Genomic DNA, 288,358 nt, shown 5'->3' on the forward strand with positions numbered 1-288,358 from the left:
AGAACTGAAATACCAAGGCTGGGGCCTAGGAGAGCAGGAACAATTAAGTTGCAGGCGTAGCAAAAAGTAAAGTTGTATTCCCTGGTTGATTTTGCTCTTCCTCTTTCTCCTTCTCGTTCTGCTTCCAAATTTTGCTCTACTGCAGGGTTGATCGTCTGAAGAAGACCAGAAAAGAAAGAAAATCTTGCCAGCATATACGATGGTGAACAAGGCAGCCTTTTAGCATTCGAGTTAAGTAATCCATGTCATATCGTTTTTATGAAAGAGAAGAGATTGTCTTTGGCAGAAGTTCTTCTTTTCATTAAACTAGACATGCCCAGTTCCTGCATCCGTTCTAGCCTCCAGTCCCCTAAACATCTTTGTTGCTCCATGATTAGTTTCCATCCACTATTCCTTGTCTGGTCTTCAGGTGCTTAGGAGAATAAGGTGACTCCTTCCTCTGTGTGGCAGTCCCTCAAATATTGAAATACTGCTATCATGTCACTCCTGGTCCTTTTCTTCACTAGAGTCTAAGTTCTATTTCTAGTTGTGTAATGAAACATCTGCAAGGAAACAGCCTAACTTTGAGAGCATCAAAGAGCCCAAAGTTCAACCCTGAGCTACAGATATGCTCTTCTATTACTTATACAAGCCACACAGTCAAACTAGCACTGATGATGTTACCTAGTTGGGTAATGAAACATCTGCAAGAAAACATCCATGCTCAGAGAGCACCAGGGACCTCACACTTGAACCCTGAGCTACAAATATTCTCTTCTATTAGTTACACAAGAGGTAACTGAAAGAAGTTCCTCCTGAACACAGACTCTGCTGTCAAAGATTTAAAGAAAACTCTGGGTGAGTATCTTGCAGATGTGTTTTATCTCTGGTTTTGCTCAGCTCGGTTCCTTGATCTCGCCTGACAAGCTGTGTCAGAAGCGTTGCTAGCTTTTGCTTCTAGAGAATGATTAAAGGAACAAAAGAAGGGGAAAAAAGGAAAAAGAACAAATCATGCTTGAGAGAAAAGCCATTTCTGACCATCCAAGCAATAAAATGTAAAAGAGGGTTGAAAAGGACCTGTGGCATATGCAAACAGCTTCTCCATTGATGTCGCCAATAATGGGCCTGCCACTTAATTTACTGCAGGACTGCACATTGCTAGAGGATATATGATCATCTATTTTCACGTTCTCTGCTGTGTATTAGAGGAGTGCAATTGTTGCTCTTGGGTTAAGCAAAGGCATGTATTACAGAGCTCTTTGCCAAAGAGGAAAACAGTTTCCTGCCTGAGGTGTAAACATCAGCACTACGGCCAGCTCCGTGAATCGTTGGGCTAATGCAATATTAAAGGAAGAACAATCTGTGCTGTTAAAAAAAACCCGTCTAGTTTGCTGCACTTGCATTCGTTGGAGAGAGCCATGAATTCCTCCTCCTTTTTTTTAAAAAAAAAATGCAGAGTCAGGAGGAAGATTAAGCAAATCAGGAAAGGATCTTGCTAGAACTGTGTTCATTTTTGAGTCACAACTGGGCTAGGCAACGTTTTTTCCCCTACGTGCCATTGTTGCTAAAGGTACAGTCCTGCTTGCCATGTTTAAAACATGATTTAGTGCCATTCCCCAATTTCTAATGATGAAGAAAGGAGATGGAATTAGGAGAATCTCGGGTGTTTTATCATTATTATTTGTAATATGATACACAGCCCATATATATAGTAGCAGGGCATTTGCAGTAGCACACTATTTGCGGTGTCTGAATTGAAGTATTTAAGCTGCTCAGTGCAGAAAACTATGTTGCCTTGAGCAAGCAGTTGAAGCCATGCCAACCTCATTATATTAAGCTTAGTACCAGCATCCTGAGTCCATTACAGCCTAATGGTTTATCAGTTCAAATAAATTCCGTTCTTCAACATAGGGAATAAATTAGTAGACCAGCGAAATACTGTGGACATAATATACTTAGACTTCAGCAAGGCATTCAACAAAGTAGACCACAGCCCACTTCTCGGTAAGCTAGAAAAAAGTGGGATAGATAGCATCACCACCAGATGGATTTGCAAGTGGCTGAAAAACCATATTCAATGAGTAGTCTTTAATGGTAGTACATCTACATGGAGGGAAGTAAGCAGTGGGATACCACAAGGTTCCATCTTACATTGCCCAGTACTCTTCAATATCTTTATTAATGACATAGATGAGGAAATAGAAGGGGAACTTACCCAATTTCCAGATGATACTAAGCTGGCAGGAATAACCAACACCCTAAATGATAGGCTCAAGATCCAGATGGATCTTGACAGACTTGAACACTGGGCCCTATCTAACAAAATGAAATTCAGTGTAGAGAAAAGTAAAGTCTTACACTTAGGCAAGAACAAACAAAAGTACACCTACAGACTGGTTGAAACTAGGCTCAATAGCAGTAACTGTGAGAGGGATCTTGGAGTCTTAGTGGACAACCAGCTAAATATGAGTTAACAGTGTGTGGTGGCAGCCAAAAAAGCCAATGCAATTCTAAGTAGCATTAACAGAGGGATACAATCGAGAACCAGTGAGGTACTAATACCACTTTACAAAGCCTTAGTAAGACCACACCTAGAATATTGCACCCAGTTTTGGTCACACACTATAAAAAATATGTGGAGACTCCAGAAAATGTGCAGAGAAGAGCAACCAGGATGATGAGGGGACTGGAGGCTAAAACATACAGTGAACGGTTGCAGGAACTGGGCCTGGCTAGCCATTGAAGAGAAGGATCAAGGGAGACATAATAGCAGTCTTCCAATATTTGAGGGGCTGCCACAGAGAGGAAGGGGTCAAGCTATTTTCCAAAACTATTTGCCTTAAGAGGGAGTTTCAAATGATGCTTGCCACAGTTAGAGGAATCTTTGGTCTAGAAACAGAGCAAATAAGCAAACACACAAAGCTCTTCCAACTTCTGCAACACTGAGGCAGATGAAGCAAAGCCATGTGGCTCTCAAATCTGGGAGTAATGTTGCTTAGCAAAACACCTTCAATTTGATGCATCTTCTTGAGCATGAATCAAAAAGAAACACATCTCAAAAGTCTTCCCAGCCTTCATTTAGATGCAGTCTCTACCTTCCATTTTCCTTCTCAACTGTTTGGCTTCCTGCCTAAATTTATACCATTATCACCTGCAGGAAAAGAATAGGCTCTTATTCTATGGAGAATCTCAGTCATCCAGGTCGGGGTTGTCCCAAAGGTGCTTTTGTAAAAGAGGCAACGGGACTTTCTGGTTTTCTTTTGAAGGCATTTCACTTCTCATCCAAGAAGCTTCTTCAGCTCCAACTGGATGGAGAATGGAAGGATTTATACTCCTTTCAGACAGTTGGTCATTTGTATTCTTTTTAGAGAGTCATTAAGCTCACCTGGAGATTTATCTGTGTCATCAGGGTCACCTGAGTGGTGCAAATGGGTATGGAGCATTCTTGGAACTGTTGAAAGGATTGGGTTGTATATCGGCTCTTATAAATAGGAAACTGGGTATAAACAGTCTTCCTTGTTGCTGGTGATTGATTGAACAGGCCTAAAAGTTTATAGAGATTCTCAGTCATCCAGGTCATGGTCGTCCCAAAGAGGCTTCTTCAGGAGTAACTGGACTTTCTTGGTGAATAATAGAATAGGAGGATGGGGAACATCTTCAAAAACAAACAAACAAGAAAATCCAGTTGCCTTCTGAAAAAGCACCTTTGAGACATGGATGAATGAGAATCTCTATAGACTTGTAGTTATACAATTTGGGATGAACGCCCTTCGAATGATGTGGGAGTATGAACAGAAAATTTGCAGACTACATGAAACATTAGCACTACTTGGTTGATCCTGGGGACACAGATAAACCTACAAGTGGCCTCAACGACCCTCTAAAAGGAGGCAAATGACCAGCTGTCTGCAAGGAGTATAAATCCTTCCATTCCCCACTATCTGGTCAGAGCTGAAGAAGCTTCTTGGATGAGAAGTGAAACATCTTCAAAGAAAAACCAGAAAGTCCAGTTGCCTCTTGATAAAGCACCCTTGGGACAACCATGACCTGGATGACTGAAACTCTCTACAGACTTTTAGCTATACAATTTGAGATTAACGCCCTTGGAATGGTGTGGGAGTAGGAATGGATTTCCAGAGAGAAAAATTGCAGACTACAGGAATCAGGAGCACTACTCAAGTGACCCTGAGGACACAGATAAACCTCCAAGTGGCCTCAACAACCCTCTAAAAGGATGCAAATGACCAGCTGTCTGCAAAGAATATAAATCCTTCCATTCCCCACTACCCAATCAGAGCTGAAGAAGCTTCTTGGATGAAAAGCAGTGGTGTATTAACCATTAAGCAGACTAAGCACATACTTAGGGCACCACAAGGTTAAGAATATGCCTTCATTTGTACAGTATGTACAAAGGAGGGGGACAGCAAGATTTGTCAGTGTTTAGGGCACCACTGAGCCTTAATCCACCACTGATGAGATGCAAATGTCTTCAAAGAAAAAACAAGAAAGTCCAGTTGCCTCTTGAAAAAGCACCTTTGGGACAACCCTAACCTGGATGATTGAGAATCTCTATAGACTTTTAGCTATACAATTTGGGATGAGCACCCTTGGAATGGTGTGGGTGTAGGAATGGATTTCTAGAGAGAAAAATTGCAGACTACAGGAATCAGGAGCACTACTCAAGCGACCCTGAGGACACAGATAAACCTCCAAGTGGCCTCAATGACCCTCTAAAAGGATGCAAATGACCAGCTGTCTGCAAAGAATATAAATCCTTCCATTCTTCTTCACCATCCTGTCAGAGATGAAGAAGCTTCTTGGATGAGAAGCGAAACATCTTCAGAGAAAAAACAAGAAAGTCCAGTTGCCTCCTGGAAAAAAAAAGCACCTTTGGGACATTGAACAGGCCTGTGGTCTCATTCTCTTACTTGACTGCCCTGGACTGTCTGCCTAGGTTGCTAACTTTCTGCAGACTCCCTGGAATCAGTTATTCTGGAAGCTTCATTCAAGTGGGCAGATGAAAAACTGGCTCCTGGTTGGAGTCTGTTTTGATGCATCAGTAGAAAAGATGCAATAAACAGTCATCATCACTTTTTTATGAGACGCTTGTCATGAGAATGATGGCATTGGAGAATGACTAGTGCCGCTAAATTGCATACTGTCTACATCTCCTCAGCACATTTCTCTACAACAAGACAACAGTTGGCTCAGCTTTTGCCATTTCTGTAGGCTTTCCTGGCTGGGAAGGGAGCCAGGTGCTTAGAGATGATGAACTGGCATTTGCTACAGAAAACCCATTGAATCTGGAAAACACCTACCAGCAACAGGACTCCTGTCCACTGTTGCTAACTAATCTGAGCAGTGTCATTTTAATAGACTTTCATTTGTTCTTTTTATTGTGTGACTCAATAAAGGTAGGCAAAGTCCCAGGTTTTAATTCCTCCATCAAAGCTCCTTGGAAAAGAGGAAACAAAATGCATCAGAGTCAGGAACCAAATTTGCTTGGAGGTTGGGTCATTGCCAGGCTGGAAACAATCAGACATCTTTCAGTCTGTCCAAAAGTCTTGCTTGTTTCAACGTGATAGTTTCAGGGACTCTGGTCATGGACTATCCTACTAGAAAGGCCACAGACTATCCCACATAGACATAAATAGCATGTGTCATGCCCCAGCTATAACTTTTATACACTGTTGTTGCTCTCTAACCCCATCTAGCAGCAGGAGGGACAAATATGCCCCAACCTACAATCTTTATATACTGTTGTTGCTCTCTACCCCCATCTAGTGGCCAGAAAGACAAATACCATGTATATTGCTTGAAGCTGACCCCACCCATCAGCCTGCACTCTCAAAACAAGTGCACACTAGGAAGCCAGACTCCATTTCCATCAGCATTTGGAGAAGGCAGAAGCACAAAGAAGAATCCATCTTAATCTGTGGCACATGATCATCCAAGGACAAACCCACATCCCATACACAGAGCATCACTGGTGAGATTTAGATTAATTGTATTTATTAATTATTATGTTCAGCAGTAACTTAAATAGTTGTATTTAGTTGTATCTATCTTGTATTTGGTTCTCATTGTATGTATTCCTATTTTCCCCAGTTTCACCATATCCTGTTCTTTCAATAAAGCATTCATATCTATATACACTGTTTTATTGGAAGATAGGTGGGTTTAGCTGCATGTTGAGCTGCACACAGACTAACATGTAGTGAGGACAGAACATCATGTATATACCATGCCAAAGAGACAATTAACAAGCCAACAAGACCCAGATATGTCTCCATTCGCAATCATCACCCAGATGAGCAGAGATTAATTCCAAGTTTAACATCAGACCAACAATCAAGAAGTGAACAATATCTCAATCAAGGAACTGCCAAATAAGCCAACAGTAAACAGGCTGAACAAACAAACTCTAAGACCACCCTCACCAACACTGAGAGGACAAGCCACTAGAATATAAATTGAGAGCATACCTCACTCCTTACTAGCAATTATGATGCTATCTAGTTTGGATAATGAAACTTCTTCAAGAAAACAACCAAGTTCAGAGAACATCAAGGATAATGAGCACTAGATGATGATGATGATGATGATGATGATGATGATGATGATGATCAACACCACCACCACCATAATCATAAAAATGGTCTCCAGGATTTCATAAACAAGTCAACTTTCAATACTATCTTGCTATGATTTCCTGGTTGATCCTTCAACAATCCTCTTCCAATCATGATGATGATGATGATAATGATCACCATGATCATGAAGATTGGAAGCAAATTGTTGAAGGATCAACAAGGAAGTCATGGCAAGGTAGTAGTGGAAGTTGATTTGTCTATGAAGTCCTAGAGACCATTTTTTAAAAAGCCAGAAATTTGGGAGAAGGTGAAGAGACTGAGACAGCCATTGTGTCTCCTAGAAACTTAGGTTGAAGCCTATATACAATTAAGACCTTCATTCTGGTTAGATATAATGATGGTCACCCATACAGAAAATTTAAAAGCAAGAATGGACAAGGGTATGCCTGGGTCTCAATCTTGATGCTTATGTGTCAGTTCTAACATCCTCCTTCCTAAGTTACATATTTGAAATATGATCAGAAGAGAGTATTAAAAAAAAAGATTGCATTTCCATATCTCGGTAGCCATTGGCCCAATCCAGCCTCTGGATTCCCCACATGTCCTTATTGTCCCAAGTACCTCTAGACAAATAGTGGCTTGTATAAACCAAGAAAATTGTTTATTGAAGTTTTCTTGAAACTTATTAAGACCAAAACTTCCAAATCTAGTATTTCTGGTTCAATATTTGGTGGGACATAGAGGGAAGAATTTATTATTGAAAGGCATACAACACAGAATTATAGGCTCAAAAGCAGGAGACTTTATACCATCTCAGTCAAAAGGTTGTCCAGTCTATTTTTGAAAGCTATTCTGTCAATTAATCATTCTTATCATCAGAAAAACTCTCCTTATTTCTAGGTTGGGTCTCTTTAATAAGCTTCCACCCAGTAACTATTAATCTCTCCACAGGGGTAGCTTCTTGTCCAGGCTCAGAAGCTAAGCAGGGTTGAGCCTATTTAATACTAAGATGAGATACCTCCAGGGAACATAAAGTTTATAAGCTACAGAAGGCAGAAAATATCCTGTTGTAGATTAAAAAAAAATGTTCCATTGATTAATTATTCTGTCAGGAAATTTCTCCTTAGTTCTAAATTGCTTCTCTCCTTGATGAGTTTCCACCCATTGCTTCTTATCCTGCCCTCAGATGCTTTGGAGAATAGCTTGACTCCCTCTTCTTTGTGGCAGCCCCTGAGATATCGGAACACTGCTATCATGTCTCCCCTAGTCCTTCTTTTCATCAGACTAGACATACCCAGTTCCAGCAACCGTTCTTTATATGTTTTAGCCTCCAGTCGCTTTTTAAAAAATTAAAAATAAACTTTATTAAGATTAAAAAGAAAAATATGTACAATATATAGAATACAACCTTTCGTTACAAACAAAATCAACATACAATTACATAACAAATAAACATAAAAATAAGACATATACATTTCTAATCAACTAAGATGATGTGATCTTTTATTGAAAACAATTTTACTAATATTCAGTTCGTGTTTTTGGTAAATGCTCTTAATCTAACCACTTCATTTTTCAAATTCTTATCTTTTAATTCCCTAGTTTTTTTTATCTTTAATCCACTTATACCATTTTTCCCAAGCTGTACTATGTCTTGAGTCTTCCTTATCCCAAGTTTATGTGTAAGTACGTCCATTTCAGTGCAGACAAGAACTTTCTGAATAATCAAATTATTTGTCGGCATTTGGTCACCTTTCCAGCATTGTACTAACACAATTCTTGCTGCCAAAATTATATGGAGAATTAAATATTTCATTTCTTTTGCGTAATCCCCTTTTAACATTCCCAACAAAAATATTTCGGCTTTAAGTTCTAATTGGATATTTGTAATTTCTTTTATCCAAATTCTAATTTTTTCCAGTATTTTTTACTTTTTGGGCAAAGCCACCAAGTATGGAAGAAGGTACCTCTTGTTTGCTTACATTTCCAGCAAGTCAGACTTAAGTTTGGGTACATATTCACTAATCTTGAGGGTGCCAGGTACTACCAGTAGCCCCCAGTCTCTTAATCATCTTTGTTGCTCTTCTCTGCACTCTTTCTAGAGTCTCAACATCTTTTTTACATCATGCCAAACAAAACTGGATGCAGTATTCCAAAAGTATTCCAAATGTTTTGTTCCACACATTGATCAATCCATTAAGTTGAAGTCTACATATCTTAAAGTAATGATATCCGTTCTATAGCCCACTGTGTTATTGATTTGGGCTAGCCAAATAATCAGAATAAAATTTCTTATTCTGTAAAAATCATTTTGAAATGACGAGGCCAGATTTTTAAAAAGAACACCAGAGGATCAATTTGAAGCCATTACTATTCTGATTCAATTTCTTTTGAAATTGCTGCATTTAAATTTTTTTAGTCACACGATCCTGATTTATGAAGGAATATTTTTTGCAGCAATAATGACACATATATAATGTCTCTTTTTCTAAATATCTATATTTTCAAAAGATTGCCAAAGATTTGATTGATCTTAATGCTTTCTTTAAAAAGATAAAAGAAATATTACTATATATGCCAAATGGCCACTTTAAAAAAAAATCCATTAGTACTTTGCTAGTATAAATTCCACGTTCCACATACTTTGTTTATTTCTTGTCAAAGCTGAACTCATTCTTCGCACTACAAATATATTTGCATGGCAAATAGATTATGTTTCTGGAAAAAAACAATAACTGGCAGGACATTGCATTAAAATGCATAAGCATGAACAAATCGTGCAGTTCCTTGTACTTTATATTCTTCAGTCAACGCACGCCTGAAAACTGGCCACCTTTGAAATACATCAATGCAGCCTCACCAAACTGATAAGCTGATACGACTTCCAATGGGATAAAGATCAGAAGAAAGCCACAAAGCTAAAGGAACTAGAGCAGGGGTCGGCAACCCACAACTCTGGAGCTGCATGTGACTCTTTCATCCCTCTGCTGTGGCTCCCTGTTGCTGGTCAGCTCACAATTTTCAAAGGAGCTTCTGGTTAGTTGGGGGGAAGCATAGCACACCAGAAGGAGACTCTATGGCAAGGGGTGGGTTTTCCGGTTGGCTCCACAATTGATAGAGCTTTCGGTTAGGACAGGTAGAGGAAAAAGGATGCCACGCTAAGAGGAGACTCTATGGTGGGGGAACTGGACTTCCTGTCAGCAGAGAAAAAAGGATACCATGCTAGGAGGAGACTCTATGGTGGGGGAAGCGGACTTACAGTCAGCTCTAGAATTGAACAGGGGGCTTCTGGTTAGGACCTTTGTGACTCTTTTAAGGTTGCCAACCCCTAAACTAGAGAAATGTCTAGAATGAGAAATTCGGGGATGGGAATGGGAGAAATGGGGGAAAAAATCAGATGGCAGTTGCAAGCAAGGGATCAAAGCCCCGCCCCCTTGTAGGTGTGTCATGGTGCATGCACAAAGGGGCGGGGCTTTGATGACACATTCATGGCTGCCATTTTCCTTTTTTTCATTGCCCCCTGGGGATAGCAAGGGATCTTTCAAAATTCAACTTATGAGAATTCTGCAGACAGCTAATTGCTCCAGTCCGTATGGGTCCCCAGCCCCTGGGCTATGGCCCACAATTGGGCCGTGAGCCATTCAGAACTGGGTTGCAGAAGTGATACCACCACCCCATTCACACGAGCAACAGGTGAGCGCATACATGCGTGCTCCATTTGTGCAAACATCAGGTGCATGTGCCTGTCATTTGCACAATGGAGCTGCGCGTGCATTTGTCGGCCACTCACGCGGAACAATCCCCTCTCCCCTGCACTTTCCCTCCCCAGTCCACAAAGCCAGAAAAATTGGGGAACTCTGCTAGAGAGAATCTGTACAGCAAGTTCAGGTGGAAACGATATGACAAAACACATCGTGGCAAACAGTTCATTAGCAGGAACCATACAATAACCTGGTGGCCAGGTGTGGTACAGGCACATTTGCTTGGATGATCTGATTAACCACCGTAACTATTTTTGTGAACATCTGTTGGATTTTATTGTAGGCGTTTATTTCATTTGCAAGCATGCTGGGAAAGCTTTAATACAATGTAAGCTGCTACAACATACCTGTCTATTTTTTCTCATATAAATGGTGTTGATTTTGTTGCTTGCTTGCTTGCTTATTTTGGAAGCACTACCTTTTACATACATTTGACAATTTCACAGGCTATGTCAGGAGGACACCTAGGTAGTCCTCGACTTGCAACCGTTTTATTAATGACTATTCAAATTTACAAAAAAGTGGCTTACAACCGGTTCTTGTGGTTATGACTGTCACAGAATCCTCATGATTATGAGACTAACTGGCAGGCATTTTCCATAGTTGTAGCATCCCGGGGTAATGTGATTGTTATTTGTTACCTTCCCAGTCAGCTTCTGATAAACAAACGCAATGGGAGAAATCAGATGCATTGAATAACTGCAGTGATTCACTTAACAACCATGGCAAAAAAAAAAAGGAGTTTGTTCAGCTTCCCAAACATGACAAACCCTCTGTATTTAAATCAATGATTCCTTTATTAGGAGCGCTAGCAGCCCCAGCAAAAAGTTTCTCTCTCCATGCAGGCTAACATGTCCATCCAGCAGGGAGATGAATAGTTGTCTGCCACATCTATTCATCTCCGCCCCATGCCTTTTATCCCCAGAGCTAGGGTGGGCCGTCACTAACAGCAGTGGTTCTTCCATCCCAAGGACCAGCCCATAGATTTCCACTGCTCTCCTCTCCTCTGCCTTCTGCACATCCGTGCTTCAGGCACCGGACCCAGCTGTTCCTCCTCTTTCTCATCAGCCACCTCCAGACCTGGGGGCTGTTGACTCTCCATTTGAGGGCTGATGGATGGTCCAGGCTCCGTCTCCATCTCTCTCTCGCTGCCAGTTCCATTCCTTCTTCCCCCTTGGAGCTTTCAGGTTGCCTTGACGCTGACGCTGATTCCCATGCCACCACCTCCTCCTCTGATTTAGCTGCTAGAGGGACTGGTGGCTGACAGGACACAATGGAGTTGGAAAATTAGGTGCAATTCACTTCACGTAACAACTGCATTCTTTAGCAACAGTAATTCTGGTCCTAATTCTGGTCATAAATCAAGGACTACCTGTACTAGAACAAAATATGGCTCTGGCTTCACACACAGATAGACCTTAGTCTTTCAATTTCAGTGTTTTTTCAAACTGGACAAATTTAAGATGTATGGAATTCAATCCCCAGAATTCTCTAGCCAGCATGGTCTACTTCATATCTCCACCATCAAGACTAGTTACTCTGAGATTATCTGTTCTGAAATGAATCTATACATCAAGGAAGAATTAACAGAAAAACAGAATTGCAAAGATCTTGGAGGATTTCTAGTTCAACTTCCTTGTCATGCCCCTGTTGGAATCTGATTCCAAGGGGGAGGCTGAGCAGCTGAAAGGGAGTGGGAGTGTGGCTCCAGTGGCTGGGGAAGAAACTGGGGAAGGGCACAGTCTGGCTGGGCCTTCAGAGGAAGACTCAGAGCCACCTCCTCTTCATCCTAGGGCATGCAGGGAGGAATGGATAAGGGAGCAATGTGGGTTACGGGGGAGAAAAGGGCCCTGATTCCCTTCATTAGCTGCAGCTGGGAAAACAGGATTTTAAAAGGGCATTTGCACACAGCACCTTTCTGGAAGCAATGTGTGAATTATTTTGGTTTGTCAAGTCTTATCTGGGTTCTGGCATCCTCCCAACTGTGTGTGTTTCATTATCTTTTGAAGTCTGCAATTCCTTATCCCGCCCTGTCTCGTTAATTGTTGCAGTGTGGTTTCTGTTGGTTTTTATTTATAATTTATATGTATTTTGGGTTCGGACTGAATTTCTTCCCTTTAAAAACTGTTCTTGGGGGATTTTTTTTTTTTCTCCAACCGGTGATAACTGGACACTGGGGGACAAGTTGGAGGAATTAAAGGGACTTTACCTACTTTTGTGACTTTGTTGCTGTTGTGCTACGCCCCGGGTCATCACACTCCTGCTCAGGCAGGAGACCCTATATCATTCTGGGAAAATGGCTGTCCAATCTCTTCTTGGAAACATCCAGTGATGCAGTACCTACAACTTCTGAAGACAAGCAGTTCCACTGTTTTGTTGTTCTTCCTGTTGGGAAAGTCCTCCTTAGTTCTAAATTGGTTCTCTCCTTCATTAGCTTCCATCCATTACTTCATGTCCTCCATTCAGGTGCTTTGGAGAATATCTTGACTCCCTCTTCTTTGTGGCTGTTCCTCAAATATTGGAATATTGCTATCCTGCCACCCTAGTTGAGACAGAGGCTCTGCTGAAAGTTTATACCTACAGGAAATCCGCAGTGGGGCCTTCTCAATGGAGAAACCTGTCTTATGTATAGAACACTTTGACCTTGCTAATACAAACTAGGATCTTCCTAATGAGTTTCCATAAAGTAAAAATAGGGCTCTGGGAGGGAGTATTTGCAAGGGGTTTTAGGGATAGTATCTACCCATGTAGTTCAAAGCCATTATAATGCATTGAGTATGGTTGAGTTTGTTTTAATCCTCTGGGGATTTTTTTCTCTATGTGTCACACTGAGCGTTTTGGAATAGAATAGCATTAAAAAATATAGTACACAAAATAAAGTTTACATATCAGGGAAATATGTATAGCATTGTGAGCCTACAGAGTTTCTACCCAACCAATCATTATACTAACTGGAATTTTAGGCAACCAGTAAACCCTGTGAGAAATGAACCAAGTATAATGTGTGACAGGTTTCTGCATCCAAAAATAAATAAATAAAATAAAGGAACTTTACTGGTTGAATGTCTGCCTAGAGGCATCCTGCCCCCAGCCCAAATTTGATCTGAAAAAATGAAGTGACTTTGAGCCAGTCACTCTCTCTCAACTCAGCCTACCTCACAGAGTGGTTGCGTGAGGAAAATAGGAGTATTAGATATGTTCACCATCTTGAGTTTCTTATAATGCAATAAAGGCCAGATGAAAGTAATCTAATAAATACTAAATAAACCGAGTGCATGGACATTATGGTGCAAACAAAGTCTTCACACCTTCTGTGGTGAGAATTGTAAAACACATCTTTTACATTCTTAGTTTCTGGAGGGTTTAAATATTTCTTGCATCCTGGAAAGCTAACTGATTAGATTTTAGGCTGAGGTTGAAAAATGAAGTAATTTAGAGTAATAGATAACAGATAATCAGAGTTGGGAGGGACCTTGTAGGTCATCTAGTCCAATGGTCACCAACTAGTGGGCCAGGGACCACTGGTAGTCCATGAGAAAATTTTGATAGCCCGCAGAGAAATGTCACCCCCCCACAAAGCAATTAATCCAGGCTGCATGGGAACACAAGACTGCGCCGCCCACATGGCCCATGGGAACACAAGGCTTGCATTGCGAACAACACAAGGTAGGGAGGGGAGGGGGGAAAGGGCGGAGGGGAGGGACTTGTCCCATTCACCCCACATGCCTCTCCTGGCCACCGGGTTCCTTCTTTCCGCTTCTTTCTTCTGCATTTGGCTGCATGCAAGAAAAGCAGCAAAAGTCTTTCTTTCTCTCCCCCCCGACTCTGCCAGAAATGAGTCTTTGGGACCCTGCAAGGCCTCCTGCTCCAAGAGACTGTGCTGGCTAAGACTCAGGTCTGCTGCTGCTGAAGGTTTCTGCTGCTTCTGCTGCTTTCCTTGCATGAAACCAAAAGTCAGTCTCTCTCTCTCTCTCTCTCCCCCTCCCTCCCTCCCTCCCTCCCTCCCTCCTCTCTCTCTCTCTCTCTCTCTCTCTCTCTCTCTCCCCCCTGAGAACTGGAGCTGGAGATGGTATCCTGTGATCCCAAATAAAGATCAATCGGTAGGAAAATGGGGTGGGAGATTTTCCTGCAGACTTTTGGGGGGATTTTCCCAGGGTCTCTGGTCCGCGGGATTTAAAACGATGAGTTTGGTAGTCCCTGAGGTCCAAAAGAAGGACCTACACCATTTCTGACAGATGGGAGTCCAATCTCTTCTTGAAAGTCTCAAGTGATGGCGCTCCCATAACTTTTGACGGAAAGCTGTTCCGTTGGTTGATTGATCTCACTGTCAGAAAGTTTCTCCTTATTTCCAGGTTGAATCTCTCCATCCATTATTCCTTGTCTGGCCTTCAGGTGCTTTGGAAAATAGATTGACTTCTTCCTCTCTGTAGCAGCCCCTCAAATATTGGAAGACTGCTATCGTGTCTCCCCTAGTCCTTCTCTTCACTAGAATAGCCATGCCCAGTTCCTGTAACCGTTCTTCATATGTTTTAGTCTTCAGTCCCCTAATCATCCTGGTTGCTCTTCTCTGTATTTTTTCTAGAGTATCAACATATTTTTTATAGTATGATGACCAAAACTGGATGCAGTACTGTAGGTGTGGTCTTACTAAGGCTTTATAGAGTAGTATTAGTACCTCACTTGATCTTGATTGTATCCCTCTGTTAATGCAACTTAGGATTGCATTAGCTTTTTTGGCGGTGGCAGCTGCACACTGCTGGCTCATATTTAGCTAGTTGTCCACTTAGACACCAAGATCCCTCTCACAATTACTGCTATTATGCCTGGTTTCAACCAGTCTATATGTGTACTTTTGGTTTTTCTTGCCTAAATGTAGGACTTTACTTTTCTCTACACTAAATTTCATTTTGTTAGATAGGGCCTTGTATTTAATACTGCATTTTGATTTTTTTTAATGCTTTTAACTGTACCCTGTCCAGAGTCCAGTGTTCTAATCTTCTTGGGTGTTAGCTATTCCTGCCAGCTTAGTATCATCTGCAAATTTGGTAAGTCCCCCTTCTGTTCCCTCAACTATGTCATTAATGAAGATATTGAAGAGTACTGGGCCTAAGATGGAACCTTGTGGCACCCCACTGCTTACCTCCCTCCATGTAATCTTAGACCCATTAAGGACTACTCATTGAGTATGGTTTGTCAGCCTGTTGTGAATCCATCTAATGGTGGTGCTATCTATCCCACTTTTTTCCAGCTTACCATAAAGTAGATTTTGGTCTACTTTGTCCAATGTCTTGCTGAAATCTAAGTATCTTATATCCACAGTATTTTGCTACTCTACTAATTTAGCCACCATGTTGAAGAATGTATGTAGTATGAGTAGTGTGAAATATTTTCAAAAAAATACAATTATTGAATCTGTTAGTAACATACAAACATATCAATATTTGACAACACAATAGCAGAAGGCAGCCTTCCTTAAATTTATGGGCTGTAATGTTTTTAGCAATCTCAGACCATTTTCTACTTTGGTGAAAAGTAGAATTTTTCATGAGGGGAACTTTTAGAAGGACACTCTTTTGACACGAGTCCTTCCTCATTCCATCCTACATCAAAGTAAATATTCTCCATTGTTTTCATCCATTTCAGTTCATAGTGCAGTAAATAAACCTCTACATAGAAGTTCAAAATAACAAGGGAGAAAAAACCCTCTTAGGATTATAGTTTAAGAAATTGGCTTTTACTGCTTTGGCTGAAAAGTATAGTTCCATCTGTTCATTTTAAAAACCAAGGCTTACTTTGGATCGAAAATCCTCTCTCCCTGGAACTACGCCAGAAATTCTTTTACCGCTCACAAAAAATGTTTTGTATCTTATTGAAAGCAGCATCATACTGTTAATATCAAAGGCTCACAAAATTATATGAAGTTGGTGGTTGAAGTAAATGGATTTCTTCATGTGTTAGCAATGGCCAGAGTCACTCTTTCTGAGATCATCTCCCGTCATCAGCCACTTCTGAGCAGATAGGGTGGACTATGCGGCAAACAGGCTAATATTCTTGTTCCAAAGGTGTTTTTTTTTCAAAAGGGAACTGGTCTTTGTTTTTCCTTGAAAACATTTTACTTCTGGTCCAAGAAGTTTCTTTAGTACTGACCGAATGGTGGACGACGGAAGGATTTATGTTCCTTGCAGTCGTTTGGTTGTTTGGACTCTTTCTGACAGTCGCACTTGAAGGTTTACCTGTATCCTCAGGGTCACCTGAATATGGGTGGAGAACCTTCTTGGAACTTCTGAAAGGACTGTGTTGTAAACAGAAGATAGAATGTGTCTCTCCCTCTGTAATGACCAGGTGACTGCAAGAAATATAGAGATGGTGAGACTCTAGAAAGAGTGCAGAGAAGAGCCACAAAAATGATGAGGGAACTGGAGGCTTAAACATCTGAAGAATGGTTGCTGGAATTGGGTATATCTAGTTTAATGAAAAGAAGGACTTGGGGTAACATGATAGCAGTCTTCTAATATCTAAGGAACTGCCACAAAGAAGGTGGAGTCAAGCTATTCTCCAAAGCACCTGAAGGCCAGACAAGGAATAATGGATGGAAACTAATCAAGGAGAGAAGCCATTTAGAACTAAGAAGAAATTTCCTGACAGTTAGAGCAATTAATCAGTGGAACAACTTGCCTCCAGAAGTTGTGAATTCTTCATCACTGGAGGTTTTTAAGAAGAGATTGGACAACCATTTGTCTGAAATGGTATAGGGCGGTGATGGCGAACCTTTCATTGTGTGCCAAAAGTGTGTTTGCACCCACCCACCTCTGCCCCCTGCGCATGTGCGTGCGACCCCCCCATGCGTGCCTTGCTCCCTACACATGGGCGTGCATCTTCTGCACATGCACACACATCTCCCACATGCACGTCTGCCCCTGTGCATGCACAGCAGATACCCAACAATCAGCTGGCTGGCACGGAGGCGTGCATGCGCAGTGGATCTATTCCACTGGGTGATGGCTCGTATGCTGGCAGAAATGGCAGAAACATGCCATAGATTCGCCATCATGGGTATAGGGTTTCCTGCTTGAGCAGGGAGTTGGACTTGAAGTCCTCCAAGGTCCCTTCTCCTCTCCTCTCCTCTCCTCTCCTCTCCTCTCCTCTCCTTTCCTTTCCTCTCCTCTCCTCTCCTCTCCTCTCCTCTCCTCTCCTCTCCTCTCCTTTCCTCTCCTCTCCTCTCCTCTCCTATTCTATTCTACACTATCTTATCCTATCCTATCCTATCCTATCCTATTCTATTCTATTCTATTCCATTCTACCCTATTGTATCCTATCCTCCACCGTTCAATCGGGGCTGAAGCTTCTTGGATGAGGAGTGAAATGTCTTTAAGGAAAAATAAAATCCAGTTGCCTTTTCAAAAAGCACCTTTGAGACAACCATGACCTGGATTGAGCATCTCCATAGATATTTAGCCTAATATGCTATTGATTGACTGGTTATATGCCATCAAGTCATTGTCAATCCTTAGTGGTCATGTATGTCCCCAGCCTAAACTGTCCAGTCTTCAGACTGCCCACCCATTGCCACTGTAAATCTATCACTTTTGATGCTGGTCATATGCTTCTTCTCTTTCCGCCCATGACTGTCTGGAGAATCCTGGGAGTTGAAGTCCACTCTTAAAGTTGCTAAGACTGAGAACAAAGAATAATAGAATTGGAAGGGACCTCTAAAGTCTTCCAGTCCAATCCCCTGTCCAAGCAGAAGATCCAATATCGTTTCAGACAAATGATTGTCCAGTCTCTTTTTGAAAGCCTTCAGTGATGGAACACCCACAACCTCTGGGGGGAAGTCATTCAAAATTCAAAATTTCTGCTACCAGTTCTCCAGAACTGGTCAGAACCTGCTGAATACCACCTCTACATTGATGCTATATTGGTACACTATTTGCCTTGTTATTGTGTTAGCTATACTGTGGTTCTGATGTCCTCTAACTCCGTGACTAATATCTGAAGATTCAATGCTGGCATTGTCTTTTCAACATAATCAGATGCTTTGTAGGGCAGCTAAGCCAAATTTAGAAACCTGGCACTTCATTCCACTGACAGCTCACAAGGACTCCTTTGGGCACATTTTTCCATTCATTCTAGCTGTGTCTCCAGTAATGATTTGATTGTCCACCCATGGTGCCATTTTTGGAGATCATCTTGAAGAAGATGCAATTTTCTTCTCTAATCATTTATGCTTAGAGGGTGCTGATAGCACTGATAGAAGAGAAACAACCTCCATGCATACCCTGATGCAATTCAGAGATGAAAACTTCCTAAAGATTTGCAAATATGGAACATGGTTGTCTTAAAATAAATAAGGGACTGTTTTGGTCTTGTGGCTGAGGGGAGTCACCTCCCTTCCTAGAAGAATGAAATATTTGGGGGAATATTTTTTTAAAGGGCAGAATGTTATATTTCCAAAAGAGAGAAATGGAGAAACATATATTTTAGAGGCAGAAAGCAATCCCACTTTCCTTAATAACCCACAGCAGATGTCAACACTTAAGAGATAAAGAATTTATTGAGAGCTATATAGTTCTATTCATAAGCAAATAACCTCACCCAAGAACCAAAACAGGATGAAAGCCATTAAGTCACAATACAAATTACCCAATACCTTTTCAGAGCAGTCCAAACTTCAACCAAACTTAGCTCAGACAAACACCTAGGATTTGTATTTCCTCTTTGCCTATAGAGCCAGCTATGACCCCTACATAACCCTACATGATCCCATGGGAATCTGGCAACAGGCAATAGAATACACATTCTTGCACAGAAACAGGAAGCTCAAGTTCAAAGCCCAAGAGAAGATATAAATAGCCTGCACTCAAGGGGTCAGATGCACCAGAATCATGTGCTTGGTGGTTCTGTTCATCGTTAAACCTTCTTTCCAATCAGCCTCCATGTTTCCAGTGTCTTGCTGCCAGCTTGGAACTGAACCAGATGGATATTTCTTCCAATGTGGCAGTTAGGATGAATATCATTCAATCTCTTCTTTCATGCCAAATTTTTAGGTTGAAATTAAAGGTTCAAAGGCAGGTTCAAGTTTGGCTAACTTAAAGTTTAGATGGGCAGCGACAAAGGAGTAATTATGCTACCAGAGAAGTAATATTTTAGCCTTTCAATGATGAGATCAATGTATGACGTTAAATACAAATGGTTAATATACAGGTAATCCTCAACTTACAACTATTTATTTAGTGACTGTTCAAAGCTACAAAGGCACTGTGTAAAAATAGTTCAAATCAATGCTGGAATGGTTTACAAGAACAGTCATTTTACCATGCTTGGTGAACCTCCCAAAAAAAATCTAGAAGATTTGAGGTTCAAATGCCTGCACTGATTCAGAGGATTTTAAAAATTAATATACAAGCAAAATCAATTTTTTCCCTCTTGAGACTGGTGGATGAACAGTTGGAAAACAATCATGGAGTTCTCCTTGGCCAAGTGTGATTGGACACACAAGGAATTTGTCTCTGATGCATAAGCTCTCTGTCAATTTATAAAACATATTGTATACGTGTTTTATAGTTGTCAGCAGAAAGGAGGGGGGAGTTTCAAAGAGCAGGCAGCAGTGTGGAATTGAAAGTACATTCCATTCATATTTTCTTCAGAGACTGATTAGATGACTGAAGCTTCTGCCACGCAAAAAATCTAATTGGAGAGCATGATTGATGACTCTTGGCTGTGGACGTGTTTCATTGGATGATACACCCAGAGGGATTGGCGGGGAAGCAAAATCAAGGGTGACAGTGAATTACGTATCTCAGAGTTGGCTACGCCCAGGCAAATGCCAGCATGTTAACTTCTAATAAATCCAAAGAAGTTTTGGGAGTGTGGCTTGAGGCTCATGATTTAATTGGAGTAACTGCCGGGATCCTGACACTCTCAATGTACATACCAACAACAAAGTGATAAGACACAGATCATAAATCGTAAGGTACAATCATAAATCGTAAGATACAAACAGCAAGTGATAAATCATAAGATACCAATAGGAGAAGGTAGTTGGAAAGATTAAAGGTGAGAAAAGATGAGAAGGACAATAGCAACACAGCCCTACTAAAAATAGCTTTAGGCACAAGACAGTGCTGAGGGAATTATGTGTTTAGTAGAGCGATAGCATGTGGGGAGGGGGGACTATCTTTGTGTCTAGTTGTTTTGTCATGCAATGCCCTGCAGTGCACAGCTTCAGTGAGATTATTTTATGCACAAAAATAAAAAGATCTGGCATTATCCATAATGGAAGAATGGTTGGTGAAGAAGGTAGAACTTGCAGAGATGGATGGTTTGACTTCTTTGATTAAAGAAATGACAGTATCTATGTTTATTGCTCATTTGAAAGCCCTTATGGATCTTTTCTTTTAATGAGCCCGTAATCCCTTACATCAGGGTGGAGTCAGGGCAACTGAATGGAAGTGAGTGTTTACTGGCCGGATGCCCTTCCTGTTGCCAGTGCAGAGTTCACAGCAGATAATTACTCATTGTGCTCAGAGAGAGAAATATCTGCAGCAACCTAGGATCGAACTCACAGCCTCCTGATCATGAGGTGAGAGCTCCACCTCTAGGCCACTGCACTACACAAAAAGCCCTTACGGACATTTTCAATAAAGCAGAAAAAAATTATTTTGTTTAATCTATGGGTTTTGAAGATTATTTAAATTATAGAAAGAAGAAAGAGATGATACAACTTTAAAGAAAGGGGTATACAGTGGTGCCTTGGTACTCAAGTGCTTTGAAACTCATCAAATAGGGTACTCAACACATTTTGTGGCATGAAAATTTTGTCCCAATACTCATCCTTTGTTGGTATTCAATGCATAAGCTAGAATGTGATGACCCAGAGTGTAACACAAATGTAACAAAATCCAAAACATAAATAAATGTCCTTAAATGCCTCCAACTTGGCCTCACTGTTCAGTAATTCTCAGTTGGAGATAAAACTTATTCAAAAATAGTCTTCAAAAGAAAGCAATACAGTCCAAACTTAATGAGCAGATAGAGGTAAAATAAAAAACTAAAACAAACTACAGTGAAGGAATTTCCACAATGGACCAGGATAAGTAATTTCCAACTTCAAGGAGATAACAAGGCACAGTCTGTTGGAAGGACGCCAACCAAGATGACTTCAGCCCAAAATAACACACGCTTTGCTTCTGGCAACACTGTGTTTTAACCGTCTCTCTTATATACTAGTCTCCCCAGCTGCAACCAATGAGGGGGATCATGGCCACTTCCTCTCTCATAAGCCAGGTGGTTGCCTTCTCCATTCCTCCCTGCATGTCCTAGGATGAAGAGGGGATGGGCCTGGTTCTTCCTCTGACTGCCCAGCTGGCCTCTGCCCTTCTCCACGAGGTTGTTTTCTCCACAACCTCTGGAGCCACACCTCTACTCCCTGTCGGCTGTACCTCCTCTCCCTCAAAGTCCGACTCTAACAAGGGCATGACATAGAACTGGTCAATGTCAGCTGCCTTATGACTCACTACATTATTCCTTATGGGAAAAATTGGCTTGTTACTCATCACTTTTGATACTAGGCTAGCTTGGTCGCTCAACAGTGAGACATGGCGAAGCAGGCACAGATGGGCCTGCATTTTCTGGGTTGTGTGAGAAAAGTTCATCTTCCTTCCCCTGTCCTTGCCACTTTCCATATAGGGACCATCAAGAGTAGTGGCGGTATTCAGCTGGTTCTGCCCGGTTCTGGAGAGCCGGTAGGGGCGATGAGCAGCAGAGACAGAACCGGTTCTCTCTGCTGATCTAATGGCTCTGCTGTTGGCCCTGCCAGCCTGCCCAGGCTGCCATGCTCACCTTTATCTGCTGAATTTAAAGCGCAGCTGCTTTGTGCGGCACAGAATAGTGCCGAGCGGCAGATGCTGAAGCGATCGGGAGATCGTGCAGGCTTGCAGGAGGTGAGGTAGAATGCCTCTGCACCTGCTCAAACGCCTCTGCGCCTGTGCAAAGCGCACATTTGGCATGCGTGTGCAAGTTATGTGTGTGCACGCGGGCAAAGCGTGTCCACCAAACCAGGCCCACCAAAATGGTGGCAACGATATTTGAATCCCACCACTGATCGAGAGCACCCTGTCATCCTATATTACTATTGTTCTGACCCAGCCTTAGCAGAAGCGGGAAACAGACTCCTTGTCACGGAGAAGCCCTTCTTGTGAATTAATGGCATTCAACCACCGAAAAGTCCCAGCAATAGTCCTTCAAAGAGTTAAAGGCAGCAACAGACCTTATCTTATTGCCTTGCGATAATTGCAAGGCCGTGAGCTCCCAGCTGAAATTAAGGCTGCAAATTAAGTTCTGGCAAGCAGCCTCTGTGGCACAAAACACAATGAGAAAAACCTTCAGAAAGGCAAACTGTTGTCTCCTATGACAACCACTCCCCTTTCCTTCTATTTATTCCCCAGCCAGAGAGGGGCCATTCAGCATCCATGTGTGCTTTGCTTCCCGAGTCGACTCCTTGTCTTCCGTTGTTCCCCTCTCCTAACAGCTCTGGGCATACGTGCATTTGGAATAGGCCCCAGCTGTTCCTCCTCCTCACTCATATCAACATCCAAAGGCAGCTGCCTCTCTGGTGGTTGGGAAATGTCAGACGGCCCTGGTTCTATCTCTGTGTCCAAAACAGAGCATCCATCAGAGGCTTCCTCAGACTCCAGAAGTTCCCAACCGGCTCAAGTTCCTCCCCAAATTCCTCATTGTCCGATTTTGCCAGCTGGTGGATGGCGGGCCACAACGACTGTCTGGTTTGGAAGCATGACTGCTTTGGACAGGAAGGCATTGCAGAAGGTGGTGAGGGCAGCAGAAAATATTATTGGTAGTTCACTCACTTCTACCAGGATATGACATATAAGCGATGCTTGAGTAGGGTCTGCAGGATTGTCTGAGACACTACACATCCTCTTCACGGCCTGTTTCCCTTGCTATCTTCTAGGAGGAGGCTTCGTGGTATCTGAAGCAGAACATCCAGATTCAGCTTTGTTCCATGTAGCATCAACTTTGTGAACTCTCAACTTTCCTCTTTCCGCTATGTATTCAAGATGGACAATGATTTGTGTGTGTGTTTGTGTGTGTGTCCGTGCGTGCATATATTTGTATGGTGCAGGTATATATAATGTGTATATGTGTGTTATTTATGTGTATGGGTAGATATATGCTTTCTTTTGAAAGCAGGCAGCGGGATTTAATTTTTAATATGGGCCAGTGTGCTCACAGTAGAAAATGACAATAAAGGTTAGCTTAGCTTAGTTTCGCTTAGCTTAATTTATCACTTTATCTTATATTTCACCTCACCTAAACCCACTCCACCTTATCTTATCTCTTATCTCTTATCTCCTATCTCCTATCTTATCTTGTATCCTATCTTATCATCTCATCTTATCTTAGCAATAGCACTTAGACTGATATACTACTTTATAGTGTTTTACAGCCCTCTCTAAGCAGTTTATAGAGTCAGCCTATTGCCCCCAACAATCTGGGTCCCCATCTTATATCTTATATCTTATATCTTATCTCACCTCACCTCATCCCATCTTATCTTATCATCTTATATCATCATCGTGCCTCCCCAAACCAATTAACAATGAGTACCTACAACTGTGCTTATAACTGCTACAAGGAAGATTAGAAGTCGCTTTTCAAAATATTTTTTCATTCTTTTGTATCTTGCCTCTACCTATTTTCAGTTTGGCTTCTTCTTTTATTTCTTCCTTTTTCTTTTTTTCCTCCTTCCTTTATTTTGGCTGGTATTAATATTTACTCTTGTTTTAAAGACTTTCAGTTAAAAAGAAACAGTATCTAAAAAAGGACTGTACAGCAAAAACGACGTCAAGGTTTTCTAATTCAATAATTCAATTTATTTTCTGGGTTAAATAACTCTGATTATAAACCCAAACACATTGGCTCTTCAGCAATTTCGTGCTCTTATTCACGGAGCTACAACATATATTTATCTGTGACTGCCTTGCAAGATTGGGCCAGTTTATGATTTCAGCCAATTGGAATTATAATAGCAATTCTGACAGTTCCTGTAAAATATATGGTATCACTGTACGCAAGATACAAATAACAACCTTCATATTGATGAATTCTCAGTTTTCCTACCACCCTAGTGCATTACTTATCTCTTTCATTTATTGACTTTTATTCTTCTATTTATACATAATAATAGTAGGTCATGATCCTGGCCTAGATTTGTAGTTAATGAATCTGAAACTGTCAGATACAGCTTTGCTATCCAAACCTCTGTTCATAGTTAAAGTTTCCTTTCCCTCTGACAGAGCCTAAATCCTGAATAGGATTCACACCTCACAGGGCGTCTGCCAGGACTCTCTGTATAAATACAGAGACATGGTAGCTGAATAGTCAAGACCTTGTTGATGATCCAAACTCTGTAAAGGACCTTGAAGTACTCATCTCTAATGATCTAAGTGCTAGAGCCCACTGTAACTACATAGCCAAAAAGGCATTAAGAGTTGTTAACCTAATCTTACGTAGCTTTTTCTCTGGTAATATCACACTACTAACAAGAGCATACAAAACATTTGCTAGACCAATACTTCAATACATCTCATCAGCCTGGAACCTACATTATGTATCTGATATTAATACAGTTGAGAAAGTCCAGAAATATTTCACAAGAAGAGTTCTCCACTCCTTGTTGTAGAATACCTTATGCCACCAGACTTGAAATTCTAGACCTAGAAAGCCTAGAATACGCCACCTTTGGTGCGATCTAAGTATAGTACATAAAATTATACATTGCAATGTCCTACCTGTCAATGAATACTTCAGCCATAACAATACAAGAGCGCACAATAGATACAAACTCAAGGTAAACCGCACCAAACTTGATTGCAGGAAATACAACTTCAGCAAACAGAGTGGTCAATGTCTAGAATACTCTATCTGACTCTGTGGTTTCTTCCCCAAACCCCAAAAACTTTAACCTTAGACTGTCTACTATGGACCTCATCCCTTTCCTAAGAGTTCTGTAGGGGGCGTGCATAAGCGCACCAATGTGCCTACTGTCCCTGTCCTATTGTTTCTTTTTATTTTTCTTATAACTATCCATTTCATGTATTCATAACTATGTTTATACTTATACCTGTTATCTTATAATTGTTTGACTAGATAGATAGGTAGATAGATAGATAGATAGATAGATAGATAGATAGATAGATAGATAGATAGATAGATAGACAGACAGACAGACAGACAGATAAATAAAATAAAATAAAATAAAATAAAATAAAATAAAATAAAATAAAATAAAATAAAATAAAATAAAATAAAATAAAATAAAATAATAAAATAAAATAAAATAAAATAAAATAAATGGTGTCAAATTCAGATGAAGTGTTAGTGTTAGTACTGCTTTATAAAACCTTTGTAAGGCCACAATACTGTATCCAGTTTTGGTCACCACATTACAAAAAAGATGTTGAGACTTTGGAAAAAGTGCAAAGATGAGCAATTAAGATGATTAAAGGCCTGCAGACTAACACATATGAAAAACATTTGCAGGAATTAGGCTTGGCTAGTCTAGAGAAACGAAGGACTTGGGGTGACATGATAGCAGTATTCCAGTATTTGAGTTGTTGCCACAAAGGTGTGGGTGGGGGAAGTCAACTTATTTTCCATAGCACCAAAGGGCAGGACAAGAAACAATGGATGGAATTCTAAGCAACTTAGAAGAAAAAACTTCCTAACGCTGAAAATAATTAACCAGTGGAAAAGGTTGCCTTCAGAAATTGTGTGATGACCCATGGTGGGATACAAAAGCAACACAGGCACAAAAACAGGTGAAGTCCCTTTAATACCTTCAACATGGCTTCAAAGGTCCAAATATCACTGACTGGAGATAAGAAACTCCCCCACAAACAGTGGCTAAAAGAAGGAAATGGCGCTCAAACTAAAAATAACTATAAATTATAAATAGAAAAAACAAAACAAACCCCACTGAAGCAATTAAGGAAACCAGGCAAGATAAGAGTTTGAAGACGTCCACAGATACTGGAATACACACTGGGAAGGACGCCAAACTCAGATAAACACGGACAGACTAGAGATATTTTCACACTTTGTTTCCAGCACTGGCCCATGCACAGTTTGTCCTTTTAAACAGTCCTCACAGCTGCAGCCCATGAAGAGGATCAAGGCCCTTTCCTCCCCCATAGACCATGCTATTTACGTTTCTCCATTATTCTCTTCTCCCTGCGTGCCCTAGGATGGAGAGGGGATGGGCCTGGGTCTTCCTCTGACTGCCCAGCTGGCCTGTGCCCTTCTCCAGCTTCCTCCACAACCTCCAGAGCCACACTTCCACTCCCTGTCAGCTGTTCCTCCCCTCCCTCGGAGTCAGTCTCCAACAGGGGCATGACAGTTGTGGGTGCTTCATCAATGGAGACCTTTAAAAAAAGCCTGGACAGCCACTTGCCTGAAATGGTACAGGGACTCCAGCTTGAGCAGGAGATTGGATGAGAAGATCTACAAGGTGCCTTCCAACTCTTATTCCGTTATTTTTTTTAGTTAGCATTTTTTGCTGCCACCGCTGCACACCGCTGGCTCATATTTAAGTGATCATCCACTAGGACTCCAAGTTCCCTCTCACAGTTGCTGTTTTTGAGCCAGGTTTCACCTAATCTGTATTTGTACCTTTGGGTTTTTTTTTTCCTGCCCAGGTGTAAAACCGTGCATCAGCCAAACCATTCTTACTGGGAGGAGGGGGGTTCAGGAAGACAACCTTCTCTGTTGCTGGGAACACTCTTCCCCCAGGACCCAGGCAAGTCCTCCTGGCCTACCATGTAGGTGTAAAGACATGATTGTGCAGTCTTGTTCAGGCAACGCAGAGAAGCACACAAAAACTGCTCACATGACCCCAGGACATTGCAACTGTCATAAACAGGAGCCAGTTGCCCAACCTCTGAATTTTGATCATGTGAGGTTTGGAAATACTGCAATGAAGAACGAAGCATTTCCCTTATTCATAAAGTGTGAATAACGGTCGTAAGTCGGGATTTGTTTTCCAGTTGTAACTTTGAACGGTCACTAAATGAACTGTTGTAAGCCGAGGACTGCCTGTAGTGGTTATTACTGTATCTTGTGAATTCAGTGGGCTCCAAAGCAGCGGCGGTCTGAGAAAGGAGAAAAGGCAATGCTCCCTTGCAACTGCTCAGACAATCTGATTTGTGCAGATGGTCTTTAGATGCCAGTGCTATTTTTAAAGCCTTTAAGAATTACTCATCTATGTTTAACTCTGAGAAAGGAGTGGGGGGGCGGGGGGGCTTTTTTCCAATATGTCTCAGATGTTCATGTCAGCCAGGCAGCCTAGAGGCTGGAAAATGAAAAAAAAAAAAAGGCTGTTTGTGAAGACTCAGCCAGCTCGCCCATCCATTCATCCCGGCATCAAGTGAGGGGAACCATCATTGGCAGTAAAGCTCATGACTGCTGGGACAACTGTGATCTTGGTTGGTTAGGTCCGAAGACACAAGGGGACATTTTAAACAGACAACTGTGGTGGTGGGCGGTGGATTTCTAGCCCAGGAATTCTAACAGCTGAAAATGTTATAAATAAGGAGCAATGCCCAAGTGTAAACACACACAAACACACACACACACACACACACACACACAGAGAGAGAGAGAGAGAGAGAAAGAGAAATGCAACAATATTCCAAAGAGTCCCTCTTTGACTTGGAGTCCTGTCCTCATTGTCATACTAGCACTGATGATGTTGCCTTATTTGGGTAATGAAACATCTGCAAGAAAACAACCAGAGAGCACTAGGGACTCCACAGTCCTCCTCCTCCTCCTCCTCCTCCTCCTCCTCCTCCTCCTCCTCCTCCTCCTCCTCCTCCTCCTCCTCCGCAAACCCCACTCCTTCCTTGCCCTGATGAAGTTTCCTAGTTGAGTTATGAAACATCTGCAAGAAAACATCCAAGCTCAGAGAGCACCAAGGACAAAGCTATTTGGCCTTTTCTAAATAGACTTTCCCCCCACTTGTTATGTTACCCTCAAAACAGACAATGTGGAGGACACATCAGAGATATAAGGACATAAGGATATAAGCATGGGTGGATAGGATACCTGCCCCTTGTAATCCAGCAGTGTGTTCTTACAATGGCAAATCAACTGCACCAGGAAGTTTTCTAGTCTATTAGTCAGCTGTATTGGAGGTATGGCAATCAGAACAGTGCACAACAGGGTACAATGTCTGTGGTGATTCTCCATTAACCATGTCCTGGTTGTCCCAAAGGTGCTTTTTTTCAAGAGGCAACTGGACTTTCTGGTTTTTCTTTGAAGACGTTTCACTTCTCATCCAAGAAGCTTCTTCAATGTCTTCAAAGAAAAACAAGAAAGTCTAATTTCCACTTGCAAAAAGCACCTCTGGGACGATAGAGCATTGTATTTGATATTCCAGTATCAATGTGCACATATGATGTACAGATCAAGTATATACTGATACCGGAATGTCAAATATTATTTGATAGTTTAATTAAATACTGTTTGATATTTTAATATTTGAGGATATCTTCAAATATTTTTTAAATATTTATTTTGTAAATATAAATATAATAACGTTCTAGGACCCATACTCTTTATACGCTATATAAATGACCTTTGCAATCATCTTATAAGCAACTGAATCCTCTTCGCAGATGACGTAAAACTATCCAATACCACTGACAATGCAACTGTCCTTCAAAGCGACCTTGATTATGTGTCTGAATGGTCAAACAATTGGCAACTCCAAATCTCGACCAACAAATTCTCTATTCTACACATTGATAAAAAAAAAATCAGTACGCCAAATAGAAGCTAGACAGATATCACCTCGTTGACGACCATCAGTCTGTCAAGGACCTTGGAGTGCTCATATCAAATGACCTAAGCCCCAGAGTTCACTGTAACAGCATTGCCAAAAAGACATTAAGAGTTGTAAATCTTATCTTACGAAGCTTCTCCTCCGGTAATATTGAATTGCTAACTAGAGCATATAAAACCTTTGCTAGACCAATACTCAAATAATACAGCTCATCTGTCTGGAATCCGCACTGTATATTGGACATTAATACAACTGAGCAAGTCCAGAAGTATTTCACGAGAAGACTACTACACTCCTCTGCTTGCAACAGAATACCTTATATCACCAGGCTTTAAATTTTGGGCTTGGACAACCTTGAACTACGCTGCCTATGCTTATGGACTTAAGCATAGAACACAAAATTATCTGCTACAATGTCCTACCAGTCAATGACTACTTCAGCTTCAACCGCAACAGTACAAGAACACACAACAGATACAAACTCAATGTAAACTGCTCCAAACTTGATTGCAGAAAGTACGACTTCAGCAACAGAGTGGTCAATGCCTGGAATGCACTACCTGACTCTGTTGTTCCATCCTCAAACCCCCACTCCTTTAACCTTAAACTGTAAGTGATGTGCATAAGTGCACAATCGTGCCTACCATCCCTGCCCTATGGTCCCCATTTATTCATACCTATTTCCTGTATTCTTACTCATGTTTATACTTATACCTATTATCTTGTAAGCCACTGACAAATCAAATCAATAAATAAAATAAATAAAAATAAATAAAGATTTTGTTGTGATATTCCAGATATGATTGCACCATTGAATTAGCGCATTGTAACATAACATTGGCATCTCCCTCTTGGTGTAAGCATGGGCGACATATATAAAATAGCCTTCTCTGTTCCCTCTTCGGAAACGCCTCTCAGCTATTGTAATATAAAACTTCAGGAACCAGTGATGCAGTGTTTGTTATCCAAGTTGGCTCTTGTTTTATAGAATCCAAAGGATTAGGAACAGTTAAGTCGTTGTACCTTGCTTTGAGTAAGTGTAGCTTTCAAATCAGATTACAACTAGGAAAGGTACATTGTGTTTCAGGCATAGCCTTGTCAGCCAGAAAGTGGAGAGTGGGCTGAAAAGGGGGGTTTCTGATGAATTCTTAGAAGAAGGTTTCCACCCTTCTTAGAAAATTCAGGGAGAGGCAGAGGAGGAGGTAGAAATTCATTGGTCCCCTTTCAAAGACAGACAGGATACAAACAAAAAAGATTTATCATAGGGAAAAAAAGGTTAATGGAACAAACCTCTTTTTCCCCATTGATTTGAGCTGCCTCTGTGTCACTGTCAGAGTCTGAGTTGTGGGGAGGGAATCCTTCTCTGAGTTGCGTAAAAGATCACTTCACCTTATTTGTCTTAATTTATACTATTGTCACTCATTGGAGAAGGAAGAGAGGGAGAAGGAGGGGAGGGGAGCAGATTGGGAAGAGGAAGAGGTGGAGGAGGAGGAGGAGCAGGGGTAAGGGGAAGAGGAAGGGTAGGGAGAGGAGGAAGAGGAAGAGGGAAGGGCAGGAGAAACAGAAGGAGCAGAGGGAGGGGCAAGGGAGGGGAGATAGGAGGAGGAGGAAAGGAAGGAAGGAAGGAAGGAAGGAAGGAGGGAGGGAGGGAGGGAGGGAAGGAAGGAAGGAAGGAAGGAAGGAAGGAAGGAAGGAAGGAAGGAAGGAAGGAAGGAAGGAAGGAAGAAGAGTTGGTGGAGGAGTAGGAGGTAAAGAAAGGAGGAAGAGTTGGTGGAGGAGGGGGAAAAGAGGGGGAAAGGAGGAGGAAAGGAGGAAAGGAAGGAAGAAGAGTTGGTGGAGGAGGAGGAAGAGGAGGAGGCAAGGAGGAGGAAAGGAGGAAAAGAGAAGGAGGAAGTAGTGGTGGAGGAGGTGGCATGGAAGGAGAAAGTAAGACTGGTAGTAGCAGAATATGAAAACGGGTGAAAGGACATCTTTTTAATATATAAGAATAAATATCTGAAGACAGTTATGTCCCTGCTGATTGCAGTCTGCCATTTCAAAGCAATAAAAGACAGTTACATTTTACAGTTTTTGGACAACAGTTATAAAAGAAAAAATATCAATAACTGGCGCTGTGCTCATGACACTCCTCCGATTGCTGAAAACACGTGACCTCCCAGCTCTAATAACGAAAGTCAAGGAGCACAATGGGGGCGAATAAAAACATAGGACTATGATGAAAGATAAAGAAAGCCAACCTGATGACAACAGGCACAACAACCAGCCTTAGAAACGACAAGGAGGAGATTGTGAAAGTAAATGACTTCTGCCTTATAAGACCAGCCATTAACAGTAAAAAAACAAGAAGAAATATATCACACGCTAGCACTTGGCGTAGCAGCCATGAAGACCTTGGATAAAGTATTGAGATGCCAGGGTGTGTCTGTGCTTATAAAGATCCAAATTGTGCAGACAATTGTTTTCTCCATGGAACCGAAAATTGGACTTTGAAGTAGCAGGACATCGAAAGGATTGATGCTTTTGAACACTGGTGTTGGAAAAGAGTACTTTTGAGCATACTGTGGACAGGCAAGAAAACAAGCAAATGAAACACCGAATGAATCACTCCGACGTTTTCCCTCAAGGCACACATGATCAGACACAGACCAAAGAGGGCTTTGAAAGAGGCCATCTACATTTTAAGATTGAAGAGACAATGGAGGGGGGAGGATAAGACACCACCTATCTCCTGTTACAGATTAACAGAGTTGGAAGGGACCTTGTAGGTCATTTAGTCCAACCCCACCCAAGCAGGAGACCCTACACCATTTCTGACAGATGGCAGTTCAGTCTCTTCTTGAAAGCTTCCATTGATGAAGCTCCCACAACTTCTGAAGGCAACTTCTGTTCCATTGGCTGGTTGTTCGCACTGTCAGAAAGTTTCTCCTCATTTCTAGGTTAAAACTCTCATTGATTAGTTTCCATCCATTATTTTTTGTCTGGCCTTCAGGGGCCTTGGAAAATAGCTTGACCCCTTCCTCTGTTTGGCAGCCACTCAAATGTTCATGTCTCCCCTGGTCCTTCTCTTCACTAGAATAGCCATGCACAGTTCCTGTAATTGTTCTTCATATGTTTTAGTCTCCAGTCCCCTAATCATCCTGGTTGCTCTTCTCTATACTTTTTCTGGAGTCTCAACATCTTTTTTATAGTGTGATGACCAAAACTGGATTCAGTACTGTAGGTGTGGTCTTACTAAGGCTTTATAGAGTGGTACTAATACCTCACTTGATCTGGATTGTAGCCCTCTGTTAATGCAACTTAGAATTATATTGGCTTTTTTTTGGCTGCCGCTGCACACTGCTGACTCAGGTTTAAGTGGTTGTCCACTAAGACTCCAAGATCCCTCTTTACAACACAGTCCTTTCAGCACTTCCAAGAAGGTTCCACATACCCATTTGCACTATTCAGGTGATCCTGAGATAAACCTCCAAGTGGCCTCAACAATTCTCAGAGATAGTATTAACAACCAGATGACTGCAATGAATATAAATCCTTCCATCGCCCACCATTCAGTCAGATCTGAAGTAGCTTCTTGGATGAGAAGCAAAATGTCTTCAAGAAAAAACGAAGTCCAGTTGCTTTTTGGAAAAAACACCTTTGCAACTAGGAAGCCAACTTAAAAAAAAAAAAATAGATGGCTTAACAAGATTGTTTAAGGGGCGTTGGTATGCTCTCTCAAGTGATAGGGCCAATTCCATTCACTTTCCTCAATCCTCAAAGACCACTGATGGCTACAGTAGCCCAGAGACAGCAACATCTTTTCCTTTCAAGGCAAGAAAGTCAAAAATGGAGCATACCCACTAAAAACAGATGTTATATTTGAAAACTGAATTAAAATTATGAGATTCCTCAAATCCAGGAAAAAAAGCTATTGTAAAATGACATTCCCCTACCTTTGCATCCTTATTGTTACACTTTGTGGGCCGTTCTCTTTTCCAAAATGTTATGTGTGGCCTTCGACCACTGAAAGATTGTCATCTTCATGCTGTAAGGAAAATAAGGATAGAAAATGCATCAGTAAATAAGATTCTCCGTGGAAGAATTCTTAACCCCAGGGTGCTAAGTTTTTCATGGCCTTTAACCTTCCTGCAGCAGAAATGTTTTGATAATAGCAATAATGCATCTCTTCAGGTCCCCAGTTCCCAATCTCCATTAATGGAGATAGTAACCCTTCCCAGTAGGTTGTGAAGATAGATTAGCTAATCGTTGCACAAGGGCACAGTATTATTAAGCCAGGTCGCTGCTAAAGAAAACTACAAGACATTTTCCCTGCCTCAGATATTCTCATTGCCTTCCACACAGATTTGGAATGTACTGTAGAATCTGAGAAAAAGGAAGAAGGAATTCACAAACTGAATTAACAGAAACTAAAATGTTTGGTTTGGAAGTCCAATATCGATTCTAGCCAACTTATGGATCTAGTCAACTTATGATTAGCTCTATTTTGGTGCTACATAAAGGTTAACAGAAGTGAAAATGGGTTGGCTTTAATATGTTTGTGAGTATGTACTGGTTCTAGGCTGATTCCTCTTTTGACTCCACCTGTTGTGTCCTGTCGGCCACCGACCCCTCCAGCAGCTGAATTAGAGGAGGAGGAGGCATGGAGTCAGTGTCAGCATCAAGGCAACCTGAAAGCTCTGAGGGGGGAGAGGGAATGGAGCTGTCAGAGAGAGAGAGACAGAGGCGGAGCCTGGGCTGTCCATGAGCCCTCAGGTGGAGAGTCAACAGCCCCCAGGTCTGGAGGTGGCTGATGAGGAAGAGGAGGAACAGCTGGATCCAGTGCCTGACACATGGCTGTGCAGAAGGCAGAGGAGAGGAGAACAGTGGAAATCCATGGGCTGATCCTTGGGAAGGAAGAGCCACTGCTGTTAGCAAAGCTCCACCCTAACTCTGGGAGTAAAAGGCAGGGGATAGAGATGAATAGATGTGGCAGACAACTGCAGGACAGACTTGATAGCCTGCGGTGAGAGAAAAACGTTTTTTCTGTGGCTTCTGGCTTTCCTAATAAAGGAATATTTGATTAACTTCAGAGGGCTTGTTGTGTGTGGGGAGCTGGGGTCAGAATCAGAGTGGTATTCATCAGGTTCTGACCAGTTCTGGAGAACCAATAGCAAAAACTTTGAGTAGTTCAGAGAACTGGCAAATACCACCTCTGATTGGAGATTTTACAGTATCCTTCCCCTGCCATGCCCACCAAGCCATGCCCACAGAACCAGTAGTAAAAAAATTTGAATCCCACCACTGGGTCAGAACACCAACCTTGGGTCTGCCACTCTTCCTACAATTAATAATGTACCACCAAGTCAATGTTGACTGTTAACCAAGATAATGTTGACCACCACCTCTTATAATACTAGACAACACAATATCAACAGTAGAGACCTTCAAATTTCTAGGTTCTACTATATCACATGGACACCTAACATCAAAAACATCATCAAAAAAGCACAACAAAGAATGTTCTTCCTGCGCCAACTCAGAAAGCTCAAACTGCCCAAGGAGCTGCTGACCCAGTTCTACAGAGGAATTATTGAGTCTATCATCTGTACCTCTATAACTGTCTGGCTTGGTTCTGCAACCCAACAGGAAAGACACAGACTTCAGAGGATTGTTAGGACCACAGAAAAAAAAACAATTACTACCCACCTGTCTTCAATCGAGGACCTGTATACTGCACGAGTCAAAAAGAGGGCTGTAAAAATATTTACAGACCCCTCACATCCCGGACATAAACTGTTTCAACTCCTTCCCTCAGAACGATGCTATAGAGCACTGCACACCAGAACAACTAGACACAAGAACAGTTTTTTTCCCGAAAGCCATCACTCTGCTAAACAAATAATTCCCTCAACACTGTTCAACTATTTACAAAGTGTACACTACTATTACTGTTAATCTTCTCATCACTCCTTATCACCCATCCCCTCCCACTTGTGATTGTAGGATTGTAACTTTGTTGCTTGTATCCTTACAATTTATATTGACTGTTTCCTAGTATGATTTGATTGTTGATTGTACCTATGACTATCATTACGTGTTGTACGTTATGATTCTTGATTCTTAGTGAATGTACCTTTTCTTTATGTATACTCAGAGTATTTACACCAAAACAAATTCCTTGGATATCCAGTCACACTTGGCCAATAAAGTATTCTATTCTATTCTATTCTATTCTATTCTATTCACATTCACATTCACATTCACATTCACATTCACATTGATGGACTTTTTCAGAAAGATCTGACTCCATCCCGGTCCTTCAGGTCTTCCAGCCATGCACCTAACATCATTGTATCTAAGTCCATCCTCCTTGCTGCTAATCATCCTCTTCTCTTCTTTCCTTCCAACTTTTCCAGCATTACAAGTAACCCTCAATTTTGCTTCACTTACTTTCTATCCATTGCTTCTTGCTCTGCCCTCCAGGGCGTGACTCGATTTTCTTGGTGGCAGCCCCTGAGATATTGGAACACTGCTATCATGTCACCCCTAGTCCTTCTTTTTCGTTAAAGTCCTTCTCTTCATTAAATTAAATTAAGGACAAAGTTTCCATTGAGTCAAACTTTACTTCTGAAGTCTTTAGGGACACATCCCTTTAGGTTACTTGGCGGATGCTAGGGAAGTGACTTGGCACTTGTTTTCTTCCATGTTTCTCTGTTGTCTCCCATCCAAGTATTAATTATCCCACCCCTGCTTAGCTGCTTAATTCAAGTAAGGACAGCCAGGTGCTTCAACTTCCTTAAAAGATTTATTTTGGGTAGCTTTTCAAGCACTTGATTAGGGATAGAAAACTAACTGTACATAATGCATTTTCCTTTGGCATGCATTCACCCTTATGTCAGTTTTGCATAGCGTTTGGAGTTTTTTTAAAAAAAAAAATATTAATTGGGATGTACCTTCAAAAATGCATCTTTAAAAAGTTTATTGAAACCTCCCTTGAGTAAAGAGCTGTATCAATGCATTGGGGAAGCACAACTGATAACTCAACTGATAACTCAATTCCAACTGACATATCAACCTGAAAGCTACAAAACTGATAATCTGACACTGGAATTTATCAAAGGCCAAATGCCTCAAAGAACTCAACTTGGATAGTTCATATCTACATAATTACTAAGCCATTGGATCACCAGTCCTCAAGCTAACATCAATAATTTGAGAAACAATACCGCAACTATCAGTGGTTTCCAAAATTTTTCCTACTGGTTCTATGCACGCACACACGCATGCATGGAGGGCTCAAAAACTGATCTCTGTCAATGCTAATGACCTGCCTGAGTTGTTTTTTTAGCTCAGTTGAGGCATAGCAACCTGTTCTGCCAGCTGAGCTAAAAAAAAACAAGGGAATATAGGAGAGGTAACAGTGGGGGTGGATGGGCGGGGGCCAGTTAGAGGTGATATCTGCCGGTTCTCCAAACTAGTCAAAATTTTTGCTACCAGTATGCCAGAACCAGTCCGAACCGGCTGAATACCACCTCTGATAATAGTGTTTACTGATTCTCATGTGGGATAGATATGTTAGTGATCGTGTTTAATATGCTTGAGTGTGTCAAACAAACTGACTATCCCAACAGCTACTTTCATAACATTTTATTATTTTATTATATTATTACAAGTTTATGTGACTGCTCAGCTCATATATGGGTGGTGCTGGGTGGCTTATATAATTTCATTATATCATGACAGCACTGTTTCAATATCTAAGGAGTTGGTCACAAAGAAGAGGGAATCAACATCATGTGAAGTGTTAATGCCACTTTATAATGCCTTGGTAAGGCCACACTTGGAATACTGCATCCAGTTTTGGTCACCACAATGTAAAAAAGATGTTGAGACTCTAGAAAGAGTGCAGAGAAGAGCAATGAAGAGGATTAGAGGACTGAATGCTAAAACATATGAAGAACAGTTGCTGGAACTGGGTATGTCTAGTTTGATGAGAAGAAGGACTAGGGGTGACATTTTGTATTTTGTATTTATATTTATTTGATTTGTCAATCACAAGATTATTTATAAGAATAAACATAGTTTTGAATACATGGGATAGATACTTATAAGAAAAGTAAAAAAGAAACAATAGGACTGGGACGGTAGGCACAATTGATGCACTTATGCACGTTCCCTACAGGCCTCTTAGGAAGGGGTGAGGTCAACAGTAGACAGTGTAAGGTTAAAGTTTTTGGGGTTTGGGGAAGAAACCAGAGTCAGGTAGAGTGTTCCAGACATTGACCACTCTGTTTGCTGAAGTCATATTTCCTGCAATCAAGTTTGGTGCGGTTTACCTTGAGTTTGTATCTATTGTGTGCTCTTGTATTGTTATGGTTGAAGCTGAAGTATTCATTGATAGGTAGGACATTGCAATGTATGATTTTATATACTATACTTAGATTGGACCGAAGGCGGCGTAGTTCTAGATTTTCTAGGTCTAGAATTTCAAGTCTGGTGGCATAAGGTATTCTGCAATGAGTAGAGGAGCGGAGAACTCTTCTTGTGAAATATTTCTGGACTTTTTCAATTGTGTTAATATCAGATACATTGAAAAAGTCCAGAAATATTTCACAAGAAGAGTGACATGACAGCAGGGGCTGCCAGAGGGAGTCAAGCTATTCTCCAAAGCACCTAAAGGCAGAACAAGAAGCAATGGGTGGAAACTAATCAAGGAGAAAAGCAACTTAGAACTAAGGAGAAACTTCCTGACAATTAGAACAAGTAATCAATGGAACAACTTGCCTCCAGAAGTCGTAAAAAAAAAAAATCTCTTCTCCAAAGCACCTGAAGGCAGGACAAGTAGCAATGAATGGAAACTCTGGCTTAGTTCTAGGCCAGGGGTATCAAACTCAAGGCCTGCGGGCCGGATCCATCTGGATCTGGACTGGCCCGTGATGGCTCTGCAAGTGAAAAGGGAGTTTGGGAAGGCCGCAAGCAGCCCTCCCGAGCTGGCTTTGCACTGCCAGAGGGCTGCAGGAAGCCATTGTGGCCAAACACAGAGCCCGGGTGAGCTGCACAGTGTCCCTAAGCTCCCTTTTCGCTGACAAAGGGATGCAGGAGGCTGTTACAGCCAAAAATGGAGCCTGGGAGGGCCATCGTGGCCAAAAAAGGAGCACATGAGGGCTGACATGGCTGAAAATAGAGCCTCAATGATTGACATTGAGCTGGCCATTCCCACCCTGGCCATGACACCCTCTCCCCCCCTCCGCCCCCGAGGTCAAACACAACTCTGATATGGCACTGAGGTTTGCTAAATAAGGAACTTAAGAGTCATCAAGTAATTAACTTTGTCTAGATGTTGAATAATGCACTATATTCAGGGCAGAAGAGATATTGGACAGATGTATATGAACAATATTGACTATTTGAATTCGTCTGGAGGAATATAGTATTGGGTCTGCCTGGGGGTTAAGAGAGGCCAGCAACTAGACAGCAAGGGGAACCCTAATAAATCTTCTGGTCCTTGTTTTAACAAAAATGCATCTCTGTTTGGTTTGGTGGCAGCAGTACCTCAGATAGAAAGTCCATACAGAGAGTGGTGGGGACAATGGAGAAGATTATAGGAAGCTGCTTCTTGTTATTCAGGATGTGGCTTATAAGCGCTATGTGCTTAGTGCTCGAAGAATTTATAGAGACCCCACACATCCACTTTACGGTCTGTTTCTGTTGCTTCCCTCTGGGAGAAGGTTTTGAAGTATCTATAGCAGGACTGCTAGACTCTGTAACAAGTTTGTTCCCTAAGCCATACATTTGGTAAACTCGCAAGATTCATTTTTCTCACATGTACATGTATACATCCCAACTAGACTGTGCTGTTTCTCTGTGTCATATAATATATGTGGGTATATGCATAATTTCATATATATTTATTTATTTTGTTATGTTTATGTAGTGTATATTGGATGAGGTGACCCTTTGAGAGTTGTATGAAAATTTCATTTTAATGTATGCCCATTAGTGTACATTCAAAGTAACAACATTTTTTATTCTATTCTATTCTGTTCTATTCTACTCTACTCTACTCTACTCTATTCTACTCTACTCTACTCTACTCCACTCCATTCCACATTCTATTTTATTCTACTCCACTCCACATTCTATTCTATTCTATTCTATTCTATTCTATTCTATTCCACTCCACTCCACTCCACTCCACTCTACTCCACATTCTCTTCTACTCTACTGTACTCTACTCCACTCCACATTCTACTCTACTTTACTCCATTCCACTCCATATTCTATTCTACTCTACTCTACTCTACTCTACTCTACTCCATTCCATATTCTATTCTATTCTATTCTATTCTATTCTATTCTACTCTACTCTACTCTACTCTACTCTACTCCACTCCACATTCTATTCTATCTCTATTCTGTTCTGTTCTGTTCTGTTCTGTTCTGTTCTGTTCTGCTCTGCTCTGTTCTGCTCTGCTCTGCTCTGCTCTGCTCTACTCTACTCCACTCCACTCCATTCCACTCCACATTCTATTCTATTCTACTCTAGTCTATTGTCTAAGTAGCTTTTAATATCATTAACCATGGTTGATGTGTAGACTCTGGTAGGACTGACTCTCAAGGCCAGCATTTTGATGTTGTTTGTTTCAATCAGTTTTCAATTTCAATCCATTTTCAAGCTCTTTTGATTAGCTTCCATGTGACATAATGCTATGAGTACTGGGTTCCTAAAAGGTTAAGAGGGATAAAAGATAAAATAACTTTCCTCCACTCCAGACTGGAGTTCTTGAGCATTACAATCCCTTTTTTCCCCTTTGCTTTTCTTTTTATCTCTGTAGTTTTCTCCGCTCCCTTCTTGCCACAAAGAATGGACTGATTGTGAGGCTTACGAAGAGCCTGCCTTCTATTTTATTGCTGCTTTTTTTCCCCCAGAATGATTCATTCAGCCTAGCTTTTATCTCATTAGACTTACTCTGTCAACTGAGGTTAATTCTTGCAGGGACTTGGATAAAGTGTTGGCATTTTTTTGCTCCTCGTCAGGAGATAAAAAATGCTCCCTCTTTTAGTCCAAAAAAAAGCCAAGGCATTTCGAAGCACCTGACTATCTCTCCTTTTCGTGGGAAAGAAGATAGAATAAGCTAGTTCACGATACAATCCAATCTTGCAAATGATGGAATGATGTCCAGGTGTATGTCAGTAATGTTGAAAGCTGTGACACCCTCTGAGTCACTATGATGTTGTTTATTTTTGTCAGAAGTACCACATTTAAAATAAGGCCTCCTCCTCCTCCTTCTTCTCCTTCTCCTCCTTCTCCTTCTCCATCTCCTCCTTCTCCTTCTCCTCTATCTCTTTCTCCTCCTCCTCCTTCTTTTCCTTCCCCGCAGGTGCAGGGTCCACTTTTCGGATCATTGAATGCCATTTTGTATAATCAGCTGCGTCTTGAGGGCGCAGGCCCACAGCTTGCATGTCTTTGTTGATGGTGTCTTCCTAGCTCTGTTTTGGGAGTCCGCGAGGTCAAAGGCCATTGACTTTTAGTTAGTAGGCAGTCTTGGCCACAGGGGCTGCTCTCTGGACATGTCCATACAGTGGAGTCGGCCTTCTCTCATCTTCTCTATAATTGGTGCCATGCCAAAATGTTGTTAAACGGTGTAATTTGTGATATGGTCAAGAAGGGAGATGCCTGACAATGGACATTTGCATTTCCATGGCATGGAGATTGGATTTTGGTCCCTGTTTATTTAAAATAAGCTACACTTTACGATGTAAAATTTAAAATATAAAACACAGGTAGTCCTCTTACGACAGTTCATTTAGTGACCATTCAAAGTTACAGTGGCACTGAAACATGTGACTTACGACCATTTTTCAAAACCATGACCTAGAATCCCCCTAGTCATGTGATCAAAATTCAGAGGCTTGGCCACTGGTTCATATTTATGAGCACTGCTGTGTCTCAAGGTCATGGGATCACTTTTTGTGACCTTCTTTTTGTGGCAAGAAAGTTTGTAAAATGGGGAGAAAATCGCTTAACAAATGTCTCACTTAACATTTAAAATTTGAGGCTCATTTATGGTTGCAAGTTGAGAACTACCAGTATACCATGTCACAGTGCTTTCCTGCCTTGTCTAAGCAGTTTATAGAGTCAGCCTCTTGCCCTGAACAATCTGGATCCTCGTTTTACCGATCTCAGAAAGATGGAAGGCTGAGTCAACCTTGAGCAGGTCAAAATCGAACTACCAAACTGCTGGCAGCTGGCAATCAGCAGAAGTAGCCTGCAGTACTGCATTCTAACCACTGCACCACTGTGGCTCACAATATTCAAGAACTTTTCAAGATGGCTTCTATTAAATTGAGTTTGGGCTCAATTGTGGTCATAAGTCGAGGATAACCTGTAAAAAGTTTAAAATATTTGCAACTTCAACAGATCTTGTCTAGAACACAGTTATCATCTGCACCTCTATAACTGTCTGGTTTGGTTCTGCAACCTAACAAGACAGACACAGACTCCAGGGAGTAATTAGGACTGCAGAAAAAACAATTACTACCAACCTGCCTTCAATCGAGGACCTGTATACTGCATGAGTCAAAAAGAGGGCTGTGAAAATATTTACAGACTCCTCACATCCTGGACATAAACTGTTTCAACTCCTAACCTCAAAACGATGTGATAGAGCACTGCACATCAGAACAACTAGACACAAGAGCAGTTTTTCCCAAACGCCATCACTCTGCTAAACAAATGATTCCCTCAACACTGTTCAACCATTTACAAAGTCTGCACTACTATTACTATTAATCTTCTCATCATTCCTTATCACCCATCCCCTCCCATTTGTGACTGTATGACTGTAACATTGTTGCTTGTATCCTAACGATTTATATTGATTGTTTCCTAGTATGATTTGATTGCTTATTGTATCCTATGACTATTATTAAGTGCTGTACCTGACGAATGTATCTTTTCTTTTATGAACACTGAAAGCATTTGCACCAAGACAAATTCCTTGTGTGTCCAATCACACTTGGCCAATAAAGAATTCTATTCTATTCTAGAAACTGGCATTAACTGTATTCTGTCACATTGCCATGAAGTCCTCAAGTGTACATTGACCAGGGCACAAAAGGCAAGTATACATATGTCTTGTTGTCTGCGTGTCACCACAATCACAAAGAGCAGAAGCAACCAGGTAGCCCCATTTGTTCACAGTGTCTCTGGATATTCTGATATCCCTGTGTGGTCTATTCAATGATTTCCATACCTTCCAGCTTTGTTTTATGGTACAACCAGCTCAGACAATATGTTAACTTCGTGACAAAAAAACCTTTTAGAATACTGTATGAGAACATAAGCTTCTGTAAGAAAGAAAAAGCTGTCAATTTCATTTGGACAATGTACTTCGATGGCCACACCACACTGAGAGCTTTGTCGGACATGATATGAGAAAATAGAGGAATTAAGTCAGAGGGATAATCCGGTATTAAAGAATTACAGGTAGAGAAGATAAAACACTGGGTGGGTGGGAGACTTCTTGTAAGACATTGGAATTTGAAGAAGCCTCCCACAATGGAAGGTGAGGAGAAGACAGGATGGAAACTGATGGAGAAGATGTTGGACAAAGGAACAAGAAGATCTAAAATCAGAAAGTTGAGGGGGAAAGAATAGTGGATGGTGGAAACAGAGCTGATGGGAAGAAAAGACCAGTTCAATGGGTACAAAACCTCCTACGAAGTCTAGGCACAAGGCAGTGCCTACAGAAAGGAAACGAGAGGTCCTTGATGCTCTCTGGACTTGGTTGTTCTCTTGCAGATGTTTCGTTACCAAACTAGGTAACATCATCAGGGAGCATTGATGATGTTACCTAGTTTGGGTAATGGAACACCTGCAAGAAAACAACCAAGTTGGGGGGGGGGGCTGCTACCAGTTTGCCCTGGTTCAGGTGAACCGGTAGCTAATTTTATCATTTTTAATTACCCGTTTGGTGAACTGGTAAATCCCTCCCTTGGCTGGCCCCACTCTCCCCTCCCAGGAATCCCCACATGGCCCATTTTGGATGCTAGGTAAGTACAGAGCCTGCAAGGAGGCTCAGGGAGGGTGAAAAATGAGCCTCCTGGAGGCTCCAGAAGGCCGAAAACAGGCCTTTCTATTCTGTTATTAAAGAGAACATTCCAGCTGCCATTGCAACTCTCATGAATGAATTGAATAGACATCTGGAGGGCCTCCGGAGCCTGGGGAGGCCCTTTTCGCCCTCCCAGAGGCTCGAAGAGGCTCAAAAAAAGCCTCCGGAGCCAGGGAAGGTGAAAAACAGGCCGCCTGGAAGTTCAGAGGGCCTCCTGAGCCCAGGGAGGGCAAAAACAATGGGCTTCCCAGAGGCACTGGGAGGCTGTTATTAAAGAGAACACTCTAGTTCCCAGTGCAACTCTCATGAATAAATTGAATAGATATCTGGAGGGCCTTCAGAGCTTGGGGGAGGCCGTTTTTGTCCTCCCAGAGGCTCAGGGAAAGCCTCCGGAGTGCAGGGAGGGTGAAAAACAGGCCTCCTGGAAGTTCTGGAAGAGCTTCTGGCCTTTAGAGCCTGAGGGAGGCCATTTTCACCCTCCCAGAGGCTCGAGGAAAGCCTCTGGAGCCTGGAGAGGGTGAAACCCACACCCCCGCTGTGGTGCAGGAGGCCGACTAGTTAGAAATAAAAAAAACCCAACACAAACGACACTGAAGTAATTAACACGACAGGCCAGAATGATAAATTGCAGACTTCCAAAAGATAACGCAGCACCCACAGTTGGGAGGATGCCAAAACCCAGATAAGCCTCAACAAATAATGCACACTTTGCTTCCAGCAACTTTGCCACGCGCAGTTTGCCCTTTTAAACAGTCTTCCCAGCTGAAGCCCATGAAGGGCATCAGGGCCCTTTCCTCTCCCGTAAGCCACGTTGCTCCCTTCTCCATTCCTCCCTGCGTGCCCTAGGATGAAGAGGGGGTGGCCCTGGGTCTTCCTCTGAATCCCCAGTCAGAATGTGCCCTTCCCCCATTTCTTCCACAGCCACAGGATCCACACTACCACTCCGTGTCAGCTGCTCAATCTCCCCCTCAGAATCGGACTCCAACAAGGGCATGACAGTAGTCCTTGACTTACAACAGTTCATTCATTCAAAGTCACAACATCACTGGCTTACGATCGCCTTTCAAAATTATGCAGCATCCCCACAGACACAGGATCAAACCTCAGATGCTTGGCAACTGCCTCGTATTTGTGATGGTCGCAGTGTCCCGGGCCACGAGGTCCCCTTTTGTGACCTTCTGACAAGATCAGAAGTCAAGGGGGAATCCAGATTCACTCAGCAACCATGTTACTAAATTTAACAACTGCAGTGATTCATTTAAGAACAAGAAAATTTGTAAAATGGGGCAAAGCTGACTTAACACATGTTCCACTTAGCAGCAGAAATTTGGGGCTTCACTGTGGTCATAAGTTGAGGACTACCTGTATCTAATTAGGGGCAGCTTCATACATTTGAAGCAACAAAGCTCCCGATATTTGGTTATGAAAACAATAGTAGGGGTGTCTTTAAAAATGCAATAACGCCTTGTCTCCTCGGTCTTACTATGAATCATTCACGGTGAGTCGCTGGAAGAGACTATGATTTTCCGCACCCTGTACCCCTCAGCTTGTCATGTAGATCCCATCGTAACATTTTCATTACTCCAAAGAAAATAGTTCATATTTCTTTTCCCAGCATCTATTCTTGGTACCACACTGGGACATTGCCATGGTAACGGTATAATCTGGAATTAAAGGCACGCTTGATGTTTCTTATTCTGGATGTTCATAGAAGTATCAGCACTGAAGATTATTTTTGTTCTCTCTTCTTAGCTGTAGGCAAAATTCCACCATACAATTTCAGGTCAAACTCAATGAGATGTGAACTATACACACACTTGCCATAAAGCAGACAATATCCAGTCTAAAATAGTCAGAATAAAATAACAGAGTTGGAAGGGACCTTGGAGGTCTTCTAGTCCAACCACCGGCTCAGACAGGAAACCCTATACCATTTCAGACAAGCGGCTGTCCAATCTCTTCTTGAAAACCTCCAGTGTTGGAGCATTCATAACCTCTGGAGGCAAGTTGTTCCACTGGTTAATTGTTCTAACTGTCAGGAAATTTCTCCTTAATTCTAAGTTGCTTCTCTCTTGAGTAGTTTCATCTGTTGCTTCTTGTCCTGCCCTCAGGTGTTTTGGAGAATAGCTTGACTCCCCCTTCTTTGTGGCAGCCCCTGAGATATTGAAACGTTGCTATCCTGTCTCCCCTGGTCCTCCTCTTCCCTAGATTAGCCATGTCCAGTTCCTGTAATCGTTCTTTATATGTTTTAGCCTCCAGTCCCCTAATCCTCTTGGTTGCTCTTCTCTGCACTCTTTCTAGAGTCTCAACATCTTTTTTATATTGTAGCGACCAAAGCTGGATACAGTATTCCAAGTGTAGTCTGATTTCTGATCCGAGGAAATCAGAATTCTACTGAGGAAACCACACAGATTATACCAATTCCATATGAACCTGGTCCATCTACGCATTTCATTCCACACCCCATATTTGAATTTACAAAATTGGGCTTTTAACCTATTTTAGAGAACTCTGCAAGGCTGGAGAAACAATGAGATCATCACAGCAGGTCAGTAATTTTAGCAGCCCTTTCATTTTTCTTGGTTTCCTTCAAGAAAACAATAATAGGGGTGTCTTTATTTGAGTTATTGGAAAGCTGATGGAAACTACATTAACTTGGCTGTACACTTCGTTATCATGTCAGATTCTTCTTCATTATTCACTTCTGATATAATCGAATAAGACTACATGAGCTGAGCTCCATAGTCAAAGAAAAAGTTGCAATAACAGATAACAGATAATTAGAGTGGGAAGGGACCTTATAGGTCATCTAGTCCAACCTCCCCACCCAAGCGGGAGACCCTACAGCATTTTTGACAAATGGCAGTCCAATCTCTTCTTGAAGGTCTCAAGTGATGGTGCTCCCACAACTTCTGAGGGCAAGCTGTTCCATTGGTTGATTGTTCTCACTGTCAGAAAGTTTCTCCTTATTTCCAGGTTAAATCTCTTCTTGTTCAGTTTCCATCCATTATTCCTTGTCTGGCCTACAGGCACTTTAGAAAATAGCTTGACTCCTTCCTCCCTGTGGCAGACCCTATAATATTGGAAGACTGCTATCATGTCTCCCCTGGTCCTTCCCTTTACTAGACTAGCCAAGCCCAGTTCCTGCAACCGTTCTTCATATGTTTTAGCCTCCAGTCCCCTCGTCATCCTGGTTGCTCTTCTCTTCACTTTTTCTAGAGTCTCAACATCTTTTTTATAATGTGATGAACGAATCTGGATGCAGTACTCTAGGTGCGGTCTTACTAAGGCTTCATAGAGTGGTACTAATACCTCACTTGATCTTGATTGTATCCCTCTGTTAATGCAACTTAGGAATGAAATGAAGCAATTATTAATAAAAGCAATTATTAATAAAAAAAACTTCAGCAACAGAGTGGTCAATGTCTGGAATACCTGACTCTGTGGTTTCTTTCCCTCAACCCAAAAACTGTAACCTTAGACTTTCTACTATTGACCTCCACCCTTTTCCTAAGAGGCCTGTAGGGGAAGTGCATAAGCGCACCAACTTGTCTACCGTCCCTGTCCTATTGTTTCTTTTTTTTTTCTTATATGTATCCGTGTATTCATAACTATGTTTTTACTTATACCTATTATCTTGTAAGCAATTGACAAACCAAATAAAATAAATAAAAAATCAAATCAAATCAAATAATTAACATTCTTTCTATTCCCAAAAAGTCTCCAAAAATCAAAGTCTATCACTTTAGGGTTTGCGGGATGTTGCATGTGGCCCAGGAAGAATGCCAGTTTGGTGCGTTGATTAAGGTATCAGGCTTTAAACCAGGAGACTGTGAGTTCTAGTCCTACTTTAGGAACAAAGGTAGGCAGGGGACCTTGGGCCAGTCACTCTCTCAGCTCTAAGTAGAAGGCAATGGCAAACCATTTCTGAAAAACCTTGCCATGAAAGCTGTGGGGGCTTATCTGGATGGTCTCCAAGAATCGGATATAGAATAACCGAGTTAGAAGGGACCTTGGAGGACTTCTAGTCCAACCCCCTGCTCGAGCAGGAGACCCTATACCATTTCAGACGAAGAGTTGTCCGGACTCTTTTTGAAAACCTTCCATGATGAAGCACCCACAAGTTCTGAAGGCAAGCTGTTCCATTCGTTGATTGCTTCACCATTAGGAAATTGCTCTTTAGTTCTAGGGTGCTTCTCTGCTTGGTTAGTTTCCATCCATTGTTTCTCATCTTGCCTTTTGGAGCTTTGGCAAGTAGGTTGACCCCTCTTCTTTTTGGCAGCTCCTCAAATACTGGAAGACTGCTATCATGTCACCCCTAGTCCTTCTTTTCATTAGACTAGACATACCCACTTCCTGCAACCGCTCTTCATATGTTTTACCCTCCAGCTCCAAAGATGGTCTTCAGCAGGTTCTGACCAGTTCTGGAGAACTGGTAGAGGAAATTTTGAGTTGTTCAGAGAAGCGGCAAAATCCCACCTCTGATTGGCCCCTCCCCCATCTATGCTCTGCCTCCTATTGAGTCCCAGCTGATTGGCTGGGTCTTCTTTTGTTGCCCTGCACAGCAGAACAGAGCTGGAAAGCAGGTTAGTGGGGTGAGGAGGGAATGGAGATTTTGCAGTATATCCTTCCCCTGCCATGCCCACCAAGCCACACCACACTGACCAAGCCACGCCCACAGAACTGGTAGTAAAATATTTGAATCCCACCAATGTCCAGCCCCCTGATCATTAAAAGGGGGGGGGGGACATGATCTAGGAAATTCCCAAGCGTCTCTAACAGTTGCAACAAAATTAAATGTATATAAACTTTTTTTTTTAATCCAGAGTTCCCCAATATCTTTCTCCCTTCCTAGATGCATTTTGCATACAGGTAGATTTACAACAATTAATTTAATGACTGTTCCAAGGTTACAATGTCACTGAAAAATGTGATTTATGACATTTTTTCCACAGTTATGACTTTTACAGCATCCCCATGATCATGCAGTCAAAATTCAGATTCATATTTATGACCTTTGCTGTGTCCCAAGGTCACATGATCCCCTTTTGCGACCTTCTGAAAAGCAAAGTCCATGGAGAAGCCAGATTCACTTAACAACTGGGGTTACTAACTTATCAACTGCAGTGATTCCCTTCACAACCGAGGCAAGAAAGGTCGTAAAATGGGACAAAACTCACTTAACAGATGGCTCACTTCACCACAGAAACTGGGGACTCATTTGTGGTCGTAAGTCGAGGAGTACCTGGACTAACCTCTGACACTATTTCCCGAAATACGTTAGCTGTGTTTTTCTTAAATTGTGGATTACTACATACTTCCTGTACAGACTTAAAACCCTTTCTGGTTAAGGAATAGATTTTATCATTGATGAAACAAGGAGAGAACTGAGGAGACATTTCCTGACAGGGAGAACGATTAACCAGCGGAGCGACTTGCCTCCAGAAGTTGTGAATTCTCCAACACTGGAAGTTTTTAAGAAGAGATTGGACAACCATTTGTCTGAAATGGTATAGGGTTTCCTGCCTGCTCAGGGGGTTGGACTAGAAGACCTCCAAGGTCCCTTCCAACACTGTTATTCTATTCTATTCTATTCTATTCTATTCTATTCTATTCTATTCTATTCTATTGAATGGCATGGCTGGGACCAAACTGAAAAAAAAAGGCAAGGTCAGGTCAGTGGAAGAGGACAAGGCGAATTCACTCTCATTCTTAACAAATTTAAATTCAATCAGTGAAAGTGAGATCACAGGTTTGCTTCCTATGTGATTAAAAATTATCTCTCCTTGTATCTTTTTTTTTTTTTGGAATAAAGATTACAGTTATTACATTTGGAAGATCTCTGAAGGACCAGCCTGGGTTGCAGGATGCTGACCTCTTTTACAGATTCTTTAATCAACTAGACCTCCAAACCGTCTCTATCCAAGCTGTTCCATCATTGACTCATGAACCTGCTCTGTCTTAGCCCTCAAGATTTCAACTCATTCTGTTCCCTCCAAAGAAAGAACCACTCTCCAGATTGGCTGTTGTATCTTTTGCTTCTGAGGATCTCTGGCTATCACTGCACCGTGACTGAGCTTTCAGCTATTCTTTCTCTTCTAACTGTGTAATCAGATACTGACACTAATATTCAACCTGTCCGGTTCCTGCAAGGACAAAATCCCCCCCACAAAAGACTTCTGTACTTCCTGTCATTGGTCACTGAAGTCTGGAATGATTCATACTAGTCCAACTTTTTTTTCCCCTATGAATAAAATGTAAAACTATCTGAGGGAGGATTTTCTGTGGCAAAGAAAAAGGGCCTATCCTGGTGCCATAAATGCACAATGTGGCTGAGCCTAAAACAGTATGGTACGGGGGCCGGGGGGGAGAGAAGAAGGGTATGTCAGAGTATTGTTGGAAGAATTATCCTTCTGGGTTCAGTTCCAAGTGTGGGGAAAAAACACTGGAAACATGGAGGCTGTTTGGAAGGTTTAATGGTGGACAGGACCACGTGGCCTGGAGCTCCAGAGTGAAAAGGAAGGATGATCACATGCTTCAGGGTGAAGGAAGAGATCAAGAAAAAGGGCTGAGGTGCTGAGAGTGCCTGGGTTTTATAACCTTTGTTGGGATTTGAATTGGAGTTTGTATTCTGATTGGTTGTCAGACTCCCATGAGGCCATGCAGGGGCAACTCTGTAGGCTGTCCTGAGTTCCAGGCTTGGTTGAGCCTTGCTGGATGATGATGCACTGAAAGGGCTTTTGAGAAATTGCTATAGCTTTACCTGGAGATCTTTGTTATGTAAAGTATTCTGGCCCAGGCCTTAATGGCCCACCCATTAACAAAGGTGGGGATGAGCTTCTGCTTCTGAGGGAAGTTTCTGCTTCTGAGTTTCTACTCCTATTTAGAGGAAATATTCTGCCTTTTTAATATTTCCCAGGATATTTCATTTTTCTAGGAGAGGGGTGGGTGCTAACTTCCTACAGTATATTCACGAACTGGAATAGAGCATGGTAATAAGACCAGCCAATGAATAGGCATAGCAACTAAGTCAGCCAATGAGAACTGTTTGGAAACCAAAACTAGAAGTAGCTTAGGAAACTGAGACTAAAAGTAGCCTGTCTATTGAAAATCAAACTGCTTCTCTCCTCTGCTTGCCTGCTGAACTAAAGTAAAAGAGAAATTAACTTGCTTGCTGAAGACTGGAGCTCTGCTCTGAACTTGCAACATGTTTCTGTCTGAGTTTGCTCTGTGTTGGAGAAGTCTACAACTGGTTTGTAAAATCTACTTATTGTTTTTATAAAGATGTTAAAAGAAGCATCAGCCATCTGTGTTTATTTTTCTGGTGCTGAATTCACACCGCAAAACTCTGAATAGGGTATAACTTGGATAGACTTGAGAGACCACGACTTTCCCTGAGGTCTAAGTGCTATTGCAATTGTTATTGGTAGGGGATGACTGGGCTAATGGCTTCAGTTTTTGGAGCTATTATATTGAGGCATCCTTAACTATCTAGGGGTGCAGATAACTAACTGAACTGGTCTCTCCACACATCATCCTTAGTGAAGCGTGCAAACCAGCATCTGCGTTTCCTGTGTCGGATGAGGAGAGCACATCTTTCTCCTTCTATCCTCACCAGTTTTTATAAGGGCACGATTGAGAGTGTTTTAACTGCACCACCGTGTCGTTTGGTAGCTGCAGTCCCTCAGATAGAAAGTCCATACAGAGAGTGGTGAGGACAGCGGAGAAGATTATAGGAAGCTCACTTCCCGTTGTTCAGGATACTGCTTATAAGCGCTATGTGGTTAGAGCTCAAAGCCTCATTAGAGACTCCATACATCCACTTCGTGGTCTGTTTCTGTTGCTCCCCTCTGGGATGAGGCTTTGAAGTATTTCTAGCAGGGCTACCAGATTCTGGAACAGCTTTGTTCCCTAGGCCATCCATCTGGTAAACTCTCACTATCTATATGTATACATCCAAACTGCGCCACTGGTTGATTGTCCTCACTGTTCGGAAGTTTCTCCTTAATTCCAGGTTGCTTCTCTCCTTGATTAGTTTCCACCTATTGTTTCTTCTCCTGCCCTCTGGTGCTTTGGAAAATAAGTTGACACTCTCTTCTTCGGGGCAGCCCCTCAAATACTGGGATATTGATACCATGTCCCTTAGTCCTTCTTTTCTCTAGACTAGCCAAACCCAAAACCTGCAACCGTTCTTCCTATGTTTTAGTCTCCAAGCCTTTAATCATCTTAGTTGCTCTTCTTGATTCTACCCCTCTCTTAATGTAATCTAGAACTGTGTTAGCTTTTTTCAGGGCTGCAGCACCCTGCTGGCTCATGTTTAAGTGATTGTCCACTAGAACTTCAAGATCCCCCTTGCGGTTGTCTCCATCTCTTCCCCCGTCCCCCAGCCTTCCTTCTGCCTCTCCAGGACATCATTCTTCTGAGAAGTCTATCTGGATTACTTGCAGCAGCTGAGGATGAGGTGAAATAAGGCCTTCTGGCTTTAGGTTGTTGACATCTGCTTTAAATAATGTGTTGTCAGACAGAGAAAGGTGTAATATAATTCTGGATAAGGTACCTTTTTAAGCACTGTAGTGGATTACAGTGTAGAATGTTAGCACCCACCCCTCTCCTAGAAGAATGAAATATTAAAAAGGCAGAATATTATATTTCCCCTAGAAGAGAAATAACAATCTTAAGGGAGACAGAAACCCAGAGCCCCAGTTCCCTGCCCCCAGTAGATATTTTGTGCCCATTAAGAAAGACTAGGCCTCCCTATCTACAAGGCAAAAGACCTCCAGCTCCAGGATGATGGGATTAAGACATGATCCTTCAGGACACAATAGGATTAAATTAACCCATCTAGCAGCAGAGCTCACCACATGGCACAATCTCCTAAGGACATTGCATCAGCCAAGCTTCAACAAAACCTGGGAGCTTAGGCAGCCTCAGCTATGATTCCTGCATAGCCCCACGGGAGTCTGAGAGCAGCCAATAGAATGCATGTTCTTGCACAGGAATGGGAAGCTCAGGTTCAAAGCCAAAGAGAAGATATAAAAAACCCTCACTCTCAATTCCATGTGGTCAGAATTCATGTGGTTCTGTTTCATTAAACCATCTTTCCAATCAGCCTCCATTGTTTTCAGTGTTTTGCTCCTGGCTTGGAACTGAACCAGATGGATATTTCTTCCAACGACACTTTGCATGAACAGGGAAGAGTAACTTATAAGCATTTTTGCAGTAGATTCCATGAAACATTCCCCAAGTGACCTCTATTTTATTTCAAAATAAATATGATTGAAACAGGCAGGGTCAAAATGTGTATCATCCTATGTGGAAATGTGTCCCAATGCACTAAAAACAAAAAATTGAATAGGTAAGGCTTAATTTTAATTCAGTTTCTGCAGATCTCTTGCATCAGAAAGTATATTGCCAAAAGCAATGTTAATTTGCATGAGAAAATGTGTCCTAAATTAGAGGTTGCTTTGGCTTTCAGCTCCCCTAAGGTATCCTATTCATATTAGGATCCCTGGCTGAGTTGGAAACAGTGCCAGTTTTGTTTCAACATCTCTGTTGACACATGAAAAATAAGGAAGATTATTTCAAATGCCATGACGTGAATGTCAAAAGGCTTTCAGGGGACATTGATATACATGTGATAGATGACAGCAAATCAATTAAAATGATGGTTCAGGCAGATGAACTGACAGTTGTCTTTTTTTAAGCTGAAGTGCAACTTTCTCTGCACTATGCCATTCCACTTGGCCAGTCAGTCCATCAATCTTGCTAAGAGCAAAATTTCTGGTTTTATGAACAAGGTACCACATCAGAAAAGTTGGTGGAATCATTCGAATTCTACAAGAGGTGTCGATAGGATGTGGCCAAAAACAAAACAAAAGTGTGGGATGATGACAGCCAAAAGTCTACTGAGATGCACTTGAACATAGGCCAAACTTCAATTATATACACACTGACCTTTCCAGCATCAACCTTGTAGACACACCTGAGCGAAGAGGTGCTGAACCATTGGCTATCAATGTCTGTATTTCCCAGGTCAATATTTGTCAAAGAGTTGGAATGGCAGATGTTCATCCTTACAATCAAGATTAGAAGTGCACTTTTTTTCAGAAGACTTCCGGTGGTAAGGCAAGGACGAACAGAGGTGCAGAAGCCCATCCGTGGTTTCAGTTAATCTCTTTTTTGTGGTTGGTACAATCCTTTGAGGGTGCATGAGTCCTGGAGAGATTCATGCCAGTGTGGGGGAGCCTCGGGTTGCAGTGTGAGGAAGGCAAACCCCCTGCAGAGAAGAGGAGCCTTCCAGAGCCCAACAAGCAAGAAACAGCTGCCTATCAATGGCGGCTCCGAAGTCCAGACTGCCACCAATGTAAAGAAGCGAGTGAGTGACAGTTTGTGGGATCATTGGTGAAGAGTGTGGCAGAGAAAATTAGCAGCGGAGAGGATGATTGGAATACTATAGACTTTTATAAGGCTGTTACAAGTGTCTGTCCGGAGCCCTAAAAGGAAGCAGCCAAAAAGTGGATGCGAGGCAAGTGAAAGTGAAGGGATTTGACAGACAGAAGAAAGATAGAGAACAATAATGAGTAAAAAGGGAAGTTTATGAGGTCAGGAGATATACCACAAATATATACCACAGATATATAAGGAAAATAGTAAGAACATTAAATATTATTTAATTAATAACTATAGGATTTTATATATTAATATTATAATTCATTGTGCGATCACAATTAATCCAGTTCGGGATGAATGTAATACTGTTAAGAATATTTAAAATAAGGTTAGATAATACATATATTTATTTATTTATATTTATTTATAATATTTAAATATAGTTGGATTTGGATTTTATATATATATATATATATATTATGTGAAGTTATGTATAGAGGCTGAGCATTGAGACCTTACAAAATTATATATGTGATTTGAAATTTGGATTTAAAATAATACAGTGATAATATTTTTATCTATAAGAACTTATACTCCAGTAACCAGCTAAGAGCACAGCTATCCAGCAGATAGATAGATTAAGTAATCAGATACCGGTCAATCCTAATATAGAGATTCTATTACTGAATGTTAATTTGGGATAATATAATTAACATATTACAACAACAGAAACAAATCTTAAAAGAAATGATTTCCACAACAACTACAGCTCTGAAAACTGAAAGAAAGGTCACCCCGACGTTAACAACTAAATTGGCAACAGCTTCATCCATGGCACAAAAAACCATTGAAGAAACATTACCAGTGGAGAAACAAGCTAACATCTTGAATGCCAACATCCAATCAATTTTGCTGACTTTACAGGAATCAATGATGAAGCTGCAAGAAACAATGGTGAAAAACCATAATGAGATGAGAGCAGATATCAATGAACTAAAAGAGGAGATGGGGAAATTAAAAGTAGAAATGAAAGCAGATATCTCCAAAGTAGAGGACTAAGTTGGATTATTACAGCAGGCCTTGGAGAAAAATGAAGCAACAATAAAAGAGGTAGAGAAAAGGACTGAGCAAACTGAAAGGAAATTAGAAAGGGTAGATGAAGAATTAAAGAATGTGAGTAAAGAAATGGAGGACTCACTGGTCTACCTAGAGATGGATAGGGCTGCCACATACTTGAGATTCCAAAATGTAGTGGAATCCAAAGAAGAAGACCTGGAACAACTAATGGCAGGAATATTGGCTGGACTATTGGAAAAGGATAAAGATGACATCTTGAGGGAGTTTGATGAAGTTTACAGGGTTAGCACTAATTATGCAAAACGCCGCAAATGCCCAAGAAAAGTCCATATATGTTAAATGAACATATACATGAAGACCAAAATGGATTTCTCCCAACCAGACAAATCAGGAATAACTTAAGAATAGTATTAGATGTTTTAGAATTTTATGAAGCCCACCCCAAAAAACAAATTGCACTTAAGTTTTTAGACACAGAGAAGGCCTTTGATAATTTAAATTGGCAATTTTTAATCCAAAAAATTTATAATATGAATTTAGGCACCAAATTTGAAAATATTATAACAACTATTTATGATACACAACAGGCTAATATTATAATAAACAGGGAATATATCCGCCCAATAAAAATAGAAAAAGGAGTCAGATAGGGCTGCCCATTCTCACCCCTGCTCTTCATATTATCACTAGAAGCATTATTAATGGGAATTAGACAGAAACCAGACATAAAAGGATTAAAGGTAAAGAAAGAAGAATATAAGTTGCAAGCGTTTGCAGATGATATGATTTTTTTCATTGAAGAACCATAAAAAGAGGACAAAATTGATGAATGGATTAGAACAATTTGGAGCAGTAGCAGGACTAAAAATTAATAGGAAGAAAATAAAATTAATGACCAAAAATTTAACAGAAAAACAGAAATTAGAACTAGAAGAAGTTATGGGAATACAGTGATAAAGAAAGTTAAATATTTAGGAATATGGTTGACAGCACATTGTAAGACACTTAAGGAAAATAATTATGATAAATTGATGCAACAGGTAAAGAAGGATTTAGAAACATGGGGCAAGCTGCAACTTTCATTATTAGGCAGGATCGCTGCTATTAAAATGAATATTCTTCCAAAATTCCTCTCTATATTTCAGACGATCCCAATCAAAGTACCCAAATTTTTTTTTGAAGAACTTAATAAAGTAACTGTAAAATTCATCTGGGAAGGAAAAAAAACCTTGAATAAACCTAAAGGCAATGCAGCATATGAAGAGCAGGGGGTGGGCTGGCACTTCCAAATTGGGAGTTGTATTATAGTGCAGCCTCTTTAGTATGGTTGAAGGAATGGGTGAATTTAACCAATAAGAGAATATTATTCTTAGAAGGCCATGACTTGCAGAGCGGGTGGCATGCTTTTTTATGGGATGTTGGGAAAACTAGCCAGAAATATTTTCACAGACACCGAATCAGAGATTCATTATTGACTAATTGGAAGAAAATACGGAAAAAACAGTATTTAAAAATACTAATTTGGATCTCAACAATGGAAGCGATGATTCACCCAAATAATCTGGATATTACTAAAATGATTAAATATAAGGACCTATTGGATACGCAAGGAAATCTGAAATCATGGCAAGAACTTCAAGATTGGGGATTAAAAATTTATCAGTGGGCATATCTTCAAGTTCAAAGTAGATATAAACAGGACAAGAAAGAATTTGGAATTAACAATAAACTACAGCAATTAGATTAAATTTTATTAGGATCAGGCAAAAAAACAACAACAAAATTTTATAATTATTTATTAGAAGTAGAATTAGAAGAAGAAATTGTAAAAGGGAACATGATAGCCTGGAGTAGGAATATAGGATGTAGTATCACCATAACAGAATGGGAAAAGGTCTGGGGTAGAAATAATAAAATTATAAAATCGGTAGCATACAAAGAAAATGCCTATAAAAAGTTTTATAGATGGCACCTTCCTCCTTTGAGATTAGCAAAGATGCACCCCAATATGATTCCAAATTGCTGGAAATGCAAAAAAAGAGGGAACTTTCTTCTATATGTGGTGGTCCTGTACAGAAGCTCAAAAATATTGGCAGAAAATTAGAAATTGGCTGGAGGAAATGACAAGAGAACAGATCGAATTCAAACCAGAGTCCTTTCTATTAGGGATCTTTGATAAACAAATACCAAAAAAAGTGAAATATATAATAATACATATTTTGACAGCAGCCAGATTGGCTTTTGCACAATGTTGGAAACAGCCTCATGTACCATCAGAGGAGATGATTATTCAAAAAATTTCAAGTTGTACAGAAATGGATAAATTAACCTTGGCATTAAAAAATAAAGACATGTCAATATACTACAACAGCTGGAACTGCTGGTACAAATGGATAGACCAAAGATAGATTTCACACTGAAAGGCAAAAGAGGATAGGATAGAACCGTAGTAGTGATATACAGATATATGTAAGGATTAAGTGTGTATATGGCATAAAATAAGGATAAAGAGGAGGTCTCAGAAACAGTTGAAGATGAAAATGTTTTTAATTGTTTTCTATCTTTTTTTCTATTTTCTTCTTCCTTCCTTTTCTTTTTTTCTCTTACATTTATGTATGTGTTGTTGGTCTGTTTTAATTGTAATATCAATAAAATTTATTTAAAAAAAAAAGATTAGAAGTGCGCTTTTTGCTGTCGCAACCATTATCGCTTCTTGGCTTGCCAACGAAGGGAGATGAAATGTAGGCTCCAGACCTCAAGAAGACAAGTGTGGGAGCCAAGGACACTTCAGCAGGTGTTTGCCAAAGCCAAAGACTTTTTCTCATAACAATACAATGAGACTCAATTGGACAATCTGTCCTGCACTAACAGGGGGCGGGAGAATCCTATACTTCAATTACGTGGATTTGCACAGGAATTAGCTAGATCTGGTTTTACCCCCATCAGTGCCAAAATGATGTACTCCATAAAGTTTGGCATTCAGACATTGGATTGTCTCGACTGTGCTTGCTTTGATTGGGTTCATCCATTGGAACATCGACACTTACCTTCACTCCACACTCCATCACTCTTCTGGGGGCTCCAACCTTGTCAACTTTACAACTTGCGAACTTCAACTCTACAATTCAATTCCATGCTGGCAAAGGAATTCTGGGAGTTGAAGTCCCCAAGTTGTCAATTTGCCTAGGCTGCAGACCCTTGCCATATTTAACATAGAAAAGACATTCCATTAAGGCTCAGTTTAATTAAACCCAGACTTCTGCAAATTGTTTTCTGAGCCTTGCAGCTGAGGACATAGAACAATGCAAAAATATTTTAATAATGTTTAGTATTCTTGCTGAACTTGTTTTTCTTTTCTTTCATTTTAACTTAGCAGGGATGAATATGTTCCTCCAAGCTGTTGTCAACATTTGGTCAATCTTCAATTTTGACTGGAAAGCTAGTTTCCCACTGTAATGCATGGGAGAGGTGCTTCTTTCCTCATGCATTGCTTGGGTTCATGGAATTAATGAGGACTTTTGATCATAATTTATTACAAGTTTCACTGGGTGTTTTATGAGTAGAGGGTGACTGTGCTGTATCGATAATGAAGGGAATAGCTGGAGAAATCCAGCACACTGAGACTCCATATTTGATTCCTAAGTGGAAAATCACTTGCCTATGTTACCCAAAAGTGCTTTTTTCAAGAGGCAACTGGACCTTCTTGTTTTTCTTTGAAGAAGTTTCGCTTCTTCAGCTCCGACTGGATGGTGAAGAATGGAAGGATCCTTTGGGACAACCATGACCTGGGTGACTGAGAATTTCCATAGACATTTTCCACGTTAAGGTAATAAATAGATCAGTGATGGACAGACTGATGGGGGGGGGGCGGGGAGGAGACAATTTTTAAGATATCCATCCATCCGTCAATCAATCCTAAAGAAAATCAACCCTGGCTGTTCTTTGAAGAGAGAGATACTGAAGCTGAAGCTCAAATACTTTGATCACCGAATGAGAAGGGAGAGCTGCTTGGAAAAGACCCTGCTGTTGGGAAAGACTGAAGGCAAAAGGAGAAAAGGACGGCAGAGGATGAGATGGTTAGATAGCGTCATTGAAGCAATGTACATCTTTCTCTCTATCCATCCATCTATACACCCACCCACCCATCATATCTATCTATCTATCTATCTATCTATCTATCTATCTATCTATCTATCTACCCACCTACCTACCTACCTACCTACCTATCTCTACCTATTTACATCTATGATCTATCTATCCTATATCTATGATCTATCCATTTATCATCTATCTATCTATCTATCTATCTATCTATCTATCTATCTATCATCTCTATCTATCTGTCTATTTATGTTCTTTATACCTATCATGTCTGTCTATCTATGTCCTCTAGGCTATCCGTCTGTCTGTGTATCTGTCTGTCTATCTATCTATCATCTACCTATATCTACCTTCTATCTATATGATCCATCCTATCTATCTATCTATCTATCTATCTATCTATCTATCTATCTATCTATCATCTCTATCTATCTGTCTATTTATGTTCTTTATACCTATCATGTCTGTCTATCTATGTCCTCTAGGCTATCCGTCTGTCTGTGTGTCTGTCTGTCTGTCTGTCTATCTATCTATCATCTACCTATATCTACCTTCTATCTATATGATCCATCCTATCTATCTATCTATCTATCTATCTATCTATCTATCATCTCTATCTATCTGTCTATTTATGTTCTTTATACCTATCATGTCTGTCTATCTATGTCCTCTAGGCTATCCATCTGTCTGTCTGTCTGTCTATCTATCTATCTATCATCTACCTATATCTACCTTCTATCTATATGATCCATCCTATCTATCTATCTATCTATCTATCTATCTATCTATCTATCTATCTATCTACCTATCTATCTATCATCTACCTATATCTACCTTCTATCTATATGATCTATCCATCTATCTATCATCTACCTATATCTACCTTCTATCTATATGATCTATCCATCTATCTATCATCTATCTATCTATTTTTATTCATTCATTTATTATGGTCATCATACATAACCTTAAGGATGACTAAAACTATTCCCCTGTGGGTGTGAGTCTGTTCACAGAAGCAGAATATTCACTCTGGTTTCTACCAGATCCTATGAAGACACAATCTATGATTTTCAGCAGGAAGCAGAGCTAAGAAGGTGACGTTCATTTCTCTTTTTGAGGAATGCTATAATAAAAATAAGGCAAAGGGTCTATGTGCTGAGCCAAGCTGAGCTAGGGAAAACTAACATTTTTCAGCTCATATTGTTTCTGGTATAACAATATACAATAATTTTATACAAATGAAATTGTAAAAACGAGTCCTCTGAGCTTGGAGAAACTGACATATCTCCTTTTGAGGAGACAGAGTGAAGAAAAAGTTTGGGACACAACTGAGAAAAAATGTTATAGGTCAACTTCACAAAAACTTATTAGCAGGAGACTTGCTTTCAATAGAAGCCAACATCGGGGGATGCCTCGGGCATTATTTTTTACACTTAGAAATAGAGAACACATAACCATACATTATAACAATAATATTGTGAGCCTGTTGTGTCCGAGGTTATGTCCAGATTAGATAGAATCTGTCATGCCCCCCCTTGGAATCTGAATCCAAGGAGCAAGATGAACAGCTGACAGGGAGCGGGAGAGAGGCACCGTTGGCTGTGGAGGAAACTGAGGAGGGCAGTCAGGCTGGGTAGAGCAGGAAAGAGGTAGAACAAGGGAGAGAGGGTTCAGAGGAAGACCAAGGCTCAACTCCTCTTCATCCTAGGGCACACAGAGAAGAATGGAGAAGAGAGCAATGTGGGTTGCGTGGCTTACGGGGGAGTAGAGGGCCCTGATTCCCTTCATAAGGCACATCTGGGAAGGGAATTTAAAGGAGACAGTTTGGGGTCAGAAACAAATGTTGAGTTTATCTCATGTCGGCTGCTGTTATGTGAGTTCCTGGCATCCTCCCAACTGGTTTGATTTACTGCCTTGCTACTTCATTTCTGGAACTCTGTATACTTGCTCTGCCTGGTTTATTACCTTATCTTCTCTTGCTGAATTCATAGTTTAAAGTTTTCTGTTTATAATGTTTTGGACTGGAATATTTGTAGTCAAAGGCTGTTGCAGGTTTCTGGGAGAGTTTTTCTCCAGACCGGAAGGTAACTGGAACATTGGGGGAAAAGTTGAAGCTAATAAACAGAACCCTACTTATTATTCTGGCTGTTAGTGTGTACAGGTATTGAGGCACAAGTGTCTATGGAGGTTTTCAGTCGTCCAAGTCATGGTTTTCCCAAAGGTGTTTTTTTTTTCAAGAGCCAGCTGGACTTTCTTGGGTTTTTCTTAATGTTTCATTTCTCATCCAAGAAGCTTCAGCTCTGAAGAAGCAAAGAACTGAAGTTTCTTGGATAAGAAGCAAAACATCTTCAAAGAAAACCAGAAAGTCAAGTTGCCTCTTGAAAAAGCACCTTTGGGACAATCATGGCACAAGCACCACAGTTCAAAAAGAGAAACACATTTGTGTGTGTGTGTGTGTGTGTGTGTGTATAGACAAAACGTGTCTGCATCATTTTCTCTCAACAGAAGAGTGTATTTTTAAAGCAGTTCTCCTTGAGCTGCACACTTCCTCTTTCGTATCCCTGTTTATAAAATAAGCCCATATGCGTTTGAAAACGTGCCATAAGATTTTAATGAAAAAATTAGAAAAAGTGCATTTATTTTACAACACTACAGTAAGTGATTCTCTCTCTGCATTATTTTTTTTCTCTTATTTTGTAAAGACATTGTAAAATATATACAGGGTTGCTTAGTGCATTCGTTACAAGAGAAAAGAAAGGAAAAGGAGAAAAGAAAAGAAAATATCCAATCCCTTGCATAAATTACAGATATTTTACAGGGGTTTACTATCGACTCGGACTTTGTAAACATTGGTCTGGTACAGTTTCCGTTCTTTAAATAAGCTGCAATACATTGTTGTCTGCTCATCTGCCTAGGAAGTCATTCTGCTGAATCAAGTATGGCATTTGAAGGCCATGTGTTAAGTCTAGATCTCCCGACGTGGAGATGACCAAGAAAAGAAATGAAACTGAGACACAGGAATCATTTTGTTGGGATCACACAATTCAACTGGTTGCAACGTGACACTTTTCAGCCAACTCTTAGTTCATTGACAGCAGATTTAGTCAGTCAAATCATTTTATCCATGTAGATCAGTGTTTGTTAACCTCACCAACTTTAAGACAGATGAATTTCAAGTCCCAGAATTCTGGGAGCTGATGTCCACCCTTCTTAAATTTGGTGAGGTTGACAAACACTGATATAGATCATTCAAAATAAAACCAACCCAGAATGTTATGGCATCTCAAAGACTCATAATTTAATTGGGTTCTGGCACACCATGGCCTAGGGATTATACACAGAACTCCTTCGACATTTTTGAAGTTTCATTGAAATTTCTCTTCCTTTTCTGTGGATATCCAACTTCGATCAGGAACTTTCTTCTTTTTTAAAAAAAAAGAAAAAATCTTCATTTATTTTTTAGATTGACATTCAACCTGTCTTTTAGAAATTCAAAACAGCACAATTAGCGCATTTTGGTCTAATTTTTCCCAAAAGATGAGAACGCTAGCGAGTGGATTTTTATCAAATCAGTGCTTTGAAAGCAGACAATGTTTCCTACAGCAGTCCAATTTTGCAAAATTGTTATTCCCATTAAGAGGCTAATAATTCAGATTTTTTTTTTAAAAAAAATGTTTTTACATCAGTATTTCTCAAACTTGGCAACTTTAAGACCTGCTGACTGGGGAATTCTAGGCATTGAAGGCCACACGTCTTAAAATTGTTTAGTTTAAGAAACAATGATTGAAATGCTTATTTTCCTCATGCCATGAATAGGAGTAGTTAATACCTACTTTCTTTCTTTTCCGTGTTTTATTTTGTCTTTGTTCTATTGCATGTTATTTTTTGTTTTCCTTTTTTTCCTCTCTCTCTGCTGGGTTTTATTTCAGTTAGCTTCTATGGCTCAAGGTGGATTTCCTAGCTCTGTTTCATCACTACAACACACAATTCCTCTGAACCAACAGTTTGCATGGAGTTCAGGAGCATGCTGTGACTACCACGCTTCAACTGTAGTAAGTTCTTGATTTAATAAACCCTGATTTAGTGGACTTTGAATTGACAAAATTTACCTATACAGCATATGCTTTTGAACATACAAAAGAAATATCCTTCCAGTTTGCCAGACATAAAATACACACATAAAACTCCAGAATCATTTTATGCATATGTGAAATGTGTTGTCATCATCTTCATTTAATGACCCCATAATCCCTTGCAGGATGGAGTCTAGGCAATTGAATGGAGCGAGTGTTTACTGGCCAGATGCCCTACCTGTCACCAATGCGGAGGTATATTCAGAAGATATATTCCCATTGTGCCCAGAGAGAGAAATACTGCCTCTACTTAGGACCGAACTCACAGACTCCTGATTGTGAGGCAAGAGCTCCATCTCTAGGCCACCGCACCACCATGTGTGAAATGTGTAAAATGTATAAAATACACCTGTTTTAAAGTCAATTCGGATATCAAAGGTATTCTCTTTTAACAGATACCTTTCCACACCATTCTTTACTAAATCAAGAGTTTTCGGCAAATACTTTCTGATACTTTTTGAATTGACATCAAGCAAACTTGTATTTTCACACTCCTGGCTTTAGTACCCAATTATTCGTGTTATGTAGATTTGGAAGTCTTTTAGATGCCACAGGATTACACCCTGTATTTGCTGTGCAAGTTGCAAAAGTAGGGTTGCATTTGATATGGGAAAACCGTTGTAAATAACTCTCCAAAACATAGTAGTCTCTAGATGTTACAGGTGCAGAATTCTGTTCATTTCTATTTTCTCTCCACTGACGCTCTCTTTCTTCTTCCTTTTTTCCTAAACTCATTTCCACCAGATTTCTGCATCTATTTTAAGGCGATTTTGAAAAACCCATAGGAAGCTTTGTACTCATTTTCAAAGTCATTTCACCACATATAGGCATGTTCATTGATTCTTTTTCCTGATACAAGGTTTTTCCCTAGTAAATAAAATTTGGTACAACTTTAAAAAAAAAAATCTGGAGAACAACATGGCAAAATTTAGAAAAATTTAGTATAACTCTATTGATTTCTGTATTGATTCCCATCAATACAGAAATAACAATTTAATATGTTTGCATTGACATATGAAATAGTTCACCTGAATTTAGCCAAAAAGTCAAGAAGCAATTAAATTCCATTTCTAGCTGAGCTAAGTCCATCGCCTTCTGATATGTGTTATTTTTTCTCTCTGCATAATTGGCTCATATGATAAGAGTTCCAGGCTATCCTTCACCAACCTGGTACCCTTCCAGATGTATAAGAGCAACAAGCTCTAGAAGACTTAGCCAACATGCATGGAAGCTTGCAGAATACAGAGGTTTCATGAAAATGTTGAAACATGCATTATGACATCTGAACACATCTGGAAGATACCCATTTAGGGGAAGGTTGTTTTAACCCATAAATTTACCTGCATTGTGTTGCAGGCAGGAAAGTTCATATCAGCATTTCCTGTGGCAACCTACTTAAGCTCTTCACACACTCAAAGTTCCAACAGAAGCAGCATCCTCATATACACAAGTACACACACTCATGGACGCACACCCACATGAACTCGTGTGGATGGTGTCTACAAGCTCCGGAATGGAGGTTACACCTTTCATTCAGGAATGAGGCCCTTTCTGCATTCGTTTCAAACTCAAGCTAGCCACAAACTTCGACATCTTTCATTGGGTCAATGTTGGAAGATCATTTTATCCCTGCTTTTTCTGGATAGAACAGCTGAGGCAAGAGGATCGTAAAGAGATAATGGCAAACCAGTATTTAGGGGCCCGCTGAATAATTTTAATCCAGTCAATAAATTTCAGTAGATTTACTGGGTTCATCTGTTGGGTCAGAAGCAACAGGAAGTCATGTAGTGTCTTAAAACTTTAAATTGCTGCTAATGAGAGACAAATGACATGGGTTTTGTTATTTGTTAACTAGTATAGTTAGTTGTATTTTAATCGGATTTATATTCTTTCATTTAAAGCAGGGGTGTCAAACTCAAGGCCCGGGGGATGGATCCGGTCCATGGGGTGATTAGATCTGGCCCAAAGGGAAGCCCTGGAAACAGTGAAGGATGAAGGACTGGCCCGTGGTGCCTCTGCCAGTGAAAATGGAGCTCGGGAAAGTCGCTGACAGAGGATTGCAGGAGGCCGTCACAACCGAAAATGGAGCTCGCGAACCCATTTTTGTTGGCAGAGCTTGGGCCGCCACAGGCACCCCTGACACAAGTGATGTTGAGCTGGCCACGCCTACGCTGACCACACCCACCCCGGGCCTAGGTTGTTTCTCTCCTTGATTAGTTTCCATCCGTTGCTTCTTGTCCTGCCTTCAGGTGCTTTGGAGAATAGATTGACTCCCTCTTCTTTGTGGCGACCCCTCAGATACTGGAAATTTGGCCTCCCCGCAGCTGGAACACTGTGATCTTGATAGACGTACTCCAACCGCCTCTTCTGCAGCCACATTTATCCGCAGCTCCAGATGAGAAGGAACAGAGGTGCAGGAAAGAGAGGGGGGGAAATACATCCCAGCGTTTATTTTTAGTTACCGGAACCATTCAATCCAGTCAGAAAAAAGCAGCAGTGCTAAATCCCATCTGACTCCTTGGATGAATTCTGCTTCCTCAAACAGAGCCGAGACAGGAGAGGGATTGCAATGCTGAATATTAATTACCGAGGGGACTGCACCATTCATCTTTGTTTGGATTCTCTTTTCTAATTTTTTTTTTTTTAAACCCACAGTGTGTAGGTGTTGGCATATAGGTTTGGGCCTCTCACCATGAACAACCAAGGTAGGAAAAGGTTGACAAGGCAATTAAGTAAAAACAGAATGCCCTGGGATTAGATCTTGTTAATCAGAATATCCATTTATTACCAGCCAAAGAGGAGGAGAGAGGGGTTGTGGTGAAACCCTGAATGAGAGATGAATTGAAAACGAAATTCCATGAGTATTTTTGCAAAAACCACTGAATGCTAGCATGGAATAGATGGGGGCCAGATTTGAACCTCCAGCATTCCATACAATTTGTCAATTGGACAAGTTAATCTGCTCAAATCCAAGTAATTACATCTTGGCTGAATGGGGTGGCCAAATTCACACTGTATGTAACCATCTCACCCCATTGGGACTCTCCTGAGGAGGCAATGGGACTCGACCCATTGGGACTAGCAGAGAAGACATGGTGTGGACCTTGTCAGTCAAGGAATTATCCTGGGGTCCAGGAAAATGGCCTTTTCTGCTGTGGCCCCTGCCCGTTGGGAACATCTGTCTGTCTATCTGTCTGCCTCTGCGTCTCATCTATCTCATCTATGTCTATTTCATCTATCTATCTCATCTATCTATCTATCTCTAGCTATCTAGCTATCAATAGCAATAGCATTTAGACTAATATATTGCTTCACAATGCTTTACAGACATCTCTAAGTGGTTTTCAGAGTCAGCGTATTGCCCCCAATATAAGGATAAAAGGCTGAGTCAACCTTGAGCCTGGTGAGATTCAAACTGTCAAATTGCAGGCAGCCGGCAGGCAGCAAAAGTAGCCTGCAGTATTGCATTCTAACCACTACTCACTCACTCTCTTTCTCTCTCTCTCTATCTATCTATCTATCACATATCACCTATCTATCTATCATCTCTCGGAGGGGTCCTTGTTGGTCTCTGAACTTGTTTGTTTTCTTGCAGATGTTTCATTACCCTAACTAGGTAACAATATCAATGCTAGTAAAGAGTGCTGTTTGCTGACAATTTATATTCTACCTGCCTGCCTGCCTGCCTGCCTATCTATCTATCATCTATCTATCTATCTATCTATCTATCTATCTATCTATCTATCTATCTATCTATCTCTTTAAAAAAAAAACTATTTTCAGGGTCACATCCTTGACTTACAACCACCACTGAGTCCAAAATTCCCATTGCTAAACAAGACAATTGTCCCTTGTTACAACTTTAACCTTGTCAGTTAGAATTGTCACAGCTGTTAAGTTAGGAACCCAGTTGTTAAATGAATCTGGCTGCCCCATTGACTTTGCTTGTCAGAAGGTCACAAAAGGGGATCACATGACCCCAGGACACCGTGACCATCATAAATATGAGCTGGTTGACAAGCATCTGAATTTTGATCATGTGACCATGGCTGCTGCTACAAGGGTTGGAAGTGTGAAAAATGGTCCTATGTCCCCCTATTTTTTTTACCAGCCTTGTAAATTTCCAAAAATACCGGAAGTGATGAAACGGGGCTAGAAGAAGCCTTTGGGAGGCCGAAAAAGGCCTCAAACCAGTCAAAAATCAGCTGTGAGGCGTAGTGCAGGTAAGGGGGCAGCGGCAGGGGATTATTACATGCACATTTGTAGGGGGGTGCATTGCCTTCTGGGTGTTGGCACATGAGTCCAACCATGTGCACAGTTTTGGGCACAGGAGCCCAAAAAGGTTAGCCACCACTGAATTAGGGCATCGGTCGGAACCCTGACAGCGAGCCAACTCTGATCTCAGGGTCTCCTGCTTGGGCGGCGGGATTGGACTAGACGACCTACAACAGGGGTGTCAAACTTGTGTCATCACAGCAGCATCACAGGATGTGTTGAAACTTTTTTCCCCTTCACTAAACTGGGTGTGGGCAGCACGTGACACATCTGGCCCGCAGCCCATGAGTTTAACATCCCTGACCTAGAAAGTCCCTTCCAAACTCTGTTAATCTGTATCTGTACCTATCTGCAATCATTCAACAGATTAATAATCATGGTTTAATTCTTCATTGCCGAAGAATCATAGAGGCCTTGTTTGTTATAATCAAAGTTTCCTTTTCCAGTATTCCGATGTTTGCATCGTTCCTTCGGATGTGCCGCAAATCATTTTCTCTGATTACTATAAATCAGCTCTTTGGAGACCAAGTCTTGACTTGTTGTCTAAAGCAATATTTCTAATCAAATTTGAGGCATCGGCTTCAATAATCAATTTAGCATATCTGCTACCATCCTCCACTTTATTGTATGTTTTAATTGCACTTTAATTATTTGCAAATCCCACTCAGAGGAATTGGAAGATTTTTTTTAAATTTTTAATTTACTGAACAAATCATAAAAGTGAAGAACAAAAGAAATCTCACAGCCCACTCAATCATTAATTAATTTTATGTATCTCTCAAAATCTCATGAAGTTTTAGCTCCTCTAATTTTCAAGGTTGTGGGTATTTATTTATTTTTTAGAAAAAATAATGATGCTGCCAAAAAAAGTGATTTCTGTTCTTCATCATCCTAAAAGGAAGCTGCATTTCACATTGCTGAAATCAGCAACATGTTGATTGATTTTTCCACAGTGCTTTAGACATCATATACATTTTAAAATCCATAATATTACTGGACTTGAATGTAATTGTTGTGGTTAGCCGGCAGCACGTGGGGACGGTGGAGGAGAGCGAGGACTCGGATGAGGGGCCAGGACCGTCGGGGATTGAACTGCTACCTTCAGGGATCATGGGGGCTGGCAGCAGTGATGATGAGGTTCCTGAGGAGCCTGAGCTAAGTCCCCGTGAGCACAGGATGATTCATAGAAGAGAACAACTGCAGAAGCACAGGCAACTTGGGAGTAAGGATGCAACATAATGGCCCCTCCCTCCAGGGAATATAAACCTGGTTTCAAAAGGGTTTTGCTTTTGCAGAAAGCAAAAATGTTTGAAGAACTAAGCATTGTGTAGAGACTCTGGCTTATCTGAAGAATTCTGTCAAGGCTTTTCTGGTTGGACTAATTGGCTGCAAGACATCTTTTCTCTACAAAGAAGTTTACTGTAGATTAAAGCTGTGAAGGTTTGAGTTGCTACGTTTGTTTGAGATTTTCTTGCTGGTATCAGGGTTGGGTCAGAACAGTATTCCAGCATCTCCAGAAGTTGTGAATGCTCCAACACTGGAAGTTTTTAAGAAGAGATTGGACTACTATTTGTCTGAAATAGTATAGGATTTCCTGCCTGAGCAGGGGGTTGGACTAGAAGACCTTCAAGATCCCTTTCAACTGTATTATTCTGTATTCTGCTATCTCTTTCTAAATGGCTTGCCACTGTAGACATTTTTAATGTCTTCATTCGATCCCAGATCTTAATAGGAACACTCTAAAAGAAAGATGTGCTGTAAATCTCAAGATTTCTACTATAACTTTTATCCTTCTTCTATGAGCCTCTTTTTTCGTACTACAGATAGTCCTCGACTTACAACAGTTCATTTAGTGACCATTCAAAGTTACAACAGCACTAAAAAAAGGGACGTGATTGTTTTTCACACTTATAACTATAGCAACATCCCCTCAGTCATGTGATCAAAACTCGGACCCTTGGCAACTGGCAACTCATATTTATGACAGTTGTAATGTTCCAGGATCAGTGGCGGTATTCTACCGGTTCGGCCTAGTTCTGGCAAGCCTGTAGCAGCGATGAGCGGTGGAGACTGAACCAATTCTCTCCACCTCTCTGCTGTTGGAGCTCACCCGCCCGCCCAGGCTCCCATACTCATGTTTATCCACTGAATTTGAAGTGCAGCTGCTTTGTGTGGCACAGTAGGGTGCCACGCGGCAGCTGCTGAAGCAACTGGGATTGTGCAGGCTTGCAGGAGGTGAGTTAGAATGCCTCTGCACCTGCGCAAAGTGCACATTCGGTGCACACATGCATGCAAAGTGTGTGCACGTGAGCAAAGCCATGCCCACTGGACCCGTGGCATAAATTTTGGACTCAGTATCTCATCGTAAGTTGAGGACGTACCTGTAGCAGAACGTGCTGCCATTATTTTCAATAATCTCTTATTTAATCTTATAAACTGTATGCTTGCTCTCACCACCACCATCTCGCCTCCAAAATAAGTGGATAATGAAAACTACGGGGTTAGATTCTTGAAAAAGCAACCTTCAATTTAGGATAGAGAACAGTACAACAGCAGAAGCAGGGAAGCATAATCTGGAAACAAAATAAAATAAAAAGCACAGAGTAATTGAATGGCAAAATAGATGTTTTGCACACTCAAAGTCCAGGAACAGCAATGCTAGAACTTCTCCAGACTAAGAAAGATCTTCAGAAGGAAGCACATTTTAAATGAAATTCGGGAAACTTTTTGGGGGGCTGAAAGATCCCCCTCTCCTTTAAAAACCTAATCTCTGTAGGGAAATGTTGTTTGCAGAGATTTTTCCAATTTCTTGCTGGTACATAAGAAGTAAGGGAAAACTTAGCTAGTAATATCCTCAGAACATGTGCTGCTCTTTGGGTAGTCAGGGAACAAGGCGACTGTGTGAACAGAGAACCTGAGGTTCACAAGGTAGTCTAATGTGAACAAGAACGTATTTTCCAGATATCTACAAGCAAGACCTAGTCCAGATGTCTCCAAACTCGGCAACTTTAAGACTTGTGGACTTCAACTCCCAGAATTCCTCAGCCAGCCATCTATCTATCACGCATCTCTTAAATTTCTACCCCAGGAGTGATCAAACTCAATTTCATTGAGGGCCACATCAGGGTTGTGTTTGACCTCGGAGGGGGTGGTGTGGCCAGGGTGGGCACGGCCAGCTCAACATCACTTGTGTCAGGGGTGTCTGTGGTGGTGCGAGCACTCTACTAGCAAAAACAGACAATTGAGTTCCATTTTTGGCTGTGACCGCCTCTTGCAACCCTCTGCCAGAGAAAACGGATCTCAGGAGAGCCGCCATGGGCCAGAGCTAAACACCCCATGGGTCAGATCTGGGTCCCAGTCCTTGAGTTTGACATCCCTGTTCTACACCATTCAATTTTATGGATGCATTTATTCTGGTGAGCATAACTGGCCATCGCCCTGATTCATAAGTGTTTAGGTGATCAGGCCTCAGGGAGGCTAATTAGCACTTAGTGCACCCAAACCTATGGTTATGAGGAGCTAACCATAGAGAAATCCCTCTTAAACTAGTTTATGGCTGCACTGGTTGAGTGATCCTGTTATATCCGGTCCAGACAATTGAATTACCCATTTAAAGTTGGACAGACTTTAAACAAGAATAGGAATTCCTGCAGAGACACAGCGAGGAAGTCTTGTCTTGTGGGAGGTGTTTTTAAGACTCACTTATGTTTCTCCTTTCTACGTTCATCTGTTTCTCACTACACCCTGTTTAATCCTCTAGGTTTGAGGAATCTCAGGATCATGACAAAGTCTCCTCAGAGATATATTTTTGTGAAGGAAATTCCAAGGAGAGTCTGGTGTTAGGAACATCTAGTTAAAGCAACTCCATTTAAAATCAATTGTTAGAAGAAGAATAGTTTTGGCAATTGCCTATATTAACTGTATCAGGGAAGGGAGGGAAGGAGGAAAAGAAGGAAGGAAGATAGACAGGAGGAGAGAGGAAGGGAAGGGAGGGAGGAAGAAATATGAATAGGAGGAGGGAGGGGGGAGGGAATATCCCCTCTCCTAGAAGAATGAAATATTTTGAGAAATATTAAAATGGCAGAATATTATATTTCCCTGGATGCGAAATGGAGAAGCATGCTCCTGGAGACAGAAAGAGACAGCCCTCACCTTCCTTAATAGCCCACAGCAGATGTCAGCACTTAAGAGATAGAAGACAGAGCTAGCTCTATTGAGAAGCAAATTCCCTGCAGCAAGGTCTGAACAAAGATAGAGTTAGCCCTCAGCCACAATAGGAATTGCCCAACGAGCCTCTTCATTGCATCAGCCAAACTTCAACCAAGCTTGGCTCAGACAACCTACAGAGCCAGCTAGGACCCCTACAAGAGCCAATAGAATACATGTTCTTGCACAGGAACAGGAAGCTCAAGTTCAAAACCCAAGGTAAGGTATAAATACCCCTCACTCTCAACTCCATGTGGTCAGCTGCCCAGAGCCATGTGCTTGGAGGTTCTGCTTCACCATTAAACTCTCTTTCCAATCAGCCTCCAGCCTCCATTTTGTCTCCAGTGCCTTTCTCCCAGCTTCGAACTGAACCAGATAGATATTTCTTCCAACAGGAAGAAGGAAGGAAGAAAGGAAGGAAGGAAGGAAGGAAGGAAGGAAGGAAGGAAGGAAGGAAGGAAGGAAGGAAGGAAGGAAGGAAGGAAGGAAGGAAGGAAGCTTGGTCTACAAGCATATCCTCAGCAAGTCAAAGGACAAAGCATTGGGGAATCCTTCCTGAGAGCAACCAGCATTTTTCTCCCTACTAGTATTAGTATTAATATCTGTTTCTATTTTTATTAAACCAAGGGATACCCTGTCTTCTTTTGTGAGGAAATAAAAATATATTCATCCACCTCTGTGCACCATTCTTGTTCAAGCATTCCCAGATAAAATTCCTGTGCACGCAGGTACAACCGTACACCGACAAACACGCAAACATCCTGCCAGGCACACACGGAACACTCACGCCAAGGAAAGTCAACACTGAACCCGATGGTTTTTTTAAAAAACACAAAAGTGAAATAAATAAGACCCTTTAAATAGATAAATAAATAAATAAATACCCATTCATTCTGACCGTTCCTTAAATCACACCCACGTACACACCGAGAGCTTGACAAGCCTGGTGGATATTTGACACATACCAACAAAAAGTTTAAAAGAAAAATCATTTTAAAATCCATCCTTTCCTCCCGAGCAATGGTTCCACCATTGTTTTCCTCGTGTATGTTCATAATGCATATCCGTTTTTACAAAATGCATGCTTGTTTTTTTTTTTTTCAAATATATATATATATGTATATATTTATATATTTTCCATAAGGATTTGACCTGGCAAGCAAAAGTAACCTTCCTTTCCTGCCTTGTTCTTAAAAGACAAATAAAAAACCAAAAGTCAATACGATCTAAGAAATTTCTAGCCATTTCAAAACAGAAAGAGAGAACGTACGTACAATGGTTCGCTCGGTATATGGACCATTTATGGTGCATGCTTGACTCAGCAAAAAAGAAAACAAATTGAAAAAAACCTGCAGCTCTTTCCTACTTCCATTTTTCTTCCTTTTCTTTTGTTTCTCGCCCCCCCACTCTTTGGGATCAAAAAAAAAAAATGCAGGCCAGAAAAAAACATTTATCCAGAGGAAGAATAGATAGGAAATCAAATCGATATACCTGATGCTTCGATAGATACTTTTGTTAGTCGCATGGCACTAGTAGTGGAATTGTGCGTGTGCACCCGTACCGACACACTCAACACTCACATACACACCCCCAGTTCACACATATCATGACCTGCTTTGTGAAGGAGAAGAAAGAGGTTTTCGTTTTGGTTTTTTGTTTTTTGTTTTGTTTTTGTTTTTTAGGTCAAGCGTGCCAAAGGGCACGAGAAAGCTGACAGGTGCGTAACTTTGGAATTGAAATACCCACTTCCCATCACCTCAAAAATCTCGGATCGTGGAGGGAAGGTTAATTGTAAGGCATTATTTTTGCTGGAAAATAAGTCTGTCCATGCTTCGTGCGCCAGAGCTGAGTTTCAGGGGAGTAGTGTCCTTCCCTTGAATGTGTATTTTTTTTTCTTTTTTTCTCTCCTGGATTTATGTTAGCCTCACTCTGGTTCACTCGAGAAATTGTTTTCATTTTAAAAATTAATAATCTTGGGAAACAAACGTGCCCACCCCCATAAACCCTGCAAAGAAAACGCCTTCAGATAGATTTGCGTCGTCTCATCAACCTGTGATGGTCTGTAAAGCTGTGCAATCCAGCGGAGATCGAACTGATGGGGGAGGGGAACAGGCTGTTTTTTAATGTGCTTGGTGAGATCTCCTCAATCTTGTAGGAGATGGAGTGAAAGTATTGGAGGTTCAGCTTGGAGCTGAAGGAATTTTGGTGGGAAACCACCCGGCTGGTGTATTCGTGGGACCTGTAACACATGCAGGAACAATCGGACTGAAGATCCGTCACCTCGGCCTTGTACCGCGGGCGGCCATGTTGAGAGTCTTCTTGAATGTGGACCACCATGCTGCTCCGGTTTCCCGCCAGGGAGGCCCTCTCCTCAGCCTCTCGCCTCTCTTCCTCAATGTTCATGAACAACCTGAGAACAACCAGATTGAGAAAAGCTCCAATGACAGTTAATCCCACTAGGATGTACATAAAGCTAAAGGCCACGTAGAGCGGCTTTTTCTGAAGGGCTCCTTTCGTCTGAAGGGCCACATAGTCTCCAAACCCGATTGTAGTCAATGTGATGAAACAGTAATAGAAGGCCTGGAAGAAGGTCCACTCCTCACAATGAGAGAAGGCAGCTGCTCCAATGCAGAGGGTACCGATGCAGGAGAAGAAGCCGACGGCCACCATGTTCTCCATGGAGACCTCGGTTCTTCTCATCCGGCAACACTTTTTCATCCGTTGCAAGAGGTACTTGACAAAGGTGTTCATGCGTTCACCAAGGCTCTGGAACATGACAAGGGTGAGTGGGATGCCCAGGGCAGCGTAGCACATGCAGAAGGCCTTCCCTGCATTCGTCCCGGGGGCAGCGTGGCCGTAACCTGGAGAAGCAAAAAACAACAACATGGATAAGTGATGGAAGAGAAGGACAGGGATGATTGCAACCAAGGGATGGTGAGAAGGATAGGATAGGACCAGACAGGACAGGACAGAACAGGACAGAACAGAACAGAATAAAATAGAATAGAATTCTTTATTGGACAAATGTGATTGGACACGCAAGGAATTTGTCTTGGTGCAAATGCTCTCAGTATACATAAAGATAAGATAAAATACATTCATCAAGAATCATAAGATACAACACTTAATAATAGTCAAAGGGTACAGTAAGCAATCAAAGGATGTGATAACTACAGCCCTTGAGATATGAGGAATGTTTGGGACTCTTTGTGGGGTGGAAAAGAAAGGCACAGCCTGGAGGGCAGTGGGGGGAAAGGAGGGAGATGGTTTATTCTCTTGTTCCAAACATTTTTTTCCAAAAGGCAACTGGACTTTCTTGGTTGTTTTCCCTTTGAAAGTGTTTTGCTTCACACCCAAGCAGCTTCTTCAGGTCTAAAGTCAAATCATCCAGATCATGGTGGTCCCAAGTGCTTTTTTTCAAAGGGCAACTTGGACTTTCTTGGTATTTTCTTTAAAACTGTTTCGCTTCTCATCCAAGAAGAACTGAAGAAGCTTCTGGGATGAGAAGCAAAATGCTTTCAAAGAAAAACCCAAGAAGGTCCAATTGTCTTTTGGAAAAAGCACCTTTGGGCCAATGAAACTCAGAAAACACCAAGGATCTCTTACCTCTTGCATACCCTCAATTTATGATCGCATCACTAAGAGATGAAAATTCTGGTTGCATTGTTAAGTTGAGGTCTACCTGTATAGGTGATGTCATTTTGGCTACTACCAGATACCTTATGTGTACTGTAGTCCACAGAACTGGGGGCGGGGGGGTGGGAACACTCCAAAATAAAGCTGCCATCATGGCCACAGGAAGTTGTCCAGCCTTGAATTGATTGTTAGGGCCACTCCTTCTAAGTGACACTTTTCTCAAAGAAGCAAGATTCCTTATTACCTGAAATGAACCTTTTACAACTCATCAGTTACTCCATGCACAGTTTCCCAGGGTTGGCTTCAACCACATCAAATCCTCCCCGATTAATTTCCTATACAAAGCATTTTTAGATAGAATGTTTGTCACTCATCTGCTACCTGAAAAGATTCTGCATCAGAAAAAATGCTTAATATTGTTTTTCATCCTGCAATCCAGAATTAGACCATTTAGAATACATAATGGAAAAAAAAGAGTCTTGAGAGTTAACAAGGTTGATATTATTACAGGACCTAGTTGTTCTACTTCAGATACCATGAAGCCTCCTCCCATATATATTCTTTGGAGAACGGGCATCAGAATTTCATTTTTTAATGTGAGCCAGGAAAAAGTGACAATAAAGGTTATCTTATCTTCTTAAGTGTCTCCCATTGTCTCCTGCTGCATTTAGCTGTCCTAACTTTAGATGGTGATCTGATCATCTGTTACAGCTAATAGAGAGGTTTTCGTTGTCTCTGTTGTGGAAGCTGCACTGGCTGCCAATCTGATTCCAGATACCATTCAAGATGCTGATTACCACCTTTAAATCCCTACATGGCTTGGGGCCAGGCTATTTGAAAGGCCATCTCATCCCCATCTATCTGGCCTACCTGGACTGGAAGGCATGGTATGTTATAGGTCCCATTGATTAGGGATGTACCTGTGATGATCTGGGGCGTGGCACAAAGGCAACACAGTCAGATAGTCAGTAGGAGTCCCTTTATTAGCTCCAACTTTGCTCCCAATGTCCTGGTTACCTTCTGGGCTAAAGAAAAACTCTTCCAAGAACAGCCATTGGCTGCAGAGAATCAAGTCAACAAAAACTGAAACTATAAGTCCAATCAAGGCAAGATGAGGTAATTAGTCTGGCAGGGCAAGAGAAGGAATTCCAGATGTGAAGGAACAGCAATAATTCAACATGGTTGGATGGAACCAAAGTCAACACAAGATAAACTCAAGTTTGTTCCCAGCAGATGCCACACTCAGCATGCATTTTTTAAAAATTCTCTTCTCAAGTGTAGCTAACGAAGGGAATCCGGCCCCTTTCCTCCCCTATAAGCCACACAACCCACGTTGCTCTCTTTTCCGTTCCTCCCTGCATGCCCTAGGATGAAGTGGGGGTGGGCCTGGGTCTTTCTCTGAACTCCCTCTCCCTTGTTCTACCTCTTCCCTGCTCTGCCCAACTGAACTTTGCCTTCCCCAGTTTCCTCCACAGCCAACAGAGGCACATTCCCACTCCCTGTCAGCTGTTCATCTTCCTTCTCGGATTCAGACTCCAACAAGGGCATGACAGTATCTCTTGTGTGATCATAAACAAGGGACTTCTCAGTGGCAGCCCCCCTTCTCTATGCAACATCATTCTGCCCCAAGTGTTCTGACCCAGCCCTCACACAAGCAAGAAACAGATTCCCTGAAAAGAAAAAGCCCCTTTATTTACACATTGGGAATTAGCTGCATTCACCAAAAGAAAGTCCAGGCAAGAGTCCTGCAAGAAGTTAACCAAAACAATAGTCCTTATCAGCTTGTTATGATAAATGCAAGGCCGTGATCTCCCAGCTGGGAGGCTGCAAATTAAGTCAGTTCAAATAGAGAAAAAGACAGACCTCAGTTCTGGCAAGACAGTCTTTCTCGCATGAAACACACAAGGAGCAAACTTTCCAGAAATGTGAATGGTTGTCTACGACAACTAAACCACACCCTATTTATTCCTAAGCCAGGGAGGGGCCATTCAGCATCCCCAGCCAGGACTTCTGGTTTGAAGGGCTTTGGCGACAGACAGAAATCCGCAATCGTGCACGGTTTCTGTCTGAGCTTGCCACTGGAGCACCCTGAGCCAGCTGGTTTCGGGGCTAAGCCACCCCGTAGAGGTGGTGAAGAGGGGGGAGACTACCAGCAGGGTTGAGGAGAGTCGCATCTCTTCTCCTTAGCTGGCCATTGCTCCCTTTCCCGAAGGCAGTTGCAGCGGTGGTCAGAAATGGCCACCACAAAGGAGAACTCAACTGGAAAAGAATGTGCAGGAGGAAGATAAGAAGTGAACGTTTTGGCTGACCGGGTTAAATTGTAAAAGCAACAACTAAGGTACCCTGGAATTTAAACTTACAAAAAATAACATCGCTCCCAAAGAAGAGTCGGAAGCAGAAAAGGAAAGGGAAAAGGGAAAGGTTTGGCTTTTGTATTCTTCTCTCTCCTTCCCTATACTGACAACTAAGAGATTTAAATAAGAAATTGGAAAAATCCACTTTGACATCAATAGGCAATTAAACTGAAAATATAACTAAATGCCAAAGGGATAATAAAGATTTCTGGACATTAAAATTTTTCTTTTTCATAAGCAGGAAGGGAGAGAAAAAGAATAAGGGCAGAATCTGGAAGAGGGAGGAGACTGCCGGGAATTAAAAAGAATTTACAGTAAAACTTCAACAAGACTTCTAAAAGATACATTTTAACTGAAACTTTGCAACTAAATAGTAACCCCAGGAAGAGAAAGTGAAAAAAAAGAGTAAAAAAAGAAACAGCTTGCGTGTATTTGGATTATATGGTGATCTTTGGATTATTGATTATTATATTTGAATGACTAAAATCAATCGGGTGGTTGTTTAAAAATTTATACAATGGCACCACTTCTGGATGAATTGAAAATGGAACTTTAAAAGTACAAAGAAGATGCACAAGAAGGGAAGGGTTCTTTTGGCTTTGTTTTTCAATTCTTAGAAAAGGAGATTTGGAACTATGAGAAACAACAAGAAAAGACTGCAAAACAAGAAGACTGGGACAAAGAAGAAGCCACCTTTATGAACAAGTAATTTTATGTGGGGAAGAAAAAGGAAAGGGGGGAAAGAGAAGGGAGAATTTAAGGCTGAAAAAAACAACCAAAGAAAAGAAAAATAATTTGAAAAATAAGTATAATACTGGAAAGCAACAGAAAAGGGGAATACAGAAGAGAGAAATAGAGGTAAAGAGACAAGGGGGTAAAAGGGGGAGAGAGAAGAAGAGAGGGAAGAAGGAAAGGAAAAGAAGTTACAAAGGACCGGGGCAAGATATAGAGAAACAGGACCTATTTAGAGATAATGGGTGAAAATCTAACTGAAAAAGGGATTCTGTAAAGGTACATAAGATTGTATTGTTATGTTAGTAATAGAAATAACTTTAGAAAATTGGAAACAACATATGATTAAAATGAGGGATAAAATAGTTAGTGTAATTTAATGAAATGTTTGTGAATAAAATAAGTGAAATAAAATAAATGAGAAAAATGAATTAGGAAGGAAAGGGAACATTTTAATTAGTTAATGTTTTATAAAATATAAGTGAAGGGGGGGGGAATTAACTATGGAAAGCTTATAATTGTTCCCATAGAAGTATGATATTTAATTGAAAAGTAATGTTAAAGATGTTAAGACTTTAATGAATATTAATATTAATGATAGAATTGAATTGGAATGGAATGTTGTTTTAATTATATTATACATTTATAATTTTTTCTTTTTTTAAGAATACAGTGTGTATTTTAAGAATGTACCAAGCAGAATCCGAATGGAGGTTTTGTATTATATTGAATGTTACAACTTTAGGGAAAAGATATAAAGGCGTCATACTCCAATCAGTAACTACAGCAGAAATTTTGTTTAATGAGAAAAGATAATAGATAATTGAAACAGGACAGACAAAAAATATAAATACAATGATCTGAATTGAGATGAGATAATTAAAATAAAATTGAGAAAATTAAAAGACGGGAGAAGCTATGCAGAAAATGTAAAATAGTAATAAGAAATGGAATAGAATATAAAAATGAGCATGAACCTGAATTTGTGTCTGTTCGAAGAAATGTAACCCGGGATTACGCTACTTTCAAAAAAGATGTTTTATTTGTATTTTTTTTCTCCTTGTGAAAACTCAAATAAAATTTACAAAAAAAAAAAAAAAGCATCCCCAGCCAGCTCATTGTCCAGTCATTGTTCACCTCTTCTATCTGCTCTGTGCATATGTGCATCTGGAACAGGCCCCAGCTGTTCCTCCTCCTCACTCAACTCTGACTCCACAGGCAGCTGCCTCTCTGGCTAGGAAATGCTAGATGGCCCTGGCTCTATCTCTGTGTCTGATGCTGAGCATCCATCAGAGCCTTCCCCAAGCTCCAGAACATGCCCACGTTCTTCCCCAACCTCCTCATCATCTGAGTCTGCAGCCAGCTCTGCTGGCAGTTGGGGGGGGCCACAACACCAAGGTAGAGTTGGCACATAACATAGTGCTTGTAGATGTTGTAAACTTTAACTCTGGTACTTTCCAGACAGTCTGGCTGTGCTGCCAGAAACTATTGATATGTAGTCGAACATCAGCCAGCTATCCTCAAAATACACAATGGAGACTTCTGAACCCAAAATCTGCCACATTGACTTTCTCAACAACAACTAAATGAAGTTGGGAAGCTTATGTTCATGAGGTATTGTACTCCTGAATTCTGAATTCTCTTGCATGTCTGGAAAATGAGTCTTCATCCAGATCAGAATAGCAGTAGCACTTAGACTTATATACCACTTCACAGTGCTGTACAGCCCTCTCTAAGCGGTTTACAGAGTCAGCCTCTTGCCCCCAACAATCTGGGTCCTCATTTTACCAACCTCTGGAGGATGGAAGGCTGAGTCAACCTTGAGCCTGGTGAGACTCGAACTGCCAAATCTCAGGCAGCCAGCAGTCAGCAGAAGTAGTCTGACATACCGCATTCTAACCACTGCACCACTATGGCTCTTACAGGATAATAGAATTGGAAGGAACCTTGGAGGTCTTGGAGGTCAACTCCCTGGACAGGAAACCCTATACCACGAGCCCCCAACTTCCAGTCCACAGACTGGTGCTGGGCCACTGCCCATTTGGAACAGGGTTGCACAAGCAGCAAGTGAGTCCAGGAGCATGTGAAGCTGCATTTCTGCAAGCAGCATGTGTGTGTGTGTGTGTGTGCAAAATCATCCCCATTGCCACTGTTGCCACCACTGCCAGTCTGCAGAGCTGGAAAAATTAGAGACCGCTGCCCTATATGATTCTGTACAAATGGCTATCCAATCTCTTCTAAAGAAAACTTCCAGCAATGGAGCACCATAGATTCTGGAAGTAAGCCATTCCATTGATTAATTGTTTTCTCTTTCAGGAAATTTCTCCCTTAATTCTGGATTGATTCTCTCCTTGAATAAGTTTCCATCTGCTACTTCTTTTCCTGCCCTTTGATGCCTTGGAGAATAGGTGGAGCCCCATCTGAGACAATCTCTCAAATATTGTAAGATTGTTATCATATTGCCCCAATCCTTCTCTTCATTAGACTAGATACACAGTTCCTAAAACCGTTCATTGTATATTTTAACCTCCAGCCCCCTTTGTTACGCTTCTCTGATAATCAGGTAGCTGTTCTGATCTCTGTACATGTGCAGGCTGGGAATCGGCTCCAGCTACGCCCCTGCCTCACTGCTGTCTGACTCCAAAGGCAGCTGATAACTGCCAGCCTGTCCTGGCACAATCTCTGCCTCTGACGCAGAGTCCACGTCCAAGTCTTCCTCAGCCTCCAGGACTGGCCCAGGTTCCTTCCCAACCTCCTCACTGTCCTACTCTACTAGCCACCGCTGAGCCAACACAGTAGCTGTTTCCACATGCCAGTGGAGGCTTAGTTATGGTATTTCAAGTTTATTTATTTATGAAATTTATTTGCTGCTCATCTGTGTCCAATGACTCTGGGAAGCTTACAACATATTTTCCCCCAAGAAATTATAACCAAATATGATTTGTCTATGGAGATTCTCAGCCATCCAGGTCATGTTTGTCCCAAAGATGTTTTTTGAAGAGGCAACTGGATTTTCTGGTTTTTCTTTGAAGACATGTCGCTTCTCATCCAGTAAGCTCTGAAGAAGCATCTCGGATGAGAAGTGAAATGTCCTCAAAATAAAAACAGAAAGTCCAGTTGCCTCTTGAAAAAAAACACCATTGGGAAAGCTAAAGGGAAGCTCTCCAAAACTTGGAATGAAAATTGCAATCCAGAGAATCAAGGATTCGTCAGGATCATCTGGCTTGAGAAGGAAGTTTGTGGGATCTCTTCTTCTCAGAGGCAAATTCAGAGTTGTGTTCCAGGATTTGTGTTCAAATACCTTTGGGACAAGTATGATTTGCTTTGGTCAATGCAATACAGAAAGTGCCCTAGAAGGGAGGCCACAGCTGTGATATAAGGATATCTGCAAGAGGGATCTAAAGGCCTTGGGAATGGACATCAACAGCTGGTGGAAATGTGGACCTCTGGTTTTTCAGCTTGGAGGCAAAAGATGCATCGTGGCCTTCTCCAATTCGAAGAAGAGACAGTCGTTCATCAGGCTGAGGCAAAGAGGCAGTCCAGAAAAATCTGAGGACTGGACAGGGGACAGACTGCATCTGTCCTCAGTGTGGAAAGGATTGGCACTCTCGAATTGGTCTTTTTTTTTGTTTTTTTGGTCTTTTTAACCACACTAGATACTGTTTTAAGACCTCTTTTCAGAGCATATACCATAGTCTCTTGAGACTGAAGGATGCCAATTCAATTCACAAAAATATTTTTGACTCAAATCAAAGAACTTCCTTCAAAAAGTTCTCCAAAAAGCAGTTTCTGGTAACCACATGAAGTTTGACTGTCCCAACCTCCAGATTTTCTCTTTCTATCCTGTAGCTGAGCTGATTTCCACCAAATCTTGTCTAAAAGTGAATTTCAGGACAAAGGAAATGCAGTTTGGAATATATATTTCATTTGTAAAACTCCCTATTATTTTCTTTTATTGATTATGTGCTATCACATTATTGTCAACTCTTAGTGACCATAGAGATACATTTTCTCCAACATTATTTACAAGCTGCTTTTCTGCCAGGGTATGCTTGAAGCAGTGGACAATTGACAGCAAATAAATCAAACGTTGTTTTCATTCTTCACTGAATGGCAAGAGAGATTGGATGATCACCAAGTTCCAATTTTTCGCACTGTATGACTCTGAAATAAAAATTAATTGTGAAACTTACTACCGGAGAGGAGACTGTAGAAGATGCCAACAGCTGGCTGACTTTCTCCATGCTGAGAAGCTAAGTAAGATCAGATGTGTTTAGTAGTTTGGAAATATTAGGACTGCACTTTACAGTGAGCAGGGACAAAATCTCCCCAGAAGAGAATAACAAATAATTTCTTTATTGCCACCAAGAAAACTGTGCAGTTGTCTTCAGGCACTCATTAAGGATCAAAGTGAACTTGAAAACATTTTTAACTTCAGGACGATAAGGCACCACCAGTTACAAACTCCAAATCTCCCTTTAAAGAAACCTATAAATAGCTTGCTTAAAAATCCCTGAGGTAGGAACGCTTGTTATTCTTGGGAAGACTACAAAGTGCCTGATATGAGCAAAACGCAAGTATGTTTTGCACACTGTAAACTAAAATTGAACTAATTAAAATTATAAAAGCAGCCAACCTTCCCTTGATGCTAGGCAGTGAACTGTACCGACAGATGAGGATAAAGACACTGAACTTCAGTTGAACCTCCTTCATCATCCTGGGGGCTGGACTAAAACACCTCCAGGGTCCCTTCTAATTCTGTCATTCTGCTCATCTGAAATAAACAACAGAATCCTGTGCTGAAGAGCTGAAGAAGCTTCTTGGATGAGAAGCGAAACACCTTCAAAGAAAAAACAGAAAGTCGAGATGCCCCTTGAAAAAGCAACTTTGGGATAGCCATGACCTGGATGACTGAGAGTCTCCATAGACCTCAGAATCCTCTGGCTTTTCTTTCATAAAGTCAATATCTTTGGGCTGTCTCTTTATTCGGAAGAATAGAAGGTTGCTCTAAGACCAGCCTTCCTCTGAAGAAGCATGGCTGCTGCATGATGAAGAGTTATTCTCACCGCACCTCGCCACAAAGAGGATATATGTAAATCTCATTGACTTAATTCAATGCTCATCAGAAAAACAGACAGATGACAGCAAAGAGACAAGGTTGAAAAGGGTCACTCAAAGAGAAAGAGACAATGGCCACAACAGACACACTTACATTCAGAGTCAGTCAACATTTGGAGCAACAAACAAGCCTAAAATGAATCGACTGATCAATCAGCCAATTCAGCCTAAACAACCATCAAAAAGGGTGCTGGAGTTTTAGCAGTAGGAGAAAATATTTCTAGCTCAGAGCTGAACTATGGAGGCCTTGGTGCTCTCTCAGCTGGGTTATTTCATTATTCAACTAGATAAAGATGCGCTGATGATATTGTCTAGTTAAGTAATGGAATGTCTACAAGAAAACAATCAAGTTCAGAGAGTATCAAGAACTCCATAGTTTTTAGCAGTGGAATACAGAAGAAAACAGTTGGAAGGGACTTTGGAGGTCTTCCTGCTCTAGCAGGAGACCCCAAAGCATTTCAGACAAATGGTGGTCTAATTTCTTCTTTAAAGCCTCCGGGGTTGAATTAGCTACAACTTCTGAAGGCAAGCTGTTCCACTGATTAATTGTTCTCACTGTTAGGAAGTTTCTCTTTAGCTCGAGGTTGATTCTCTCTTTGATAAGTTTCCATCCATTGCTTCTTGTCTTGCCTTCAGGTGCTCTGGAAAATAGATTGACCCCCTCTTCTTTGTGGGAATGCCTTAAATACTGGAACACTTGCCAGGGGTGGGATCCAACCGGTGTATCACCAGTTCGGTGATTTTACATTTTGCGCAGGCGTGTATATCGTCACCATCTAGCTGCCTGGACAGCTGAGCAGCGCTGTGCGTGGTGCGCAGCAGTTGAAAAAAACACTTTTTTCCTGCTTTTTCAACCGCAGCTGTGTCGCGCAAAGCAGCTGCGGTTGAAAACGCAGGAAATGAAGGTCAGGTAAGAGCCCGGGGGGGCGTGTGGGCCAAAACAGCAACAGATATAGAACCGATTCTATGTATGCTCTCTGTTTGCTGCTTTTGAGAGCGACCGGTTCTACAGAAGTGGATGGAACTGGTAGAATCCCACCCCTGAACACTGCTATTTTGTGTCCCCCGGCCCCCGACCTTCTTTTCTCTCGGCTAGTCATACCCAATTCCTGCAACTGATCTTCATATCTTTTAGTTTCCAGGCCCTTAATCATTTTAGTTGCTCTTCTCTGCACTCTTTCCAAAGTCTCGACATCTTTTTCATAATATGGTGATCAAAACTGGATGCTACAGCTGTGTAGCTATACTACTACAGTATATTATAATGCTGGATACTGTAGTTACAACTTACAGCTGGTTCATCCTTTTCATTGCTTGTTGCTTCGGGTTTTATTTTCTTCCACTTTTAAATAATGTTTTGCCGTTGGATCAATTTGAGATATAAACAAAATAAAATCATTTTTTTAAAAAAAAAAACAAGCCATCCATGCATTTTGGGTCCATGGAGAGGAATTGACAATGCTTCCTCTTGGGAATTCATGGAATTCCATTTGCAGAACAAGAAAATTTGAAATGTATGAGGTAGGTCATCTGGTTTGACATCAATATGCATATTTGTCTATCGAACGCCTCCATCTACATGTTGGCATGTGTGGTCAAGCCAACTCTGAGAAAGACATAAGTAAAACTGATGTGATTAAGAACATCAAGAATACACTTCAAGGCACATTTCCACAAGGGGCAAATTGGACCAAGCACTGGGTGCCTTTTTTCCAAATACATATGGGAAGAGTTGGATGACAGCAGAAGCTAATGAGGTCAAGATTATATATTCAGTATCTTGTGTCTTGTCTCATCTCATCTAAGTCTTCCCTGATACAACTCAGCAACTATGAAAGGAATTCACATGAGTCTGAAAATCAGGAAGGAATGGGATGCTGGATTCACATCACAGGGCAGGCAAGATCTGATCAGAGCTGACAGGTTAGTGGGAACAACATCTAACCAAGGATGGTGATTTTGAAAAAAAAAAGCAAATACTCAGGCTTTGTTATACTTGAACAACAGGCTACTGGGAAATCTCTGAGTGGTAGGCCCGATTATGAAGTCAACATCTCAAAAAAAGAAGATGAGAAGTAATGAGACTTCCATGTTATGGCCAAGAAAACTACATAGACCTAGTAATGGAGTTTTGGAGTCAGCTGGAGTTGAGCTGAGCTCAACAGCATTTATCGTTGTGGTCTAGCATATAGATGCTCTTGACTTATGACCAGTCACTTAGCAACCATTCAAAGCTACAATAGACCTCCCCGAGTGGCCCAGTTGTCAAGACTCTGACTAATGAACCCAAGCAGATCAGAACTCTGAGACTACAATCCTTCTCAAAGGTCTTCTTTATTGAGTACACTATATCAGCACAGCTTCAAAGGAAAACCAACTCTAAATCTTTCCTGTGGTTATGGTATAATTAAACTAGGAAATAAGCCCATCCATTTGGGGTCCCCAGCCCCACTGACAAGACTGTGTTTTTAAAGGCTTTTTGAAAAAGCAGCAAAGTGAAGGCCAACCGCACCTCAGAGGGAATGATGTTCCATAAAGAAGAGGCCACCGCCGACGAGATCCTTATTTGTGGTCCCATTGGTGGCATTCCCCAATTGGACCCTTCTCTTCCTCATGTTTCTACTTTCTTTGTAGCTTGACTCCTTTCCTGGCTCACTCATTCCATCAACTTTCTTTCTGTTAAAATAAACCTTCCAAGGAAGGACAGGATGGAGCTGTTTTTGGCCAAGTAGGTAGCACCAAAAGTTTGGATCTCAGGAGTGGGAGAAATGCTTACTCGCTCTGAGGTGGTGAATTCACTCGAATGAATGAACAAATGAACAAACGAATGAATGAATGAATGAATGAATGAATGAATGAATGAATGAATGAATGAATTCTTTATTGGCCAAGTGTGATTAGACACACAAGGAATTTGTCTTGGTGCAAATGCTCTTAGTGTATGTAAAAAGAAAAAATACATTCGTCAAGAGTCAAGAATCATAAGGTACAACACTTAATAATAGTCATAGGATTCAATAAGCAAACAAATCTTACTAAGAAACAGTCAATGTAAATCGTAAGGATACAAGCGACAAAGTTACAGCCCTACAGTCACAAGTGGGAGGGGATAGGTGATAAGGAGTGATGAGAAGATTAATAGTGATAGTAATGCAGACTTTGTAAATAGTTGGACAGTGTTGAGGGAATTATTTATTTAGCAGAGGGATAGCTTTCAGGAAAAAACTGTCCTTGTGTCTAGTTGTTCTGGTGTGCAGTGCTCTATAGCGTCATTTTGAGAGAAGGTGTTGAAACAGTTTATGTCCAGGATGTGAAGGGTCTTTAAATATACTTAAATTAAATACTTAATTAAATAAATTACTAACTTAAATTTAAACACATCTAAATACATAATTTACATACTTAAATTAAATGTTCACTCCTCCATAAATACCCACACACATCCCAAACTAATATTCTAGAAATGCTGTAAACTGTTCTAAACCTTCCACATCTGTCTGGTCTCTGCTCAGGTGGCTGGACAGGTGCCTACAGAGTTCACCTCATGCCTGACCTGATGGCTCATACTAACACATTTTAACAGCACTTCTCTCTCCTTTTTCGCCCGTCTGTCAAACCTTCTAAACATTACATCCAAAGACAAGTCATTTCACGAACACGATTCAGGCTGAAATGGCAGACGGACAGACAGATACAAATGAAAAAAGAGATCTTTAGGTTAATCTGAAAACCTTTGATCCATATATCAGTGGTTCCAAAGCATCCAAGCTGCAGAATATCTTATTTTTAATGTCAGGTAATGCACTAAGGATATCACAATACAAATACAGGTCCGTGGAGTCCTTGGTGCTCTCTGAACTTGGTTGCTGGCTTGATGATGTTCCGTAACCAAACTAGGTAACATCATCAGTTTTCCAAGTTGATTGGGAGTTCATTTCATTTAATTACAGAGCCACTAAGGCTATTATTTCCATCCTTTTCAGGTATGCAGTTTAAAGCATCCTTGACAGATTACTGCATAATCTCTGCTTCTAAGTTAATGTTTCCCAGACATGGCAACTTCTAGTTACAGAAATTTGAACTCTCGGACTTCTCATCAATGCCACACCAGCTGAGGAATTCTGGGATTTGAAGTCTTAGAAATGACCATGGTTGAAAAACACAATTCTAAGTAATCTGAAATATAATGTGGATACATGCTGCTAATCTCTTGGTATCTTGATATCTCCAACAACATAAACATATAAGGAAGACCCAAAGGTGCTTTTTTCAAGAGGAAACTGTTTTTTCTGGTTTTTCTTTGAAGACATTTTACTTCTTATCCAAGAAGCTTCTTCAGCTCTGAACAGCTGAAGAAGCTTCTTGGATGAGAAGCTTCTTGGTCTTCAAAGAAAAACCAAGATGGTCCAGCAAGTTGCAGGAACTGGGCTTGGCTAGTATGGTGAAGAGAAAGACCAGGGGAGGCAGGATAGCAGTCTTCCAATATCTTAGGGGCTGCCATAGAGAGGAGGGGGTCAAGATATTTTCTAAAGCAGCGGTCGCCAACCGGTGGGCCGCGGCCCACTGGTGGGCCACAGACAAATCTCACCCCCAGAACACCCCTGACAAAGCAATTAATCCAGGCTGTGCAGAAACACAAGGCTGCCCCACACACATGGCCCGTGGGAACCCTTCCCGCCCACTCACTCCTTACCCGGTAAACTTGCCTGCTAACTTGCTTGCTATTTATCCTTTTTCCGACCATCATCTGTTCTGCTGTGCCGGGAGATTTAGATTAGCTAGGAAGCAAGAAATGGATGGATTTCTTGCTTTCTAGCTAGTTTTTAGATCCTTGGCTCAGCACAGCCAAACCTCCCTTAGGACTGAAGATTTGCTTCCAAGCAAATTCAGTCCAGACTCATGGCAAGCAAATTTGAGAGACTGAGCTAGCCGATAGCAGATAGATAGATCACTGAATCTATCTGTGAGCAACTCAATCTGCCTGTCTGCTTTGCCTGATTTTGGGTAAAAGTTGCTCTTTTTTAAAATAAAAAATTCAATATTTTCATGCATGGTGCGCTGTGAGTTAATTTTGTGAGTTTGCTTGCTAGCCAATTTTATGAGTTTGCTTGCAAGCAAATTTTATGTGACAGACTGAGCTAGCCAATGGCAGATAGATAGATCTCTGAATGAATCTGTGATTCTGTGAGCAACTCAATCTGCCTGCTTTGCCTGATTTTGGGTAAAAGTTGCTCTTTTTTATAAAAAATTCAGTATTTATATAAATATTTATAATATTTACATACAAGCCATGCCCAGCCAGTCTCATGACCACCAAGCCACACCCACAAATTAAGCCACACCCACAGAACCAGTTGGTGGTATCTGGGATCTAAAATTATGAGTTCAGTGGTTCCCCAAGGTCCAAAAGGTTGGCGACCCCTGTTCTAAAGCACCCAAAGGCCAGACAAGGAATAATGGATGGAAACTGAACAAGAAGAGATTTAACCTGGAAACAAGGAGAAACTTTCTGACAATGAGAACAACCAACCAATGGAACAGCTTGCCCTCAGAAGTTGTGGGAGCGCCATCACTTGAGACCTTCAAGAAGAGATTGGACTGCCATTTGTCAGAAATGGTGTAGGGTTTCCTGCTTGTGCGGGGGAGTGGACTAGATGACCTATAAGGTCCCTTCCAACTCTGATTATCTATTATCTGTTATCAGTTGACTCTTGAAAAAACACTTTTGGGATAACATCACCTGGATGACTGAGAATCTCCATAGACATGTAAGGAAGGCATTATTGTGGACCAGGAAATAGCTTCAAATATAGCTCTGTAGAAGTCAGCCAGAGGAGCAGCGCACAGGAGTGTATGATGGGAAGGGTCTCCACCCTTCTGGCTGCACCTATTCCCATCTCCCACTCCCTGGCTGCATGATACACCTTCTGACTATGGGCTATGTAGTATTTTTGCCACCAACCATATTCCTAGAGGAAGGGAGTATCATGAGCAGGTTCTTCCTCCAAGATAGATGGCATTTTCACAGCATGTAACCTGTAACCTGAGCTTAATAATGGTGAGGAACATAATAGCGGCGGTTATCATAGCAATGATAATGATAAAAAGAAAACAAAACAAACCCACAAGCTGTGGCCAGAGAACAGCAGCCTCTCCTTCCTTTTAAGGAGATTAAAAGAAAAGCATCAATCATATGATTTAATAATCAATTTCATTAAAAAAAACAAGGGAAAGGATAACAACCATCTTGTAGCTTGCATTGCCAAATACCCCATTACAATAGGATGGAATAAGGCATTTAGCATTGTCAAATATCCAAACAGCATCTCCAATATTAGGTTCTCATAGAATTCTTATGGGAGGAGGGGAAGGCTGGGACACAGATCTGGTAGGTGGGATCTGGGCTCTAATAGCTTGAGATGGCACAAAACAAAAATGTACAAGACTCCATTTAGCTCTGAAATGATCAATTTTGAGTACATAAGTCAGAAGCAAATTCCCTGAGATAATTAGGAGACACTTCCCCAATAGAAACTCATAAAGGAATTGGAATTCGTGAAAACAAAGGTATTTGAACACAAATCTTGGAACACATCTCTGAGGCAGAAGAAGAGAAGTCCCACAAGGTTCCTTCTGAGAAGAAGAGAAGTCCCACAAGGCTCCTTCTGAAGCCAGATGAACCTGACCAGTCACATGACCACCCAAGCCACACCCACAAATTAGGCCATGCCCACAGAATCGGTTAGTGGTCCCTGGGATCTAAAATTATGAGTTTGGTGGTCCCTGAGGTCCAAAAGGTTGGCGACCCCTGCTCCAAAGCACCAAGGGGCAGGACAAGAAGTAATGGGTGGAAGCTTGTCGAAGAGAGGTCCAACCTTGAAATAAGGAGAAATGTTCTGACAGTGCGAATCCATGGAATAGTTTGCCTCCCTTAGTTGTGAGTGCTCCATCAGTGGATGTTTCCAAAAATAGACCATTTGACTGGGATGATATAAGATCTTCTTCCATGAGCAGGGAATTGGACAAGAAGACCTCCATGATCCATTATGTATCTTTTATGTATACTGAGAGTATTTACACCAAGACAAATTCCTTGTGTGTCCAATCACACTTGGCCAATAAAGTATTCTATTCTATTCTATTCTGTTCTATTCTATTCTATTCTATTCCAGCCTCATGACTGTATGTACATAGCTTTGTACTCCATGTACATTCAGGTATCACACTGTCCATTCAAATTTCTGTTCCCTGAAAGCCCTCTTCTTCTCTTGCGCTCACAAAAGTGTTTGGCTTCACTCCTAACATTGTTCCTCTTGACCAAAACGTGCTGGTTTTTCCACGCACACCAAGGTTGATGGCATGCACACGGGATGCTAAAGAAATCATTTAAGGAAAAATAATTGTATTCTTCCCAAGAAATGGAATGTTTTTCCACACTTTGCCTTATGTTTCAATACATCAAAAAAAAAAACAAATGAAACATTCGTCTCTTTAAAAGAAAAAGATATCTGAAAACGTCATGCAAAGGCATGAAATATTTTAGCCCCTTTCGTCTCATCAAGAGTGGAACTGCTTTTCAAAGTCATTTCTCTGTCTCCGTTTTGCTTCTTTTGACCTTGTGCTGATCTTCAGTCCTGTGGTGAGACATCTGTTTTGGTATACAATCTTGCCATGACATCACCCCTACCAGATTTAGCACTGTCTCATCATCAGCAAAACTGTGTGAATTACCAGATCCAGCAGGACTCCGTGGAAGTGTGAGCGAATGAGGACAAGATTTTCAAGGGTGAGAAAAGCAAAATGGTCCAAGGTGAAGACAACCAAAGAGAAGACATTTCATCTCAGGTTTGTTTTTGTTTTTACTTCAACCCTGGCGTAAACATTCTCTTTTTAATGTCTCAAGCAACAACCTCATCTGCACGGCCAACGATCAAAGATTGTGGCAGCTTCGGTCTATAACATTTGAAAGGATCCACAATTGGAAACTTTAGCCTAGTTTTGCACTGAAATGTCTTAATTCTGCAGGAGCCTACCCATCAATGACTACTTCAGCTTCAACCTCAACAATACACAAGCACACAATCGATACAAACTCAGGGTTAACTGCACAAAACCTGATTGCAGGAAATACAACTTCAGCAACAGAACGGTCAATGCCTGGAACTCACTACCCGACTCTGTGGTTTCTTCCACTAACCCCAAAAACTTTAACCTCAGACTGTCTACTGTTGACCTCACCCCATTCCTAAGAGGTCTGTAAGGGGCGTGCAGAAGCGCACCAACGTGCCTACCATCCCCGTCTTAACGTTCCCTTTTATTCGTATCCATTTCATGTACTATTTCATGTGCCGAGGAGCTGGTCTTCCGGTTTCCGGTGCTCCCCCATGCACATGCATGCACTCCCATTTTGGCACTTGGTGCCAAAAAGGTTCACCAACACTGCTATAGGATCTCCTGCTTGAGTAGGGGCTTGGAGTAGAAGACTTCCAAGGTCCCTACTAACTCTGTTATTCTGTATTCCTAAGGAATACCTGCTTCTCCTCATAAGAACTAAGAGTTCTACCATATTCAATGCTATAAGACCTCACCTTGAATTCTTTAAGTTCTGAACATATAAGAAAAGTTTGGGCAACCTTGAACAGGTGGAAAATGCAACGAAGATCAGGGGGTTATATATATGGCCTTATAAAGAAAAAGGGATTAACTATCCTTCTTTAAATAATGCAAGATTTGTTTCCTATCACTCTAGGTAGAAGTGATGGAAGAACAGCATTAACTCATACGGAGGCAGTTCCCGGCTGACCATTGAGAAAAAAACATCTGAAAAGCAGTTCAAGAGTAACAGAGTAGAGGATTACAAGAATGGCGGGGTCCTTGGTGTTCTCTGAATTTGGGGACTTTCCTGCAATTAGAGTGATAGGAAACAGGTCTTGAATTGTTTAAGGAAGGATATCTCATCCTCTTCTCAAGACTGAACATTCAAAGACTTCCAGAGCTGGTTTGGACTTGGATGGTTCCTAAATTTCATAAATAAATAAACAAGCTGTCCAAGACTGATAAGGTTTTCTCCATTTGAGAGTTTTGGATTCCAAGCTTGATGAAGAACGTCAAGATTGAGATAGGATAGGAAGGAGACCTGCCATCCCATCACCAGTCCCTAGTCTTTCATTGCATGATAGGTCTGTTTTACCTTGAGTGATTGTTATGACCTTCATGTATTTTATTCTGAGATTATGGTGTCCATAATTTTATTTTGTTCTGTGCTGCTCTTACCTAAACCACCTTTTAACTTTTGCAGAAAAGGAGGTTGTAGGTTTTGAATAGCAGTGCTAATTTGTTGCCTCATTTTCCATTGATTTTATTGTTGCATGAAACATCTGCTCAGTGCATTTGCTTGCTCCTTCCTCTTCTTTTTGTGGCAAAGCAGAAGACATTTTTAAGGAATGAATAAATATTTAACCTGGTGCTAGAAGAAGGAATCTGGGTCAAGGTATCTTTAAGGGAAGGCAAGGAAGCAGTCAAGGAACTCAGATGACCAGTGTTCATCTCTTATGTGTGCACACTTCCACAAGAAAGAGGCTGTGTTCACGCAGCTTGCCTAAACAGGTCCATTAAAGCATCACAGATTTATTTTATTTATTTATAAGACCAGTTTGTTTGTCAAGCATGTGTGAGAAAACAAGTATAATTATGAACATAATATATAAACATATAAGTATGAACAGGTGTAAGTATATACATTGTCAGACTATATTCATGAACTGGAATAGAGCTTTGTAACAAGGTCAGCCAATGAGGGCTGAATTGAGGGCTGAAACTTAAAGAGAGAAACTGAGCATGGTTTATCTCTATTCTGTGCTCAGCTCTAAAGTGGAAGAGAAACTAACTTGCTTGCTTGTCTGCTGAAGTTGAGTTGCTGTTCTGCTCTGAACCTGTAACATGTCTGCTTCTGTTTGAGTTTGCTCCGTGTTGGAGAAATCTACAACTGGTATTGTAACATTTACTTTGTGTTTATAAGGAAGTTAAATGAAGCGTCAGTCATCTGTGTTTACTTTTTCTGTCACTGAATTTACACTGCAATACTCTGAACATACATAATAAATGAGTATAAATAAATGGGGACAGTAGGACAGGGGCGGTAGGCGTGCTAATGTGCTTATGCATGCCCCTTGCAGACCTCTTAGGAATGGAGTGAGGTCCACAGTAGACAGTTTAAAGTTTTGGGGGTTTTAAGATGTAACAACAGAATCAGGTAGTGAGTTCAAGGTATTGACCACTCTGTTAAAGTCGTATTTCTTGCAATTGAGTTTGGGGGTGATTTACTTTGAGTTTGTATCTATTGTTTGCCCATGTGTTATTGCGGTTGAAGCTGAAGTGGTCATTGACAGGTAGGATGTGGTAGCAGACAATTTTGTGTACTAAGCTTAGATCAGACAGTTGATGGCATAGTTCTAAGTTGTCAGGTCCAAAATTTCAACCTGATAGCATAAGGCAATCAATTGAGAGCTAAGGAGTGGAGTACTCTTCTCATGAAATACCTCTGGACTTGCTCAATCATATTAATGTCCATTATACAGTGTGGATTCTAGGCAGATGAGCTATATTCAAGAATTGGTCTGGTGGTGGTTTTGTATGCCCTGGTTTGCAGTTCAATGTTACCAGAGAAGAAGCTTCGCAAAATTAGGTTAACAACTCTTAATGCCCTTTTGGCAATGCTGTTACATGTATTGTAACATATACATGTTAAGATGTATTGACATAACTTGGATTTGTTTGTTTAGGTTTAGGAGGTTGGCAGGTTTATGATTCATGCCAACCTTCACTGAAGGCTTTTAAGGAGAGACTGGATAATCACTTGTCTGGAATGATATAGGGTGTCCTGCACAGTGGGTTGGACTAGAAGTCCTCCAAGGTCCCTTCCAATTATGTTATTCGCTATGTTGTATGAGTGGAGAAAATTCACTGGATAAACCTCCATTTTGAATTCTTGAATTCAAAAGGGCTACTGAAGCTTTGAAGGCCAATCCCTGCTCCATAGCTTTAGTGGCCTTTTGAATTCAAGGATTCTAGGTGTATATTCATGCAGGAGTCCAAATAAAATTACCCTGGAAAGCCTTTCCTTGAATTAATCCAACAAAGAGAAGCCTTCCTGCAGATGTTTCATTACCAAACTAGGTAACCTAGCTACCTAATCATCAGGGCACTTAATTTGATAATGAAACATCTGCTAGAAAACCACCAAGCTCAGAGAGCACTAAGGACTCCTCATTTCAACCCCGAACTGCAAATATTCTCTTCTATTAAGACTAGAATTATCCATCTCCAAAACATTTCTGGAAGTCTCACAATATAACAAGCAGGATAAAAGAACAGATGGCAAATCTGGCGAACAACGCAACACATATACAAACAAACCAGCAAGAGTTTCCAGGCACTTTGGCTTAAAGCTTGGAAGATTAACCAGGCCCTTGAAGACTCTCTGAAATGCCACCAGGATGGAAGGTTTCATACTAGAGCTACTTTCATAGTCAGACTGATATAGGATAAATCACAACTAAATTAGGGTCATACTCTGGGGTATCCAATCTAGACGTTTTTCAGGGTTTGGGAGTGTTAAACATGTTGAAAAAGTGTGACTAAGATTAAATGCAAAGACCAAACTCATGGCAAGATAATAGAATAATGGAATAACAGAGTTGGAAGGGACCTTTTAGGTCTTCTGGTCCAACTCAGGCAGGAAATCCTATTGTCAATCCTGAAGCTACCTAGATGGTGGCCATCTTACTATTCTACTGGTTTTTTTACTTTATTCAGAACTTCAGTGCTGACACAGACTGGAGATGAGGGATAGGAAGGTGGGGTGTAGAGATAGCTGGGGTGTTATAACCAAAACAACATTCTTTCCCCTGGGAACCAAGGTCATGTGTGCAGATGGTTGGGAGGTGGAGACTAAGGTCATCCCACATCTGGACTGTGTGCTGATTGGACCGTGTGACTGAGGCCTCTGGGGAAGTGAAAAACTTTTACTTTTAATTAAGGGGAAAACCAGTGGGAACCTTTAGATTAGGTTTTCACCAGAATCGTGCCAATATGGCATGCTCTAATAAAATGTTCTTTGAGGACACCTTTTGTTTGTGGGAGTGTTAGTTGGAACCCTGACACCTATATCATTTCAGACAAATGTACGTCCAATCTCTACTTAAAAATCTTCTGTGATGGAGCACTCACAACTTCTTGTGGCAAGTCATTCCATTGGTTAATTGTCCTCACTGTCAGGAAATTTCTCCTTAGTTCCAGGTTGCTTGTCTCCTTGATTAGTTTCCATCTGTTGCTTCTTGTCCTGCCTTCAGGTGTTCTCACCCAGGCTTCATAAATTGTAATTAATCACAAACTTGTTTTAAAAGCAAAACCTATTTTATTGCAACACTAGGAATTGTTTTCATTCCCAGCCAGAACTAATTATAAACAGTTCCCCAAGATAAGCACACACCTTTCAGTTCTATGGAATGTTGCCAAAAACAGAAGTATCCAATTAACTATAAAAGAAACCAACCGAAGTACAAGAAAAAAAAAAACAAAGTACACAGAGCTTAAGGATGACTCGGAACCGATCAAACTACTTTGCTTCCTGCAACGGTTTTGTCACTGATGTCTGACTTTTATCCCTTATGGAAGGGGCAATCATTTCCCAGCCTTACTCCCAAGTCGACCCTTTTGTTTCAGCTGCTCTCGCCTTCTAGCAGCTCTGCGCACACACACACTGGGAACAGGCTCCCCTGCGTCCTCTGCTTCGCTGCTGCCAGACTCCGAAGGCTCCAATGGCAGCACCCCACTCCCAGATGGTCCTGACCCCATCCCTGCATCGGATGCAGGACCCTCATCCGAGTCCTCTCCAAATTCCCTGACTGGTCCCCTTTCTTCCCCACTTTCTGATTCTGCTGCCATCTGCACCGGCTACTGGCAAACCACAACATCAAGTGCTTTGGAGAATAGCTTGACTCTTTTTTCATTGGGGCAACCCCTGAGATATTGGATCACTGCTTTCATGTCACCCCTAGTCCTTCTTTTCACATATAGCAACCAATCTTAGAATGACAATAGAGATGTTGAGGTGGTCGGCACATTTAGTGATTATGAACAATAAATGAACCTTTAGTTCAGAAACACCCTGCAGATCAGCACTTGGCAGGATAGCAATGAAGTTTTTGGAAAAAAATTTCAGATGCCAGGATGTGTCTACGCTTAAAAAGATCAAAATCATGAAGGCAGTGGCTTTCTCAGTGACATTCTATAAAGTGGAAGTTGGACTTTGAAGAAGTAGGATACAAAAGAATATTGATGTTTTTGAACTTTGCTGTTAGATAAAGCTCCTGAGAATACCATGCACAGCCATTAAAACACACAAGCAGATAACAGAATGAATCAATCCAGAGACACTTCAGGCTCAAATGAGCAGGCTCCAATTATCATATTTTGGACATGTTATGCAAAAACCCAGCTCCCTAGAGAAGTCCATTGTGCTGGAAGGAAAGGAAAAGACAACTGGCAGCAAAATGAGTGGGCTAGATTACAGAAGTGATGAGTACATCACTTCTGGTACAATATTTGGAAGACCTAAAGAGCAAGGTTGGACAGAGGTTGTCCCAAAGAAGATCTATTTTTGTCAGAGGCGTCAAACTCGATTTCATTGAGGGCCCCATCAGGATTGTGCTTAACCTCAGGGGAGGGGTGGGCCTGGCCAGGGTGGGTGTGGTCAGCATGATGTCACTTGTGTCGGGTGGGACACTTGTAGAGGCCCAAGCACTCTGCTAGAGAAAATGGGCCTCCGAGCTTTCAAAATCATAATAAACAATCCACCTCACAGTGTAGTTATTAACGTATCAGTTACGATGGAAATTGGCCTCTTCAATAGTTGATATGGAAACACTCAGGTCAAATACTTCAAAAAGTATTTCCACCACAACGCAAGGTCTCAGAGACCCAGTGAGAAATTTCCTCATACACGTTAGATGTCAGTGTTCCAACTAACCAACTCCAAACCAATAAACTCCAAGACAAGAATTTCCTCAAAGTTCCGTTTTATTAGAGGTGTCATATTGGCACATCTGGGAAAACCCAAATCTGAGAGTTCTGGATTTTCTCTCCCCAAAAGAGAATTTAAAGATCCATCCTTTTCACCCATCAATCCATCTCATGGCCCAATCAAATCTTCATCCCAAATGGAGACTTCCCCTCAGTCATTCCCCTCCAGGTGTAGGGCATCATGTCCTTGACTCTCTGAGAAAAGAATGTTGTTGTGTCCAATCTTCTACCCCACTATGAAATCCCCCCTCCCAAATTCTCAGGCACTGAATGTGGCAGCCTTGAAGCTTCCAAGTAAAAAATGGCTTCCAAGGCTGCCATTAGATCAGGTCTGACAAACTCCCAGCCCATGGGCTGGATGTGTCACACATTGGCCATGCCTACGCCCAGTTTAGCGAAGGGGAAAAAAGTCCTGATATGTCAAGTGACGCCACTGTGACAATGTGAGTTTGACACCCCTGTGTTAGATGATGTTATTCATGTTTCATTCTTAGCGATTCTATGAGCCAGGCTACTCCACATCTTCCAGTTTTGCACTGCTCCTTTGAGTTGATCGATGCTCTGGCTGGTGTCTATTATTTAAGCAATTATAGTCATGACCTATGTCTTTTCTGGAATGATAATGGCCACCTTAGAGTACTGCATTCATTCACTATTAGTCCCAAACTATTCTTAGCTGCTAGCTCAGCTATGAGTCTGCTAATAATACTTCAGCACCTGCTATGAGACAAACTTTTACTGAATTCAGAGGCTTGGCCAGAAGGAAATCCCTCCAATATCAAAGAGATTCAATGCATTAGGAAAGGATAATCTTGGCTCAGAAGGTCCCATTTGTCTTCCTGATGACATCAGAAAAACATAGACTGCACTTAACAAGCAAGAAAGGAAAACTTCTGCCCAACGTGACTAGAAGCTTTCAATTGTTCTTGCCCTGGAAGCAGTCATACTTTTCATTTTCATTTGAATCTTCTCTCTGATAATCACCATGCTTTAAAACAAAAACATGAAAACACTCCAAATTTATATCAAGAATGGAACTACTGTTGAAATCCATCTCTGCCATATCTCCCAGGGTTCATGGGAGCTTTGGCCAAACATCATCCAATCTTGTTCCTTTGGCAGAATGTTGTACCATATGCCAAAAGATGCAGGTAGATGGGTCAAAACAGGAAGCTCCTTCAAAATAAAACCTTCATTTCCATTTACCCTATCTAGTTTTCTTTCTAATTTGATTCTTCCACATTCACATCTTCCATTTTTTGACATCAGAAGGACACAGTGTAGTATGGTAGTGAAGCTTTTGGACAAAGATGGGAAAGACTTGGGTTCAAGACCACTCTTTGCCATGATTGCTCAGCTAAGCACTTTCTTTCGGCTCAACTCATGGGGTTGTTGAAGTGTGTATGGAGGAGGAGGAGGAGGAGGAGGAGGAGGAGGAGGAGGAGGAGGAGGAGGACAACCGTGGAGCCCTTGCTGCTCTCTGACTTGGTTATTTACTTGGAGACTTTTTATTAACCAACTAGGTAACATCATCAGTGCACGTGATGATCAATGATGACTAGCACTCATGAAGTTACCTGGTCATGATGAAACATCTAAAAGTAAACAACCAAGTGTGTAAAGGAGGAGGATGACGACTAACCAACTAGGTAACATCATCAGTGCTAGAAAGGGAGGGGGTTTGTGGAGGGGCGGAGGACGAGGACAATGACACTACAATGACTAAAGGTTTGATTTCTAAATTTCAGAATTTAAAATGGAAACATCTGTTAACCTTGGTGTTTGACTGGTAATGGTTCCCCCAGCACTACATTGCAGATGTTGTCAGGCACAAGCAAACAAGATCCACTTGTGAGAGGTCCAAGCCAACAACTTTATTGTGTTCTACCTACATTACAAGAGTGGTCCCAAGGTCTTAGCATTCCCTTGGGAATAACCAGATCAGGTTCCATGAGTTTTAAGGAGGTTCAGGCAGCTTTACAAGGATTCAAGGCTAATTCCCTGCTTGACCCTACCTCTCTGCCTGATTGGAGGTTTTTCAGCAGGTTTTCAAGTATTTATCAGGGAAAGGAAAGGAAATAGTGATACTATGTTGTCAATAAATGATTAAAATGGACCACATAGTGGTTTGAGTTCAGCTCATAATGGACTTGGGACATTCTAATCTGAGAAAGTTTGGTTCTGGAGGCAAGATATCGCTCCCAGTATGGATTATGGGGAATTCTGGGTCAGCTTCATTTGCAGATCTTCACCCCAAATGACCAGTTGAGGAACCAAACAAATTTGTTTGTGACATCAGCTCCCAAAGGGTCTTTAACTCTGATCAAAACAACACTGATATATTTTGTGCAAGAGTCACTTGCTTTTAGTGTCTTAAAATAGGAAGGCACCTCTTGTGGGATATAGATGTGCTAGACAAATAAGAAATAATAATTATCCCCAAAGCCCATTTATACGAGGAAGAAGAAAAAAGCCAAATCCGAGCCAACATTTCTCAAAAGATCTTTTTTTGCTAAGCAAAATTTAGCATTTTCTCCCTTCTCAATTCGACACCCACTACTTAGAGACAGAAAACACTGCAGAGAATTTCCTGGGCCTTTATGGGAAGAATCGGTGACCGTTTTAAAGATAATTGACTGTTCTGTGCATTTTTTCCTCCAATGCCGGAGGTCCTTGGCATTTTATGACAGCATATTGATTTGCAAATGTAGAGGAAGCTATGCTTCTGCATTTCTTATCGTTAAGTTATGACTTACAGTCAAGGCAACCAGCAAACCCTCCCAAAAACTCCAAGTTTTTTTGCCTGCGAGGATGTTGACAAGCTCCAGTTCACATTCTGGGGAACACAAAATCCATAAATATGGAATGTCCTTTCCAGATCTTGCCCTTCGTTCAGTGTAGTTAGGAGGGATCAACCACAGTAACTCCCTATGCATTTTGTTACTTTCCTCCCCATCCACCGGAATCCGTTTTATAATTTTGTTTTATCATTTTATGGTAACCCACCAGGAGATCTATGCACAGGACATGGTCATGTACCACAGTGGTAGGATTAAAAAAAAATTACTACTGGTTCTGTGGGTGTGGCTTGGTGAGCGTGGCATGGGTTGGTGCGCATGTCAGGGGAAGGATTCTGCAAAATCTCCATTCCCACCCCACTCCTGCGGGAAGGTTATTGCAAAATCCCATTCCTTCCCCACCCCACTAACCTGCTTTACCGCTCCTTTCTCCTGTGCAGGGCAACCAAAGAAGACCCAGCTGATCACCTGGGACTCAAGAGGCAGAGAATAGATGGGGACATGACCAGTCAGAGGTGGTATTTGCCGGTTCTCCAAACTACTCAAAATTTCCACTACTGGTTCTCCAGAACTAGTCAGAACCTGCTGAATACCACCTCTGATGTACCACATTTAAAAAAGATTAGAACTCTGATTGCCTATTGCAGCCGGCATCTTGACTTTGTTGACTCTTCCCAGTGAACATCCTTGTTATCAATATGAAGAGTTCAGAAATATCTTCAGAAACAAAAAATGTGAACAAAGTAAGGGGAGCCTTTGGATCTGGAAGGTTCCAACACTCAAAATCCATTACCAAGAAAACACTCCTATGTGGCTTTTGACAAATCTCTAGGTTCAGCGGTGAGAAAAGTAAGGTCCTGCACCTAAGCAGGAAAAAAAACTAAATGCATAGGGACAGAATAGGTGCAACCTGGCTCAACAGTAGTAACTGTGAGAGGGATCTAGGGGTTCTAGTGGAATTGGGTATATCTAGCTTAATAGAAATAAGGACTAGGGGTGACATGATAGCAGTATTCCAATATCTCAGGGGCTGCCACAAAGAAGAGGGAGTCAAGCTATTCTCCAAAGCACTTGAGGGCAAGAAAAGAAGCAATGGGTGGAAACTAATCAAGAAGAGAAGCAACTTAGAACTAAGGAGAAATTTCTTGACAGTGAGAACAATTAATCAGTGGAACAACTTGCCTCCAGAAGTTATGAATGCTCCAACACTGAAAGTTTCTAAGAAGAGATTGGATAACCATTCATATGAAATTGTCATAGGGTTTCCTGACTAAGCAGGGGGTTGAATGTGACTTCATGACTGGACAATCACAACAACAACAACCAAGAATGCAATTCAAGCCAGGAAGAGAGAAGACCAACAGACCCTGTCTAAATCAAGGATGGAGGGAACAGCACAGATAAATCATATTTGGAATAGTCTATATGTACTTTTTGTCAAGCCATGGCCATTTTGTCTTTTGGGAATGAACTCAAATTATCCACCTAAAAGCACCCTAACAATAACACTACTGTTCTAGAAAGGAATTGTGTTCCAGGGTCAGTAACTGGTAAGCTCCTGTCCAGCGGTGGTATTCAAATTTTTTTACTACCAGACCTGTGGGTGTGGTTTGGTGGATGTGGTTTGGATTGATGGGTGTGGCTTGGTGGACGTGGCTTGGTGGGCATGGTAGGAGAAGGATATTGTAAAATCCCCATTCCCTCCCCACTCCTGGGGGAAAGATACTGTAAAATCCCCATTCTCTTCCCACCTCACTTTCTTGGGAAAGGGGGAAAATGTTTACTTTTAATTAGGTGAAAATCGCGGGAATATTCAGAGTCTGTTTTCACCAGCCGGTGCCAATAGGATATACCAAATAAAACTGTTCTTTGAGGAATCATCGTGCCTTGGAGTGCTATGGGTGTATTACTTGGAACCCTGACACACTTTTTCCAAAGTTTCAATCAGTGGTGATATTCAAATTTTTTTACTACCGGTTCTGTGGGCATGGCTTGGTGGGTGTGGCAGGGGAAGGATACTGTAAAATCCCCATTCCCTCCCCATCTCACTAACCTGCTTTCCAGCTCCGTTCTCCTGTGCAGGGCAACCAAAGAAGACCCAGCCGATCAGCTGGGACTCAGGAGGCAGAAAATAGATGGGGGCAGGGCCAGTCAGAGGTGGTATTTGCCAGTCCTCCGAACTACTCAAAATTTCCACTACCGGTTCTCCAGAACCAGTCAGAACCTGCTGAATACCACCTCTGCTCCTGTCCCTTTTTCTCACCCTCTGAAACTGTGACAAAAACCTTTATTGCTTCTTGGTTTTTTCCCCAAAGAAAAGAAACAAGGAGCTTTCGATTAATAAAAGTTCACCGGCTTTAGTTTTTCCAACAGAATAGATTCTTATTAGTCTGGGTGTTCTCTCTCTGCCACTTCCCCTCAGGGCTCGGAGCTTAAAAAACTGTTTTGGGACTCCTGTTTCTGTGGGTCAAGAAGGGGTCTGAGAAGGCTTCCCAGATGGGGTTGATTCAAACTCTCCGGAGCTTTGCATTTCCCTCTTCTCTGCGTGATCTATTCTTGCCTCGGAGGGGAAAACATTTAGTTTGATAAAAGTTTAAGTGGTGAGATGGAGTCATTCCCTGACAGTTCAAATTTCTATTTTCTGTTCAGCACATCCACAATTGAAGAGAGTGGAAATTTAAACCAAATGCATCCCATTATCCACGCGGCTAAACAAAGTTTGGATAGCCTCCATGGTTCACAGACATAGGACTCTGCTCAAACTGTGTGCACATTTGGTGCTCTTAAGTTATCATTTCTTTTCGCAGAGAATCAGCATTAAACTTATAAAGTCTCCTTTGACTTGAGCAGAACTCTTGGTGAAGATCTCCATGTAGTTTTCTTGGCTGCAATACAAACTTTCTTGGGTCTCTCTTTCTCTGTGTGTCCCCCTCTCCCTCTCTCCTCCTTTCTGTCTTTCCCTCTCTCCCTTTCCCTCTGCCTTTCCCTGTTTCCTTCTCCCTCTCCCTCTCTCCCTCTCCTCCCCGCTCTCCCTTTCCCTCTCTCCCCCTCTCCTTCTCCCTGTTTCCCTTTCTCCCTTTCTCTCTCTCCCCTTGTCAGCCATTCTAATATATACCATATATCCTGAGACTTCCTCTTCAAATTCTAGCCAGATCTGCCCCATTTAGCTTTTCAGCTTGATCATGAAGAGGTAAGTGCCAATAATCTTCCTATTATTGAGAGCTGGGTCTGGGATCTGTAGATGTTGCCCTGCAAATAATAGGGATCAACACAAGGGTAGACACTCCACCCAATGATCTTCCATCTCATCACTGGCCATTATAAATCCAAACTTAATATGCAACAAAGTGGATTCCAGGCCCTAGAGTGTTTCAAACTACCTGGAGGGCTACCCATTGAAGATGATTTAGTGGATTTCTACCCTGAAGGTTGAAGAACAGACATAAATGAAGAATGGTGGCTTAAATGCTGGCTGATGCTATGTATTAGAACAAATTACCAGATTTGGTGGAAACACTTCAAGAAATCTTGAGGGTTCACTACCAATCAGAATAGACACTTTGTTAGATTTTGCAGCAGAAATTCAAATCCAGAAAGCACACACAGATGACTGATTGCTTCAGCAGGATTCATTCACTTCTTGATATACATAATAATATATAAGTAAATGTACAATACTAAAGTAGGTTCTTCCAATGTGGTAGAGAGTTACAATCAAAACACAAGCAGAAAACAAGCAGCAGCTTCGGAGCTCAGAAGAGTAAACTAGAGCCACACCCAGGCTACTTCCAGTTTCACTTTCCAATTCAGCTCCCATTGGCTGGTCTGATGCCATGCCTAGTCATTGGCTGACTTTGTTACTAAGCTCTATTCCAGTTCATGAATACATTCTGACACTCTTGGTTTACAACATGGCACCTTATGCATGGCATTGGGGCATCCCAATCTGCCAGTCTTTTTCCCCTGTTTCATTAAGATGTTCTTTTTGTTTAAAACAAAACAGAAGCAAAGACACTTGCTTCAAATACAGCAGGTGAGTGATTTTAGTACACTGTTGATTTGTGGCAGCTTTGCCCTCAAAATTCTGCGGCATGGTTGAAGAGAACTCAGAGGGCCTGCAACTGAGGGGCTTCAGCTTGGCCTTCTCTGATCTAGTAAAGCATCAACAAGGAAGAGCTTCTCTGCTCCAAGTCCTTCTGTCTCATGGTTGCTTTTGGGGATGGCATCTATTTTGGTCGGCTCCAAATATCCTAATGAAACATGACAAATTAAGTCCTGAAGGACTTTTGTCCAGTTCTGGATCCTGCAGATTAAAAGAGAAGCATGTTCAGAGTGGAGCTACCAGAAAAACAAGTCTGTTGGAGTTTGTTGCAGAAATCCAGATCCAGAAAGCACACACAGATGACTAATTCAGCAGGATTCATTAACTTCTTGATATACATAATAACACATAAGTAAATGTACAATACCAATGTAGGTTTTTCCAACGTGGTATAGGCAAAAACACAAGCAGATAGAGAGAACAGCAAAAAACAGTTTCAGTTTTGATTCAGAGTTGCAGACTAGAATGCAGCTTCAGAACTCAGAGCTTAATGTAGAGCCATGCCTAGGGTCCTTCCAGTTTCACTTTCTAAACAGTCCTCATTGGCTGACTTAGTTGCTATGCCTATTCATTGGCTGACCTTGTTACCATGCCTCTGTCAATTCCTGAATATTCTGACAAAGTCTATAAACTGTGGACAAGTCTATATAAAAGAAAACTATAAAGTCAGACCCATTAAAAATGTCAAAAACAACCAAAACTTGGTGCCAAGTCCACCTTCTAATGGGCAGTTATCCAATCTTATCCCAGTGCTTGGGGGGGAAGCCAGGTCTTCAAAACTTTATGGAAGGCTAGGCAGGTAGACACCTGCCAAACTTCTGGAGCAGGGGTGTCAAACTTGGATCATCATGCCGGTGTTACATGACATATCACAACTTTTTCCCCCTTCGTTAAACCGGGTGTGGGCATGACCAGTGCGTGATGCATCCAGCCCAAAGGCCGTGAGTTTGACACCCCCTGTTTTAGAGGGTAAATGATTTGGTCAATTCCCATATATTGGCTGCCTGTTGTGAGTCATATATCATCATCATCATCATTGTCTAACCACTGCAGGATGGAGGCGTCTTCTGCATGTTTCCAAATAATACAGTCTTGAACTTTCTTTCTCCAGTTGGGCCTGCCATACGTGCTGATGTCATTGCACCATCTTGTTTTAGCTCTCTTTCATGGATGTTTTTATCAAGTGGGATCCATTCTGTGACTGCCTTGGTCCACCTGCCATCCATTCTTCTTGATATAACCTTGGTGGCGCAGTGGTTAGAGTGCAGCATTGAAAGCTACTTCTGCTGCAGCCAGCTGCCTGCAATTTGGCAGATCAAATCTCACCAGGCTCAAGGTTGACTCAGCCTTCCATCCTTCCAAGGTGGGTAAAATGAGGACCCAAATTGTTGGGGACAAGAGGCTGACTCTGCAAATCGCTTAGAGAAGGATGTAAAACACTATAAAGCAGTATATAAGTCTAAGTGCTATTGCTATATGTGACCAGCCCATTTCCATTTCAATTCTTTTATTCTTTTGATGATATCGTAAATTTTTGTTTGTTCCCTAATCCATTTGCAGGTTTTTCTATCTTGTCTTGTGATGCCGAGCATGTTTCTTTCCATACCTCTTTTGCTTTTAGCATTCCAATGAAACTCCCCATTTCACTCAGCACTCAGAAGCAAAGTTCATCCAAGTAAGAATTTATTGAAGAAGCCATATTGGCACATCTGGGAAACCAAATCTGAGAGTTCCGGGTTTTCCCTTCCCAAAAGAAAAATCAAAGATGCATCCCCTGCACCCACCAGTCCATCACATGGTCCAATTAACCATCATCCCAACTGGAGACATTCCTCCAAACACTCCTCTCTAAGTGCAGGGTAACTTGACCTTGACTTTAAGAGAAGAATGTTGTTGAGGCTAATCCTCCACCACTCTGTGAAATCCTCTCTCCCAAATTCCCAGGCACTAAGATGTGACAGCCTCAAAGCTTCCATGCTTTCGAAGGCTGACATTTGATATTGATTGGACACACAAGAAATTTGCCACCAGTGCAGATGCTCTCGGTGTGCATACAAGCAACGAGTGATAAATTATGATCGTAGTCATCATAAAATATATTAATCATAAATCATAAGATACAACACTAAGTGATAGTCCTAGGAGACTAAATAAGCATTCAACATAAATCATCCTAGGATGCTAAATAAAACAATTAATATAAATCGTAAGATACAAGCAACATAGTCATAAGAAGATAATGAAATAGGTAATAGAAAAGATGAGAAAGATACTGCCCTATTAGGTAGTTTGCCAATGCTGTGGGAATTAGTTGTTTAGCAGGGTGATGACATGGGGGAAGGAACTATCCTTGTGTCTAGTTGTTTTGGCGTGCAATGCCCTATAGTGTTGTCTTGGGAAAAGAAGTTGAAGCAGTTTTATGTCAAGAATATGAGGGATCTGTAGATATTTTCACAGCCCCTATTTTTGGCCTGTGCAATATACAGGTCCTCAATGGAAGATAGGATTGTAGCAATTGTTTTTTTCTGCAATTCGAACTAGCCATTGTTATATGATGGCTTGTGTGCACTGCATGTAAAGAAAAATGATGGAGCTTCAGTTATTGTGGGGTACTTGGGTGCTGTCTGAGCTTGCTTTTTACAGATAATCAGAGTTGGAAGGGACCTTGTAGGTCATCTAGTCCAACCCCCACCTAAGCAGGAGACCCTATACCATTTCTGACAGATGGCAGTGCAATCTCTTCTTGAAAGTCTCAAGTGATGTGTTGTTGATGTTTTTTGCAGATGTTTCATTACTCAACTAGGTAATAATGCACTGATGATGATACTTAGTTAGGTAATGAAATATCTGCAAGAAAACAACCAGGCTCAGAGAGTACTAAAGACTCCACTGTTTTTAGCGGTAACTACTTCATCAGTACTAGAAGGAGCAAGCTACCACATATCGAGTAAAGCCCACTCCCTTCTAGCTCTGATGAGGTTATCTAGTTGAATAATGAAATGTTTGCAAGCAAGCAACCAAGCACAGAGAACATCAAGAGCTCCACCATTCAATGCTGCACTACAAATATTCTTTTATTTGGCTCAATATTGCAACTGTAGCCATCATTGATTTTTTTAACTCACATTCATCCATCCCAATAAATGATCCTGATGCCAGAACAAATTACTACTTAAGCAGGAGCAAAGCCTGCCTCAAATATCCATCGAGTCTTTTCACTGGAGTTTTGCAAATAGATTGGATAGTGACCTGCTGGGGATGGTGAAGTAGATTCCTACCTCGAGAAGGAATTTGACTAAATGTCTTACAAAGTCCTTTCCTGAAAGTTAGAACAATTAATTGCAATTTAAAAGAATAAATTTATGCAATTAATGTATGCAATTTATAAGAACTAATCCTGACAAATTTCCTGACAGTGAGAACAATTCATTGGTAGAACGACTTGCTCCAGAAGTTGTGAATAGCGATAGACATATACTGCTTCACAGTGCTTTACAGCCCTCTTGAAGAGGTTTAAAGAGCCCCCAACAGTTTGGGTCCTCATTTTACCCACCTCAGAAGGATGGAAGGCTGAGTCAACGTTGAGCCTGGTGATATTTGAACTGCCAAATTACAGGCAGCAGAAGTAGATTGCAGTACTGCACTCTAACCACTGTGCCACCGTGGCTCCAATGCTGGGGTGTTTTAAGAAGAGATCGGACAACCATTCATCTGAAATGGTATAAGGTCTCCTGCTTGAGCAGGTGGCTGGACTAGAAGACGTGCAAGGACCCTTGCAACTCTGTTATTCTGGTATTCTTTCCTATCTATAAATTCTATTATCTTTGAGTTTCAATCCAAAAATAGCCAGTCTGTGCTATAGTGAAATGCAATTGAAAAGTGGGATGTACGGTCTCGTTTGGCATCAGACTAGGAACGGGGAGATTGTGAATTCTACTCCCACCTTGAGAATGTAAACTGGCTGGATTTCTGTGGGCCAGTCAATCCAACCCACTTCCCAGAGTTGCTGTTGCAGAGAAAATAAGGGAAGGAAGGGATATTGGGTATCTCTTATTTATTAAAATAAATCAATCGTAATAGAGTTGGAAGGGACCTTTGAGGTCTTCTAGTCCAACCTCCTACTCAAGAAGAAGACCCTTTCAGACAAGTGGCTGTCCAGTTTCTTCTTAAAAACCTCCAAGTGATGAAGCAACTTCTGGTGGCAAGCTGTTCCACTGGTTAATTGTCCTCACTGTTAGGAAGTTTCTCCTGAATTCCAGGTTGCTTCTCTCCTTGATTAGTTTCCATCCATTGCTTCTTGTCCTGCCTTCTGGACCCCCTCCTCTTTGGGGCAGTCCCTCAAATACTGGAATACTGCTATTATGACACCCCCTAGTCCTTTTTTTCTCTAGACTGTCCAAATCCAAATCCCACAAACCATTCTTCATATGTTTAGTCTTTGGGCCTTCTTTAATCATCTTAGTTGCTCTTCGCTACACTTTGTCAACCCTGAAGCTGACCTGAGTTAAGCTATTTTAAGGCTTCAGTGTTGCCACACTGGAGCTGGGGGTGGAAAGGGAGAAGAGAAGAGAAATAGCTGGGGTTTTGTAGCCAAAACGAAATACTTTCTCCTGGGAACCAAGGGCATTCCCACAGGTGGTCGGAGAGAGGAGGAGTGAAGTTACCAGGCAACCAGACGGTACTTGATTGGACCATGTGACTGATTGCTTGGGAAAGAGGAGACATGTTTACTTTTAATTAGGTGAAAATCGCGGGAATATTCAGAGTCTGTTTTCACCAGCCAGTGCCAATAGGATATACCAAATAAAACTGTTCTTTGAAGAATTATCCTGCCTTGGAGTGTTATGGGTATATTACTTGGAACCCTGACACACTTTTTCCAAAGTTTCAATCAGTAGTGGTATTCAATATTTTTTTACTACCGGTTCTGTGGGCATGGCTTGGTGGGTAAGGCGTGGCTTGTTGGGTGTGGCAGGGGAAGGATTTAACTGCAAAATCCCCATTTCCACCTCACTCCAGGGGAAGGTTACTGCAAAATCCCATTCCTTCCTCACTCCACTATCCTGGTTTCCAGCTCCTTTTTCCTGTGCAGGACAACCAAAGAAGACCCAGCTGCTCAGCTGGGACTTGGGAGGCAGAGAATAGATGGGGGAAGGGCCAACCGGAGGTGGTATTTACCAGTTCTCCAAACTGTTCAAAATCCTGCTACTGGTTCTCCAGAACCTTTCAGAACTGGCTGAATACCACATCTGGTCTCAATATATCAAATAAGCAAAGGAGGAAAATAACAAAAGAATGTAATGAACAAAAGAACTCAAATAACATAATAACTCAAAATAACAATGGTGGAACAAAAAAAATATCCAAAATAAGGTAAATAAATATAATGGAGGGAATTATTAGCCTGCAACTCGTTTAACCAAAGAAGCCTCCCTTGCATTCTTCACTGAAATCATCATTTATAATCAAGTGTTCTTCCTACCATCCACCCTAGGCAATCCTTTCAAATTCAACTCCTTAATCAGCAAATGTGCAAGTGTTGGCCACAATTCATAGTACTGATTATTCTCGTAATTAAGTGGCATTATTAGCAGCAGCACGGGTCCCACGTTCCTTGCTTAATTAACTGGTCAGTAAATGAGGTTTTAAAGATCATTAATCAGATCTGTTACTCTATTGGTTCTTCTTTTTCTTTTCCTGCAGTGAGCTGCTGCGACTTGTGCCTGACTGATTGGTTGCTGTAAGCTTAAAGGGGGAGTTTCTCTTTTTTCCCCCGCCTTTTTTCTTCTCTGTGTTCTGTATCGTGTTGTTGATTTACCTCATGATATTCCTATGTTCCTATCGTATGTTCTTCCTTTTCTGAATGATAAACTTATTTGTATTAATATAAAAGACTACAAGTTTTGTGTCAGTGTCTCCACATTCATCTGGAGAAAAATGAACATTTAACAAAATGAAATTCAATGTAGAGAAAAGTAAAGTCCTACACTTAGGCAAGAAAAACCAAAAGTACACATACCGACTGGGTGAAACCAGGCTCAATAGCAGTAACTGTGAGTCTTGGAGTCTTAGTGGACAACCAGCTAAATATGAGCCAGCAGTGTGCAGCAGCAGCCAAAAAAGCTAATATAACCCTAAGTTGCATTAACAGAGGGATACAATCAAGATCAAGTGTGGTACTAATACCACTCTATAAAGCCTTCGTAAGACCATACCTAGAGTACTACATCCAGTATTGGTCACTACACTATAAGTCTCTAGAAAGAGTGCAGAGAAGAGCAACCAAGATGATTAGGGGACTGGAGGCTAAAACATATGATGAACGGTTGCAGGAAATGGGCCTGGCTAGTCTAGTGAAGAGAAGGACCAGGGAGACATGATAGCAGTCTTCTAATATTTGAGAGGCTGCCACAGGGAGGAAGGTGTCAAGCTATTTTCCAAAGCATCTGTAGGCCAGACAAGGAACAACAGATGGAAACTGAAGGAGAGATTTAACCTGGAAATAAGGAGAAACTTCCTAACAGTGAGAACAATCAACCAATGGAATAGAAGTTGCCCTCGGAAGTTGTGGGAGCATTATCACTTAAGACTTTCAAGCAGAAATTGGACTGCCATTTGTCAGAAATGGTGTAGGATCTCCCGCTTGGGCAGGGGATTGGACTAGATGAACTACAAGGTCCCTTCCAACTCTGATTATCTGTTATCTGGACAGCTGTTGTGCAATTCCTTGACATCCCATCCATAGTTCACACAAAGATGTGGAAGGGGAAGCACATTTGAACTTTCCAGATTCTGTTACTAATGGTGTTACAACAAAAGTAGTCCAGACCTATATGAGATTGATCATTTCATCTGAGCCACAGTTTCAACTGGAAAACTGTGACCATCCTAGATCAAGCCAACTCCAAAAATGCGAGAGAATTCCTGGAAGCCTGACAAATTGGCCATCGATAGACACATAGATATAAACAACATCTACATACTGTACAAAAGAGACAATCAATAAGGCAAAAGGGGAACAAAAAGACCAAAACACTTCACCGACGATCAAGAAGCAGATGAGCATAGTTGAATACCAAGATCAACACCAGACCAACAATCAAAAAATAAATAATACCCCAATCAAGGAATTACCCAATATGCTTGTGAAGAAGGCATAGTAGAGGCTGTACTTCCTGAGAATACTCAGGAAGATAAATATATCTCAGCCTCTACTTCTGTTCTCCAACCACACCACCATTGAGAGTGTCCTGACATGCGGCATTCTTGTACGGTATGGGAGCAGCTCTGTAGCGGACAAAAAAGCTCTACAGAGAATCATTAAAACTCTCCAGAATATCATGGGGCTCCAGCTACCATCTTCGCATCTCGCTGTTTGAGGAAGTCACACAACATTCTCAGAGACTTTTCCCATCCTGCTTACAATCTTTGTGAACTGTTACCTTCTGGCAGAAGATACAGAATAATTGAAACTCGGACCACACATTTTTCTGAACAGTTTTTATCCCAGAGCTATCGTTGCACTTAACAATGAACTTAAGGACCACCATCTGTGAGCTGTTGGACAGTAGTACTTGGTCTGTTGTGTGAATGCTTGTGTGTTTTTAGGGGGTGGGGAATTTTGGTTGGTTGGGGGTGTGTTTGGGGATTGTCATGTGTGTGTGCATGTTGGGTCTGGTCTCTGGGTATTATGTGAATTTTGCTGTATGTGCATATTGTGTATATACATTCAATGACAATAAAGTATTATTATTACTATAACTATATTATTATTTTTATGAACTAGCTATCTAGATCTATCTCATCTGCCTGCCTGCCTGCCTATATCTATCTATCTATCTATCTATCTATCTATCTATCTATCTATATCTATCTATCTATCTATCTATCTATCTATCTATCTATCTATCTATCTATCTATCTACCCCCTCATTTTACAATAGTTTTGCTAAAAATTTAGTTCTACTTTTCAGCAAAACCACGCACACAGCAAACCACTGGTCTCCTTAACAAACATGACATTCACTTAATGATTGCCACAAAAAAAATGTGAAGGGCACATTTTACAACTGTCATGACTTATGACCATGATGGGCAGGTCCCATTACATTCATAAGTTGAGGACTACCTGTAATTATGCTTTTGGATGGGACAAAGCCATCAAGCCTCCTCCACTTTAGAGAGCTGGCATGTAACTTTCTTCAGATGCAAAGCACAAAGTCATTTATAAATTTTCTCAATATTTTCTAAGAAAACAACTCCAGAGGTTTTTTTCCTCCAATTTACTTACTACCAGGAAAAAAAATGAAATGAATAACCGAATCTGGCCATATGTTACCACTTGTTGAATTTTATGGCTTAACTGAAGTTATTAGTTCTCAGCTGCATCTTCTCTGTGCTAATTTTATATATCACAGGGATTATATTGACTTTATTAGTCTCCATCGATCATCCTTTTGACAGCTTCACACTTGAATGTGGGCTGTAAAATAAGCCATTGTGTAAATATAGGATGGGTTTGGTTAATTGCACCGAGCCTCAAAATCTTCTGAGTCTAAAATTTGGATACAAAAAAACTGAATTGAACCAGAAGTGGTATTCAGCAGGTTCTGACCAGTTCTGGAGAACCGGTCGTGGAGATTTTGAGTAGTTCAAAGAACTGGCAAATCCCACCTCTGACTGGCCCCTGCCCCCGTCTATTCTCTGCCTCCTGAGTCCCAGCTGATTGGCTGGGTCTTCTTTGGTTTCCCTGCACAGGAGAACGGAGCTGGAAAGCAGGTTAGTGGGATGGGGAAGGAATGGGATTTTGCAAGAGTGGAAGGGGAATGGAGATTTTACACTATCCTTCCCCTGCCACGCACACCAAGCCACGCCCACCAGGCTATGCCACGCCCCCAAGCCACACCCACAGAACCAATAGTAAAAAAAATTGAATCCCACCACTGCATTGAACCTAAAGGAGAAGCTTATTCGTAATAGGGAAATCAGTGCACCAGGAACATGGGTTTAATATCCAGAATCTGCATGCTGAAGTAGTTTGGATGGGATCCTTGGTTCTCTCTGAGCCTGCTTGTTTTCTTGCAGGTGTTTCATTACCCAAACTAGATAATATCTAGGTAACTGGGATATTTCTTCGTCAGGGGTAGGCTGCTGGGGGTTCACAGGGGTTTGGAAGAGCCCCCTGTGCAGTTCAGAGAACCCCCAAATCCCACTTCTGGCTGGCCCCACCCACCCTGCCCCACCCTTCCCAGAAGTTCCCATGTGGCTCATTTTGGATGCAGGTAAGTGCAGGGCACACGTGGAGGCTCAGGGAAAAATGGCCCTCCCAGAAGTTCGAGAAGGCTGGAAATGGGCTTGTTTCCAGCTTCCAGAGAGCCCCCGGGGCCCAAGGAGGCCGTTTTTGCCCTTCTGGAGGCACGAGGAAAGACTCCGGAGCCCAGGGAGGGCAAAACACCCCCTCCCCATGGTGCAGGAAGCCGACTAAGCCATGCCCACCATGGTCACGCCCACCCAGCAACAGGGCAGAGAACCTGTTCCTAAAATTTTTGAAACCCAGCCCTGTACTTAGTTTGGGTAACGAAAGATCTGCAAGAAAACAAGCAAGAACCAAGGATCCCTCCTGTCAGCCCCGAGCTACAAATATTCGCCTTTATTAAAGTAGTTTGTTTTACCCAAAGATGCAATTTTGGAATGAAAGCACCAAGAAAGATTTTGGAGGTCTTTTAATCTAATTCTGCCCAGGGCAAAAAAAATCCTCCCCTTTTACTTGAAAGTCTCAACTGATAAAACATTCTCAGGCTGATGAACTAGTCCTCATGAACCTTTGTGGTAAAATAAACATAAGACAAAACACACCCACACAGATACATCTATTGATTCTGGGCTACATCATGCACCATTTATCAATAATAAACTGCAAGAACTATAGGCTGCAAATGATAAAATATAGACTGCAAAAACCTATGCTTTAAGAAACTTGTGAAACTATGTTGTTTCTGCTACGTTATAGCAACCCCAAGGAAAATAGCATCGTACTTCAGCATTTTTTTTTTAAATCAAGCTAAACTAGACTCTTTCAGCTTTTGATCTAACCAAGGTCTGGCCCTGGAGGGATTACCATTAAGAGATAGGAAAAGGAAAAAGAAAGAAAGAAAGAAAATGCATCTAAGAGAAAAGAGACTTCATCTGAATTTCATTGTACTCAGAACAGAATTGTTTCAATCAATAAGACTTAAATTCAGCCTGTTCCAAATAGGATTAAATCCTGAAATTTAATTTTATTGCCCGCCCGTGATCTAATCTGAGTTTTGAAGCATAGTTTGCTTTGTTTGGTTTCAGTTTTTGAACTTAATCTGAGCAAAAGCAATTCTCTCAAGCTTGCTAAAAGCTTAAAAACCAGAAGTGGTCCCTTCTAGGGATTGAAATTAAAAACTGCAAGCAGCTAAAGAGCAGGTGGCTCACTTGGGCTGCAGCTGTGGTGACTCGCCCCTGCTGCAGAAGCTAGAAAATGTATTTGTTCTGTTATTCCTGGCTTTCATTCTGTTTTCTTGCCCGCCCCGCCTCAAATACTTGAAGGCAGGGGTGGGATTCAAACTTTTTAACAACCAGGTTCTGTTGGCATGGCTAGGTGGGCATGGCCATGGGACTGCGTGGGCATGGCTTCTTCTTCTTCCTTGGGGCCCAGGAAGGCAAGTAATAAAGTATGGGGGGGGCATGCAGCACCCGCCCACCCCCAGGAACCATTTTTTGGCTTCCTGGGCCTCAGGGAAGCCTCCTGGATGAAGCAGTAAGACAGCGAGAGGATCCCAGCACAGCAAACAGCTGATCGTCAGGAGAAAAAAAAAGAAATACCTTAAGGAGTGACAAGGTGGGGGAGAATTCAGTCAGCGATGTTGGGCATGCGCACGATGTCGTGTATGCGCAATAAGGATCAACTGGGTGGGAAGGGGAAGGATGGGCAGACAGGGGCAGGACCAGCCAGGGGCACGATTGGCCAGTTCTCCCAACTGCGCAGAATCGTAACAACCAGTTCTATAGAACTGGTCCAAACCGGTAGAATCCCACCCCTGCTGGAAGGGGAATTCTTCTCCTAATCCAACTATCGAGACAATGTATTTGTTCGAAATGAGTTGAATCCCTTTCCCTACTTCTTGTACAAGGATGAGAAGCTCGATTTCATTGAGGGCCACATCAGGTTTGTGTTTGTGGGGGAGAGCTGGGGGGGGCTAGGGGGTGTGGCCAGCTTGATGTCACTCATGGAGGCTCCATTTTCAGCTGCGATGGACCCCTGCTCCCTTCAGACAGCAAAAATTGAGCCTGGGCAGGCCACGTGCGGCCTCCTTGAGCTCTGTTTTCACTGGCAGAGGGTTGCAGGAGGCTGTCACGGCCAAAAACAGAGCTGCTTTTGCTGGCAGAGGCACTATGGGCCGGTCCTTCACTGTTTCCAGGGCAGCAGAGGTGGTATTCAGCAGGTTCTGACCAGTTCATGGGAACTGGTAGCGGAAATTTTGAGTAGTTCGGAGAACCGGTAGCAAAAATTTTGAGTAGTTCAGAATACCACCTCTGACTGGCCTCGCCCCATCTATTCTCTGCCTCCCGAGTCCCAGTTGATCGGCTGGATCTTGTTTTGTTTCCCTGCACAGGAGAATGGAGCTGGAAAGCAGGTTAGTGGGGTGGGTAGAGAATGGAGATTTTACACTATCCGTCCCCTGCCACACCCACCAAGCCATGCCCACAAAGGCACGCCCATTAAGCCATGCCCACAGAACCAGTAGTAAAATTTTTGAATCCCACCACTGCAGGGCGGGCCCGCAGACCACAGCTGATCACCCCTGGGCTGGATCGAGCCCATGGGCCTTGAGCTTGATAACCCCTGTTCTAGTATATTCAAAAGCTTGAATGCAAGAAAGCAATATACTTTCTTTGAACAGAAAATCAAATTGGTTTTAACCAAGAAAAAAAATTAAGATAACCATGCCAGATGGTGGGAGTGGGAAAATATGCAAAGCCATTTGAGCTGTGGTGACTAGGTAAACCAAAGGCTAGGTCAATAGAGGCAAACAACATAGGCAATTAGATAGATTTTGAAGAAGGTTTTGGAGAAGGACAATGTACAGGCAGTCCATAATCGAGCCTAGCATTTCTGCTGCTAAGCGAGACAATTATGAAGTGACCTTCATCCCATTTTACAACCATGCTTGCCAAAGTTGTTAAGCGAATCGCTGCCCTTGTTAACTCTGTAAAACGGTTCTTAAGTGAATGGTGCTTCCCAAATGGACTTTCCTTGTCAGAAGGTCACAAAAAGGGATCACATGACCCCGAAACACTGTAACCAAGCCTCAAATCTTGATCACATGACCACGGGGATCCTGCAATGGTCATAAGTGTGAAAAACGGTCTTACATCCCTTTTCTTCAGTGCTATTGTAACTTGAACAGTCAGTAAATGAATTGAAAATTTCCAATGCATGGAACATTGGCGATCAGATATATTGGAAGAATTGTTATACATGACATTTTCAGGCAAATCTGATAAGCTGGAGATCTAGAATTAGAATGGAAGACTAATGGATCACTGACAACTAGCTTCTAGTGTGAATTTATGGCAAACTCAACATTCCTGTAGGAATGGGGACAGCAAATTTTGGCCAGCATAGTCTCTCCAAACAACGAAGAGATTGAAGACAGCTGGTCATTTGCATTCTTTTTAGAGAGCCATTGAGGCCACTTGGAGGTTTATCTGTGTCCTCAGGGTCACCTGACTAGTGCAAACGGGAGTGGATAAACCTCCAAGTGGCCTCAATAATCCTCTAAAACAGGGATCTTTCAAACTTGACAGCTGTAAGACTTGTGGACTTCAACTCCCAGAATTCCTCCTCCAGTCATGTTAGCTCAGGAATCCTGGGAGTTGAAGTCCACAAGTCTTAAACCTGCCAAATTTGAAGAGCCTTGTTCTAAAAAGATGCAAATGACCAGCTGTTTGCAAGGAGTATAAATCTTTCCTTCTGGAACACTCTCCCAGCAAAAAATGAGTGGCCCCCCTGAGCCCTGTTTTCACTGTCAATGAGTTGCAGGAGTACATCACAGCTGAAAACAGGGCCCAGGGGTACATTTTCACTGGCAGAGGACTAGCAAAACAAACTAAAAACAAAACAAAAGGAGAAATGTTTCCCCTTTTGCATTTGAGCATGCAATAAGGGACAGGAAAGGAGACAGGAAAAGAGGAAAGTAAAAAAGAAAAATAAGGGAAGATGGGAAGAGAGCAAGGAAGGAGAAAGAAGGAAAGAGGGGAAGGAAAAAGAAAGGAGAATGAAGAGGGGAGGATAAAGAAGAAAAGGGAGGGAGGGAGGAAAGAAGAAAGAAAGGAAGATTATAACGAGAGGCAAGGGTCTGAGGGAAGTCCTGCCTTAGCACTTGGCCACCACAGGTGCTCCCTGACATGAGTGACATCGAGCCGGCCACGCCCACCCCAACCCAGGTGAAACACAACCCTGATGAAATCAAGTTTGACACCCTTCTCCTATAGTAAAATGTATGAAAAATGCTATCATTCATTCCTACTTTACATCACCACCCTCTTAGCATAACATAGCAACTTCTCTGGAAACAGCAACATCCATCGTTAACCAAAATTCACACGGAGTGTCTTATAAATAGCATCAATCTTGGGAGCACCCAAACAACCAGCCTCCCACACGACGTGCATTTGAATTTGATGTGGGATCTCAAGACTGCTCACTTCTTCCTGAAGAAATATCCTGAGCCTCGTCTGTAGTAAACTTCCTGTTCCAAAGGGCTGGTAGCCAGTGGTGCAATTCAACTGGTGTAACAACCAGTTCAGTGATTGCGCGCGTGCACACACACCAAAAAAGCCCATTTTTAGCTGTAATACTTACCTTCTACTGCAGCCCCAGGGAGTAAAACAGATGAGGCACAGCAAAACCACTCTGCCGTGTGGATCAGCTGTGTTCCGAAACAAGGAAATAATGCACAAGGAAAGAGTAGGGACAGTGGGATGGGGCCAAAAGATCACCAGAACTACCAGTTCACACAAACCAGTCCAAACCAGTAGAATCCCACTCCTGGCTGTAGCTCAAAACCACAGCACACAGTTGGTATGCAGAAGTCAGTTTTCAAAGGATGTCGTTGACGGCTATTTTAAGTGCAGAGCACCTAGGAGAAAGTTGATTATCTGAGTCCCTTTCTTTACAATTCTAGACCCAACCATGGGATTGCATCGGTTCTTGCTAGTGGATGACTTGTGGTGGGGTCTGGAGGGAAGGGAAGGGGCTTCTTCTGCTGTCAGCTACAATGAGACCAGGTCCACAAAATGAAAGTCTAATTAAATTTATCGATTGCTAATCATGGCCCATGCAGGAATCTTCTCAACTAAGGAGTTAGATAAGGGTCAAAGGATTTCAAGGGAGGCTGGAGATTTTTAACAGATCAACAGAGCTGGAAGGGACCTTGTATGTCATCTAGTCCAACCCACCCACCCCGCCCAAGTAGGAAACCCTACACCAGTGGTGGGATTCAACATTTTTTACTACCGGTTCTGTGAGCGTGGCTTGGTGGGCGTGGCCATGTGACTGGGTGGGTGTGGGGTTTGTTGTTGTTGTTGTTTTGCTTTTTTGCCACCCCCACCCATTTTTGGGAGATTCCTAGCCAAAGAAGAGCCTCTGGAGGGGATGTTTTTCCTCCCTTAAGGCTCCTCTGGGGCTGTGGAAGGCAAAAAAATTTTTTACCTTCCTGGGCCTCAGCAAGGGAAATCCCAGCACAGCTGATCTATGCACAGCTAATTGTTGGGCGGGAGGGAAGAAATACCTTGGGCAAATGTCAAGTGGGTGGGTAAGCGAGCATCGGGCAGGAGGGCGACCAGGTCGGGGGCATGGCCAGCCAGAACTTATTACCAGTTTGGCGGCCCACGCCAAATTCTTGCTACCGGTTCGCCCGATCTGGTGCGAACCAGCTGAATACCACCACTGACCATGTCTGACAAATGGCAGTTCAATCTCTTCTTGAAAGCCTCCAGGGACGAAGCTCCGACAACTTCTGACGGCAACTTCTGTTGGTTGACTTCTCTCATAGTCAGAAAGTTTCTCCTTATTTCCAGGTTGAATCTCTCTTTGTTCAGTTTCCATCCATTGTTCCTTGTCTTCCGGTGCTTTGGAAAATAGTTAGTTCACTTATGGCTAAGGATCAGCCAGTGACATCACTGTGGCCCATGGGACAGCCAGTCGAGGGCTCCTTTTGCGTCCCCGCTAAGTTGCTCAATGAAGTGGGACCCATCTGCTGGGTCAGTAGGAGCAGGAGTGATTGATGGGACCCGCTCACCCTGCCATGCAGCAACAAACAGGTCTTGGACAAAAGCCTGTGGATTGTCAGCCCAACATCCTAACCATGTGAGCTACCTTCATACGTTATTTGCCTCCAGAAGTTGTGAATGCTCCAACACTGGACGTTTTTAAGAAGAGATTGGACAATCATTAGTCTGAAATGGTACATGGTTTCCTGCTTGAGAAGAGGGTTGGATTAGAAGACTTCCAAGGCCTCTTCCAACTCTGTTATTCTATTATTAATTTTATAAAGTAGGAAGAGCGCAGAGAAAAGCAACAAACTAAATGCTAAAACATATACAGAACGGGACTAAATGCTAAAACATATACAGAACGGTTGCTGGAATTGGGTACCTTTACTTTAATAGGAAGAAGTAGGGGTGACATCGTAGCAGTCTTCCAATATCTAAGAGGCTGCCACAAAGAAGAGGGGGGGGGGTCAATCTTGTTTCCAAAGCATCAGAAGGCAAAACGAGAAGCAATGGATGGAAACTAACTAAAGAGAGAAGCAACCTGGAATTAAGGAAAAACTTTCTAACAGCGAGAACAATTAACCAGTGGAACAGCTTGCCTTCAAAAGTTGTGAACGCTCCAACACTGGAAGTTTTTAAGGAGCTATTGGACAGCCATTTGTCTGAAATGGTATAGGGTTTCCTGCTTGAGCAGAGGGTTGGACTAGAAGACCTCCAAGATCCCTTCCAATTCTATTCTATTAATTCTATTCTATTATTAATTCTATTAATTCTATTAACAACGACTCTGTACCTCATTTTCTCTGAAGTTACCCTGACAGGCAAAACCTCTTTGCTTTTGGAAATAAATAAATCTCCTTTCCTGACAACATGTCTGGATTTCACTCTGATTTATACTTGAAAATTCTTCTTCTGAGTTGAAATTAAGTTGAAAATTTTTCTTCGGAGAGTACAGTAACTCTTCACTAGTGGTTGTCCAGATTTTGCAGCACACAGCTCAGTAGCCCTAAGAAATCACTGACTTAGGCACAAGTCCAATATTATTACATCTCATTATGACACAGAACCTCATTATTCTATCAATAAATTCTATATTATTGAGGAAAAGAGCAGAAACAACTTTCTCTTTTGTGCCCTAAATGTAGCTGTCCGAACTCAATTATAGAATCCTGGTAAAATTCCCAGATTTTCTCCATTTATTGCTTTTAAAGCAAAGGCTGTTGTCCCATTCGAAAACAGCAAGGAAGTTGAAAACATCTGCCTTGATAACCATCATTAGGGTTATGATTAGTACTATCTGAAACACAAAAGCAAAAAGTAACAGCTAGACAAGGGAGGCGGGGGGGAAAAGTCTCAATTATCCTTTATTTTCTCATCTGCTTTGAATAAAATGTTTTTTATTACCCGGGAAATGCTTGTGATTAGAACAAATGTACATACAAACAAAACCAACAGGCAAGGTGATAGTTGATTGGAAAGAATGCTTTTACGGTTGACTCATAACAAATAACCCACGGATGGTCTTGGGTTTACGACCCTTCAGTGACAGTTCAAAGTTACAACAGGCACTGAAAAAAAGTGGCCGTTTTTCCATCCTTGTGACCATTGCAGCATCCCCATGGTCACGTGGTCAAAATTCGGATGCTTGACAACTGGTTCATCCTGAAGAAAAGCCATTTTCTACTAGTTAACTGTTCTCTCTGTTAGGAAGTTTCTCCGTAGTCCTAAGTTGCTTCTCTCCTTGATTAGTTTCCACTCGTGGCTTCTTGTCTTTTGATGCTTTGAAGAACAGGTGGACTCTCTCTTCTTTGCGGCGGCTCTTCAAATATTAGAACATTGCTATCATGTCACCCCAGTCCTTCTTTTCACTTGGCATCCCAATTCCTGCAATTGTTCTTTATATTTCAGCCTCCAACCCAGTGGTGATATTCTACCAGTTCAGCCCAGTTCGGCCAAACCGGTAGCTTCGAGGATCATCTGTGAGAGAACCGGTTTGCTCCGATGATCAGCTGCTGGGGCCCAGCCGTCCACCCTGGCTCTATTCTGACCTTTATTTCCTGGTTTTCAAGCTCAGCTGCTTCGCACGGCACAGCGGATTGCTGCACGTCAGCTATTGAAGACGTAGGGAGAATGCAGGAGAAGGTCAGTCGCAAACCCTCTGCAGGCACACGTGCAAAGCACATGTCAACTAAAAAAAATACCCCTTTGGTCTTTTTAGTTGCCAACAGAAAGGGAGTGGGGGAAGTAGCGCATTCCTTAAATGCTTTCACAGATCATTTCTAGGTGGCTGAAGCTTTTGGCGCGCAAGATTATTACTGGAGAGCATGATTGATGACTCTTGGCTATGGATGTGTCCCATTGGAGAATATACATCCAGGGGGTGGGGGGGGAAACCAGGGTCAAGGGGGAAATGAATGATGTATTTTAGTATCAGCTGCACCCAGCTAACACCAACATGGCCACTCCTAATAAATCAATTTTTTTTTAACTCTGAGAGATGCGGCTAGAGACTTATAATTTGAATGGGGGTGGATTTCGGGAGCCCTGACAGCACACCCAACAAGCCACACCCACAGTACTGGTGGTAAAAAAAATTTTGAATTCCACCACTGCTCCAACCCTCTAATGATCCTTGTTGGTCTTTTCTGCACTCTTTCCAAAGACTCAACAATTTTTTTATAACATGGTGACCAAAACTGGATGCAATATTCCAGGTGTGGTCTCACTAAGGCTTTTATAAAGCAGTATTACCGTTGGAGGGAAAATCTACCTGGTACAGTTCCAAGCTTTCTACTCCTACCATTCTGCCTTTGTTAGCTGTCAAACTTTGCTGCAAGGAGTTTTGAAATATGTTGCCTTGAATTGATTTCTGCCTGCAGTATTTGCTTTCCTTATGAATAGAGCTATCTAGATAGTTGTCTTCCTCTTTCAATAAGCTCTTTATCTCTTAAGTGCTGGCATCCTCTGTGGGCTATTAAGAAAGACTTGGGGGCTGCTTTCTGCCTCTAAAAACATGTTTCTCCATTTCTCCTTTAGGGAAATATAATATTCTGCTGTAGGGCAGTACAAAGTGGTATATAAGTCTAAGTCAGAGGTGATATTCAGCAGGTTCTGACCAGTTTTGGAGAACCAGTAGCGGAAATTCTGAGTAGTTCAGTAGAACCAGCAAATACCACCTCTGACTGGCCCCTCCCCCATCTATTCTCTGCCTCCCAAGTCCCAGCTGATCGGTTGGGTCTCCTTTTGTTGCCCTGCACAGGAGAATGGAGCTGGAAAGCAGGTTAATGGGGTGGGGAGGGAATGGGGATTTTGCAGTATCTTTCCCCTGCCATGCCCACCAAACCACACCCACAGAACTGGTAGTAAAAAAAATTGTGAATCCCACCATTGGTCTAAGTGCTATTGCGATTACAAATGAATGGTTGTAAGTCTACCTACAGTTTTAGACTTGCATGATTCCGATATGGTAGCCTTGTCGTGAAGTAGAATTACTTCATTTAGTCCTTGATTCTCATCTTGTTTACCTGGCGTGGGGTGGCTGACATCGATCTTTCAAGTCTGCAAGTCCAGACTTCTTGTCTGCCACTTTTAAGTGTGTGAGTCATTAAGGTGGGTCCTTTCTCGTTTTTTTTTGTTTCTGTGACTGTTGAGGGATTGTGGGCTCCTGTCCCTCTTGACTGATTTTTGGTTTCCTAAGTGGCATCTCACCTTCTTCCTCAAGGCCATTAATCCATTCCATTACACAACTAGCCATATTGTGCTCTAATGTTGCATCTTTAACCACACTGGGAAAGGAGTTATGACTTGGCCTGGACAATCTGGAACTGCACCACCTGCGGTCCTATCTAAGCACAGTACATAAAATTGTCTGCGACAGCATCTTGCCTGTCAACAACTTCTTCAGCTTCAATCACAATAATACACAGGCAAACAACCGATACCAACTCAAGGTAAACCGCTCCAAACTCGATTGCAGAAAATACGACTTCAGCAACAGAGTGGTCAACGCCTGGAACGCCCTACCCGACTCCGTTGTTGTAGCCTCAAACCCTAACAGTTTCAACCTCAAACCGCCTACCGTGGACCTCACCCCATTCCTAAGAAGTCCTTAAAGGGTTCACCAGTGTGCCTACTGTTCCTGTCTTATTGTCCCTATTTACCTGTGTTTACTCCCTTTGTTCACGTTTCATACTTATACGTTATCTTGTACATGTTTGACAAACAAATAGAATCGATCTTTAGTTGTTTATGGTTGTGGTCCTTCCAGGTCAGTAAGAAATTACTTCGCCAAGTGTCCACTTCCAAAGGAAGGGGAACCTGAATTAGCTAGGCCAGTTGTAACTACCAGTGTGTGTGTGTGTGTGTGTGTGTGTGCTTACCCCCTGCACAATGATATTATCCAAGAAGCTTCAGGGGATGTGGCCAGACAGTTTCTGATCATTAATGAGGCATGACAAGCAGGCATGATCCTAACATATCCATTTTTATATTGGATGTGTTCGAATGTCTTCATTATGTGATAAATCTAGGAAAGAGCCTTGATCAAGGATTGAAATATCAAGGAGGAGGAGGGGGAAGAGGAGAAGTGTGAAGAGAAAGAGAAGGAGAAGGGAAGGGGAGGAGAGGGGAAGGGAAGGGAAGAAGGAGGGGAGGGGATGGAAGGAAGAAAAGGAAGAAGGAGGAGAAAGAAAGGGGGAGGAAGAGGTAGAATGAGGAGGTGGGAGGGAGGGCAAAGAGGGGAACAGAAAGAGGAAGAAGAAAGGAGGAAGGGAAAGGAGGAAGAGAGGGGGAAGAAAAGAGGAAAAAGAAAAAGGAGGAAAGAGAAGAAGAGAAAGAAGGAAGGAGAAGGAGGGGAGGAGAAGAAGAGATAGGGAAGAGGAGGAGGCAGCAGGAAAAAGAAGAGGGGAAGGAGGAGGAGGAAGAGGAGGAAGAAGAAGGGGGAACAGAGGGGGAGGAATCTGCCAAATATAAATGGGCTTGAGGAGAGAATTCAGTCTTGCAAAACAACGGATTCCTCTCTCAACATTCAAACACGGGACCGCAGGCTTGTCGTCTTGACCTCTGTCAGCAATGCCTTTCGAAAGCCAGCCTCTCTTCAGTCATAATTTAGCTCTTCTGACAACCAGCCTGTCATTATTAAATGCCAGGAAAGGAATTCGCTCCTGACCTGTACAGGGTGATCTCGTTTGGCAAGGTTGAATCTAAATAAAAAAGAAAATGAAGTTTCAGGAAACGCGTCTCCATCCTTTTTAATCAAGCGGGTATGTCGGGCAATGGGCACTGCCCAAGGGAGTGAGCGAGGGAGGAGCGGCCAAGAGGAGACCCAGAGCGGACTGAACAGCAGCATGAATTCCAGCCTCTCCTGCAATCAAATGTCAGAGTCTGACGTCAAGCCAGAAGCATCTCCTTGTTGCACACTCTGCCATAAAGTGCCAAACAAATTCCCCCGAACAGCACGGCTAACTCTCAAAAATTCAACGGCTATCCTGCATTTTACCATCTCTCTGCACCAGAAGTGATATTCAACTGGTTCTGACCGGTTCTGCAGAACCGGTAGTGGAAATTTTGAGTATTTCTGGAGAACTGTCAAATACCGCCTCTGACTGGCCCCGCCCCCGTATATTCTCTGCCTCCAGAGTCCCAGCTGATTGGCTGAGTCTTCTTTTGTTGTCCTGCACAGGAGAACGGAGCTGGAAAGCAGGTTAGTGGGGTGGGGAGGGAATGGGGATTTTGCAGTATCCTTCCCTGCCACGCCCAACAAGCCACACCCAGTATTAAAAAAAATTGAATCCCACCACTCCTCTGCACATACCATCTTCCATTTACTACACAGTGCCTTTACTATGCACAAAACCAACATACCTCCCCATAAGTAATCAACCCCCAGATGGGCATAGATTAACTCCAAGATTCACATAAGACCGACCATCAAGAAGTAAACAATACACCCAGTCAAGGAACCGACAAACACTCCCACTTAAAACTGACAAGGCAAGCTACTAGAATGGGCCTGTCAAACTGGCGGCCAGATACGTCATGCACAGGCCACACCCACCCCAGCTCCGCAAAGGCAAAATACGTCTTGATACGTCTCGATAAGTCACTTGATACAATCGAATTTGACAGCTGTGTACTAGACCAGTGGTCCCCAACCTTTTTTGTACCACGGACCGGTACAATCCACGGACCGATCCACAGACCGGTACCAGCATCAGCACGCACAACCAAGGCAAGGCGAGCTGAGCGACCAGCCATCCCCCACTTCTCCCCGTCACCTTCAATTCCTCTTTTGTACCTTCTCGCAGTCGATGGGCTTTTCAGGCCCTTTCTTAATCTTCTCCTGAGTAACGCGAGACTCCACCGCCATCGGGACGGCTCTTCATTCGAAGCCGCCCCCTCCTTCGACGAAATTAAGGTGCGAGGATTCCTTCAGCACCCAAACGCCGCTTTCCAACCAACAAGCTCACCCGGAAGCACTTTCTCAAGCGCCGTCAAAACAAGATGGTGGCGCCCACCCTATTTTCATTCTTTGCGGCCTGGTACAAAATTATCCACGGACCGGGACCGGTCCGGGGCCCGGTGGTTGGGGACCCCTGTACTAGACTATAAATGGATGACGTTATCTAGTTTGGTAATGAAATGTCTGCAAGAAAGCAACCAAGTTCGAGGAGCATCAAGGACCCTCCACTCTGCCTTTCCTGTCTGTCTGTCTGTCTGGCTGGCTGGCTGGCTGGCTGACTGCCTATCTATCTCTATCCATCCATCCATCCATCAGCTATCTCTCTCTCTCTCTTTCTATCTCTATCTATCTATCTATCTATCTATCTATCTATCTATCTATCTCTATCCATCCATCTATCTATCATATATCTGTCTGTCTGTCTGTTTGTCTATCTGCTGCACTACTCTGCTCTCAATTCATTGCCATCAATCAGCATGATCAGGGTTAGGAATGAGTGACAATTGGGTGGAAAGTTTTGCATTGCGGGAATCAGGTAAGTAGCAGGCAGCGCTCACCTAACCACTCGTGCACACACAGGAAAACAAGAGCCAGGATTGAGTTCAGAAGCCCTGCAAGTTTATTCCATGTGACCGATCCATAAGAATCAAGGAAAGAGGGGGAAAGAGAAGAACTGAAATTGGAAATGAAGGAGCTTCGTGAGTGAGAAACAAGATGTTTTCAAAGGCGGGGAAATAACTCAAGAAAGTCCAGTTGCCTTTGGAACAAAGCACCTTTGGGACAACCATGACTTGGATGATTGAGAATCTCCATAAACACTTCTCCATTTATACATTAAGCCATTTCCCCTTTTGGTCTGGTATCTGCTTTCTGAGATCTAGTGGAGCCACCTTTGAAAAGACCTATGAAGATCTAGTTAAACTTGGAATACAACATCCAATTTTAGTCACCACACTACAAATAAGATGCTGAGACTCTGGGAAGAGTGCAAAGAAGAACAAAGCTGGAGGTTAGAACATATGAAGAACTGTTACAGGAACTGGATATATCTAGTCTAGTGAAAAGAAGGACTAAGGGTGACATGATAACAGTGTTCCAATGTTTGAGGGGCTGCCACAAAGAAGGGGTGGGGTTCACCTTATTTTCCAAAGCACAAGAAGGCAAGACAAGAAGCAATGGATGGAAACTAACCAAGGAGAGAAACAACCTAGAAGAAGACATTTCGTGACCATGAGAACAATCAACCAGTGAGACGGCTCGCCTTCAGAAGTTGTGAATGCGCCATCACTGGAGGTTTTTAAGAAGAGACTGGACAGTCATTTGTCTTGAAATGATCTAGGTTCTCCTGCTTGAGCAGGGGGTTGGACTAGAAGATCTCCAAGGCCCCTTCCAACTCTGATGATGTCCTATGTTCCACCCTAATTCCAACTGGGAAAGGAACTCAGTTGGACAGCTGCTCTAAATGTTCATAAAAGTAGTTTCAACAGCTGCCTTGGCAAGTAATAACATTCAGAAAAACTGGTGTGCATCCACTCATAATTTTCATTTACATTGCGGTGTAAGTCCTTCGGGCCTGCGGGAAATGTTTTAGAAGCAGAGAAGTGGGAAAATTGAATTCTATGTAAAACAGAATGGGTACAGTCATCAATTGCTTGATTGCATTAGTTGAGGTTGACTTACCGAATTGGAAAGAGAAAGAAATCTCTCTGAAACAAAAAATAAATAAAAAAAAACCCTATCACCGAACCCTTGCTGTGTGTTGCTCAACAACAACGATGCTTCACTTTTATAGATTCTCTTCCCCTTTTACCTCAAGCGACCTTCAGATCATTCCTAATCACATCTTGTTATCCAGGGAAAGGGTGGGGGGAATATCAGCCAGCAATTTAGAAAATAATTGAATTGATGGCTCTTCAATCAGTCAAAAGTCTAGATTCAAAGATTCATTAAAATGCCCTGCTCTTTTTCACTTGGTTTAGATCTCTCTTTGCTGAAGGACTATGGAGATTCTCCAGTCATCCAGGTTATGGCTGTCCCAAAGCTGCTTTTTCAAGAAGCAACTGGACTTTCTTTTGTTCAGAGTTTTGCAGCATAAATTTAGTGCCAGAAAAATAAACACAGATGGCTGATGCTTCATTTAACAACTTTATAAACATATTAAAAAAAAATTACAATACCAGTTGTAGATTTCCCCAACATAGAGCAAACCCAAACAGAAGCACGTTGCAAGTAACTTCAGCACACACGTTACAAGTGCAGAGCAGAACAGCAACTCAGCTTCAGCTCAGAAACAGACATCAGTTTCACTTTAGTTCAGCAGACAAGCAGAGGAAAGAGGCAGTTTCATTTTCAACAGACAGACTCAGAGCTCAACACAGCTGCAGAGCTGCAGAGCTTAATATAGCTGCAGAGTTGCAGAGCTTAATACAGAGCCACGCCTAGACTACTTCTAATTTCAGTTTCCAAACTGTCCTCATTGGCTGACTTAGTTGCTATGCCTATTCATTGTCTGACCTTGTTACCAAGCTCTATTCCAGTTCATGAATATACTCTGACATCTTTGTTTTTCCTTGAAGACATTTCACTTCTCATCCAAGAAGCTTCTTCCGTTCTGGATGAGAGACAAACATCTTCAACAGCAGTGGAATCCTACCTGTTCCACTACCAGTTTGGTGATTGTGCGTGCACCTAATGCACGCACACCTAACACAGGCACATAGCTTCCCACACACCAGCTGATGCCTGCAGCGCCAATCAGCTGAGAGGATAACGAAGAGGAAAGCGCAAGGGGTGAGTGGGAGGGCCTATCCTGGGCTTTTCTCTTTTCTCTCCTCTCAGCTGATCGTGGGAGGCCTTTTTTACTACCAGTTCAGCTGAACCGGTCTGAACCAGTAGCATACCACCACTGGTCTTTAAGGAAAAACAAAGGAAGTTCCAGTTGCCTCTTGAAAAAGCACCTTTGGGGCTTCTTCATCGAAGCCTACTTGAAAATCTGGTGTTGTAAACAACAGAGTCCTAGTTAGCATGGTGTCAGGGTTCCAAGTAACAGACCCAACACAATCAAAACTCCGAGGCCTGGAGTTTCCTCAAAGTATGAATTTATTGGCACAGCTGGGGAAAACCCGACTCCGAAGGACCCAAGGTTTTCCCCACCTAAATCAAAACCCAAAGTTCTTGTCCTCAGGTCACATGTCCATCACATGGTCCAATCGGGTCACAGTCCCAACTCCAGTTGGCTTTAGTCCATGCCTTTCCAGCACCTGGTGAGAACGTCCTTGGTTCCCAAAGGAAGAATGTTATTTTGGCTACACATCCCCAGCTATCTCTATCTCCCCCCTCTCATTCCGGCCTTGCTGTGGCAGCCCTGAAGATGCTCCAAAATGGCTTCAGGACTGACACATGGCCAATAAGGAGAGGCCCATGGAAGCTGACGCATGGCCAATACAGAGAGGCCAATAGAGCAACTTGCATGGCCAACTACTAGCCAATTTAACATAGTAACAGGAAGAGCTGGTTAAGAAGAAACCATGGTAGCATTCTTTTGTCATCTAGCAAAGGTTGAGACAGAGATGGTGGTGTTGATTAAAAATAAGATTGGTGGTTTCTCACCCTTCTGAAAGGCGACCATTTCTTTACGTGACAAATAAATTTTTCCATGTTGCCAGCCTAGAACCCTTCTTTATTAAAAGTACTTCTTGACTTACAACAGTTTGTTTAGTGACCATTTGGAGTTACAACGGCACTGAATAAAGTGACTTATAACTGTGCAGTCATTCACTTAACAGCTGTGGCAAGAAATGTTGTAAATTAGGGCAAAGTTCATTCAATAATGTCTCGCTTAGCTACAAGAATGTTGGGCTCAGTTGCGGTTATAAATCAAGGACTAACTGTATAAGGTTGGCTTAACATAAACTTGCGAGTCTGAAGGACATTTCTCCCCCTTGCCTTTACGTCCTAAGAAACTAGAGAGGGTTCCTTCTGAGATCTTTGCCATGTCTCTATTCCAAGGGTCTTCAAACTTGGCAGCTTTAAGGCGTGTGGACTTCAACTCCCAGAATTCTTCCTCCAGTCATGTTAGCTCAGGAATTCTGGAAGTTGAAGTCCACAAGCTTTAAACTTGCCAAGTTTGAAGACCTGTGCTCTATTCCTTCTGTGGGCTCAGCTGTTTCTTTTATATTGCCTAGTCTGCCATTCTTCCTCCTCCTGTCTCCCAAGGTCATTCACACATACCACTTCAGGCCAACAGATAGAGAAAGGAGGGGCTGGAGCTGGAGCTGTGGCATGTTGACCCCAAAGATTACCCCAGAATAGTGTGATCCTCAAAAGAAAGAAAATGATTCCTATTCTACTTTATCACCTTCTCTTGACTGGTCAATATCAAACAAGAAATGCAAATGAAAAAGGACATCTGTTTTTAATTCATCCCTTTCCCAATTTGTCTCTTTAGTCACTCTTTACTCATCTCTTACTCATACATTACTAAACTATTATTAGGAAGAAAGTCACGTTTGTAGGAAAGTGACCCATGTTCCAAGCCTGTATTTCAGAATGCTCTTGGCACATTGAGAAATATAGATTTTGCTAAGGAACAGAGGGTTCGCAAACATTCAGGATCATTTTGTGCCCATTTCTCCTATATTTGAAGCACACAATAAGACATCTTCCTCAAACATTAACATTCAAGGAAAACTGAAACAACTTCTCAAGAACTCCATGGTTCTTGTATGAAGTTCCCCTTCTAACATTGCAACAGAAGCCCAGAAGATTAAAACCCATTTCATCATCATCATCATCATCATCTTATAAGGCTGCCTGGGCAGCATACTACATTTAACCAATCTATCTATAAAACTGGAACAGCCACAGGGGTGTAGATAAAACTACCAATGTGGATTCCTTGATGTTCAATGAGCTTGTTTGTTTACTTGTAGAAGTTTGTTTACTTACACATGTTTCATCATGAGACCAAGTAACTTCATCAGGGCTGGTCATCACTGATCGTCACTTGCACCGATCATGTTACCCAGTTGGTTAACAAAAAGTCTTCAAGCAAATAACCAAGTCAGAAAGTACCAACAACTCCACAGTCCCCTCCCCCTCCTCCTCCTCTTCCTCCTCTTCCTCCACTTCTACCTCCTCCTCTTCCTATTCCTCCTTCTCCTCCTCAAAAATGATTAGGAATTGGAGTCTAAAACATATGTAAAACGGTTGCAGGAACTGGGTATCTCGAGTGTAATGAAAAGAAAGACTAGGGGAGACATGATAACAGTGTTCCAATATCTCAGGGGCTGCCACAAAAAAGAGAAGGTCAGGCTATTTTCCAAAGCACCAGGAAGGCAGGAGAAGAAGCAATGGGTGGAAACCAATCAAAGAGAGAAGCAACTCAGAACTAAGGAGAAATTTCCTGACGGTGAGAACAATTAACCAGTGGAACGACCTGCCTCCAGAAGTTGTGAATGCTCCAACATTGGAAGTTTTAAAGAAGAGACAGGACAGGCACTTAACTGAAATGCTATAGCATCTCCTTCTCAAGCAGGGTTTGGGATAGAGTAGAGTAGAGTAGAGTAGAGTAGAGTAGAGTAGAGTAGAGTAGAATAGAATAGAATAGAATAGAATAGAATAGAATAGAATAGAATAGAATAGAATAGAATAGAATAGAATAGAATAACAGAGTTGGAAGGAACCTTGGAGGTCTTCTAGTCCAACTCCACTATACCATTTCAGACAAATGTTGTCCAATCTCTTCTTAAAACCTTCCAGTATTGGAGCATTTACAACTTCTGGAGGCAAGCCGTTCCACTGATTAATTGTTCTCACTGTCAGGAAATTTCTCCTTAGTTCTGAGTTGCTTCTCTCTTTGATTGGTTTCCATCCATTGTCTCTTGTTCCACCTTCAGGTGCTTTTGGAGAATAGCTTCACTCCCTCTTCTTTGTGGCAATCCCTGAGATATCGGAACACTGGTGTCATGTCACCCACTAGTCCTTTTTATCAGATTAGACATACCCATTTCCATGCCCAGTTCTTCATATGTTTTAGCCCCCAGTCCCCTAATCATCTTTCTTGCTCTTCTTTGCACTCTTTCTACATTCTCAACATCTTTTTTACATCGTAGAGACCAAAACTAAATGCAGTATTCCAAGGGTGGCCTTCCCAAGACATTATAAAATGGTATTAACACTTCACATGATCTTGATTCTACCGCTCTGTTAATGCGGCCTAAAACTCTGTTGGCTTTTTTGGCAGCTGCAGCACATTGTTGGCTCAAATTTAAAAGATTGTCTAAATGAGACTAGAACAATGAGTATAGAACAAATGAATATAGAACAAGAGATTTCTCTCTCCCCATGCGCTGGTGTTTGAATGAGACTATTTTTTTTTTTCCATCTCACCCCATCTGAATTCTACTTCATTTCTCCTTGACATTAGAAGGGAACATTGCATTATTATTAACTCCTATTTTTTCTTGAATTTTCTCTATTGTTTCCCAAAATGTTCCTCTAAGATCTGAATGCAATCTGGGAAGTCAAGTTGGACGGATAACCACAGTCAGTCTCTTCAGAGAAATGTCCTGCCACCTCCTTCACATTTCTAGTATTTTGACATGCTCTGAATGGATAATTTCAACAAACCATCATGCAGGAGTTTTGGAACCTAAAGGCCCATAACTCATTGGGAACATTTTTATTTGTGTCATTTGCTTAAATTGCTTCTTTCAGGTTGGGAATGGCTTACACTCCTTTATGCTGAAGTATAACAGCCACTAAGTTGGCAATTCATAAGGTTTTATGAGGTCTTTCTAGAGTCCCTTTGATTCACATCTCTCCCCTTAACAGTGTTTAAAATTGTGGACATTTTTCTCTGTGAACCTCATCTCAAGTTGGAATTGAACCATTTTTTGTAATATTCAATTCTTGCCTTGTGAGATTAGGTTGACGCTGTCGTACTTAAACATGAAGCAGGAACATAAGCAGGCTGTACAAAAAGCCAGAAATCTTGTCTAAAAGATCCCTTCAGGAGATAGATAAAAAAGGAACCAAGTTCTGACACAAGGACAGGTTCTTTCCCCATGCCATCACTATGCTAAACAACTAATTCCCAGAACACTGTCATTTAGTAAGTTTGCATTACTATCCTTCTTCTCATCCTTCTTAATACCTATCTTCTTTTCTACTTACAACCATAACTTTGTTGCTTGTATCTTTATGATTTATATTGTTTTATTTAGTTTCCTAGTACGATTTGTGTTGATCGTATCACTGTGTTGTATCTTATGATTTATGATGAATGTATTTTTCAGACGACTTTGATCATGATTTATCACTTATAGCTTTTATGCACAATGAGTGCTTATGCACCGAAGACAAATTCCTTGTGTGTCCAATCACACTTGGCCAATAAAGAATTCTATTCTGTTCTATTCTATTCTATTCTGTTTGGTTCGGTTCTGTTTTGTTCTACTGTTGTTTTGTTCTACTCAACTCAACTCTACTCTACTCTACCCTACCCTACCCTACTCTTATCTATTCTATTCTATTCTATTCTATTCTATTCTATTCTATTCTATTCTTTCAGAAAACAAAGGAAACATGTCACCCAAAGCATATAAAAGTTGTTGGGTCAGAGGACATAGGAAACCTCTCCCCAAATGCCAACAATAAGTACCAGACTTTAAAGTCAACAACGCAAGAATAGTCGCCAGTCTGAAGAACCAACAAATCAAGGAGAATCTGTAGAGAGTCTCAATTATCCAGGTCATGGCTGTCCCAAACTGGACTTTCTTGGTGTTTTCGTTGAAGGCATTTCACTTCTCATCCAAGAAGCTACTTCAGTTCTAGTCAACTGATAGGGAATGGATAAAAGGAGTCCTGAAGACCATCTACTCTTGGAATCATCTTTGGAACGAGATTTTGTGGTTTCCATCCCACTAGCTAGTACCTGGCACCTTAGTTGAGAAGGATGTGAGTAAGTGTGGATAAGTATGCTAAATTTATATTTACCAACAAAGAATTTTCTTTTTAACATACCAAAAAAAACCCACAAAAAAAAAATAACACAAAAAATAGTTTGCTGTGAAAGTGACTGCCTGTGAAGGCCCCTACATTGGGTTGAAAGGTGAAAGTGAAAGCAGTTTGCTCAGTCCTATATTTGGATAGACCAGGTTGCCCTGATTAAAAAAAAAAAACATTTGCGGATGAGTATATGCATCCATGTGGAAAAGAACAAACCTATATTGTAATCTTGTAAAGTTGCGCTGTCATTTTAAATCCCATTTAAAATATTTAAAATTAAATTTTAAATAAAAATTAAATTAAAATTACATTTTAAATAAAAAGAGTGCAGAGGAGAACAACAAAGATGATTAGAGAACTGGAGGTTAAAACATCTGGAAAAAAAGTTGGAGGAATTGGCTATGACTAGTTCAGTGAAAAGAAGGACTAAGGTGACATGATAGCAGTCTTCCAATATTTGAGGGGCTGCCCCAAAGAAGAGGGAGTCAAGCTATTCTCCAAAGCACCAGAAGGCAGGACAAGAAGCAATAGATGGAAACTCATCAAGGAGAGAAGCAACCTAGAACTAAGGAGGAATTTCCTGACAGTGAGAACAATTAGCCAGTGGAACAACTTGCCTCCAGATATTGTGGGTAGCCAACACTGGAGGTTTTTAAGAAGAGATTGGACAATCATCTGAAATGTTGTAGGGTTTCCTGCCTAAGCAAGGGGTTGGACTAGATGACCTCAAGGTTCGGTCCAATTTTCTTAGTCTGTTATTCACTGGGTCTCTGTGTTTTCCAAAGACCTGTTTGTGCCTCTGTGTTCAGTTGACAGCGATTTGACGATGAGATTACTAAAGCCCAGGTAGAATGTTATCTATAAAAACCGAAGGGAGAAGAGATAACCTTTGTCTACTATAATTCTTGTGCATTGTAACAAGGCACACTCACAGCAGTTTTAAATATTTGATGAGAACTGGGTTTCCTGCTTGAGGAGGCTGGACCAGAAGACCTCAAAGGTCCCTTCCAGCTCTATTCTGGTTGGTTGATTGATTATCAATGTTTCAGATGATGAGCTCTCTCTGTTTCTGCCTTTCTATGAAATTAACTGAGAAGGGCTGGAGGAATAGAAAAATGAAAAGCTGGAATCAAAGTGATTCACACAGAGGCATATTCACACCACTATTCTTGCAAACCTCTCCCTTGATATCTGACAAGGGCCCTACCCAGGGGTGGAATTCAAAAATCCTAGCAATCGGTTGGCTGCCCAGTTGCTGGGTGGGTGTGGCCAGGGTGGGCATGGCCTACTGGAACTTCCGAGAGGGCCATTTTTCGCCTTCCCAAGGGTCCAGAGGCTTCCCTTGGGCCTCTGGGAAGGCGAAAATGGCCTCCCCTGGACTCTGGAGGCTCTCCAAAAGCTGGAAATAGGCCCATTTCCAGACTTCCAGTACTTCCAGAAGGGCTGTTTTTCATGTTCCCAAGGGTCCAGAGGCTTCCTTCAGGCCTTCAGGGGGGCAAAAATGGCCTCCCCTGGGCTCTGGAGGGCCTTTGGAAGCTGGAAACAGGTCCGTTTCTGGACTTCCGGAAGGCCTGTTTTTCCCCCCTCCAAATTTAACATCCGGTTGCCCGAACTAGTCTGAACAGGTAGAATCCCACCCCTGGCCCTACCCTATTTGATTTAGTTTCAGTACTTGTACTTTTAGTACTTTAGTCCTTTTTGAAAAAGTTGGCTTGCTACAAAGCAAAGCACGGACCTCCGGTAGTATCTACTTGTAGGAATGCACCAGATATCAATGACGATACTTGGAAAGAAATGGGTTCATTGCTCGTTGCTCTGAATTTTATTTCCACAATTGCTGTCCTCTACGCTCTCCTTGGAAGGGGATAAGCATGTGAGCCAGGTCATAAATTAGTATTTATGGTGGTTGTTTTCATTTTCTAAGTCAACCAGATCCACGGTGTTCAAGTTGAGTGGCCATATAAATTCCATAAAAACACATACAAGCCCTAGGGATATCTGCCAGCAGTAACATGATAAAAAGCACGCTTCTCTATTCCCAGGCTGACAGCCAAGGTTGGACTACATAAAACAGAATTTCCCAACCTTTCTGGGTTGGCAGCCTTGCAGCAGGGGCGGGGGGCAAAGAGGGGATGTGTCAGCTTTGGAAGCCATATTTTACTCAGAAGCTTCCAAGCTGCCACGTCTTACTGCCGGGGAATTTGGGAGGGATGATTTCATAAAGAGTTTGGTTTGGTTTGGTTCGGTTTGGTTTGGTTTGGTTTGGTTTGGTTTGGTTTGGTTTGGTTTGGTTTGGTTTGGTTCGGTTTGGTTCGGTTTGGTTCGGTTCGGTTTGGTTTGTCATTGCATCTTGTACAACGAAATCAAACACCATCTTCAGTGCACATCATGACCATGAAAATAAACACAAACACACATCCTTCACACTCCAATTGAAAACCCCCGACACCGCTCCAACACTGCACTATACAGTAGAATTCAACAGAGCTACTGCCCTAGAATAGAAGCTGTTTTTCAGCCTATTTGTCCTTGTTTTTATTGTCCTGTACCATCTGCCAGATGCTAATAGTTCCAAAAAATGGGTGCCCAGGATGAGATGGATGTTTGAGAATGTTTTGAACTTTCTTGAGGCAGCGGGAGCTATAAAGCTCTTCCAAAGAGGGGAGAAGGCAACCAATGACCTTCTGGGCAATGACATTAACCCTCTGGAGCGCTGCCCTATCTGCCACTGTGCAATTGGCAAACCATACAGAGACGCAGTAACTTAAGATATTCTCTATGGTGCAGCCATAGAAGGTCATCAGCAGTTTTTCATTCAGTTGTTGTTTTCTGAGAAGTCTCAGGTAGTGTAATCTCTGCTGGGCCCTTTTGACCAGGGCTGCAATTTGAGCAGCCCAGGTCAGGTCCTCTTTTATGGTAACACCCAGAAGCTTAAAACTGGCCACTTGCTCCACTCTCTCTCCATTGATAAGGAAGGGCTAGATATCTGATCTATTCCTTCTGTAGTCCACTATAAGTTCCTTGGTTATTGGTGTTGAGGACCAAGTTATTGTCTCCACATCATGAAAGCAACCGGTCCACCTCATCTCAGTAGGAAGACTCATCCACCCTGGAGATGAGTCCCACCACAAGAGCTGGAAAATAAGACATAACAACATTCTTCTCATATTGTTCTGATCCAAACCATTTTCCAATCAAACAAACACGAACCAAAGGGAACAAAAACCTTTTAATGATTCTTATGAATCCCCAGTTAAAACGCTGCTGCAAACTAATTAACTTTGATAAGCACGAGCCTCATCAAAACTGTGCGAGGCTGCCAAGAATCATAGATAAGGTTACCTAGAAATATTTTACAACACAAGAGTCTTCAACTACCAACTAAGATACTGCAATGTCCATGAGGCTCGAGTTTCAAAACGTCTTTGCTTCCTGCAAAGAACAACCGATTCACAGCTGGCTTTTATCTTCTTAAAGGAGGGGCCATTACCTTCCAGCCTTACTCCTGAGTCACCCGTGCTGCTGCAGCTGCTCTTCCCTGCATGCATGCACACTTGGCACAGGCTCCTCAGGAACCTCCCCATCACTGCTGCCAGCGCCCACAATCTCTGAAGGCAGCAGTTCACTCCCTAATGGTCCTGGCCCCTCATTGGAGTCCTCGCTCTCCTCAGCCATCCTCACCTGCTGCCAGCTAACCACAACACCTATAGTCAAGGACAAGTCACCCTGCACCTGCAAAGGAGTGGTTGGAGGAATATCTCAAGTTGGGACAATGGTTGATTGGGCCATGTGACGGTCTGGTGGATGCAGGGGGTGGGTTTTGAATTTTCAGTTGAGAAGGGAAAACCCCAAACTCTCAGATTCGGGTTTTCCAAGATATGCCAATATGACTTCCTTAATAAATTCTTACTTGGATGAACCTTGTTTCTGAGTGTTGAATGAAAGGGTGGGGTTCCTTGGAACGCTGACAGGCTGATTTGGTGGGAGGGGCAAGCGCATGTGTGTGGGCATGCACAGGCGCAAATGCCCACAATGTTCACGGCAACGGGAGCGCGAGTGGGGCCAGGAGTACCCGCAGTGAGGCTCATATGAGCGGGGCTGTGCACGCAAATGGAGGCACACACACCAGCTGACCAGCCACTCACATGGCCCAGTGGTGATTAACCCATGACCCGAGAGTGATTCAACTACAGTGATTCACTTAATAACTAGGGCAAGAAAGTCGTAAAATAGAGTAACATTCACTTAAGAAAAGTCTCACTTAGCAAGAGAAATTTTGGGCTCTACTGTGGTCGTAAGTGAAGGATTCCCCGCATCGATTATTAATATGCATCCTTATTAAAGGATCTCCGAGGAGAAAGAGCAGATTTGCTTCTATTATTATAGATTTAATTTTGCTTTCTTGAGAACCGCTGATATTTTTTGGTCTGAATCCCACATTAGTGTCTCTCTCTCTCTATCTAGGATTCAGCCCAAGTTTTCAGGAATAGAGACATATTAATCAATAATTGAAATGGATGATGTCTCTAGTCTACGTTCCCCAGGGGCCAGTTACTAGCCTAGATCTTAAGTTAAAAAGGAAGTGTCCAACATCTTCAGAACCCCAAATGTGCAGACAGTGTAACGTCCAGTCATCTTGTGATGACTGGAAATGCTTTTTTCCTTTTCAGTCACAGCACTGGTGGGCAAATTGCAAATGCTACTAACTGCGGAGATAATGGCAGAGTGATTCAGAAGAATTTCCCCATTCGTTCTCAAGTCACATTTTGAACTTTCTTAGAGCAGCAACACTGACGGAACTCGGATGGAAAATTCAGAATTTTTAGAATGCAGGTAATCCTCCACTTACAACACGTTCTCTTAGTGAGCCTTCAAAGTTACAACAGCACTGAAAAAAAATAAGCATTGATGAAAAACTTTTCACACTTATGACTGCTGCAACACCCGTTTCCCTTTTACATTCAGATGTTTCACAATGGACTCACCTTTATGATGATTGCAGTGGTAAGGGTAAAGCAATACTACAATAAAGAATTGTTATGTGTTCAGCAACACCTGTTCTTTTCTATACAGGTGGCCCCTGACTTATGACAAGTCATTAAGTTGTTAAGTGAATCCTAATCAAATCCTAAGCCTAATCACATGACTGCAGGATGCTACAACTGGTTGCAAATGTGAGCCAAGCACCTGAATGATGACCATGAGAGAAGTGTAATTCTGTAATTCGGTGTACGAGAATCGTTCATAAGTGCAGACATGGTTTTTTTCAGCACAAGTATGAATGGCTGCTAAACAAAGGGTCATAAGTTGAGGATTACCTGCCTGCTGGTTCCTAATACAGGTAGTCCTCGACTTACAAGAAGTTCCCTTAGTGACCGTTCAAAGTTACAACGGCACTGAAAAAAATGAACATTTATGAACATTTTTTCACACTTATGACCGTTGCAACACCACCCATCCCTCTTTACACCAGATGTTTCACAACCTGACTCACATTTATGACAATTGCTGGAGTCATGGGATCCCCTTTTGCAACCGAGGTCCAAACAAGGTCCAGGCAGAAGAAGAACATCAATGGCTTCAAAATCTAAGGGACTGGTTTGGACCAAACTCAACAGCACTTTTCCGTGCGGCTGTTGATAAAAATAGGATGACCGACATGATCGCCAACCAGTGGTGGGATTCAAAAACTTTTACCACCAGTTTCGTGGGCGTCGCTTGGTGGGCGCGCTTTGCATTCGTGCACACACATTGTGTGCGCGTGCGTGCCAAACGCACACTTTGCGCAGGCACGGAGGCGTTCCAAGTCACCCCCTGCAAGCCTGCACTCTCCCTGTCGCTTCAGCAGCTGCCGCGCAGCACCCTTCTGTGCCGCGCAAAGCAGCTGCCCTTCAAAAACAGAAGATAAAGGTGAGAATAGGAACCCAGACAGGTGGATGGGACCAACAGCAGAGTGGCAGAGAGAACTGGTTCAGTCTCCACTGCTCATCGCTGCTACCAGCTCGGCAGAACCGGGCCAAACCGGTAGCATACCACCACTGTCACCAACGTCCAATGATGAAAATGGCACAACAACAACAAGAAGATAGACGCAAAGAGTACCCCTTTTTTAACATTATTAATAGGAAAAAGTAGGATTTTTTCCCCCCTTGGCTTTCACTGAGTAATATGTGATGACATGTTGGCCATTGATAGGACTGAACTAAGCAAAGGAAACCTTTATTAGCTAATTTGCCCATAGCTAATTCATCCTCAGGAAAGGACGGATATATTTTTACACTCCTATTTTATGCTCCCGTCTCTTCTAATTGGTCCATCAACTAATTAACCTTTCTCTGTAGATCTTCGTTAGGTTTTTGGCGTGATAGGAACCCAACCTCTACAAATTCTTTTGAAGCTTGCAGCCAACATTTCTCTTTATCTCCTCGTTCTCCAAGTTCTGCATTTGTTTCGCCCCACCTCTTTCCATTCTATGTCATTTTTAGTCCCATTCAGCAGGTTTTGACCAGTTCTGGAGAACCAGCAATGGAAATTTTGAGTAGTTTGGACAACCAGCAATACCACCTCTTGACTGGCCACGCCCCCATGTATTCTCTGCTTCCCGAGTCCCAGCTGATTGGCTGGGTCTTCATTTGTTGACCTGCGCAGGAGAATGGAGCTGGAAAGCAGGTTAGTGGGGTGGGGACAGAGTGGGATTTTGCAGTAGACCTCCCCTTGGAGTGAGTGGGAATGCAGATTTTGCAGTATCTTTCCCTTGTAATGAGTAGGAATGGAGATTTTCCAGTATCCTTCCCTTGCCATGCCCACCAAGTCACACAGATCAAACCACACCTCGCCCACCAAGCTACGCCCACAGAACCGGTAGTAAAAATTTTGAATCCCATCACTTCTTATAAATATCAGCATTATTCTCAGTGCAACCTGCTGAGAATATATGTGTGCTCCTCATTTCCTCTGATGTAGAAACTATTTAGATGTAATTCTAATGTCAGCTTAAGGAAAAGAGGCCATCAAAGAACATGATGGCTGGACACTATCAAAGATGACACCAGCCAAGTTGAAGAAGCAGTGCAAGATCAGAATCTTGGAGAAGCTTCAACCATAAAATTACATCATCATCATCAACAACAACAACAACAACAAAAACATGTTCTGGTTCTTCTGCAGGAAAATAATTATTGTTTTTCATAGCTTTAGAAATAGAATAGAATAACAGAGTTGGAAGGGCCCTTGGAGGTCTTCTAGTCAAAGCACCTGTTCAGACAGGAAACCATATATCAATGATGGTGAATCTTTTCAGCACCAAGTGCCCAAACTGGAACACATGTGCATGTGCATGGATGCCGGAGCGCCATGTACATGCCTGTTTTTTGGCCATTTTCAGGCCGTTCTTTGGGCAGTTTTGTGGCCGTTTTCAAATCTTTTTGGGGTCATTTTCAGGCTATTTTTCAGGGTGGTTTTGGGCTGTTTTGCGGCCATTTTTCAGGATGTGTTCTGGGTTGTTTTGGGCCCAGAAACGACCCAGAAAATGTGCTGAAAATGTGCTGAAAAAGGCCCCCAAAATGGTCTGAAAGCCCAAAATGGCCTGAAAAAGGCCCCAAAACAGCCTGAAAATGGCCCAAAAATGGTCTGGTTTTGGGACCATTTTCCTGTGCTCCAGCACCCACAAAGACCAGCTGGCTGTCATGCTAGAAACCAGAAGAGTAGCTGAGGATGGTGTGTGTGCGCCCACAAAGAGGGCTCTGTACAGGTGCCATAGGTTCGCCATCAAGGCCCTATACCATTTCAGAAAAATGGTTGTCCAATCTCTTCTTAAAAATTTCCAGTGTTGGAACATTCACAATTTCTGGAGGCTAGCAGTTCCACTGATTAATTGTTCTCACTGTCAGGAAATTTCTCCTTAGTTCTGTGTTGCTTCTCTCCTTGATTTGTTTCCATCCATTGCTTCTTGTCCTGCCCTCGGGTGCTTTGAAGAATAACTTGACTCTCTCTCTACTTTGTGGCAGCCTCTCAAATATGTGGCTATCCCAAGTGGGCCTTCATCAAATTTCAAAGAAGACACTACAGGAGCTCCTCTGTAATAGACAATGACGATAAATGAAGCAACATTGTCATTCCATACATTGCAAGCATATCAGGAAAGCTCAGAAGGATCTTCAGCCAATACAACAAAAGTGCACATTTCAAACCCAATAATACACTAAGGCAGAAGCTGGTCCAACCCAAGGATAAAACACCCAGGCAGAAACTGAGCAACGTGATATATGCAGTACAATGCGGTGAGCCATGTGCACATTGGTGAAATGAAACAACCACTTCATAAATGCATGGCTCAACATAGGAGAACAAACACATCAGGACTAGATTCTGCATTTAAAAGACACAGGCCATCTTTTGAAGACAACAAAGTCCATATTTTGGACAAAAAGGACCACTGGTTTGAAAGTGGGGTCAAAGAGTCCATCTATGTCAAAACTGAACAGCCCTCTCTTAAAAGAGGGGGAGGGATATGACATCATCTATCTACAATCTACAACATAGTCCTTTCAACAGTTCCAAGAAGACTCCACACCAATTTGCACCACTCAAGTTACCCTGATAGCACAGATAAATCTCCAGGTGACCTTAACACCCTGCTAAAAGAATGCAAATGACCAGCTGTCTGCAAGGAATAGAAATCCTTCCATTCCCACCATCCAGTCAGAGCTGATGAAGCTTCTTGAATGAGAATTAAAATGTCTTCAAAGAAAAACAAGAAAGTGCCTCTTGGGGAAAAAACACTTTTGAGACAATCGAATGAACAAAACTATCCAAAATTCAAAAGCCAATATAACAAACGGGGTGCCAACAACAGGACTCAAAGTACACTCAATGTCAGAGCAGCCCATGTTTAAATATTTGTATATCACAGCTCAGACGAGAATTCATGATATCAGAATAACCACCCGTGCTATAGATAATTTAAAAGTTGCACTGATGTTGTTTAGGCCTAATTAGGTTGAAGCAGTTTGTGCTAATGAACAAAACAGATATTGCTGGTCCATCTCTTGCCGACGAAGATTCTCCATCATGTTGGGAAGTTGAGTCAGGGCACCTGGACTTCTTAACTGATGGGTTTGAAACAATGTTGGGATTCAACCGGCGTATCAACCAGTTTGGTGAGTGCGCACTTTGTGCAGGCTCGCATGCTTCACGCAGGCACACAGCATTTGAAAACTGCATATTTTCAGCTCTAATACTTACCTTCTGCTGCAGCCCCAGTGAGTAAAACAGCTGACGCAAATCAGTTGAGCTGCAAACTGCAGAAATATTGGTGTAGTATTTACAACTAAATCTTAATGCGAGTATATAGTTGCTACCTCCTTTACGGTTTAATAGTATTTATTATTATATTATCTATCTTTGTTCTATCCAATCACACCAACATTCCCAGCTTTTGTAATATTCTGATGATTCTTGATCCTTAAGTGCTAGGGTCAATTTAACCATTTTTGCAATTTACTATTTTCTGAATAGTCGTTTCCTCTTGGGATGTCAGCTTGTTTCCAACACGAATGATAACAAATAAGGAACCACAAACTGTCGATAATGGAATTGCTTTTTATTCGTTTTTTTTCCACTATTTTTTCTATGTTGTGTATTTGTTCATTTATTTTAATTGTATATTCAATAAAGTTTGTTTAAGAAAATGCAGAAATAAAGGACAGATTAGGGCAGGGACGAGTAGGTGGGCCCAAATGATCACCAGAACTACCGGTTCACCTGAACCAGTGTGAACCGGTCAAATACCACCCCTGGTTTGAAATGTTTCTCTGCTGTTCTGAAAGTAGGGTCTTCAGTTTATCAGCTTATCTAGGTACTTGGATGAGCAGCAAATCTTTTCAAACCAACAAGAAAAGAAGTCCAGTTACCAAGTTTGATCCATCTCTTGATCCATCCAATCTTATTTCTACTTTAGCCACTTTTTTTTAAAAAAAGAAAAGAAATCTGGAAAACAAACTTTTGCATTCTGTAAGAAAAAATACATTTCCAAAAAGAAAAGTTTTTTCTTTTCACACTCAGTGTACTTTTTCAAATATATTTTTGATGTAGCCCAAGGACTGGAATACTGTTTACCTGGAATACCGCATCCAGTTTTGGTCACCACATTACAAAAAAGATAGCTATCAGACTTACATACAGCTTCACAGTGCTTTACAGCCCTCTTTAAGCAGTTTACAGAGTCAGTATTATTACTCCCAACAATCTGGGTCCTCCTTTTACCAACCTCAGAAGGGTGGAAGGCTGAGTCAACCATGAGCCAGTGAGACCCGAATTACCAAACTGCTGGCAACCGGTGATTAGCAGAAGTAGCCTGCAGTACTGCACTTTAACCACTGCACCACCGAGTGTCTTCTTGGTGTTAAGACTTTTGGGGGGAGGAAGTGCAGAGAAGACCAGCTATGATGATTAAAGGCCTGGAGGCTAAAACATATGAAGAATGGTTTCAGGAACTGGTTATGGCTAGTCTAGAGAAAAGAAGAACTAGGGATGACATGATAGCAGTGTTATAGTATTTATGGGGCTGCCACAAAGAAGAGGAGGTCAAATTATTTTCCAAAGCACCAGAGGGCAAGAGAAGAAACAATGGATGGAAACTAATCAAAGAGACAAGCAATCCAGGATTAAGTAGAAACATCCTTATAGGGAGAACAATTAACCAGTGGAACAGCTTGCATAAGTCATGTTTGCTCCATCACTGGAGGTTTTTAAGAAGAGGTGGGACAGCCAGTTGTCTAAAATGCTTGAGCAGGGAGTTAGGCTAGAAGACCTCCAAGGACCCATCCAGTTCTATTCTGATTGATTGATTGATGACTGATCAAGACCTTTGGGAAGAGCCAAATCTAATGGCTAACTAAAAACCAATCTGCATGTCACACTGTAATGTAAACAGTCCCGCTATCGATCAAATCCTAGAAGCTTTGAGGTTTTGCTTTGTTCTTTTTGACCACAACAGGCCATGAATGAGTTGTAAATCAACTTTTGATAGATAGCCAACTGTTAAATAAACAGAACCGCAAGCAAAGCAGTCAAGCAGCTCTTTTTTAACATGCATTATGGTGTCCAATCACACTTGGCCAATAAAGAATGTTGTTTCACTGAGCATTTGCATTGGGGGAAATTGACCCAATTACAGGCAATCCTCGACTTACAATTGTTCATCTACTGACCGTTAGAAGTTAGTGAAAAAAGTGACTTGTGATCATGTTTCACACTTAACAGCCACAGTGGCACAGTGGTTAGAGTGCAGTACTGCAAGCTATTTCTGCTGACTACAGGCTCAAGGTTGACTCAGCCTTCCATCCTTCCAAGGTCAATAAAATGAGGACCCAGACTGTTGGGGGAACAGTGTGACTCTGTAAACCACTTCGAGAGGGCTGTAAAGCACTGTGAAGCGGTATATAAGTCTAAGTGCTAGTGCTATTGCTACAATCATTGCAGCCTCACCATGATCACATGATTACAATCCTGAGGCTTGACAATTGATTAATATTTATGAGAGTTGCAGTGACCTGGGATCCCCTTTTACGACCTTCTGATAAGAAAAGTCAACAGAGAAGCCAGATTCCCTTAACAACCGTGTTACTAACTTAACAATTGCAATGATTCACTTAGCAATCGTGGCAGGAGAGCTTGTAAAATGGGGCAAAATTCACTTAAACAAATCTTTCCCTTAGCAACAGAAATTTTGGGCTCCACTGGGGCCATACTTTGAAGACCATCTGTAGGAGGAAATAAAGCCTTTGATTTTTTTTATCTGGATATTATGTTTTTTCCCCCTCCTGAAAATAACACATGTATTATAAAGGTTAATTGTGTCAATTTGAATGAATGAAAAAGCAAACTTAGTACTGAGACGTATATACTGCTTCACGGTGTTTTATAGAGGTCTCTCTAAGCCAGAGGTATCAGACTCAATTTCATTGAGGGCCGCATCAGGGCTCTAGTTCACCTTGGGGGGGGGGCTGGCTGACTGGATGGGTGTGGTCAACTGGGTGGGTGTGGCCAGCTTGACGCCACTCACTGGGCATGGCTGACTGGGTGGCTGTGGCCGACTGGATGGGCATGGCCATCTTGACGCCACCCCCCCAAACTGCTGCCACGTTTCCTGTTTGCACTGGGTAGACCAGGCCGAAGCCAGGCTGGCCCAATATTTCCTTTTCACACTGAATAGAGCAGGTGGAAGCAATGTGGACTAGCCCCTTACATTTTCCAGGACAGCCCCGCAGGCCGGAACTGACCACATCGCGGGCTGGTTGCTGCCCATGGGCCTTGTGCTTGACACCCCTGCTTTAAGAGGTTTACAGAGTCAGCATATTGCCCCCAACAATCAGGGTCCTCATTTTATTGACCTTGAAAGGATGGAAGCAGTGGTGAGCGTGGCATGGCATGGCTTGGCTTGATGGGCATGGCAGGGGAAGGATACTGTAAAATATCCATTCCTACCTCACTCCAGAAGGAAGGTTACTGCAAAATCTCTCTTCTCTCCGCACCCCAGTAACCTGCTTACCAGCTCCGTTCTCCTATGTAGGGCAATAAAAGAAGACCCAGCTGATCAGCTGGGACTTGGGAGGTGGAGAATAGATGTGGGCGGGCCAGTCAGAGGTGGTATTTGTAGGTTCTACAATCTACTCAAAATTTCCACTACCAGTTCTCCAGAACTGGTCAGAACCTGCTGAATACCACCTCTGGATGGAAGGCTGAGTCAACCTTGAGCCTGGTGAGATTCAAACTGCCAAATTGCAGGCAGCTAGCAGTCAGCAGAAGTAGCCTGCAGTACTGCACTTTAACCACTGCGCCACCTCAGCTCAAATGAATGAATGAATAGCATTTCCATATATTCCAGCCAAACGTAGTTCTCATTAAAATGCTGATGCCACAAATCTTGCAGCACTGAATAAAACAAAGATGTTTAATCTTGGGGGATATCTTATCAACTAGACCTAACTAGAGTTTAAAACACCAGGTTCCTTGGCTTGGTTTAACATATTTGCCTGCCCTTTGGTTTCACCTTAATGTGCCTGCATTAAAGTGTATAAGTTATAAATGTTTTTCCCCCAGTCAGCCTGAAGCTGTAACGATTCCTCCGCTGAAAGCATCTTTTAGAGTCATCCAAATATCAGTGTGCCGGAATAGTGAGATAGTGAGGACAAGCTTTACATCACTTCAACAAAGGCCAGATGATGACATGAAGAAACATGAAGTCACCAGTGCAGAAATGGCCCAGAGGTCAGCTTTATTTTCGGTACTATAAATTACAACTTTAACAGAGCAAGACAAAATTTATAGGACTGCCACAAACTGCAAAGGAGAAGCTATTCTGAACCGAGACTGCAATCTAATCGCCCCTAATTATAGCAATAGTACTTCACAGTGCTTTACAGCCTTCTCTAAGCAGTTTACAAAGTCAGCATATTGTCCCCAACAATTTAGGTCCTCATTTTACCAACTTCAGAAGGAGGGAAGACTGAGTCAACTTATAAAGTTAAAGAGCTGAAGAATTCAATTAGGAATAGAGCTGGAAGGGACCTTGGAGGTCTTCTAGTCCAGCCCCCGCTTAAGCAGGAGATCTTATACCAGTGGTGGCTAACCTTTTCGGCGCCAAGTACCAGAAGTGGCACGCAGAGCCATCTCTCCAGGCGTGCTAGCCATTGCCTGTTGCTCTTGCAGTTTCCAGGGCGTGCATGCGCGCCAGCCAGCTGATCTTCATGCACACAGGAGTGCCGGAAATTGGAAGAGCAGCTCCCCGACATGCGCACGTGGGAGCACCAGAAACCAGAAACTTAATTTCCCTGCATGCTCATGCCTGCCGGCCACCTGGTCTTCTGGTTTCTAACATGCATGTGCATTCAAAGACCAGCTGGCTGGTGCATGCGTGTGCTCTGGGGAGCTGCTCTTACAGTTTCTGGCACCCCATGTGCATGAAGATCAGCTGGTCAGTGTGCATGTATGCCCTGGAAACTGGAAGAGCGACAGGCAATGGCTGGTGTGCCCGGATAGATGGCTCTGCGTGTCACTTCTGGCATGTGTGGCAATAGGTTCACCATCATGGTCCTATGCCATTTCAGACATAGGTGTCCTGTCTCTTCTTAAATGCTCTAGTGATGGAACACCCATAACTTCTGACGGTAAGCTGTTCAACTGGTTAATTGTCCTCAATGTTAGGAAGTTTCTCCTTGATTCCAGGTTGCGTCTATCCTTGATTAGCTTCCATCCATTGTGTCATGCCCCTGTCAGAATCTGATTCCAAGGGGGAGGCCAAGCAGCTGACAGGAAGTGGGAGTGTGGCTCCATTGGGTGTGGAAGAAATTGGGGAAGGGCACAGTCCAGCAGAGCAGGGGAGAGGTAGAGCAAGGCAGAGGGAATTCAGAGGAAGATCCATGCCCACCTCCTCTTCATCATAGGGCACACAGGGAGGAACAGAGAAAGGAGCAACGTGAGTTGCATGGCTTACGGGGGAGGAAAGGGCCCTGATTCCCTTCATTAGCTGCATCTGGGAACACAGTGTTTACAAAGGGAGATTGTGCACAGCAACTTGTTGGAAGCAAATCATGAGTTATCTTCTATTGTCAAGGCTTATCTCGGTTCCTGGCATCTTCCCAACTGTGTGTGTTTTGCTGGGCTTTCAAGTCTGCAATTCCTTATCCTGCCCTGTCCAGTTAATTGCTGCAGCGTGGTTTGTGTGGATTTTTATTTACAGTTTATATGTACTTTGTTTTTGGACTGAATTTCTTCCACTTAAAGACTGTTCTTGGGATAGTTTTTTCTCCAGCCGAAGGTAACTGGACATTGGGGGCAAAGTTGGAGGCATTAAAGGGAGTTTTCTTACTTATGTGACTGTGTTGCCTTTTTGCCACGCCACTTTGGGTCATCACACATTGTTTCTTGTCTTGCCTTCTGGGGCTTTGGAGAATAGGTTGAGCTCCTCCTCTTTGTGGCAGCCTCTCAAATATTGAAATACTGATATCATGTCCCCCGCTAGTCCTTCTTTACTCTGCAACCATTTTTCATATGTTTTAATCTGCAGGTCTTTAATCGTCTTGGTTGCTCTTCACTGCACTTTTTCCAAAGTCTCAACATCTTTTTTGCAATGTAGTGACCAAAACTTGATGCAGTATTTTACATCTGGCCTTTCTAAGGCTTCATAAATTCACGAGGCCGCAGCTCCCACGTTGTTCCATTTTATCAACTTGTCATAAGCTTGATCAAACGCCTTACATCCTGACATCATCATCATTCTCTTGGTCTTTTAATTTGACCACTTTGTCAAATGGAAAAAGCAGTAGGGTTTATCTGGCATAAGCTATTTTAACAAGTCTATGCTGGTTTCCAGTAATTAGTTTGTTCCTTTTTAAATGCTTATAAATCCGCTGCTTGTTTGTCTTCTTTTGATTTTCTGAGGATCTGATATCACGCTGACTGGTCTGTACTTTCCCTTCCTTAAAGATGGGAAAACCTTTGCTCTTCTCCAGTCTTCTGGCACTTCCGCTGTACTTCAGAAATGCTCAAAGATTACGGGCAGTAATTTGAGATGACATTCAGAGAGATCACATTTACCAGTTCCTTAAGCAGCAGAAGAAACCACATATTTCTCAGTTTCTTTGACCCATTCAGTATTTTCATTCATTCATTCATTTCATTTATATAACCACTGTTGGCTCTCGGGGTTGCTAGCAGCATTTAAAATATCAATGCATACAATAGCATCTGAGGTAAAACCAATTTAGAATAGAATGGAATGGAATGGAATGGAATGGAATGGAATAGAATAGAATAGAATAGAATAGAATAGAATAGAATAGAATAGAATAGAATAGAATAGAATAGAATAGAATAGAATAACAGAGTTGGAAGGAACTTTGGAGATCTTCTAGTCCAGCGGTCGCCAAACGGTGGGCCGCTATCCAATTTTGGTGGTCTGCAGAGAAATGTCACCCCCAGAGCACCCCCCAGAGCAATTAATCCAGGCTACACAGGAACACAAGGCTGCACCACCCACATGGTCCGCGGGAACCCTCACCTCCCATTCACTCCTTACCTGGCAAACTTGCCTGCTAAATTGCTATTTTTTTCCTTTTTCCGACCATCAGCTGTTCTGCAGTGCCTGGAGATTTAGATTAGCTAGAAAGCAGGAAATGGTTGGATTTCTCGCAAAATGTAAAATCACTGAACCGGTAGTTACACCAGTCAGATCCCACTCCTGCCCTAACCCATACCTATGTGCGCTACACAACCCCAGGAGGCATCACATCCTGGTTTTATTCCCTGCTCAAGGCTGAATCCTTTGCTAAGCCTTTCACTTATTCTCATCTTGCTTATATTTCCATTATGGGTCCCTCACCGCTGGCTGTAACCAATTCCGCGCACTTCTGCAGCACTCTAAAATGTAATCCTTTTCACTCTGATCAAAGTAGTTTCCACTCTCTTTTCTCATGCCCATGTCCTGTTCATTGTGTTGAGAGATTGATCTATCTTCTAAAATTGTTTCAAGCTGGACTTGTGTTTTCTTTTTCTGCAGTTGATCTGTATCTTGTTCTGGTTTTGTTCCGCCTCCTTCTTTTCCTTCTATATCTAGTTAGCTAGTGCCTACCAAATGATTCATCCCACAATCTTCCATCTAGATCCAAATAACCATGCTTTGAGACTTATAGTCACCCCTTTGCCATGTAAATCTATGAATGGACTTGTACTTTTTTACATTAACAGAGTTGGAAGGGACTTTGTAGGTCATCTAGTCCAGTGGTCCCCAACTGGTGGACCGCAGCTCACTGGTGGGCTGCGAGAAAATTTTGGTGGGCCCCAGAGAAATGTCACCCCCAGAGCAACCCCCCAAAGCAATTAATCCAGACTGCGCAGGAACACATGTCTGCCCTGTCCACGTGGCCAAATGTTATGAGTTTGCATGCAAGCAAATTTTATATGACAGACTCAGATAGCCGATGGCAGAAACACAAATCTCTAAGTGAATCTGTGATTCTGTGAGCAACTCAATCTGCCTGCCTGCTTTGCCTAAAGTCTCAACATCTTTTTTATAGTATGGTGACCAAAACTGGATGTAGTATTCTAGGTATGGTCTTATTGAGGCTTTGTAGAATGGTATTAGTACTTCACTTGATCTTGATTTTATCCCTCTGTTAATGTAACTTATGGTTGTGTTGGCTTTTTTAGCTTCTGCCACACACTGCTAGCTCATATTTAACTTGTTGTCCACTAAGACTCCATGATCCCTCTCACAGTTACTGCTATTGAGCCTGGTTTCACCCAGTTTATATGTGTACATTTGGTTTTTCTTGCCTAAGTGTAAGGCTATACTTTTCTCTACACTGAATTTCATTTTGTTAGGTACGTCCCAGTGTTCTAGTCTGTCAAGATCTTCAGCCTATCCTCTAGGGTCTTAGTTATTCCTGCCAGCTTAAACCATGTGTATATGGCACAAACAAACACTTCTAAGTATATGGTCATCCTTCTCATTTATTTGTGGGTGTCCAAATCACCCAATCATTTTTTCCCAGTCCTTTCTCTCCTACCCACCCATTCATGTCACCAAAAGAATAATTCAGAATATTGTAGCAATGAACCCCATACTGAATTCTGGTCCTTCTATTATCACTATTCCCTGGAGTGTATTCATGCAACTGTCACCAACCTCAGAATAACCTGAGTAATGCCAATTTACCCATTGGTGTTTCTGATGACTATGTTAGCCTTTTCATTCATAATTAAGTCTAAATCCTCACTGCCTTGGATTAATTCAACCCATGCATTCCAACAGATCAGAATAACAGAATAACAGAATTGGAAGGGACTTTGGAGGTCTTCTAGTCCAACCCATTGCTCAAGCAGGAGACCCTATACCATTCAAGACAAGTGGCTGTCCAGACTCTTCTTAAAAACCTCCAGTGATGGAGAACCCACAGCTTCTGCAGGCAAACTGTTCCACTGGTTAATTGTCCTCACTTTTAGGAAGTTTCGCCTTCATTCTAGGTTGCTTCTCTCCTTGATTAGTTTCCATCCATTGTTTCTCGTCTTGCCTTCTGGTGCTTTGGAAAATAGGTTGATCCCCCTTCTTCTTTGTGACAGCCCCTCCAAGAATCAACTATCTTCATTCAATTCTACTACACTCTTCCCGTGCTTTTTTAATTTCACAGACACACAGCATGTCACTTTTCCTTTTAATCACATCATTTAATTCATTTACTTCACCATTTACTTCTCCGGAATTCCAAGTCCAAAGCTTCCCTACACTATGATCATCATCAGATAGGCCCATAGATAATGCTTGTGGCTTCCCATTAAGGCTGTGCCCAACTAAGACTTTCATACAATATTTACTAGTAAGACCAAGAATAAGTAATCTAGATTAACAGTCTCAATCATAGCTATGCCACATACAGCTTTTGCTGGTCACAGTGAATATAATATGGGTATATGGTCCACTTGGGTGCAATTTGGCCAGTATGATCTTTTTTCAAAAAAAAAACAACTATAGCATCCAGTTATACCACAATCATATTCACACTATTCAATACAAGCTTCCACCTCTAATCTAGAGACCTTTTTTTGAAAATAAACATATTCTTCATCTACAACCCACCAATTACATAATACATGCAGAGTAGTCACAAAAACTCAGGATTCTTAATTGCCAATATTACATAGACTCATAAGGCTGGAAGGTACCTCAGAGGTCTTCTAGCCTAACCTCCCACTCAAGGCAGAAGATCTTATACCACCATAGTGAAGTGGTTGTCTAACCTATTTCTGAAACTTCCAAGGGTGGAATACCACAACTCTGAGAAGGAAGCTATTCCATTGATTAATTGTTCTCTTTGTCAGAAAATGTCTTCCTAGCCTATTTCCCTGAAAATAAGACCTACACTGAAAATAAATCCTAACTTGATTTTTACACATGTGCCCAATATAAGCCCTACCTCTAAAATAAGCTCTAATTAAGATCCCACCCACTCCAGAGTGCATGTGTAAAAATTAAGCTAGGGCGAGGATGCGGGGGTGGACGTGCCCTCCTACTTCCCTTTGGCCAGTTGTAGCCAGGTCTCGCACACCCCGACACCTGCCTTGCTGGCCCATTTCTTTTGCAGCCAGCAAGGCTGGCAAGGCTTTCCTGAAGGCCTCTGTAGCTGATAATAAAGCTCTGGATCGATCCGGAGCTCTGTTATCAACTGCAGAAGCTTTCAGGAAAGCCTTGCCAGCTGCAAAAGAAGTTCCTGAAAGCCTCTAACAGCAAAAAGGCCAGGGCCGACACACACAAGTGAGGTTAGTCAGTGGGTGGCATCCCCCCAAAATAAGACCTGGTGCCTTTTTTGGTGGCAAAAAAAATATATAAGACAGGGTCTTATTTTTGGCGAAACATGGTATTTCTAGATAGGATCTGTCTTTAACAAGCTTCCACCCAATATATCTTAGCCTGCCCTCTGGTGCTTTGGAAAATAGGTCGACCCCCTCTTCTCTGAGACAGCTCATCAAGTATTGGAAGACAGTTATCGTGTCCTTCCTAATCCTTCTCTTCAATAGGATAGACATACTTAGGTCCCTCAATCATTTATTATGTGACTTAGCCTTCAGAACCCTTTATCATTTTTGTCCTCTTTGCCTCAGCATCTGTTTTGAACCAATCTGTATTGTATCAGTCTTTTTGTTTCACCCACAAAAGCATAAAAAATTGATAGGGTCTACACAAGTTTATGCCAAAAGGAATATTAGTTCTTAACATGCCTCAAGACTTTTGGTTGCTCAGTCTTCCATCTAAGTTCCTTAGCCGTAGCCTCAACACAGCAAACTCATAATGACCAAACTTAGCTTCAGGCCTTCGTTTACTTAATCAATAGTCAAGATCCCAGGCAGATTATCAAATCCCATCTAATGATACCCACAGAATAGTTGGCATCACAACTGAGAGTAGAAAGGGCTTCATCGGAGGCTGCAAAATCTACAATGGAGATTTAATTAAGTCTCTCCAGGCAGAGCATGGGAGACAACTGGGATGTCATCCCTGAGAAGTCTACATACTTAATAGACACCTACCCACAACTCTCCGTAGAATTTGGCGAAGAGTGAACAGCAATCTTGGCTTTCTTCATAGGCCTCTCTCCAATTTTTTTATTAGGTGATGCTGGAAGAGTGAACGAAGGATCTTCTTCATCCAAAATATTTTTTAATGTTTTTTTTCTGGAGTAGTCAACACATCTATTATTTAGTATATTGATCTTTCACCTTATGGAAGAAATCTAAGCAGAGTAACAGTAGGAGAACAAAACTGAAAATAAATTATCTGAAACCACCTGATGCCTTCTATCATGGCAAATAAGACTTAGCAGCAGGGGTGGGATTCTACCAGTTTGCACCTATTTGCTAGAACCAGTTGTTAACATTCTAAGCAGTTCAGAGAACCGGTTGTTAGAAGAAATTACTGGCCTAATCCTGTAAGGAAGGCAGGAAGGAAACATTCTGGTGTTACTTATAGAAACTGCCTCTCCTTTAACCCTTATTACATTCTTGGCAGGACTAGATTTCCTGTCTCAGGAACTTCTCTGGAGTTTTTTTCCCTCCTTTGCTGGTACTTTGCTTGTGTAGAGTGACCATTCAAAGTTACAATGGCACTGAAAAAAGTGACTTATGACCATTTTTCACTCTTACGACTGTTGCAGCATCCCCATAGTCATGAGAGGCCAAGCGAGGAGAAGCGTGCCTCGATGTGAGTGATATTGAGTTGGCCACGCCCAGCCAATAACATGATCACCAAGCCATGCCCACCCAGTCACATGACCACCAAGCCACGCCCACCAACTAAGCCATGCCCATAGAACCAGTTGTTAAAAAATTTGAATCCCACCCCTGCTTAGCAGTGTAGCCACAAAAGTTTGTTGGGAATGAATGCAGCTCTGAATTATAATTTATACTTGATGGTGGTTCATTTGCATATGCAGATAGGTGTGTGTGTGTGTGTGTGTGTGTGTGTGTGTGTGTGTATGTGTGTTTATGATTCTTTTACAGGTAGGTTTTTTTAATTTATTTTTTTATTTTAATTATAAGAATACAATACGGTGCAACCAAATTAGCATTACAATTGTTATACATATATACATTTTACTTCATCATTTATAATTGCCTTGTTTGATATATTATTTACTAATTATTCTAATCATCATAGCTACTAATATTCTGACCTTGCCTTCTTCTATGTAACCATTGATAAAATTTATTCCATGTTTCATAGTATTTAGATTCTCCTTCGTCTTTTAATTCTAGAGTTAACCTATCAGATTCTGCAAATGCCATAATTTTTCTTATTATCTCTGTTTCTGGAGGCATTTCATTTTTCCAGTATTGTGCATATATTATTCTAGCCGCCATCAATACATGTACTATTAGATACATTAAATCCTTCCTATATCTTTCTGATATTATTCCTAGGAGAAAAAAAATATGGTTTGAATGGAATACACTCTTCCACCATTTGTTCCATCCATGTCTGAATCAGTCTCCAATACTTTTTTGCAGCACTGCAGGTCCACCACATGTGAAGAAATGTGCCTGATACATCTTTGCACTTCCAACAAGTTGGAGGTATATTTTTGAACATTTTGGAAAGTCTTGCTGGCAGAAGATGCCACCTGTAAAACATCTTATAAAGATTTTCCTTGTGTGCCATTGTTGTGGTTAGCTGGCAACAGGTGCTGAGGAGAGCGAGGACTTGGATGAAGGGCCGGGACCATTCAGGAGTGGACTGCTTCCTTCAGAGATTGTGGGGGCTGGCAGCAGCAATGAGGAGGTTCCCGAGGAGCCTGTGCCAAGTGCGCATGCCTGCAGGATTGCTCGCAGAAAAGAGCAGCTGCAACAGCATGGTTGACTCAGGAGTAAGGCTGCAAGATAATGTCCACTCCTTCAAGAAGATAAAAGCCAGCTGTGAAGCAAACTTTCTTTACAGAAAGCAAAGACATTTTGAAACTCAGCCTCGTGGACATTACAGTATCTTAAGTTGGTATTTGAAGACTCTTCTGTTGTGAAATATTTCTTATCTGTGATTCTTGGCAGCCTTGCACTATTTTGGTGAGGCTTGTCCTTATCAAAGCTGATTAGTTTGCAGCAGCCTTTTAACCAGGGATTCATAAGACTTTGTGTTTGTCTTAGTGGAAAAGGGTTTGGGTCAGAACAGCCATGGCCGATGTAGTTCTTGATTTACAACAGTTTGTTTAGGACTGAGAAAAATGACTTATGATCGTTTTTCACACTTACAACTGTTGCAGCATCCCCGTGGTCATGTTATCAAATTTCAGACGCTTGGTGACTGACTCATATTTATGATGGTTGCAATGTCCCGGGCTCACATGATCCCCTTTTGGGACCTTCTGACAGGGAAGCCAGATTCACTGAACAACCACGTTACTCACTTAAGAACTGGAGTGATTCAGTCAACAACTGTGGCAAGAAAGGTCATAAAATGGGACAAAGCTCACTAAACAAATGCTTAGTGCAGGTAAGTTTGGCTGGGGCTCGCGTGCCCGCACAAATGGCTCTGCGTGCCACCCGTGGTACATGTGCCATAGGTTCTCCATCATGGTTATAGGATATGTCAAACATTTCCAGAGCCAAAACATGAGTCCCATCTCTTCTGCAATATTCTGAATTATTTTATGTATTGAATTATTTTATATACAAATACCAATACCAAATCCAAGGAAGAGAAATAGGATTTGCAGGGATTTGTAATCATGGATAATCTGGAAGTGGTGGGTTTCAATTTTTCACTTCCCCCTAAATCTGGGCTGTTCAACTTTGATGACTTCGGGACCTATGGACTTCAACTCCCAGAGTTCCCCAGTCAGCATGGGGAATGACTGGTTGAGGAATTCTGGGAGTTGAAGTCCATAGATCTTGAAGTTGCAAAGGTTTGAAATCCCTGAGCTAAACAAAAAGGAAAGGACATACTCAAGGATAAAGGCTACCACTCTTCTGCAGTCCCAGCTACACACAAAAAAAGCAGCTGCTTCTTCACTTCCACTTGGCTGCCTCATTGCCGAGGCTTCCAGCCTGCTCCTCAGCACCTGAGTCAGGTTTGTGAGTCAATCATGGATGAAGGGAAGGACAGATGGAGGAACAGATAGGAAGGAAGGAATTGTTTAATTCCTTCTGTCTACAAATTAGTTAGGAAAGTGGATCTCTGGCATGATTAAAGGTCTCTCAAAAGGACATTCCTTGTGCCCATGTCAAACCACAACTCCAAATTCACAGCGGAGTAATGCGCTGTTGATTAAAGTTTACACAAAAGCAATTTACACATATACTGGAGACCTTACTACCTCTTTCTGATGATTTTTCTCTTTCTATCACTTTTTCATAACTGGGAGGGTTATATGTTGACCTCAAACTTGTGATACGCATTTGGTCAGTTCCATCAACCCAGGTTTGCCCAACTCTTGTCAACTCAAGGTTCTGAGTAGAATGTCAAGGTCTACACTTCCAAAATTGGTAGGACCAACTTTTGGAAATGAGGGATTCCAGATTACCCTGTTTCCCCCCAAAATAGGACCTACCCTGAAAGTAAGTCCTAGCTTGATTTTTACACGTGCACCCAATATAAGCCCTACCCCTCCTAAAAAAAAAAAGCCCTAATTAAGATCCCACCCATTCCAGAGTGGATGGGTAAAAATTAAGCTAGGGTGGGGGTGGGGGGTGGAGCTGCTCTACTACTTACTAACCTTTGGACAGTTGTAGCCAGGCCTTGCACACCCTGACACTTGCCCTGCCAACCCCTTTCTTCTGCAGCCAGCAAGTCTTTCCTAAAGGCCTCTGTAGCCGATAATAAAGCTCTGGATCGATCCAAAGCTCTGTTATTGGTTGCAGAGACCTTCAGAAAAGCCTTGCTGGCCACAGAAGAAGTTCCTGAAGGCCTCTGACTGCAAAAAAGGAGGTTGGGGGCGACGCATGCAAGTAAGATAAGTCAGTGGATGACATCCCCTGGAAATAAGACCTGGTGCCTTTTTTTGGTGTCAAAAACATATAAGATAAGGTCTTATTATCAGGAAACACGGTGTTAAAATCATAAAGTTGGAAGGAACCATTGAAGCCATCAAGTTCAGACCTGCCTTGGCGCAGAGATCCAACCTAAAGTAGCTAAGACAGATGTCAATGAAGATTTTCAATCATCCATGTAAAGTTGTCTGAAGATTGAATCAGTTGCTATGATTCAACCTTCAGGTATCTAAGACAGATGGCTGTCGAGCTGTACAAATTAAAAAAGATTTTTAATGACCTTGAGGTTTCTGTAGCCTAAATAAAAAACAGTCTGAAACATTTTTAAACCTAGAGCTCCCAGATAATGTTCACAAGCAACTCAATCACGCCTCCCTAATTGATTAGAATACAGGTAGTCTTTGACTGATGTCCACAATAGAGCCCAGAATTTGGGGGTGTCAAACTCAAGGCCCAGGGGTGGGATCCAGCCTTCGGGGTGCTCAGATCTGGCCCGCAGGGCTGCCCTGGAAACAGCAAAGAACCAGCCTGCAGTGCCTCTGCCCATGAACATGGAGCTCAGGAGCTCTGTTTTCACTGGCAAAGGGTTGCAGCAGGTCGTCGCAGCCGGAAATGGAGCTCGGGAGCCCGTTTTTGCTGGTAGAGCACTCAGGCCCCACAGGAGACCCCAACACGAGTGACGTCAAGTTGGCCATCCCCACCCTAGCCCCCTGAGATCAAACACAACCCTGATGTGGCTCTCAATGAAATCGGGTTTGACACCCCTGCACTACATGATCGGACTCAATTTTAAGACCAATTTTACAATGGTTATAAAATGAATCATCATGGTCCTCAAGCAATTTTAGTCCTTTGAATGGGGTGGTTTTGTCCAAGCATGGGACAGTAAAACCAGTCATAAAGCTGGCATGGTGGCGCAGTGGTTAGCATGTACTGGAAGCTATTTCTGCTGCCTGCTGGCTGCCTGCAGTGCGACAGTTCAATTCTCACCAGCTCAAAGTTGACTCAGCCTTCCATCCTTCCAAGGTCAGTAAAATGAGGACCCAGATTGTTGGGGGCAATAGGCTGACTCTGTAAACCATTTAGAGAAGGCTGTAAAGTACTGTGTATATAAGACTAAGTGCTATTGCTAAATATGAACCGATTATCAAGCACCCGAAATGTGATCACATGGCCACGGAAGGGGATGGCAGTCATAATTTTGAGAATAGGTCATAAGTAACTTTTCTAAGTCTGTTGCAATTTTGAATGGTCATTAAATGACCAACCTTAAGTTGAAGACCAACTGTCAGATTTGTAAGATTGATATCAACTACACTAGATAGACCATACCATGACATCAACTGTATAGGACGGCTAGATGTACTTTTATTGAGGTTTGTTTGTTTGTTTGTTCCTTGCTTGTTTGTTTACCATATTTAGAAACTGCACATCTCCTTCATAACAGTGACTGGGTGGTGAAGAATCAAAACTGAATCTTTCAAACCTGACTGCAGGTTCTCTGTGTGTTCTCTGTTCTGCGTCAGAGGTAGGTAAAGAAGTAAGCAGGTATTCATGGAAACTTCCTTAATTTAATTTGATTGATGATTGTTCAGACTGAATGAAAAATTCCTTGGATTAAAAAAAAAAAAGCAACATGGAAGGTGGCATGTTTTGAAGAAAATGTGAAGAAAATAGATAGGGTGATTTTTTAAAAAAATTCCTCTCTATCGTAAAACAATGGTAGGAGCTGTGGCTCATGGCTTAAGAATGCTGGAGACAGCCTTGTCATTTGAGTCCTAGCACTGCAGGGTGGGGTGAGCTCCTGTCATCCACCTCAGCTTCTGTCCACCTAACAGTTCAAAAGCTTTTTCTATGTGAACAGATAAATAAGTACCACTTTGGTGGGGAGACGAGTTGGTGCAGGCAGTTAGATTCCTGCTGGCACTGAACCTTCCTGGCTGCAACACTTGTTTGTGAAGGTGGGGAGGAGGCCAAAGAAGGGAGGGGGGCCTTAGATGCTGCTTCAGGAAGAGCCTCTAATCTTTCTTTCTGGTTCAAAGCCAGCTGGCCCTCCTGAGATGCACCTTGGGAAGTGTGTGAGGGTGTCCTACAACAGAGCTGGTAACTTTCCAGCCAAACTACCACCCTGCAACAGCATTGTGGTATCCTGACTAATATAAATACTTTATATGCTAGTAATAATAACAATCATAATCATAATACAATAATGAAGCTACAATGTGGGAGAATCAGAACAGACTGAAAATAATAATGCTTCTGTAGGTACCAGAATTTACTCTGCAGGCTACTAGTTGGATGGTCTCGGTGGGCAATTGGAAAAACATAAGGAAAGCTATCAGCAGCTTGTGGTTATGATAATTGCTAACTCCAGCCATTAGGTCTCTTAAAATTGCTGGTTCAGAGGAAAAAGAATTTTTTAAAAATAATTTCATTAAAAATTAGCAATTGCAAAAGTAAAACTAATACAAACTGAAACAACCTAAAAGGATAGAAGGGAAAATAGAAAGTGCAGAAAAGAAAAAAAAAAGAAAAAGAAACATAGAAAAAAATTAAGAATAAAGAAAAAGAAAATATATAAAGTGATTTCCTCTATAATCAGAAATATAAACAATTTTAGTAATTCTTATCTCTTATCTATAAATCAATCCTTAAAGCCGTGTTGTTTCAATCCTGATCAGAAAATGTCTAGTAAGGGCTACCAGAGATATAAATATATCTTTTTTAAGCTTGGTCAAATAAACTAACTTTACATTCCTTCCTTTTACTTTTTAATAATCTTGATCTTTATTGCCTTCAAATAATGTCCTAGAAGTTGTTTTTTTATTCTATTTTTTTGTCCTTTCTCACAAAATTCTTCAAAGATTTAACAAATCTCTTTTGTAAATCCAGCATAGGAAAATTATCTAGGTCATTATCCAGGTTTGTTAGTCATGTATCTCTTTTTATTATTAAGACATCATCCTGTTTCTTTGGTGGCATCTTTTTCCATATCATCATTGTAGCTTATCATTTTTAAATTCACTTTCAGGTCAGTCTCAATCATGTATGATATAATTTGTTTCTCTTCCATAACTTCTTTGAATCACCATCTATCTATAGCGGCAGACACTCTTAAAATTAACTTCTGGGTTCTTTGTTCAAAAATATCTTTCAATATGTTCAACGCTAAAATATTTTACTTCATTTTGTATTTGTAAGTCAAATGTAAGTGATCTTCTCCTTTGATTGTAATTTTAGTTCTCCCTGGTTCCCTCTAGGGCCCAGCCCTCAAAGTCTCATCCTATCATGTCTTCTTGGGTGGGGGGGAGGAAATCCATGGGAAGGATTCTTATAATTAAACCCAAAATCTGGTTCCCAAAATAGTAATGTTGCACTTAGGAAGGAGCAGAAAGACTATAAACTAATTTAATATCTAACCTTTGCATGTAGTCCAGAAGGAGACCACAGCTAATGGTACCCCAAGCCATGAAGAGATAAAAGATCATCTTACAAAATCAGTATTTTGCCCTCCAACAATCTAGGTTCTCATTTTACCGTCCTTGGAAGGATGGAAGGCTGACTCAAACTTGAGCCAGTCAGGATCGAACACCTGGCTGTGGGCAGAGTTAGTTAGCAATATTGCATTCTAACCACTGCACCACCAGAGCTTCCTCTTAAAGAACAAGATACAATTTATGGAGGTGTATGAAGCTTGGTTTATGAGCTTGCCAAGGCGGAGAAGGAGGAGTTAGTCAACAAAATTAGAAAAAGAAAAATCATAACTCTAGTAACATCTTTTCTGGTTAATATCACGTTACATAATATTTATTTTGGGCAGTCCTGAATTTATGAACACAATTGGAATGGGACTTTCCATTGCTAAACAAGATGGTGCTGAGTGAATCATTCCCAATTTTTGTGTCCTTTTTTTTTTTGCTCCAGTTGTTAAGTGAATAATTCCATTATCCAGCAAATCTGGCTTCGCTTATCAAAAACTGGCTGCAAAAATTGCAAATTGTGAACACGTGACCCTGGAACACTGCAACTGTTGTGAATACACGCCAGTTGCCAAGCGCCCAAGTTTTGGTCATATGACCACGAGGATTCGGTGACAGTCATACAATTCTCAGATATATTTTTTTAATTCTTGAGCCAACATGAGTTGGCTCTGACTAGGACTTTAAACCATGTCTTTTAGTTGTCACATAATCTTGGTGTTTGGTGGCTTGTGAGGTTTTATTTTGTTTTGAATCTGTTAAATGCAAGACAGCCTCCTTATTTTAGAAACCAGTATATTTTTATCACCTTGGTTTTTTGGGTAAGATTTTGTTTTCAAAGAACTGATGTCTATATTTGCACCTGGATCTGTAATGTGTGGTTTTTCAGAAAAGGGAAAAAAACAAAAAAACGAAAAAGACATTTCAGCCCATGTTTACACAGCTGAAAGGGATGCTCTGAATGTGCTTTGTTTACCAGAGTCTTGTTATTAACCCTTGAACTATTTTTAATTAATCAAGACAGAAATAGAATAGCAGGGACAGCTGCGACCAAATTCCAGTGTGCAAACCGGCAAAATCCTATCTTTCTCCTACAATTTTCATGAGTTTCTTTCTTTCTTCTTTTTTCTCTTTTTGAAGGTGGCAAAATATTCAGTGCCAATGATTGTACTCAGAACTAGAGTAATGTGTGCAATAGTATATGAACTCAACAATCAACACATTCACTCCAGAAATCATAAATTATACAGTCTTACTATAAGTCTGTTTCTCTCTCTCTCATCCTTCCTTTTTGCTATCTTCCTTCCTTCCTTCCTTCCTTCCTTCCTTCCTTCCTTCCTTCCTTCCTTCCTTTCCTTCCTTCCTTCCTTCTTTTTCATTCTTTCCTTTCTCTTTTGTTCTTCCTTTTCTTTTTTTTTTCTCTCTCTTCCCTTCCTTTTCTTTTTCTTTCTCTTTTTTCCTTTCTCTTTCTTATTTTCTCTTTCTCTATCTCCCTTCCTTCATTTTTGGTTCTCTCTTTGTTCCTTCCTTACCTTTTTCTTTCTCTCTCTCTCTTTTTCATTCATTCTTTCTTTCTTTTTCTTGTTTCTTTCTCTCTCTCTCTCCTCCCCGCTAACTTATTTCAATCAGAATTGAGCTGGAAGGGACCTTGGAGGTCTTCTAGTCCAACCCCCTGTTCAAGCAGGAGATGCAATAAAATTTGAGATAAGTGAATTGAAGCCTCTAGATTATTTTATTATTATTTTTATTATTTATCTTTTATGCCACCTGTCACCCCTATAAAATGACTCTTATTCAGCGGAGCTCCCACTGCATTGGAAGAATTTGTCCAACAAAACCTTCGAACACACACTCATGCTCGTGTGCCAGCACCCAGAAGACAATGCGTGCCTCCTACACCCCCTACGCATGGGTGTACAATCCCCACCCACCCATCCCCTGCCACCCCTTACCTGCACTGCACCTGATTTTCGGCTAGTTTGAGGCCTTTTTCGACTCCCAGAGGTGTGAGGAAGGCTTCTGCAGGCTTTTCAGGCCGAAAACTAGGCCTGTTTCATCACTTCTGGTATTTCCGGAAAAACAGGAAGTGATGAAACAGGCCTAGTTTTTGGCCTGAAAAGCCTGCAGAAGCCTTCCTCACACCTCTGGGAGTCGAAAAAGGCCTCAAACTGGCCGAAAATCGGCTGTGAGGCACACGCATGCGCAGTGAGGTAAGTTTGCCTACAGCTTGCATGCCGGCACAAATAGTTCTGCTTGCCACCTGTGGCACGCATGCCAGAGGTTCACCATCGTGGCTATAGATAGTCCTTGACTTACAACAGTTCATTTAGTGACCGTTTGAAGTTACAACATTGCTGATAAAGATCACTTATGACTGTTTTTTCACACTTACAACCATTATAGTATCCCCATGGTCATGTGATCAAAATTCAGGCCCTTGGCAATGACTCCTGTTTATGATGGTGGCAGTGTCCCAGGGTCACGTCATTCCTTCTTGCGACCTTCTGACAAGCAAAGCCAATGGGGAATTCAGAGTCCCTTAAAAACCATGTGACTCATTTAATAACTACAGCAATTCATTTAACAACAGTGGCAAGAAAGGTCATAAGATGGAACAAAACTCACTTAACAGCTGTCTCTCTTAACCCCAGAAATGTGGGGCTCTATTATGGTCATACTTCAAGGACTACCTATTACTCAGCTTGGCAGCTCTCATCAACATTTCCCAACCTCCCAAATTCCTAACGTCTTCTTGTCCTTCTTTCCTTTCTCCCGTTTTTTCAAATTAAGAGATGCACTTCAGGCTTAAATTCTTTAGCAGTTTATTTTTAGAACATCAGCCTCAGAAATCCTTGGGGTTTTTTTTATCTTTCTGTTTTTGCATGAGTTAGTGGGAAGAAAAGCTACTCTGAGCCCCTTCTTATGCAGAGGTACAAGAGACAACCGACCTTTGGATAGTTAAAAACTTGCTTGCATTTCGAGAGGGATGGAATCTCAGCCCAACAGAGAGACCAAATATCTTCGTGTGTGTGTGTGTGTGTGTGTGTGTGTGTGTGTGTGAGAGAGAGAGAGAGAGAGAGAAGGGATGCAGTGGCTCAGTGACTAAGACACTGAACTTGTCGATCAGAAAGGTCGGCAGTTCAGCAGTTTGAATCCCTAGCATTGTGTAATGGAGTGAACTCCCGTTACTTGTTCATTCATACTTTGCAAGATAACTATAATTTACTTAACTTATTTTATAACAATTCATATAATCCTCCCAAATCTATCTAGAAATCTATCTCTTCGGCTTTATAACAGAGATCAGCACCACTCCCTAGAACCAGAAATGACTAGCAAGGATGTGCGAGGGGAACAGTTAACTTTACTATATTTTTTAGCTTTATATCTCTAGGTACTCAATCCGCATCTCCGCAGTCGACAAACCTGTGAGAAGGGGTGGGATTCTACCAATTTGCACCTATTCTCAAAAACTGGTTGTTAACATTCTAAGCAGTTCGGAGAACCGGTTGTTAGAAGAAATTATTGGCCTAATCCTGTAAGGAAAGCAAGAAGGAAACATTCTGGTGTTGCTTACAGAAACTGCCTCTCCATTTTAACCCTTATTACATTCTTGGCAGGACTAGACTTCCTGTCTCAGGAACATCTCTGGAGGGTTTTCTTTCCCTCTTTTGCTGGTACTTTGCTTGTGTGGAGTGACTATTCAAAGTTACAATGGCACTGAAAAAAACTTATGACCATTTTTCATACTTACGACTGTTGCAGTATCCCCACAGTCATGAGAGGCCAAACGAGGAGATGCGTGCCTCAATGTGAGTGATATTGAGTTGGCCACGCCCAGCCAATAACATGATCACCAAGCCATGCCCACCCAGTCACATGACCACCAAGCCATGCCCACCACCTAAGCCACACCCACAGAACCGGTTGTTAAAAAATTTGAATCCCACCCCTGCCTGTGAGGTTTGTCAGATGAAGAAAAAGAGGCTGGCTCAAAGCCACTCAGTGAATTTCTGTGGCTGGGAAAAGCTTCCCCATCTGAGTCCAACCCTTTAACCACTAAACCACATTGTCAAGGTGTTCCAATGTGCATTGGAAAAATCAGGCTGAAGTTCCAGGTGTTAAGAAATTAGACCAGGAGGGTTTAAGACTTTGAACTGGAGCTCTCAATTACTTTGATCTAGTGGATAAGGTGCTGTCATAGAAACCAGGAGATGGTGAGTTCTAGTCCCGCCCCAGGCATGAAATCCAGCTGGGTGATTTTGGGACAATTGGCAGAAGTGTTGCCTTAGGCATGAAAGCTGATTGAGTGAATTTGAACCAATCACCAGGAGACAGTGAGTTCTGGTCCCAACTTAGGCATGAAAGATGGCTGGATGACTTTAGGTCTATCACCAGGAGATTGGGAGTTCTAGTCCTGCCTTAGGTATAAAAGCCAGCTGGGTGACTTTGGGCTAATCACTAAGAGATTGTGAGTTCTACTCCTGATCTTAGCCATGAAAATTGGCTGGGTGGATTGGGTCAATCACTAGGAGACGGTGAATTCTGGTCCCAACTTAGGCATGAAAGATGGCTGGGTGACTTTAGGTCAATCACCAGGAGACTGGGAGTTCTAGTCCTGCCTTAGGCATGAAAGTCAATTGGGTGACTTTGGGCTAATCACCAGGAGATGGTGAGTTCTAGTCTTAGCCATGAAAATTGGCTGGGTGGCTTTGGGTCAACCACCAGGAGACAGTCCCATATCTATCTATCTATCTATCTCTCTCTCTCTCTCTCTCTCTCTCTCTCTCTCTCTCTCTCTCTCTCTCTCATACACACACACACAGTATCTATACTGTGTATAAAGAATCAGAACGAATTATACAAAAGGAAGCACAAACCATGAGGGGGGGAGTAGAAATAGGTTCAATGTTTATAATTCATTCAGGCTGCAAATATATAATTTGGGTGCTCTTTGCATCCAACATTTCTGTGTTCTTTCACTTCACACAGCAATCAATGCTGGATAGTTTGTTTTAGAGTAGAATTTTTTAATGGATGACCTGATCCAAACATTATGCATAAGCGCACCAACGTGCCTACCGTCCCTGTCCTGTTGTTTCTTTTATTTTTCTTATATGTACCCATTTCATGTATTCATAACTATGTTTTTACTTATACCTATTATTTTGTAAGCAATTGACAAACCAAATAAAATAAAAATAAAAATAGAGCAGAATTTTTTTAACAGATGACCTGATCCAAACAGTACGCTAATGTGATTTATCTACTTTTCATGAATAAATATGAGGTGCATTTTACAATGTGAATTATTTGCTTTATACAAAATGCAATCACCCCCTATTATGAATTAGCATGATGTGCCAGCCAGGTCACTATGATTTATCCAGTTAACCATTTTAAAAAATTGTGAAAAAGGCCATTTACCATGTCTACCCATAAAGCTTGAGATTGGTAGCTTAGCAGCGATTGAAGGCAGAACAAGAAGCAATGGGCGAAAACTAATCAAGGAGAGAACCAATCTAGAACTAAGGAGAAATGTTCAGACAGTGAGAACAATTAAGCAGTGGAAGGGCTTGCCTTCAGAAGTTGTGGGTCTCTAAGGGCAGTCTGAAGATTTGCAAAAGAGACTCTGCCGCCCACTAAGATGGATAGAAGCCAAGGAACTGGCTAGGTGACAACCAACATAGGAAAATGATTGGCCAAAGGATAGCTTATTTTATGCCATCTCAAGGATGGGAGAACATTTGTGGAGAACGTTTCAACTCTGTAATGCAGAAGGCCCAAAGAAGAGGAAATCTGAGTTTTCCTTCTCACTAGAAGGACCAAACTCTAGACCTCCAATCCTACGCATGCTTCTTAAGAGGGAAAACCATAAAACACTGCTGGGCTTCCTTCAGCATCAGTGTGTTTCCAAGAGTAGAGCTGGCAGAGAAGAGCAGCAAAGATGATTCAGGGAGTGGAAGCTAAACCATATGAAGAATTGTTGTCTAGTTGCATAGCATAGCATAGCATAGCATAACTTAGCATAGAATAATAATTTCATTGTCATTTTGAATGTACACGAATTGGCATACATTAAAATAAAACTTCATTACATACAGCTCTCAAAGAGTCATAAACATGACAAAATAAATAAATACAAAATTATGTATATACCGACATATATTATGTGACACAGAGAAACAACACAGTCTAGTTCAGATTATACATGCAGATGACGGGAGAAAACAAATCTTGTGAGTTCTCCAGATGAATGACCTAGGGAACAAAGCTGTTGCAGAATCTAGTAGTCCTCCTAGAAATACTCTGAAACCTCCTCCCAGATGAGGACTGTGAAGTGGGTGTGTGGGGTCTCTAACAAAGGTTTGAACTCTAAGCACATAGCACTTATAAGCAGCATCCTGAACAACAGGAAACGGGCTTCGTATAATCTTCTCCGCTGTCCTCACCGCTCTCTGTAGGGACTTTCTATCTGAGGTGCTGCTGCCACCAAACCAAACAGTGATGCAGTTTGTTAAAACACTAAAACACATTTGTTAAAATGGACATTGGATATATTAATTAGATCTCAGGGGAGATCTGAGAGGGGTGGGAGAATTAATAACTCAACTGGTCCTTCATGGTCCTTCAGTGAACACAACAGTATGGAGGCTTCCTCCCAAGTTCATATGGCGAATAAACGACGTAACAACAGTGCATCCTTTTGCTCTTCCTTTCACCCTTTCTTTACACACACAAAGGGTGATTTTTTTTGCTCTAAACCCATTTAGCAAATTATCTATTATCTCCCTTGTTGGTGGAAGCAAGTAATCTCTCTCCCTTTAATGGGTAATTTTATGGCTACTAATAACATTTGTAGCTAGGATAATGAGAAAGATAATCAAACCACATGTTTTAAGGCAGAACGCCGGTAGCCGTGGGCCCAGTTAGGCAAGAAAGCTGCACCCTCCTGCATACTGTGTGGGTTTCTTGCCGAGTTGCTGCATTGAAGCTTTGAAGTCATACATTTATCAGACATCCAGCTGAATGAATGACTGGAGCCTGGGAGCTTTAGGGCTGAGTCAGCACTGCACAGTAGTTTTTGAAGCTAGACTGTATTTCTTTTCTAGGCTAATTGATGGCTTGCTACATTTTTCAACGTGCTTCCAAGCCAGCCCCAGAAACAGCCCTGGGGCAGGTCATGATCAGAGTTTTGCTCTGCCACCCAAGATTCTTCCAGGTAGACCAACACAGACCATGCACAGAGCAGTTTTCATTCCGTGAGGAGGGAGGAATGGGGGATGCTTGAGCAAGAAATGTAAAGTCACAGGGTTGTTATTGTCTTTCATAGCCTTATCAAGGAGGGAGGGAGGAAGGAAGATGAGAAAGAAAAAAAGAGGGAGGGAGGAGAGAGAGAGAAAGGAAGGAAGGAAGGAAGGAAGGAAGGAAGGAAGGAAGGAAGGAAGGAAGGAAGGAAGGAAGGAAGAAGAAAGAAAGAAAGAAAGAAAGAAAGAAAGAAAGAAAGAAAAGAAAGAAAGAAAGAAGATGAGAGGAAGGAAGGATGGAAGGAAGGATGGAAGAAAGGAAGGAAGGAAGGAAGGAAGGAAGGAAGGAAGGAAGGAAAAGAAAGAAAGAAAGAAAGAAAGAAAGAAAGAAAGAAAGAAAGAAAGAAAGAAAGAAAGAAAGAAGATGAGAGGAAGGAAGGATGGAAGGAAGGATGGAAGAAAGGAAGGAAGGAAGGAAGGAAGGAAGGAAGAAAGAAAGAAAGAAAGAAAGAAAGAAAGAAAGAAAGAAAGAAAGAAAGAAAGAAAGAAAGAAGATGAGAGGAAGGAAGGATGGAAGGAAGGAAGGAAGGAAGGAAGGAAGGAAGGAAGGAAGGAAGGAAGAAAGAGAAAGAAAGAAAGAAAGAAAGAAAGAAAGAAAGAAAGAAAGAAAGAAAGAAAGAAAGAAAGAAAGAAAGAAAGAAAGATGAGAGGAAGGAAGGATGGAAGGAAGGATGGAAGAAAGGAAGGAAGGATCGATCATGTGTCTATGAGGATGCTATGATGGTCATAAGTGTGGGAACTATTTGTAAGCCATTTTTTCAGTGCTGCCATAACTTTGAACAAACATCAAAAAAATGGTTGTAAGTTAAAGAGTACCTGTACCTAAGTCTCATCTTAGATTATCTGTTTCTTATGTTGGAATTCACCCTGATTTAAATGCTTCCTATTAAACTGTCCTGAGCTGGTCCTGAGGTTGTAATTCCCCTTCCCTTCATGCGTCTCCCGTTGCTTGCCCCGCCTTCCTCTTCTCCCCGCTCCGCCCCCAACCCCGGCTTGCCAGTCCCATCTACTCAAGCATCTCTCCAGGCTGAAAGCTCTTGATTCACACTCTCCTCTTCTTCCCATGTTACAAAGGCTTGAACACTTGAAGTCTCCCCACCACCGCCATCCTTTTCATGCCTGACATAATTCATTTTTCAGCTCAGGCCTTCCTGGGAGAGCAGCCTCTGACTCAGCAGTTTGAAGCATCTTCTCTGTCAAGAGAGAAACCGGGACTGACATGAAAGGATTCACTGATACTCCTGGATTTATTTCACTCAGGCAGAAATTTCTACGGCGGCCTGCGAAGATCTCCAGCGATGAGAACGGCAGAAACAAAATGGCAGGCATTGCAAGACCCAGAATGAAAGAAAGAAAGAAAGAAAGAAAGAAAGAAAGAAAGAAAGAAAGAAAGAAAGAAAGAAAGAAAGAAAGAAGGAAGGAAGGAAGGAAGGAAGGAAGGAAGGAAGGAAGGAAGGAAGGAAGGAAGGAAGGAAGGAAGGAAGGAAGGAAAGGAAAGGAAAGGAAAGGAAAGAAAGAAAGAAAGAAAGAAAGAAAGAAAGAAAGAAAGAAAGAAAGAAAGAAAGAAAGAAAGAAAGAAAGAAAGAAAGAAAGAAACCCAGCCCTAATTTTACAATGGTATTGCATGGTCCAAGAATGGAAGGGGAGGGGGAAAATTGGGCGCAGGCCTCAAATTATGTCAAGTAAACACAGCAGTTGAGAATGTAGAGAGAAGCCATAATTCCTTGTGAAAATAATGTTCTCCAGTTAAACGCAGAGGTGGCATTCAGCCAATTCTGACCAGTTCTGGAGAACCAGTCGCGGAAATTTTGAGTAGTTTGGAGAACTGGCAAATCCCACCTCTGACTGGCCCCACCCCCATCTATCCTCTGCCTCCCATCGAGTCCCATCTGATCGGCTGGGTCTTCTTTGGTTGCCCTGCACAGGAGAACAGAGCTGGAAAGCAGGTTAGTGGGTAGGGAGGGAATGGAGATTTCGCAGTAACCTTCTCCTGCCATGCCCACCAAGCCACGTCCACAGAACCGGTAGTAAAAAATTTGAATCCCACCACTGGTTAAATGGTTACGGAAATAGAAGTGGATGCAAAGAGTCCATGTACAACCATCTTAGATATCAGCTATATTTCTGTAGCAAAACCATAATTTACTTTCAAGTGTTCTTATATTAACCACTGCGCTAAGGTTCCGTTTAACTATTTCAAAATAGTAACTGTGAGTAACCTTGGAACCCTGATGGACTTAAACATTAGCCAGCCATGGGTGGAGGCAGCCAAAAAATTGAATACAATCCTTGGTTGTATAAACAGAGGCAAAGAACCAAAATCACTTGAAGTATTAATACCACTTTATAAAGCCTTAGTAAGATTTTGGAAATAGTGTAGAGAAGAGCAAACTTGGATGATTAAAGGCCTGGAGACTAAAACATATGAAGAACAGTTGCAGGATTTGGGTTTGGCTAGTCTAGAGAAAAGAAGGACTAGCGGGGACATGATAGCACTATTCCAGTATTTGAGCCGCACCAAGGAAGCTCACATGGTAAGACCCTGAGCCTGCGCACCGCTGAGGTCGGCAGCTTGGCGGCTCGATTCCCGTGAGGGAATAAATCATGTAAGGACAAGAAATGAGCCTCCCCCAATTGCCTTCTGCCATTCAGGCATCCCATAGGTATAAATAACACCACCCCAAAAACTTCCTTTCACAGAGGCAGCCAGCCATTTCAGTGATCCCTGGCTAACACTTGCCATATGCTAAATAAATAAATAAAATCCAGTATTTGAGGGGTTGCCAGAAAGAAGAAGGAGTCGACTTATTTTCCAAAGCACTGGAAACTAATCAAGGAGGGAAGCAACCTGGAATTAAGGAGAAACTTCCTAACCGTGAGGACAATTAACCAGTGGAACAGCTCGCCACCAGAGGCTGTGGGTGCTCCATCACTGGAGGTTTTTAAAAAGAGTCTGGACAGCCACATATCTCAAATTGTATAGGGGTTGGACTAGAAGACTTCCAAGGTCCCTTCCAGCTCAATTCTGAATATATTATACATATATTTCTGCAGCAAAAGAACTAACCATAATTTACTGTCAAATGCTAAGATGTTACATCAACAGTTGCACTAAGGTTCCATTTAACTTATGTGTCATGCCCCTGTTGGAGTCTGACTCCGAGGGAGAAGAGGAACAGCCAACAGGGAGTGGAAGTGTGGCTCCAGAGGTTGTGGAGGAAACTGGGGAAGGGCACAGGCCGGCTGGGCATTCAGAGGAAGAGCCAGACCCATCCCCTCTTCATCCTAGGGCATACAGGGAGGAGCGGATAAGGAAGAAACGTGAATGGCATGGTCTACGGGGGAGGAAAGGGCCTTGATCCCCTTCATGTGTTGCAGCTGTGAGGACTGTTCAAAAGGACAAACTGTGCATGGGCCAGTGCTGGAAGCAAAGCGTGAAAATATTTCTAGTCTGTCAGTTCTTATCTGAGTTCTGGCATCCTTCCCAGTGTATGTATTTCGATATCTGTGGACATCTTCAAGCCCTTATGCTGCCTGGTCTCATTAATTGCTTTAGTGTGGTTTGGGTTGTTTTTTTCTATTTATAATTTATATATATATTGAGTTTGAATGGAAGTTCTTCCTTTTCGCAACTGTTTGTGGGGGAGTTTTTTCTCCAGTCAACAATAATTGGACCTTTGAAGCCAAGTTGAAGGAATTAAAGGGACTTCACCTGTTTTTTGTGATTTTGTTGCTTCTGTAGCCTAACCTTGGTCATCTCATGTTTCAAAAAGAGCAATCCATAGAAACCGACCTTCCTTATATGCTTCAACAGCGAACCTCTGTTTCTCCACCACATTCATGGTAGCTTCTCAGAACACAATAGATTTTAGAGAGTTGTGCCCAGGAGAAAGGTAGTCCTCAACTTATAACCGTAACTGAGCCTAGCAATGACAATTGTAAATCATTCAGTGGTGAGATTCAACCGTGTAACAACCGGTTTGGTGAGCACGCACTTTGCTCGTGTACACAGCGTTTAAAAACAGTTTAAAAACTTACCTTCTACTGCAGCCCCAGTGAGTAAAACAGCTGAAGCGTGGCAATCCGCTGTGCCACGCGAATCAGCTGAGCTGCAAAACAAGGAAATAAAGGACAGACTAGGGCAGGAGCAGTGTTCTGACCAAAGCTTACTGAGACTGTAATTAAGCACATGCTTAGTTAAAACAACTCTTGTTTTATTTCAGTGCTGGGAATTATTTTCATTCCTAGCTGGTAATGAGTCCCAAACAGTCCCTTTGAGATAAGCATCCACCTTTATCCCCTTTGAATTGCTGCCCACAACCAGAGTGCCAAATGAATTATAAAAACCATCCAAAATACAAAGTCCACACAGAGCTTCAAGGATTAATCCGAACAGAACGAATGACTTGGCTTCCTACAAAGGTTTCACCACCTTTGCCTGTCCTTTATACCTTATGGGAGGAGCAATCACCTCCCAGCCTTACTCCCGAGTCACCTCTTTTGTTTCAGCTGCTCTTGCCTTCTAGCACTCTGCGCACATGCTCACTGGGAACAGGCTCCCGTTGTTCCTCTGCCTCACTGCTGCCAGACTTCAGAGGCTCCGGAGTCAGCACCTCACTCCGAGATGGTCCTGGCCCCATCTCTGCATCAGACGCAGGACCCTCGTCCAAGTCCTCTCTAGACTCCCAGACTGGTCCCCGTTCTTCCCCATTGTCCAATTCCGCTACCATCTGCACAGGCTGCTGGCGAACTACAGAAGGCAGGTGGGTGGGTCCAACTCATCACTGGAACTGCCGGTTCGCCCAAACTGGACCATACCAGCTGAATCCCACCCCTGATGACGGTGTAGGAGATGACCAGGCTAAGCCCAAGGGAGGGGTCAAACACACCATCACTTATGAGTCCCTTTGCACTCACAAGTCCAGCCCACCTTGAATTATTTCTATTCTTATCTCCTGCTAGTTTCCCTTGACTGTGAGTAGTTCAGATTCTTGTAGAGAGTTTAAGCTTGCAATACATCTTTATACTCATTTGAACGGAGATATTGGAACACTGCTCTCATGTCACCGCTAGAATTTCTTTTCCTTAAACTAGGCGGTACACAAATAAATAAATAAAACACTGCACCTCAGTTCCAGCTCCTTAAAATTTGCTCCAACTAATTGTGGAGCAATTAAGAAATGCACTCTTGCCCTACCAACAAATATACAAGAAATAATTGTCCAAAGAGGGGAACATTCATTTTTAAAATCATGTCACGTGTTTTTAACTAAAAGCAGACATTTGGTATATTTGATAATACCATTTCAATTCAATCCGTTCCTTATACATTTGCATAAACAAGGGGAAACACTTAATTTCCGTTTCTCACTTTAATTCTTTTCCAATTTTTTTTTTTTGCCATAGTTACATAAACTTTTTGTTAATGTTTGGAAGTTTGCCAGCGGATGGTTATGCAACATTAAATTGGCTAGAGGACTACTAACTCGCTATCTCTTCTGAAACTGCTTGCTTTATTGAGATGATAATGATATTCCCACCCAAAAGAGGATAACTTGCATTTATCTATTAATTGGGTGCATATAAAGAAGAATTGTTGCTATCTTTTTGCTCTACTCCTATGTGGCAGTGGTGCAATGCAAGATGGAACATGTTTTGCATATGTACTACCTCATCAAAGGATTGAAGTTAGTACCATTTGATAAGGCCTTGGTATGACCACACTTGGAATATTGCATCTGTTTTTGGTCAACATGATATAAAAAAGATGTTGAGATTCTAGAAAGAGATGATTAAGAGTCTAAAACATATGAAGAACAGTTGCTGGCTATGTCTAGTTTGATATATATATATAAAAAGAACTAGAGGTGACATGATAGCAGAGTTCCAACATCTCAGGGGCTGCCACAAAGAAGAGGGAGTCAAGCTATTCTCCAAAGCACCAGAAGACAGGACAAGAAGCAATGGGTGGAAACTAATCAAATATAAAAGCAACCTAGAATTAAGAAGAAATTTCCTGACAGTTAGAACAATTAACCAATAGAGCAGCTTGCCTATAGAAATCGTGGGTGTTCCAACACTGGAGGTTTTTTTAGAAAAGACTGGACAGTCACTTGTCTGAGATGGTATAGGTCCGTGATGGTGAACTTATGGCACGCGTGCCACAGGTGGCAGGCAGAGCCATTTGTGCTGGCATGCGAGCTGCAGGCAAACTTACCTCACATGTGCATGCTTCACAGCTGATTCTTGGCCAGTTTGAGGCCTTTTTCAGCCTCCCAGAGGCTTGAGGAAGGCTTCTGCAGGCTTTGCAGGCCAAAAACTAGGCCCGTTTCATCACTTCCTGTTTTTCTGGAAATACTGGAAGTGATGAAACAGGCCTAGTTTTCAGCCTGCAAAGCCTGCAGAAGCTGTCCTGAAGCCTCTGGGAGGTTGAAAAAGGCCTCAAACTGGCCAAAAATCAGCTGTGAGGTGCAGTGCAGATAAGGGGGCAATGGGGGGTGGGTGGGGATTGCGCTCGCATGCATGGGGGGTGCATTGCTTTCTGGGTGCTGGCATGTAAGCGCGAGCATGCAAGTGTGCGCACAATTTTTGGCACAGGAGCCCAAAAGGTTTAGCCACCACTGGTATAGGTTCTCCCACTTGAGTGGGGGGCTGGACTAGAAGATCTCCAAGATCCCCTTCCAACTCTGTTATTTTGATATTCTGAACTAAAGATATCCAAGAGAACTTGGATTTAAGACACCTTTCTTGCAAGATTCCAGCATTGCTAAAAGAAACAATGCAAGGTTCTTGTGACCTCTTTTTTGAATCCTACACTTCCATTCTAGTAAAAACAATAAACATTTTCACGAACCTCTAATCCTGACAACTTTTTTTTGTAAGAGAGAAACGTGCATTATCCTAGCAATATGTCATTCTGAACAGCTAAAGCCCTGGGCACTCTTTCCTGAGTTAGATCAACAAGGATTACCTCATATTGTATGCTATTAATATCACGATCTTTCATGGATGATAGCCTTGGCTATGATGTTGGGTTTTTTCCTCAGCGATTATATCATCCTATCAGATTCATCACTGCAATACCTTCCAAGCAAAAGACACACTCAGTTTTATGTTTTCCCTTCTGAAATGCAAAGAAGCTTACTAAAAAGAAAAAAAAAAGTGCAGTGTCGATTTTGATAATAGATCGATCCCTCGGAAGTGATCGAATAACACAACCAGAAGATTGCAAATATATCACGGTTATTTCCTGGCAGGCATGAAAAATCAGATCCACACACATCAAGGTCCAATTAAACTGATTTATTCTTAATCATGCCTACACACAAAAATTTACTCATCTAATGTCTAGCACTATCTTGGAGGTTTGGACTTAGTTCGCTTGTTGCTATGTAGAGATTCCAGGTTGATCGCTTGTTTGACTCCATCTCCAGATTCTGTCACTTTTTCTCCTACATTTCCTTAGATGGAGAACTTTTATTTCCAAAACTATCACCAACAATGTTAAACTTTCCAAAATGTACAAGGGTGGAGTGGGGAGGACAATTATTCTGCTATTGCCATTTTGCCTGTGAGATTATCTCCTACCAATGGAAGATGTTCCTCACTGACCCATCAGAAGAAATTTCAACCAATCTATGGCAAACATTTCAGATCAGTTCAACTCCTCCCAGCTTTGTCTAGCTTTCTGGCAACTGGGAAGAGTTTCAAAGATAGGAAAATTGATTGAAAAACAGTGTGAAACAGCCTGGGTTTATCTGAGTTGTATTGTATGCTGGGATGAGAAGACTTGAGAAATTAAAAGACTGCCAGCAACAAAAAAGTACGCCTTAATATCTATGGAGATTCTCAGTTACCCAGGTCAAAGATGCTTTTTTTTCAAGAAACAACTGGACTTTATTTATTCATTTTTTATTTTATTTGGTTTGTCAATTGCTTACAAGATAATAGGTATAAGTAAAAACATAGTTATGAATACATGGATACGTATAAGAAAAATAACAGGACAGGGATGGTAGGCACGTTGGTGCGCTTATGCACACCCCCTACAGACCTCTTAGGAAAGGGGTGAGGTCAATAGTAGACAGTCTAAGGTTAAAGTTTTTGGGGTTTGGGGAAGAAACCACAGAGTCAGGAAGAGTATTTCAGACATTGACCACTCTGTTGCTGAAGTCGTATTTCCTGCAACCAAGTTTGGTGCGGTTAACCTTGAGTTTGTATCTATTGTGTGCTCTTGTATTGTTATGATTGAAGCTGAAGTATTCATTTGCAAGTAGGACATTGCAATGTATGATTTTATATACTATACTTAGATCGGACCGAAGGCGGCGTAGTTCTAGATTTTCTAGGTCTAGAATTTCAAGTCTGGTGGCATAAGGTATTCTGCAACGAGTAGAGGAGTGGAGAACTCTTCTCGTGAAATATTTCTGGACTTTCTCAACTGTGCTAATATCAAATATGTAATGTGGGTTCCAGACTGATGAGCTGTATTCGAGTATTGGTCTAGCAAATGTTTTGTATGCTCTGGTTAGTAGTGTGATATTACCAGAGAAAAAGCTACATAGGATTAGGTTAACAACTCTTAATGCCTTTTTGGCTATGTAGTTACAGTGGGCTCTAGCACTTAGATCATTAGAGATGAGTATTCCAAGATCCTTGACAGAGTTTGCATCATCAACAAGGTCTTGACTATTCAGCCTGTATTTTATTTTCTGATATATTTTTTTTGCCAATATGTAAGACAGAGCATTTATTTTATTTTCTCTGAAGACGTTTTGCTTCTCATCCAAGGAGCTTGTTCAGCTCTGACTGGATGATGGGGAATGGAAGGGTTTATATTCCTTGCAGACAGCTGGTCATTTGCATTCTTTTAGAGAAAAGGGGTCAACTCATATCATCATGGCAGCATCACGTGATGTATCAGGACTTTCCCCCCCCCTTGATTAAACCAGACGTGGGAGTGGCCAGCACGTGACGCATCTGGCCCATGGGCTGGGAGTTTGACAGCCCTGTTTTAGAGAGTCATTGAGAGTCCAGATGGCCACATGACACAGATAATCCTCCAGGTGGCCTCAACAGCTCTCTAAAAGGATGCAAATGACCAGCCGTTTGCAAGGAATATAAATCCTTCCATTCCCCACCATTCAGTCAGAGCTGATGAAGCTTCTTTAGATGAGAAGCAAAACGTCTTCAAAGAAAAACAAGAAAGTCCAGTTGCCTTTTGGAGAAAGCACCTAAATATTTTGTTCCTGAATGGGTGGCTGAGTTGCACTGAGTTTTTTAAAAAGATTGATTCATGTTGGAGATTAAAATATATAAAACTGGATAAGTTGTGTCCTCTTTCTAATGCACTCTTCCTCACCCAATGCAGGAGGATAAGAGTTTGTATGCTCTGTGCAGTGGTGGGATTCAAAAAAATTTACTACCAGTTCTGTGGGTATGTCTTGGTGGGAGTGGCTTGGTGGGTATGGCAGGGGAAGGATATTGCAAGATCGCTGGGGGAAGGTTACCAACGGTTCTCCAAACTACTCAAAATTTCCGCTACTGGTTCTCCAGAACTGGTCAGAACCTGCTGAATACCACCTCTAGCTCTGTCTAAGTATTAGTAGTAATAGTTAACAGTAGTAGTGGTGGTAGTTAGGTCATGGTTCTCAGGACTGTCATGACAAGAGTGCAATTAATCACACAGCATTAGTCACTTCAGCCATGAGGTAATTCATATGAGATGAATCATATTCTGTAAGTTTCTATAGAACAGGGATGTCAAACTCAAGGTCCATGGGCCAGATCCAGTCTGCAATGTGGTCGGATCCAGCCCACAGGGCCATCCTGATCTACCCAATGCAAAGAGGAAAGATCGGGCCAGCATAGCTTCAGCCCGATCTACCCAACGTGAAGAGGAAACATGCCAGCGGTTTGGGGAGTGGCATCAAACTCAGGGGTGGGATTCTACCGGTTTGTACCTATTCTCTAGAACCGGTTGTTAACACTCTAAGCAGTTTGGAGAACCGGTTGTTAGAAGAAATTATTGCCCTAATCCTGTAAGGAAGGCAGGAAGGAAACATTCTGGTGTTGCTTACAGAAACTGCCTCTCCGTTAACCCTTATGACATTCTAAGCAGGACTAGACTTCCTGTCTCAGGAACATCTCTGGAGTATTTTTCCCTCCTTTGCTGGTACTTTGTTTGTGTGGAGTGACTATTCAAAGTTACAATGGCACTGAAAAAAGTGACTTGTGACCATTTTTCACACTTACGACTCTTGCAGCATCCCCACACTCATGAGAGGCCAGGCAAGGAGATGCGTGCCTCGTTGTAAGTGATATTGAGTTGGCCATGCCCAGCCAATAACATGACCACCAAGCCATGCCCATCCAGTCACATGATTACCAAGCCACGCCCACCACCTAAGCCACGCCCACAGAACCAGTTGTTAAAAAGTTTGAATCCCACCCCTGGTCCAGCTGGCCACACCCACCCAGTCAGCCACGTCCACACACACACCCCTGAGGTCAATCACAGCCCTGATGCGACCCTCAATGCAATTGAGTTTGACATCCATGCTACAGAAGATCTCATGAACAGTGATGGTATTCAAAAAAATTTACTGCCAGTTCTGTGGGTATGGCTTAGTGGGTGTGGTGTGGCTTGGTGGGCATGGCAGGGGAAAGATACTGCAAAATCTCCATTCCCACCTTACTCCAGGGGAAGGATCCTGCAAAATCCCCATTCCCTCCCCACCCCACTAACCTGCTTTCCAGCTCCATTCTCCTGTGTAGGGCAACAAAAGAAGACCCAGCCAACCAGCTGGGACTCAGTGGGAGGCAGAGAGAGAATAGATGAGGGCAAAGCCAGTCAGAGGTAGTATTTGCCGGTTCTCTGAAACTACTCAAAATTTCCACTACTGGTTCTCCAGAACCTGTCAGAACTGGCTGAATACCACCTCTGCTCATGAAGTCTACAGAGACTTACACCATCCATAGTCTTTAAGGGCAAAGAGCTAATGGACAGCATTCCCATGTGGAATTGTAAAATATACCTTCCAGCCACCAATGTGGAAATAGCTTGGAGGGGAAATATCCCTTAGGGCAGTGGACCCCAATCTTTTTTGTGCCACGGCCTGGTACCGGCATCACAAAATGATCTGCGGCCCGGTACCAGCATCAGCACGCATGACAAGGCAAGGCGAACCGAGCAACCAGCCAGCCAGCCGTCCCCCGCTTCTTCCCGCCACCTTCAACTCCTCCTTTGTACCTTTGTCGATGGGCTTCGCTTCGGGACAGCTTTGGGACGGTCACTCGTCTCGCCTTGCCTTGGGTGCTGAAAGAATCCTCGCGCCTTAGTTTCGTTCAAAGCCCCCCTTCGATTAAACTAAGGCGCGGGGATTCCTTCAGGACCCAAACACCGCTTTCCAACTGAAAAAGCTCACCCAGAAGCACTTTCTCATCAAACAAGATGGCGGCACCCAGCAAACTGGCGGCCCAGTAGGAAATGTTCCATGGACCGGTACCGGTCCGCGGCCCGATGGTTGGGGACCCCTGCCTTAGGGGGCAGAAGTATTTGACATTCCAATTAGAACAGCAAGTGAAAGGAAGCTAAAGTTTTCTCTGGAAAGCCAGACGCTATTAAGCAATAGTCAGGTATCTGTGTTGGGTTGATGATGATGATGATGATGATGATGATGATGATGATGATGATGATGATATTCATACAATTGTATCTGAATCTTGGCTATTCTATGGTCCGGGTCTCTCCACCTCTTCTGATCTTACATTACTACTTTGAGTTGTTTTATGCTCTGGCTGGTGTCAGTTTTGTATAAGGCAGCCAAGCTAAAGACTTTCAGGAACAGCCAGGGAGAAGAGATAATTTGCAAGAGTAATACCTATTGTCTCCTCCATTAAATTAATTGCTTTCAGGAAAGTCTGATTACCCCAAAATATAAGCCCCATGGGAAACTTTAAACTGGCTGCCATGGAGCCTTCTTGCAGATGGAGAGTCATATCCTCAAGACACAGCACCTTCTGACAAGTTGCAGATTTCAGAATATCATTCGAAAATAGCCCCCATTCCCCACAATCTCATTGTAGTCTCTGGCTGTAGTAGGAAAAGGCATTAAGAGCACAGAGAGAAAGGCCTAGACCAGTGGTGTCAAATTCAAGGCCTGAGGGACAGATCCGGCCCATGGGGTGCTTAGATTTGGCCCGCAGGGTCGCCCTGGAAACAGCACTGGCCTGCAGTGCCTCTGCCAGTGAAAATGGAGCTTGGGTGGGCTGTGTGCTCCATTTTCACTGGCAGAGTTGCAGGAGGCCATTGCAGCCGAAAACGGAGCTCAGGAGCCCGTTTTCACTGGCAGAATGCTTGGGCCACCAGTGGCAACCACCCCAGCATGAGTGATGTCAAGCTGGACACACCCACCCCAGCCACACACACCCTGCCCCCCCCCACCCTGAGATCTAACACAACCCTGATGTGGCCCTCAATGAAATCGAGTTTGACACCCCTGGCCTAGAAGCTTCTTCCATTCTGACTGAATGGTGGGAGGATGGAAGGATTTATATTCCTTGCAATCATCCGATCATTAGCACTCTGTTTGAGAGTTGTTGAGACCACTTGAGGTTTATCTGTGTCCTCAGAGTCACCTGAAGAGTGCAAATAGGTATGGAACCTTCTTGGAACTGCGGAAAGGACTGTGTTGTAACTATTCAAGTGACCCTGAGGACACAGATAAACCTCCAAGTGGCCTCAATGACTTTTAAGATGAGTGCTAATGACTAGATGACTACAAGGAGTATAAATCCTTCCATTCTCCACTATTCAGTCAGAAGGGAAGAAGCATCTTGGATGAGAAGTGAAACATCTTCAAGGTAAAACAAAGAGAGTCCAATTGCCTCTTGGAAAAGCACTTTTGGGGTTTGCCTTAGAGAGCTGCAGGATGGCTCAGTCAATCAATGGGGCCAGCTCAGCATCCGATTGCTGTCTATGGGAATATTTAAACTTCTTGTCCTTCTGTACATTTACCCGCATCTAAATCAAAACTGGTGACGCATCCCTATCCATCCTTCTATTCCCTTTTGGGATAAGCAAAACAGAAAAATAGAAAGCAAGAGGAAAAAGCAATTAAAGGCAGAAGATAAGAGGAAAAAGAAAAGAAAACTAACAAATCAGTACAACTTGCATCAAGATTGTACACAATCACTCTTGAAATTTTTCTGTTCTTGCCAACTATCCTGACCTTCACCATATCCATACATCATTGTGTACCAAGTCAGTGGTAGATACTAGGCACTGAGAAGAGTATACAATAGAATAAGAGAGTTGAAAGGGATCTTGGAGGTCTTCTAGTCCAACCCCCATGCTTTCTTTTGAACCCACAACTTTGGATAAAGATCAAGGGCAGACACAGCTTTTCCACCCATTGTTCAATTCAGTTTCTTTGTGTTCTCCGTGTGTGTGTGTGTGTGTGTGTGTGTGTGTGTGTGTGTGTGTGTGTAGAGGCTTAAGGATGCTGGAAATGCCAGCCAGAAACAATAACAACACGGGCAAACAACCAATACAAACTCAAGGTAAACCGCTCCAAACTCAATTGCAGAAAATACGACTTCAGCAACAGAGTGGTCAATGCCTGGAACGCCCTACCCGACTCCGTTGTTGTAGCCTCAAACCCTGACAGCTTCAACCTCAAACTGTCTACTGTGGACCACACCCCATTCCTAAGAGGTCCTTAAAGGGGGCGTGCATAAGCGCACCAGGATGCCTACCGTCCCTGTCTTACTGTCCCCATTTATCTGTATTTACCTCCTTTGTTCATGTTTATGTTCAGCCTTGTACTTGTTACCTTGTACATGTTTGACAAATAAATAAATAAACAAACAAACAAGCAAATAAATAAATCTGCATTCCGATGGTTCGAGCCTGGCTCCATGAGATGGAGTGAGCTCCCATCGCTCGATCCCTAGCTCTTGCTGAGCAACAGTTCAAAAGCATGCAAAAGCGCAAGTAGATAAATGGGTACCACTTTGGTGGGGAAAAACCTAGCCGCATTAGTGTGTGCAGAGGGTGGGAGGTGGCACTGGACTTGGCCAGAGACGAGGCATCGTGACACGAGGTGGGGGCAAGACCGGTGGAAGAGCCCAGAAGAGCCAGCAACTCAAGCACTATTAATCAGCTGGTGTAAAACTAGTTTACCCTCCGTGGTACACCAAGGATAGGCAAGCAAGCATTGAATAGAGTAACTATGAATCTAAGTGGGCAGGACTGCATTGTGTGCCTAGCATTTGTAAATTTCCGTGGCGTCGCATGTCATACACTAAATAAATAAATCCAGCTAATATTCCAAAAAGCCTGAGAAACATTTGGGTGATTTTGATATTAGGAACACATTTTGACAGTACTGTTTGCTCACTTCAGAATGGAGAGAAGAGCACACCAATAAATTTTAATTGCATCTATAAGTAGGTTCGTGTCAACTCGACTTCCAAAATTCTCTTTATCCGCTGGTAGCAAAACTGGATTTTGTGGGCATTTATAAGCCCACAGATGTTGCAATCAGAATAAATTATGGAAATTGCAAAATTAAACAGTCCAAATTGGCAGTCTCTCTAACCTTAGGAAATTTAGGGGCTGGCTGCTTCGAGCCCTAGCATTTATAATGGCATAATTTACTTATTATACCTTCTCCTAATACTGTATTTTTCCATTAGCAAATAAGCACTCAATGCCGTAGATAAATAAATAAATGTTTTTTTTAAATTGTGAAGGCGTAATTAACAAAGGACTTGATTAAAACAGATCTGAATACCTTTTCTGAAAGAAGAGAGGAATGGAAGCACTGCAAGGAAGTGAAAGAGACAGTTTAACAGATTAACAGAGTTGGAAAGTACCTTGTAGGTCATTTAGTCCAACCCACCGCCCAAGCAGGAGACCCTACACCATTTCGGACAAATGGCAGTCCAATCTCTACTTGAACGCTTCCGTGATGAATCTCTCACAACTTCCGAAGACAACTTTTGTTTCCATTGGTTGATTGTTCCCACTGTCAGAAAATTTCTCCTTATTTTTGGGTTAAATATTTCCTTGTTCAGTTTCCATCCATTATTCCTTGTCTCATCTTCAGGGGCTTTGGAAAATTGGTTGACACCCCATCTCCTCTCTGTAGCAGCCTCTCAAATATTGGAACACTGTTATCATGTCTCCCCTGGTCCTTTTCTTCATTAGACTAGCCATGCCCGGTTCCTGCAACTGTTCATCGTATGTTTTAGCCTCCAGGCCCCTAATCATCCTGGTTGCTCTTCTCTGCACTCTTTCTAGAGTCTCAACATCTTTTTTATAATGTGGTGACCAAATGCAGCACTCCAGGTGTGGTCTTAGTAAGGCTTTATAGAGTGATATTAGTACCTCACTTCATCTTGATTGTATCCCTCTGATAATGCAATTTAGGATTGTGTTGGCTTTTTTTGGGCTGCCGCTGCACACTGTTGACTCATACTTAACTGGTTGCCCACTAAGACTCTAAGATCCAAGAAAAACAGTGGTTTTTCCTCACATTTGACCAACAGGCCATTTCCTATCAAAGACAAGTCCTCTCCTATACTGGCAGTCCTCGACTTACAACAGTTCATTCATTTGAAGTTACAACAGCACTCAATAAAATGACTTTAAAAAGTGATGGCCCTCACCTGACGTGATCCACACCTGACCCCTTCACAAGATCCGTCACAAGACCCTTACCTGATATGACCCACACCTGGCCCCTCACAAGACCCACACCTGATACGACCCATTTTTGGTCTCCTCAGCCTCCAGAGAGAGACAGGGGGAGAGAGAGAGAAAGACACACACAGACACACACAAACAGAAGTCCCTCAACACACCCCCAAGGCAGCCACATCTCTGCACTAACCTGTTTTCCACCTCTAGGAGCATAACAAATTAAAGTTGAATTTGTGTGTATTGTTTAATGGACTGCTAAATTGGCCACTCCCACCCACCCACATGACCACCTGGCCACACCCACCCAGCCGGTCCAGGGGCCCCAACAGGGGGGCTTTCTATCGCAGCGACTACATGCAAGAGTAAACATGCAGTCCAACATGCAGGGATTAAGTCATGGTGTCATTATGCAAATAACATGAGGCGTATCATTAGCATCAGGGATATCATGTCCCACTTTCTCTTCAATTCCCACCCACCTCCACCTCCATACAAGCCAATATGGTGTCTACCACATTGTCTCAAAGATAGGGAAAATGTAGGAAAGGGTTCAACAAAAAAAGAATTGGGTGCAAAGATGAAGATCAGTTATCTTCCTTATCTTTCCTTAAAGTTATGTTTGGGGAGGAGGGAGGGAGGGAGGGAGGGAGGGAGGGAGGGAGGAAGGAAGGAAGGAAGGAAGGAAGAAGATAGAGAAGGAAGGGAAGAAGGGAGGAGGAAGGCAAGAAGAAAGGATGGAAGGAAGGAAGGAAGGAAGGATGGAAAAGAAAGAAAGAAAGAAAGAGATAGAGAAGAAGGGAAGTGGTGAGGGAGAAAGAAAGGAAGGAGACAGAGTGGAGGGAGATAGAGAGGAGGAAGGAAGGAGATAGAGAGGAGGGAAGAAGGGAGGGAGGGAAGAAAGGAAGGAGATAGAAGGAAGGAAGGAGGAAGGAGGAGAGAGGGGAAGAAGGAAGGAAGGAAGAAGGAAGGAAGGAGAGGAAGGAAATAGGAGGAGGAAGAAAGAAAGAAAAATAGAGAGGGAGGAGGGAGGGAAGGAAGGAAGGAGAGGAGAGAGAAGTATGGAGGGAGGGAGGAAAGAAGGAAAGAAAGAAGGAAAAAGGAGATAGAGAGGAAGGGAAGTAGGGAGGGAGAAAGAAAGGAAGGAGATAGAGAGGAGGGAGAGAGGAGGGACGGAGAGGAAGGAAGGAGATGGAGAGGAAGGAAATAGAGGAGGGAGGCAGGAGGGAAGGAAGGAGATAGAGATGAAGGAGGGAGGGGAGGGAGGGGAGGAAGTCAGGAAGGAAGGAAGGAAGGAAGGAAGGAAGGAAGGAAGGAAGGAAGGAAGGAAGGAAGGAAGGAAGGAAGGAAGGAAGGAAGGAAAGTCCTTCCACAAAGAAAGGCAGTCAGATAACATTGTCAGGAAGAAATGCGCATGAAGTCTTGATTTTCCATATTCTTAATTCTTAAGTGATTCATCATTTCCCTCAATAGAGTTGACACAAGTGGGAAATACAATCCTCGTATATTCTGCACACTTCATGAAAATGTACACCTAATAATGCAGTTGGTAGAAAAACAAGTTGGAAACATATATGTGCCCAAAACAGGTCACCACTGACAGTCTATTCATGGGCAAGTTCACAAGCTTGTACCTGTTGAACCAAATCATTCATAAGGCAAGCAGATGCATTGGCACAAGTGCCATACTTGATTAGGCATCATGTTTAGACTTCATGTTGAGTGTTGAGTGATTTGGTTTTTTTCCTGACTTAGCTTATTGCACAAACCCCAGTCTGCTTGACTAGTTTAAGGATCAATTTCAATGGAAATCCAGGAATGGTGTTAATTTGGAAATCAAATTAGATGTGTTGTATAAACATTGTTGTATAAACACATCTACTGTGTGTAGTGTAATAGTGCCACTGTCTTTGGCGAAAGAAGGATTTGAAGGCATTGAATAAATCAATTCCTTCCTTCCTTCCGTCTTCTCATCCCCATCTCTTTCCTTTCTTCTTTCCTTCTTTCCCTCCTTCTCCTTCCTTCCTTCCTTCCATCTTCTCATCCCCATCTCCTTTCTTCCTTCCTTCTCAAACATAAATTTAAAGATCAGTCCCAATCATATCCACCCATCCCTTTAGACATAGCAGAAGAGGCAAGCTTGAGGTCACATCTACTACAGAATGTCATCTGATGGATCAATGGGACTAGCTCTATGAAACATCATGCCCTCCCCCCAAATGTTTTTGTCCCCAAAGTGATTTTGTCACCACATTGGCCGATCCAGAGATATAACAAGGTTGTGTTGAGCTGCTGTTAGGTGATTTTTAACTTGGCACTAATAACGTGTGTGGTTATTTTACTGTTGTACATGTTTTTGTGTGTTTGTAATTGTTAGCCATCCAGAGTTATAAATTTGAGACGGATGTCCATATAAACTTAAATAAGTAAATAAACATTACAGATGAGCCACGGTGGTGCAGTGGTTAGAGTGCAGTATTGCAGGCTGCTTCTGCTGCCTGCTGGCTGTCTGCAATTTGGCAGTTCGAGTCTCACCAGGCTCAAGGTTGACTCAGCCTCCTGTGCTTCCGAGGTGGGTAAAATGAGGACCCAGATTGTTGGGGGCAAGAGACTGACTCTGTAAACGGCTTAGAGAGGTCTGTAAAGCACTGTGAAACAATATATAAATCTAAGTGCTATTGCTATTTGTTGATTATGATTATATACTACTATACCACCATTTGAAAACTGTTCACATAAAAGAAAGGAATTCATTAGATCACATGAAACTTTCTTGAGGTAGGTTGTTGCCACCCAATGAAATCCTCAGGACAGCTTATTCACCATTAACTAAAGTCCTTGGGATTTCCTTGCTTCCTAAATCTGATCTGACTTATTAAGATTTAAGACTACTTCCTAAATCTGGATCCAACTTATTAGAAGCAAAGGATAAAAATCAACAGCAACGCCCCCACTGCAGGGATCAAATAGCTACAGCCTACCATTTTCTCAGTTGCATAACAAAAGTTAAAGAGGCAGGGCTGGCAATGCAACCTTAACCTGGGTATCCCAAAGGTGCTTTTTTTTCAAGAGACAACTGGACTTTCTGGTTTTTCTTTGAAGATGCTTCGCTTCTCATCCAAGATGGGAAGGAAGAAGAAAGGAGAATGAAGAGGAAAGGAAAAAGAAGAAAAGGAAGGAAGGAAGGAAGGAAGGAAGGAAGGAAGGAAGGAAGGAAGGAAGGAAGGAAGGAAGGAAGGAAGGAAGATAATAATGAGAGTGAGGGAGGGACTGAGGGAAATACTGCCTTAGCACTTGGCCACCACAGATGCCCCCAACATGAGTGATGTCGAGCTGGCCCCGCCCACCCCAGCCACACCCCCACACCCACCCCCAGGTCAAACACAATCCTGATGCTATCCTCAATGAAATCAAGTTTGACACCCCTGCTCTACAGTGTCTATTTCTTAGCTTGGAACTTCACTTTAATGGTTTGGTTCAAATAAACAACAAAAAAATATCAGTACCTAGAAATCAATGTCAATAATCAAACTATAAAAGGGATTATCAAATTAAGACAATGCCTGGAAGGAAATGAGACAATTTTAATTCTAGATGTTTAAATGTTTTAAACAAATAGAAGATTCTTGAAAACTTTAACCATTTCAGAGTCAAATACCAGCTTATCATCCAGAGAAGTTAATCTTTGGAACATTATTATTATTGTTGTTGTTGTTACAATTCCATTCCTTTCCCAAACTTGAATAAGAATCCAGAAAGTACAACTAGAAGTATTCATGGATGAGGAAAATTATATTGGCAACTTAAATTCTAGTGTCCCAACAAAACGAAATGCTAAATCATTTCTCATTAAACCGCAAAATGTTTTTTTTTTCATTCTGAATTGTACCCAGGTGGCTTCTCAGCTGAAAAACTGAGAGCAAACAATGTCTTCAAGGTGAGTTTAAAAATAGAAACATTTTTTTAAAAAAGAAACCCTAACAACACCACTTAACACTCAACAAAAGTAGCACCCTTCATGTCAGCAACCAGTTTTTTTCAACTTTAAAAACATTTTTTCTCTCTCCTAAAGTCAAAAAAAAAGAAAAGAAGAAAAATCCACCCATTAAAGAGAGAAAGTTAATCAATTTCACGTCTTCTAGGAGGAACTTCATTCACACAGCAATAAATAAAGATCTACCACATACATTCCCACAGCTTGGCTAGTTGGTTAATGTTGCCTAGTTCACCCATTTCATCAGTTTGTGTCTCAGAGCACAACTTGAACCTGGGTGTTGTTCATACAGTCATGGGTCACAAGTTGCCTGAATTCTGCGGGAATGAAAATTAAATCATGGTTAATTTGCCATTGATTTTGATATCTTCCACAGGCAACTAATTTCATGATGAGGATTAACACATCCTTGGCCAACAAAGAAAGTATGCATTGATTTAAGGCAGAATGATGCGACATGCAACCATGTTGTTGAATGTTCAGTGCTTATGTTCTGAAACCCAACAAGACAGACACAGACTTCAGAGGATAATTAGGACTGCAGAAAAAACAATTGCTACCAACCTGCCTTCCATTGAGGATCTGTATATTGCCCAAGTCAAAAAGAGGGCTGTGAAAATATCTACAGACCCCTCACATCCTGGATATAAACTGTTTCAACTCCTACCCTCAAAACGATGCTATAGAGCACTGCACACAAGGACAGCTTTTTCCCAAATGCCATCACTCTGCTAAACAAATAATTTGCTCAACACTGTCCAACTACTTACAAAGTCTGCACTACTATTACTATTAATCTTCTCATCACTCCTTATCACCCATCTCCTCCCACTTGTGTCTGTAACTTTGTCGCTTGTATCCTTATGATTTATTGATTTGATTGCTTATTGTATGCTATGACTATTATTCAGTGTTGCACCTGATGATTCTTGACTCTTGACAAATGTATCTTTTCTTTTATGTACACTGAGAGCATTTGCACTAAGACAAATTCCTTGTGTGTCCAATCACACTTGGCCAATAAAGAATTCTATTCTATTCTATATTGATTGGTCCAACATTTTGTATCACAGGAATATTCAGATGGTTCATGAGCCTGGACAGAAAAGCAAATATATTACAGTTGCTTCCTAAAAACCACTACACATAGCAATGCTACCTTGATTTGAAAGTCAGAAGCCATTGGTAACTCTTTCTATCAAGGGTTGTCATTTCTATGTCCTTCATAACTTCTAGTGGCCAAGGGGCCTTCTCTCTCCTATTATCAACCAGTCATATCTGAGAGAGTTGGGATGCGCCATTTTACAGCTCTAAAGCAGTGACATCCCAGGGAATTTAGGAGACCTGTCTTCTCCACAGCTACGCCTGCCCTTTGGAAGAGCAACCCTTCTGAGTCCTTGATCCTACTGGTGTTTTTGGCTCTTCCATAGGCATTGGAATAGAATGCAGTGACATAGTATTTGGTAGGCCACCTAGAGTTCCTTAGACAGATGGATGGATAGGAGGCAAAGAGAGAGAGAATGAGGGAGAGATGGAGAAAGAGAGAGAATTTTATAGCCACCCATTTCAAGAAATAACTAGGCAGCTCACTGTTGTGGCCTCCAGTGGCCAACAGAGCTGGTGACATACTCGGACAGTGAGGAGCCTGGGGAGGAACATGGGCTAGCCTGGAATCTGGGGAAGACTCTGACAAGTACTCTGCATCAGAGGCAGAGATGGGGCCAAGGCAGGCTTGCAGTTATCAGCTGCCTTTGGAGTCGGAGATCAGTGAGGCAGAAGAACAGCTGGAGCCCGTTCTCAGTGTGCACATGCACAGAGCTGCCAGAAGAAGGGAAGAGCTAAGGAACAAGGGTCAACTTGGGAGTAATGCCACAGGTAGATGGTGAATGGCCCCTCCCATAGGGTATAAAAGAGGAGCAAAAGGGGAGTGGGGCTTTGCAGGAGACAATTAAGTTCATTTGGGTGAAGATCTGTTCCTGCATTCTGGGCCAAGTATTGTCTGCTACAGTGCAGCCTCTGAAAGATATCGGGTTGGCAACTCTCCAAGTCTGATAAAGGTCTGTAGTTTTGAAATATCTTAAAAGATTGTTGGCTGGGACTTTGCTGGAGAGGAATTCACTGTAAACTAAATGAAAGGGGTTTATCAGGACGAGGAATCAGCTTTGTGCTGTTGGGGAAGCCTCGGTCAGAACACTCACAATGGACGGACGGATGGATGGCTAGATGGATCCATTTTTACAAGCATGTGGTCCGTATTTGGGGTAGAGTTGGGGTGACTGGATGGAGCTGAGCATTTACTAGCCAAATGCCCTTCCTGACACCTATGTGGAGTTGACAGCAGATTTTTTTCTTTTTTTCACATTCTAGGAGAGAAACATCTGCTCCCACCTAGGATTGAACTCTCAATCTTCTAAGTGGAGTTAATTATCTTCACCACTAGGCCACCATGACACTCAATAGATAGACAAAGAATGGAATTCCATAGATGGATTCTATATATTGTGTACAGAAAGGTCTTCCTTTTCTCATTCTGGTTTTCTGCATTATTTTTCTACAATGAAGGACTACAAATTTCACATTGGTGAGAAACCAACGTATTTCCAGGCCTTTATAGAATAGAATAGAATAGAATAGAATAGAATGGAATGGAATGGAATGGAATGGAATGGAATGGAGTGGAGTGGAGTGGAGTGGAGTGGAGTGGAGTGGAGTGGAGTGGAAGGGAAGACTAGACTAGACTAGACTAGACTAGACTAGACTAGACTAGACTAGACTAGACAAGACTAGACTAGAATTTTTTTTAGTGGCCAAGGGTGATTGGACACACAGGGAATTTGTCTTTGTACAAATGCTCTCAGTGTACAAAAAGAAAAGATACCCTGTTTCTCCAACAATACGGCCTCCCCCAATAGGAAGTCCCAGCATGTTTTATAGGCATGAAATGAAATTAAGCTCCTCCCCCCAAATTAAGGCCTATATTAAAACGTGAAATGGGGTGAAATGGTGGGGGGGCTTGCCATTAGGAAGTCCTTTTGTTGCACACCTGGATATGGTGCTGTCTGCGTTGACCCCGATACGAAGTGCCCCACCAACGCCGAGGTCAACATCCAAGCTGTCGTCATCCACCCACCTGAAGATGCAAGGGGGGGAATTAAGTCACCCCTGAAAAGACGACCTAGCCATTTTTTCAGGGCTCAAAAAAATATAAGACTCGGCCTTATTATATGAGAAACACGGTACATTCGTCAAGAGTCAAGAATCATAAGGTGCAACACTTAGTGATAGTCATAGGGTACAATAAACAATCAAATTATACTAGGAAACAGTCAATATAAATTGCTTTTGTTTGTATGGTTTTATAGATTTCAACTATAATTCCCTTCAGAATCTATAATTACCTGCAGGACTTGCTTTTGGTATAAATTGTCTTAAGTTCCCATCCGTAACATCCGCTGAAACTATCTAGACTTTTAGAACCTACAGTTTAATGTTGGATGGGTAGGTACACAATATATGATTCCCACTCTTGATGGGGCCTTACCAGGTTGTGGCATCCAGGATTGCTTAAAATCTTGAGCACTTTTGTTATTTTTGTTTTTCTGGTTAACCCAATGAGAACATTCTTAGCTCCATTCCAGAGGTACAGAAGCTAAGCGCTTCAAGTCTGCTGTTAAAATTAACAACTCAGAAATGCGGAGGACAGCAAGCTTCCAACAAATGGCTCTATTGGCACAAAAGATTTCCCCTTTCGTGCTCTTATTATCTGCATTATTAACTTAATAGCCAACCCAAATGAAAGGAAACTATTTGATGCTTCTGTAGCAGAGAGACACGCTAAAAGGGCAAACTAAGTGGAATTAATAGAAAAAATTAAAACACCATAAAAAGAAGCAGCTGGAATGCTTGCTTTTTTTTTTAAGAAAAAGCTTTATGTTCTTAGCCTCTCCACTAATAAACACATGTTAAGATCGGTCCTAAGCCATTCCGATTGCAAATTCATAGGGAACCTTCATTATAAGACAAGAAAGAGGCCGCTGTGTAAGGGAACCAACGCGTACATGTGTTGGACAAAACTTTTCCACCCCCGAATGAAGACACCAGTTACAGAAGCCTGTTGGATCATCTGCCCAGTTAGCAATCCATTGCCACAGGTAAGAACATCGAAACGTAAACCTAGGGAAAGTAGCAGCTGTGTTGTTTGCTGACAATTCTAATTAAGATGAAATGCACCTTCCTTTAAAAAACAGGCAGCCTTTTCATGTATGAATAATCCTGTGGGTGCAACAAGACCAAACAGTCACATGATAATTTCCATCTTGATTAATCACACCAATCTATTTGTTCACGTCCTGCCCAATAGAATCCAACCGAGGCATAATTAACCGGTCATATCTTGGGACTGCCACAGTTAGCAATGTCCTAAGAAGACATATCCGTTGGTTTTTTTTAAACATGCGCATCTTGTAATGGAGCCACTGCAAAAAAAAAAATGGCTAGAAGGGACATCCCACGATGTCAATATTTTTATTTTTACTTTTGCCAATTTCTTTTTAACCAGGAGTTTCGGACTGATGGGGTTGATAGACTGATGACTGCTTTAAATTGAGGAAGGAAAGTTTCTCAGGAGCCAACTGCCAATTTTACAGCTTATTTAACCCTTTCAGAGTTCAACTGTTGAAAAGAAATACTCCCGATGTTGTGATATCGCTTGATGGCCGACTGTTTTCTTTTTCACGAGAGGTGATAGAAGTTATGAGCCTGTAATTAGGATAAAGCCATAAAGACTTTCTAGACAATTCACCTTTTTCCCAAAATAAATAATCAGAAGGAGCAGTTAAAGGCATAATATTGACTTATTTGTATCCCAACAACCCTTCAGCTCAGATGTAACATCTTCCAAACTATCCATTTGTAAAGATTCGTATTTAGCTCATTAAAAATGATTTTATAACAATAGCCCAGGAACAACCGTGGAAGTTTGCAAATCTTTTCCCTAGGACACGAATAAGCTGAAACCAAAAACTTGCAGCTCAAATCCTTCTATACCTGTCCCCGCAGATGACTGAGAAGTAGTTCCCCGGGCTTGTGCGTACGATAGCAGGCCCAATTGTTTTGAAAAGTTGCTGTGCTGACATTCTTCTCTAAATAAGTATTTTCGTATCAGGGATGTCCATGCCAAAGAATTACGCCAGAAGCATTTCCTTGCACCTCCCTTAGTGTTGCTGAGGAAACAGCTCATGATTTGCGTTGTTCCCCAGACATGGGTGTGGAGAGACCAAAGCAGTAACAGTTAATTCCCCCTGAAAAGTTTCCAGTCCCTGTTTTTTACTCCCAACCTAGCTCTTTGCAATGGAGGAAACTTTTCCCGGGAACATGGGAAAGTGGAAAAGATTGGAGCATAAGTTTGAGAAATTGAAATTGTGTGGGCATTTCAACAAAGGAGAAAGCCCTGGATGGTAACCCCGGGAAGGGGTGAAACTTCAGCCTCGCATCCAAGACTTTCCTTGCCTTCTCTTCCCACAATCCTACAGTTAGCATACCTTTAACCTCAGCTTGGAGAGATCTGTCCCTTACTTCTTCCTTGCCTTCAGCTCCACCGGTCAATTGCTCAGACAAGACTTGGCCTCCTTCACCCGACCCCCCCCGCCTCCACGAGGCCATGCCCACCCACCCACCCACCCACCAGCCACCGAGAAGGGGACTCACCGATGGTGGTGATGACCGTAATGGCAAAGTAGAAAGAGCCGGCAAATTTCCACTGGACGCCGGCCCGGTGGGGTTCCGACTGCATGATGATCTCTTCCAGTTGCTGGTAGTCGTCGCTGGTGATGTTGTATTTCCCCTTCAGCCGAGTCTCCTCGGCTTTCAGCTGCTCCTCCTCGCGCAGCTCGTGCTCCGACTCGAGGGCGTCGAAGACCGCCGCCCCCACCAGCAGGTAAGTGAACGTGCAGATGATCAGCGAGAGAGTCCGCACGTTCTGCCTCTTCATGGCCGCCAGGAAGGGCCCACGGAGGGGACCATGTCCCCCCCTGGCCGCCCGCGGATCCGACAGGGTGGCCCCGAGGCAGCCGCCCGGCCAGGCGAGCAGCGCGGGGCGGCCGCGGCGACGCTCAATAGGGCTCCCTCGGCTCGGCGGCTGTCCTTGGTGCTGAATCGGCGGCGGCGGAGGCGGCGGAGGCTTCTCTCCGCCTGCGTGGTCGTCTTCCTGGGAGGCGGAGAGGCAGAGGAGGCTGCTGGAGCGTCTGGAGAGCTGAAGGCGCAGCCGGCAAACCCTGCGCAAGAGCTGCGCCAAACAAGCCGTCCCGGCGCGCAGGGCCATCAACGGCGCCTCTCCCTCAACAAGCCAGCCTTGGAGCCGTCCGGGAGGGGAAGGGAAGGGAAGCTCCTGGCCCGCGTGGCCCACCCCCCAAGCCTGAGCTACAAGCTTTCTTTCTCTCGCCCAGCCCTGCCAAGCCGCCCACTCTTGGCAAACTCCCGGCTCCCGTCGAACCGGTGGCGCGGAGAACTCCCGAACTCTACTTCTCTCTCTCTCTCTCTCTCTCTCTCTCTCTCTCCCTCTCTCCGTCTCTCTCTTTCTCCCTTCTCCTCGCTTCTCTTGCTTGGAGGCGCTGCCTTTCCGAAGCTTGGTTACTTATTCCCGGACAACTCTTAAGCCCCGGGAGGGGTGGAAGGATGCGGAAGTCCCATCAGAGGGGTTGAAACGAGGTACTCCTTTTTGAAGGGTGGGGAGGCAGAAAGGAGAGGAGACCCATTCGAAAGTCGGCCCGAGAGGCACTCCACTTCCAGCCCGGGCACAGTTGGGCTGTCTTCTCCAGAAGCGGCCAATGGTGATTTTCCCGGAGGAGGAGGCCTGCCCGGCATCGGCCAGGCTCCTGGACCTCGGAGGGGACGGGGAGAGAGAGAACTTCCGGGAAGGGAGAAAGCGACTGACCACAGCTTGCAAACCCCGCGACTGCCTTAGATCCTCTTCCTCCTACTTCTCCTCCTCCTCCTCCAAACGCCCCCCGAAAAAAAATGTTGGGGGAACGAGATGCAAACGCTCGCCAGGCAGGAGCGCCAGAAGTCCGAGAGATCAGCCCACGGGAAGCGCCACTCTGGAGCAGCTGCTATTCCCAAGAGGTCCTCCGCGCAAAGCCTTGAGGAAGCTGGCCATCCCTCTACAGACCGGGAAGCTCCGCTCGAGCCAGGCTTCCTTCTGAATCTCCAAACCTGGGGAGGGCGGGGGGGGGCGGGAAGGCAGTGGCGGAGTATAGGGGCAGGGGCTGGGCTGGGCTGGGTTCGCTCGCTCTTCGCCCTTTCCTCGATTGCCTTCGGTCCGTTCAACCTCTCCTTTGGCTTAACTCAACTTTTGAGAGACTTGCTCCACTAGGAAAGAGGCCGGGTGGAGGGTGGGGTGAAGGAGGCGGGAGAGCCCGAAGGAAGAGAGCCGCCCCTCTCGGCTGGCACTCGACGCTGAACAAAAGAAACGCTCCGGACGAAGGTTTTGAGCTCGGGAAGCGACTTCGGCGGAGCTGGGGAAGCTGACTGACTCCGCCCGGGGCCGCTCTCGGCCTGGCTGCCTGCCTGCCTGCCTGCCTGCAGCCACCTCGGCGGAGGGGCGAGGCAACGCTCATCGATCAGACCGGCTGGGGCGTCCGAGGAGACAGGGGTGCGTGCGGGAGCCTAGATTCGGGAGCTTGCATTCTGCAGAAGGGCTCGCCCTTCCCTCCCCAAGGGAGAGAAAGGGAGGAGAGAAAGAGAGAGCAGAGGAGGAGGAGGAGGAGGAGGAGGAGGAGGAGGAGGAGGGTGACCGAGCGATCCCTGGCTCAGCTCGGTGCTTGGAGTCGCTTGCAAAGCGAGTGATCGCCCGCTGCCTCCACCACCTCCTGTCGCCTCTGCCCCTTTCCTTTCCTTTCCTTTTCCTTTCCTTTCCTTTCCTTTCCTTTCCTTTCCTTTCCTTTTTCCTTTCGCAGGCAGATAGAAACGAGGGAAGGGCTGGTCTGAATCCCGCAGCGGCTTTCCGAGGCTCCCTGCTGGGAGGAAGAAGACATCAAAATTAGGGGGCTCAGGAGAGGAGAGCTAGCTGGCCCTTCCCCACCCACCCCCACCCCCGGCCGCCCTCCCCTCCCCTTCGCCCGGGAAGCCTGGAGAAATCCTTTGGCAGGAGTGTGAGCAGCTCCGGCTGCCCAGGAGCCAAGGGAAGACTCGCTTGCCTTTTCCAGCCTCCGCCTTCCCCGCTCCCCCGCCCCCGATGGAAACCGTGGGGCATGAAGATGAAGGGGGGGGCAGCAGGGGAACAGACAGCCTCTCCCCTCCGGGTCGACTCCTGCTCCAGTCTCAGAGTTGAGATGGAGTAGGGAGGAGCAAGCCATGGGTTGATTCAGGGGAACTCACCGCTGCGCGCCCCCACCGCGCCGCAATCCTCCCCGGCTCACCGAACCAAAAGCCGGAGCCATGGCTAGTCCCGTGGGGGGGGGGGGTGGAGAGAGAGGAGAAGGCAACAACCCCCACACACACCACACACACACCCCGGTCTCCCATCCACCCACCTTGTTTGGCGGGGGAAGAAAGGAGAAGCTTGGATTCCTCGCCCGCCGAGTCTTCGGGTTGCTTCTTGGCTTGCGATCCGCGGCCTCGTTGTCTCCGACTCTGGACCCGCCCCCTGAGCCGGCCCCGCCCCCTTCTGTTCTGTTCTGGGTTTCAAATCCGGCTCTGGACTCTGAAGGACGAGAGGCGTCTCCCAGGCTCATCCCGGGGCGTGGTGGTGCCTTGGTAGGTTGTCCTCTTCCTTTCATGGCCGCGGAGCCATGTGGAGGAGGAGGAGGAGGAGCGGGTTCTGGGCTGTTCGGTGGCCTTTGAGCAAAGATCTCGAGAAGGTGACCAACCTGGTTCTCCTTTACCTCCGGCTGCCGGTTCTTTCGCAAGACCCCGAAAGGGAAAGTCAACGGCACTTCGTTTACTCCGTCTTTAAAACTTGCCCACGGTAAGGATTGGCTGCAAACTTATTGTGCTGGGTTCATAGAGTAAACCTGAAATTGACTACTTCGAGGTAAGTGAGCAGTATTCTAGAGACTATCTGTCTATGGCGATTCTCAATCCTCCAGGTCAGGGTAGCCCCAAAGGTGCTTTTTTTATCCCAAATAGGCAACTGGACTTTCTGGGTTTTCTTTGAAGACTTTTCGCTTCTCATCCAAGAAGCTTCTTCGGCAGAAATGTCTTCAAAGAAAAACCAGAAACTAGCCTCTTGAGAAAGCACTTTTGAGATATTTAGACATGTCTGAAACTTCAGGCTCAAGGAATGGACCAGAAGACCTACTGTTGCTCTAGAATCTGGATGAACTTCCGTTTCCTCTCTTCCTTGGTAGAGCTGGTCTGTTCAGTCACATTCACACCTCAGTTACAAAACAGTTTTTTTTTTACAGACAATCGGAGTTGGAAGGGATCTTGTAGGTCATCTAGTCCAACTCCCCAACCCTGCCGAAGCAGGAGATCCTATACTATTTCTGACAGATAGGAGTTCAATCTCTTCTTGAAAGTCTCAAGTGATGAAGCTCCCACAACTTCTGAAGGCAGCTTCTGTTCCATGGGTTGATTGTTCTCACTGTCAGAAAGTTTCTCCTTATTTCCAGGTTGAATCTCTCCTTGATCAGTTTCCATCCATTCTTCCTTGACTGGCCTTCGGGTGTTTTGGAGAATAATTTGACCCCCTCCTCTCTGTAGCAGCCCCCAAATATTGGAAGACTGCTATCATGTCTTTCCTACTCCTTCTCTTCACTAGACTAGCCAGGCCCAATTCCTGCAACTGTTCTTCATGTTTTAGCCTCCAGCCTCATAATAATCCTGGTTGCTCTTCTCTGCACTCTTTCTAGAGTCTCAACATCTTTTTATAGTGTGGTAACCAAAACTGGATGCAATACTCCTGGTGTGGTCTTACTAAGGCTTTATAGAGTAGTACTAGTACCTCACTTGATCTTAATTGTATCACTCTGTTAATGCAATTTAGGGCCATGTGGGTGGCACAACCATGTGTTCCCATGCAGCCTGGATTAATTGCTTTGGGGAGGACATTTCTCTGTGGACCACCAAATTTTTCTCACGGACCACCAGTGGTTCCCAGTCCACCGGTTGGCAACCACTGCTCTAGGTTCTCCTACACTCTATAAAACAATAAGATTTCCAAAATGTTCGTCCTTCCTTTCAAAGTTAAGGCAGGAGAGCAATTGTGTGTGAGAGAAGGAGAAGTGCAAAAGTCAGCAAGAGAATGCAAAGAAATGCAGTTCATCTGAAGTTGCCAGATTAAAGCACCAAGCAAGACAAATTGTCACCTCATAGAATTACACACGAGGGAGGGAGGAAAACATGTTTTCTAGCAGGTTTGAACATATCTGTTGCTCACATCTTGAAAAGTCAAAACTGGTGGAAGATTTTTTTGCTGAGGTTGTATGTAGTGGCAAACCTGAATCTTCCAACCTTTGTTGTGTGAAACACCCATTAGGATGCTGGAAAGGGCAAAGAAACAAGACTGTAAGGAAATATCATAGCCCGAGTTTATATTTACACAAGGAGGAGGAGGAGGAGGAGGAGGAGGAGGAAGAAGAAGAAGAAGAAGAAGAAGGAGGAAGAAGAAGAAGAAGAGAAGAGGAGGAGGAGGAGAAGAAGAGGAGAAGGAGGAGAGGAGGAGGAGGAGGAGGAGAAGAAACACAATTGAGCTAATTTATGGGTTTCTATGTGTTGTTTTAGGGGACGTGGTGGCTCAGTGGCTAAGATGCTGAGCTTGTCAATCAGAAAGCAGGCAGTTCGGTGGTTCGAATCCCTAGCGCCGTGTAACAGAGTGAGCTCCCGTTACTTGTCTCAACTTCTGCCAACCTAGCAGTTCGAAAGCATGTAAAAATACAAGTAGAAAAACAGAGGCCACTTTGGTGGTCATGCCGGCCACATGACAGCGCTGGCTCTTTGGCTTTGAAACGGAGATGAGCACCGCCCCCTAGAGCCAGAAACAACGAGCACGTATGTGCGAGGGGAACCTTTAAGTGTTGTTTACATGCGTGTGACCCTGCTCCATGAAAACACTTAAGAGACTGGGACAGCCACCTGCCTGAAATGGGTCTCTAGGGCCTCCTGCTCGAAGGGGGTTGGACTAGAAGACCTCCAAGGTCCCTTCCAAATCTGTTATTCAGATATAGTCTTCCTACAGGATTCTGAGGCCATGGAGTGTAAAAGTATAATATCCACTATAATACCCTTTCCTTTCCTCCATGTCTTTAGTCTGTTATGCATTTGGTTTTGTCTGTAGCTTAAAGAACAAAAAATGAATGGTTTATAGGAAATTGGGCTTAATAGCAGTAACTGGGAGAGAGATCTTGGAGTCTTAGTGGACAACCAGGTAAATAAGAGCCAGAAGTGTGCGGTGGCAGCCAAAAAAGCTAATGCAATCCTAAATTGCATTAACAGAGGGATACTGTCAAGATCAAGTGAGGTACCAATATCACTCTTTAAAGCCTTAGTAAGACCACATCTAGAGTACTGCAGATAGTTTTGGTCACCACACTATAAAAAAGATGTTGAGACTCTAGAAAAAGTGCAGAGAAGAGCAACCAGGATGATTAGGGGACTGGAGATTAAACATACAATGAATGGTTGCAGGAACTGGCCATGACTAGTCTAGTGAAGAGAAAGACCAGGGGAGACATGAGAGCAGTCTTCCAATATTTGAGGGGCTGCCAACAGAGAGAAGGTCATGCTATTTTCCAAGGCACCTGAAGGCCAGACAAGGAAGAATGGATGGAAACTGATCAAGGAGAGATTCAACCTAGAAAGAAAGAGACGTTTTCTGACAGTGAGAACAATCAACCCATGGAACAGAAGTTGCCTTCGGAAGTTGTGGGAGCTTCAACACTGAAAGCTTTCAAGAAGAGATGGGCTGCCATTTATCAGAAATGGTGTAGGGTCTTCTGCTTGGGGGGTGTTGGACTAGATGACCTACAACCCACAAGGTCCTTTCCAACTCTATTAATCTATAATAATCTGTAGTTGTGGTGCCAACATGGTGCCTGATTCTATGCAAATAGCATCCCAATTTGAACTGTTGCATCCCTGTTCTTCACCTGGCTTCCGCAGAATAAGTTTTCAATGCCTGAGATTTTTTATGGAAGCTCACAGAGCAGGCACCTGTTATAAAATGATCAGATCACTAAGTTGGAAGGAATCTTAGAGATCCTTCAGTGTCAGACTCTGCCCAATGCAGGTCCCTTGCAGTAACTTTCACAGCCGTATAAATCAAATGTTAAGTGTTACCTGGTATTTATCATTTTTTTCCATTTTTTTCCATGACTTGGACAATTTACCAATGTTTCCCCATAAATTATCTCATGCAATCAGTCCAGCTTCTGCCTTATGATGGTGTTGTTGTGATAAGAAGAAGATTCACGGAAAGAAGCATAGATTGACTGCGTTGAGTGCCTGCAGAACAAGAAGACTTGAGAAAAATAAATAAATTGAAAGTAAATAAATAAGCAAATTACCCATGTCTCGTGTGATCTGCTTATTTGCGGGGAGTGGAGAGGTGATTTTATTGTATTTATACTATATTAATTTGTTTGATTTTTTTTATTAGTTTTATGGTTTTAAATGTGGTTTTATATTCTGTAAGCCGCCTTGAATCGCCAGGGGCGAATAGGCAGCAATATAAATTTAAATAAATAAAATAAATAAAAATAAATGGTCAGACCAGCATCACAGATTAAGTCCTTTTGAGAAAATAAAACTAGTTGTTCTGTATGCTAGGAATGTTTCTTACAATTCATACGTGAAACTGTGCTACACTCAAAATTTGATTTTTAGAGCTCGTATTTTAAGTTGCTCTATGATTCATTGGGTTAGTGGAATGCATTATTTACTGTTTACACTTTCTCTTAATGATGTGAACTATGTTAAACAAGTGTGTTTCGTTTAAAGCTCAATAGAGATAAGTAGATTTTGAATAGAAAATGTAAAATGAATTCCTAATGAGGTCCTGGAATATATTAATTTATTTCAGATTTGTTGTTTATCCACCCACATTGTACTCTTTGTGCTTGATTTTCTCTTTTATGTTACTTATTTCTTATGTTCTTTAACAATATATAATAAATAATGGAAAAACAATGTTTCTAACATTCTCATACAAATTATGCTTTAGGTTTCCATGACTGGTTTTGTTCCCACAATGAAACCAAAGCTTTAAAATATGAAATAGAATGTATCATCTTCATTGAACGATCCCATAATCCCTTGGGGACCATAAGACAGGGATGATAGCCACGCTGGTGCGCTAATGCACGCCGCCTTTGTGGACATCTTAGGAATGGGCTGAGGTCTACGGTAGACAGTTTGAGGTTGAAGCTGTGAGGCTGTTAGGCTAAAGCTTAGGCAATTTTGAAGTGTCTGGCTCACTTATTTGGGTTAGCATGTTCAAAAGGCACACACCCCCTGGCCGCATGACATAGTTAAATGTGTTGTGCAAAGAGCCAGTCGATACCCAATACACGTTACTAAGTCACCATTGCACAAACAGTGCAACTTATTATTTCCTCATTACAAGATACCCCCAGACAGAAAGCAAAATTAACTTCCTTCCTCAAACCATTGTTAGGTTTGCCATATGCCAATGTTTTCAACTTATTTCTCTTCCCCGTTCCTCTGTTACTAAGTAAGGGGTGCATGAATAAAACATTGCAAAAGCAATCCGTTTTGGTGTTAATTGTTGCCTATCTTTTCCACTTAGTTCTAAGAGCCGGTGTATTTCTAATCGATAAATGCATTTATCAAACACTGCTCTATCAATAAAAATCCATTACCATAATGCATAAAATAGCTGTTTGGAGTAACTTTTGCAGAGTGTTTAAACAAGATACGCACCGTGTTAAAATACTATGCTACAGTTAATCCAGGAGTAGTTGGATATACCATCACTTTAACTGCAATTTTTAGAGCGAGCAGATCTAAAACATAGAACGTAGAATAATAGAGTTGGAAGGGACCTTGGAGGTCTTCTAGTCCAGCCATCTGCACAAGCAGGAGGCCCTATGTACCATTTCAGATAAATGGTCATCCAGTCTCTTTTTTGAAAGCCTTCAGTGAGGTAGCACCCACAACTTCTGGAGGTAAGCTGTTCTAGAGATTAATTGTTCTCAATTTCTCCTTAGTTCTAGGTTGCTTCTCTCCTTGGTTAGTTTCAAACCATTGTTTCTTGTCTTGCTTTTTGGTGCTTTGGAAAATAGTTTGACCTGAGCTCCCACCCCCTCATCTTCCCATGTATCCATCCCTACAAGATAGGACACATGGGAAGAGGGGTAGGATAAATGAGTGGCGATATGAGATGGCGTTAATGGAAATTCGGGAATTGAAATCTGTTAAGCTGACCCAAAATTCAGGGTGTAGACAAGAATCCAGGACGGGTAAAGGAATTCAAAGAAATGGACCGTGAGGATTTCTCTTCTGCCTAGCATGTACATTGCTCTCCAATCCTGCAAAAATAATACAAATTTGACTCGTTGATTAAATTATCTTTCATGCCCAATGCTTTTACATCTGTAGTCTTCCTTGTTGAAAAGACAATATTGATCATCGTAAACCATTAAATGAGCCAGTGGGCAAATTTTGATTGACCCAGCTAATGTGGATCTTGATCATCTTTTGATATTGATTGTTGCTGCTCCAAAAGAAAATATATTTCCAAGATACGCTGTATGCACTTGGATAATTGTGTCCGGGCCACTTTTATGGAATCGCTTGCAACTACTCATGAATATGGAAAAAGACCATAATAAATGTCCCCAGGGAATATAAGGCTTTCTTTAGTTTAACTCAGTGTTTCTCAGCCTTGTTCACTTTGAAATCAGTGGACTATAGAGTCCAAATGGGTGGACATAACAGAGTTGTTATTAGAGGCATAGAATTAAAATCACGTGAAGTATTAGTACCTGTTTATAAAGCCTTAGTAAGAACATAGCTGGAATAATGCATCTAGTTTTGACCATCACGTTACAAAAATGATGTGGAGACTTTGGGGAAAGTGCAAAGAAGAGCAACTAAGATGATTAAAGGCCTGGAGACCAAAAAAATATAACATGAAGAAGGATTGCAGGAACTAAGTATGGCCAGTCTAGAGAAAAGAAGGACTCGGGGAGACACTGTAGATTGTTCCAATATTTGAGGGGCTGCCACAAAGAAGAGGGGGTCAATTTATTCTCCAAAGTACCAGAAGGCAAGACAAGAAGCAATGGATGGAAACTAATCAAGGAGAGAAGCAACCTGGAATTAAGCAGAAACTGCCTAACGGTGAGGATAGTTAACCAGTGGTCTTCAGAAGTTGTGGGTGCTTCACCACTGGAGGTTTTAAAGAAAAGATTGGACAACCACCTATCTGAAATGGTATAGGATCTCCTGCTTGAGCAGGGGGTTGGACTAGATGACCTAGATGAGGGGTTGCCCCAAAGAAGAGGGGGTCAACCTATTCTCCAAAGCACCTGAAAGTAGGACAAGAAGCAACGGATGGAAACTAATCAAGGAGAGAGGCAATCTAGAACTAAAGAAAAACTTCTTAACAGTGAGGACAATTAACCAGTGGAACAGCTTGCCTCCAGAAGTTGTAGATGCTTCATCACTGGAGGTTTTTGAGAAAAGACTGGACAATCACTTGCCTGGAATGGCATAGGGTCTCCTACTTCAGCAGGGGGTTGGATTAGAAGACCTCCAAAGTCCTTTCCAACTCTATTATTCTATATTCTATGTTCTAGGTTTGCTCACTCTATTCTGATTGATTGGCTGATTGATTGATTGAGTTATAATCCATTTGGAGGATACCATGATGGTGCAGTCAAGATAAGCCAGTGATGTGACTTGGTGGGAGCCTCAAAGGTCCCTTGGGACAAGATCTTTGTGCTCTCTACCTGGTGGCAAATCCTGTTTTTTTTTTTTTTCCCCACCTCGCTTTCCTGCAACGAAACCCTAAAATGTGGAAGCTCCACCGCCTAATATTCCTCCACAACCAGCATCTCTTCGACTCTTTTTCATGCAGTCAGTTTCTGATTTATGTCGGCTCTTTTGGCTACCCATAAGGAAGCACGGGAAAGGAATTGCAGATCACGATTTCTATAAATAGCCTGCGACACCGGGAGTAAAGTTGTGGCACAGATCAATAGCCTGTCGCAAGGAGGGCTCTGGCTGACATCTCCCCCAGGGGGGCCACAGAGATGCCGAAGAGAATTGATAAATGAGTTGCAAATTCTGTGGGTGTTTGTGTCTATCTAATTAACAAAGGGTGACCGGGATCAATAGCAATGAAGGAGCTCAGCTAAAAATAGAACTCAGGCTGGAGATGCAACCTGCGGGCAGCAGCTTGGAATGAAAACGTCCTCTTGAATGATTATCCGTTTTGGCCAGGAAGGAATGCTAAATGCTGCAAGGAAGCATTGCAGCTCCCTACCTCCCAAACAACACCCAACCAAATAATACACCCCAATAATAAATTTCTTTATTATTTTGTTTTATTCTATTTGCATTTCATTTTTTAAATTTGTTGGCCATCTGTCACTGCAAGGTGACTCTGGGCAGCTTACAATCTCAAAGTAAAACCATGCGTTAATAAAAACCATATATAAAAAGGTAAAAGGTTCCCCTCGCACATATGTGCAATGTGTTTCCGGCTCTAGGGGGCTCTGCTCATCTCCGTTCCAAAGCCGAAAAGCCAGCGCTGTCCAAAGACGTCTCCGTGGTCATGTGGCCAGCATGATTAAATGCCGAAGGCACACGGAACGCTGTTTACCTTCCTACCAAAGTGGTCCCTATTTTTCTACTTGCATTTTGACGTGCTTTCAAACTGCTAGGTTGGCAGAAGCTGGGACAAGTAATGGGAGCTCACTCCATTATGCAGCGCTAGGGATTCGAACCACTGAACTGCTGACCTTTCTGATCGACAAGCTCAGCGTCTTAGCCACAGAGCCACCGTGTACCTTTGACAGAAACATTGCTAACATTCAATCAGTTTTGGTGGTGCCAACCTGAATTCACTCTCTCCTATTTTTATTCTGCTGTATTGTCTTATGTATTTCAATTATTATTCCACAGAGCTGGCATGGGGCAGCCGAGATGACATCACATCACAGCTCTCAAGCCAAATGTCTCTGTGAGACGCAGCATGTAAGACCTGAAAGATTTTATTTGTCAGAGATGGAAAGGGAGGGGGTCTCATCATAGAACAGTATGATTTTTCTCTCCTGCTCTCGATCACAGATTCTGCCAAAACTTTCCATGACTGCCGCTGGCATCTTTCTCACCAGATTAATCACATCAACTCTCTTCCCACTGGCAAGCCGAATATTAAATTTGAGTGTGAAGGCAAAACAAAACATGGTTTGGGTTTGCACATTAGACTAGACTAAGCTGGGGTTGGGTAATGTGCGATCGGCCTCATGTATTGGGAGCTGAGCTATTATCTGAGTGGGCCATGTGAATGGGGCCCTCACACTTAGGAGTCCTAAGGAGACTTAGAATCCTAAGACATAGAATAGCAATAGCACTTAGACTTATATACTGCTTTATAGCACTTTCCAGCCCTCTCTAAGTGGTTAACAGCAGGGGTCCCCAAACACCGGGCCCTGGACCAGTACCAGTCCGTGGAACATTTTCTACCAGGCCGCCAGTTTGCTGGGTGCCGCCATCTTGTTTTGATGAGAAAGTGCTTCTGGGTGAGCTTTTCCGGTTGGAAAGCGGTGTTTGGGTCCTGAAGGAATCCTCGCGCTTTAGTTTCATCGAAGTGGAGGGGCGGCTTCAAATGAAGAGCCGTCCCGATGGCGGAGAAGATTAAGAAAGCACAAAAAAGGTACAAAGGAGGAGTTGAAGGTGGCGGGGAGAAGCGGGGGATGGCTGGCTGGCCAGTCGCTTGGCTCGCCTTGCCTTGTCATGCGTGCTGATGCCGGTGCAGGCGCGGATCATTTTTGTGATGCGGTACTGGGCCGATGCCACAAAAAAGGTTGGGAGCCACTGGTTTACAGAATCGTCCTCTTGTCACCAACAATCTGGGCCCTCATTTTACCCATCTCAGAAGGATGGAAGGCTGAGTCAACCTTGAGCCTGGCGGGATTTGAACTGCCAAATTGCAGGCAGGTGGTTGCAGCAGAAGTAGCTTGCAGTGCTGCAGTCTAACCACTGCGCAACAGAGGCTCAAGCTTTGAGTCCAACGCTCTATCAATATTTAGATCCAGGGGTTGGCTTCAAAAATGTCAGCAAAGGGTTCTCTGCTCGGTTGCTGGGTGGGCGTGACCATGGTGGGCGTGGCCTCGTCGGCCTCCTGCACCACATTTTTTGCCCTCCTCGGGCTCCGAAGGCTTTCTTCAAACCTCCGGGAGGGTGAAAATGGCCTCCTTGGCCTCCGGAGGCTCTCTGGAAGCCGGAAACAGGCCCATTTCTGGCCTTCCCAAACTTCCGGGAGGCCCTTTTCTCACCCTCCCCGAGCCTCCATTCACACTCTGCACTTACCTGCATCCAAAATGGGCCATGTGGGAACTCCTGGGAGTGGAGGGGAGGGGCGGGGTGGGGTGGGCCAGCCAGAAATGGGATTCGGGGGGTTCTTTGAACTGTGCAGAATCTTAGCTAGGGGCCCTCCCGAACCCCTGCGAACCTCCAACAGCCCCACCCCTGCTTAGATTTTCCCAATCAAAGAATTGCCCAGCCTTTGAAAACTGTAGTGAATTACAAATCCAAGAGGCTATTATGTAATGGGTTTCATCCATGCCATTAGGTGACAACTCCTTTTTTTGTAACAGCTACACAAACCAACTCTTGAAAAGCTGACTGTCCCTCCCTTTATCTTCATGTGAACTAGAGACACCCTTGTCCAAGACATTTTTTCAAATTGCTTTCTTGGCCTGGGCTCAAGCCCTATTTATCTTACCTTAGTAACAGAATAACATAGTTGGAAGGGAACTCAGAGGTCTTCTAGCCCATCCTCCTGCTCATGCAGGAGATTCTATACCATTTCAGACAAATGGTTGTCCAGTCGCTCATCTTCAAAACCTCCAGTGATGGAGCACCCACAACTTCTGAAGGGAAGCCATTCCACTGGTTAATAGTTCTCATTGTTAGGAAATTCCTCCTTAGTTCTAGATTGGTTCTCTCCTTGATTAGTTTCCATCTGTTGCTTCTTGGCCTGCCTTCTGGTCCTTTGGAGAATAGGTTGTCCCTTCTTCTTTTGGGCAGCCTCTCAAATGTTGGAACAGTGCTATCATGTCACCCCTAGTCCTTCTAGATATAGCCAATTCCAGCTCTTCCTCCTGTTCTTCAAGGCCATTTCCTAAGTCCCTACACCAGGGGTCTTCAAACTTGACAGCTTTAAGACTTGTGGACTTCAACTCCCAGGATTCCTTCTCCAGTCATGTTAGCTCAGGAATTCTGGGAGATCTTTGACAAAGATGCTTTTTCTTTTTTTCTTTTTTAATTTTTTTTATTCTAGAAAAAAACATTTATTTGACATACATTTAAAACAGACAAATCAACACATATGTACATATATACATATATACATACACACACACACACACACACACACATATATATATATGTTTTCTTAAGTTTTCACGGTACTTACATGTATGGCATTCAGCTTTGTTTGGGTATTTTCCCACGTCATTGTAGTTGTGCTTTTAAAGTTGTAGCAACATTTCGGCAGAATCTTGATGATGGCAGATGAGATTCTGCCGAAACATTGCTACAACTTTAAAAGCACAACTACAATGACGTGAAAATCAACAAAGCTGAATGCCATACATATATATATATGTATACGCGCACACACACACACACACACACACATATATACATTTTACAGCGTATATTGAGCAATGGTTAAAAAAAAATTTCTTTATCTTTATCATTGACGTGATCTGCCTTGTTACAATAACTCCTTCATTCTTTTAATGTTTTGATTTCTCTATATAGTTTAAAATTAAATGCACGTCTTCTGTCATTTCCATAACTTATCCAAATATCAAATATTACCTTTTCTTTAACCAATCATACCAAATGTTCCATATTTCATAATAGTCACTATCTTGTTTATTTTTTATTTTTTTAATTACCATATCCTCTGAAGGAATGAAAGACAGTTTCCAGTTTTGTGTGGGGGTTATTCTGGCTGCAGTTATAATGTGCAAAATTAAATATTTTTTTCTCCATGTTTAAATCTAACATACTTATAGCAAAAAGGTTTCAGGTTCAAGTTTTAAATTTTGTTTCGTTATATTTAAAATCCAATTTCTAATATTTCCCCAAAACTTCTGAGCACATGGTCAAGTCCATCACATGTGAAAATATGTTCCTTGTGCGTAGTTACATTTCCAACAGTTGGGTGGTAGGTTGGGGAACATCTTAGCCAGTCTCGCAGGAGGTAGGTGCCAGCGATGAACCATTTTGTGTAAGTTTTCTTTATATGAGACTGACATGGTTAATTTGTAATTTGTTTGCCAGATGTGTTTCCACTTATCTAATTCAATACTATGACCCACGTTTTTAGCCCAAAATATCATAGATTCTGTGACTGTTTCTTCTTTTAATTTGTAATCCGAAAGATATTTATATGTTTTACTAATTGTTTTCTTTTCCTCTCCTAGCCATATTTTATCTAATTCTTGTGGGGTCATATTAAAGCCGAATTGTTCTCTATCTTTTTTATAATGGGTTTGTATTTGTGCGAAGGGCCACCATGCTATCTCTTTTCCTTGAATTTGTATTTAGTTTCTATTTTTAAGCTCTCCAGTATCTTTATACCTGACAATATGTTCATAATCCAATAGATTTGAATATGTGACTGCTTCCAATGTAGATAGCCACAATGGAACCTTTGGGTAGTGTTTTTTTTTAATCTTTCTCCAGATATTGAAAAAACACATTTCTTACATGGTGCCTTTGGAAATATGAATGTTGTTTAGATTTTCCATCCCACATGAAGGCGTGCCAGCCAAGTTGGAGATCAAAACCTTCTAATACTAATAACCTTCTATTTTCGAATTTAACCCAATCCTTAAGCCCGTTTAGTATAGCAGCATCATAATATAATTCAAAATCTGGAAGGCCAAATCCTCCTTTTTTCTTGGCATCCTGTAATAATTTACATTTTACTCTGGGTTTTTTCCTCTGCCATATAAATTTAGATATACATTTGTTTAATTCTACAAAAAAAATTCTTTTCCAACTTGACTGGCACTGTCTGAAACAGGAACAACAGTTTTGGCAAAATATTCATTTTTACTATCGAAATACGCCCCAATAGTGATAACTGCAATTTGGCCCAATTATCTAAATCTTTAACTATTTGCATTATTAACTTATCATAGTTATCTTTTTTAATCGACGAACTTCTAGCAGTCAGATGCTTTTTCAAGAGGCCACTGGACTTCCTGATTTTTCTTTGAAGATGTTTCGCTTCTCATCCAAGTAGCATGTTCAGCTCTGATTTGCCTTCATTCATGGGAAAGTTTTCTGCACACATATTTGAGTGTCACACAGTTTCTGGCAGCTGTGCTTTAAAGAGTGTGGTGGCAGGAATACCGTTACCTTACCTACTCTAAAAAAATATTATTATTACTTCTCCTTCACTGATCTAATTTCTTTCAGGCTCCTGGGGATTAAATGATGATTCTGGGGTATTTGAAGGCCTTGACCTGTCCTATGTTCATTTCCATTTATCTACCCCCGGTGTTTATATGGGGCACTGATCTTTCTGAGAAAGCCACAGGCTTGGTTTTAGAGAAATTCACGTTTAGTCATTCCAATGCAGTAGCTTGCTGAAAACTTCTCCTCTAATCCAGTTGGGCTATGAAGAGGATTGCTTCATTGTCGATGTACAAAAGTCATTATGGGTCTATCCCACATCACAGAGGGGTGGAATTCTCCATTGGTCAAAACTGATGGAATAGAAGCCAGAGAAATATAAAATAAGATGGAACAAACATGTATCTCTGCTTTACTTCTTTCTATATAAAGATTTCAGCCAGTAGTTAGTCTTGGCTGTTAGATCTAGTTTGACCTCAGATGCTTTCATGCATGTTGCTTGCTTATTGCCATGGTGGCACAGTGGTTAGACTGCAGTACTGCAGTCTGCCAGCTGCTTGCAATTTGCCAGTTTGAATCTCACCAGGCTCAAGGTTGACTCAAGGTTAAGCAGTTAAGCAGTAAAGCACATGGTGACTGTACTCTTTGTTTCTATAAAAAATTCTATAAATGATGCTGCACTTCATGGTTAGATGGCCTAGATATTGGTATTTGAGCATAGATATTTTAACATTTATATTTTATTCTGTTTTACTACCCTAGGTGAAATGTTAATATATATTGCTAGTCCATGTATGATATGCCATATGGTAAACAAATAAATAATGTACATATATGAATACATGAAAACATCAGAGAAGAATGTGTCCTGTCCTATGTCCCATTGACTTCTCATAGCAGTGTTTCCCCATTGCTGGCTGAGGAATTTTGGGAGTTGAAGTCCTCAAATCTTAAAGTTACTAAGGTTGGGAAACACTGTCTCATAAGGATAGAACTTTAACCATCTTTTCTCTGCATCCATTCACGGGCCAGGCAGCAATTACATGGAGAAGACAATCCCTAAATAACATTGGCAAGAATGCAGGAACAGATCTTCAAATAAACTCATTGTCTCCTGCAAAACCCCACTCCCCTTTCGCTCCTCTTTTATTCCCTATGGTAGGGGCCATTCACTGTCCACCTGTGGCTTTACTCCCAAGTCGACCCTTGTTCCTTAACTGTTCCCTTCTCCTGGCAGCTCTGCGCATGTGCACACTGGGAGCAGGCTCCAGCTGTTCTTCTGCCTCACTGATCTCCGACTCTGAAGGCAGCTGAAAACTGTCAGGCAGCCCTGGCCCCATCTCTGCCTCCGATACAGAGCATTCGTCAGAGCCTTCCCCAGACTCCAGGACTGGCCCATGTTCTGCCACAACCTCCTCACTGTCCAAATCTGCTGCCAGCTCTGCAGGCTACTGGTGGGCCACAACAATACAAACAAGTAAAGACAAAAAATAATAATAACATGCCATCAAGCATCATTTTTTGTGCTCCTAAATGTTGCAACACAATTTGGGGGCTTGCAAAAATGAGGCTGTAGGTGGCTCAGACCAAATCTCACCTGATTTTTATCTGCCCCCGAAAGAGCTAAGGCAGATCCGACTTAACTCTGAATTTTAATATAATAACAATATCACTTCTTTTGGACCTGGGGAACGTTTGGGCCCTCGGTCTATAGAGATCTGCTTAGAATCAAGACATGAAAGCAATAGTGGGTTTATTTACAATCTTGGCAGCTGTGCCGGGCTCTAAAAACTAATTCCATAATTGGTTTGTTGCATGTGGGCGAAAGCATAATAAAAACACAGAGACATCAACATGATTTAATAAGTACACCAGTCCAGGAACAACATAGCCCACAAAAAGAGTCAGTTGTCTAGTGCTGAAGACAACTTGTACACACACAGGTTGGTGTCTTCTAAGATTATGGTAAAATCAAAATAATATGAAGGGAAAGGGAAGCAACGTAGAAGAAGATAAATTAGAAAGATTACCAGTGAAGAAGACAGAGATTTCATATACAGGTGGTCCTCATCTTATGACCGCCGCCAAACCCAAAATTTCCATGGCTAAGCAAGATAGTCATTCAGTGAGTTTGGCACCATTTCCCCCCCACCTTTCTTGCCAACGGTCGTTAAGCGAATCCTTGAAGTTCTTAAGCAAATCTGATTTATGGGTTTTGCTCATTGGAACGGTCGCCAAAGGGCATCGCATGACCCCAAGACCCTGCAATGGTCATAAAGGCGAGTCAGTTGCAAAACATCTGAATTTTTATTCCTGTGTTTGTGGGGATGTAAAGGTGAAACACGGTCATAGGTCACTTTGTCGGTGCCGTTGTAACTTTGAACAGTGATTAAACGAATGGCGGTGAGGTCTACCTATGCAGTAGTATAACTTTTCCTTTTAATTGTGCTGCCAAAAATAACTGACAGTTTCATAATTGTCTGCCTATTTACTAAGATTTGAGAGTTGTTAAAGAAAGACATATAAGGGATGTGGTGGCATAGTGGCTAAGATGCTTAGCTTGTTGATCAGAAAGGTCAGCAGGTCGGCGGTTCAAATCCCTAGTCACTAAATGAATTGTTGTTAAGTTGGGGACCACCTGTGCTGGACTCCCTTACCTGACTCAGTTTGGGTTACTCTTCTTGTTCACCAGTTTTTAGATATTCCAGCAGGCACTTGGTCAATTCAGATCTCTCTCTCTCTCTCTCTTTCTCTCTCTCTCTCTCTCTCTCACACACACACACATATACACACTTTTCTCTCCCTCTCTCTTTCCCTCCAATTCTCCCTCTCCCTCCCTCCTTCTCTCACCTTCTCTCCCTCTCTTTTCCTCTTTCTCCCTCTCCCTTTCCCTTGCTTTCTTCCTCTCCCTCTCTCTCCCTCTCTCTTCCCCCCTCCCCTCTCACTTTCTCTCTCCCTCCCTCTTTCTCTCTCTCTTTCTTCCTGTCTCTCTCCCTCCCTCTTCCTTTTCCTTTTTTTATCTCTCACACTCTCCCTCCCTCTCTCCTTCTCTCTCCCTCTCTCTCTCTTTCTCTCCCCCTTTCTCTTTCTCCCTCTCTCTCTCTCTCTTTAAAATTGACTGCGTCTGTCTTTTCACTGCTGCTCATTTTTGTAGTGGATGATTGAGTCATTTCTGTGGGATTTTTATTATATTTCTGACGCTCGTACAACTGCCCTTGGCATTGCAAGAGTGGTAGAAGGGCGGGATGTCAACATTTTAAATGCAGATGTTTGCACCTATGATGAAAGTGAATATGTATATAGCCTGAGCATTGTGAATGCATGAGAGGAATTCTTGTATGCCAAGAATTGTGATTATTTCAATCAGCCTCCAACACAACACAGAAGGTTGAGAGGAGAAAAAGAAACATCCTTTTATTAAACGAAGACCGTTTGGCCCAGAAGTCGCTGAGGTCTTTCTCCCAGTGACTACAGGTAATCCTCGACTTACAACGCTTCCTTTAATGACCATGTCAAAGTTACACCATTGAAAAAAGTGACTTACGATCAGTGGTGGGTTTCTACCGGTTTGGTCCGGTTTGAGCAAGCTGGTAGTAAAAAATGCTACTGTTTGGCCAAACCAATAGTAAAAAAACAGATACCGGTTCAGTCGAACCGGTTTTTCTTTTTTTTTCTTTTTTCTTTCCTCCTGATGATCAGCTGTTCCAATGATCAGCTGTGCCGGGATCCCCCTCACTGTATTCCTGCTTCACCCAGGAGGCTTCCCTGAGGCCCAGGAGTCCAAAAAAAAGAAGCAAGTGTGTGTGAGGGGGGGGTGCTGTGCGCCTCCCCCCATGTTCCATTTTTTGCCTTCCTGGGCCTCAGGGAAGCCTTTGGAGCAAAAACACCCCCTAGGATGCTTCCCTGAGGCCCAGGAGGCCAAAAATGGAGGGCGGGTGTGTGTGGGTGCAGCGCAGCACAAAAAGAAGAAGAAGAAGAAGAAGAAGAAGAAGAAGAAGAAGAAGAAGAAGAAGAAGAAGAAGAAGAAGAAGAAGAAGAAGAAGAAGAAGAAGAAGAAGAAGAAGAAGAAGAAGAAGAAGAAGAAGAAGAAGAAGAAGAAGAAGAAGAAGAAATAATAATGGCCACCCAGTTATATGGCCGTGCCCATCTAGCCATTCCCACCTAGCCATGCTCACAGAACCAGTATTAAAATTATTTGCGTCCCACCTCTGCTTATGATCATTTTTCACACTTACGACTCTTGCAGCATCCCCCATGGTCAGTGGTCAAAATTTGGGCATTTGGCAACCAGCATGGATTGGTGACCGTTGTCACTGTGTCCCAGGGAACCATGTGACTCCCTTTTGCGACCTTCTAACAAGCCAAGTCAATGGGGAAGTCAGATTTATTTAACCACCAGGTGGCTCACTTAAGAACTGCAGTGATTCACTCAACAACTGTGGCAGGAAAGGTGGTCAAATGGAATGAAATTCATTTAACAATTGTGGCCATAAGTAGGGAACTACCTATATTAGAATAGTTCTTACAAGTAGTAAACGTGGTTATTTATTCAGATCTCATTTCGTTGATTAGCCTGAGGCTTGCCCCATCATTTATCCCTTTCTAAACAGGGTGAAAAGGGAGCTTTCCCCATTTAGGGTGAGAGGCAGTGCGGTATAGTGGTTAAGGTGCTGGTCTAAAAATCAAGAGACGGTGAGTTCTAGTCCTGTTTTAAGAATGAAAACCTGCTGGGTGACTTTAAGCCAATGACAGTCTCTGCAGCCCAACTCACATCACAGGGTTGTTTTTATTATGGGGAAAACAGGAGGAAGATGGAGTATTAAGTATGTTTGCTGTTTTGAGTTACTTGTAAAGGAAGGATACAAATAAATGATTCATTATATCATAGTTTTTGCCTGTTCCGCTTATTTTAATTGGTAAAACAATTTATTTTATATGTCTGTAAGCTGTCTAAAGTCACCTTTGGCAAGATAGCAATAGCAATAGCCCTTAGAACTTATATACCACTTCATGGTGCTTTCCAGCCCTGTCTAAATGGTCTACAGAGTCAGCCTTTTGCCCCCAACAGTCTGGGTCCTTGTCTTACCTACCTCGGAAGGATGGAAGGCTGAGTCAAACTTTGGCCTGGTGAGATTCAAACTGCCAAATTTTAGGCAGCGGGCAGTCAGTCAGCAAAAGTATCCTGCAGTACTGCATTCTAACCACTGCGCCACCATGGGCAGGATACGAGTTTGATAATAAATCAATAAACGTAGGTTATACGTATGTAGTGTGGATGTTTTAATGTTTTATATACCCTAGAGCAGGGGTGACAAACTCACGTGGTCACATTGACATCACATAACATATTGTGACTTTTCCCCCTTTTGCTATAAATAGGTGGGCGTGCCCAGTATGTGACGCATCCAGCCCACGGGCCACAAGTTTGACACCCCTGCCCTAGAGAATCAGAATCAGAATAGAACTTGGAGGTCTTCTAGTCCAGCCCCTTACTCAAGCAGGAGGTCCCATACCATTTCAGACAAGTGACTGTCCAGTCTCTTCTTAAAAAGCTCCAATGATGGAGCCCCCACAACTTCTGAAGGCAAAGCCGTTGAAGCATGCGTTAATTGTCCTCACTGTCAGGAAGGTTCCCCTTAATTCCAGCTTGCTTCTCTCCTTGATGAGTTTCCATCCATTGTTTCTTGCCTTACCTTCTGGTACTTTGGAAAATAGGTTGACCCCTTCTTCTTTGTGGCAACCCCTCAAATACTGGAATACTGCTATTAGGTCCCCCGTAATTCCTTATTTTCTCTAGACTAGCCAAACCTAAATCCTGAAACCATTAGGTTTAGTTCTGCACCCCAAGACAGACACAGATTTCAGAGGGTAATTAGGACTGCGGAAGAAACAATTACTACCAACTTGCCTTCCATGGAGGACCTGTATACTGCACGAGTCAAAAAGCGGGCTGTGAAAATATTTACAGACCCCTCACCTCCCGGACATAAACTGTTTCAACTCCTATCCTCAAAACGACGCCATAGAGCACTGCACACCAGAACAACTAGACACAAGGACAGTTTTTTCCTGAACGCCATCACTCTGTTAAACAACTAATTCCCCCAACACTGTCCAATTATTTACAAAGTCTGCATTACTGTTATTATTAATCTTCTCATCACTCCTTATCACCCATTCCCTTCCACTTGTGACTTGTAACTTTGTTGCTTGTATCCTTACGATTTATACTGATTGTTTCCTGGTATAATTTGATTACTTATTGTACCCTGTGACTATTATTAAGTGTTGTACCTTATGATTCTTGACTCTTGACAAATGAATCTTTTCTTTTATGGACACTGAGAGCATTTGCACCAATACAAATTCCTTGTGTATCCAATCACACTTGGCCAATAAAGAATTATTCTAGTCCCTAGGCCTTTAATCAGTTTCATCAATTTAAAATAGAGTTTTATGCTGACTTCTAATGCATAGCACTGAGATTAGTAATCCAGATTTTAAGTGGAGTCAAGTTCCCTGCTTCCTCTGACTTTTACTTTAAAAAATTATTTTGCATTTAAACGAGATAGAGATACATTCCTTGAACCTGGAATGTTCCCTGGTGGCTGAGGATGGTGGGATTTACGATCTGGATGAGACTAACTGAAAGAAGACTCCCTATAGCATAGCTGTAAACTCTGCATTTTTGCCTTGATAAGATTTGCTGAAGCAGAGCAAATTGCTCAGAAAGTGTGGTTGGAAAGTAGAGAAAAATAGAATCCATTAAACGGGGGAGGGAAATTGGAGAACTTGTACACATATATGTCTGGGATGGCTGGACACCATCAAAATTGATACCGGCCAGAGCATAGAACAACTCAAATAAGTAGAGAAAACCTGGAAGAGTTGAAGAGACCTGGCCTGTATAATCACAAAGAGTCAGATGTGACTGAATGGGTAATATCATCATCTTCATCACCATAATGTTTGGGAAGCCAAGACAAGGAAGAAGTAGCAACATTGTGAGACCTTAGGTGAGAATAACTCCAGCTCCATTTCAAAGCAATCCCAGGTCCTTTCAAGATAGGCCCAGAATAGAATGGAATGGAGTGGAGTCGAGTGGGGTGGGGTGGATTAAAGTGGAGTCGAGTGGAGTGGAGTCCAGTGGAATGGAATACGGAATGGAATGGAATATAGAGTAGAGTAGAATAGAATAGAATAGAATAGAATAGAATAGATGAAGGGAAGGGAGAATGGAATGGAATGGAATGGAATGGAATAGAATAGAATAGAATAGAATAGAATAGAATAGAATAGAATAGAATAGAATAGAATAGAATAGAATAGAATAGAATTCTTTATTGGCCAAGGGTGATTTGTCTTTGGTGCATAAACTCTCAGTGCACATAAAAAAGGCATTCATCATGAATCATAAGATACAACACTTAGTGATAGTCATAGGATACTAAATATGCAATCAGCCTAAATCATACTAGGAAACAAATAAAAACAATATAAATTGTAAAGATACAAACAACAAGGTTATAGTCATAAGTGGGAGGAGATAGATAATAGGAAGGATGAGAATTAATAATAATAATAATAATAATAATAATAATAATAATAATAATAATAATAATAATAATAATAATACAGTCTAAGTAAATAGTTTGACAGTGTTGTGGGAAATAGTTGTTTAGCAGAATGATGGCATTTGGGAAAAAACTTTGTGTCCTTGTGCCTAGTTATTCTGATGTGCAGTGCCCTGTAGTGTTGTTTTGAGGGTAGAAGTTGACATAGTTTATGTCTGGGGTGTGAGGAATCTGTAGATATTTTCACGGCCCACAATTTGACTTGTGCAATATACAGGTCCTCAATGGAAGGCAGGTTGGCAGCAATTGTTTTTTTCTGCAGTTCTTTTTTAAAAAAAAACCTTTACTAAACATTACTAAAAGAATAAATACAAAATACAGTACAATTCAAAATGAAAAGCACTGTCAACATTACAGATCAATTCGACGGTGCTTATATACCAAATGTTGTTCCAATACATATTTCACATTTCTGGTTATTTCTCATCAGAGGTGGTATTCAGCAGGTTCTGACCAGTTCTGGAGAATCGATAGCAGAAATTTTGAGTAGTTTGGAGAACCGGCAAATACCACCTCTGACTGGCCCCGCCCCCATCTAATCTCTGCCTCCCGAGTCCCAGCTTATCGGCTGGGTCTTCTTTTGTTGCCCTGCACAGGAGAACGGAGCTGGAAAGCAGGTTAGTGGGGTGGGGAAGGAATGGGATTTTACAGTATCCTGCCACGCCCACCAAGCCATGCCCACAGTACCTGTAGTAAAAAAAAATAATCCCACCACTGTTTCTCAGACATTAACCTCTTTAAACTATTCCTTTCTTATTTATTTACTTGTTGATTTCTATCATTTATCCATTTGTGCCCGTTTTCCCAGGCTGGATATAATACTTTGAGTCTTCCTTTTCTTTTAATTTTAGAGTAAGCTTATCCATTTTCTGCAGTTCTAATTATCCATTGAAGTCTGTGTCCGTCCTGTTGGGTTGCAGAGCCAAACCAGACAAGTTATAGAGGTGCAGATGACAGACTCAGTCATTCCTCTGGAGAACTGCATCAGCAGCTCCTTGGGCAGTTTGAGCTTCCTGAGTGAACCTCTATCTCACGGCTGATGGAAAAGATCAGGCCTCTTCAAGAATAATCTAAGGCCTCTTTAGTTCAACTCAAGGCGGGCTTTTAAGTCCCAAAATTCCACACATTTTGAATTTGCTCAGCTTGAGAAATACCACTTAAATTATTGGGAAATAACTTCCTCTGCTGGCTGTACTGATGACAGCTGCAGACAATAATTATTAAGGTCAGGAATAGTGGAGAAGTCCAGCCCTAGAAAGACCAGCTGACTATAGATGCTTTTTCAAGAACCAACTGGACTTCGTTTTTCCTTCAAGACATTTCACTTCTCATCCAGGAAACTTCTTCGGGTCTGATTGAACGGTGGGGAGAGGAAGACGTTAACCCCACCATCCAGTCAGACCTGAAGAAGCTTCTTGGATGAGAAGCAAAATGTCTTCAAGGAAAAACAAAGTCTAATTGCCCTTTGGAAAAGAAAAAAAAAAACACCAACTGGATGACCGAGAATCTTCCTAGAAACTGACTGTAAACCAGGCAAGATGTTTGGAGGAAATTAAGGAACAAGAAGTTGCTTGGAGAAAAAAAAACTTATTCTGTTTGGTGTTACTCTTCAAACCACATTAAAATGTTCAGTTCCACCAGGGATGGGATCCGACTGGTATAACTACCGGTTCTGTCGCTCTGCTTCCTGTGTGCATGTGTGCGCATGTGTACAATTCGTGACCTGCTAAGCTGCCTGGACAGCACTACGTACAAGTGCGCAGCAGTTGGAAAAGCCCTTTTTTCCTGCTTTTTCAAAGCAGTTGCGGCAGGAAATAAAGGTCAGGTAAGAGCCCGGGTGGGCGGGTGGGCCAAAACAGCAGCAGACATAGAACCGGTTCTATGTATGTTCTCTGTTTGCTGCTCTTCAGAGCAACTGGTTCTACAGAACTGGACAGAACCAGTGGAATCCCACCCCTGAGTATCGTAGGAACTCTGCTTTACCTAACAAACTTCCTCACGCTGTTCCAAGAACATCCTTGAGGAAAAAGGTGCCTAACTCTTCTGGACACTGTTCAAAACCGAGATCTCCTATTGAGTAATAAGTTGGCTTGCTTGAGACGGCTCACCTGGGTGTTACAAAGTATGCTTGACAATTAATGACTGCCTGCAGGTAGCTAATAGAAGAAGACTCTAAATTCTGTGCTTGGGTTGATGTTCTTCCTTCTTTTATTTTCTACTTTATATTCGACAGCGTCAAAGCAAGACTACCCCAAGGGTGATGGGAAGGACCATTCAAGAATAATGCCCCGATCCCACATTTTCTTCCTCCATTACTTCCTTGGGAAAGTAATAGAGGGCTACTAGGGGATCGACTCCCCCAAATGGTGAGCTTTTTTGAGTGCTACTTTCAGTTAAGTTCCAGTAAGTGCTTAGTCAAAATAGTTGTGGAAAAGAAGAACTAATCTCAGCGCATATCTTTAGACTGCCAGGACCATAAATATTTGTTTTATCTGAATAAATGATTGAAGGTCAATAAGAGATGCCGATGTTACTGTTTTTTAGGTAAAGAAAACCTTCAAACTGTTGACTGGAATAAACCCCTATAGCTGAATTTCTTCTGCAAAGCTCAGATTTAACAGAGTTGGAAGGGACCTTGTAGGTCATCTAGTCCAACCCCCTGTCCAAGCAGGAGACCCTACATCATTTCTGACAAATGGCAGTCCAATCTCTTCTTGAAAATCTCAAGTGATGAAGCTCCCACAACTTCTGAAGGCAACTTCTATTCCATTGGTTGATTGTTCTCACTGTCGGAAAATTTCTCCTTATCTCTAGGATGAATCTCTCCTTGGCCATCGACTTCCCTTTAAATTCCAGCTTGAATGTATTGTTGTGTTTTTCCCCGATTCTATTAATGTTATTGATTATCAAAATCCACAGCACTCATTCTCACGAGTAACAGAGAAAATTGAACCTGGTAACAAACAATCCTGAAGCAGTTTGTGGTGCTGTCCATGGTGCTGATACACATAATTGCCCGTCTGCCTGTGACACAGTCACATTAGCCATTCTAAAAGAGCACAAAATGTAAGCCAAACAGTTCAAGTTATTTACAACCTGCTGGGTTTGTTAGTGGTTGATTGTGATGCTCTTTTATTCTATTCTTAACCAAGCAAATACCTTCAGAATAAATTGAATAATATTGATTGGATTTATTTTTTAAACAAATGGATGTACACTTTCTTCTGGATATTATATGTTTGTACTGTAATTGTTGTGGTGGTGGGGAGGATGTATATTTGGATGAGTGGCAGATTTTTAAATTTTTATAAGCCACCTGGTGTCACCTGTGTGAGTTGGGTTGACATATAAATTTGTTTAATAAATAAACAAAACTTTTCTTTGAAGTAGGAGTAACACTTTCTTGAAATTCCACATCTTTTTTTTTTAATGGCCTATGTGAAAAGCAAAAGCAGGAATGTGCCTAAAACAGCTGAAAATACTTGTGACACTTTGTAACACTTGACAAATTTATAATCCCACCCTCAGCTCAAACTGCATCCTCTCTATTCCAAATGGATCTTGTGAATATTCCATGAAACAGTCTCTTTTTGCAAAGCCGGGATTCCGCAGCCTTGCATTAAGATTTCTGGCAGCCTTTATGTCACCAATTCACTAGGTTGTGGTGAACAACATGGTCATAAATTCTAACCTCTAGTCTGCATTTTGTTGTTGTTCAGTCATTTAAGCTGTGTCTAACTCTTTGCAAGCCTATGGACCATAGTATGCCAGCCCTCTCCCATGTCCTCCGCTGTTTCCTGGAATTTGTCCAAAAATGCATGTTCATTGCGTCAATGACACTATCTAACCATCTGGTTCCCTGCCTGTCTTCCATCTTTCCCAACATCAGGGTCTTCTCCAAGAGGCCTTCTTTTCTCATTAGGTGGCCAAAGTATTTGAGCTTCAGTTTCAGTATCTGTCCTTCCAAAGAACACCTAGGATTGGTTTCCTTTAGGATAGACTGACTTGTTCATCAATTTACATTTCCCTGCAGATTTAAGAATGCAGTGTATTGGATATCTTAGTTAGGGACTGAACAATGGAATCTCCTGTAGTTCTATGTTTTGGGAAGTGGACAGTAAAATAACATTTGAGTCACACTATGAAGGTATTGTTCCCTTCAAGGGGCTTCATGTGAATCAGTCTGCAAGATAGGTTGCACACCGAGATTATTTCTGGTAATTGCAATAGCTTGAAAAGATATATTCTCACAATCAACACGTTGCTATCATTTATTGTTTTGGTTTAATATGATGTCAGTCACATCACTGGAAACGGCTCCATTTCCCTCTGATCTTGAAATGTTGTTCCCATGGCACAGATTTATTTATTTAAGATTTATCTTTGTGGCTTAACCTAAATGAAATGAAAGTTAAAAAGCCATGTCTAAGTGGAGCAAAATGGTGTGGAGCACAGCTGATAATCGAATTTAGCACAGCTGATAATCAAGTTTAGGAAGACATGAGAGAACACCTAGACGTGTTTTATCAGTTCATCTGCTACCGACTATTTAAAAGATAGTTATAATTCAAATATGCATACCATCATATGAGCTACTGTTCAGATATTTAAGGACATGAATATTGAGATGAGGCCCACATGAATATTCAACAGCCCCATCACTTAGCCTTAGTGCCCTGTTTCTCTGATGACGCTCAAACGTCAACAGTTTTGTTGTGATTCCCAAATTTCCAATGAACATGGGCAGATCTCAGGCTTTCTTGAAGGCACCAGATTGAAGAAGGATGGTATATGATCATCCGGACTCCCTGGAACACAGATGGATATGAGAATGCATGAAATAAATACTGAGTTCTAATATGGCTGATGACCACAAAATGTGAGCTATCTGCAATCTATTTTTGATATTCTCTATCAGATTCCATCATTCCCATTTAATATTTTGAATTTTTCTTTTCTTTTTTTAAAAAAATGATTTTGTGCCACTTTTTTAAAAAAAAAAAATCCAGTTGATACACAGTCACGTTGTACACCCAATTTTGGTACAATTTCTGGTCTCCCTATCACTGAATATAAATCAGGTTTGAATTGGGAGATCAAATTTTAAAAATTCTTTGTTGCCATGGTGATCACCAAAACCACAGAATCTCTAAATAGTGTTTTTTAGCAAATAGGATGTCCAGCTAGAATTAATAGGGTCTTACTAGATGAATTTACCTATGATAAGAATTTCTAAGATATTCAATCTCAACTGTACCCAAAAGTGAGTATGATGTACCTGGGAGTTTAGAAAGGCTAAAAACTTTCTGCTTGAGATATCTGCTTAATTTAATTAGTTTAACTCAAAACCCTTAAAAGAAAAATTCTCTTCCCGCTTACATATCAGATTCTTATGCTTCAACTCAATTAAACTGCACAAATATAAATAGATTATCTGGCATGAATTTTAAGTAAATTCAATACTATTTTTAAACTTACTAGATTTAGCAAATGAATGTTGATGGTTGAATAATTATTTAACATAAATAGGGCATTATTTGTATTTTATTATGTTTAATAATGAGTGACTTGATGCCACGTTCTCTGAGAGCAAGTTTTTAATCAGCAAAACGGTTGAAGGATAATTTGTTAATGCCACAGAAAACCTGTTTGCCAAAGTCTGTGACTTTACCAGATGTCCCATTGCCTGACGGTGCTTCAGGCTAATGGTCTATCTGGTTTTCATCTTCATTTGCAGAATCAGATAACAGATAATCAGAGTTGGAAGGGACCTTGTAGGTCATCTGGTCCAATCCCCTGCCCAAGTGGGAGACCCTACACCATTTCTGACAAATAGCAGTCCAATCTCTTCTTGAAAGCCTCCAGGAATGATGCTCCCACTATTTCCAAGGGCAAGCTGTTCCATTGGTTGATTGTTCTCACTGTCAGAAAGTTTCTCCTTATTTCCAGGTTAAATCTCTCCTTCAGTTTCCATCTATTGTTCCTCATCTGGCCTACAGATGCTTTAGAAAATAGCTTGATCCTTTCCTCTCTGTGGCAGCCCCTCAAATATTGGAAGTCTGCTATCCTATCTCCCCTGGTCCTTCACCAGATGAGCCATGCCCAGTTCCTGTAACCTGAGTTCTTTTGGATTGAACCACTGTTCCCGGTTACTTGTCCTGACAAATGTAGTTTTAAAGAAAACATTTTTAAAATCCGCTGTTAAAATAGCTGGGGTTTTTAAACTACTGCAAAAAAAAAAAATCTGAAAAGTATTGAGCTGCTTTAATTAGTATCAGAGATGCATTCAAGATAGGCCCAAAACACTTACTCTGATGCATGCAAAGCTTAAAAAAAAAACAGAGATTGAAACTGAGATATTGTGAAAAGTAACACGTGATGTACCAATGAGCCCTCCTGTTTAATCAGGTATATGGGATAAAATCCATTATTATCCCATATACCTGATTAAACAGGAGGGCTCATTAGTACATCACGTGTTACTTTTCACAATATCTCAGTTTCAATCTCAGTAGGGTTGAGAAACATTGCTGTTTCAGTCAGCTCTGGTGCTTTAAAAGGCTCGTAATCTTGCTCCATATAAGGCCAGAAGAATTTTCTTTTGGGGGATGCCGCAATATTGGAAGTTTGGGCCACTTTCTTTAAAAGGAAATTTCTTGGCATGAAAATCGAATTTGGCTCTCAGCCTTCCTAGGAAGACCAGACAGGAAACATAACCAGATGAGCTAATTCTACTTTATTGTAAAGCTACAACGAACAGAATCTTGCAAGTCTGAGAGTACAAATCTTCCATCATCTCACAAACGGATAAGTTAGGGAGGTTCTTTCCTGGGTTTCTTTCTCTTGCCGTTATGCAGTTGTGTTCCCCTCCTTGCTCCTTATCTGATTGTTCCCTAGACTTCATCTTTTCCGCTCCCTTCCCCACCTTCCAAGGTCATTCCCACATACCATTAAATGGGCAGAATGCCTCTGCGTCGAACTACCGATCTGCAAAAATTCAAGCCCTCATTTTCAAAATTCGAACAAGCTTCTGGGCAGCATCTTTCAATGAAACTTCTCCCTTATTAATGAATTAATTAATCTGAATAGAGATGGAAGAGATGGGACCTCCAACAATTTAGAATACAGAATACCAGAGTTGGAAGGGACTTTGGAGGTCTTCTAGACCAACCCCCTGCTCAAGCTGGAGACCCTATACAATTTGAGAAAAGTGACTGTCCAGTCTCTTCTTAAAAACCTCCAGTGATGAAACACCCACAATGTCTGGTGGGAAGCTGTTCCACTGGTTAATTGTCCTCCCTGTTAGGAAGTTTCTCCTGAATTCCAGGTTGCTTCTCTCCTTGATTAAGTTCCACCCATTGTTTCTTGTCTTGCCTTTTGGTGCTTTGGAAAATAGGTTGAGCCCCTCTTCTTTGTAGGAGCCTCTCAAATATTAGTACACTTGCTCGATACCCTTGCTTCACTGCTAAACTATACGATCGGGTTTAAGTTTTTGGTGAGAAAAATACGGGGGGGAAAATTGTGCCTCTGCCTACCAGCATCCATCGGTATTCATCTGGCTAGCATCCTGTCAGTGTGTGAGAAAGTTGAGGGTTGTTTGGAAACTGAAACAGTATTTGCTGTGTGTGCAAGAAGGAGACAGCAAGGAGCCTGGGTTTGGCTTAGCTCAACTGTTCTGTACTAAAGCTGCTCGGGGTTGTGAAACCGAAACTGAAACTCCTCTCATCTGCTTATGTTTTGCATTTGGAACAGATTTCTTTTCAGGTGCTGAGGGGGAGTAGAACTCCTTAGCATCAGAGTGTGTTAATAATAATATATGAAATACTAATGCTCTGATGGTCATTTTGAAAAATCCTTTCTTAGTGAGCACCTAGAAGCCAAGAGGAACATACGTGCCAAATTTCAAGTTTGTAGGCTTTATGGTTCTGGAGATTTTGTGATGATGAATGAGTGGTATTTCACTTTTATATATATATACAAAACATATATATGTATGGTATTCAGCTTTGTTCGGGTATTTTCCCACGTCATTGTAGTTGTGCTTTTAAAGTTGTAGCAGCCTTTCGGCAGAATCTCATCAGCCATCATGAGGCTTCTGTATTGTGCTCGTCTGTGAGTCAGATTATCACAGCCATTTCAGTTTTAAATTTGGGGCAGCCTACTGCTGTGCCAGAATGGTTTTTTCTTCATCCTGATTGGTTGGGAGTCTTGGTCTGTGTTTATTGGTCTTGGAGTTTGCTGTGTTCTGTTTGATTGGTGTTTCTAATATCTTCTGTCTGTTTTGTGGCTCTTTTTGTGTGTTGATTGGCTGGCAACATTGTGTTCCTTTATTGGAGGCCTTTAGTGCAGCTTGGCTCTGAGTAAATGGATGGCTATCATTTGTCAGGAAGCTAGGTTTCATCTGGGTGCCTAATTGGGGTGTGTTTGAGCTGGAGGTATCAGGGGGGATCTGTTTGTGCCCAGGAGTTTGCCTGGCTTGTGGTGTGGAGATTTTTTTGCTTATGAGTGCAGGCTTCCAAATAATTGACAGTCTGGTGGAATCATCTCTTCTATTCATGCTTTCAGGTCTTTTTTCAATCTCTAATGGCTTCTCTGATGATTCTGTGGCTGGGGTTTTCTATAGTGGCTAGGGTTTTGGTGCCATTGAAGTCGATGCTATGACCTGTGGCTTTCATGTGTTGGGCTAGTGAGGAAGTGTGTTCCAGCTTTTTCACTGCACTTTTGTGTTCACCCAGGCAGGTACTTATTCTTCTATTGGTCTGTCCAATGTATGTGGCCGGGCATGATGCTCAGGGAACTTCATATATGCCTTGGTTTTCCAGGTCAATTTTATCTCTGGGGTTTCTTAGGATGACTTCTATATTTCTGTCTGTTTTAAAGGCAGTCTTGATGTGATGCCTGTGTAGTATATTACTGATTTTGTCTGTAGTACCTCTTATGTAGGGCAGGACAGCTGTTCCATAGGTCTGTTCATCTTCTAGGTCTCCATTATGTCTCAGTGTGTTTTTGTGGATCAAGCCGGTGATTTTGCTTTTGTGGAAGCTGTTGGCTGTCAGTACTTTAGTCAGGGTGCATAGTTCAGTCTTTATGTGTGTCTTGTCTGCCAGGCGTTTGGTTCTAGCAATTAATGTTTTGGCCACAGAGTTTATCTGTGCTGGGTGGTGGTGGGATTGGCTGTTGAGGTAGTAGTTGGTGTGTGTTTTCCTCTGGTATATGGTGTGTCCTAGTGTGCCATCTGTTTTTTTGTAGATTAGTACATCTAGGAATGGTAGTTGTTTGTTTCCATTTCCATGGTGAACTTGATTTTGGGGTGTGTGCTGTTTAGGTGTGTTAGGAAATTGTTTAGGTTTTCTTTTCCATGGGGCCAAATCACAAATGTGCCATCGATGTATCTTAACCATAGTTTGGGTTTGTGGGTGGCATTAGCCAGGGCTCTGGATTCGAATTCTTCCATGAACAGGTTTGCAATGACGGGTGACAGTGGTGATCCCATAGGGGCTCCTTCAATTTGCTTGTATCTTTATCCTTTGTATATGAAATATGTGTTGGTTAAACAGTGTTCTGTTAGTTCCATGAGGTGTTTAGCTGGTTGGTATTTATTTTTGATGATTTCAAAGGTTTCTTTCATCGGGACTTGAGTGAATAGTGAAACCATGTCGAAACTTACTAGCAGATCTTCTTGCTCCACGTGTAGATCTTTGATCATTTCCAAGAAGTGGTATGAGATATATATATATATATATATATATAGCCATCATGTCTCCCCTAGTCCTTCTTTTCTCTAGACTAGCCATATTCAGTTCCTTATATGTCTTTGCAAGAGAAACTGGTACTCCCCCACCAAAAAAGAGAGAGAACATCTCAGTTATGGATCCATCTTGTTGAAACGTGGAAAAATGTCTTTATTTATCTTGGCCCTTCAGCTTTGCTTCGCTGTTCCTGGCTATGTGCTTACAGGGTCATATATGTATATATTTCAAGCCCATTGATTTCATTTATCTTAGTGCTTTAAATGGTATAAAAAGTATCTTAATCTTGGAGAGGGATCAGAGAGGGTTGGCATGGTGGATGGCATGTATTGAATTTCAATCAATAACAACTCCCACACACACACTCACACACAGAGAGAGGGAAGCCTACTTTAGAACTATTGTGTGAGCATCTTATTATTTCGCATATGATGAGAACATGCGAAAGGGAAGGAAACATGTACGAAAGATACATACGGTTATGTAGAAAACTACTACGGGAATACAGCAGCCTCCTAACTGGGTGTCCAGTTCAGCTATATAAGCAATCTGTCAGGGTTCCAAGTAATACAACCATAACCAACAAGACTCCAAGGCACGTTGATTCCTCAAATAATAGTTTTATTGGATATAGCCAGGGGTGGGCTGCTTGGGGTTCGCAGGGGTTCTAGAGAGACCCTAGCTAAGGTTCTGTGAAGTTTGGAGAACCCCCAAATCCCACTCCTGGCTGTCCCACCCACCCCGCCTCTCCCCTCCCAAGGAGTCCCCACGCAGCCTGCTTTGGATGCAGGGGGCAAGTGCAGGGGGCTCACGGAGGATCAGGGAAGGTGAAAAACGGGCCTCCCGGAAGTTCGGGAAGGCCGGAAATGAGCTCTATCCCTCCCCCACTCCAGTGTGGCAATGTTAAAGCTCCAAAATGGCTTCGGCCAGGCCAGCTTCAGGGTTGACACAATCACTGGGAGCATTTGAAATTAACAGAATGGCAGAATTGAAAGGTGTTGAGGTAATTCCCCATTAGGAGAAGGAGCACATACAGTGAGACGTATTTGAGAGGAGTGATTGAATAATACACACAGAGCACACAGATACACTGTACAGTAAATGTAGGTTTTTACTTCCAGAAAGGTTTAAGCAAAATCCAAAATAAGCAATCCAAAGTCATTCACACGTTAAATCAGTCAGTTTTCAATCCAGGGATAATCCAAATATCCAAGTCCAGTGTCAAAAAACAATTCAGTAAGTCTTACATTAAATCCATGAATATCAGTCAATTACGAAAAATGGAGGAACGGCAACATTTTCCAACAGAAGGAAACCGATACACTCACACTCCCTTCTGAGACTCAAACTAAGACTAAAACAACCCAGGTTTCTGGCTCCATCTTATGGCCGTTTGAGTAACCACACCCAACTGCAGTTTTTAGCATGCTCTTAAAGAGACAGTATTAAAATGTCTATCCTGGTTTATATATTTCTAACCCAAATACTTGTTAGGTGACTTATATTCCTAACAAAAGGAACCTTGGAGATTGTCCAACTCCTTGCTCAAGCTGGAGACCCTACACCAGGGGAGGGCTTCAAAAATTACAGCAACTAGTTCTTTGCCCGGTTGCTGGGTGGGCATGACCTAGTCGGCCCCCTGCACCACGGCGGCAGGGGGGCTGCCTTCCCCAGGCTCCAGAGGCTTTCCTTGAGCCTCTGGGAGGGCAAAAATGGCTCCCCCTGGGCTCCAGAGGCCCTTGGGCTTCCGGAGCCTATAGGAGACCCATTTTTCCCTCTCCCCGAGCCTTCGTGCAGGCCCTGAATTTATCTCACATCCAAAATGGGCCATGTGGAGACTCCTGGGAGGGGAGGGGAAGGAGGGGCCCCCTACAGATGGGATTTGGCAGTTCTCCAAACCAGCCATAACATTAGCTATAGGTTCTCCTGAACCTGGGCGAACTCGTAGCAGCCCATCCCTGCCCTATATCCTATATCATTTCAGAAAATGGTTGTCCAATCTCTGTTAGAAACCACCAGTGATGGAGCACTCAGAATCTCTGGAAGGAAGGAAGCTGTTCCACTCATTAATTGTTCTCACTATCAGGAAATTCCTCCTTAGTTCTAAGTTGCTTCTCTCCTTGATGAGTTTCCATCCATGGCTTCTTCTCCTGCCTTCAGGTGCTTTGTAGAATAGATTGACCTCCTCCCCTTCTTCTTTGTGGCAGCCCCTCAAATATTGGAACGCGGCTATTGGGGTGATTGAGCTGATGGCAACGAAAGCAGGACTTTGGTATGGGAATCAATGCTCAATCCCTTCCCATAAATATTTATTCAAGTGCCTGAACCTGGTGAGCATATGCTTCTCCTGAATCACAAAGTAAGGACGTGTTTGAGAACCAAACTCTTTGAGTATTGGCATTTCTACAAAGCAACGGGTCGTAATCTCCAGTACATTAAAGCGAGAGGGAAAATGGCTAATTTCTGTCTTTAAAGGCAAGAGGACTTCACAGTGAATCCTATAACAGTGTCATAAGGGAAAGCACAGCCATTGAAGCTCATTAACAGCTTGATTAGAAGGATAGAAACGAATCTTCCTGGCTCTTAAAACAAACAGGATGGCAGAAGGCTAAGCTAAATAGGCACTAATTGGGAACAAAGAATTATGACAATTCCAATAAAGTATCCCCCAAGGAAGCAGGAATAAGGTCCCACTTACCCAAAGTGTCTCATTAAACAGAGTTCTTTATTAAGTACTGCATATCTAATGGAGAGGCAGCAACCATTAGCCAAGTTGTAGACAACGGACAAACGATATGGAACACATCTCTTCTTGAAAACATGGAGACTGAAAGACAATAGCTGTCTAGCCCCAGAGCAACCTCCTCCTCCTCAAAGAGAAATCTTGCCTCCAGAAGTTGTAGGTCCTCTATCACTGGAGGTTTTTAAGAAGATAGAGGATAGTCCTCTCTCTGGAAAGGTTTAAGGTAGGGGTCTTCAAACTTGACAGCTTTAAGAAGTGGACTTCCAGGATTCCTCCTCCAATCATGTTAGGTCAGGAATTCTGGGAGTTGAAGTCCACAAGTCTTAAACTTGCCAAGTTTGAAGACCCTTGTGTTAGAGTAATACAAGAACAGGAAATGCATCACAGGAACAATAGAGATGAAACCTGGAGGGGCAATGTGATACAGGAAACCACTCCAATAGAGGGGAATGATAGAGCTGCATATAAGATAGAGCAGGGGTCTTCAAACTTGATAGCTTTAAGACTTGTGGACTTCAACTCCCAGGATTCCTCTTCCAGTCATGTTAGCTCAGGAATTCTGGGAGTTGAAGTCCACAAGTCTTAAACTTGCCAAGTTTGAAGACCATTGGTTTAAGGTCTCCTGCTTGAGCAGGGGTGTGGATTAGAAGACCTTCAAGCTCCCTTCCAACTCTGATATTCTGTATTCTAAATTGCTGGAGGTTCTGTATTAAAATACATTCAAAGACTAATTCCCCAAAAGAGAGAAAATGGATGGGCAACGCTATACACCCCGCAGGTCAAAGGATTTTTGCAGTAACCCAACCAGCAATAGATATCTATCTTTGCAAAATGGTTCCCATTTCATTGTGGTCCATCTTCCTCCATCATGAAAGGTTTAATATTATCCCAGTTAACCTTATTCTGTCTTCCTCTCCCCAGAAGGTGAATTGTAGGCCTTCTAGTGTGGAAAGGAAACTTCACGAGGACAGTGGTGTCACCCAAGCAGGAAAAGCCCAAAGGAAACATCAAGCCAGCCATAAAACAAACTTGCATAGGAAAAGGAATCAAATGAAAGGTATTAAAGAAGCCCCTTAGACAAAAGTCCAAATAATTAAGAAAACTAGGGAAACAAGAAAAGAAAACCCTTCCAAATCAGCAAAACAAATAGACAAAAGACATGAAATAAATTCCATAGCAGGCAGGAGATTGCCACAAAACAAATATAAGAAAACATTAGGACGAAACTGGTAATCCAATCAAACCACCCCGTGGAGTTTACCCTCCGGCGGAAATGAAGACAACCCCTGACAGGATTTAAAACATTAAGAAATACAAACACAAGCACTCACACACAAAAGGAGAAAAAAAGTATAAAAATCAGGGGCTTATTATACTAAGCTAGCTAGCCCCAGGAATGCAGACTTCTTCCTATCTCCCGCCTTCCTGAAAAATAAAAAGAACCAGCTTTCAAGCAGTTGTCTGTATCCTTGCACCAGAGTTCTCCCAACAAGAAAATCGAATCCTCAGAAGAAAGGCATTTTAAGCAGCCTTTCAACACTAGGAAATACTTCTCTTCTCTCCAGACACAAGCTAGTGATTGGTCCGTTGACTTTAATCTAATGAATGTCCTTCACCATCTCTTGAAGTTTTCAGAAGTGAGGACTGCCCAGCCCTAGATCAAAAGGTCAGGATTGAAACCAAAAGACTTCTTCAAGCAAATGGGAGGTTTGGCCATATTTTTTTCCCTACCAAAAAAAAAAATCCCAAAAGAAGGCAACTACAACATTTTTGTGTTTAATCACAAAAAATGAGCTCTATCCCTTTGCCTCAACTATCAGAGGTGCTTATTATGCCCGGCTTATTTTGAAGATAAATTATCCTCCTCAGAACCCACTAAAGCAATTCCAAAAATATTATCTCAACAATGCATCACAACACTTAGCAGAAACAATGCAATTTATAAAAAGCCTTTGTAGCTATCCAGGGAATTACTGTATAAATAACAATAGTGAAGCTTTTTCTCCCCCAAAGAATGAAAAAAATAACAACAAACACAACTATTCTTAGAGAATTCCTTGTAGTTTCTTATTCTTACAATGAGGGGGAAGGCTCTATTATTTTATAATTAACTCTGTTTTTGTTGTTATCAAAAGACATCAATGCCAATCAATGCGACTTATTCTTGAAAAAGAGTAGGAAACATTTTAATTAACTTTTAAGGATTATTGCAGTGAGAAAATGGTTCAGAATATTTGCTTGGAGTGGGATAATTAGCTTGGCATTCAAAGAAATCTGTATTTATAACCAAGAGTGCATGGGGATTTAATGTACCAATGTTTTGCTAGGACAATTCCTTTTCCTTCCACATCTCTAGGAGAATTACTCTAGAGAAATCTGCAGAATAGAACTAAGACTGTAATGCTGCATATTTTTACACCAAAGTTAAGTTCCTATGAAACCCAATAAATCTTGCCTTTTGCATCTTAAAAGAGCTAAAATGTTTGTAAGACGCTTACATACATTTCTTGCATGGCTCTTTGCTTCAAACTATCCTTTGAATTTTTTTCTTTTTAAAAAGGTAAATATCTATGGAGATTCTCAGCCATCCCGGTCATCGTTGTCTCAAAGGTGCTTTTTCAAGAGGCAACTGGACTTTTTGGTTTTTCTTGGAAGACGTTTAGCTTCTAAAGAAGCTTCTTGGATGAGAGGAAAAACCAGAAAGTCCAGTTGCCTCTTGAAAAAAGCACCTTTGGGATTTCAAAAGGGTAGTTTTTACTCTGGAGACCAGATGTGAGTAGGAATTTTTATAAAAAATATTTATTTTTCTTCCATTAAGGAAGTTTTGCAGGCTTGGGGACTAAGAATGGAGATGGAATTGATCAAGGGGCTGATTTGATTGTGTTGTTGTTACTCTGTGTGTGTGTGTGTGTGTGTGTGTGTGTGTGTGTGTTTCATGGGTTTTTATTATATGGTGGAATTTTAAAATGTTGTAAGCCTCCTGATGTCACCTATGTGTGAGTAATAGTGGCTATATAAATCTGTTTAATAACTTTGCTGTTGTCGAGTTGCCAAATTGTGTCCAATTCTTGGTTACCCCATGGACCACAGCACAGCAGCCCCCCACCCCTGTCCTCCACTGTCTCCCAGAGTTTGCTCAAACTCATTTTCCTTGTGTTGATGATACCATCTAACCATCTCATCCTCTTTTGTCTTCTTTTGCCTTCCATCTTTTCCAACATCGGTGTCTTTTCCAAGATTCCTCTCTTCCCATTATATGGCCAAAGTATTTGAGCCTTCAACTTCAGGATCTGTTCTTCCAAAGAACAGTCAGAGATGATTTATTTTAGGATCGGCCAATTGGATCTCCTTGAAGCCCAAGGGACACTTGAGAGTTTTCTCGCACAACACCACAATTCGAAAGCATCAATTCTTCGGTGCTCAACCTTCTTCACAATATCATTCTGCCAGCAGAATAGAATCTTAGACTTTTCCACTTCTGCTAAGGCATATCCGTAGTGCCTGCAGAGGATGTCAGAAGGAAAGTGTCTAATTGAATTAATGAGCGCGCGCACCCTTGGTGCAAGCTATCACTTGCAAGAGAAATAAAAGAAAGCTAGAAAGAAAGCAATGTATGAGATGTGCTCACTGAATCCATAGAAGAAATGGGTACACCTACAAAAGGTAAGGTTGCTCCTTAAGGTGAGATAGAAAAATGTGGATTAAACAACATCACCACCAGATGGTTTCATAACTAGCTGACCAACTGCACTCAAAATGTAGTCCTCAATGGAACTGCATCTACATGGAGGGGCTTAGGGGTGATATGATAACAGAGGGACTGTGTTGACATGATAGCCGTGTTCTGATATCTCAGGGGTTGCCACAAAGAAGACGGAGTCAAACTATTCTCCAAAGCACCTGAGGGTAGGACAAGAAGCAATGAATGGAAACTAACCAAGGAGAGAAGCAACCTAGAACTCCCTGAATTTCCCTGACAGTTAGAACCACTGGGACAACTTGCCCCCAGAAGTTGTGAATTCTCCAACACTGGAAGAGAACGGACAACCATTTGTCTGAAATGATATAGGGTTTCCTGCCTGAGCAGGGGTTGGACTAGAAGACCTCAAAGTTCTCTTCCAACTCTGTTATTCTATTTATTCTATTCTATTCTATTCTATTCTATTCTATTCTATTCTATTCTATTCTATTCTATTCCATTCCATTCCATTCCATTCCATTCCACTCTATTCTACGCTACATTCTACTCTACTCTACTCCTATTCTATTCTACTCTACTTTATTCTACACTCTACTCTGCTCTACTCTACTCTACATTCTACTCTACTCTTATTTTATTCTATTCTATTCTACTTTATTCTACATTCTACTCTATACTCTATTCTGTTCTACATTCTACTCTACTCTACTCTACTCTACTCTATTCTACTCTACTCTACTCTACTCTACTCTACTCTACTCTATTCTATTCTAGATTTGGGTTGTCAGGTTGTCAGCAGGTATCTAAAGGAAGCAGGGAGACTGACCTGAACTTGTAGTTTTGTATAAATATATTTTACATCCATATTTAAAGTAGACAGGATAGTAAGGGAAAAAGGAGCATTGTGAGGTAAATCACAGAGCACATGTAGGACACAGAAGAAAAAGGCGGGAAAAAAGGGAAACTCCCCCTCCGCACCCACAGCAGCCAGTCACGGCGTAGATTGCCTCATGCAGGATCCAGCACTCTCCAACCGATCAACCACAACTCTGTGTTCTGGCTCACTTGCACAATCTCACTGGTCTGTCGAGTAAATTTAAATATCTTAACAGAGATCCAAAACACAAGCATTACTTCACCCACAGGCATAAAATCCCAACATTATCTATTCATTCTGCCACCATCCCAGGCACAGCACATATCCAAAGTAAAGTTCATTTTTGCTTGTTTTTCCAGAATTACGCGACAGTTAAAAAGTGGCAAAGCAAGAAAATCTAAAGTGGTTTTCCCCCCCCTCCTGTTTTAATAATGTAAGAGTTCGTGGAACAATAACCCCAAAACAAAAATATTCATCATTGTATGCACAAAGCACATTTGAATAAAACATGTCTGGTATCGAATGCTGAACAGAACGAGTGTAGCAAAAAGTTTGAAGAAAAGATCTTCTGGTTCCAGCTGACTTCCTTCCTTTGGGGCACTTCAGTACTAAACATCAAGTGATAAGCAGGATGTGATAGATTTTGCTCTGTGTGAAAACACTCTGATTGACGTTTATATCTAAGTCCTTTCTTTTGAACCCGCCTGTTCTGACCAGGGCTTCCTGAGACAATAGCAATCACACGGTTAGTCCCAAAACCCCTTTTTTATTTCAACAGCTGTGAATTATTTGCATTCACAGTCCGTAATGAGTCCCAAACAGTTTGTAAATAGCCCAACAGAAGTTTACCACAGTCTTTTGGGGATAAGGCTGATAAGCACCCACCTTTATCCCCCTTGAAATGCTGCCAATGACTAAATTGCCAATTAGCTGTACAAGGCCAAATGGAGTACAAAGTCAACACGGAGCATCAGAGTTTCAACCAATCAGAATGGACAAAGTTGCTTCCTGCAAAGGCTCATGTCCCTTTGCTCCTCCTTTATGTCTTATAGGAGAGCCCAATCATCTCCAAGCCTTACTCCTGAGTCGTCCCTTTTGTCTTAATTGTTCTTGCCTTCTGGCAGCTCTGTGCAAACATGCACTGGGAACAGGGTCCCCCTGTTCTTCTGCCTCACTAATTCAGATTCTGGAGACTCCGGAGTCAGCACATAACTCTCAGATGGATTCAGACTTAGCAGAACTAAATTGAGTTCTGAGGCCCATAAAATAGATCTGTTGTATCAAACTGGCTGGAGAAATTCTCCCCATCCCTAAAGATCTGTCACCACCTATCTGCACTCGTTCTAGAGTTCTCAACATCTTGTTTTGATTACTACACTACAAAAAAGATGTTGAGATCTAGAAAGAGTTCAGAGAAAAGCAACCAAGATGATTAGGGGACTGGAGGCTAAAACATATGAAGAACGGTTGCAGGAACCCGGAATGGCTAGTCTAGTGAAGAGAAGGACCAGGGGAGACATGATAACAGTCTTTCAATATTTGAGGGGCTGCCACAGAGAGGAAGAGGTCAAGCTATTTTCCAAAGTACCTGAAGGCCAGACAAGGAATAATAACTGATGAAGGAGGGATTCAACCTGGAAATAATGATTTTTTTTCTGACAGTGAAAACAATCAACCAATGGAACAGAAGTTCCCTTGAGAAGTTGTAGGAACTTCATCTTTGGAGGCTTTTAAGAAGAGACTGGATGGTCATCTGTCAGAAATGATGTAGGGTCTCCTGCTTCAGTGGTGGGATTGGTCCAGACAACCTACAAGGTGCCTTCCAACTCTGTTAATCTCTTAAATCTGTTAAACCTATGCTGGCTTGTTGGTGGCATATCTTCCCATGTGACAATGACTATTTCTTGTTTTGAGTTCCAGATTTGGTCTCAGAGTCCAAAACTAGCTATGATGTACTTCTCAGTTGGTTATAATCATTCAAAAGACCATAGGCAAGAAACCATCAAAAGCATTCTCCATTCCGAGAATGAAGAGCATCAACATAACATCTTGATCTATTTTGAAATTCAAACCTCTTCACATTACCTTCTAATAGTAACACTTCCCTGAATCAGTTCTGCACCCAAAAAGATCTTTGTTGGATCAAACTCTAACAGCTGGCCGTGTATTGTTTTCTGCCTGCTGTTGCTGGCAGTTATGTCAAGTAGACACAGAAGCTGCGTTTCTGCTGTTGCAACACCCCAGCTCTCTCTGTATCATAAGAGTTATGCACACGCAGACTGCGGGACACTGTGTCTGGCTTTGTAAAAATAATAACCTGTTATTGAGCAAAAACCACAGGAGACTTTGCTTGGCAACAAGGTAAAGAAATCCAATGTAAAGTAGGATATTTAACTTCAGAATGCTGGGCCTTAGCACATAGACTTCCCAAACCAAGAACAGGCCCCCATTGTGAGCGTGAAAACAATGGAGTTGGTTTCAGATGCTACAAGCGCCTCCTTCCCCCCTCCTCCTCCCCATTTTTCTTAAGGTATTAAAAGAGTACAGTTAGGTCACACAACACACAACTTGGTAATGGAACAAATCCATTTTCTGGGTTCATCCAATGCACTGAATCATGTACTGGCAAAGCACTATCCAATGTTAATTCCAGAGTTGTGATATGACTGCGTACAGTGGTGGGTTTCCAAATTTTCTCCTACCAGTTTGGAGAGTGTGCTTTGCACGCAGGTGCGCAGACCTCAGAGACTGTATCAATGCTGGTGGACTGTGCTGTTTATTAGTTCCGCTGAGGCGCAGCAATCCGTTCTGATGCAGGAATCAGTTGAGCTAAAAAAAACAAGGGAATATAGGAGAGGTCACGGTGGGGGCAGATGGGCAGGACCAGCCAGAGGTGGTATTTGCTGGTTCTCCAAACCAGTCAAAATTTCTGCTACCAGTACACCAGAACCAATCCGAACTGGCTGAATACCACGTCTGATTGCGTAAAAGCAAGAAAGGGTTGGTGGTCTTGGGTTGCACACCCTTGCATTGTTTTGAAAGTGGAAAGACTACTCCAAGTTCTTTTCCTATCTAAAGAGGAAATATTTCCCCACCTCATTCTACTGGCAGTTGAATCTTATTTCTTCTCTGGGGAAAACCAGCATCCTGTCTCCATCTGAGGACAGGATAATTCTGAGCAAAGACGGCTCACTCCTCCAAGCCTTTGGCACTTTCCTGACCTAAGAAACCGTACCACTCCACTGAGTAGTAGAACTGGCCCTGCCCTTGTCTCTTTCATACGATCAGTATGGTAATCATCATCCAATAGAGGTGAACTTGCAGATTGTTTTGACACCGCTAGTCAAGTGGAGTTCAGTAGCATCTTGTTTCCAGGAAGAACAAATCATCTTCCTTAGGACTGGGTGACTTTCATAAGTTTTAGGGCAGTCACAAAAAGTTGCAAATAAAAAACAACCCAGTAGACTTATTTAAGAGAAACTTCAGTGCAGAACTGGAAACCATGTGGAGCTCTGAAATCATATACTCCATTCTTTATCCTACCCGTGTTTCCCAAAAAATATGACCTACCCCAAAAGTAAGTTCTAGCTTGATTTTTTTTTTACCTGTGGGCCCAATATAAGTCAAAATAAACCCCAGTTAAGCTCCTGCCCAGTCCAGGGTTCACAGGTAAAAATTAAGCTGGGGTGGTGGTGGAGCTGCCTTACTATTTACCTTTGAACAGTTGCAGCCAGGCCTCACACATCACGACACCTGCCTTGCCAGCCCATTTCTTCTTCAGCCAGCAAGGCTTTCCTGAAGGCCTCTGTAGCCAATAACAGTTGTGTTATTAGTTGCAGAGGCCTTCAGGAAACCTTTGCCGGCTGAAGAAATTCGTGAAGGCCTCTGACAGCGAAAAGGAAGCCGTGGGGGTGCACGCAAATGAGGTAAATCAGTGGACAACATTCCCCCCCAATATAAGACCTGGTGCCTTTTTTGGTGAAAAAAAAATATAAGTCAGGGTCTTATTTGGGGGGAAACGTGATATATGTGACTCCCTCGATGCAGAGATGGACCCCTTATTGCAACAAATATTAATGCTCTCCCTCTGACAAGGAACTTAATTCATTATGCTTCCTCTTCTCCATACACAAGAAGAAGGTCCAACGACAATGTTTAACTTCTCTTACCCAAAGATTTGCTCATTTGCACTGATTTAGCTCAACTGCAAGCTACAAGAAGAATAAATGAACACATGTCGGAACCATTTTTAAGATTAACACTTGGAAAGTTTTACCTTGGTTCTGCCTTTTGACTTTCAAGGCAGCCTTTGCAGAACTCATTTCACTGACGTTGCAGTCTTGTGTGTGTGCTTCTACCCTTAGTGTCTCCCGAATGTCTTATACCAAGGTAGCTGCTATCCATCTCACAAGCAACGGGATGGTTTGAACCAGTGCTCTATCCATTCTTGGCTTGTGACCCTCGCCCAGTGATCCATTTAAGACAGACTATTGACCACTTCAAGGAACAGAAACATCAAAATAAAAATGGATGGGGAAGAGCTAAAAGTGCGTGGAAAAATTCATTTTCCCGGGGTCGCGGGTCACTCAAAGCAGTGACTGCAGCACAGAAATAAAACTTTGGATCGCAGTGAGTTGCACAGCAATGAGGAACATGAGTGGAATATGGAGAAGCAAGGACATCTGCCCGGCAACCAGGTGTAGGTTAGTCCTGGATTTCTTCGAGGGCTGGATCAGCGTTGTAGTTCTCCTCTGCAGGCCAGTGGGGAGCAGGGAGCAGGGGGGAGATGGGATAGACGCCTCCTGTAGCACCCTGCCAGACAAAATGGAGCATGGGGGACAGCGCATACCCCCAACCCCATTTTTGACCCGGACGGCCTCCAGGAGCACTCTGCTGGCCAAAAATGGGGCACGCCGAGGCCCCCACGTGGCCCATTTTCAGCTTCCATGGCCTCCAGCAGCACTCTGCTTGCCGAAAACTGAGCCATGTGGGGGCTTCCACGTGCCCATTTTTGGCTGGCAAGAGTGCTGCCGGAGGCAGGGGAGGCTGAAAATGGGCCACGTGAGGGGATGCACAAGGGTCCCCCGTGGTCCTTTTTGACTGGCAGAGGCCCTGCGGTCGGGTCCTTTGAGATTTCCAGGACGTCCCCACGGGCCAGATTTAAGCACCCCATGGACTGAATCCAGCCTGTGGACCTTGAGTTTGATATCCCTGCCATGAGGTCTCTTGCTTTAATGTTAAGCAAAATTCGGAAGTGCAGGTTGTCCTTGACTTATGGCCACAGTTGGGACCCCAATTTCTGTTGCTAAGCAAGGTCTCTCTGCTGAGAGAGGGCTGTTCAATTTTGACCCCTCCTTCAAACCAGTGGTCCTCTCTGTCCAAAATCTGGACTTTGCTGTCTTCAAAAGAGCGGCCTTTGTCTTCTAAATGCAGATCGACTGCTAAATCTTGTCCTGTTCTCCTATGTTGTGCCATGCATGTCAACTCATAAAAATTTTTCTCTGGTCTTTTTAGAGTTGCCAACAGAAAGGGAGCGGGGAGCAGTGCAGCAGCTTGCAAACTGAAACTGTATTCCATAAATCTTCTCAAAGATAGTAACTAGGCGATTGAAGTTTCTGCCGTGCAAAATTCTAACTGGAGAGCAGGATTGATGACTCTTGGCTATGGATGTGTCCCATTGGAGAATAAGAATTATGATACACCCAGGGAATGGGGGAAAACCAGGGTCAAGGGTGACAATGAGAGATGTGCCTCAGCATTGGCTACACCCAGGCAGTGCCTGACATGTTAACTTCCAATAAGTCCTTTAGAAGTTTTGGAAGTTTGGCTCAAGAGTCAGAATTCAAATGGGAGTAACTGTCGGAATCCTGACAATGCATTTATGAAGTGATTGTTTTGTTTCCCAAGTGTACAGATCTGCACATGGCTCCCTGAATTATACTGTGTATACCACATTGCTCAGTTTGTGTCTGGGTGTTTTATCCTCAGGGTGAACAAGCTTCTGCCTTAGTGTATTTTGGGCGTATCCTTAGTTTATCCTTCCGTTCCCCCACCCTCATCCAGTCAGAGCTGAAGAAGCTTTTTGGATGAGAAGCAAAATGCCTTCAAGAAAAACAAGAAAGTCCACTTGCCTCTCGAAAAGAAAAATGAAAAAAACACATTTGGGATGAGCGTTGAAGTATGGTGTCAGTGTTCCAATGAAATTTTTCATCTCATTCAGCACTCAGCAACAAAGTGCATCCAAGTAAGAATTTATTAAAGAAGTTATATTGGTACATCTGGAAAAACCTGTATCTGAGAGTTCTGGATTTTCCCTTCCCAATTGAAAATTCAAAACCCATCCCCTGAACCCACCAGTCCATTACATGGTCCACTCAACCATCGTCCCAACTGGAGACATTCCCCCAGACGCTCCTCTCCAGGTGCAGGGTGACTTGTCCTTGACTCTATGAAAAGAATGTTGTTGAGTCTAAACTTCCACCTCTCTATAAAATCCCCCCGCCCCCCAAAAAAGTTCCCAGGCACTAAATGTGGCAGCCTCGAAGCTTCTAAATAAAATATGTCTTGCAAGGCTGACATATTAGTGCTGGTAAGGCCACGCTTGGAATACTGCATTCAGTTTTGGTTGCCGCGATGTAAAAAAAAAATGTTGAGACTCTAGAAAGAGTGCAGAGAAGAGCAACAAAGAGATTAGGGACTGGAGGCTAAAACATATGAAGAACGGTTGCAGGAACTGGGTAGTGAAAAGAAGGACTAGGAGAGATGTGATAGTAATGTTCCAATATCGCAGGGGCTGCCACAAAGAATAGGGAGTCAAGCTATTCTCCAAGGCACCTGAAGGCAGGACAAGAAGCAATGGATGGAAACTAATCAAGGAGAGAAGCAACTTAGAACTAAGGAGAAATTTCCTGACAGTTAGAACAATTAATCAATGGCGTAGCTTGTCTCCAGAAGTTGTGAATGCTCCAGCACTGGAAGTTTTTAAGAAGATGTTGGATAACCATATGTCTGAAGTGGTGTAGGGTTTCCTGCCTAAGCAGTGGTTGTGTTCAGAATTTTGCAGTGTCAATTCAGCGCCAGAAAAATAAGCACAGATGGCTGATGCTTCATTTAACATCTTTATAAACATAATAAATAGATTTTACAAACCAGCTGTAGATTTCTCCAGCATGGAGCAAACTCAGACAGAAACATGTTGCAAGTAACTTCAGTAAGCAAGTTAGTTTCTTTTTTTACTTTAGTTCGGGAGGCGAGCAAGAGAAGAGACGCAGTTTCATTTTCAATAGACAGAGCTCAATATAGCTTCAGAGCTGCAGGGCTTAATGTAGAGCCACGCCTAGGCTGCTTCTAGTTTCAGTTTCCAAACGGTCCTCATTGGCTGACTTAGTTGCTATGCCTGTTCATTGGCTGACCTTGTTACCATGCTCTATTCCAGTTCATGAATATACTCTGACAGTTTGGACTAGAAGATCTCCAAGGTCCCTTCCAGCTCTATTATTCTAATCTATTCTATTGATGCTTTTCAAATTGTGGAGAAGATTCTGGAGAATCCCTTGGACTGCAAGGAGATCCAATCAGGCGATCCTAAAGGAAAGCACTCTTGACTGTTCCTTGGAAGGACAAAGGCCGAAGCGGAAGCTCAGATCCTTCGGCCACCTAATGAGAAGAGAAGATTCTTTGGAGAAGACCCGGATTTCGGGAAAGATGGAAGGAAAATGGAGAAGGGGCGGCAGAGGAAGAGATGGTTAAATAGGGACATCGATGCAACGAACACGAATTCAAGCAAACGTCAGAAGACAGTGGGGGCCTGGCATGGGGGTCACAAAGAGTCAGACACAACTTAGCAACTGAACAACAACAAAATATATGTCTAAAAAAAACCTAGAATTCGGCTCCCCAAATGTTTACGGATCTGCTTTCCAGGAATTGGTCCAAATTCTATTAAAAACCCTCACCATGGTGGTAAAATTATGCAGCTGTTCTCATGCTTTATTAAAAAAGAAATGGCTGTGATTAATTTATTTATTTTTCAAGGAAGCTGCCCCCCCCCCAAAAAAAATAGCTTGCTGTCCTCCCTTCCCTTACCCCCCCCCATCCCCCTGTCAGGATCTACAATGTCCTGAAATGAAGCCGATGGTGGCAATTATATGAATAATAAGGCTTATTACACCCTCTCAAGAGTAAGTTTTTATTGCTGGTGTCTAGGGGAGAATTGCATTAGTTGTAATGAAATCTTATAAGCTTTTGGGAAGAGCGATGTCTTCTTTCAAAGTTGTTATTAGCAAGGCTGTCATATCTCTTCGGCTCAGGGCACAATTCCCCACCGGAGAAGGATGACAAATGGCACCCACAGCATGGGGCAAAAACCACCAGGAGCCCCAACTCGTTCAGCAAAAATAAATAAATAAACAAGCCACCATCTGGGGTCTCTGCTAGGTGATTCATCCTCTGCTTACCTGTGTGCAATTTCTCTTCGAAATGTGTTTACAAACCGAGCCAATTATCCCATCGCATCCCTTTCTAATGATTTGATTATCGACCTGGGAAAATGGGAGTCGGAAAGGGGTTTTAGCAGCAGACACTGAGGAGTGGAAAGGCTGAACTGGCTGCCAGGTAAAGATGTTCCCACTGCCTTGGGATCCGAAGTGGTATTCAGCCGGTTCTGACCAGTTCTGGAGAACCGGTAGCGAAAATTTTGAGTAATTCGGAGAACCAGCAAATACCACCTCTGACTGGCTCTGTCCTCATCTATTCTCTCTCTGCCTCCCACTGAGTCCCAGCTGATTGGCTGGGTCTTCTTTTGTTGCCCTGCCCAGGAGAACGGAGCTGGAAAGCAGGTTAGTGGGGTGGGGAAGGAATGGGTATTTTGCAGTAACCTTCCCCTGCCATGCCTACCAAGCCACACCCACCAAGCCACACCACACCCACAGAATCATTTGAATACCACCACTTCTTGGGATACAGCAGTGGAAGGTCAACAATGGCCCCACTTCTTGGGATACAGCAGTGGAAGGTCAACGATGGCCCAACAGGAATACAAGGCTGGCCAAGTTTTCCGCCATAACTTGGCAGGCTTCAGAGAGGGGAATCGGGAAGACATGAGCGGCATGGCGCAGAAACAAAATGGGAACCTCGAATAGGAGGGAAGGATCAGGATCAATTACCCCTCTCTGGTTCTGCTCCATGGGGACATGAAAGTCTCATTAGACTGATAGAATATTTGTTCCTCAGAGTTGGATTGTGGGGTCCTTGGTGGTCTCTGAGCTTGGCTGTTTTCTTGCAGATGTTACATTACCCAACTGGGTAACATCGTCAGTGTTAGAAGGGAGTGGGGTTTGCAGGGAGGAGGAGGAGGAAGAGGAGGAGGAGGAGGATTGTGGGGTCTTTGTTGCTGTCTGAGCTTGGAGGCTTTCTTGCAGATGTTTCATTACCAAACTAGGGGTAACATTATCAGTGCTAGAAGGGGCATTTGTGAGAGGGGAGGAGGAGGAGGAGGAGGAGGAGGAGGAGGAGGAGGAGGAGGAGGAGGAGGAGGAGGAGGGGGAGGGATCATCCTAAAGGTGGTTCTCTCAAAGGCAACTGGACTTTCTGGTTTTTCTTTGAAGACGTTTCACTTCTCAGTCTTGGATGAGAAGCAAAACGTCTTCAAAGAAAAACGAGAAAGTCCAGTTGCCTCTTGAAAAAGCACCTTTGGGACAACCCTGACCTGAATGACTGAGAATCTCCATAGACAGGAGGAATCCTTCCTTCCTTCCTTCCTTCCTTCCTTCCTTCCTTCCTTCCTTCCTTCCTTCCTTCCTTCCTTCCTTCCTTCCTTCCTCGTATCTTCCCAAATGGAACTGGCCTACATCCACATCCCACCTTTTCAAATGGAAGCTTTTCATATTGAATAGCAGAAACAATCCATCATGGATTTGTTTCCTTATAGTTTCTACTCAGTATTTACTCTGTGGTTATCAAAAAAAAGCTTGAAAATGTATGAAAAAATTTATATCACAGCAGTGCCTCCAACTGCTCCATAAGCTCAGCCAATTTAGCTCCTTGCGGTTCCAGTCTTCCCTTTTGGTTTGCACCTGGGACAATGAACTCCCTGCTATCCTTCTGGCATCAACTTGTAATTCAAGGAAGACGGAAAAGGAAACGACTGCCATTTGGGAGTGACATTGTCGCTCTTTCTATACAAGTTTCTGAGGGATGATTCTTCATTTGGCAGACAAGCTAAGGATTTATTCTCCTTGGCTAAAGGATCTAAACATTACACTTTTATTTATTCTCTTTACTTTTATGTACAGGTGAAACTCGAAAAATTAGAATTTAATGCAAAAGTTCATTTATTTCAGTAATGCAACTTAAAAGGTGAGCCTAATATACGAAATAGACTCATTACATGCAGAGCAAGATAGTTCAAGCCGTGATGTGTCATAATTGAGATGATTATGGCTTACAGCTCATGAAAACCCCAAATCCACAATCTCAGAAAATTAGAATATTGTGAAAAGGTTCAATATTCTAGGCTCAAAGTGTCCCACTCTAATCATCTAATTAAGCCATAACACCTGCAAAGGGTTCCTGAGCCTTTAAATGGTCTCTCAGTCTGGTTCAGTAGGAATCACAATCATGGGAAAGACTGCTGACCTGATAGTTGTGCAGAAAGCCATCATTGACACCCTCCATAAGGAGGGAAAGCCTCAAAAGGTAATTGCAAAAGAATTTGGATGTTCTCAAAGTGCTGCATCAAAGCACATTAATAGAAAGTTATGTGGAAGGGAAAAGTGTGGAAGAAAAAGGTGCACAAGCAGCAGGGATGACCGCAGCCTGGAGAGGATTGTCAGAAAAAGGCCATTCAAAAGTGTTGGGGACTTTCACAAGGAGTGGACTGAGGCTGGAGTCAGTGCATCAAGAGCCACCACACACAGACGGATCCTGGACATGGGCTTCAAATGTCGTATTCCTCTTGTCAAGCCACTCCTGAACAACAAATGTCAGAAGCGCCTTACCTGGGCTAAAGAAAAACAGACCTGGTCTGTTGCTCAGTGATCCAAAGTCCTCTTTCCTGATGAGAGCAACTTTTGCATCTCATTTGGAAACCAAGGACCCAGAGTCTGGAGGAAGAATGGAGAGGCACACACTGCAAGATGCTTGAAGTCCAGTGTGCAGTTTCCACAATCTGTGTTGATTTGGGGAGCCACTGAGCTTCATTAAGTCCATGTCATCTGCTGGTGTTGGTCTACTGTGCTTCATTAAGTCAAGAGTCAATGCAGCCGTCTGTCAGGAGATTTTGGAGCACTTCATGCTTCCTTCCTCAGATGAGGTGTATGGGGATGCTGACTTCATTTTCCAGCAGGATTTGGCACCTGTCCACACTGCCAAAAGCACCCAAACCTGGTTCAGTGACAGTGGGATTACTGTGCTTGATTGGCCAGCAAACTCGCCTGACCTGAACCCCACAGAGAATCTATGGGGCATTGCCAAGAGAAAGATGAGAGATGATGAGACCGAACAATGCAGAAGAGCTGAAGGCCTCTATTGAAGCATCCTGGTCTTCCATAACACCCAGCAGTGCTACAGGCTGATAGCTTCCATGCCACACCGCACTGAGGCAGTAATTGCTATGAAAGGGGCCCAAACCAAGTAGTGAGTACATATGCATGCTTATACTTTTCAGAGGTCTGATATTGTTCTATGTACAATCCTTGTTTTACTGATTGCATGTAATATTCTAATTTTCTGAGATTGTGGATTTGGGGTTTTCATGAGCTGTAAGCCATCATCATCACAATTATGACAAATCACGGCTTGAACTATTTTGCTTTGCATGTAATGAGTCTATCTCATATATTAGGTTCACCTTTTAAGTTGCATTACTGAAATAAATGAACTTTTGCACGATATTCTAATTTTTCGAGTTTCACCTGTAAATGTTACAAGAAAATTTTAGAAAATCAAATAGGTACCCTAGGCACTTTAAGTTTGTTTTTTTTTAATTACAAATTCAAGAAAAGGGGAGGTAGCAAAATGTTCCTCTAAACCCCCTTGGAAGTCCCAAAGAGAGACAGAGACCTTGGTCTGCAATTTTTACAATTTCTACTCTAGAAAGGTAGAAGAGTGGTGTGGGTGGTATTGACAATAATTGATTAGGGCACATTCCCTTGATCCAGCGAAGCTTATTCACAAAGGCAATCAAAATGAATTCTGTAAGTCAGTCAGAATGTTGCATGTATGGAGAATTTACCTAAGATGATAGATAGATATAGATACAAATGGATGAAGAGAGAGAATGAGAGAGAGAGGGAGGGAGGGAGAGATTAGTGAGAGAGAGAGAGAGACAGAGGGACAGGCACATGATAGATTCGATGTTGATAGATATAGATAGAGCGACAGAGATGATAAATAGATGATAGATGATTGATAGACGGACAGACAGATAGATGGTAGATAGATAGAGTTATGACAGGTGATAGATAGATGGTATATAGATAGATATGATAGATGGATAGATGATATAGGCAGATAGATAGATAGATAGATAGATAGATAGATAGATAGATAGATAGATAGACAGATAGACAGACAGATATTATTGATTGATTAGTCTCATGACCACATCAATAATATGAAACAAATATAAAATACAGGATAGTAAGTCCAATATAAAATCGAAAAAAGAAAAGAGATAAAAATAGACAAAAGGAAAATGCAGTAATAAAATGCGTATGTGGTAAATACAAAGAATCAGCATTCAGGCAAATAATCCAGAGATTCTTAAGAACTGGTATTGTGTGCTTGGCGGGTCAAAGGTCTCAAATTCAATCTCAGGCATGCTGTGATGAGAGCCGCCTGTTTGAAAGTCTAAACTAGAATTTAGAATTTAGAATTCCAAACAGATTCTGATTAGGAAAGAGCAGGCTACCATTTAGGAAGGCCAGTCCCGGACTAAATGGGCTCAATCGAAGGCGGCACAGGTCCCTTCAGGATTTCACTTTTTGAACTACCCAAACTTAAGCAGAAATCTCGCACCAAAGAGGCCCAAAGCAGTGGTGGGATTCAAAATGTTTTACTACTGATTCTGTGGGTGTGGCTTGGTGGGCATGGCAGGGGAAGGATACTGTAAAATCTCCATTCCCACCCCACCCCACTAACCTGCTTTCCAGCTCCGTTCTCCTGTGCAGGGCAACAAAAGAACATCCAGCTGATCAGCTGGGACTCAGGAAGCAGAGAAGAGATGGGGTTGGCGCAGCCAGCCAGAGGTGGGATTGGCCAGTTCTCTGAACTACTCAAAATTTCTGCTACTGGTTCTCCAGAACTGGTCAGAACCGACTGAATACCACCTCTGATCCCAAAGACATTCTGAGCTGCAGAAGTAGCGAGCTTCGTCCTAAAACGGAGTAACAACACATCAGCACACCTTCACCTTAGTATAAACCCGTTTAACCTCACCCACATATTTAGGCCCTGTTTATGCCAGAGGCTCTCCCAGTTGCCTTGCACACAATGGGGCTAATCAAGTTTGCCAGATTGGATCCAGCAGACCCACCAATGGCTGCGCAGGTCCCTGCCTTCAAAGCGAGGCGAGGATGTCAATTTTTCAATCAGCAAAGGCTGGTTATGAGGCAGTAAGCATTGTGGCTGACACATTGCCGTTGACGTACGGGATGTACACAAGACGTACGAGATGTACACAAGAGATAGGGGACGGGACTGCAGCTGCCGAATTGGAGCGTGGGCCTGAGGGCCAGGGGAGGAGAGGAGCAGAGCAAAACCAGACACTCAGAACTATCATCTTCTTAACAAATTAGCCTTTGAGCAGCTCCAGGACGGCCCTCTACTCTTTAGAGTAGAGAAGATCAATCAATAGATGCCAAAAAGAAAGGAAAAGAAAAGAAAGAAGGCAGTTGCTAAAATGTAGAGAATGCTGCAGGTACGTCTTGCCTTGCAAGGCTTCACTTAAGGACCCTTTAAAGTGACAAGACCTTGCAAAAAGGCACTACAGTAGAGTAGTGTAAATAGAATAATATAGAATAGAATAATAAAATAGGGAATGGAATAGAATAACACAATAGAATGGAATGATATAGAATGGAATGGAACAGAATAGAATAATATGGAATAGAATAGAATAATAAAATAGGGAATAGAATAGAACAATAAAATAGGCAATATAGACTGGACTGGACTAGAATAGAATAAAATAGAGCAGTGATGGCAAACCTCCGGCACGCGAGCCCCGGCCAAATTTACCTGCACTATGTATGCGCACGCCTCCCAGTTGATTTTCGGCCTGTTTGAGGCCTTTTTTGGCCTCCCAGAGGCTCGAGGGAAGCCTCTGCAGCCCTTGGAGGCCAAAAAACAGGCCCGTTTTGTCATTTCTGGTATTTCCAGAGGGGGAAGGTTGGCGCCCATTGCCTTCTGGGTGCTGGCACGTGAGCGCGAGTGCAATTTTTGGCACAGCAGCCCAAAAAGGTTAGCCACCCCTGGAATAGAATAATATGGAATAGAATAGAATGATAAAATAGGAAATATAGAATGGAATGGAATGGAATAGAATAGAATAGAATAGAATAGAATAGAATAGAATAGAATAGAATAGAATAGAATAGAATAGAATAAACAGAGTTGGAAGGGACTTTGGAGGTCTTCTAGTCCAACCCCCTACTTAGGCAGGAAACCCTAACTAAACCATGTCAGAAAAAAGTTATCCAAGCTCTTCTTAAAAACTTCCAGCATTGGAGCATTTACAATTTCTGGAGGCTTATGACCTTATGACTGTTATTTGCACTTATGACCATTACAGCATCCCCAGGGTCACATGATCGAAAATCAGATGCTTGGCAACTGACTCAGCTGGCCTTCATCTCCAAGGCTTTCATGCAGTTCACCATTTCCTGGTGTTTAGCTCAGTCACTCAGATGCCTTTTATTCCTAAATCGGGACTAGAACTGACCATCTCCTGGTAATTGGCTCGAAATCACCCAGCTGCCTTTTATTTCTAAGGCAGGACTAGAACTCTCCATCTCATGGTGATTGGCCCAAAGTCACGCAGCTGTCTTTGATGCCTAGATTAGATTAACAGAGTTGGAAGGGGCCTTGTAGGTCATCTTGTCCAACCCCAGCACCCAAGCAGGAGACCCTATGCTATTTCTGACAGAGGGCCATACAATCTCTTCTTGAAAGCTTCCAGTGTTGAAGCTCCCACAACTTCCAAAGGCAACTTCTGTTCCATGGGTTGATTGTTCTCACTGTCAGAAAATTCCTCCTTATTTCCAGGTTAGATCTCTCCTTGTTCAGTTTCCATCCATTATTCCTTGCCTGGCCTTTGGGTGCTTTGAAAAATACCCTGACCCCTTCCTCCTCTCTGTGGCAGCCCCTCAGATATTGGAAGGCTGCTCTCATGTCTCCCCTGGTCCTTCTCTTCCCTAGACTAGCCATGCTTGGTTCCTGCAACCATTCATTGTATGTTTTAGCCTCTAGTCCCCCAATCATCCTGGTTGCTCTTCTCTGCCCTTTTTCTAGTGCAGGGGTCTTCAAAGTTGACTGCTTTAAAACTTGTGGACTTCAACTCCCAGAATACTTCCTCCAGCCCTGCTAGCTCAGGAATTCTGGGAATTGGAAATCCACAAGTCTTAAACTTGCCGAATTTGAAAACCTTTGTTTAGTGGTGGGATTCAAAACTTTTTACTACCGGTTCTGTGGGTGTGGCTTGGTGGCCGTGGCAGGGGAAGGATACTGCAAAATCCCATTCCCACCCCTTCCCCACTAGCCTGCTTTCCAGCTCCATTCTCCTGTACAGAGCAACAAAAGAAGACCCAGCCGATCAGCTGGGACTCAGGAGGCAGAGAATAGATGGGGTTGGCAGGGCCAGTCAGAGGTGGTATTTGCCAGTTCTCCAAACTACTCAAAATTTCCGCTACCGGTTCTCTGGTCAGAACCTGCTGGTCAGAACTAGTCAGAACCTGCTGAATACCACCTCTGCCTTTGTTCTAGAGCCTCAACACCTTTTTTATAGTGTGGAGGCCAAAACTGGATGCAGTACTCCAGGTGTGGTCTTACTAAGGCTTTATAGTGTGTCTTGGGTTAGGTCAATTCCATCTGTGAGGAGTTTTTGTTAAAATACCATGTCTTAACCGTGGCAACTTTAAAGTGTGTGGACTTCCACTCCTGGAGTTCTGGGACTTGAAAACAACATACAAGTAGTCCTTGACTTACAACAGTTTGCTTAGTGACTGTTCAAAGTTACTGAAAAAAAGTGACTTATGACCACTTTTCACACTTACGACCATTGCAGCATCCCTGAGATCATGTGATTTACACTTGGATGCTTGACAACTGACTCATACTTATGATGGTTGCAAAGTCTCCTTTCCGACAAGGGAAGTCAAGGGGGAAACCAGATTCACTTAACAACGGTATTACTAACTTAAGAAGGCAATGCGCGCCAACCCTCCCGCTCCAGAAATACCGGAAGTGACAAAACGGGCCTGTTTTTCGGCCTCCAAAGGCTGCAGAGGCTTCCCTCGAGCAAACAATTGCAGTGATTCACTTAACAACTGTGACAAGAAAAGTCGCAAAAATAGGGCAAAACTCACTTAACAAATTTCTCGCTTAGCAATATCCGTTTGGGGCTCCACTGTGATCGTAACTTGAGGACTGCCCATGCCGGAGTCCTTGATTTAAAACCTTTCATTTAAGGACTTACAACAGCACCGAAAAATGTTACTTTTGACCAGTACGGGAGGTCCTGTTCATGGCGGTGGCTGCGTAGTATGCCAGTGCTGCTGTCAGCCTCCAAGATCTTTCTTCTCCTTGTGGGGAGGGTAGAATAACTGGGCTTCGTGGGAGCTGGAGGTTTAAGTTGGTGAAATATAGAAGTTGGGATGCTGTCAGCTTTGGAAGCCATATTCCATGCTGTCTCATAGCCTGAGAAGTTGGGGTGTTGTGTGTGTGATTTCAATTGAGTAGTTCCAAGTAGACCAAATAAAATTCTCTTCTCAGTTCAAGGTTATTAAGTGTGGCACGGCAGAGAAAAAGGATCTTACACTGAGACCGATTGTGATGGGGCCACGTGATGTGATGATGGGGGCGAAAGGGGATAGATTGTAGTTTGGGACATTGTGGGGAGTCGAGGAAACCTTAGTGTCGAGATTTCACAGCTGCGCCAGGTGCTATTCTAATAAAGGTACTTTTGAGTTTAAACTTGTCTCGGAGTTACTGATTGGAATGGAGGTTTGCTGGAATGCTGACAGATGCTCTCTTAATTATACTTGCTTATTGAGCAGATATAGACTCTTATCCCTCTAGGCTAAGGCCAATCGTCTTGGCATATCAGATGAGTGAAATACCACCTGAAGATGCACCCACATGACATTATACACACCTCAGATTGGATGGCCAGTTTGAACTATTGGGGGTGGGAACATGGGATAACTTTCTACATGTGATTTTCGTGCCTATTGCCTCAGAACTTGTATTTCTTCTGGTAATACCACTTCAATTTTCAGTAAAAGTCCTTTTCTCTATAACAATGGAGTCTAAGGTTTTCTGTCTTGGATTTTGAATGGAGCCCCAACCGACAGCAGCCACTATGAGGTGGTGGTGGTGACGGAGCAGCCCCACAAGCCCTGCACTGGCTTACCTCAGGGCCCCCAAAGCCAGGGAATCCACGCCCCGACACCTGCTTCACCTCATGGCCATGGCAACCAACCTGCCATTAGGCCTCATACTCCACTGTGGCTGTGGGCAAGCAAAGAAGTGGGCCAACAGCTACATGGGCTCCGCTGCACGTGGCTGCTGGTACTGCCGCCACGAGGCAGGTGTCGGGGCATGGATGGACTGGCTGTAGGAGACCTGAGATAAGATGGTGAGTGGCGCATGGGGTGGCACCACTACCCCTCCGCCTCGCCTCATGGGCACAGCACCACAAACAAACAGATGGAATGGGAGACCGGCCAGGTGTGCAGGCTCTTTAACTAGGGCTTATTTTGGGGGGTAGGGCTTTATATTGGGCACTCGCGTGGGAAAATATGCTAGGTCTTATTTTTGGGGATGGGTCTTATTTTTGGGGAAACGGAGTAATTGATTGTTAGCCCAAATTTTTCCAATCTGGGACTGTGTTTCAACCATCCTATTTTGCACCCATGTTTCAAGTGTCTTGGGAATTTCCCCAACAAAGAGAAAAGTGCGGAAGGACTGAGATCCAAGAGACAAAACTAGGTCTCAGAGACAGTGTGATTGGCAAATGTTAATCCTTTGCGACAGCTGATAAATAATACCCATTCTTTAATTTCAGACATTGTAAAAAAAAAAAAATCACAATCCGAGCCTCCCAATGAATGTGTGCTCAGTTGCGCCTCTGACACAATTTTAAATTCAAGATGGCAGAGCAGAGCCGCAGATATGTTCTCTAGGGAGGGTTTTCCTTGACTCGTGTTTTATTTCAAGAAACCTTGTTAATTTTTTTTTTTAAAGTTTAGATTATATTACCTGATGGAGGGAGAGAATCTGGAAGGCTTCCTTTCTGTTCCAGATTCTATCCGCTACTAAAGGAACGTGTAATTAGACAGGATAAAAAAAAATCCCAAACAAAAATAAAGACAGTCCAGCAACAGTTGGATAAGAAAAGCCTTGAAAGCTATTTATTTGACAAGTTCAAATAATTTATGGATTCAATTTGCCACGAGCACACCCAGAACAGGCCGAATTCTGAACTGAGTTTGTAACAGATTTTAAAACAAGGAAGGGCTCATTGAATGGTGTCACCTCAGATTTACAAGGGAAAGCGTGACCCATTACATACCACATTAGGAGATAATGAAACCAACCACATTTTCTGGGAGAGAAGACGTTAAAAAGAATAACTTACACACACATACACCGAGATGCTATCTTTTAAATGCGCTCCCTGCAGGAAACGCCAGTGGAATTATAATATATTAAAGAGTTGAACGTGTAAAAGGTAAGGAAATAAAACAGAGGTGGGCTTACAACTCTCTGTGGAATATACTTCCCTGTGAATGTATAACACCCCAGTGAACTCATTATTACTACATTAGGAAATTTATCTCGAAGTAGAAACGTATCGCTTTTCAGGATTCTCGAAGTATTAGAACCAACAGTCTGTCTCCTCTTCGGATTTGACGCAATGGGCAAACGCCAAACCAGACAATAATTGAAGTGAGCGAGAAGAGATGGAGAGGCAGCATTCCTAGAATGGAGCCACTCTGGAAGGTCACTCTGCCTGGAGTGATATTTATTATTAAAGAGGTTTTACTGACAAACGGTGTCTAAATTGACCGTGAGGCAGAAGAGGAGAGTTCACCCAGGAAGGAGCAAGTGTTCCGACCCAAACCCTTTTCCAATAAAACAAACACGATCCAAAGGGAACAGAAACCTTTTAGTGATTTTTTTCGAATCCCCGGTTAAAAGGCTGCTGCAAACTAATTAACTCTGATAAACACAAGCCTTGCCAAAACTGTGCGAGGCTGCCAAGAATCACAGATAAGAAATATTTCACAACACAAGAGTCTTCAAACACCAACTAAGATACTGCAAGGCCCACGAGGTTGAGTTTCAAAACGTTTTTGCTTCCTACAAAGAACATCTGATTCACAGCTGGCTTTTTCGTCTTGAAGGAGGGGCCATTACCTTGTAGCCTTACTCCCGAGTTGCCCGTGCTGCTGCAGCTGTTCTCTTTCCTACGAGCAGCCCTGCGCATACGGGCACTTGGCACAGGCTCCTCGGAAACCTTTTCATTGCTGCTGCCAGCCGCCACAATCTCTGAAGGCAGCAGTCCACTCCCTAATGGTCCTGGCCCCTCATCTGAGTCCTTGCTCTCCTCAGCCATCTGCACCTGCTGCCAGGTTACCACAATAGACAACGTGGAAATTTATCTGCTCGTTTGGAAATGGTATTGGTGGTTAGCAGGACTGACTGCCCATCCAAAGCAAGCAATAAAGGTAGCAACCGGAGGTAACTGGTTGAACAAACCTGCTACAAGGATTTTTAACTCTTTTGGTAATGTTCTGCTGAAGGGAAAGCACCAGTGGTGGGTTTCCAATTTTTTTTTCCTAATTGGAAAAATGCATGCAGGGCTCAAAGGCCACCTTCTGTGTCAATGCTGATGAGCTGAGCTGTTTCTTAGCTCAGCTGAGGCATGGCAATCCACTCTGCTGTGCGAATCAGCTGAGCTAAAAAACAAGGGAATATAGGTGTTCTGACAAAGCCTTCTGAGACCGTAATTACACACACACTTATTTTAAAAACAAGACTTGTTTTATTACAAAGCCAGGAATTAGTTTCATTCCCAGCCGGTAATTCATCTCAAACAGTTCCTCAAGATAAGCACCCACCTTTCTTTCCCGTGAAGTGCTGCCAATAATCGAAGTGTCAAATGAACTAGAAAAAAACCCAACCGAAGTAGAGAGAGCTTCAAGAATGAATCTGAACCGAACAAATGACTTTGCTTCCTGCAAAGATTTCATCATCTTTGCCTGCCCTTTATACCTTATGGGAGGGGCATTCACCTCCCACCCTTACTCCCGAGGCGCCCCTTTTGCTTCAGCTGCTCTCACCTTCTAGAAGCTCTGCACACACACACACATACTGGGAAGAGGCTCCCCTGGGTCCTCTGCCTCGCTGCTGCCATACTCCGAAGACTCCGGAGGCAGCACACCACTCCCAGATGGTCCTGGCCCCATCTCTGCATCAGACGCTGGATCCTCATCCGAGTCCTCTCCAGACTCCCGGACTGGTCCCCTTTCTTCCCCACTGTCCAATTTCATTGCTGTCTGCACAGGCTGCTGGCGAACCACAACAGTAGGAAAGGCAAAGTCAGGGGCGGGAGGGCAGGCCAGCCAAAGGTGGCATTTGCCGGTTCTCTGAACTACTCAAAATTTCTGTAACCAGTACGCGAGAACCGGTGTGAACTGGCTAAATATCACCTTTGGTAAGCACAAGTCTTTTAAGACCTGGGTAGAAAAAAATCCAGGGATTTTATAAAAGGGAGTTGAATGTCTCTGCTATCGGATAATCAGTACAACTATAGCGTTCAGCTGGGTTAGAGAAGAAATAAAGTGAAATGCAGATATTTTCCCTCCTCCCAGTGTGGAAATGGAATACAGGTTGATTTTTCTTATTAAAAACAAAAAACAAATGCTACATGCAATCCAATCAAAATATAGAGATTACAGATAGAAGATTGGAAATGGGGGCACATTCCATGGATTTGGCCTTTGTGAACCCCGATTCTCAGCAAAGAGAGGCCTGCCAAGTGAAATAGGATAAGCATCTCTTGCTAAAAGGAGACGAAAGATGCACAATATAATATCCTCTTCACCAAGGAGAATGCGGAATCAGGATTTCTGCTCCGTGGCTTCCCAAGACCGACAGCTATTTAATATTGGATGATACGAAGCAAATTTGCGCTAAGCAAAGAAAGAGCGGGAGAAAGATATCCCTTAAGTAAGCATCATTCAGGTGACTGGCTGCAAGCTTTTAATCTTGCTTTTTTTTTTTTTTTTGCTCTACTGCCACAGATTGACTTCTGTACTTTAAAAAGAATAATAATAAACCTGGCCTAGATCAATACCCTTAGAAGCCAGTGCAAATTTAGCATACAATCCCATTAGCCCGTACTGTCGAAATACGATGTTGATTTCTTTGCAAAAATCAAAACAAAGCAAAACAAAAATTAAATGATGTCTTCAGCCAAAGAAAAAGGGAAGAAGGGAAGAGCTGAATGAATCCCTTTTGCGGAGGTTGGATAGAAGCAAATTCTTAAGAAATGGATGTTTTGTGTTCTTCAAAAGGAGATAGAACAGGGGTCTCCAAACTAGGCAACTTTAGGACTTGTGGACATCAACTTCCACAATTCCTCAGCCAGCCATGCTGTCTGGGGAGTTCTGGGAGTTGAAGTCCACAAGTTTTAAAGTTGCCAAGCTTGGAGACCCCTGAGCTAGAAGAACCACCAGATCACTGAAATATACACCATGCTCCATTAGAAAAAAGGTCTCAAGGTTCAAATCTCTTGGTTAGAAGCAGTGGTTGGCTGGTATGAACCCTGCCAAACGAATGATAATCACTCCCCTAAGAATCCATGGGGCAAACCACGATCCCATGAAAGCTGTTGCAAATGAGAGTTCGTAGCAAAGGTAACCAACAGCAGCTAAAAGGAGCAGGAATGGGCTGTAATTCTTTGAAATTCATTTCCTTGGCAAGCCACTCCTTCTAGCTACCATCTATGCATTCCCGGCGGGCAAATGTCATTGCTTAAATCAACAGCAAACTAGTTCAGTTGATTGCTTGGCTGTCCACCAAAGAAGCAGAGAAAAGGGGAAGGAATACACATATTTGAAGCTCTGCCGAGTCTTCTTCCAGACCATCCATTCTGCATTTCTTGCCCCACACTCAGGTTTTGTTTTTTTTAAATTATACTTAGTTTGAGAATCATTTCATTCAACTAACAAAACTTATCTGTGCCAAGTGCTTCTGAAATTCAGCTGAAAAGTTGAAAAATGGTCTCTTGGGTACGTGTTCAAAGGCTGAAAACTCAAGAGGTTCAAAAGTGGCACAGCCAGAACAGAGATTTGACAAGTTGCTGGACCTACCAAATTATATTTTGCCACAACAGTTTTAAGTCTGGACTACTTTTCAAAAATATACCGTTTCCCTGAAAATCCAACCTACCTTGAAAGTAAGTCCTAGCTTGATTTTTACATGTGTGCCCAATATAAGCCCTACCTCCAAAATAAGCCCTAATTAAGATCCCACCCACTCCAGAGTGCACAGGTAAGCATTAAGCTAGGGTAGGGATGGTGGAGTGGGAGATGCCCTACTACTTACCTTTGGACAGTTGTAGCCAGGCCTCATACACCTTGACTCCTGTCTCGCCAGCCCATATTTTCTGCAGCTGGCAAGGCTGGCAAGGCTTTCCTGAAGGCCTCTGTAGCCAATTACAAAGGATTGTGGGTCGATCCGGAGCTCTGTTATAGGCTGCAGAGGCCTTCAGGCAAGGCCAGCTGCAAAAGTAGTAGTTCCTGTAGGCTTCTGACAGCGAAAAGAAGGCTGGGGGTGACGTGCGCAAGTTAGGTTAGTCAGTGGATGACATCCCCCCCAAATAAGACCTGGTGCCTTTTTAGTGGCAGAAAAATAAGACAGGGTCTTATTTTCGGCAAAGCATGAAATAAATATATAGATAGATAGATAGATAGATAGATAGATAGATAGATAGATAGATAGATAGATAGATAGATAGATCTTTGGTTGTTCGGGTTTTCTCCCGCGTAAGATTCGAAGTATCTAGGCAACGTTTCGATGAAGTCTCATTCATCATCTTCAGGCTTCTGTCTTCGGCTCTTGCTTCTCTTCCTTAAAAGGAAGAAGCAGCTGCAATCTCACATCACAATCTCACATCACTCTGAGAAGCAAGAGCCGAAGACAGAAGCCTGAAGATGATGAATGAGACTTCATCGAAACGCGTTGCCTAGATACTTGAATCTTACGCTGAGAAACTCCAGTATTTTCCACATCATTATAGTTGTGCTTTTAAAGTTGTAGCAATGTGCAGAATCTCATCTGCCATCATCAGGCTTCTGTGATGATGGCAGATGAGATTCTGCCAAACGTTGCTACAACTTTAAAAGCACAACTACATGACGTGGAAAAATACCGAACAAAGCTGAATGCCATATATATATATATATATATATATATATATATATATATATTTCATGCTTTGCGAAAATAAGACCCTGTCTTATTTTTCTGCCACTAAAAAGGCACCAGGTCTTAGCTGAATGCCATACATGTAAGAACCCGTGAAAACTTAAGAAAAAAAAAAATATGTATGTATGTATGTATGTATGTATGTATAGGGATTTCAAGAACTGTACTTAAATCCAATTCTGAGAGTTGAATTGACTCAGCCAGAGAAGGAAAAAAGAAGACTTGCATCTCTTATACAGTTTATAAAGAATTTAGAAGATTTCTTTTAGAAGTTTAAAAGAATACAGAAAGCTCAAGCGAACAGAGAAGAAAAATTTAGAAGTGTAGGTCATGACTTATAACTTTATAGACAACATCCCAGCAGACAGGCAATTAATTTGAGGATTATTTCAGAAATCAGTGGATACAGTCCAGTGTTACATATAACTTAATAACTGAAACATATTTCTAAAAAAGAGATAATCCTGTAAACCATTGTGAATGAAGAAAATCCAGTTCCTCGGTATATAATGTTGCCTCTTCTTAAACGAGGAAAAGTGATTATTGTCCGGTTACGGTTAGCTACAAGCAGGGAGTACTTAAACCAGTCTCTCTAAGGCATGTGGAAAACTTGAAGTAGAAAGCAAGAGAGAGAGAGAGAGAGAGAGGTGAACCCCAGGGCAATGCACTTGTATTTACAACTTGGTCTGGATCACAGAGTGCACCGCTCGGATGTGAACACTGGGCAGGCATAACCAGGAAGGGGGAAACTCCTTGTTCGAGTTGCCTTCGTGGAACTTGATGTTCAAGTAAAAGTCACCTGTGCAGAGAAAAAGAAGAGCGCCGACACACATCGAGTTTTCTGTCGGCTTAACCTGAAAGAAAAGGAGGGGAGAATTTGAGCAGAGTCAGACAATGCAAAATTTAGGAACCACGCGGATGTGTGCTCGGTCTCTCCGGCCTAGCATTTAAAAAGGGGATAAAGGTTCCTGGTTTAGAAGATGAAGAGACTTCAAGAATGGGCCTCTGCTGAATCGGTTGATCAGTGGTGGTCAAATTAGCCTCTTTGTTGCAAACTGATAGAAGAAAATCTTTGGGTTTGAACGGTGGGGTCCTCGGTGCTCTCTGAGTTTGGTTGTTTTGGAGATGTCTCATTACCAAACTCAGAGAGCACCAAGGACCCCGCAGTGCACTGATGACGTTATCTAGTTTGGTAATGAAACGTCTGCAAGAAAATAACCAACTTCAGAGGGCACCATTGTTGCAAATTTCGTACGATTTTAAAGGCATCCATCCTACAAAGCACAACCATATAGTTCCACATGCTTGTCAAGGAAGGGACCCAATTAATTTACCAAATTGGGAGCCCATTTTACCTATGGGAAAGAATATTTACCCTATCTTATATATTTAGCGTATTGATTTTGTTTTGTTTTATGATGTCAACCCTGAAGCTGACCTGACCAGGGCCATTTTGAAGCTTCAGTGTTGTCACACTGGAGTTGAGAGAAAGGGAGAAGGGAGATTAAAGGGGTTTGTGTAGCCAAAGCAAAATACTTTCTCTTGAGAACCAAGGACATTCCCCACCTGGATGGTGGAAGGAGTGAGGTCACCAGTTGACCAGACAGCGTCTTAATTGGACAATGTGACTAATTGTTTGGGGTTATCTCTTTCAACAAGGTGAAAATTAGAGTCCAGATATGTGCCAATATGGTATCTCCAATAAAGCTTATTTTTGAGGGAGCTACAGAGTTTGGTTTGCTATGAGTATATTACCTGGAATCTTCATTATTTTTATTGGTAATGTTAAACACTCTGGTGTTATACAAAGTAGAGGAAAACTTTAAAAAAATGTAAATAAGAAAGCAAAATAGACAAATCCATGCTTTTTTTTTTTTAACAGTGAAAGGTGAAGCATTCCAAAGTCCTTTCGAGGAAATTGTTGAATAAAACAGCACAGAACACCACTGGATGTTCCTTTCTTTAACGTTTTCACTCTGGAGGAAGAATAAATATGATCGAGTACGGACTACTTACGGTATCAATATAAAACGTGTTGGAGCCAACAAAAGTGATGCCATCTTGAAGATCGTAATTGTGGACGCCGTTTTGATAATCTTGATAGGGGATGACAGTGAGGGAGAAGGGTCCGACATTGTGCTTGCTCCAATTGGTCAGTTTCACTTCCAGCTTCACTGGATCTCCGACGGTGCAATCTGCTACGATGTCCGAGTCACAGGGTTTTCCTTCCACCAACACGTCTGTAATGCAGAAAACAAAAGACGGGGTGAATGCGTTTTGCTTCGAGAATGTGAAATCCTAAATTAGAATAGAACAGAACAGAACAGAACAGAACAGACGAGTGGAATGGAATGGAATAGAATAGAATATTAGACTAAAGAGAATGTTAGAGTAGAGTAGAATAGAATAGAGTAAAAGAGAATAAAAGAATATTAGAATAGAATAGAATAGAATAGAATAGAATAGAATAGAATAGAATAGAATAGAATAGAGTAGAGTAGAGTAGAGTAGAGTAGGGTAGGGTAAGGTAGGGTAGGGTAGGGTAGGGTAGAGTAGAGTAGAATAAAATAGAATAGCAGAGTTGGAAGGGACCTTGGAGGTCTTCTAGTCCAACCCCCTGCTTAGGCAGGAAATCCTATATCATTTCAGGCAAATGGTTATTCAATCTCTTCTTAAAAACTTCTATTGTTGGAAGGGAAGCAAAATAAAGAAGGTATATTAAAAGAGATAAGCAAATATTATGATTAGTATGTTGAATATTACTACTTCGATATTGTAGAATTAGTATCAATGTAACGAATGAGGTTGCACATTTTGATTACTGTTCAACAAAGATACTTGTACCCAGACAACGCACTGTTCAGCTGAAGATTGAATTATTATATATTAAAAATAAAAAAAACATTATTATAAAAGGGAAAAAAAAAACTTCCAGTGTTGGAGGACCGACAACTTCTGGAGACCAGTTGCTCCACCGATTCATTGTTCTCACAGTCAGGAAATTTCTCCTTGGATCTAGGTTGCTTCTCTCCTTGATTAATTTCCATCCATTGCTTCTGGTCTTGTCTTCAGGTGCTCTGGAGAATAGCTGGACTCCCCCTCCTTTGTGGCAGCCCCTGAGATACTGGAAAGCTGCTATCATGTCAGCCCTAGTCCTTCTTTTTATCAAGACTAGACACAGTCCAGTTCTTGCAACCGTTCTTCATATGTTTTAGCCTCCAGCACCCTAACCATCTTTATTGCTCTTCCCTGCACTCTTTCTAGGGTCTGAAACATCATTGTTATATAGCGGTGACCAAAACTGGATGCCCTTTAAATTTAATACCTTTTCCAAAGCAAGTTGCAACTGAAAATGAATACCACAGTAGACGTGGTCCTCCAGTTACAACAGTTTGGCTGAGATAGCTTCCTGCAACCCTCTGCCAGCGTAAACGGCCCTCCTGAGCTCTGTTTTTGGCTGTGATGGCCTCCTGCGATGGGCCTTCCCAAGCTCCATTTTTGCCACCAGTGACACTGTGGGTGGGTCCTTTGCTGTTTCTAGGTGGCCCTGCAGATCTAAGCACCCATGGGCCTTGAGTTTGACACCCCAGATGTGGACAAATTGCAACAACCACTGCAGTTGTAAGACAAACAGGCGACTGGCTGAACGCATCCAGGAACAACAGCTGACAGTCAGAAGGCATGACGAAAAGTCTTTAATTTTACAACATAGGGACAGGTTTAACCATAATTTCAGTTGGGACAATGTGACCATCCTAGACCAGGCCAAGTCCAAAAACGCCAGGGAGCTTCTAGAAACCTGGCATTCTGACAAATCAGCCATCAATAGATACATAGACATTAACAACATCTGTGATGACCTGGGGCGTGGCACAAAAGCAACCAAGTCACAAAAGTAGGTAAAGTCCCTTTAATTCCTCCAATTTGGCCTCCAATATCCAGTTATCATCGGCTGGAGAAAAAACTCTCCCAAGAACAGTTTTTAAAGGGAAGAAATTCAGTCTGAACCCAAAGTACATACAGATTATAAATAAAAATCCACACAAACCATGCTGCAGCAATTAACGAGATAGGGCAGGATAAGGAATTGCAGACTTCAAAAGATAAGGTAACACACACAGTTGGGAGGATGCAGGAACCCAGATAAGACTTGACAAACAAAGATAATTCGTGCTTTGCTTCCAGCAAGGTGCTATTTGCAAACACCCTTTCGAAATCCTGTTTTCCCAGCTGCACCTAATGAAGGGAATCAGGGCCCTTTTCTCCCCCGTTACCCACGTAACTCACGTTGCTCCCTTCTCCATTCCTCCCCATGTGTGCTAAGAGGTGGCCCTGAGTCTTCCTCTGAAGGCCCAACTGGACTGTGCTCTTCCTCAGTTTCTTCTACAGCCACCAGAGCCACACTCCCACTCCCTGTCAGCTACTCGACCTCTCCCTCAGAATCAGATTCCAACAGGGGCATGACAACCTCTATACACTATGTAAAAGGCAACAATCAACCAGCCCAAAAGGGAACAGGAAAACTCTGCACCTCCCCATCAACAATCGGCATCTAGATCAGCATAGATTAACTCCAAGGTTAACTTCAGACCAACAACCAAGTAAGCAAAACCCCAATCATGAAACTGTGAAACAGCCATCAGTAAACGGGCCAACCAAAGAATCCCTAAGACAGCCCACCACCCCCATGAGCAGGGAAGACACTGGAATATAAATCTGAAAGCAAACAGCACTTCTTACTAGCACTGATGATGTTACCTAGTTGGGTAATGAAATGTCTGCAAGAAAACAAGCAAGCTCAGAGAGCACCAAAGACCCCTCAGTCCTGCTTGAGCTGGCCATGGCAAGTAGGCCGCAACGAGTCGGCTGTGGCAAATTGGCTGCGGCAAATTGCCACAGATCCATTCAGTTGAAATAAAAACCTATTACTCAGAAAAGAAAAGTTTTTTTTAAATTATTCTTTTTACTAAGGCTTAAAATCTTTGCCTTCGGAAGTTGTGGGAGCTTCATCACTGGAAACTTTCAAGAAAGAGACTGGACTGCCATCTGTCAGAAAGGCTGCTTGAGCAGTGGGTTGGACTAGATGACCTATAACTGTGATGGCGAACCCATGGCATGTGTGCCACAGGTTGCACGCAGAGCCGTTTGTGTGGCCACCCAAGCCCCAGGCAAACTTACCTCACTCCGCATGGGTGTACCTCCCAGCTGATTTTCAGGCCTCTTTTGGCCTGCCAGAGGTTTGAGGGAAGCCTCTGCAGGCTTTGCAGGCTGAAAATAGGCGCTTTTGTCACTTCCTGTATTTCCGGAAATACCGGAAGTGATGAAATGGGCCCATTTTTTGGCCTGCAAAGCCTGCAGAAGCTTCCCTCAAGCCTCTGGCAGGCCGAAAAAGCCTCAAACGGGCCGAAAATCAGCTGGAAGGCGCAGTGCAGAAAAGAGGGCAGCAGCGGTGGCAGGGAATTGCGTGCATGCGCAGGGGGCATGCAGGGGCTGCGCGCATTGCCTTCTGGGTGCTGGCATGCGAGTGCATGTAAGCCCACACACAATTTTTGGCACAGGAGCCCCAAAAAGTTAGCCACCACCAACCTATAAGGTGCCTTTCCAACTTGGTTAATTGGTTAAAATGATCCTGATAATAATAAACATCTAAAGTGGTAAAGATTTGGCATTTTACAACATGATTACAATTTTCGCTCCACATCTTTATTGGTATGAAGTTCTACTTTATTGAGGTATGGGTTTTAAATGAGAAACCAACATCTGTCATTAATTCTTAACAGGAAATATCTGGATTTATCTAGGTATTTTTTTCTCTTTAGATATTATAAAATTGGTATCGTTAACAGGTGAAGAACCTGCAGGAATTTAAACAACTTACCAACAAATCACAACACGTATATACTGCCTGACAGAAATGCAATTCATAATAATGGCGTTTTAATCTTGATTAGGTAGCAAACTGCAGTTAATTTGAAACGGCAATCATTAATTAAAAAATATGTGTAAGTGTTGCCAGCGGGGATAACATTTTAAAATATATGCCCATATTTTTATTATTATCGTCATCACCAGCTCTTCCTGAATGACACAACAGAGTTTAGGTATCCTTAACACCTTCAAAACCTCATCAAAAGGCCAGAAACATTCATTTTTGGTAGGTTAATTTAGCAATAAGAAGCCTCAAATCAACCAGGTCAACTTTTTTTCATTTATTTCATCCCATTCTTGCTTCAACCCCTCCTCTGTTATTTTTAGTTTTAGTTTAGTTTTGTCAATAGAAACCCATTTTAGCTAAACCTAATGGTTTGTCACTGTCACAACCCCTCTCAGCCAGCCTGCGTTTGTGCATGACAAATCACCCCAAAGAGCTTGGCAAAATAAAAATAATAATCATCACAATAAAAAAAAAAATGATTCCTACTCATGCCAGTCTTAACATTTTTCAGAAATAAAAAGAGGAGGGGCATTGAATAGAAAAGATTTACGAATAGAAGAACCAGCTCTTTGCAAATGAAACCTTCCTTTGTGCAGGTGTTTGACAAGTCTTGGGCTTCTCTACCGAGACGTTTCCGGCAAAGTAAATTTTCCGCTTTTCTTGGCAAATCCAAGGCAGAGGTAATTAGCAACCATACACTGAGCTCATTCCAAGGAAAATATGGATGCTGCCAGGATAATGAGTTTAGGGACAGAACACGTGATGGCTGTCGAATACCGGAGAAACCAGAAGATTCAGGCAGTTCAAATGAGGTTTATTGGTTTATTGCATATAAAAGTTTATTGCATGCTTAAGCTCTCTTACAAGAATCTGACCAACTAACGGGAAATGTGCGGGAGATAAGAAAAGCATTCAAGAAGGGCTCGACTGAAAGATCTTTTGTGAGCATGCGGGGACTCGTGACTTATGACATTTTTGACCCCTCCCTCGGGCTCAGCCTGGTCATCTCTTACAATGGCTGGGTTAGTGCTAAGAAAAAGCCTTTCTTTAATTTCTCCAATCTTTTGGAGGTTCGGGATCAGCTCTCTTATTCTGCTCATCCAGCACATAACCCATAATTAACAGTAACAGATTTATCAGATTAACGGAGTTGGAAGAGACCTCGGAGGTCATCCAGTCCAACCCCCCACCCCGCCCAAGCAGAAGACCCTACACCATTTCTGACAGAGGGCAGTTCAATCTCATCTTGATAGTGTCAAATGATGAAGCTCCCACAACTTCCGAAGGCAATTTCTGTTCCATTGGTTGGTTGTTCTCACTGTCAGAAAATCTCTTCTTATTTCTGAGTTGAATCTCTCCTTGTTCAGTTTCCAATTTACTCCTTGTCTGGCCTTCAGGTGCCTTGAGAAATAGCTTCTCTCTGTGGCAGCCCCTCAACTATTGGAAGACTGCTTTCATGTCTCCCCTGGTCCTTCTCTTCACTAGACTAGCCAGGCCCAGATCCTACAATTTTCACTGTGTTTTAGCCTCCAGTCCTCTAATCATCCTGGTTGCTCTTCTCTGCATTCTTTCTAGAGTCTCAACATCTTTTTTATAGTCTGGTGACCAAATCTGGATGCGGTACTCTAGGTGTGGTCTTAGTAAGGCTTTATAGAATGGTATTAGTATTTCCCTTGAAATTGAAATTCATCACCAAGTGGTACGGTCATTAAGTGAGACTTCATGTAACTCCTATCCGATTTTCTCTTCACTAGACTAGCCATGCCCAGTTCCTGCAACTGTTCATCGTGCACACTTCTGCATTTTTTATAGAGTCTCAATATCGTTTTTATGGTGTGGTGACCAAAACTGGATAAGAGTTGGAAGGGACCTTGGAGGTCATTTAGTCCAATGCTCTGCTCTCGCAGAAGACATACTATTTCTGATACATGTCTGTCCAGTCTCTTCTTAAAAGCTTCCAAGGATGGGACACTCGCAACTTCCACAGGCAAACTGGTTTATTGTTCTCCTTAGTTCTAGATGGCTTCTCTTCTTGGTTAGCCTCTGTCCCTTGTTTCTTGTCCTGCCTACAGGTCCTTTGGTAAACAAGTTGGCTCCCTCTTCCTTGTGGAAGCCCTTCAAGTATTGTAAGACTGCTATCATGTCACCCATGGTCCTTCTTTTCACTAAACTTGGTATACCCAATTCCTGCAATCATTCTTTGTATGTGTTAACTTCTAGGCCCTAATAGTTTTTCCTGCGCTTCTCTGAACTCTTTCCAAAGCTTCAACATTTCTGTCTTTTTCGTTGACATTACAGTTGATAATGTTTACTGCCTCTAAGAAGGCTTAATGCTGGTATCAGAGGTAGAATTTAGATATTTCACTGGTTGTATCTGCAATAGGAAGGGACGCGGTGGCTCAGTGGCTGCGGAGCTTGTCGATCAGAAGGTCGGCAGTTCGGCGGCTCGAATCCCTAGCGCCGTGTAACAGAGGGAGCTCCCGTTACTTGTCCCAGCTTCTGCCAACCTAGCAGTTTGAAAGCATGTAAAAAATGCAAGTGGAAAAATAGGGGCCACTTTAGTGGGAAGGTAACAGCGCTCCATGCGCCTTCGGTGTTTAGTCATGCCGGCCACATCACCACAGAGATATCTTCGGACAGCGCTGGCTCTTCGGCTTTGGAACGGAGATGAGCACCGCCCCCTAGAGACAGAAAACGACTAGCACGTATGTGCGGGGGGGAAATTTTACCTTAACCTACAATAGGACAGTCCAATGAAGGGTAAACTCACTCACTTTTCCTTTTCATCTGAGGGTGTACCACACCGCTCTTTCTATGAATCCGTGGAAAGTCTCTGATATTGCATCCAATTAAAATGTAAAAAGGTCATAAGACAGAAACTTCCGATTGGAGAAATTGATTTCATCTTTCCCACAGCCAATTAGTCTACGGTTGACTTAGGGTTTGTATGTGCAGAGAGATTAATTATTCCCTGAATGCAAAACCTTACCTGGCACCAATCCAAGAGGCATAAAGGCAGCTTTATACTGTCAAACAATCACCCCTGTTTGCAGAGGCATGTGGAGGCAGCCGATTATATATATATATATATATATATATATATATATATATATATATATATATATATGCATGGTACTCAGCTTTGTTCAGGTATTTTCCCACGTCATTGTAGCTGTGCTTTTAAAGTTGTAGCAACGTTTCGGCAGAATCTCATCTGCCATCATCAGGCTTCTGTATTGTGTTCGCCTGTGAGATGTTGCTACAACTTTAAAAGCACAACTACAATGAAGTGGGAAAATACCTGAACAAAGCTGAATACCATGTTGTAAGTACCGTGAAAACTTAAGAAAACAAATATATATATATATATATTCTTAAGTTTTCACAGGTATTTATATGTATTGTATTTAGCTTTGTTCGGGTATTTTCCCATGTCATTATAGTTGTGCTTTTAAAGTTGTAGCAACGTTTCGGCAGAATCTCATCTGCCATCATAAAGACTGAACTATGCACCCTGACTAAAGCCAACCGCTTCCACAAAAGCAAAATCACTGGCCTGATTCACAAAAACACATTGAGACATAATGGAGACCTAGAAGATGAACAGACCTATGAAACAGCTGTCCTGCCCCACATAAGAGGTACTACAGACAAAATCAGTAATATACTACACAGGCATCACATCAAGACTGCCTTCAAAACAGACAGAAATATAGAAGTCATCCTAAGAAACCCCAGAGATAACATTGACCTGGAAAACCAAGGCATATATGAAGTTCCCTGAGCATCATGCCCTGCCATATACATTGGACAGACCAATAGAAGAATAAGTACCTGCCTGGATGAACACAAAAGTGCAGTCAAAAGCTGGAACACACTTCCTGACTAGTCCAACACATGAAAGCCACAGGTCATAGCATCGACTTCAATGGCACCAAAACCCTAGCCACTATAGAAAACCCCAGCTATAGAATTATCAGAGAAGCCATAGAGATTGAAAAAAGACCTGAAAGCATGAATAGAAGAGATGATTCCACCAGACTGTCAATTATTTGGAAGCCTGCACTCACAAACAAAAAAATCTCCATACCACAAGCCAGGCAAACACCTGGGCACAAACAGATCCCCCCTGATACCTCCAGCTCAAACACATCCCAACCAGGCACCCAGATGAAACCTAGCTTCCTAACAAATGGTAGCCGTCCATTTACTCAGAGCCAAGCTGCACTAAAAGCCTCCAATACAGGAAACACAATGTTGCCAGCCAATCAAGACAGAAAAAGCTACAAAACAGACAGAAGTTATTAGAAACACCAATCAAGCAGAACACAGCAAACTCCAAGACCAATAAACACAGCCCAAGACTCCCAACCAATCAGGATTAAGAAAAAGACATTCTGGCACAGCAGTAGGCTAGCCCCAAATTTAAAACTGAAACGGCTGCGGAAGTCTGACTCACAGACTAACACACATACAGAAGCCTGATGATGGCAGATGAGATTCTGCAAAACATTGCTACAACTTTAAAAGCACAACTATAATGACGTGGGAAAATTCCCGAACAAAGCTGAATACCATATATATATATATATATATATATATATATATATATATATATATATGCATGTATGTATATATATATGTATATGTATACATGTGTGTGTGTGTGTGTGTATATATATATACAATTTATATATATATATATATATATAAATATAAATATAAATATAAATTGTTTTCGTAGATTTTCATAGGTATAGGTATGTAGGTCTCGGTGTGTTCGGGTCTTTTCCCATGTAAGATTAAGAGTAACTTGGCAATGTTTCGGCGAGGTCCCACTCGCCATCCTCAGGCTGGTGCTTTCGGCTTAATGCCAGCGCAAGCAGTTTGTGATCGGAGCTGCCGTCTCACTATAAATACTGGTGGTGGGGGCTGGAATGCTGGGCTGGTTGGCTGCGCTGCTGCCTCTTGATTGGTTGATGGAGTTGATGTTGGTATAATGGGCTGTGTGATGGCCTTGTGAGTTTTGTTGTGGAGATATCCTGGATATTGTGTTGTAATCTCCTGGGTTGTTTGTTTTGCAATGATCTTTTTTCCATTAGCCTCTCGTGTTTTAACAGCTTGGGTAATGGGTTGTGTGATGGGCTTGCGAGTTCTTTTGTTGTGGTATCCTGGATCCTGCATTGTAATCTCCTGAGTCGTTTGTGTTTTGATCTCTTTTCCATTAGCCTCCTGTGTAGTAACGGCTTGGGTAATGGGTTGTGTGATGACCTTGTGAGATTTATTGCTGTGGTATCCTTGGTCTTCTGCTGTGATATCCTGGGTCATTTGCTTGTGTTGCAACTTCTTGAGTTCTTGTGGTGTAATTTCCTGGGTTTTCTGATGTGATATCCTGAGCAGGTGGCTGTGATGTAGCATTCTGGGTTTTAGTCTGGCTTTGAGTTTGGGGTCTGGGTCTGTGTTCTTGATGTGTGTCAGCTTGTTTGGTTTGGGGGTTGGGGTGTGTGACAGCTGGCGAAGCAGCCGTGGTCTGTTTTCTGGATGGTGGTTGTCTTTCGTCTATAGGATGGGCTTGGGCCTGAGTCCTAAGGAGTTTATGAAACTAAGGAATTTATGAAATATCATGCAACAATTGTGCAGCCACATACATTGGACAAACCAACAGGAGAATAAATGCACGCATCGCAGAACACAAAAATGCAGTCAGAAGAGAAGAAAATACTTCCTCCCTCTTCCAGCATTTTAAAGCCACAGGACATGAAATTAATTTCGAAGGAACCAAATTAATATCCAACACTGAACACTCCAGCAAGAGAATAATCAGGGAAGCCATCGAGATAGAGAAACACCCCCAAAACATGAATAGACGGGATGACACATCCCGCCTACCAGACATCTGGAAGCTAGCCCTCACCAACAAACAAGTCCCAGCCACGAAAACCAACACCAGACCCAAAACAACACGGGACACCACCGCCAATCCCCCTCATCAGATCCAGGCCCAAGCCCATCCTATAAACGAAGGACAACCAGCATCCAGAAAACAGACCACAGCTGCTTCGCTGGCTTTTAAGAAGAGACTGGAAAGCCACTTCTCTGGAATGGTTTAGGGTCTCCTGTTTTGATCTGAGGGTTGGACTAGATGACCTACAAGGTCCCTTCCAGCTCTATTCTGATTGATTGGTTGATTGATTGATTGACTGATTGAAGTAATCAAGGAGAGAAGAGACTGGGAATTAACGAGAAACTTCCTAACGGTGAGAACAATTAATCAGTGGAACAACTTGCCTCCAGAGGTTGAGGGTGTTTCATCACTGGAGGCTTTTAAGAGGAGACTGGACAAGCGTTTATCTGAAATGGCACAGGCTCTCTTGCTTTGAATAGAATAGAATAGCAGAATTGCATAGGCAGGAAACCCTAGAATAGAATAGCAGCCCCCTGTATAGGCAGGAAACCCTATACCATATCAGACAAATGGCTGTCCAGTCTCTTCTTAAAAACTTCCCACGCTGGAGCATTCTCAAATCAGAAGTGGTGAGTGCTTAAAAACTGGAGGTTTTTAAGAAGAGACCGGACAACCACCTATCTGATATGGGATAGGGTCTCCTGATTGAGCAAGGGGTTGGACTAGAAGACCTCCAAGGTCCCTCCTCACTCTCTTATTCTGCTACTCTGCTATTAAGTCACAAGGCAATGATTTCCTTGAGAAGCATGGCCAAAAAAACCTGACAAAATTGGCCATGACTCACTGAACAATCGGCTTGCTTAGTTAGCAATGGCAATTCTGATTGTGGTCACAAGTTGAGGTCAATCTGTACATTTTCATCCCATCTGGAGAATCCCGCTCACTTATCTTTGTTTCTCCCTCTCCTGTGAACTGCAACTAGCCTTTTAATTTTGCTAGCAATATAGTACAGTGCTGGAATTTGAAGTGCAGCTGCAACCTAACCAACCTAACTGTTAAGCACGCAAAAAATATTTCTCAGGCACGATGAATCACATCCAGTAGTCTACACGGGCAAAGAAGTGTTTAAGAAGTGTTTTTTTCTGTAAAAAATCTGAAGCAGCTGCTGTCAGCTTGTTTCAGCTTCACTAAGCAGGAGGTTGGATAAAATTCCCTTCCGCTGCATCCCAATCTGTGCTGAGATTTTGTTAATCAAAGGAGCCTGGGCATTGTTCCCGGGCCATCGCAGCCCCTTCCTCATACTGTTTTATTTTATTTATTTTGATTTGTCAATCGCTTACAAGATAATAGGTATAAGTATAATCATGAGTTAAGACTACAGGAAATAGGTACGAATAAATGGGGACAATAGGACAGGGACGGTAGGCATGAGGGTGCACTTATGCACGCCCCTTTTTTTCTGTATTGTGGAGGAGCGTTTCCCTTTAAACTTCCCAGCCACACATCCTCTTTAATTTGCAACCCCATATTTGGCACCGCTTGGCTCTTGGTTAATGCAAAAGCCGGAGGGTTAGGCAAGTCAATCCAAACAAAACAGATTCATAAAAAAAGCGGGCTCCCCTTCGACACATCACACAAATGCCAAATGGCCATTGGGTGACAGCTGAGCCTCCGATTAACATGTGTATTATCTGCGGTAAATCTAGGCAATGTGTTTCAAAACCTGGCCATCGACCCTCTGATTCGCGTTTAAACTTAGAAAAATCTCCATTTTCTAGCAATCAAAATATATGGGGAGACACACACTGAAGGCAAAACAGTAATTTTGGGGGCAGCACGAGATCTGACAAATCAAATGGCCTGCAATCCCTGCCATGCTAAACCCGCCAAAAAGCATTCTGTCTGTCTGTTTAGAAAATTGATATGGCTGCCTACTCGCTCACAGGGACTCTAGGTGGCTTACAAGCAATAAAAACACAGTATAGAAAAAAAAAATTTAAAACCCACACAATAACTCTCCAACCCCTGGTGACAACAAACACGTCACATGCTGGGGTCCCCAGGCCCGCTTGCAAAACCAAGTCTTCAGGGCCTTATAAAAAATTATCAAAATGGGAACCAGTCTAATTTCTGAAGGTTATCTATCTATCTATCTATCTATCTATCTATCTATCTATCTATCTATCTATCTATCTATCTATCTATCTATCTATCTATCTATCTATCTCTCTCTCTCTCTATCTCTCTCTCTCTCTCTCTCTCTCTGTCTATCTCTACCACCCTTCAATCTATCTCTATCAACCTCTGTACACCCCCCATGTCTATCTCCATCAATTTCAATCTATCTCTATCAACCTCTCTACCTACCTACCTATGTGCTGCATTTTGAACTGGAGTGTTTGGCTGCTTTTCAAGGGCAGCCCAGTTGTTTTCCTGCTCCTCATTAGAACTTTTCAAATGTAATTTTTTTTAGCACCCTGAGATGCTAAACCTGACAGTCAGGACCCGAACTAGAAGGCTGTAAGAGTCAAGAGATCCAGAAGTTATCGTAGCAAGCAAACGTGAGTGTTCAAAGTTGAGATCGGTTCCACAGCAAAATTCGGTAGTCGTCAAAGCAGATCATTAATGCTTTTATGAGGCTGGCCCTGGTGTTAGACCACTGAGGTGGACATCTCAGGTGACAGATGACGGAGGTTGCAAAAAGCTACCTAGAACACAGCTGTAGTAGTCACAGAGGTAAGATAATGAAGAGTGATGTGGATGATATTTGAGTAGGGTAACGGTTGCATTTAGTTTAACTACCTTTGTTTATATCCCAATCAAGGAACTACTGATTCAGACAATCAATCAATAAATAACAGCCTACTCAAGGAACCTCCAAGAACGTTCCCTCCAACATTGACAGGACGAGCCACTTGTATATAAACAGAGACTCCCAGCTCCCTTCTAGCACTGATGATGTTACCTAGTTGGGTAATGAAACAACCAAGAAAACAACCAACTTCAGAGAGCACCAAGAACCTCACAGGCCTCCTCCTCTCCATAAACCCCACACCCTTCTGGGACTGATGGTGTTACCTCGTTGGATAATGAAACGTCTGCAAGAAAACAATTAGTACCATAGTCCTTCTCCTCCTCTCTACAAACTCCATACCCTTCTAGGTTTAATAGTGTTAACTAGTTGGATAATGAAACACCTGCTAAATCCTCCCCAAGCTCAGAGAATATTAAGGGCCACATAGTCCTCTTCTTCTTTTCCGCAAACCCCACACCCTTCTGGGACTGATGGTATTACCTAGTTGGGTAATGAAACATCTCCAAGATAACATCCAAACTCAGAGAACACCAAAGAGCCAACATTTTGTCCTTTGTCTTAGTGAAATGTTAGCAAAGAGTAGCAAGAACAAGCAGAAGAGAAATGGTATAGAGCTATCTTGACATGTTATGTATTATTATTTATTTACTCCACTTGCAAACCACCTTGCTGCTTATTCCAAAATTTAAATTGCTTAGAGCAATTTAAAAATATAGAAATGGAATAATAAAAACAATGTACTTGAAATTAAACTTATACCGAGGGAAGAAAGCAGGCAGAGCTAAATCTGGGTTATTCATTAAAGGGTATGTGTTCAAGCCAATTCATTCCAAAATAAAATGGTTTTTCGTTTCCACTCCGATTAAGAATGAAGACACACAACACTTAGCATTGTACCATCTGGATGAAAACCGATCATTGTTGCTATTCTGGAGCTGCAACTGCGCATGACAATCAAGATGAACTCTTCAGAGATTGCAGAGAGGAAAACAAGATGGGAAATATACAAAACCAGCCCCCTGATATGATAACGATTAAAAAAAAGTCCATGTGCTCCAAAAAATTCCAAAGTTGCTCACAAGTAAGAATCCATCTCGGCATTCCTAAGAGAAGTTTACCACAAAACAACCATGATTTCATTCTCCAATATATCCTCATTTTAAATAAAGGGGAGCTTTGGCTGAGAGAACTCTATTAATTAAAAAAGTTAAAAAAAAAAAGGCCAATCAAGACAGAAACCACGAGAGTGTTGCATGTATTCTGAATATAAAACCAGAAGAAAACTCATTGTGCTGCACATATTACCGCAAGCCTGAAAACTAATTTGTTGAATAGTCCGTTGCTTTCCTAATCCATTTTAGCTTCCTAATCTCCAGTAACTTTCCCATTCATGGACAACGTTTTTAAATTGAATTAGTGGGAAGGGGAGGGAGGGAGGGAAAAGGGAGGGAGGGGAGAAGGAGGGAGAGAGGAAGAAAGAAAGGAGGGAAGGAGGGGAGAGGGAAGGAAAAGGGAGGGAGGGGAGAAGGGGAGATGGCAGGAGAGAGGAAGAAAGGAAGAAGGGACGGGAAGAAGGAAAGTGGGAGGGAGGGGAAAACGAGAAAGAGAAGGTGGGAGTGAGGGAGACAGGAAGAAAGGAAAGAAGGAGAGAGGGAAGAAGGGGAGAGGGAGAGAGGGAGGGATGGGGGAAGGGGAGAGGGAGGGAGAAAAGAAGAAAAGTAGGGAGGGAGGAGGGAGGAAAGAAGGCGAGAGGGAGGGAGGGAGGGAGGGAGGGAGGGAGGGAGGGAGGAAGGAAGGAAGGAAGGAAGGAAGGAAGGAAGGAAGGAAGGAAGGAAGGAAGGAAGGAAGGAAGGAAGGTTGGATTCAAACTCTTTTGATTTGTAATTTTCTTCCAAATTATTTTGAAAGCCCTATGCCCTTGAATTTGGATCGTAGATTGAGATAATGCACGAACGTCAGAATAAAATATACAAGAAGGAAAATGAAAGAATTTGGCACAGCAGCACAAAGCAGTGGAGATTTCAGAAGGAGAACGGCTAGAAAAAGAGGGCAAGGTAGGAAAGGAAAAACTAAAGAAGGCAAAACAAGAAGACTTGGCAACGAGAGATTGAAGCAGAAAGGTTTTTTTTTTTAAATGTGCAATGGAAGCGTTTTAGCAAGTGACAATTAACTTGCTGCCAAAGCCTTATGTTAAGGGATAGGTTTTGTTTTTTTAAATCAACCAGAAATGGAAGAGTAATTTAATTGCAAAAAATGAGCATTATCTGGTTAATGGGGTGGGATCTGAAAGAACCACCTCCAAGACTTCAGAGCAGTTACAGAGAAATATGTTGGGGAGTGTGTCTTTTGAGTGTGTGTGTGTGTATGTGTGTAGCAAGGCACAGATTCTACTCAATTCCGTATGAAGATGACTGGACATTTGAGTCATTTGGTTTGTTATCATTCATATATATTTTTTTTTTCAGATACACTAATTTCATTTTAGACCTACTAATTCTTCATCCTTCTTGCCGTTTCCAAACTGTAAGGTTATATTCAGTAGTGGGATTCAAATAATGTAACAACCGGTTCGCTGCCCTAATGGCTGGGCGGGCGTGGCCCATGGTGGGTGTGGTCAAGGGGTGTGACAGGCAGCAGGCGGCCTCCTGCACCGCCCCTGGGAACAAGCATGGGCTGTGGGGGCGGGGGGGTAGGCGCCGTGCCGCACACCCCGTGCTCCGTTTTGGGCCTAGTAGGCCTCCCTGCAGCCCCCTGGGAGAAAAAACAGGGTGTGAGGGGGTGTGCTTGCCTCATTTTGGGCCTTGTAAGCCTCCCTCACTTACCTGGGAGTCAAAATGGGGCGTGTGGGGACTCCTGGAGGGAAGGGACCAGCCAGAGGTGGTATTTTCCGGTTCTCCGAACTAGTCAAAATTCCTACTCTTTTTTATCAATGGTTAGATAATAAAACATAATGATAGAATATTCAGATTTAGCATTAAAAAAAATTTTTTTCTTAATATTATCTTTATAAAACATTATTAAGGTAGATTTGGTATGATCTTATGATTTATTGCAAAATAAATTAAGCAAACTATAGTTATCTCGTTAAAATATGAATTAACAAAATTATAAATGATTTTTTTAGTGATGATATTAGGTTATACAATTATTGATTGATAATATGAGCTATTATGTAATATAATTATACTAGTGACTAGGAAATGGATGCACAAAAAAAAGTGGTAAACCAATCGATGCACTGTATGTAAATTCATTAAGAAGGATCTTTTTATGTTTTTTGTGGTATGTTTATTTTGTTATGTATGTTTATGTTTATCTTGTTATTAAAAAATAAAAAAAAAATTATTTTAAAAAAAATTCCTACTACCAGTACACCGGAACCAGTCCAAACCGGCTGAACACTACCTCTGGCTATATTTCGTCCAAAGCTTCATGCAGGTGAACATGGAAACATGGCCTCCCACGCTGGTACTTCAGATCTCATTCCTCCTCATTTTCCCTATTTTAAATTCCAATGCAAAGTGCATCGTACTGAAACTTCAGTCGTGTTTGTTGTCCGAGGGATGGTCTTTTTTTTCCAAGAGTTTTGACCCATCCAATTCGAACCAGCAGATTGGGCACATTGCCAAACCTGTCAGCTGAAGAATTGATGACTGGTGTGGACTAGAAGAAAGGCCTTTTCTGCTGTGGCCCCCTGCTCTCTGGAACGTCATCCCCTCGGAGATCAGAATGGTCCCAACCCTGTTGGCTTTTTGCAAAGTTTTAAAAATTGGCTAGTTACCCGGGGCTTGAAATACACTAAGGGGTCTGTTACTTGGCTTTACTATTTAGTTACCATATTTCCCCCAAAATAAGACCCTGTCTTATGTTTTCTTTGCCACCCAAAAAGGCACTAGGTCTTATTTTGGGGGATCTCATCCACTGACTAACCTCACTTGCATGCGTTACCCCTGGCCTCCTTTTTGCTGTCAGAGGCCTTCAGGAACTTCTTCTGTGGCCATCAAGGCTTTTCTGAAGACCTCTGCAGCCGATAACAGAGCTCCGGATCCATCAGCTACAGAGGCCTTCAGGAAAACCTTGCCAGCCTTGCCTGCTACAGAAGAAATGGGCCATCAAGGCAAGTGTCAGGGTGTACGAGGCCTGGCTTACCACTATCCAAAGTTAAATAGTTAGGGCAGCTCCACCCCTCTATCCCCACCTAGCTTAATTTTTACCCATCCACTCTGGAGTGGGCGGGATCTTAATTAGGGCTTATTTTGGGGGGAGGGAATATACTGGGTGTACATGTAAAAATTAAGCTAGGACTTACTTTCAGGGTAGGTTGTATTTTTCGGGGAAAGGGGGTAGTTAATTGTCACAGCTGCTGTTTGCACTTTAGTATTTTGTAGATGTTTTGATTGTTTTAATGTTTTATTCATTGTTTTGTCTTTTTAGAATTTGAAGCCACGCAGAGTCAGTTTGGGAGCAGCTCTGTAGCGGACAAAAAGGCTCTATAGAGAATCATTAAAACTGCCCAGAATATCATAGGGCTCCAGCTACCAGCCATGGATGACATCTTTGCATCTCGCTGTTTGAGGAAGTCACATAACATTCTGAGAGACTCTTCCCATCCTGCTTACAATCTTTGTGAACTGTTGCCTTCTGGCAGAAGATACAGAACAATTAAAACTCGGACCACACATTTTCTGAACAGTTTTTATCTCAGAACTATAATTGCACTTAACAGTGAACTTAAGGACCAGTGAGCTGTTGGACAGGATTACTTGGTCTGTTGGGTGGATGCTTGTGTGTTTTTAGAGCGCGGAGAATTCGGTGGGTGGGGGTATTTTGGGGGGATTGTCATGTGTGTGTGTGAGTGTTGGGTCTGGTCTCTAGGTGTTATGTGAATTTCATTGTATGTGTATACTGTGTATATACACGTACAATGACAATAAGGTATTATTATTATTATTATTATTATTATTATTATTATTATTATTATTATTTGAGTTGGGCTGCTATAGAAATTGAATGAATGAAATGAATGAGTGTGTGAGTGAATGAATGAATGAACAAATGATATGTATGTCTAGACTGGATTCAAACATCCGGCTAAACTATGGTTAGTTTAAATAAATGCGACCGGCTGGTTAAATGTAAGACCCAAACAAACAAGACTTAGTACACGCTATGAATTAATATTTAGATATTAAATATTTAAGCTGTATGTGTTCTTTCTCTCTCTAAATTTCCAGAGCGGGGCCTTTTCATATTTGTTTCTTTAATAATGTATGCCCCCCATCTGATCCATCGTGGAAAATTCAGGCATTTGGAGCACTGAAGAACAAACTTTGTTAACCCTGATCATTGGGTACCTGTCCAAAAAGAAAGCTGGCCCCAGAAGAATGAGGGCACAAGGAGTTTGACAGAGGTTGAGGGCTATGAGGCAGGAAATCCAAGAGAATTGATTTGTCAGCAAATTTTGGAAGAGCTAGACTGGTTCTTGACTTTGCACTGGGATTGTTTGTTGTTTTTTCACAATTTCTGGCATTCCAGGAACAAAACGGAGGAAGCCCATCGTTAAAGAGATGGAAAATGGAGATGATCGAGCTAATTGAGGGTGATAATTTAAGGTTCCTCTCCTTGTTATAGCATTTTTTAAAATTAGGACTAAATCATTGTGTCATAATCTTGGTCACTTGAAGATGTGTGGAATTCTGGGAGTTGAAGTCCATACATCTTCAGGTGATCAAGGTTCCAAAACCCTGGACTAAACCATGATTGAAGCCATGAAGCTTCTATTCTATACATGAAATGGCTTCTGTTCTTTGCTTTAGATGGGATTGCAGCGGTCTTTGTCTGGGGGGCAAGATGGATTTGTCTGGTTCTGATAAGATTAGGCAAAGAGAGAAGCTGGGTTTGACCCCGAACGCATCTAAAAGATGGGAAGGAAAAGGGTACAGACTCCATTTTGTTTGTTAGATTTTTTTTCTTCACCATTACCAAAACAAACTAAGGCAGTGGTCCCCCCCCCCCCCCCCCCCCCCCCCCCCCCCCCCCCCCCCCGGTGTCGAGCAACTGAAAACCCCCCCCCCACCCACACCTCCACGGGATTCAAAGAAGACCCACCTGATCAGCTGGGACTCGGTAGGCAGAGAATAGATGGGGACGGAGCCAGTCAGAGGTGGGATTTACTGGTTCTGCAAACTACTCAAAATTTCCACTACCGGTTCTTCAGAACCAGTCAGAACCGGCTGAATCCCACCTCTGAAGCTTAGTAATAGTAGATCTGAAAGAAGAGGCAATAAAACAAGGTTGTGTTGGTAATTTCCCAGGGCACAGTCAACGTTTGCGGTCTTGGGACTTATTCGGTTGATGAGAATCGGTTAAGGTTGCGCAGAATTACAGCTCTGGGAATCTGTCCCAGGGTCACCCTGTGGCTTTCGCAGTTGGACAATCCAATTGTGGATCTCATTACGACGGTCACACAGGCATCCTTCGCAGCTCTTTGATATTAAAATCATATTTTAAAGCAACATTTTACTTTAAAAAAAGATTATTTCGCTCGCTTGGATTGCACGAAGTTTCTTCATCTCTTCTAACTGCTCAATCTGGCCTGGACCAAGAGGCCGGCCGACGTTCTCATGGGGACATTTGGAAGTACAGGTAGTCCTTGACTTACAAGAGTTCCCATAGTGACTGTTCGAAGTTACAACGGCAGTGAAAAAAGTGGCAGAGGAGCATTTTTTTTACACTTATGACCGTTGCAGCTTCCCCATGGCAGACTGATTTACATTCGGGTTCTGGGCAACCAGCTCGCATTTATGACGGTTGCAGTGTCCTGGGGTCACTTGATCTCCTTTTGGGATCTTCTGACAAGGGAAATCAAGGGAGAGACCAGATTCACATAACAACCGTGTTACTAGCTTAATAGACTAGACTGGACTGGACTGGACTGGACTGGATTAGACTAGACTGGACTGGACTGGACTGGACTAGAATAGAATAGAATAGAATTCTTTATTGGCCAAGTGAGATTGGACACACAAGGAATTTGTCTTGCTGCAAATGCTCTCAGTGTACATAAAAGAAAAGATACATTCATTAAGAGTCAAGAATCATCAGATACGACACTTAATGATAGCCATAGGGTACAATAAGCAATCAAATCACACTAGGAAACGGTCCATATAAATAGTAAGGATGCAAGTGACAAATTTACAGTCATACAGTCACAAGTGGGAGGGGATGGGTGATAAGGAGTGATGAGAAGATTAATAGCAATAGTAGTGCAGACTTTGTAAATAGTTAAAGTGTCAACAACTGCAGTGATTCACCGAAAAGCTGTGGAAAGAAAAGTCATAAAATGTGGCAAAACTCACTTAGCAACAGAAATGACATGATAGCAGTGTTCCAATATTTGAGGGGCTGCCACAAAGAAGAGGGAGTCAAGCTTTTCTCCAAAGCACCTGAGAAGGCAGGACAAGAAGCAACGGATGGAAACTAACCAAGGAGAGAAGCAACCTAGAAATAAGGAGAAACTATCTTGACAGTGAGGACAATTAAGCAGTAGAACGACTTACCTCTAGAAGTTGTGAATGCTCCAACACTGGAAGTTTTTAAGAAGAGATTGGGATTGGACAAGCATTTGTCTGAAATGGTATAGGACCATGATGGCGAACCTATGGCATGCGGGCCCCAGGTGACACATGGAGCTCTCTGTGGGCACGCAAGCCCAGCTCTGCCGCACATGTGTGCGCGCACCTCCCGCCAGCCAGTTGGTTTTGGGGTCTCTGCCATGCATGTGGGTGGGGCACATGCGGGGCGACACACATGCATATGGGGGCGGAGCACATGTGTGGAGGAATGTGTGCACATGTGTGGGGATGCATGCTATTGCATGGGGGATGCACATGCATTGCATTTTGGGGATGCACATGCACACGCGCGGCTTGAGGACTCAGTGCCGAAAAGGTATAGGGCTTCCTACCTGAGCAGGGGGTTGGACTAGAAGACCTCCAAGGCCCTTCCAGCTCTGTGTCATGCCCTTGTTAGAGTCGGAATCTGAGGGAGAGGAGGAACAGCCACCAGGGAGTGGAGGTGTGGCTCCGGAGGTTGTGGAGGAGGCTGGGGAAGGGCAGAGACTGGCTGGGCAGTCAGAGGAAGAACCAGGCCCATCCCCTCTGCATCCTAGGACACGCAGGGTGCAATGGAGAAGGCAACAACCTGGCTTATGAGAGAGGAAGTGGCCATGATCCCCCTCATTGGTTGCAACTGGGGAGACTAGTATATAAGAGAGACGATTACAACACAGCGTTGGCAGAAGCAAAGCGTGTGTTATTTTGGGCTGAAGTTATCTCGGCTGGCGTCCTTCCAACAGACTGTGCCTTGTTATCTCCTTGAATTTGGTATAATTACTTATCCTATTTCCGTTGTGGAAATTTCATCATTGTAGTTTGTTTGGTTTTTTATTTCACCTCTATCTGCTCATTAAGTTCGGACTGCATTGCTTTCTTTTGAAGACTATTTTTGAGTATGTTTTATCTCCAACTGAGAATTATTGAACAGTGGGGCCAAGTTGGAGGCACTAAAGGACATTTATTTATATTTTGGATTTTGTTACGTTTGTGTTACACTCTGGGTCATCACAGTCTGTCTCTCCTCTCCTCTTCCCCTTCCCATCCCAAATGTTGGGCTCAATTGTGATTGAAGGTCGAAGAGTACTTTTGCTACACAGCCGCTGTCAAGGAGCTACTGAATCTCTATGAGCTTCAAACTTTTATTGCCACGCTAACTATTAATTTACAAACACGGTAGACTTTTCCTATTCAGCATGTATTATGACAAACCAAACTGGAAGCACTTGTGAAGTATCTGAATGAAAACTTGGAAATTTCTTGAACATTTTTTTCCTCACTCTTCGGAACTCTGGCCTACAGTTAACGAAAATATAGGCCATTAGCTGGTCGGTGTTTGTTTATTTGACTTTGATAGCTACCCATCACAACAAATGACTATTTTGAATTATATTTCTGGGGTGGAAAAGGCATACAGTGTTTCCTGTTATTTTGTAGCCAAAGAAGGAACATTTGTAAATTTTCTTTAATCATCTGTTCATTAATGATATACATATGAATTATAGTGATGATATATAATATATAGGGTACACATACACACATACACATATATATCTACTCTGTCCTCATACACTTATAAGGCAGATATTTGAAAGTGTAAGCTGCTTTGAATCACAGCAATCATGGTTCTGTGGAGGAAGAAATGGATGTAATACAGTCCTGTAAATTGTTTTTGCCAGGGCAGGTGCTGAAGGCATTTGACAGGCTGGGCGCATAGAAATAGAATATATATATATATTTGGAAGAACCATATATTTCCCAATCAAAGTTGGTGGTTTAGGTTTAACTTGCTTACAATGACATCTTACAACCACAGTTGGGAGCAGGAAGATTAGATTAAGAGAGTTGGAAGGGACCTTGTAGGTCATCCAGTCCAACCCCCCGCCCAAGCCGGAGTCCCTACACCATTTCTGACAGAGGGCAGTCCAATCTCTTCTTGAAAGCTTCCAGTGATGAAGCTCCCACAACTTCCAAAGGCAACTTCTGTTCCATGGGTTGATTGTTCTCACTGTCAGAAAATTCCTCCTTATTTCTAGGTTGAATCTCTTCTTGATCAATTTCCATCCATTGTTCCTTGTCTGGCCTTCAGGTGCTTTGGAAGATACGTAGATTGACCCTCTCTCCTCTCTATGGCAGCCCCTCAAATATTGGAAGATGCTATCCTGTCTCCTCCGGTCCTTCTCTTCACTAGACTGGCCATGCCCAGTTCCTGTAACCGTTCATTGCATGTTTTAGCCTCCAGTCCCCTAACCTTCTTGGTTGCTCTTCTCTGCACTTTTTCTAGAATCTCAACATCTTTTTTTATAGTATGGTGACCAAATCTGGATGCAATACTCTAGGTGTGGTCCCACTAAAGCTTTATAGAGTGGTATTAGTACCTCACTTGAAAGTGACATTCATCACCAAGCGGTGCAGTCATTAAGTGAGTCATCATGTGACTCCTATCCAATTTTTACTACTGTTTTTTTTGCTAATTTTTTGGTAAATCATTGTGGTCTGTAAGCGACACATTGTGTGGTGTGGCTACAACTTGCAATTTTCTCTGATGATCCCCCCCGCCAATTTGTTTGCCGGAAGCCGGAAGCAAGGGGAAGTGGCACATGGCGATCACATGACCCCAGGATACTGCAAGCCGCCATAACTGTGAGCTGATTGCGATGCGCCCAGATCGCAATCATGTGGCTGGAGGGGGGACAGGAGACATTGTGAAAGTTGTAAGTTAAGTTATGATCATTTTTTTAAGCACTGTCATAACGATCCCTAAACGAACGGTCGTAAGACGAGGACTAGCTATACAGGTAGTCCTCAACTTACAACAGTTTATTTAGTGACCGTTGAAGGTTATAACAGCCCTGAAAAAAAGTGGGGATGGTACAACTTATGACCGTTTTTCACGCTTGCAATCGTTGTACCATCCCTACCGTCATGTGATTTACATTCGGATGCTTGACAACTGATTCACATTTATGACGGATGCAGTGTCCCAGGGTCCCCTTTTGCGACCTTCTGACAAGCAAAGCCAAGGGGGAAACCAGATTCACTTAACAACCGCATTATTGATTTAACAGCTGCAGCGATTCACTTAACAAACATGGCAAGGAAAGTCGCAAAACGGGACAAAATTCACTTAACAAATGTCTCATTTGGCAACATAAATTTTGGGCTCGATCGTGGTCGTAAGTCGAGACCTAGCTGTAGCTCATTTGACTTTGGTATCTGCTTTATCCACTTTGATTCCAACAGTAACAATCTGTGATGACCTGGGGTGTGGCCCAAAGGCAATATAGTCAAATAAGAAGTAGGAGTCCCTTTTTTTAGCTCCAACTTTGCCCCCAATGTCCTGGTTACCTTCTGGGCTGGAGAAAAACTCTCCCAGGAACAGCCTTTGGGCTGCAGAGAATCAAGTCCAAAACGTGGTCCACAAAAACTTTAACTAAAAGTCCAATCAAGGCAAGATGAGGTAATTAATCCGGCAGGGCAAGAGAAGAAGATAAGGAATTCCAGAAGTGAAGGAACAGCGGTAAATTGACCCAGTTGGGAGGATGCCGGGAACGCAGATAACCACAGTCAACACAAGATAAACTCACGTTTGTTCCCAGCAGGCGCCGCACTCAGCTTGCATCTCTCTTTTAAACTCTCATTCCCACCTGTGGCTAATGAAGGGAATCAGGGCCCTTTCCTCCCCCATAAGCCATGCAACCCACGTTGCTCTCTTCTCCGTTCCTCCCTGTGTGCCCTAGGATGAAGAGGGGGCGGGCCGGGTGTTCCTCTGAACTCCCTCTCCCTTGTTTAACCTCTCCCCTAGCCTGACTTTGCCCTTCCCCAATTTCCTCCACAGCCAACAGAGCCACACTCATACTCCCTGTCAGCTGTTCGGCTTCCTCCTCATTCAGACTCCAACAGGGGCATGACACAATCTTTTTTCACTGGTCAAGACTGTTGTATTCTACATCAGCAGCCCACTATCTTTTGGGTACCAGGACTGGTCCTGTGTTTTTCCAGCAGACCTGGAGGAAGCCTGGTTTCGTGTGCTGCCTGCATCCCGCGGATGGGGCTTTGCTTGTTTGCGTGGTCTGATTTTGCTGGCATGCCACGGCCCGGTGCCAGTTCACGATCAGTGGGTTGGGGACCTCTGTCCTACAACATACCTACCCCAGATCCGTTCAGGTCTCCTAAGCCCCATTTCTTCAACATACGAATGAAGAGCTCATTCTAATCTTGGCTCCCAATTTCGGACTGTCACGTGGAGCGAGCTGAGCTCCCTTTCGTTCAGAACCAGCGTCTGGCCGAAACTCACAACCCCCCACACCCCAAATGGTCGCAAACAACCTTGCAAACTGTTTGGCGCCTGGTGCAAAACCTCCAGAGCACCTCGTGCTGCTAGATGTCCATCTGCAGAGATGCCAAACCTGTAAGCATTGCTCTGGATTCAGTTCCCTTCTCATTGTTGTTGTTAGTGTCCGACCCATCACAACCTCATGGACAATGTTCCTCCAGGCCTTCCTGTTCTCTGGGGTCCATTTAAGCTCACACCGGCTGCTTCAGTGACTCCATCCAGCCACCTCATCCTCTGTCGTCCCCTTCTTCTTTTGCCCTCAGTTGTTGCCAGCATTAGGCTCTTCTCCAAGGAGTCCTTCCTTCTCATGAGGTGGCCAAAGTCTTTGAGTTTCGTCTTCAGGATCTGGCCTTCTAAAGAGCAGTCAGAGTTGATCTCCTCTAGGACTGGTTGGATCGCCTTGCAGTCCAAGGGACTCACAGGAGTCTTCTCCAGCACCAGAGTTCGAAGGCCTCCATTCTTTGGCGCTCAGCCTTCCTTATGTAATTCCAACTTTCACAGCCGTACATGGCCACTGGGAAAATCCCTTCTCTACTTTAAAAAAAATGGTTTTTCTAGAGTTTTTGCAAAGTGGATAGGCAGAATCTAAGTTATTGGTGTGGGGGGGTTCTCCCTCCCTCCCTCCCTCCTTCCTGTCTGTCTTTCCTTCCTTCCTTCCTTCCTTCCTTCCTTCCTTCCTTCCTTCCTTCCTTCCTTCCTTCCTTCCTTCCTTCCTTCCTTCCTTCCTTCTTTCTTTCTGTTTGTCTGTCTGTCTGTCTTTCCTCCCACCCCCTTTCCCTCCCTCCCTCCCTGTGCTGGCTCACAGACTGGGGGTTGGTGACTCCCCCCCAATTCTACATAAAGAAATTTTCCATTTTTAAACAGGATTCTTTTACTCTTGTATTGCATTGGTTGGATACAATGACAGGAACTTGAGGCTATGGAAAATAAATGGGCAGCAGGGACATGAATGGATGCAACAACCTGCCCTACAATATGATTGCGCAACACTGGAAGCATGCCCATTATTTAAGGGAAAGTGGTCAAGAGAGAAAGAACCTACATGCATTCTATAACTGGTAGCGAGTTTCCCTCCCGAACAGGAATATTAAATCAATTTGTTTCGCAGAGAAGTCTTTGCAGTTAGAAATCGCATCTTCTTTCTTCTCCTATATTTCTGAGTTCATCCCAATCCAGCAGTAAGACTAAAAGATGAACTCTGGGGGTGATTAGCCCAGAACATGAAAACCTTGTAATCAAAATAAATTGTCCAATTTTTTTTTTTAAAAAAAGACCACTCGGGAAGTAGAGGCTGAGTTATTATTCTCCTGCATTTATATTTCTTTTCTCAGGTTATGTGGTGACTCCTAATTAACTCAGCAAAATCAGAGAGGCAATATACCCACTATATACCTGAATTTACACAGATTTACTCAAGATCAAGCTGCCTCTATGGTACTGTAACTTGCTGATAAGTATAACCCTCTAAGCAAAATTTGAATAGGGAAAAATACAAGCATATCTGCCTGAGAACCGAATGAAGGTTAGTCTGCTCTATTCAGTGCCCCATAGCTACCTATGGTTGTGAAATTTGGACCTTAAAAAAATCAAGACCGGAAGAGAATAGATGTGTTTGTGCTGTGGTGCTGGAGAAGGCTCCTGCATATTCCTTGGACAGCAAGTGTGTGTCTAACAAGCAAATACCATTGTGCATAACACCCTATATGTATGTCACTGGAAGGCAAAGTCACAAAATTGTGTCTCACTTATTTTGGCCATGTCATATGGGAGAATTCACTGGAGAAAGCAGTTATGCTGGGAAGAGTTAGCGGTAAAAGGAAACCAGGCCACCAAAGAACATGTATTCTGACCCAAACCTTGTTCCAAGTAGACAAATACCAAACAGAGATAAAAGCAAAAGCTTTTAATGCTTCTCTGCAAATTCCGTTAATTCACGGTTACAAGGCTATTAAAACTAATTGTCTCTGATAAGAACGAGCCTCGCCAAGGTTGTGCAAGGTTGCCAAAAGCACTAGATTAAGTTGCCAAGAAATATTCCAAACAAAAAGTCTTCAAACACCAACCAAGATAGTCCAAACTTCCACAAGGCTTGAAGTGCAATAACTTCTTTGCTGACTGCAGAGAATCCCACCTCCAAGGGCTGGCTTTTATCCCTTACCTTGCAGCCTTACTCCCAAGTTGCCAGTGCTGCTGCAGTTGCTCTTTCCTACGAGCAGCCCTGTGCGCATGCGCACTGAGCACAGGCTCCTCGGGGACCTCTTCATCACTGCTGCCAGCCTCCACAATCTCCGAAGGCAGCACTCCACTTCCTGATGGTCCTGGCCTCATCCCTACATCACATGAAGGTCCTTCATCTTGGAGTCCTTGTTCTCCAAGACCTCAGCCGTCCGCATCTGCTGCTGGCGAACCACAACAACCGCGTAGCTAGATACCATCAAAGCTGACACTAGTCAGAGCACAGAACAACTCAAAGATCAGAAGATGTGGAAAGATCTGGCCCATAAAATCGCCAAGAGTCAGACACAACTGAATGGATAACATCGCCATCGTGTAAAGTCTTACTGGTATGATCCTAATGCAGCTAAGATGATTACAGGCCTAGAGAATAAAATATATGAAGAACAGTTGCAGGATTTGAGTTTGGCTAGTCTAGAGAAAAGAAAGAGTAGGGGGCACACAATACCAGTATTTGAGAAGTTGCCACAAAGAGGAGGGCATCAACTTATTCTCCAAAGCACCTGAAGGCAGGACGAGAAACAATGGATGGAAACTAATCAAGGAGAGAAGCAAACCTGGAATTCAGGGGAAACTTCCTAACAGGGAGGACAATTAACCAGTGGAACAGCTTGCCACCAGACATTGTGGGTGCTTCATCACTGGAGGCTTTTAAGAAGAGACTGGACAGTCACTTTTCTGAAAGGGTATAGGGTCTCCTGCTTGAACAGGGGGTTGGTCTAGAAGACCTCCAAAGTCCCTTCCATCGCTATTCTGATTGATTGAAGCGGTCTAGGAAAAGACATAGGGAACTGTCCTCTGGATCTATAGGGTCTTAGTTAAGAGTCTCTTGAAGGATGCAAGGAAGATGGTTGAGAAAGATCATTTTAGAAACCGAACAGTACAGAACAGAATAATAAGGTTGGAAGGAACCTTGGAGGTCTTCTAGTCCAACCCCCTGCTCATCAAGCTGGA

The 288,358-nt window shown here is 42.4% G+C and overlaps 2 protein-coding genes across 3 annotated transcripts in view; both read right to left on the reverse strand.

The window, feature by feature from the left end:
* Window positions 1-72,946: 72,946 nt before the first annotated feature.
* Window positions 72,947-194,782, reverse strand: KCNK9 (potassium two pore domain channel subfamily K member 9). The gene is made up of 2 exons (XM_026716034.2): window positions 194,287-194,782; window positions 72,947-74,327 (listed from the first exon to the last, which is right to left on the reverse strand). The coding sequence occupies exons 1-2, from the start codon at window positions 194,567-194,569 to the stop codon at window positions 73,489-73,491; spliced, it is 1,122 nt and encodes a 373-aa protein (XP_026571819.1). The 5' UTR covers window positions 194,570-194,782; the 3' UTR covers window positions 72,947-73,488.
* Window positions 194,783-258,789: 64,007 nt separating this feature from the next.
* The window catches only part of TRAPPC9 (trafficking protein particle complex subunit 9), a 299,696-nt gene continuing 270,127 nt past the window's right edge, over window positions 258,790-288,358 (reverse strand). For both annotated transcript variants that reach the window (XM_087931796.1, XM_087931795.1), the window contains 2 exons: window positions 260,579-260,802; window positions 258,790-259,416 (listed from right to left, as the gene is read on the reverse strand). In XM_087931796.1, coding sequence (XP_087787922.1) covers window positions 259,237-259,416; window positions 260,579-260,802 — 404 coding nt within the window. In that variant the 3' untranslated portion in view covers window positions 258,790-259,236. The remainder of the gene's footprint in view (window positions 259,417-260,578; window positions 260,803-288,358) is intronic.

This window comes from Pseudonaja textilis, chromosome 3, assembly GCF_049901715.1.
Source record: "Pseudonaja textilis isolate UNSWEBS1 chromosome 3, rPseTex1.2, whole genome shotgun sequence".
Taxonomy (NCBI): domain Eukaryota; kingdom Metazoa; phylum Chordata; class Lepidosauria; order Squamata; family Elapidae; genus Pseudonaja; species Pseudonaja textilis.

Excerpts from the sequence above, each read along its gene's own strand:
- KCNK9 (XM_026716034.2), bottom strand. The coding sequence starts at position 194,569 with ATGAAGAGGCAGAACGTGCGGACTCTCTCGCTGATCATCTGCACGTTC. Across the intron at positions 74,328-194,286 it reads TACGGTCATCACCACCATCG|GTTACGGCCACGCTGCCCCC; the intron begins GTGAGTCCCCTT and ends TTGCTTCTCCAG.